The sequence below is a fragment of the Haematobia irritans genome, chromosome 4 (assembly GCF_050003625.1).
Source record: "Haematobia irritans isolate KBUSLIRL chromosome 4, ASM5000362v1, whole genome shotgun sequence".
NCBI classification, from domain to species: Eukaryota; Metazoa; Arthropoda; class Insecta; order Diptera; family Muscidae; genus Haematobia; species Haematobia irritans.
The window spans coordinates 56714130-57002487 of record NC_134400.1 but is presented as its reverse complement, the minus strand read 5'-3'; the positions used below and the strand labels follow the sequence as shown (position 1 = coordinate 57002487).

Here is a 288358-nt window from a genome sequence, read left to right as displayed (position 1 = left end):
AGGTACTTTTAGTTAATGTGGTATCACAATGGACTGAATAGTCTAAGTGAGCCTGAATCTTAATCGGGCTGCCACTTTAACCTAACCTAACCATTACTACTGCTACTACTAAAAACTACTAAATTAAATAATTAATTGAAATTGGCTGTAAATCTTATTTAGTTTTATTGGAAATAAAAGAAAATATGCGTTTCTTATAAAAAAATCTTCAATATTTTATTTTTCTGAATTATGATATAGACGAAAAAATTTGGTTTTTGTAATTTTTGTGTTTTGTTCTAACATAACTTAGACATACAATTATGATCAATACCAACTCAAGCGTTAAAAAAATAAACTATATAAATCATTAACATATCTTTCTTTATCATATTAACGATGTCAGCATGTTCCTTTTAATATGTAGATGCACCTAGATTTCCAATAAATCCGCAGCCTGTAAGCTAAATTGATTTTTTTTTTTTTGAAAGTATATAGAATAATTAGAACTTAATTTTGTACAATTAAAACTTAATTTAGTTAAACATTACCTGCATAAAATATCAAGTTCAATTCTTAGTTCCAGGTTGCAGATTTATAATCTTCTTTTGCTGTTGTAGTCTTTTAGCATAAAAAGGTGTATTAAGGAGCTCGGTAATTTAATATTAGCAACAATTCCTTTCCAAAATTTCCTTAATTGAAATGGTCTATTAAAATTTGAACCAATCAATGACAAAAATAATGGTAAAGCAATAAAATATTTGGTATTATATTGATAATACTTTGCAAATTTTGGAAAAAAAATATAAATGGAAAATACATACTTTCATTATTTTCGGATATTTTTCATATTTTTAAATACAAAAGAAAGAACTTTTTTACCATTACATAATTCAGCTCATTAGTTTATATATCAGATATACTGATCTCTACTTGGGTTTAAACTGAGAAGGCAGCTAAACCAAAAATGCAGTTAAATGCCAACGCTACTTCGCAACTTCAAGGTGAATCTTCCAACAAACCCATACCGCTCTTGGTTTTAAGACAACTAGGGGTGAAAAAAATGTATAATTTTAAAAGATCAATACGGTACCCAACTTTTGATTGCAAACATATTCTTATATTCTTATATATTTGATAAAATGATGGAGTTGATAGGATTGATTGGTCAATTTCACGAAATAGAATTACTCACTAAAAGAAATGAATAACAAATATATTATTTTAGCCCGTTTAAAGTAAACAGGCTTCAGTGGAAAACGGTATTCAAATTTCACAATTTCTTACCTTCAATAAACGTCGATTGTTTTCTATTTTTACAATACCACAAAGCACAAACAGAGGTAATTTCAAATGCGTTCTGTCATATATTTTTCAAACATTTGCCACGTGGTCATTTGTTGTTGCACACTTTATTTATTTCAACCCTTTGCTATGATTTGTTGTTGCGTTCAAAATATTTATGCACACATTTCGAACGCAGCAGACAGAATGTCAATCATGTTTTTCAATTTACGCGAAAACAAAAACCCAACCGTTCAGTACGAGTTACTTCCACAGACTGATCTCTCCATCATACGTTGTTGAATAAATCCAATCACGTTTGTTATTGAAAATTATTTCCGAATTGATTAACAAATTGATTGAATCAATTAATATTTTAATTGGAAACGTAACAAATATCAATCATTTTTTTAATTGGTTTTTACTCGGATTTGATTAAATAATTAATTGAAACAATTAACATATTAATCCGTTTCCAAATTCAATTTAGTCTTTAATTGAAAAAAAATGTTGGTGATAATTTTTTGTGTGTACATACAATGCTTCCGGGTGAACACAACAATTTTTATACCCTTTACCACTACTGTGGTACAGGGTATAATAAGTTTGTGCATTTGTATGTAACGCCAAGAAGGAAAAGTCTGAGACCCATCGTTTAGTATACCGATCGTCTTAGAATTAAATTCTGAGTCGATTTAGCGATGTCCGTCTGTCTGTCTGTCTGTCCGTCTGTCTGTCTGTCTGTTGATGTATTTTTGTGTGCAAAGTACAGCTCGCAGTTTTAGTCCGATTGTCTTAAAATTTGGTATAGGGTCCTGTTTCGGCTCACAGATTTTATAAGGAGTAGAATTAGCGTTGTAACTATGCGTGCCAAATTTGCTTGAAATCGGTTCAGATTTGGATATATCTCCCATATAAAGCTTTCGCCCGATTTACACTCATATGACCACAGAGGCCAATGTTTAACTCCGATTTAGTTGAAATTTTGCACAGGGAGTAGAATTAGCATTGTAGCTATGCGTGCCAAATTTGGTTGAAATCGGTTCAGATTTAGATATAGCTCCCATATATATGTTTTTCTGATTTCGACAAAAATGGTCAAAATACCAACATTTTCATTGTAAAATCGCCACTGCTTAGTCGAAAAGTTGTAAAAATGACTCTAATTTTCCTAAACTTCTAATACATATATATCGAGCGATAAATCATAAATAAACTTTTTCGAAGTTTTCTTAAAATTGCTCCAGATTTAAATGTTTCCCATATTTATACCCTTCACCACTACTGTGGTACAGGGTATAATAAGTTTGTGCATTTGTATGTAACGCCAAGAAGGAAAAGTCTGAGACCCATCGTTTAGTATACCGATCGTCTTAGAATTAAATTCTGAGTCGATTTAGCGATGTCCGTCTGTTTGTCTGTCTGTCTCTCTGTCTGTCTGTCTGTCTGTCCGTCTGTCTGTCTGTCTGTCTGTTGATGTATTTTTGTGTGCAAAGTACAGCTCGCAGTTTTAGTCCGATTGTCCTAAAATTTGGTATAGGGTCCTGTTTCGGCTCACAGACGATCCCTATTGATTTTGGAAAAAATCGGTTCAGATTTAGATATAGCTGCCATATATATTTTTCACCGATCTGGTCATAATTGGCGTGTATATCAACCGATCTTCCTCAAATTCCGTACATCCGAATATTTTATGAGTCTCGAAAAACTTGCAAAATATCAGCGAAATCGGTTCAGATTTAGATATAGCTTATTGCATTTATTGCGAAATCGGTTCAGATTTAGATATAGCTTATTGCATTTCAACCGTCGAACGGAACGGACGTGTTTTTTAATAGCGGATAAAATCATCGTAATAAGTACCTACTACGAATTTCAAGTGTGGTGGGATATTAGGCCACCATGCAGAGAAATTCAAAGACATCCACTGGGTTGCTAACTTCAGGGCCCAGTGGACGGGTATCGACTGAAGTTATAAATTTGGGCAATGACCAAGAGTTAGGCCCAATTAGTCGACCTGTAGACGGGTCGACAGGTGGCGACAATTTGACAAGTCGGACCTTTTCCAAGGTAACGGCATCAAAAGGAGGTAATCCCTCACGAAAGAGATTCAAAGAACGCAGAAATGCTTTGTTTATCCTAAAGAAATTAGGATCAGTCGACTCAAGCACGTTGTCGGCTAAACAAAGCGATTCCTTAAAATGGGCTCAAGGAATTCTTGAAGCTGGAAAAAGGGAACGATCACCGGATGAGCTACCATCCTCCAAAAGGTATCAACGATCGTTTGCCTCAGTTGCTAAAGACAGCCTTGTGATGGCTATCATAAATAAAGGAGCATTGGACGGTATGGTTCCAAAGCAAAAATGGGGGGAAATTGAGAATGCTTTGTCTGGCGTCTACTCACAGGTGCTGGAAAAGTTTCCCGGTCCAGATCCTCGACACCAAGAGGCTGGTTGGTATCAAGGACGATTTAAGCTAGTCGCATTTGAGGACCAGAGGTCTATAGAATGTTTTAAAGCTGCTCTGATACTAATTGGTGAAGTTTGGGAAGGAGCTGCTCTAGAGTTAGTCGAGAAGAAAGACATACCGGCTAGACCAAGAGCACATGCGTGGATACCTGCAAACCCTCCTGACCCTGAATCTATTTTAAATAGACTGAAACAATGCAATCCAGATCTTCCAACAGCTGATTGGAAGGTTGGCCGTTTGGATGAAGTGGATGGGCCAAGACGGCATGTAGTGTTTATATTGAACACTCAGTCTTTGCCACATCTAGCAAAGTCCCAGGGCCGTGTATGTTATGGCTTTCATTATATCCAAATGAAGGTGTATAAAAACGATCAGCTAAAGGATTCAGAAATGGACAAGCCTCTGTCTGAATCAGAAGTAAGCGGATCCTCTTGCGAAGTCGAGGGGGATACCAATACATTTGAAGACATGGATAGATACCGTATGCGTGAGGAGGCTTCTACTGCCTCAGAACTCACCAAAGTTGAACCTATGGTTATTGCGAGAGTCACCGATATCTCTGAAGAGGACATTCTTGATGACTCGATTGAAGCGGCTGATGTGACGGTTGTTGAAAATCTCGATGGTCCTACGGATCCTCCAGATAAATCTCCATCATTGTAAGGCTGCATGTGCTGCCTTAAAAGTTCTTCTGATGAAAGGGGACATAGATATAGTTCTTATTCAAGAACCATATGTTTATAAAAACAAAATATGTGAATTAAGTACTCCGGGGTTCAAACTATTGCAGTATACTGGTAATGATGTAAATCGAGCCTGTATAATTGCTAAAAACGAGCTCAATTTGTTTCTGCTTCCTTCAATGTGCAATACAGACACTGTCGTTGCAAGTTTAGAAATAGCCAAATGCAAATATTGGGTATCTTCGGTCTACATGGGACATGACAGGGAGATGCCTCCATATGCCGTTAAGACCTTAGTGGAGGAGTCACTGAAAACAAAGACGAAACTCATTATGGGATGCGATGCGAATGCACATCATAGTATATGGGGAAGTAGTGATACTAATGCAAGGGGAGAGTCGCTAATAGAGTTTATTTTGCGTACTAATCTGGTAGTTTGCAACAAGGGATATGTCCCAACCTTTGTCACTAAAAACAGGCAAGAGGTTTTGGACATCAGCTTGGCCTCGCAAGAACTGAATGAAATGATATCTGAGTGGCAGGTTTTAAGTGAACACAGCTTCTCAGATCATCGCTACATCAGTTTCAAATTTGATGTTCATATCACCAAGATCATATTTCCGCCAAATGTTAGGAAAGCTGACTGGAATAGGTATAGGGAATCGTTCAATATGATGATACCGGAAATAACAGAGACAAATATGAGAAATGTGCAAGATATCGAACACGCAGTGGAGCGGATTACTAAGGCCTTTAATATCTCACTGAAAGCTGCATGCCCTAGAGGAAAGCCAAGGGGGAAACATCGACCACCCTGGTGGTCTACGGAATTAAGTAATATGAGGAAATCCTGCAGGAAGCTCTTTAACAAGGCAAAGTCCACCAGAGCCCCTGAGGACTGGGACGCTTACAAGAAGAATCTGAGAGGATACAAGCGAGAACTGAGAAAGGCTCAGCATAACTCTTGGAATGCTTACTGCAGCAGTATTGAGAATACGTCCGAGGCTTCCAGACTACGGAAGGTTCTAGCATCCACCAACTCCGCTCCAGGTTTCATTAAAACATCGGAGGGCAATTGGACAACGTCCAGTGAGGAGACGCTGGAGGTACTATTGGACACACATTTTCCTGGAAATCAGACGGTTGAACCATGTACTGGCGGTGCCACAGTTGCTCAGCGGTCGTTTCCTGTCGAGGAAATTGTATCGGAAACTAGAATAAGATGGGCGCTAAATAGCTTTGGACCATTCAAATCCCCTGGACCTGATGGAATTACTCCGGCGGAGTTACAAGCTGTAACTGACAAAATTATCCCCTGGTTGTCGGTGATATATAAAGGATGTATCAACTTATCATATATCCCAGGAAAGTGGAGGGAAACAAAAGTCGTTTTCATACCTAAAGCGGGAAAAGCCTCTCACTCGAGGGCGAAGGATTTCCGACCAATCAGCTTATCCTCATTCCTACTTAAGACTCTGGAGAGGATGATAGATATTTATCTTAGAACTAGCATCGATTCAAGTTTGTTCTCGAAACGACAGCATGCATACTCGAAGGGCAGGTCTACTGAGACCGCACTACATGAACTAGTCAGCTTTATTGAAAGCTCACTATCTGTCAAAGAATACACAATCGTGGCGTTTCTAGACATCGAAGGGGCGTTCAATAATGTCCATCCGAGCTCGATATTAAATGGATTGACAACTCTGAATGTTGATCCATGTATACTCAGGCTGTTAGACGAACTGCTAATGAAGAGACGTATTTCAGCCACACTAGGACAAGCAAACATACAAAAGTATGTGAACAGAGGCACTCCTCAAGGAGGAGTTCTATCACCTCTTCTTTGGAATGTTGCTATAAACGACCTTCTGGTTTCCCTAGAAAAAGAAAGGATACAAGTGGTGGCATACGCAGATGATGTGGCGCTAGCAGTCAGGGGCAAATTCCCATCAACAATTAGAGATATTATACAGAGAGCCCTCCGGATGACTGAGAAATGGGCGAAAGATAATGGTCTTGGGGTAAATCCTGCAAAGACAGAAATAGTCATGTACTGCAAAGATCGCAAAACTCCCACGGTTAGGCCCATTTCCTTAGGGGTATTGAAATTCCCTTTAGGGAGTGTGCAAAATACCTTGGCGTTATTTTGGACAGGAAGCTGAACTTTAAGCTTAATATTGAAGAAAGGGCGAGGAAAGCAACGGTAGCTTTATACTCGTGCAAAAAGGCAATAGGGAAAAAGTGGGGACTAAAACCAAAAATTGTACATTGGCTATACACGGCAGTGGTTAGACCTATAATGCTATATGGTGTTGTAGTCTGGTGGCCGGCACTTCACCAGCCGACAAGTTTAGACAAAGTTCAGCGTATGGCGTGCTTGTGTATCTCAGGTGCATTCAGCAAGACAGGAACAAACTCCCTTAATGTCATACTGCATCTATTGCCTTTAGACATTTTGGCCAAACAGTCAGCTGCAACAACGGCTGTGCGGTTGCGCGAGCTATCGCTGTGGTCGGAAAAAAGTTACGGTCACAGTTCGGTCCTCAAAATAATGCCAGATGTGCCTAACGTAGTGGATTACACTTTGGCGAGTCCACTTTTCGACAAAAAGTTTGAGACTCTAATTCCCAACAGTGAGGCGTGGTGTACACGGACCCCGGGGAATAAAAGATATATAGATTTCTACACTGATGGCTCCAAATTGGATGGCCAAGTGGGTTTCGGAGTATATTCTAAAGATCTGGAACTTCGAATAGCGAAAAGATTACCTGATCACTGTAGTGTTTTTCAGGCTGAAATATTAGTAATAAGAGAGGTGGCGAATTGGCTGAGAAGTAATGTTCCAAAAAATGTGGGCATTAATATATACTCAGACAGTCAACCTGCAATAAAATCCTTGGACTCTGTGTTCCTCAACTCGAAAACGGCCATCGATTGCCGCAAATCTCTCAATGAGATGGCTGAGCAGTACAATATTCACCTAATATGGGTGCCTGGCCATAGGAACATACCGGGGAACTGCGAAGCGGATGAGTTGGCAAGGCTAGGGACTACCTTACATATTCCAGGGGAACTAGAATTTGTTGGTATGCCCCTAGCTACCTGCAAGCTCATGCTGCGTGAGAAGGCTGTTATGATGGCAAATGTTCGATGGGAGAATTGCAAGGGTTGTAACGACACCAAGCAAATATGGCCCCATTTCAACTTAAACCGCACACTAGATATGCTAATGTTCTCGAGACGTCAGATATCACTCCTGATATCTGCTATAACGGGTCGCTGCCTGATAGGAGATTTTGCAAAAACTATTGGCGCGAAGTATAATGACTATTGTATGAGCTGTCATGATGCGGAGGAAAAAGAATCAATTAAACACCTCTTGTGTGAGTGTCCTGCATTTTGTGTAAAGCGCAAGCAACTTTTAGGAGCATATAGCTTCAGATTACTGGCGGATCTGGAAAACGTTAACTTAAGCAGTCTGCTAATATTTTTGGAACAATCTGGTTGGTTCAACAAAGAAAAATAATCAAGAAGGTTCAGCGTTTAAAACTAGAAGTGCCCATATGTAATAGGTACTTTTAGTTAATGTGGTATCACAATGGACTGAATAGTCTAAGTGAGCCTGAATCTTAATCGGGCTGCCACTTTAACCTAACCTAACCTAGATATATCTCCCATATATAGCTTTCGCCCGATTTACACTCATTTGCCCACAGAGGCCAATTTTTTGCTCCGATTTAGTTGAAATTTTGCACAGGGAGTAGAATTAGCATTGTAGCTATGCTTGTCAAATTTGGTTGAAATCGGTTCAGATTTAGATATAGCTCCCATATATAGCTTTCGCTCGATTTACACTCAAATGACCACAGAGGCCAATTTTTTGCTCCGATTTAGTTGAAATTTTGCACAAGGAGTATAATTAGCATTGTAGCTATACGTGCCAAATTTGGTTGAAATCGGTTCAGATTTAGATATAGCTCCCATATATAGCTTTCGCCCGATTTACACTCATTTGCCCACAGAGGCCAATTTTTTGCTCCGATTTACTTGAAATTTTGCATAGGGAGTAGAATTAGCATTGTAGCTATACGTGCCAAATTTGGTTGAAATCGGTTCAGATTAAGATATAGCTCCCATATATAGCTTTCGCCCGATTTACACTCATTTGCCCACAGAGGCCAATTTGTTGCTCCGATTTAGTTGAAATTTTGCACAGAGAGTAGAATTAGCATTGTAACTATGCGTGCCAAATTTGGTTGAAATCAGTTCAGATTTGGATATATCTCCCATATATAGCTTTCGCCCGATTTACACTCATATGACCACAGAGGCCAATTTTTTGCTCCGATTTAGTTGAAATTGTGCACAGGGAGTAGAATTAAGATTGTAGCTATGCGTGCCAAATTTGGTTGAAATCGGTTCAGATTTAGATATATCTCCCATATATAGCTTTCGCCCGATTTACACTCATATGACCACAGAGGCCAATTTTTAACTCCGATTTAGTTGAAATTTTGCACAGAGAGTAGAATTAGCATTGTTGCTATGCGTGCCAAATTTGGTTGAAATCGGTTCAGATTTAGATATAGCTCCCATATATTATATGTTTTCCTGATTTCGACAAAAATGGCCAAAATACCAACATTTTCCTTGTAAAATCGCCACTGCTTAGTCCAAAGGTTGTAAAAATGACTCTAATTTTCCTAAACTTCTAATACATATATATCGAGCGACAAACCATAAATAAACTTTTGCGAAGTTTCCTTAAAATTGCTTCAGATTTAAATTTTTCACATATTTATACCCTTCACCACTACTGTGGTACAGGGTATAATAAGTTTGTGCATTTGTATGTAACGCCAAGAAGGAGTAATCATAGACCAACCTTTTAGTATACGGATCGGCTTAGAATTAAATTCTGAGTCGATTTAGCGATGTCCGTCTGTCTGTCTGTTGATGTATTTTTGTGTGCAAAGTACAGCTCGCAGTTTTAGTCCGATTGTCCTAAAATTTGGTATAGGGTCCTGTTTCAGCTTAAAGACGATCCCTATTGATTTTGGAAAAAATCGGTTCAGATTTAGATATAGCTGCCATATATATTTTTCACCGATCTGGTCATAATTGGCGTGTATATCAACCGATCTTCCTCAAATTCCGTACATCCGAATATTTTATGAGTCTCGAAAAACTTGCAAAATATCAGCAAAATCGGTTCAGATTTAGATATAGCTCCCATATATAGCTTTTGCCCGATTTACACTCATTTGCCCACAGAGGCCAATTTTTTGCTCCGATTTAGTTGAAATTTTGCATAAGGAGTAGAATTAGCGTTGTAACTATGCGTGCCAAATTTGCTTGAAATCGGTTCAGATTTGGATATATCTCCCATATATAGCTTTCGCCCGATTTACACTCATATGACCACAGAGGCCAATTTTTAACTCCGATTTAGTTGAAATTTTGCACAGGGAGTAGAATTAGCATTGTAGCTATGCGTGCCAAATTTGGTTGAAATCGGTTCAGATTTAGATATAGCTCCCATATATAGCTTTCGCCCGATTTACACTCAAATGACCACAGAGGCCAATTTTTTGCTCCGATTTAGTTGAAATTTTGCACAGGGAGTATAATTAGCATTGTAACTATGCGTGCCAAATTTGGTTGAAATCGATTCAGATTTAGATATAGCTCCCATATATATGTTTTTCTGATTTCGACAAAAATGGTCAAAATAGCAACATTTTCCTTGTAAAATCGCCACTGCTTAGTCGAATAGTTGAAAAAATGACTCTAATTTTCTTAAACTTCTAATACATATATATCGAGCGATAAATCATAAATAAACTTTTGCGAAGTTTCCTTAAGATTGCTTCAGATTTAAATGTTTCCCATATTTATACCCTTCACCACTACTGTGGTACAGGGTATAATAAGTTTGTGCATTTGTATGTAACGCCAAGAAGGAGTAATCATAGACCAACCTTTTAGTATACGGATCGGCTTAGAATTAAATTCTGAGTCGATTTAGCGATGTCCGTCTGTCTGTCTGTCCGTCTGTCTGTCTGTCTGTTGATGTATTTTTGTGTGCAAAGTACAGCTCGCAGTTTTAGTCCGATTGTCCTAAAATTTGGTATGGGGTCCTGTTTCGGCTCAAAGACGATCCCTGTTGATTTTGGAAAAAATCGGTTCAGATTTAGATATAGCTGCCATATATATTTTTCACCGATCTGATCATAATTGGCGTGTATATCAACCGATCTTCCTCAAATTCCGTACATCCGAATATTTTATGAGTCTCGAAAAACTTGCAAAATATCAGCAAAATCGGTTCAGATTTAGATATAGCTCCCATATATAGCTTTTGCCCGATTTACACTCATTTGCCCACAGAGGCCAATTTTTTGCTCCGATTTAGTTGAAATTTTGCACAGGGAGTAGAATTAGCATTGTAGCTATGAGTGCCAAATTTGGTTGAAATCGGTTCAGATTTAGATATAGCTCCCATATATATGTTTTTCTGATTTCGACAAAAATGGTCAAAATACCAACATTTTCATTGTAAAATCGCTACTGCTTAGTCGAAAGGTTGTAAAAATTACTCTAATTTTCCTAAACTTCTAATACGTATATATCGAGCGATAAATCATAAATAAACTTTTTCGAAGTTTCCTTAAAATTACTTCAGATTTAAACGTTTCCCATATTTTTTTACTAACATTGTGTTCCACCCTAGTGCATTAGCCGACTTAAATTTTGAGTCTATAGATTTTGTAGAAGTCTATCAAATTCTTCCAGATCGAGTGATATTTAAATGTATGTATTTGGGACAAACCTTTATATATAGCCCCCAACACATTTGACGCATGTGATATGGTATCGAAAATTTAGATCTACAAAGTGGTGCAGGGTATAATATAGTCGGCCCCGCCCGACTTTAGACTTTCCTTACTGGTTTTTAGATGTGATTTATTTCTGCTCTAGTGGTGATATTACCCATAATATTATTAATCTCTTAGTTTAAAGAGAGACCGACCGATATTTGATTAAGTTTTGATACAAATAAAAAAAAAAACAAGTATATACGGCCGTAAGTTCGGCAAGGCCGAAGCTTATGTACCCTCCATCATGGATTGCGTAGAAACTTCTGCTAAACACTGCCATTCACAATCGAATTACTTAAGTTGCGGTAACGCTTGCCGATGGCAAGGTATCTTAAAACCTCCTAACACCATCTTCTAAATTGTATGTAAGTCCATACGTGGTATATATTAAATCAAAAAAGATCGATCCAATACGTATATAATTCAATTTGACAAAGTAGACATAAAATTTTGACAAAATTTTCTACAGAAATAAAATTTTAACAAAATTTTCTATAGAAATAAAATTTTCACAAAATTTTCTATAGAAATAAAAATTTTGACAAAATCTTCTATAGAAAGAAAATTTTGACAAAAATTTCTATAGAAATAAAATTTTAACAAAATTTTCTATAGAAATAAACTTTTGACAAAATTTTCTATAGAAATAAAATCTTGGTAGATTATTTTTGGCTCGAGTGGCAACCATGATTATGAACCGAATAAAATTTGAACAACATTTTCTATAGAAATAAAATTTTGACATAATTTTCTATAGAAATAAAATGTTGACTATTATGAACATTTTATTATGAACCGAATAAAATTTTAACAAAATTTTCTCTAGAAATAAAATTTTGACAAAATTTTCTATAGAAATAAAATTTTGACAAAATATAGAAATAAAATTTGGTAGATTATTTTTGGCTCTAGTGGCAACCATGATTATGAACCGATATGGACCAATTTTTGTGTGATTGGACCAATTTTGGTATGGTTGTTAGCGAGCATATACTAACACCACGTTCCTAATTTGAACCGGATCGGATGAATTTTGCTCCTCCAAGAGGCTCCGGAGGTCAAATCTGGAGAACGTTTTATATGGGGGCTATATATAATTATGGACCGATATGGACCAATTCTGGCACGGTTGTTAAAGATCATATACTAACACCATGTTCCAAATTACAACCGAATTGGATGAAATTTGCTTCTCTTGGAGACTTCGCAAGCCAAATCTGGGGATCTGTTTATATGGGGGCTATATATAATTATGGACCGATGTGGACAAATTTGTGCACGGTTGTTAGAGACCATATACCAATACCATGTACCAAATTTCTGCCGGATCGGATGAAATATGCTTCCGTTAGAGGCTCCACAAGCCAAATCTGAGGGTCCATTTATATGGGGGCTATACGTAAAAGTGGACCGATATGGCCCATTTGCAATACCATCCGACCTACATCGATAACAACTACTTGTGCCAAGTTTCAAGTCGATAGCTTGTTTCGTTCGGAAGTTAGCGTGATTTCAACAGACGGACGGACGGACGGACATGCTTAGATCGACTCAGAATTTCACCACGACCCAGAATATATATACTTTATGGGGTCTTAGAGCAATATTTCGATGTGTTACAAACGGAATGACAAAGTTAATATACCCCCATCCTATGGTGGAGGGTATAAAAACAAATATATACAGTACTAAGTTCGGCCGGTCCGAATCTTAAATACCCACCACCATGAAATAAATTTAAAGATTCTACCTATGAAGACTAGATCAGATTCTAGATTTATAACAACCAATTTTGTTTGAGTTTTACAGAAATCATCAACATATCGTATAATTGATGAAAAAAGGCATTGATTTGAAATCTTAAATTTGTAGATTTTTACCGCCATTATTTAAATGATTACGAAGGGTACAATCTGGAACTTTTTCTTTCAGTTTCATGCAATTTTTTGACCAGTGCGCCTGCTATACCCTCAAGAAGTGAAATAGGTCTATATCGATGCCTTTCATAATGGACCGGTAAAAATAAATGCGATACAGATTTTTGAGAGTCTAAAATACCAGTATATTTACATTTTCGGGCAAATCGGATAAAAACTACGGTTTCTAGAAGCCCAAGGAGTTAAATCGGGAGATCGGTCTATACATATGGGGGCTATACTAAAATATGGCACGATACACCATATTTGGCTGACATATTTGTGGTCGTAAAATACCCAGTTTTCCAATTTCAGACAAAGTGGAAAAAAACTACATTGTAAATACACTTTCTAGACGCCCCAGAAGCAAAATCGGGAAATCGGTCCATATAGGGGCAATACCAAAACATGGACCGATAGGAAACATTTTTGGTACACTTTTTGATGGTCCTAAAATACCTCTATATTTCCAATATCAGGCAAATTCGATAAAAACTACGGTTTCTATAAGCCCAAGACCCCAAATCGGGAAGTGGGTTTATATGGGGACTATATCAAAATTTGGACCGATATAGCCCATCTTCGAATTTGACCTGCCTACACACAAAACACGAATCTGTTCCAAGTTTCAGGACGATAGCGCCATTATTGAAGACTGTAGCGTGATTACAACAGATAGACAGACGGACATGCTTATATCGTCTTGGAATTTCTCCCTGATCAAGAATATATATAGTTTATATAGTCGGAAATCGATATTTCGATATGTTACAAACGGAATGACAAACTTATTATACCCCCGTCACCATTCTATGGTGGTGGGTATAATAAAATGTGAATTCGAAAATGCGAAACAAAATTTTTCCGGCAATACGTCACCCATGTTTTATCGCCTTCAATTAAAATTTCGAATTTTTGGACTCTAACAATAAAAGTTATGCAGTTATGCATTGACCTCTCGTGATCCTACTCTTTTCAAGAGTAGGATCGGGGGATGTCCACTTTCTGTCACAAAAAATTAAGTACTCCTTTTCACTCATGGTTTCTACACACAAAAAATAATATATTTATTTGTAATGAATAGTGTTCACAAAAATTTTCCAAACACGGGATTCATAAATTATATGAAAACAATTCATAAAATAAAAAATACAGGTTTTCATTGGATACGAATGTATACATAATATGAATGCAGTTTTTAATATTATAAATGAAGTAAACATATTTTTCGTCATTGAAAAATATGTACTTTTCCGTAATATATATTAAAAACGTCATGCAATACATGTAATTTTTCCTTTAGATGTTTCCCCTGGAAATAAGTATAAATGTAAAAAAAAACAGAAACGAAATGTTATGAAATAAATGGAATGAAATGAAACAAGTAAGGAAAGCCTAAAGTCGGGCTGGGCCGACTATATTATATCCTGCACCACTTTGTAGATCTAAATTTTCGATACCATATCACATCCGTCAAATGTGTTGGGGCTATATAAAGGTTTGTCCCAAATACATACATTTAAATATCACTCGATCTGTACAAAATTCGATAGACTTCTACAAAATCTATAGACTCAAAATTTAAGTCGGCTAATGCACTAAGGTGGAACACAATGTTAGTAAAAAAATATGGGAAACATTTAAATCTGAAGCAATTTTAAGGAAACTTCGCAAAATTTTATTTATGATTTATCGCTCGATATATATGTATTAGAAGTTTAGGAAAATTAGAGTCATTTTTACAACTTTTCGACTAAGCAGTGGCGATTTTACAAGGAAAATTTTATTATTTTGACCATTTTTATCGAAATCAGAAAAACATATATATGGGAGCTATATCTAAATCTGAACCGATTTCAATCAAATTTAGCACACATGACTATATTACTAATTGTACTCCTAGTGCAAAATTTCAACCAAATTGGGCCAAAGCTCTGGCTTCTGGGGCCATATAAGTCCAAATCGGGCGAAAGATGTATACAGGGTGATACGGTCAAAATTTGGTCAAGGGAAAACGCGTGTAAATCGGTGAAATCGTTTATTTAAAAAATCAAATTAAATTTCTTTTTCAAGTTCAATTAGTATAAAATTCAGGAAAAATATTCAGTTAGGCTTTCGCTTTTCCAAATCCGAATTGCCGGGCCTCACGCTTGACACCTGCCATCAGATGTTGTACAGCCACATTCTTCGCCGCAGAAAGCCAGTTTGCCTTGAACTGCTGCTCGTCCTTAGCAGTTTTTTTTGGTATTCTTTAGGTTCCGCTTGACAATAGCCCAGTATTTCTCAATTGGGCGGAGCTCTGGCGTGTTGGGAGGGTTCTTGTCCTTGCGAACCACCTGCTCGTTGTTGGCGGCGTACCACTCCATGGCCTTTTTACCGTAATGGCAAGATGCCAAATCCGGTCAAAACAGTACGGAACAACCGTGTTTCTTCAGGAAAGGCAGCAGACGTTTATTCAAACACTCTTTCACGTAAATTTCTTGGTTGACAGTCCCGGAAGCTATGAAAATTCTGCTTTTCAAGCCACAGGTACAGATGGCTTGCCAAACCAGATATTTCTTTGCGAACTTTGACAGTTTTATGTGCTTGAAAATATCTGCTACCTTTCCCCTTCCTTTTGCCGTATAAAACTCCTGTCCCGGAAGCTGCTTGTAGTCGGCTTTGATGTAGGTTTCGTCGTCCACTACCACGCAGTCAAACTTCGTCAGCATCGTCGTGTACAGCCTCCGGGATCGCGCTTTGGCCGTCGTATTTTGTTTATCATCGCGATTTGGAGTCACTACCTTCTTGTAAGTCGATAGTCCGGCTCGTTTTTTGGCTCGATGAACGGTTGTAGACGATACACCCAGCTTATTTACGGCATCTCGGAGAGAGAGTTTAGGGTTTCGCTTGAAACTACCGGCAACTCTCTTTGTCGTCTCAGCGTCTTCCGGTTTTCGATTTCCCCCCGATCCAGACTTCCTGGCTGTCGACAAACGTTCCCCAAACACTTTAATTACATTTGTAACGGTTGATTTGGCAACTTTTAGCGATTTTGCCAGCTTTGCGTGCGAGTAGCTCGGATTTTCGCGATGCGCGAGCAAAATTTTGATACACTGCTCTTCTTGCTTGGACGGCATTTTGACAACTGAAGAGTGAATTCCAAAATCAAAATAGGAGCAACATTCTACATACACACACCTTCAAAATGAGGGGTGTTCAGGTTTTTAAATGCAAAATTGAAAGAAATACGTCAAGTTTATATTGACCAAATTTTGACCGTATCACCCTTTATGTGAGCTATATCTAAATCTGAACCGATTTTAAAAAATTTGACACACTTAACGATACTGTTAAACGTACCCCTTGTGAAAAATTTGAAGCAAATCACGGCAAAACTCTGGCTTTTGTGGCCATGTAAGTTAAAATCGGACGAAAGATATATATGGGAGCTATATCTAAATTTGAACCGATTTCAATCAAATTTACAAAGCATTGGTAGAATATCAATTCTACCCTCTGTGCAAAATTTCACGAAGATCGGTAGAAAACTTTGGCCTCTGTGGTCATATGAGTCTAAATCGGACGAAAGATATATATGGGAGCTATATCTAAATCTGAACCGATTTGGCTGATATTTTGCAAGATTTTCGAGATTCATAAAATATTTGGATGTACGGTATTTCAAGAAAATCGGTTGATAAACACGCTAACTATGACCAAATCGGGGATAATATATATGGCAGCTATATCTAAATCTGAACCGATTTTTCCAAAACCAATAGCGATTGTCTCTGTCCCAAGAAACGGCCCTATGCCAAATTTGAGGACGATCGGACTTAAATTGCGAGCTGTACTTTGTGCACAAAATTACATATACAGACAGACGGACAGACAGACAGATGAACATCGCTAAATCGACTCAGAATTTAATTCTAAGCCGATCGGTATACTAAAAGATGGGTATATGACCACTATTTCTTGACGTTACATACAAATGCACAAACTTATTATACCCTGTACCACAGTAGTGGTGAAAGGTATAAAAAGGATCCGTTTTAACAACAGTTAAAAAATTGAAAGGGTTTTGTAATATTCTTAACAAAAAGTCGGGGAGACGGTACACGGTGCCTCGAAAACGGCAACAAATTATGTACTCCAATGTGTATTCTAATTTCTAATAGTCTAAGATACATTGAAAAAATATATTCGTGGTATGAAAGATTACGCAACTCAATTTACACAATATTAAGGACAAAATTCTTTAAAATAATGTAATTGTAGTTAAAAGAAGATTGCTTCAAAATTTTTTTCCATTAAATTTAGGACACAAATTTTGAAAATTTTCGTCCCTCCGTTAAAGTCAAATATCTTTGAAATAAAGAAATTTGTCCTTAAAGTAAAGAAAATCATTTGTGACTTAAAGAAATTGAAGAATCTTTAGATTTAAGATGCAAATGATTTAAATATAGGCTAAGACTTATTTTGGGGATTTTGTATGTGTTATTTACGGCCATTTTCATATAGCTCCGATAGGCTTTAACTGCCAGTTAACAGAAAATAAAACGGAAATATCTTCTCTCCGGCTAACTTTAACTGAAAAATGTTCAGCAGTTAAGTTCCTAAATGGCATATGGAATATATTGGGAAGATGACAGATATGACCATAGTACGGTTTAGAAGTTCGTTAGCTAACGAAGCACTAACAGGGCTTCAAGAAAATGGAGGTTAAAGTTTTTTTTTTTTTTTTAATTAAGAAATTATTTGTAGCTTTGAAGAATCTGATATAAGTTTGATTTTTAAACTGGCACGTGTATAGCTTTATTAATATATCACAAACTGAAGAAGAAAATTTGATAAGTGATATCCGTATCTTAACCCTTAAATTCACAAGATCACTGATTACTCCGAAAATCTATATTGTATGCAAAGTGCACTCAAAAAAAGTTGTATCCTTGTATCCAAAGATTTTTACCTTCCCTCAAAGATTTTGGCATTGATTCCAAAGATGCAGCTTCTTTAAAATAAAACTATTTTTTAACAACCTATCTGGCTTTAAATTTAGGATCAATAAAATTAAAAATAAGATACAGATCTCATTTATCGAATTTTCATTCTCTTTTCGCGGTATATAGTAATAAAGCTATTCACGTACAAACAAATGCCAATTTAAAATCCAAATTATAACGGTTTCTTCATTGTAAAAAAGGTTTTCTTAATTTCAAAAAAAAAAAAAAAAAATTTAAACCAAAGACGCTAAATCCTCAAAATAAGTCTTAGGCTATATTTGAAGCGTTTTCATCTTAAATCTAAAGTTTCAATATTTCAGTTAACTTATGTTAAGGACGATTTCTTTAAATAAAAAATGTGTTTCTTTACTTTAAGGAAAATTTGCCTTAGTTTAAAGACATGCAAATTTAACAAAGGCAACCAAATTTTCAAAATGTGTGTCCTAAATTTAATGAAAGAAATTTTTGAAGCAAAGATTGTTTATTTTAATTAAAATTTCATTATTTTAAAGAAATTTGTCCTTAATATTTTGTAAATTGCGCATTCTAAAATTTAGTTTGCGTAATCTTCAATACCATGTAAATATTTTTTTCAGTATGGTAAATCAAGAATATCTGCATACTATATTTAAAACAAAAAAATATATATTTATTTATTTTTTTTTTTTTTTTTTTTGAAAAAATGGTGGTTGTATCTTAAAAAGTACAGTGCTCAACCCAATTTTTTACTGTTGCATATGAAGGAGCACTTTCACCTAACACATTCACCATATCATTATGAATTTCTTGTCGCGATAAACCTTTTTTATGTAAATATTTAATGACAGCACGCATTTCTAATCTTTCCATTGTAAAAAATTGCGGATGCGTCTTTTATGAAGGAGTTGCCAGATCGAAACAAAATTTAACATGTTTTCATAATTTTTTTATTTTTGCTGTCTATACCGCGCTTATTGTGCTAGGCTAAGAAGTTTCCGAACTGTCCTTATGTTTTAAATGCAATAAACTTGATTTCAATTTGGTCAAAAATTTAAGACGTTATAATTTTTTCTGGTTGTATCTTACCGTGTGCATTTAAGGGTTCATTTTAATTTTATTGATCGTACATTTAAAGCTAAATATGTCCCTAACAAATGTCTTTATTTTATAAAAGCCGCATTTTTGGCTCGGAATCAATACCAAAATCTTTAAGAGAAGGTCAAAATCTTTGGATCCGAGTAAACTTTTTTTAGCGTACCTAGATTTGAATACAAAAATAAAAGTATGCTATATTTCGCTATAACAGTTTTTAATAAATATTTGGATTTTAAGATTTTTTGGTCAACTACGGGGTTAAATTGCGTGGATTGTGTAAAAGGACGAGTGGTCCGATTTTGGTCAAGTTAAATATTTTATGTAGGTATTGGTGGTGATTTTTGAACTAAAACCAAAAAAAATTGTGTAAATTAAAATTTTGCCAATTGTTTCAAATTTTGGGATTTTTCTACCCAAAAAGGATAATTTACAAAAGATGATATCTCCTAATTTTATTCTCTCACAATTTCCTGGGTTGCCTATAGTGTATATTAATGAGAAAGGAAATAAAAATCTACTACATTTGTTAAGAAATATTTTTACTTTTGAAAAATATTTTTTGGTAAAAACCCCTCATTTCTAACAACGGAAGCATTTTAGATGAACTAGTTTTTGTCATGTATTGCATTTCATGTTAATTTTATTAGGTTTTTCTTAGTTGTTATTTTTTTTTTCTCAAAACATGAAATTTATTTTTTAGATTATTTTTTTTTTATTTTTTTAGATTATTTCTTTTTAATTTTTGTCCATCTTGGTGGTACTTTGAGTACTTGTTACAAAAGTAGTATCTCTGAATTTATTTTTTTTTTTTGATTTTGTTCTATATTTTTTTGTTAGTTTTCCATTTAAAAAATATATATTTTTTTAAGTTTGAAAGAGTAACGTTGTAAGGCATATAAAATGGGAACATTTTTCCCTTTTTGGGCATTTTGGTGGCACTTTGAGGACTGGTAACAAAAATGTATAAATCTAAATTTTATTTCCGCCGTTGATTTTGTGTTTACATTTGAAAATATTGAATTTTTCACCAGGTTTACAAACTTTTGAAAAAATAACGTTAGTTTTGAATGCTAACAACAAACATAAAACAAAAGCAAAGACAGAAATTAAATTTAGAGATAAGATTTTTGTAAGAAAGGAAGAAACTGTGAACATTTCCATGTTTCATGTCTGTTATAAATTAAAACAGATACTTCAAAGTAAAAAAATGTTTCTTAAATCCAAAAGTCACTTTAAACCAAAGCAAAATCCTCAAAAACAAGTTTTAGCTTATATGTGAAGCGTAGATTTAAGGTAAATCTAAAAATTCAATATATCAGTTACTTTAAATACGATGTATTTAAACTAATGGCGTTTTCTTTTCTTGTAAAAAATGCACACTTTTTTTGCATTTTGCCCGGAAAATGTACTCTTTAGATTCTTTTCTAAAAAAAAACAGGCAAAAGTGCGAAAAGGCTTCGAATTCTGTTTTGAAAATAGCGCCAAAATTAGAGGCAAATTACGGGCATTTTCAGCACTGCCAACAAACGAGAGTGCTGCGATTGCCCTGTTTCCTTCTTTGAATTCTTTTCTGCCCGCTGAAATGATAGCATTTTTTTAGGTTGCTGGTAACATTTTAAAAATGCGCATTCTGTACAGACAAAATGAAGGCAAATCACTTTTTTCAGAAAACACCATAAAATTTCTGTTCTTTACTTTAAGGAAACTTTCCTTAAGTCCAAAGACATAAGACTATAACGGAGGAATGCAAATTTGCAAGACTCGTGTCCAAACTTTAATGAAAAAATTTTAATCATATATTATAAACTTTCTTTTAATTAAAATTTCAAAATTGTATAAAGGAACTTGTCCTTAGCATTGTGAAAATTACGCACCCTAAAATTTAGGTCAGTGTTTGTTCAGTATCTTGTTTCAATTGAATAAAAATTGTTCAATTGAAACAAGATACATCCCGTGACAAACAACGTTTGAACTTTACACCAAATGTGATTTGGATTTCTTGCGATGCATTCTTATATTTCTGTATTGTATACAAAGCTTTGTATCATCCTCCACATTTGGTGTGAAGTTAAAAATGTTTTCATTGAATTTATGACTCACATTTTGGAAATTTGCATTCCTCCGTTGAAGTCGTATATCTTTGAAATAAGGCAAATTTTCCTTAAAGAAAACAAAAACATTTTGGATTTAAATAAATCGCTTTTAAATTATGTGCAGGATTTTATATGTTTGGTTTTAAGATTTCTTGGTATTACCACAGTTCGCCTGTCGCAAACTGTGACTTTCGCGACATACGTTTACGACGGTATAATACGTATGTCGCAAAAGTCGTAAACCTAAAAGGTATGTAAAAAATGCTTTATATTGTATTTATTCAAAACTATACTAGATTTACATCTCCCATTCGCAACTTCAAAATATTCTTGGTTTTCGTGGTGCATGCAGCGAATGACTACACCCTCAAAAAAAATCGCTTCTCTAGCATATGTTCCAAACATATTTTGCAGGAAGCACATATATAATTGCTGAAACATTATTATGTTTGTTTTATGTGAACATATTATATATTTGGAAGCATTTTGGGCCCAAATATATTATATGCTTGGAAGAATTTTCTCCTAAAGAAGATTGTACTCAAAAAAAAATTATTTCTTCCTAACTGCATATTCCTTCACATCTTTCTCACTTCAACGCGTTTTTTATTTAGTTCTTAGCGCCTTTTCCGGTTATACAAACAATGTTGAAGAAATTATTAAATTTTACATTTTTTTAAATTTTACCTTTCGCCTAGACGGAGAATCGAACCGAGGACCATACAGTTTGTAAGCCAACACACTATCCACAGGGCTACGTAGCTGTTATTGTCATCAATAGCCAATTATCGTTATAAGTTATATTTATATGGCATAGTTTGCGGCGCCCACGAGCCGACGCAAACAAAACATTATTTAACAGGAACATACATTTGTTGGCCGCGTGGAGCAATGGTTAGCATATCCGCCTTGCATGCCAAAGGTCGTGGGTTCAGTCCCTGCTCCGAGCGAACACCATTTTTTGTTTGTTTTTTTACATTTATTTTTACATATATTAAAAAAAAAATAACGATAAGATGTTCGACATTACATATTACTATATTAAATTTTTACAATGAAACTTCGAAATGTGGGTTATTAAAGAATTACAGTCACAGCACTTGATATAAATATTATTTTTTTATTGTATTGCAAAAATAATAGTTTTGTAACAAAAAAAAAAATGGTTTTGATATAAAAGTTTGAAATATTCGAAGAAATCCAAAAACAATATACACATACTCTTATTTAGGCGTGAACTATATTTTACTTGCATTTAACACCATTTTATATGCATTTAAAATTTATGGTATTTAGAAATACAAATAAATATGAATTTTTATTAACGAATAATTTTGTACTTAATTTCAATTTTACTTTTAAGGCCGGTCTTAAGTTGGCATTATCGCTCTAAAATGACCATGTTTTCTCATTTACTTTTCTTAAATAATTCATTTTAAAGAAAATAAACTTTTTCAATTGTTTTTTGAAATCATTCCCCACCAAGTTACAATACAACTAGCCAAAAAATAGTTATAATGTTAAAGGGTGATACGGTCAAAGTTTGGTCAATATAAACTTGACATATTTCTTTCAATTTTGCATTTAAAAAACCTGTGTGTGTAGAATGTTGCTCCTATTTTGATTTTGGAATTCACTCTTCAGTTGTCAAAATGCCGTCCAAGCAAGAAGAGCAGCGTATCAAAATTTTGCTCGCGCATCGCGAAAATCCGAGCTACTCGCACGCAAAGCTGGCAAAATCGCTAAAAGTTGCCAAATCAACCGTTACAAATGTAATTAAAGTGTTTGGGGAACGTTTGTCGACAGCCAGGAAGTCTGGATCGGGGGGAAATCGAAAACCGGAAGCCGCTGAGACGACAAAGAGAGTTGCCGGTAGTTTCAAGCGAAACCCTAACCTCTCTCTCCGAGATGCCGCAAATAAGCTGGGTGTATCATCTACAACCGTGCATCGAGCCAAAAAACGAGCCGGACTATTGACTTACAAGAAGGTAATGACTCCAAACAGCGATGATAAACAAAATACGACGGCCAAAGCGCGATCCCGGTGGCTGTACACGACGATGCTGACGAAGTTTGACTCCAAATCCGAATTGCCGGGCCTCACGCTTGACACCTGCCATCAGATTTTGTACAGCCACCTTGTCCACTTTCTTCGCCGCAGAAAGCCAGTTTGCCTTGAACTGCTGCTCGTCCTTAGCAGTTTTATTGGTCTTCTTTAGGTTCCGCTTGACAATAGCCCAGTATTTCTCAATTGGGCGGAGCTCTGGCATGTTGGGAGGGTTCTTGTCCTTGGGAACCACCTGCACGTTGTTGGCGGCGTTCCACTCCATGGCCTTTTTACCGTAATGGCAAGATGCCAACTCCGGCCAAAACAGTACGGAACAACCGTGTTTCTTCAGGAAAGGCAGCAGACGTTTATTCAAACACTCTTTCACGTAAATTTCTTGGTTGACAGTCCCGGAAGCTATGAAAATGCTGCTTTTCAACCCACAGGTACAGATGGCTTGCCAAACCAGATGTTTCTTTGCGAACTTTGACAGTTTTGTGTGCTGGAAAATATCTGCTACCTTTCCCCTTCCTTTTGCCGTATAAAACTCCTATCCCGGAAGCTGCTTGTAGTCGGCTTTGACGTAGGTTTCGTCGTCCATTACCACGCAGTCAAACTTCGTCAGCATCGTCGTGTACAGCCTCCGGGATCGCGCTTTGGCCGTCGTATTTTGTTTATCATCGCGATTTGGAGTCACTACCTTCTTGTAAGTCGATAGTCCGGCTCGTTTTTTGGCTCGATGCACGGTTGTAGACGATACACCCAGCTTATTTGCGGCATCTCGGAGAGAGAGGTTAGGGTTTCGCTTGAAAGTACCGGCAACTCTCTTTGTCGTATCAGCGGCTTCCGGTTTTCGATTTCCCCCCGATCCAGACTTCCTGGCTGTCGACAAACGTTCCCTAAACACTTTAATTACATTTGTAACGGTTGATTTGGCAACTTTTAGCGATTTTGCCAGCTTTACGTGCGAGTAGCTCGGATTTTCGCGATGCGCGAGCAAAATTTTGATACGCTGCTCTTCTTGCTTGGACAGGTTTTTTAAATGCAAAATTTAAAGAAATACGTCAAGTTTATATTGACCAAATTTTGACCGTATCACCCTTTAGTTATATATAGCCCCCATGATTTGATCCCCAGATTTGAACTCCGGAGCCTCTTGGAGGAGCAAAATTCATCCGATTCGGTTGAAATTTGGTACATTGTGCTAGTACATGACCGCTAACAACCAAGCCAGACGTGGTCCAAAACGGTCAGATAATCCGATCCCCAATTACACAAATTGGTCCATATCGGTTCATTAGTATATATAGTCCCCGTATATAGCGACCCATTTCAATTCTGGCTCTCTACTTACTGCACACAAGTTCATATCAGATTGTAATTATGTTAGTTGTAGACTTCTCTATATATACCGGTCAAGAATTGAATTATATACGTATTTAATCTGCTTTTTTATACCCACCACCATAGACTGGTGACGGGGTATAACAAGTTTGTCATTCCGTTTGTAACACATCGAAATATCTTCGAAATTCCGACTATATATAACATATAACATATTCTTGATCAGGGAGAAATTCTAAGACGATATAAGCCTGTCCATCTGTCTGTCTGTTGTAATTACGCTACAGCCTTCAATAATGGTGCTATCGTCCTGAAATTTGGCACAGATTCGTCTTTTGTTCGAAGATGGGCTATATCGGTCCAAGTTTTGATATAGTCGCCATATAAACCGACCTCCCGATTTGGGGTCTTGGGCTTATAAAAACTGTAGTTTTTATTTGCCTGAAATTGGAAATCTAAAAGTATTTTAGGACCACCAAAAAGTGTACCGAAAATGGTGCCTATCGGTCCATGTTTTGGTATAGCGCCCATATAGACGAATTTCCCGATTTTGCTTCTTGGGCGTCTAGAAAGAACATTTTCTATCCAATTTACCTGAAATTTGAAATCTAGAGGTACTCTAGGACCCTAAAGACGTGTACCGAAAATGGTGAGTACCGGTTCATGTTTTGATATAGCCATCATATAGACCGATCTCCCGATTTTATTTCTTGGTCTTCTAGAATCCGTAATTTTTACCCAATTTGTCTCAAATCGAAAATCTAGAGGTATTCGGACCTTAAAGAGGTGTGCCGAAAATGGTGAGTATCGGTCCATGTTTTGATATAGACCGATCTCCCGGTTTTACTTCTTGGGCTTCTAGAATCCGTTGTTTTTATACAATTTGCCTGAAATTTGAAATCTAGAGGTATTCTAGGACCATAAAGACGTGTGTCGAAAATGGTGAGTACCGGTCTATGTTTTGATATAGCCCCATATAGACCGATCTCCCGATTTTATCTCTTGGGCTTCTATAATCAGTACTTTTTTACCCAATTTGCCTGAAATTGGAAATCTAGAGGTATTCTAGGCAAATAAAGACATGTGCCGAAAAATCGGTACAGTTTTTGATATAGCCCCCTTATAAACCGGCCCTCCGATTTGGGGTCTAGATTCTAGAGCTACAACTAAATGTGCTGAATACTGTGTGTATCCTTCCATGTTTTGGTATAGCCCCCATTACACTCCCGATTTAACTCCTAGAGTTTCTAAAAATTGTAGTTTTTATCCGATTTGCCACAAATTGAAAATATACTGGCATTTTAGACCTATAAGAAAGTGTATATGATTTAGTTTTATCGGTCCATTTGGTAAGGCCTCCATATAGACCGATTTCACTTACTGAGGGTATAGAAGGCGCACTGATAATGAAGATTGCTTGAAACTGAATGCAAAATTTCCAGATTTTACTTCTCGTAGTCATTTAAATAATTGGGATGAAAAATCACAGATTTTAGATTTCAAATCAAGGCGTTATTTCATCACTTTCTTGCACTTACAAGAGATGTTTATGATTCCTCTAAAACTCAAACAAAAAATGGTTCTTATAAATTCAGAATCAGATCTAGTCTTCATAGGTAAAATCTTTACATTTAACTGTGGGAAGCGTACTGGATCAACTTATCTGCTTGTGAAAATATCTGTCATCAAACCCCCCTGAACTTTTCAAAGGAAACCATTATATTTGATTCATGGTGGTGGGTATTTAAGATTCGGCCCGGCCGAACTTACTACTGTATATACTTGATTTGGTATTACCACAACCCAAGTAATTCGATTGTTGATGTCAGTCTTTAGTAGAAGTTTCTACGCAATCCATGGTGGAGAGTACATAAGATTCGGTCTGGCCGAACTCTTTTTTTTTATTTTTTAATTTTAAAATATAAAAAATTACAATATTAATTCATAACAAAATAAAAATATGCCTCAGCGCCAAAAAGACTTGTAGAGGCTAGCAGTAGGCATCTATAATATTTACAACTGAACATTATTCATTTTAAAATCAATAACTAAGTATTAATAGTAAATAATAGCTATCGAAAGTTTAAATAATAAGACTATTTCAGTTTGTGAGAAGTATTTCCATATTATCTATCAAATATCTTTTCAAATCATTTTTGAAATTGGATAGTGAAACTTCCTGCCTAAGATATATTGGGAGACTATTAAAATCATGAGGGCCAGAAAAAGAAAACCTTTGTTTAGTGACTTCAAGACGGCATCTCACAGATGCTAGGTTCATCGCCTGTCTTGTATGCCTATGAGTATTTTGCACGTTGAGTCGAAATTGTGAAGTCTGCGGACCCAAGTTTCCTAATGACTTATAAACATGCATGTTAAGCTGCTGTCTGTATAGACCCCTTATAGGAAGTATACCCTTCGCATATTCCTTATGGTGGAGAATCTTCTGGGCAAATTAAATACGATTTTAAGGGCCTTGTTCTGAGCCGCTTGTAAAGATTTCAGAGAACTACTCCATCTAAAAGCATACACCATTGGAAGGTAGCTTAGATGTGAATGAATCAGTGAGTTATACAGCAAAAATTTCGTACTAACATCTATTTTATTTTTAAACTTATATAGTATCCCTATACTGGCTGATAAATTAGACTTCAGGGAGCTAATGTGATTGTCCCAATACAAATTATGAATGAATTCCATTCCTAGGTAGCGTACGTTCAAAGTCTCCTCCACTAGCTCTCCATCAATATAAACGCTCATCTTCTCCTCGTCCTTATGAGCATACGGTCTGAACCTGATAAAATTAGATTTCTTAGGATTAAGTTTCAACCTGTTAATTCTTAAGAATTCAGATAAAATCGAAGCGTCGTACTCAATACGTGTTCTAAGTTCTTGTTGGTTATCATAATAGTATAAGAGACAAATGTCGTCTGCATACATGTATAACTTCCATAAAAATTCATGTTACATAAATCATTGATGTACAATTTAAAAATTAACGGATCGAGAGCACTACCTTGGGGAATACCACATTTAACCGGAAGAAAATCGCCCCTAGCTTGACAAATCGTCACTCGATGCTTCCTGTTCTGAAAAAAGCTATCAAAAAATCTAATGTACTACGTGAGAATCCCAGAAGTTTAAATTTCTGTAACAAAATTGAATAATTCACCAAGTCAAAGGCCTCTGTGAGATCAAAAAACATTGCAGCTACCCCCTAACTTCCATTGTCTAACCCACTGCAAATGTAATCGATAACTTCGATAACCTCTCCAGTTCCGGTACCCTTCCGAAATCCATACTGGCGGTCATACAACAATGTATTATTATCAACATATTCCGATAATTGCTTAACAATCAATTTTTCGAAAATCTTGTCGATAACAGATAGAACAGAAATTGGCCTGTAGTCCTTCACACAGCTAGAAGAAGACGTCTTCGATATAGGCAAGATTCTTTGAATTTTCAATATGTCCGGATACTTGCATTTTTGCACCATCCTCTTAAAAATTATTGTAAGTATCTGAGAAATCGCAATACTTCCTTCATAGTTCGGAAAAAATTTATATGGTCGTTGTCATATCTTGGAATTTCTTCCCTAACTTTCCTAACTACTTCTGAAAAATATCTATTGAAATTTAAGACCTTTTCATAATCTAACATTATTCTCATCAGAAATATTCAGGTAACCTCGTACCTTCTTCCCAAGTTGGGTATTAAGAAAATCCCAGGTTTTCCTAATAATCCCATTACAATATTCGACATTTCGACGGTAAAAATTCTTCATGAGAATTTTATTACTGACCTTGATTACTCTACTAATTCGTTTCAAACATTCATCTAAGTCATTGTCCTTCCGATTCTTTCTCCTAGCTCTAAGCAATATTTTCTTATATTCAATTAATGCAAATAAATCATCCGTCATCCACGGATTCATAGCGCGTCTCACCCCTATTATATTAGTCTTCGTCTCACTACTTTGTTTCCTAGCATCGGATAAAACCCTGATCAATCGTTCACATAATTCAGATGAACTTGAAGTATCATACAAAAAGTTTAATTTATCGTCTAAAATCGATCCTAACTTTCTATAGTCAATTTTGGACTTTTTTCTACTCCAATCTCACCATTAACAACACGGACTTCCAAATTGGCTAAAATCAGGTTGTGATCCGTTAAATTATTTCCTATAGAAGATACTGAAACTCCGCTAAAATTTCTGAATACTCCATCGATACATGTTCTACTACACGATCTGGTAATCAGGTCATGGCATGAAATAAATTGATACTCAGCAAATGCATCTAACAACGATTGACTGAGAATTATACAATAAAAAAAAAACAAGTAAGGAAAGTCTAAAGTCGGGCGTGGCCGACTATATTATACCCTGCACCACTTTGTAGATCTAAATTTTCGATACCATATCACATCCGTCAAATGTGTTGGGGGCTATATATAAAGGTTTGTCCCAAATACATACATTTAAATATCACTCGATCTGGACAGAATTTGCTAGACTTCTACAAATCTATAGACTCAAAATTTAAGTCGGCTAATGCACTAGGGTGGAACACAATATTAGAAAAAAACAAGTATATACGGCCGTAAGTTCGGCCAGGCCGAATCTTATGTACCCTCCACCATGGATTGCGTAGGAACTTCTACTAAAGGCTGTCATCCACAATCGAATTACTTGGGTTGCGATAACACTTGCCGATGGCAAGGTATCGTAAAACTTTTTAACACTGTCTTCTAAATTGTAAGTTAGCCCATACGGGGTATATATTAAACAAAAAAAGGCCGATTAAATACGTATATAATCTAGTTTGACAAAATTTTCTATAGAAATGAAACCTTGACAAAATTTTCTATAGAAATAAAATTTTGACAAAATTTTCTATAGAAATAAAGATTTGACAAAATTTTCTATAGAAATAAAAACTTGACAAAATTTTCTATAGAAATAAAATGTTGACAAAATTTTCTATGGAAGTAAAATGTTGACAAAGTTTTCTATAGCAATACAATTTTGACAAAAATTTCTATAGAAATAAAATGTTGACAAAATTTTGTATAGAAATGAAATTTTGACAAAACTTAGTATAGAAATAAAATGTTGACAAAATTTTCTACAGAAATAAATTTTTTACAAAATTTTCTATAGAAATAAAATTTTGACAAACATTTCTATAGAATAAACTTTTGACAAAACTTTCTATAGAAATGAAATTTTAACAAAACTTTCTATAGTAATAAAATTTGACAAAATTTTCTATGGAAATAAAGTTTTGGTAGATTACAAAATTTTCTATAGAAATAAAATTTTGACAAAATTTTCTATGGAAATAAAATTTTGACAAACATTTGTATAGAAATAAACTTTTGACAAAACTTTCTATAGAAATGAAATTTTGACAAAACTTTCTACAGTAATAAAATTTGACAAAATTTTCTATGGAAATAAAGTTTTGGTAGATTATTTTTGGCGATATGGACCAATTTTTGTGTAATAAGTCATCGGATATATATAACTAAAGACCGATATGGACCAATTTTTACATGGCTGTTAGAGGCCATATATTGACAACATGTACCAAATTTCAACCGTATCGGATGACTTTTGCTCCTCCAAGAGGTTCCGGACGTCAAATCTGGGGACGGTTTATATGGGAACTATATATAATTATGGACCGATATGGAGCAATTTTTGCATGGTTGTTAGAGGCCGTAAACTAACATCAGGTACTAAATTTCAACCGGATCGGATGAATTTTGCCCCTCCAAGAGGCTCCGGAGGTCAAATATGGGGATCGGTTTATATGGGGGCTATATATAATTATGGACCGATATGGACCAATTTTTGCATGGTTGTTAAAAACCGTATACTAAGACCACGTACTAAATTTCAACCGGATCGGATGAATTTTGCTCCTCCAAGAGGCTCCGGTGGTCAAATCTGGGGATCGGTTTATATGGGAGCTATATATAATTATGGACCGATATGGACCAATTTTTGCATGGTTGTTAGAGGCCGTATACTAACATCAGGTACCAAATTTCAACCGGATTGGATGAATTTTGCCCCTCCAAAAGTCTCCGGAGGTCAAATCTGGGGATCGGTTTATATGGGGGCTATATATAATTATGGACCGATATGTACCAATTTTTGCATGGTTGTTAGAGACCATATACTAACATTAGGTACCAAATTTCAATCGGATCGGATGAATTTTGCCCCTCCAAGAGGCTCCGGAGGTCAAATCTGGGGATCGGTTTATATGGGGGCTATATATAATTATGGACCGATATGGACCAATTTTTGCATGGTTGTTAGAGACCGTATACTTAGACCACGTACCAAATTTCAACCGGATCGGATTAAATTTGCTGCTCCGGGAGGCTCCCCAAGCCAAATTTGGGGATCGGTTTATATGGGGGCTATACGTAAACGTGGTCCGATATGGCCCATTTTCAATACCATCCGACCTACATCAATAACAACTACTTGTGCCAAGTTTCAAGTCGATAGCTTGCTTCGTTCGGAAGTTAGCGTGATTTCCACAGACGGACGGACAGCCGGACAGACGGACAGATGGACGGACGGACGGACATGCTTATATCGACTCAGAATTTCACCACGACCCAGAATATATATACTTTATGGGGTCTTAGAGCAATATTTCGATGTGTTACAAACGGAATGACAAAGTTAATATACCCCCATCCTATGGTGGAGGGTATAAAAATATGTGAAACATTTAAATCTGAAGCAATTTTAAGGAAACTTCGCAAAAGTTTATTTATCATTTATCGCTCGATATATATGTATTAGAAGTTTAGAAAAATTAGAGTCATTTTTACAACTCTTCGACAAAGCAGTGGCGATTTACAAGGAAAATGTTGGTATTTTGACCATTTTTGTCGAAATCAGAAAAACATATATATGGGAGCTATATCTAAATCTGAACCGATTTCAACCAAATTTGGCACGCATAGCTACAATGCTAATTCTACTCCCTGTGCAAAATTTCAACTAAATCGGAGTTAAAAATTGGCCTCTGTGGTCATATGAGTGTAAATCGGGCGAAAGCTATATATGGGAGATATATCCAAATCTGAACCGATTTCAACCAAATTTGGCACGCATAGTTACAATGCTAATTCTACTCCCTGTGCAAAATTTCAACTAAATCGGAGTTAAAAATTGGCCTCTGTGGTCATATGAGTGTAAATCGGGCGAAAGCTATATATGGGAGATGTATCCAAATCTGAACCGATTCCAACCAAATTTGGCACGCATAGTTACAATGCTAATTCTACTCCTTGTGCAAAATTTCAACTAAATCGGAGTTAAAAATTGGCCTCTGTGGTCATATGAGTGTAAATCGGGCGAAAGCTATATATGGGAGATATATCTAAATCTGAACCGATTTCAACCAAATTTGGCACGCATAGTTACAATGCTAATTCTACTCCCTATGCAAAATTTCAACTAAATCGGAGCAAAAAATTGGCGTCTGTGGGCAAATGAGTGTAAATCGGGCGAAAGCTATATATGGGACCTATATCTAAATCTGAACCGATTTGGCTGATATTTTGCAAGTTTTTCGAGACCCATAAAATATTCAGATGTACGGAATTTGAGGAAGATCGGTTGATATACACGCCAATTATGACCAGATCGGTGAAAAATATATATGGCAGCTATATCTACGTCTGAACCGATTTTTTCCAAAATCAATAGGGATCGTGTTTGAGCCGAAACGGGACCCTATACCAAATTTTAGGACAATCGGACTAAAACTGCGAGCTGTACTTTGCACACAAAAATACATCAACCGACAGACAGACAGACGGACAGACAGACAGACAGACAGACGGACATCGCTAAATCGACTCAGAATTTAATTCTAAACCGATCCGTATACTAAAAGGTTGGTCTATGATTACTCCTTGTTGGCGTTACATACAAATGCACAAACTTATTATACCCTGTACCACAGTAGTGGTGAAGGGTATAATTAACGTTATAGTCCCCAACAAAAACACAAGAGTATCTTCCAACGTCTACCAACAAATTATCGAGCTCCTCAAAAAGTTTCTGTAATGAACATTTCTGAGATCTATATAAAGAATTTATTACTAAAGGTCTATTTCTTATTTTTAAATCAGGTAGGGTAATCGTTACCATGTCCAAATAATCACTGCTTGTGTTTGAAAACACTTCAAATATAATATTCTGCCTCACATATATAGATGTCCCTCCAAATCCGTCATATCTGCAGCAATGTACGGCGTTATATCCTGGAATAAAATACTGATTGGTGCTATTCTCCCCAAGCCATGTCTCCTGCACGGCTATAACATTGGGAAGTACTGATAAGCTTCAAATATCCCGCTTAAAACTATTGAACTTATCAAGGGAGGAAATACTCCTAACATTCACTGACAATATTTTAAAAGAATCTGAAATACTAATATTAAAATTTTGGTTAAATTCATTTATATCATGAAAATAGAAATTAGAATTCATTACTGAAAGATATATAGTATGAAGACACATAAATAAATAAAAAAATACAAAGTTTAGATAGAAACAGCTGAATATCCGCATTCAATATTAACGACGTCATCAGAATGTGTGACAGTTGTGACTTTAGCTCTAGTAGAAGAAGAACCTTCCACACATCTTTGAAGCAGTCCATCGACATCATCCATTGTATACAGAAGTATTGGTCTTGAATCCATATCCTTTTTGACGATTATTTTACCGGCTGTCTGTTACCACGGCTTTGTTTTCCAAAAAAGGTAGATGTAGGATTTGGTTTTAATTCAATGTGTAGTTTTTAGGTTTATTGTTTTTATTCTACACCCTCAAAAAAAATCGCTTCTCTAACATATGTTCCAAACATATTTTGCAGGAAGCACATATATTATTGGATACCGCCGAAACATTAATATGTTTGTTTTATGTGAGCATATTATATGTTTGGAAGCATTTTGAGTCCAAAAATAGTATATGCTTGGAAGAATTCCCCAAAGAAGATTGTGTTCATTCCCTCACATATTTTTAACTTCCACGAAATTTTTGAGTTCTTCGCATCTTTTCCTGTAATACAAATATGCTGCTTTTTTTCAAATGTCTATTTTCTTGGTTCCGAATGTCTATTCAAATTAAATAATATTTAGACTTAAGCATACCAAATTTTTGGCCATATTATAAAACAGTTTTCCGAAACAACATACAAGCGGTTTCACAGAAATTGCTCTCATTTCATTCTCTCGCTGTGTTATGTTGATATGTTTTTATTCAACCCTCCCGGTTTCCATCTCTATTTCTATACTAACTCTCTCTTTCTGTCGCTCTCTGAATAAAGTATCACAACATATACATGTTTACTCGAAATTTGTAAATTTATATATGTTTACATTCACGCATATTATTTTTATGAAACATTCATGCCCCAAACATAATATATTCTAACATATTAACATATGTGTCCAAACATTTTGTGTTATTTTAGGAACATTACATGTTTGCACTTAAATATATTGTGTTTTAAAAATTGTGCCCGAACACACATTTTCTTTATATCGGAACATATGAAAAACATATTTTTCTAACAGTGTAGGTAAATTAGAAACAAGTTGTGCAATAGTTTAGGTATTTTAACACTAGATGTAAACTAATTTAATTCATGTGCAATATTAGTTCAAGGTAAGTATGTAATGTTCAATGTTTTGTAATTTCAACAATATAGACTTAGTCCTTTCTGACAACCAAGTGCAATATAAATGAAATGTGATATATGTACAATAGCTTTTTGTTTTTATTTTGTAGATTAGAGTTTAGGGAATCAATGTGCAATGTTTACAAAACTTTTGGGAATGTGCAATATTAGACGTAAGTAAATTATTTTAGTCTTTTTGTTATACAAATCTACTCGTAAGTTCAGGTAAGTTTTGTTATATATAATTCACAGTTTTGTTGTTGTATTCTATGTTACTTTTTGTATTCTTTTGTTTGTTACAATTTCTTATATTTGATATATTTTAATTTAACGATTTTAAATTATAATTTTACAATTTTAATACAAACGATTTTACACTTTGTTATGTTTTAGGCATGTACTAAAAGGGCTCATATGTATGTGTGACATTTGGAGCAAACCGCTATGTACATGCCTGTAGCATTTAAATAGCACAATATACAAAAACCAATAATGTGCATAATTTTAACACACCCTTCAATACCGGCATTAGCAAAAACATATTGATATCCGATTGTTTTCAGTGACATGGCGTGTTTCCATAATTCCATAGATTGTTTACACAAAAAAATCATTGATATAAACATTTTTTAAGTCATTCATGTTTTTCAGTTTAGATTTGCCATCTATAAATACTTGTTTACTGTGCTTGGTAGAAAATTTGACAACCATTGTCTTCTTTTTTGCCCTTGTGTAAAAAATAGGCTTCATCGATATCTTTATCGCAAATCTCAGCACCAGTCTTTTTAGCTATATAACACCAAGTCAGCTGCCTTCATATTTTCTTCCACTTCAAACCCATAGATGACACAGTCTTTCCGCACTCTTTCTTCATGAGAAATTTAATCGAAGATTTTAAGCTTTGCACTTTTTCGTGCAGCGATTTATTTTCTTTTTGCAAATACTCTATTTGTTTTTCATTCTTGACAACTCCCTTCAATATAGTGTCATACTGAGATGACATAAAGCGAATGGTCTCTTTTATTTCTTTCAGTTGCTTAAGCTCAGCTTTAATGTCAGAGAGATAACTGTTAGCAACAACAACATTATTCTGGCTTGTTACACATAAGCGACATTTATATTCGAGAGATTGATCCGCACAAATTCTTTCAATTTCCATTTTGTCTAAGTTTGTACATAAAGTGTGGAGAGTTTTCTCCCATATGTCACATTGCATAGATTCATCGTCCAGTATTTGGGTATTACAATGACCACAAATAATGTTTGTTCTATTTATACTTTTACGCGATTTTCGGGCCATCCTTCAACTTTAACAAATGCTGGGCGTTTTGTTTTAAGATTGGATAGCACTTATGAAATATAGATGTTACTTGTTTAAGAGATTATAAGTAAATTCGTTAGGACGATCGACCCGTGCAAAATTTCGCGACTTGATACGACCAGAGTTGCCTTTCTTTCCCTATCTACAATCACAGAAATGGTAAAAACTTTTTTGTTCCACTTAAAAAACTAATTGATACTATTAATTTTTGTGATTGATTTTTTTATCAATTAAAAAATTTGTTGAATCAATTAAATTTTTAATTGAATATTTTTTGAAACTCAAGTAAGAATTTAATTGGAAAAATTTGTTTCTGTGTATATTAGTATAGGAATAAAAACTGCACTGGATCAAACAATTAATTGATTTCTTCCGGCACTTTCAATGAATTTTTTAACTAGTTCAATTAAAAACTTAATTGATTTTGGTCGGAAAATGTTATTAATTTTTTAATTGAGGTTATCAAATCGGGCTGTGTAAAATTGAAAAAAAAAGTAATCAAATTAAATTATAACCATATAATTTATTTACAATAATTGCAATTAGATAAACCTAGCATCAGTTCAACTATGTTTTTTTCTGTGTACTAATTTTGAAATACTTTGCCCCCATTTTACGCATACACAGAAAAATATCACCAAAATATTTCCTATTAAAAAGTTGACTGAAATTGAAAATTGGTTCCAATTAATAAATTAATTGATACAATTAACTTTTTAATCAATATGGAAACATTAAGTCAATGATTGAAAATTTTAAAATTTTTAATTAAAAAATTAATGATACAATTAACTTTTCAATCAAACTCGGAAGACTAAGTCAATTAAAAAATTGATCTGAATTTTTTAAATTTTTAATTAAAAATGTATGCCAAACAATCAATGTTTTTGGGAGCCACCGTGGTGCAATGGTTAGCATGCCCGCCTTGCATACACAAGGTCGTGGGTTCGATTCCTGCTTTGACCGAACACCAAAAAGTTTTTTCAGCGGTGGATTATCCCACCTCAGTAATGCTGGTGACATTTCTGAGGGCTTCAAAACTTCTCAAAGTGGTTTCACTGCAATGTGGAACGCCGTTCGGACTCGGCGATAAAAAGGAGGTCCCTTGTCATTGAGCTTAACATGGAATCGGGCAGCACTCAGTGATAAGAGAGAAGTTCACCAATGTGGTATCACAATGGACTGAATAGTCTAAGTGAGCCTGATACATCGGGCTGCCACCTAACCTAACCTAACCTATCAATGTTTTAATCAAACTAAAAACACTAGGTCAGTTAAGAAATAATAGTTACTTTTTTAATAAAAAAATTAATTGAGTTTTGCAATCAACATCAATAAAATTTGTAATTGAATCAATTAAAAAGAATTTTTTTAATGCCCAATTAACCCTAGCTTTGGCACTGTATACAAATGTAAATATTTCATTTTTGACACTCTTGCCATTTCAACTATATTTATCCGATTTTTATGAAATTTGGACTGAGTGGCTAATTTTTCATGCTCTTTCATAATATGTAAAAATTTAAACAATATTTTTACAATATTGCAATTTTTCAATACATTTTTGTATTTTTCTTCAAAATCTGCCACTATTTACAAATGTAAATATTGAGGTTTAAGATAATTTTAGTTGATTTGTTTTGAATTATTTCATATGAAAATAATACAAATAAAAGAAGAGGAAATAAAAACTTAAAAATATATATTTTGGGCAACTGTAGCATTTGGTTTGCACCCAGCTGTGCTTCACACAGACTGGTTTTTTACATTGCCCATATTTTTGCCTTGTAGGACGCTTCCTTTTTTTTCTCGCCATGATAGCACATATAGCAAGCGGGTTTTACTTTTGAATATCCTCTATTACCTTCATCAGTCATAGAAGAAATAGCCAACGATTGAATATATTCACCGATAAGGTGTCTACAATGCTCAATTTTTTTGTAATTGGTTTAGAGCCGTTAAATGAAGATTCACGAAAAATTTCATGTTTTCGCTCCATTGAGGATATTCATCCAATTTAAATACGTTTTTACTAACCAAAAATTGCTACCAGTCTAACCCCCATTTTCATAAAGCTCCGTTAGTGTTCCGTTAACTAACCAACTTTTAAACCGTACTATAGGCCAGTTATGAACTTAACTGACGAAAAATTTTCAGTTAAAGTTAACCGGAGAGACGATATTTTGTAATTTACTTTCTGTTAACTGGCTGTTAAAGCCTAACGGAGCTACATGAAAATGGCCGTAATTCAGATAGTTCACCGTCGTTTTCCACATGATATTCCCCCACTTCATTCTCATGTAAATAGGAGTCATATATTTATAAGTTTGTAGCGCCCACGAGCCCATGCAAACATAACATTATTTAACAGAAACATACATTTGTTTGCCACGTGGAGCAGTGGTTAGCATGGTCACTCTAATTAGCATATATATATATATATATATATATATATATATATATATATATATATATATATATATATATATATATATATATATATATATATATATATATATATATATATATATATATATATATATATATATTATATATATATATATATATATATATATATATATATATATATATATATATATATATATATATATGCTAATTAGAGTGACCATGCAAACCACTGCTCCACGTGGCAAACAAATGTATGTTTCTGTTAAATAATGTTATGTTTGCATGGGCTCGTGGGCGCTACAAACTATGCTATATAAATGTAACTTATAACGATAATTATCTACTGGTGACTATAACAGCTACACACTAAATTTTTTTTTCTGATTCAATCACGAAATTCATTGATCCAATTAATTTTTTAATTGAAATGTCTTCAATCACAGAAATGATAGTATCAAATAAAAAATTAATGACACTCAATTAAAAAATTAATTTATCCAATTAAAAAATTAATTAATACTATTAATTTGTTTGATTGATTTTTATTTCAATTAAAAATTGTTGATTCAATCAAAATTTTAATTGAATATTTTTTAAAACTCAAGTAAGATTTTAATTGGAAAAATTTTCGTACATAGACACATTGAAATATTCCATACAAATCGGTAGTGCCATGTTGCAGTATAAATGAATGCAGTTAATGTTAATGCAGTATAAATTAATCATATTGAAATGATGTTGAATTTAAAAAATGCTTGACCTTGTGTTTGTTGAGTAGTTTGTAGGTTTTTGTAAAAATACTAGAATAATCTAGAATTCTTTGCTAAATTCTACTCTAATATTAATTTCTAATATTTATTTGCTGTCCTCACTGTAAAATGCTCTCCCAAAGAGTGCGCTCTTTCTCTCACACAAAAGCTGATAAAACCGTATCCATATAACTCTTTTGTAAGATTTCTCTTACGATGTTGAAACACTCACAAACAAACACCTGAATTTTGATTGATAGGATGGGGAGAAAAGAAATTCGATAAGGAAATATTTACACAAACAATTAGAGTGACCTAGCATATCTCTACATAGACACATTGAAATATTCCATACAAATCGGCAGTACCATGTTGAATATCATTCGCTTGATTAACCCGTTGAATAAATTACTCGCATACATTTTAGGAATGACTATAAAAATCAAGGGCTGTCTTAGTATAGGTCGTAGTGTTAGGAAATAGGATCTATATTGGGAAAATTTTTGGCAAGGACCTATTCAACAATCCATTTTCCCGTTATCGTCAAATACCACAAAATACTGAATTTCATGAGCATTTACAACAATCAGACCCCTTTCAAGGGTGTGGGTGTGTGCGTGCGATTGTCATATGAATGTAAGCCACGTACAGAAGAGTAGGTTGAGTATGTGGAACAGCACCCAGAGAGTACCAATATCACCCATATAGAAATAGTGGAAATGTTTGCATGCTCTCGCAACTGTTAGCTGTTGGCTAAAGGACATGGTCATAACTAAATAACTGTTGATTCTTTGCAAAGTTTTACATGGGCAGGTTAACACCAAAACTCGCTGGCACGTAGCAGCTGGATATTGCATTTAACACCCATCCAAACATACGGACAATATTCTCGGGGGTATGTGGTGTCTAGCAGGCTTTTGTGTTACGTTCCATATGGTTGAGATAACAAGTGGCACACGTACAATATTTTGAAAATATCCTACTTGTTGAGACACAAAGTGTTTGCGATATCTAATTGAGCTTAACTCCGTCACAGAGGATGACACTTTTGTGATCACCAACATACGGTTAAGTGGAATGAAATACTTTCTGAATTGCTATTGAAACTGAATCAATAGCACTACGACATACACAGAGAGAAACAAAGTTATTCTTAATGGACACTGATGAAAACATGGTTTGTCGTAAACTGTAAGGTACTTGATATAAATTTGCGACGTATTTTATCACATTTAAAAAAACATGTCCGTTTCCAAAGATTTTTCATCTACACTAATGATTTTGGTATTTGGTTTCCGAGCCAAAGAAGCGTAGATTTGTAGTAAGGATACTTTTAGGGCATAATTATCTTTTAAATGTGCGTTTTGCGTACTTGATTCTAGGAAACAAACTTTAATTTAGTTGTGTTTTCATCTTAAGCTTTTTATACCCTTCACCACTACTGTGTTGTCTGTCTGTATAAGTCCGATCTTCCTAAAATTTGCCACAGGGACTATCTTTGGGACAAAGACAATTGCTATTGATTTTGGAAAAAATCGGTTCAGATAGCTGCCATATATATTTATCACCGATTTGATCATAATTGACCTGTTTTTTAACCTATAAAACATGCAAATCGGCTCAGATTTAGATATAGCTCCCATATATATATCTTTCGCCCAATATTCATGTATATGGCCCAGAGACCAGAATTTCATATTGATTTGTTTCAAATTTTGTACAACGAGTACAACTGAACTATCGTCAGTATGTCAAATTTGGTTGAAATCGGCTGAGATTTAGATATTTACATATAAACTTATATGGCCTTAGAGGCCAGAGTTTCGCCTTAATTTGCTTCCAATTTTTCACAAAAACTACAACTGATGGTATCGCCATGAATGCAAATTTTGGTTGAAATTTTGATATAACTGCAATATATATCTTTCGCCTGATTTACACTATTATGGCCAAAGTTTTACTCCGATTTACGTGAACTTTTGCAGAGATAGTAGACTTAATATTATAAATATGTGTACCAAAATTGGTCAAAATACGTTTAGATTTAGAAGTAGCTCCCATATTTATCTTTCATCCGATATACACTTCTATGGCCCCAGAGGCAGGAGTTTCTCCTTAATTACATTAAAATTAAAAAATCTTGAAACTTTGCACAAAGAATTCAGCTGATGGTATCGTCAAGTATGACAAATTTGGTTGAAATCGGTTCAGATTTAGAAGTAACTCACATATATATCTTACGCCCGATATAGATTCATAGACCACCGGAGGCCAAAGTTTCATTTGCTTGAAATTATGCACTGAGAGTAAAACTATCAGTTTAGTAATATGTATCAAATTTGGTTTAAATATGTTAGTATTCAGATATACCTCGCATTATATACACGCATGATTTAGCGATATATGGTAACAAATTTCATATTACATACCCCTTTTTAATGGGATTTTACTCCAATTTACTTGATATTTAACACAGAGAATAGATTTGACATTCTAACTATTCAAGTTTGTCTAATTTGATCCTCCGCCTACACATTTTACTCAAAATTCTGTGATAATTTTTCACATTGTAGTCAAATCCTGGTGACTAGACTTTCTACAAAACGATTGATATTTACACTGAAAAAAATATTGGCGTGAGGTCAAAGATTTCATGTCTTTAAAATACGAATGCAAATTTTGCTTAGCATAGAAGACGCATTTCTTTAACATAAAGTTATTTTGCTTGTCCAAATAAACTATTCAATGAAGTCGTATTGTCCTTATAATTAAGTGATTTGACTTACAAATGGGCTAAGGTCAACTTGACTTTATTAATTCAGAAAAATTCTTTAAACCGAAAAAAGTTTTGATAGTCGGCTACTGCCTAAACAAATTTGCAAGCATATCTCTTTTCCTTTGCCAAACTCAAATCATCGATTTCAATGTAGTTGACTGGGTTTGTTTTTGAGCGTGCTATCTTCATTCGTTTTGTTTGTTATTGTTGGTTTCTCTTCAATCATTATTGTTTTTGATCTCAGCAAGATAAAGGAAGCACGCTCAAAAACAAACACAGCCAACTACATTCAAATCGATGATTTGAGTTTGGCAAAGAAAAAGAGATATGCTTGCAAATTTGTTTAGGCAGTAGCCGACTATCAAACCTTTTTTCGGAAGGTTCAAGTGTAGTTCACTTTGGGTAGAGTGAATTACCCGAATTTATTCTGATAATTGGTTGATAGTTTTGCTGCAAGTAGAGGATGCTGATGAGCAATGTGGTAATTCCGAAACGTGCGTCCATCCAACCATCTTGCAGTCTATAGGGCTTTGCCCAAATAAATTTGACAAGCATACTTTTCCTCTGTGTTTTAAGCTACACTTGTAGTTTAGTCAATGCTTGGTTTTAAGCTGAGATCAAAAACAACAATAATGATTGAAGAGAAACCAACAATAACAAACAAAACGAATTAATGAAATTGTCCTTAAATTTGTTGTCTTTTTTTTGCAAAAAATCGTTCAAATATAGGACATGTTATTCAACTCTTTGTTTTAAAGATGTTTTTTACTTGAAACATAGCATAATTTCTACTGGAAGTCGAAGAATCTGTTGGTATGTCTTTGGCTACCTGCAAGCTCTTACTGCGTGAGAAGGCTGTCATGATGGCAAATGTTCGATGGGAGAATTGCAAGGGTTGTAAAGATACCAAGCAAATATGGCCCCATTTAAACTTGAACCGTACACTACACTGAAAAAAATATTGTCGGGAGGTCAAAGATTTCATGTCTTTAAAATACGAATGCAAATTTTGCTTAGCATAGAAGACGCATTTCTCTAGTATAAAGTTTTTTTCCTTGACCAAAGGTCGTTAACTTGTTTTTAAAGGACTTTGATAGCATATGAAGAAAAAAAGCTGAAAAGGCGAAAAATAAAAATTTGCTTCCTAGAAGCAAGTACACAAAACCCGATTTTAAAAGCGAATTGTGTCTTAAAAGTATCCTTACTTGTATTCTCCGTTTCTTTGGCTCGGAATCAATACCAAATTTTTTAAAGTAAAGACAAAATCTTTGGAACCGGGTATGCTTTTTTTTCAGTGTAGATATGCTAGTGTTCTCAAGACGTCAGATATCACTTCTGATATCTGCTATAACGGGTCGCTGCCTGATAGGCGACTTTGCAAAAACTATTGGTGCGAAGTATCGTGACTACTGTATGTGCTGTCATGATGCGGACGAAAAGGAATCAGTCCGCATCATGACATGTGACGCATTTGTGTAAGGCGTGACGCATTTGTGTAAGGCGTGACGCATTTGTGTAAGGCGTAAGCGAATTTTAGGGACATATAGCTTTAAATTATTGGCGGACCTGGAAAACATTAACTTAAGCAGTCTGTTAATGTTTTTGGAACAATCTGGTTGGATCAAAAAAAAATAGTGAAGGTTCCGTGGTTTAAAACTACACACCCATATGTACACCCTAAAAAAAAAAAACGCTTAACATTTGTTCCAAACATATTTTGCAGGAAGCACATATATTATTGGATACTGCCCAAAACATTAATATGTTTGTTTTATGTGAATATTATATGTTTGGAAACATTTTGATCCGAAAAATATTATATGCTTGGAAGAATTTTCTTCCCAAGAAGATTGTGCTCATTCCCTAATACATAATTTTCACTTCCACGAAATTTTTAGTTCTTGGCACCTTTTTCTGTAATACAAATAATGTTGAAGAAATTATTCACTTTTATATATTTTTTAAACTTTACATTTCGCCTGCACGGAGAATCGAACCGACGACCATACAGTTTGTAAGCCAACACACTATCCACTGGGCTACGTACACAGAAAAAAATATCACCAAAATGTTTCCAATTAAAAAGTTAATTGAAGTTGAAAATTTTTTCAATTAATAAATTAATTGATACATTTAACTTTTTAATCATGATAGAAACATTAAGTTAATTAAGTCAATGATTGAAAATGTTAAAATTTTTAATTAAAAAATTAATTAACACAATTAACTTTTTAATCAAATACGGAAGACTAATTCAGTTAAAACAAGTAAGGAAAGTCTAAAGTCGGGCGGGCCGACTATATTATACCCTGCACCACTTTGTAGATCTAAATTTTCGATACCATATCACATCCGTCAAATGTGTTGGGTGCTATATATAAAGGTTTGTCCCAAATACATACATTCAAATATCACTCGATTTGGACAGAATTTGATAGACTTTTACAAAATCTATAGACTCAAAATTTAACAAAAACTCTGGCTTCTGGGCCACATAAACTCTGGCTTCTGGGCCACATAAGTCCATATCGGGCGAAAATATATATGGAAGCTATATCTAAATCTGAACCGATTTCAATCAAATTTGGCACACATGACTATACTACCAATTGTACTCCTTGTGCAAAATTTCAAGCTAATCGATATAAAACTCTGGCTTCTGGGTTCATATAAGTGCATATCGGGCGAAAGATATATATGGGAGCTATCTGAATCGATTTCTAAATCTGAACGGATTTCAATCAAATTTTGCACACTTGACTATACTACTAATTGTACTTCTAGTGCAAAATTTCAACCAAATTCGGCCAAAAATCTGGCTTCTGGGGCCATATAAGTCCATATCGGGCGAATGATATATATTTATATATTTATTTATTTATTTATATGGGAGCTATATCTAAATCTGAACCGATTTCAATCAAATTTTGCACACTTGACTATACGACTAAGTGTTATGTTTGTACAAAAGTTCAAGCAAATCGGTATAAAACTCTGGCTGCTGGGTCCATATTAGTGCATATCGGGCGAAAGGTATATATGGGAGCTATATCTAAATCTGAAGCGATTTCTTCCAAAATCAATAGGGCTCTATTCTGACCCAAATTAGGAACATGTGCCAAATTTGAAGGCGATTGGACTTAAATTGCGACCTAGACTTTGATCACAAAAATGTATTCACAGACAGACGGACGGACGGACAGACGGACATGGTTATATCGACTCAGGGATCCACCCTGAGCATTATTGCCAAAGGCACCATGTGTCTATCTCGTCTCCTTCTGGGTGTTACAAACATATGCACTAACTTATAATACCCTGTTCCACAGTGTGGCGCAGGGTATAAAAATTGCTGATTTTTTTTTTAATTTTTAATTAAAAATTTATTTCAAACAATCATTTGTTAATCCAAATAAAAACTCTAAGTCAATTCAGAAAGTAATTAAAAATAGTTACCTTTTTAAATTAATAAATTAATTGAGATTTTCAATCAACATCAATTAAATTTTTATTTGAATCAATTAAAAAATTAATTGAAAGTTGCTGAAAAAAAATCAATTAATTTTTAAATCAAGAATTTTTTTGGCCCAATTAAAACTGTGATTGATACTATCATTTTCGTGATTGAAGACATTTCAATTAAAAAATTAATTGTATCAATTAATTTGGTGATTGAATCAGAAAAAAAAATTATCTAGCTGTAGATAATTATCGTTATAAGTTACATTTATATAAAGGGTGATTTGTTAAGAGCTTGATAACTTTTTTTTTTAAAAAAACGCATAAAATTTGCAAAATCTCATCGGTTCTTTATTTGAAACGTTAGATTGGTCCATGACATTTACTTTTTGAAGATAATTTCATTTAAATGTTGACCGCGGCTGCGTCTTAGGTGGTCCATTCGGAAAGTCCAATTTTGGGCAACTTTTTCGAGCATTTCGGCCGGAATAGCCCGAATTTCTTCGGAAATGTTGTCTTCCAAAGCTGGAATAGTTGCTGGCTTATTTCTGTAGACTTTAGACTTGACGTAGTCCCACAAAAAATAGTCTAAAGGCGTCAAATCGCATGATCTAGGTGGCCAACTTACCGGTCCATTTCTTGAGATGAATTGTTCTCCGAAGTTTTCCCTCAAAATGGCCATAGAATCGCGAGCTGTGTGGCATGTACAAACCACACCAAACAGTGCATTTTTCGGGATGCATGGGCAGTTCTTGAACGGCTGCTGGTTGCTCTTCACTCCAAATGCGGCAATTTTGCTTATTTACGTAGCCATTCAACCAGAAATGAGCCTCATCGCTGAACAAAATTTGTCGATAAACACATTTCGAACCGAACACTGATTTTGGTAATAAAATTCAATGATTTGCAAGCGTTGCTCGTTAGTAAGTCTATTCATGATGAAATGTCAAAGCATACTGAGCATCTTTCTCTTTGACACCATGTCTGAAATCCCACGTGATCTGTCAAATACTAATGCATGAAAATCCTAACCTCAAAAGAATCACCCTTTAGCATAGTTTGCATCGCCCACGAGCCCATGCAAATATAACATTATTTAACAGAAACATACATTTGTTTGCCACGTGGAGCAGTGGTTAGCATGTCTGCTTTGCATGCAAAGGGTCGTGGGTTCAAATCCCTGCTCCGACCGAACACTTTTCTTTTTTTTTTAATTTACACATATATATTTATACTATATTAAATTTTTATAATGAAACTTCGAAATGTGTGTTATTAAAGATTTATAGTCAGTGCTTGATATAAACGAAATTGACTGATTTTTGGATAAGATATTATTTTTTTATTGCAAAAATAACAATTTTGTAACAAAAAACTGTTGTTGGTACAAAACTTTAAAATTTGGGAGGAATTCAAAAACTCTAACAAAAGAAGAACGTGGAGTCTAGTATAATCATACATAAATAATTTTATAATATAAACATACATTTATTTAGGCGTGAACAGTTTTTTACTAGCAATTGACACCATCGCTCTAAAATGCCTTTTATTTTTCTTTAATAATTCATTTTGAAGAAAATAAACTTTTTAAATTGTTTTAGCTACAAAACTCGAACTTAATGCCCGCTTTTATATTTGACGGTGTCCGTCAACTCCTCGTGGACTACTTATTAATAAAGAGGAAGTAAACTTTATTTTTATACATTTTACTGTGTAATTGTTCACTATTTCCTCCTTATTTCATTTACGAAACAACATACAAGCGGTTTCACAGAAATTGTTCTCTTTTGATTCTTTCGCTGTGTTATGTTGATATCTTTCGTCAACTCTCCCGGTTTCCATCTCTATTTCTTTCTCTATACTCTCTCTATCGCTTTGAATAAAATGTCACAACATATGTATGTTTAGTCGAAATTTTTAAATTTATATATGTTTGCATTCACACATATGATTTTTATGAAACATTCATGCCCAAAACATAATATATTCTAACATATTAACATAAATGTCCCTAACATTTAGTGTTAGTTTAGGAACATTAAATGTTTGCACTTAAATATATTGTGTTTTAAAATTGTGCCCGAAACACATTTTGTTTATATCGGAACATATGAAAAACATATTTTTCTAACAGTGTAATAGGTACTTTTAGTTAAATGTGGTATCACAATGGACTGAATAGATTAAGTGAGCCTGAAACTTATTCGGCCTGCCATTTTAACCTAACCTAACCTACTGGAAGTCGAGTCTGAATTTGGAAAATAAAGTTGTCGTTAACACGTTTTTAAAGGACTTTGATAGCATATGAAGAAAAAAAAACGAAAAATTAAAACCCGAATTTAAAAGTTAATTGTGTCTTAAAAGTATCCTTACCTGTATTCTCCGTTTCTTTGGCTCGGAATAAAGACCAGACAAAATCTTTGGAACTCGGCATGCTTTTTTCAGTTTAGATAAGGCTCAGACTTTTATACACACTTTGTTTACTAACACACCCAGTGCGTTATCCGATTTAAGTTTTACTTATAGAGAATTTGTTAGATAAATACAATTTGGACTTTAATGAAGTTACAAATAAATCTGATGGATTTGAGATGGTGCAAAAAAAATTGGTCTACACAGCGGTAAAGGGTATAATACAGTCGGCCCAGCCCGTCTTTAGACTTTACTTACTTGTTCTTCATATGCTATCAAATTCCTTTAAAAATGTGTAAACAAAATCTTAGCTGATGACCTCAGTTGCCAATGCTTTTTATATCTTTATACTAATATTATATTTACAATAAATTTATTATCAACTATAAATAAATAAATAAATAACAAGTATATACGGCCGTAAGTTCGGCCAGGCCGAAGCTTATGTACCCTCCATCATGGATTGCGTAGAAACTTCTTCTAAACATTGCCATCCACAATCGAATTACTTAAGTTGCGGTAACGCTTGCCGATGGCAAGTTATCTTAAAACCTCCTAACACCATCTTCTAAATTGTATGTCCATACGTGGTATATATTAAATCAAAAAAGATCGATCCAATACGTATATAATTCAGTTTGACAAAGTAGACATAAAATTTTGACAAAATTTTCTACAGAAAAAAAATATCAAAAAATTTTCTATGGAAATAAAATTTTCACAAAATTTTCTATAGAAATAAAAAATTTGACAAAATTTTCTATAGAAATAAAATCTTGGTAGATTATTTTTGGCTCGAGTGGCAACCATGATTATGAACCGAATAAAATTTGAACAATATTTTCGTATCAACTATAAATAAATAAATAAATAAAAACTTAAAGTTCCAATTTCAGACTCGACTTAAAGTAGAATTTATGCTATGATTGAAGTAAAAATCGGCTTTAAAATAAAGTGTTGATAAACAAATTTTAAGATAATTTCATTAATTTTGAAGAATTTTTCACAATTATGAAAGACAAGTTGACCTTAGTCAAACAAAATTGCCTTTCATATTAAGATACCCATTTTTGAAAAATCTACACAGAAAAAAATTTCCGTAGTTAAACGTACGCTAAATTTAACTTATTTTTACTGGAAAAAAATTATTTGCAAGTAGTTAAATTATATTATTTTTTTCGAAAGCTTAATGAAATCTTACTTTTTTAAAGTATGTCTTAAAAATTTTATGATCTAAACGTGGGTATAAAATTCAGCTCTTCTTAAGGTGTGATCCGAATTTAGTGTTTTGGATGTAAATTAAAAAATTTTCCAATAATTTGCCAAATAAATAATTTTTTACAAATTTTTATGATTTTTAAAGCATTGTACCGCTTGCCTAAAACGTTTGACATCAAATATTTTCAAAAATTGGGAATTTTTTAAGAATGGATTTTCCATTTTTTTCGAAAAAAATTTAATAATTTGTACCATTTTATTAATCCTTATTCAGTTTTAAACCTAGTTAAAATATCCTTTCAAAAATATGAAAAAAAAGAGTTACAAAAAATTGAATTAAAGAGCTTCCTGAGTAGTTAAAATAAAGAACATCTTTGGGAGAACATTTGTGGAAGTGCTTTTAAAGTGTGCTTTCACAGAAAAAAAGTGTCTCGTAAATTTAAGAAGATTTTTACAATAATTTATTACAAGAATTTTCCAGAATTTTAGTTCATTTTTCGTATCTTCAACGAAAATTAACTACTCGAAAGGAAATTTTACAAATTCTAAGTAGCAATCGTTTAGTTCATGGCCTACAAAATACGATGGAAATTTCCTTAAAAAATTTCTTAACTAGTAGTTAAAAATTCGTTTGTCAGGCTATAAAACTACTTGTGAAATGTAAAGTATTTTCTAAATAATAAGTGCAATTTACCATAAGATTTTTTTGTATGAGAAAATATTTTTTTACGAAAAATGAACTTGAAAGTGGATAGCAATTTCTTACTGACAATTCCTATGGTTAATAATTGTTGGTAAAAAATTTCCCAATGAAATTTTTTTAGTTCACATGTAATTAAATTTATAGACATTTTCGTCAAAAATGGGTAGATATCATTTCATGAAGTTTTTGCTAATTTTAAGTTAAACGTTTCATCGTTCTTATACTGATATTCATTTAAGAGTATTGTTTTTAGAGTAAATTGTGGACAGATGCGATGAACTAATGCATAGTACAGAGATCTTTCTCGTCAAAGTGGAATATGTTTAATGTAAAGATGATGTTACTTGATTTTTTTTTTTTTTTGTTTTTGAGAGTGAGAGCTTGCAATGCAATAATGAGAAATGGTAGCGAGTGAAGGGTATGTTGTGTATATCTGAGCGTGGGGTTGTTTTTGTTCTTTCAGTGGTTTGTGTGTGTGTTTATTATTGGCGAATGGTTTATTTGTCTGAATGAGGTGTTGTTTTCAATGAAGGCACATGTGTTTTTGTTGTTGTAGGAATGTTTTGGTTTTGCTTGGTTTTGTTTGGCATGCTTCAGTTATATAGTTGGCGTTGGCGTTGGCGTGGGCTGTTGCATCTTTTTAGCCAGTATGTAACAAGGGAATATATCACAATGGACTGAATAGTCTAAGTGAGCCTGAATCTTAATCGGGCTGCCACTTTAACCTAACAAGGGAATATAAAGGTATGGAATATTTTGGTTTTTTAGACATATATTGGTGTTTGTTTATTAAAACTTTGAAATGAAAGTTATTAATATTTTAGCGATGAGATGTACGATGGCGAAGTGATGATCGGTAGCTTAGAAAAAAGTTATTAAGAATGTTCAATATTTAGGAAAAAATGCTGAAATGGAAAGTATATTGAAATTGTTTTATCTAATTTAATTTTTATTATTCAATGTAAAAAATAAATATTCAATTTCAGAGTAACTCCAGATGAATTTGGAAAATTGTTTGTTACACCTCAGCGTATAGTTTAATGATAAATAGGTAAGAGTTCTTTTTCAATGTGGGTTTCTTTTAAAAAATAATATTCTTTATGTATATTATTATTTGCTAATTATTATTATTATTTTTTTAACAAGTTTCATGTATTTCTTTGTTGTAAAAAAATATCTAAGTTAAGAGCAACCCCAGATGGATTCGGGCAAATTTTTATATTTCTCCTCAGCGTATAATTTAATAGAGAAGTGGTAAGTTTTCTTTTAAAAATTGGCTTTCTTCTCACTAGAATATTTACGTTTTAATGACATTTTGATTGTCAAAAATTACAGGTTTTTAATACCTTATTTTAGTATTACTTTAATCAAATATTTTTGGAAAATTTTTGTTACACCTCAGCATATAGTTTAATCATAAATTGGTAAGTATTCTTTTTAAAATGTGGTTTTCTTTTAAAAAGGATATTTTTTATTTATATCATTATTTGCTAATTATTATTATTATTTTTTTTTGAACTAGTTTAATGTTTTTCTTTGTTGTAAAAAAATATTTAATTTCATAGCAACCCCAAGATGGATTCGGGCATATTTTTATATTCCTCCTCAGCGTATAATTTAATAGAGAAGTGGTAAGTTTTCTTTTAAATTTTGGCTTTCTTTTCACTAGAATATTTAAATTTTTATGACCTTTTTATTATCAAAATTACATGTTTTTAATACCTTATTTTAGTATTACAATAATCAAATATTTTTGGAAACAAATTTAATATTTTTATTGTAAAAAACAAATATTTAATTTCAGAATAACAATTTAGAAACATTTTTATGAATTGGTAAGCTTTCTTTAACATTCTTTTAACCAGAATATTTAGTTTTTTTATGCAAATTATTTCTTTAATTAGATTTTTTGGAAACCAATTTAATGTTTTATATTTAATGTAAAAAATAAATATTTAATTTCAGAGTATTCCCAAATGAATTTCGATAACTTTTTAACCTCAGCGTAAAATTTAATAGAGAATTGGTAAGTTTTATATTAAAACTTTGGCTTTCTTTTGACAAGAATATTTATTGTATTATGTCCTTCACATCGATAACAACACAGTTTTATGAGTTAATATATTACTTAATTCATTATTTCTCTAATTGTTTCAGGTACAAACTTTATGAGGTACGTTTATCTAAGAAAAGTTGAATTCCTTACACTATTTAATAAAATGCCCCCAAATATGGTAAGTTACAATCTAATTTAAAGAGATTAAAAATTATATTTTATTACATGTTAATTTTTAACAATTTTCATTATTCCTTCCATTTTTTTCAGCTAGATATGTGAATATACTAACGATGAATAAAAAACTAAGGAAAAGTCAAAATGTCCAAATAGCGAGTTAAAATAAACTACTTTCTTGTTCCACGTGGTCATAATTTTTATTCACAAAAACATTGTATTAAGAACTCTCATCATAAGTTTTTATAATAAAGTATTTTTGCTTAAAGAAAGCTGTATTTTAATGTATGAAAATTTTCATAACAGTAAAACGGGTTGTTGTTCCTTTAATTATTTAATTTCAATGTACTGTGGAATGATTGATTTAAAAATAGTTTAGTCGTCGACATTTTAAGGAGACTGTTAACCACTTTTTATTATCGGGTTTCCCAAAAAATAAGCAGGTAAACCAAAATAATACTGACTTTTTAACTTGGTAGGGGTATATAAATCTTATGGTGTTGTAAGAATGAACTAAAATACAATGTTATAGATTAACTAAAATTTAAGAGAATTATAAACTAGACAAGTTGAAAAAAATCTTAAGGGCTAAATCATGGTCAATATTACTACAGTTTAGTTCATTTTGCAATGGAAAAGGGTTCACTGTTTTTTCAGTGTTTAGAAGCACATCCAATTTTTTTTGTTTTTGCTGGGTTATTAATAAATCAATATATGTTAATGCGAATTAAACACTTCCATAAACATATGCGCGCTTCAAATGCTTAAATATGAAAAATGATCGCAGTTTAAAATACAAAAACAATGTTAACAAAAAAGCCACCAAACCAAGAAAATAACTTAAAACAAATAATAAAACCCATAAATAATAACTCAATAATTCGAAATCACTCACTTGATTTCATCAAATCTTAAAACAAGCTTACTTGGATTCATAGATTTTGACCTTTCCTTAAGCATTTTGGAACTGATTCCGACCTTGCGGCTTCTGTTAAAATATATGATCAATAAAAGAAGGCCACAGATCACATATCGATTACACTAGTTTTCAACATAATTTTTTTTCAAGTACATTTGATGAGATGCGAATTTTCTTATTTATTTTGATCTGCTCAATTCAAAAAAAATTATGGTTGGACTTTTCCGGCGGAAAAAGAGTCACTGTAAAACATGATTTTTTGAAAATTTGCCTTTTTGCAGCGATATTTTTTGAACCACTTCACTTATCACAGATTACACCAATTACACACGATTATTCGTCATTTCAATATCTTTTATTTAAGTATCAACAACGGACATTTCTAACTCAAGATATAATTAGTTTAGTGAAAAAATAGTGAAAAACTAAAAATAACTTTTCGATAAAAAAAAAAAAATTTTAATTTTTTTCGAATTGAGCAGATCAAAATACATAAGGAGTCACCTCTCATCAAATATACATTTTCAGTGTAAACTATTGTTATCATTTTATACTTGAGATACATTTATAAAGCTATTCATGTTCACCTTAAACACCCCAAAAAAAAGTGAACCCACCGTGGAAGAAAATGTAGGTTTATTTTAGAAAATTTTAACTAAAATAGTTTTCTAATTGCAACATGTTATAAATAAGTTAATACTTTTTATCAAACTGAAGAATTTTTTTTTAAACAATTAATTTTTTCTGTTGTTTAAGAAAATTTCATATGTTGGAAGAAAAAATTGGATTCAAAAATTGTTAAAATGTTGTTAGCGCTGTACGAAGTTCAAGACAGGTACAATTTTAGTAAAATTTACTCATTTGAGAGACTTATGAACTCATTTAAGCAAACTTCTGCCATTTTAGGAAAATATGAACTATTTTATTTTGTAGTAAAATTGTCCACTATATGTGTATACAACTTTTTTCGTATTTTTAGTTCACGTCATGAAAGTTAGCAAAAAATTATTCAAATAAGGAACATTTACTCATATTGTGCAAAATCTATCTAAAATCAACTAATCTTCATGAACCAAAGTAGAGTTCAGTTGGCATTAGAGCCCCTTTTTTCTGGTTGAATACAAAGATTTAATTTATCAGTTCTATTTCCTTAACTCAAGTATGGCTTTATTTACGTTCAAGAAATTTTGCCTTACTTCCGAGATATACGACTTTAACGAAGGGATTTTTCAAGATTCGTATCGTAAATAAATATCATGAAAAAAGTTTTTAATGCGAAGATTACAAACTTTTTTAATTAAAATTTCATTAATTTATAGAAGTAATCTCCTTAAAAGTGTGTAAATTGCACGCATAGGAAAAATTATGAACAGTGTGCACATTTCAAAACGATCCGTTCATGAATGTGAATCGATACACATGTGGTGTTAAACGGAAAACAGACGGTGTCAATCTGACAATCTGGCCACGATTTTCTTTTCGTGGCCAAAGAAAATCGAAAGCCATTCATGCAATCGTGAACGCTCGTAGACGAAACCGTGAACATTCCGGTTATTATTTCTTTAAAATCTTGTTTATTGAAGATAGTTAGTTTCTGCTCATATAGACGTCTGTCATAATTTAATTTATTGAATATTGAAAGTTCGAAATATAGAGATCTTTTAGACCTCCAAAATACTAAGGTTTGTATGCAATCGCTGTCAAATGTGGAACTTAGAGCTCTTTCAAATAAGATAATTTTATCGGTCCAAATTTTTTTTGTATCGTCCACGGAAAAAAGTAAACTGTTTTATGGCAAGAATGACGAACTATGTCGTGCGAAAATTTAACTAAATTATACACCACATTTTGAGATTTCCAGAAAACGTTGTTAAAACCAGGAAAATTTAATGCTCATGTGTACATTTTAACTACAACTCACGAAATCACACTACAAGCCACTACCAAACCAGACCACATCTCATATTAGATAGTTAGTGTTTTTTCTCAACTTATTTACCCTCATATAAAAAAAAGTTAAACAATATAAAAGTTAGAAATTATTTACATTTCATTGGTCAAACTGCACGTGTGCATTCTACGGTAGGCTGGACATGTTCATTAATTTTATTTGCACATCCTTGTTTTTTATTCATAGTACACTCTAAAATCCAATGTTGTACGCTCTCTTCGAGAACATCCTTTGTTGGATGTGGTTTTAACTAAAATATTAATTTAAATGCTGAGCAATTAAAAGTTAATGTTGCGGTGTGCCAGTCAGCCAGGCACACAATTCCATGGCGGTAAAACACATGTCGACCCTATGTAAAACGACCACTTCATAACATTTCCTTGTGCAGATTGCGTAGCAGGAAACGCCCTTACTCCCGCTTTTTCACATGTTTGTTATGATTTTAATTTCAGCGCAAATATTTGCTGCCACAAATGTACGAACGCACAAAAAACGCTTTCGTGGAGGGGAAGAAAGGATATTACCATTGCCTTTTTTGGTTATTTAAATAAATGTTTTGCTACATCTCTTAAAATCCAGTTAAACTAGCGTTAGTAAACAGAAAAAGTGAAAAGCTGGCGACAAAAAACCTAGATTTGCATAAATATATACGGAAGCGGAATAGGGTGTGGTTGCCTTAGAATATGGCAACTTGCTCTGCAACAGACATGGCTCTTGAAAATATTAATTTTCAAATTTGCACAGTGGACTCTTGTCAGAGAATAGATATTCCATCGAACATTGGTTACAAAAATAAAAAAAACATATAAGATATGCGTGTAGATAAATTGTAAATTTAATTAGGCGAGATACAATCAGATGGGTTAATCGCAATTTAGAATGATTAAATATTTAATCTATATATGTAAGTTTATTTATTTACTTGTTTGAGTTACTTGAATTCAAAAATTTAGAACTACCCTTAATATGCTGTTTCTTTAAAATAAAGACATTTTTATGGAGCTATCTAGCTTTCAATATAGGCTTGTTTCTTTAAATCAAAAAAGGGGGATCTTTACTTACTAATTTGCCTTACTTCCAAGAAATAGGACTTTAAAAGAGGGATGTAGATGTCAAAGACTCGAGTCCAAAATTTATAGAAAATATTTTAAAGAGAGTTGTGTAAATTGCATATCCTAAAGTTTAGGTTATATAATCTTTCATATTGGGTCAATAGTTGATTATCAGTGCGAGTAAGCTTGGAAAAGAGAAGGTAGATAGTGATTAAGTGGTGAAAATAGGATATCCACTATGTATTTGATATCTGATCGGGATGAGGACCTCCTCCCCTTTACCGACTGTTTTGAAAATTGGACCTCACATCTCTGATTTGCTTGAAATGTTCACGAAAAGTTTGGTTGGCCACTAGACAAAGTTATGCTACTTTAGTTTTCGATATTTGGCCGGGGAGAGAAATCTCCCCTTTGCTCGACGGTGAAAATAAACTAGCTCGACATACTTGAAATCAACAGGGCACGTGAGGGGAAGTTACGAAATTAATATGGGATGACTTTGTTATATTTGGACGGAAAAAACCCCTTTTGCTTCAAATTTTTTTTTTCATTAAATTTAGGACACAAATTTTGTAAATTTGCCTCCCTCCGCTAAAGTCGCTTGTCTTTGAACTACGGCTAATTTTCCTTAAAGTAAAGAAACACATTTTTGATTTAAAGAAAGTGTCCTTAAATTAACTGAAATATTGAAACTTTAGACTAAAGAAAAGAAAAACAAGTATATTCGGCCGTAAGTTCGGCCACAACGAATCATATGTACCCTCCACCATGGATTGCGTAGAAACTTCTACGAAAGACTGTCATCCACAATCGAATTAATTGGGTTGTGGTATCTTAAAACTTCTATACATCGTTTTCTAAATTGTTAGTTAGTCCATACATGGTATATATTAGACAAATAAGGTATGTATAGGTAAGTCTACAAATAATTACGATTCGATATGGACTTTTGTACGGTACTCAGAGAGCCAGAATTGAAATATGGGGATCGCTTATATATACAAGCGACACAATTACGAACTTGATATGGACCAATTTTTGTATGATATAGACCGATATGGACCTAGTTAGGCATGGTTGTTAACGGCCATATACTAGCACAATGTACCAAATTTTAACTGACTCGGATGAAATTTGCTCCTCCAAGTGGCTCCAGAACTAAATCTCGGGATCGGTTTATATGGGGGCTATATATGATTATGGACTGATATGGACCACTTTTGGCATGGTTGTTAAATATCATATACGATCACCACGTACCAAATTTCAACCAGATCGGATGAATTTTGTTTCTCCGAAAGGCACCCGGGGTCAAATCTGGGGATCGGTTTATATGGGGGCTATATATAATTATGGACTGATATGAACCAATTCCTGCATGGTTGTTGGATACCATATACTAACATATCTTACCAAATTTCAACAGAATCGGATAAATTTTGCTCTTCCAAGGTGCTCCGGAGGTCAAATCTGGGGATCGATTTATATGGGGGCTATATATAATTATGGACCGATTTCGACCAATTTTTACATTGGTGTTTGAGGCCATATATTAATAATGTACCAAATTTCAGCCGGATCGGATGAAATTTTTCTTCTCTAAGAGGCTCCGCAAGCCAAATCGTGGGATCGGTTTATATGGGGGCTATATATAATTATGGACCTATGTGGACTAAATTTTGCATAGTTGTTAAAGACCATGTACCAAATTTCAGCCGGATCGGATGAAATTGGCTTCTCTTAGAGGCCCCGCAAGCCAAATCGGGGGATCGGTTTATATGCACTGTTAGAAAAATATGATTTTCATACAAAATGTGATTCGGGCACAATTTTAAAACACAATATATTTAAGTGCAAACATGTAATGTTCCTAAACTAACACTAAATGTTTGGGACATCTATGTTAATATGTTAGAATATATTATGTTTGGGGCATGAATGTTTCATAGGTTAGGTTAGGTTAAAGTGGCAGCCCGATTAAGATTCAGGCTCACTTAGACTATTCAGTCCATTGTGATACCACATTAACTAAAAGTACCTATTACATATGGGCACTTCTAGTTTTAACCGCTGAACCTTCTTGATTATTTTTCTTTGTTGAACCAACCAGATTGTTCCAAAAATATTAGCAGACTGCTTAAGTTAACGTTTTCCAGATCCGCCAGTAATCTGAAGCAATATGCTCCTAAAAGTTGCTTGCGCTTTACACAAAATGCAGGACACTCACACAAGAGGTGTTTAATTGATTCTTTTTCCTCCGCATCATGACAGCTCATACAATAGTCATTATACTTCGCGCCAATAGTTTTTGCAAAATCTCCTATCAGGCAGCGACCCGTTATAGCAGATATCAGGAGTGATACCTGACGTCTCGAGAACATTAGCATATCTAGTGTGCGGTTTAAGTTGAAATGGGGCCATATTTGCTTGGTGTCGTTACAACCCTTGCAATTCTCCCATCGAACATTTGCCATCATAACAGCCTTCTCACGCAGCATGAGCTTGCAGGTAGCCAGGGGCATACCAACAAATTCCAGTTCCCCTGGAATATGTAAGGTAGTCCCTAGCCTTGCCAACTCATCCGCTTCGCAGTTCCCCGGTATGTTCCTATGGCCAGGCACCCATATTAGGTGAATATTGTACTGCTCAGCCATCTCATTGAGAGATTTGCGGCAATCGATGGCCGTTTTCGAGTTGAGGAACACAGAGTCCAAGGATTTTATTGCAGGTTGACTGTCTGAGTATATATTAATGCCCACATTTTTTGGAACATTACTTCTCAGCCAATTCGCCACCTCTCTTATTGCTAATATTTCAGCCTGAAAAACACTGCAGTGATTAGGTAATCTTTTCGCTATTTGAAGTTCCAGATCATTAGAATATACTCCGAAACCCACTTGTCCATCCAATTTGGAGCCATCAGTGTAGAAATCTATATATTCTTTATTCCCCGGGGTCCGTGTGCACCACGCCTCACTGTTGGGGATTAGAGTCTCAAACTTTTTGTCGAAAAGTGGACTCGCCAAAGTGTAATCCACTACGTTAGGCACATCTGACATTATTTTGAGGACAGAACTGTGACCGTAACCATTTTCCGACCACAGCGATAGTTCGCGCAACCGCACAGCCGTTGTTGCAGCTGACTGTTTGGCCAAAATGTCTAAAGGCAATAGATGCATCATGACATTAAGGGAATTTGTTCCTGTCTTGCTGAATGCGCCTGAAATACACAAACACGCCATACGCTGAACTTTATCTAAACCAGTCGGTTTCTGAAGTGCCGGCCACCAGACTACAACACCATATAGCATTATAGGTCTAACCACTGCCGTGTATAGCCAATGCACAATTTTTGGTTTTAGTCCCCAATTTTTTCCTATTGCCTTTTTGCACGAGTACAAAGCTACAGTTGCCTTCCTCGCCCTTTCTTCAATATTAAGCTTAAAGTTCAGCTTCCTGTCCAAAATAACGCCAAGGTATTTTGCACAATCACCAAAGGGAATTTCAATACCCCCTAAGGAAATAGACCTAACGCCAAGGTATTTTGCACAATCACCAAAGGGAATTTCAATACCCCCTAAGGAAATAGACCTAACCGTGGGAGCCTTGCGATCTTTGCAGTACATGACTAATTCTGTCTTTGCAGGATTTACCCCAAGACCATTGTCTTTCGCCCATTGTTCAGTCATCCGGAGGGCCCTCTGAATAATATCTCTGATTGTGGATGGGAATTTTCCCCTGACTGCCAGAGCTACATCATCTGCGTATGCCACCACTTTTATCCTTTCTTTTTCTAGAGTAACCAGAAGGCTATTTATAGCAACATTCCAAAGAAGAGGTGATAGAACTCTTCCTTGGGGAGTGCCTCTGTTCACATACTTTTGTACGTTTGCTTGTCCTAGTGTGGCTGAAATACGTCTCTTCATTAGCAGTTCGTCTAACAGCCTGAGTATACATGGATCAACATTCAGAGTTGTCAGTCCATTTAATATCGACCTCGGATGGACATTATTGAACGCCTCTTCGATGTCTAGATACGCCATGATTGTGTATTCTTTGACAGATAGTGAGCTTTCAATAAAGCTGACTAGTTCATGTAGTGCGGTCTCAGTAGACCTGCCCTTCGAGTATGCATGCTGTCGTTTCGAGAACAAACTTGAATCGATGCTAGTTCTAAGATAAATATCTATCATCCTCTCCAGAGTCTTAAGTAGGAATGAGGATAAGCTGATTGGTCGGAAATCCTTCGCCCTCGAGTGCGAGGCTTTTCCCGCTTTAGGTATGAAGACGACTTTTGTTTCCCTCCACTTTACTGGGATATATGATAAGTTGATACATCCTTTATATATCACCGACAACCAGGGGATAATTTTGTCAGTTACAGTTTGTAACTCCGCCGGAGTAATTCCATCAGGTCCAGGGGATTTGAATGGTCCAAAGCTATTTAGCGCCCATCTTATTCTAGTTTCCGATACAATTTCCTCGACAGGAAACGACCGCTGAGCAACTGTGGCACCGCCAGTACATGGTTCAACCGTCTGATTTCCAGGAAAATGTGTGTCCAATAGTACCTCCAGCGTCTCCTCACTGGACGTTGTCCAATTTCCCTCCGATGTTTTAATGAAACCTGGAGCGGAGTTGGTGGATGCTAGAACCTTCCGTAGTCTGGAAGCCTCGGACGTATTCTCAATACTGCTGCAGTAAGCATTCCAAGAGTTATGCTGAGCCTTTCTCAGTTCTCGCTTGTATCCTCTCAGATTCTTCTTGTAAGCGTTCCAGTCCTCAGGGGCTCTGGTGGACTTTGCCTTGTTAAAGAGCTTCCTGCAGGATTTCCTCATATTACTTAATTCCGTAGACCACCATGGTGGTCGATGTTTCCCCCTTGGCTTTCCTCTGGGGCATGCAGCTTTCAGTGAGATGTTGAAGGCCTTAGTAATCCGCTCCACTGCGTGTTCGATATCTTGCACATTTCTCATATTTGTCTCTGTTATTTCCGGTATCATCATATTGAACGATTCCCTATACCTATTCCAGTCAGCTTTCCTAACATTTGGCGGAAATATGATCTTGGTGATATGAACATCAAATTTGAAACTGATGTAGTGATGATCTGAGAAGCTGTGTTCACTTAAAACCTGCCACTCAGATATCATTTCATTCAGTTCTTGCGAGGCCAAGGTGATGTCCAAAACCTCTTGCCTGTTTTTAGTGACAAAGGTTGGGACATCTCCCTTGTTGCAAACTACCAGATTAGTACGCAAAATAAACTCTATTAGCGACTCTCCCCATATACTATGATGTGCATTCGCATCGCACCCCATAATGAGTGTCGTCTTTGTTTTCATTGACTCCTCCACTAAGGTCTTAACGGCATATGGAGGCATCTCCCTGTCATGTCCCATGTAGACCGAAGATACCCAATATTTGCATTTGGCTATTTCTAAACTTGCAACGACAGTGTCTGTATTGCACATTGAAGGAAGCAGAAACAAGTTGAGCTCGTTTTTAGCAATTATACAGGCTCGATTTACATCATTACCAGTATACTGAACCCCGGAGTACTTAATTCACGTATTTTGTTTTTATAAACATATGGTTCTTGAATAAGAACTATATCTATGTCCCCTTTCATCAGGAGAACTTTTAAGGCAGCACATGCAGCCTTACAATGATGAAGATTTATCTGGAGGATCCGTAGGACCATCGAGATTTTCAACAACCGTCACATCAGCCGCTTCAATCGAGTCATCAAGAATGTCCTCTTCAGAGATATCGGTGACTCTCGCAATAACCATAGGTTCAACTTTGGTGAGTTCTGAGGCAGTAGAAGCCTCCTCACGCATACGGTATCTATCCATGTCTTCAAATGTCTTGGTATCCCCCTCGACTTCGCTTACTTCTGATTCAGACAGAGGCTTGTCCATTTCTGAATCCTTTAGCCGATCGTTTTTATACACCTTCATTTGGATATAATGAAAGCCATAACATACACGGCCCTGGGACTTTGCTAGATGTGGCAAAGACTGAGTGTTCAATATAAACACTGCATGCCGTCTTGGCCCATCCACTTCATCCAAACGGCCAACCTTCCAATCAGCTGTTGGAAGATCTGGATTGCATTGTTTCAGTCTATTTAAAATAGATTCAGGGTCAGGAGGGTTTGCAGGTATCCACGCATGTGCTCTTGGTCTAGCCGGTATGTCTTTCTTCTCGACTAACTCTAGAGCAGCTCCTTCCCAAACTTCACCAATTAGTATCAGAGCAGCTTTAAAACATTCTATAGACCTCTGGTCCTCAAATGCGACTAGCTTAAATCGTTCTTGATACCAACCAGCCTCTTGGTGTCGAGGATCTGGATCGGGAAACTTTTCCAGCACCTGTGAGTAGACGCCAGACAAAGCATTCTCAATTTCCCCCCATTTTTGCTTTGGAACCATACCGTCCAATGCTCCTTTATTTATGATAGCCATCACAAGGCTGTCTTTAGCAACTGAGGCAAACGATCGTTGATACCTTTTGGAGGATGGCAGCTCATCCGGTGATCTTTCCCTTTTTCCAGCCTCAAGAATTCCTTGAGCCCATTTTAAGGAATCGCTTTGTTTAGCCGACAACGTGCTTGGGTCGACTGATCCTAATTTCTTTAGGATAAACAAAGCATTTCTGCGTTCTTTGAATCTCTTTCGTGAGGGATTACCTCCTTTGAATGTTTCATAAAAATCATATGTGTGAATGCAAACATATATAAATTTACAAATTTCGACTAAACATACATATGTTGTGATATTTTATTCAAAGCGACAGAGAGAGAGAGTGTAACATATAGACAAAGAAATAGAGATGGAAACTGGGAGAGTTGCCAAAGAAACCGCTTGTATGTTGTTTCGGAAAACTGTTTAATGATAAGGCCAAAAATTTGATATGATTAAGTCTAAATATTATTTAATTTGAATAAAGAGAATGGACATTCGGAACCAAGAAAATAGACATTTGAAAAACAAACAGCATATTTTTTCGCCTTGAGAGCACCATTTTATGTATGTGTGGATATGTGTTTTGTTTATCATTTTGGCATTATGGGCACAATTTTTTCTTGGTTCGTAAAAAGAAATCAGGGGTCTTCATAAAAATAACGAAAGGGCACTATACTCTTTTTAGAGTTGGGATAATAAAATGAAATAAGGAGGAAATAGTGAAAAATTACACAGTAAAATGTATAAAAACAAAGTTTAGTTCCTCTTTATTAATAAGTAGTCCACGAGGAGTTGACGAATAACTTCAGATATAAAAGCGGGCATTAAGTTCGAGTTTTGCAGCTAAAACAATTTAAAAAGTTTAAAGGGTGATACGGTCAAAATTTGGTCAAGGGAAAACGCCTGTAAATCGGTGAAATCGTTTATTAAAAAAATCAAATTAAATTTCTTTTTCAAGTTCAATTAGTATAAAATTCAGGAAAAATATTCAGTTAGGCTTTCGCTTTTCCAACAGTTTTATGTGCTTGAAAATATCTGCTACCTTTCCCCTTCCTTTTGCCGTATAAAACTCCTATCCCGGAAGCTGCTTGTAGTCGGCTTTGACGTAGGTTTCGTCGTCCATTACCACGCAGTCAAACTTCGTCAGCATCGTCGTGTACAGCCTCCGGGATCGCGCTTTGGCCGTCGTATTTTGTTTATCATCGCGATTTGGAGTCATTACCTTCTTGTAAGTCGATAGTCCGGCTCGTTTTTTGGCTCGATGCACGGTTGTAGACGATACACCCAGCTTATTTGTGGCATCTCGGAGAGAGAGGTTAGGGTTTCGCTTGAAACTACCGGCAACTCTCTTTGTCGTCTCAGCGGCTTCCGGTTTTCGATTTCCCCCCGATCCAGACTTCCTGGTTGTAGACAAACGTTCTCCAAAAACTTTAATTACATTTGTAACGGTTGATTTGGCAACTTTTAGCGATTTTGCCAGCTTTGCGTGCGAGTAGCTCGGATTTTCGCGATGCGCGAGCAACATTTTGAAACGCTGCTCTTCTTGCTTGGACGGCATTTTGACAACTGAAGAGTGAATTCCAAAATCAAAATAGGAGCAACATTCTTCACACACACACACCTTCAAAATGAGGGGTGTTCAGGTTTTTTAAATGCAAAATTGAAAGAAATACGTATGTATTTTGACCGTATCATCCTTTATTTTCTTTAAAACGAATTATTAAAGAAAAATTAAAGGCATTTTAGAACGATGGCGTTAAATGCTAGTAAAAAACTGTTCACGCCTAAATAAATTTATGTTTATATTATAAAATTATTTATGTATGTTTATACTCAACTCCACGTTCTTCTTTTGTTAGAGTTTTTGAATTCCTTCCAATTTTTAAAGTTTTGTACCAAAAACAGTTTTTTGTTACAAAATTTTTATTTTTGCAATAAAAAATATTATTTTATCCAAAAATCAGTCAATTTCGCTTATATCAAGCACTGTTACTGACTATAAATCTATAATAACCCATATTTCGAAGTTTCATTATAAAAATTTAATATAGTATAAATATAAATGTGTAAATTAAAAAAAAAAGTCTTCGGTTGGAGCAGGGATTGAACCCACGACCCTTTGCATGCAAGGCAGATATGCTAACCACTGCTCCACGTGGCAAACAAATGAATGTTTTTATACCCTTCACCACTACTGTGGTACAGGATATAATAAGTTTGTGCATTTGTATGTAACGCCAAGAAATAGTGGTCATAGACCCATCTTTTAGTATACCGATCGGCTTAGAATTAAATTCTGAGTCGATTTAGCGATGTCCGTCTGTCTGTCTGTCTGTCTGTCTGTTGATGTATTTTTGTGTGCAAAGTACAGCTCGCAGTTTTAGTCCGATTGTCCTAAATTTTGGTATAGGGTCCTGTTTCGGCTCAAAGACGATCCCTATTGATTTTGGAAAAAATCGGTTCAGATTTAGATATAGCTGCCATATATATTTTTCACCGATCTGGTCATAATTGGCGTGTATATCAACCGATCTTTCTCAAATTCCGTACATCCAAATATTTTATGGGTCTCAAAAAACTTGCAAAATATCAGCCAAATCGGTTCAGATTTAGATATAGCTCCCATATATAGCTATCGCCCGATTTACACTCATTTGCCCACAGAGGCCAATTTTTTGCTCCGATGTAGTTGAAATTTTGCATAGGGAGTAGAATTAGCATTGTAACTATGCGTGCCAAATTTGGTTGAAATCGGTTCAGATTTGGATATATCTCCCACGTATAGCTTTCGCCCGATTTACACTCATATGACCACAGAGGCCAATTTTTTGCTCCGATTTATTTGAAATTTTGCACAGGGGGTAGAATTAGCATTGTAACTATGCGTGCCAAATTTGGTTGAAATCGGTTCAGATTTGGATATATCTCCCATATATAGCTTTCGCCCGATTTACACTCATATGGCCACAGAGGCCAATTTTTAACTCCGATTTAGTTGAAATTTTGCACAGGGAGTAGAATAAGCATTGTTGCTATGCGTGCCAAATTTGGTTGAAATCGGTTCAGATTTAGATATAGCTCCCATATATAGTTTTCGCCCGATTTACACTCATATGACCACAGAGGCTAATTTTTAACTCCGATTTAGTTGAAATTTTGCACAGACAGTAGAATTAGCATTGTAACTATGCGTGCAAAATTTGGTTGAAATCGGTTCAGATTTAGATATAGCTCCCATATATATGTTTTTCTGATTTCGACAAAAATGGTCAAAATACCAACATTTTCCTTGTAAAATCGCCACTGCTTAGTCGAAAAGTGGTAAAAATGACTCTAATTTTCCTAAACTTCTAATACACATATATCGAGCGATAAATCATAAATAAACTTTTTCGAAGATTCCTTAAAATTGCTTCAGATATAAACGTTTCCCATATTTTTTTACTAACATTGTGTTCCACCCTAGTGCATTAGCCGACTTAAATTTTGAGTCTATAGATTTTGTAGAAGTCTATCAAATTCTTCCAGATCGAGTGATATTTAAATGTATGTATTTGGGACAAACCTTTATATATAGCCCCAACACATTTGACGGATGTGATATGGTATCGAAAATTTAGATCTACGGAGTGGTGCAGGGTATAATATAGTCGGCCCCGCCCGACTTTAGACTTTCCTTACTTGTTTTAAATAATGTTGTTTGCATGGGCTCGTGGGCGCTGCAAACTATGCTATATAAATGTAACTTATAACGATAATTATCTCCTGGTGACTATAACAGCTACGTAGCCCAGTGGATAGTGTGTTGGCTTACAAACTGTATGGTCCTCGGTTCGATTCTCCGTGCAGGCGAAAGGTAAAATTTAAAAAAATTTATAAAAGTGAATAATTTCTTCAACATTATTTGTATTACAGAAAAAGTTGCCAAGAACTAAAATATTTCGTGGAAGTGAAAATTATGAGTATGTTAGGCAATGAGCACAATCGTCTTTGGGAAAAATTCTTCCAAGCATATAATATTTTTGGGCTCAAAATGCTTCCACACATATAATATGTTCACATAAAACAAACATATTAATGTTTCGGCAGTATCCAATAATATATGTGCTTCCTGCAAAATATGTTTGGAACATATGTTAAAAAAGCGATTTTTTTTGAGGGTGTGGGGGGCTATATATAATTACAAGTAAGGAAAGTCTAAAGTCGGGCGGGGCCGACTATATTATACCCTGCACCACTTTGTAGATCTAAATTTTCGATACCATATCACATCCGTCAAATGTGTTGGGGCTATATATAAAGGTTTGTCCCAAATACATACATTTAAATATCACTCGATCTGGAAGAATTTGATAGACTTCTACAAAATCTATAGACTCAAAATTTAAGTCGGCTAATGCACTAGGGTGGAACACAATGTTAGTAAAAAAATATGGGAAACGTTTATATCTGAAGCAATTTTAAGGAATCTTCGAAAAAGTTTATTTATGATTTATCGCTCGATATATGTGTATTAGAAGTTTAGGAAAATTAGAGTCATTTTTACCACTTTTCGACTAAGCAGTGGCGATTTTACACGGAAAATGTTGGTATTTTGACCATTTTTGTCGAAATCAGAAAAACATATATATGGGAGCTATATCTAAATCTGAACCGATTTCAACCAAATTTTGCACGCATAGTTACAATGCTAATTTCAACTAAATCTGAGTTAAAAATTAGCCTCTGTGGTCATATGAGTGTAAATCGGGCGAAAACTATATATGGGAGCTATATCTAAATCTGAACCGATTTCAACCAAATTTGGCACGCATAGTTACAATGCTAATTCTACCCCCTGTGCAAAATTTCAAATAAATCGGAGCAAAAAATTGGCCTCTGTGGTCATATGAGTGTAAATCGGGCGAAAGCTATACGTGGGAGATATATCCAAATCTGAACCGATTTCAACCAAATTTGGCACGCATAGCAACAATGCTTATTCTACTCCCTGTGCAAAATTTCAACTAAATCGGAGTTAAAAATTGGCCTCTGTGGCCATATGAGTGTAAATCGGGCGAAAGCTATATATGGGAGATATATCCAAATCTGAACCGATTTCAACCAAATTTGGCACGCATAGTTACAATGCTAATTCTACCCCCTGTGCAAAATTTCAAATAAATCGGAGCAAAAAATTGGCCTCTGTGATCATATGAGTGTAAATCGGGCGAAAGCTATACGTGGGAGATATATCCAAATCTGAACCGATTTCAACCAAATTTGGCACGCATAGTTACAATGCTAATTCTACTCCCTATGCAAAATTTCAACTACATCGGAGCAAAAAATTGGCCTCTGTGGGCAAATGAGTGTAAATCGGGCGAAAGCTATATATGGGAGCTATATCTAAATCTGAACCGATTTGGCTGATATTTTGCAAGTCTTTTGAGACCCATAAAATATTTGGATGTACAGAATTTGAGAAAGATCGGTTGATATGCACGCCAATTATGACCAGATCGGTGAAAAATATATATGGCAGCTATATCTAAATCTGAACCGAATTTTTCCAAAATCAATAGGGATCGTCTTTGAGCCGAAACAGGACCGTATACCAAAATTTAGGACAATCGGACTAAAACTGCGAGCTGTACTTTGCACACAAAAATACATCAACAGACAGACAGACAGACGGACAGACAGACAGACAGACAGACAGACAGACGGACATCGCTAAATCGACTCAGAATTTAATTCTAAGCCGATCGGTATACTAAAAGATGGGTCTATGACCACTATTTCTTGGCGTTACATACAAATGCACAAACTTATTATACCCTGTACCACAGTAGTGGTGAAGGGTATAAATATGGGAAACATTTAAATCTGAAGCAATTTTAAGGAAACTTCGCAAAAGTTTATTTATCATTTATCGCTCGATATATATGTATTAGAAGTTTAGAATCATTTTTACAACTTTTCGACAAAGCAGTGGCGATTTTACAAGGAAAATGTTGGTATTTTGAACATTTTTGTCGAAATCAAAAAACATATATATGGGAGATATATCCAAATCTGAACCGATTTCAACCAAATTTAGCACGCATAGCTACAGTACTAATTCCACTCCCTGTGCAAAATTTCAACTAAATCGGAGCAAAAAATTGGCCTCTGTGGTCATATGAGAGTAAATCGGTCGAAAGCTATATATGGGAAATATATCTAAATCTGAACCGATTTCAACCAAATTTGGCACGCATAGCTACGATGCTAATTCTACTCCCTGTGCAAAATTTCAACTGAATCGGAGTAAAAAATTGGCCTCTGTGTGCAAATGAGTGTAAATCGGGCGAAAGCTATATATGGGAGCTATATCTAAATCTGAACCGATTTGGCTGATATTTTGCAAGTTTTTCGAGACTCATAAAATATTCTGATGTACGGAATTTGAGGAAGATCGGTTGATATACACGCCAATTATGACCAGATCGGTGAAAAATATATATGGCAGCTATATCTAAATCTGAACCGATTTTTTCCAAAATCAATAGGGATCGTCTTTGAGCCGAAACAGGGCCCTATACCAAATTTTAGAACAATCGGACTAAAACTGCGAGCTGTACTTTGCACACAAAAATACACCAACAGACAGACAGACAGACAGACAGACGGACATCGCTAAATCGACTCAGAATTTAATTCTAAGCCGATCCGTATACTAAAAGGTTGGTCTATGATTACTCCTTCTTGGCGTTACATACAAATGCACAAACTTATTATACCCTGTACCACAGTAGTGGTTAAGGGTATAAATATGGGAAACATTTAAATCTGAAGCAATTTTAAGGAAACTTCGCAAAAGTTTATTTATGATTTATCGCTCGATATGTATGTATTAGAAGTTTAGGAAAATTAGAGTCATTTTTACAACTTTTCGACTATGCAGTGGCGATTTTACAAGGAAAATGTTGTTATATTGACCATTTTTGTCGAAATCAGAAAAACATTTATATGGGAGCTATATCTAAATCTGAACCGATTTCAACCAAATTTGGCACGCATAGCTACAATGCTAATTCTACACCCTGTGCAAAATTTCAACTAAATCGGAGTTAAAAATTGGCCTCTGTGTTCATATGAGTGTAAATCGGGCGAAAGCTATATATGGGAGATATATCTAAATCTGAACCGATTTCAACCACATTTGGCACGCATAGCTACAATGCTAAGTCTACTCCCTGTGCAAAATTTCAACTAAATCGGAGCCAAAAATTGGCCTCTGTGGTCATATGAGTGTAAATCGGGCGAGACCTATATATGGGAGCTATATCTAAATATAAACCGATTTCAATCAAATTTGACACGCACAGCTACAATGCTAATTCTACTCCCTGTGCAAAATTTCAATTAAATCGGAGTAAAAGATTGGCCACTGTGGTCATATGAATGTAAATCGGGCGAACGATATATATGGGAGGTATATCTAAATCTGAACCGATTTCAATAAAATTTCAAATTTTCACTTGACGATACTACTAATTGTACTCCAAGTGCAAAATTTCAACCAAATTGGGGTAAAACTCTGGCTTCTGGGACCGTATTAGTCCATATCGGGGGAAAGATATATATTGGAGCTATATCTAAATCTGAACCGATTTAGCTGATATTTTCCAAGTTTTACGAGACTCATAAATTATTCGGATGTACTGAATTTGAAGAACATCGGTTGATAAACACTGCAATTATGACCAGATCGGGAATAAATATATATGGCAGCTATATCTAAATCTGAACCGATTTTTTCCAAAATCACTAGCGATTGTCTTTGTTCCAAAAACGACCCTATGCCAAATTTGAGGACGATCGGACTTAAACTGCGACCTGCACTTTGCGCACAAAAATACATGAACAGACAGACAGACGGACAGACAGACAGACAGACGGACATCGCTAATTCGACTCAGAATTTAATTCTAAGACGATCGGTATACTAAACAATGGGTCTCAGACTTTTCCTTCTTGGCGTTACATACAAATTGCACAAACTTATTATACCCTGTACCACAGTAGTGGTGAAGGGTATAATGAACCGATGTGGACCAATTTTTGCATGGTTGTTAGAGACCATATACCAACACCATGTACCAAATTTCAGCCAGATCGGATGAAATTTGCTTCTCTTAGAGGGGGATTTATATAATTATGGACCGATGTGGACCACTTTTTGCACGGTTGTTTGAGACCATATACCAACACCATGTACCAAATTTCAGCCGGATCGGATATATATACTTTATGGGGTCTTAGAGCAATATTTCGATGTGTTACAAACGGAATGACAAAGTTAATATACCCCCATCCTATGGTGGAGGGTATAAAAACGCTTCAAATATAGGATAAGACTTATTTTGAGGATTTAGCGTCTTTGGATTAAAGTTTTTTTTTTTTGTTGGAAGTAAGAAAACATTTTTTACTTTGAAGTTCTCGTTATAACCCTTTCCGACCTATAGCCTATCCACGTGATAGATTTTCCTAAATTTTTGAATTCTGTTATTTATGTGTACATAGAACATTTTAAATTATTAATTTTGTTCAGTTTGATCCTGTATCCTGTTTTTGCAGGATACGTACAATTGTTACAGTCCGGTAAATTCCGGTAAAAGTCCGGACGTAAAAATATTAAAAAACACAAAATAATCACGATGTTACTGTTTGCATACAATATTTAAAATGTTTTCTTATTGAAAACACTTGTTTGATGAAATATTCCACAATTTAAATAATTTTAATATATTTGCAAACTTACATCTTCCACTCATTTTTACAAATGCGCAAAGTACACTGCTGAAACTACAAAATTAATATGAAAAACAAATATTTATAACGGTTCTTCACATTCTTAGACAAAGAGAGAGCATACACAATTATTTTTTTGCCGCTCTTATCGCAGTACGTCATATATTAAAGAAATTATAGATACTTAAAGTTACCCGCACAATTGTGCGTACACGGTCGGAAAGGGATAATTCGGATTTTTAAACTAGCATTTGTTTGTACGTGAGTACCTTTATTAATAAAGCGCGAAAAGGGAATTAAAAATTGATAAGTGAAATATGTATCCTAATTTAGTTTTATTGGTCCTAGATTTAAATCCAGATAGGTCTTTGTCTCGGAATCAATACCAAAATCCTTAAAGGAAGTTCAAAATATTTGGATACAAGTAAACTTTTTTTTAGTGTAGTGTCATTCCAAAGTGTCTGTTAATTCATAATATTATAAGGGATACAGGATGTAAAATCTATTAGAGTGTCCTTCATATTTTGCAATCACTTTCGAGAATGTTGCACCTTTTTTCCCAATCGAAATTGCCATAATTCTTCGATTTACTTTCATAGTGGTCGTTGGGAAAGTTATGAAATAACTATTTTTTAAGTTTTCCCATTTGCTTGCAATCTGCAGATAAATGGAAAATTTGTGCATAATTATTTGAGATTTACACTGAAGGAGAAGGTTAGGTGGCAGCCCGATGTATCAGGCTCACTTAGACTATTCAGTCCATTGTGATACCACATTGGTGTACTTCTCTCTTATCACTGAGTGCTGGAGGAGAAACTCCATCTTGCCAGACTTTTTTCAGTAGAAGTCTTAAAAATTAGCAGGCAACATTTGCCGCTGCCCGAAATTTAGAAAAAATTGTATTATACACTATTTCCTTAGGACTGTAAAATATTTACTTTCTATGAAAGTATAAAATATTTACTTTCTCTGATATAAAATATCGTTTGACAAGAATAAATTATTACTTTGTTTGTTTTTTTTTTTTTTTTTGATTTGTTATGCCCTCCACTGTAGGATAGGGTTATTCTAACATTGTCATTCCATGTATAACACATCGCAATATTGTTCTCAGACCACACAAAGTACATACACAGTTAACACTCTGAATAGTGGACACGCACGGTCGCCTAAATTTTGTCCACATTTGAGAGGTGTCCAGTTATGAGAGGTTCATTTGAATGTGTTAATATAGCAAACGTCGTCAGACAACTGTCCACATTTGGGAGGTATCCGGTTTTCAGAGTGTACAAATTTGAGAGGTTTCACTGTATCATTGGTCGTGGTAAAATCCTGTGTCGATCTAGCTATGTCCGTCCGTCTGTTGAAGTCATGCATCTTCGGAATGAATGGTATTGCAAATGGGCCATATCCGACCACTTTTAGGTATAGCTCAGATCTTGGAAGAGAAAATTTCATCCGATCGGGAAGAAATTTGGTACGTGATGTCAGTAAACGCTTTTTAAAAACCAGGCAATTGGACGATATCGGTCTACAATTAAATGTAGCCTCATATAAACCGATACCTAGATTTGATTACCGGAGCAAATTTTATTGGAGCCGGTTGAAATTTGGTACGTGATGTTTGTATATACCCTCTAAACCCCCGACTCATATGTCTTTATGGAGTCTTTCAAGAACTAAACATGATTTTATAATTTAATCTGCCGTTTTATCCAGCATAGACTTCATATGGACTAACTTACAATTTATCCGCATTTTAATGAAGCTCTATTGGTGCAAATTTTAAACCGTACTTTTGGCATGTCTGTCATCTTGCCTGTATAATCCATATACCAGTTGGGATCTTAACTGCTGAACATTTTTCACTTAAAGCCAACCGGTCTAACCAAGTAATTCAATTGAGGATAACAGTTTTTAGTAGAATTTTGTATGCAATTCATAGTGGAGGGTGCATAATATTCGGTATTGCCGTGTATTCCTTTTTGTCTATAGTACCATATAAAGTAGAGCCCAGCAATAGCTCATTTCCATATGCTTAAATTTAAACTTTCAGAGTCATACATTTGCTATACTTATCCTATGATGGCTAGGTACAAAAGAAACCAAACTCATTTTTTATGTCAAATTAGTGAAAAATATTAATCTATATTTTTTATGTTTTTGTTTTTCATATTGAGCTAAAGGAGAAATGAATTTTATTTTTTTTTTACAAATAGAGAAGACTTAATTGGAAAGAAGACAAAAAGCATTGTCTATCATAGAACATAGGGTTAAATGAAGCCACATGCAATTTAGACTGGAATGGTTTCGTGCAGCCAGGTTCTGTTTCCTCCTTCCGCGAAGTCAGCTGCTGTATGATCGACGCCACGTAATACCCATTTGCTGGTAAGTAGACCTTCAACACCCACTGGACCTCTGGAGTGAATGCGTGCCGTCGAAATGCCCACTTCAGCACCCAATCCAAAGCGGAAACCATCAGCAAAACGTGAACTGGCATTGTGGAATACACAGGCACTGTCAACACTATGGAGGAAATGCTTAGCAGCGGAATCTGTGAATGAAACGAAAGGAGCGAATGTGAGAAAAGACTACATCTTTGCTTTATTTAAATGTTATGGCTTAACTACAAAAAGGCTGGTTCAGCTACAATGAATTCTTGATCATTTACATATTGCAGAAAGTGTCTGGACTCCAGTGAAAACGAAACGGATGTACAGGTAGGTAATTAAAAATTTCGAAATTAAAATCATTGTTTAATGAACTAATCTTAACAAGCAAGTACATATTCTTAAGGTACGAGTAGTTGGGTATATCTAATTAGACTCTCACCAAAAATATTCTTGATAATTAAATTTAAATCAAATTTTTTTAACAAAAGTTAATTTAGTTTAATTTTGTTTGCGATGTGGTCATGCTATGAGTCTGTTATTGTACTAAATATAATAACTATTAGTGTACCTTAGTACCTGTGTTGTATAATGACCTGTATTGTATAATTGACCCCCCCCCCAGACATAACGCCCAGCTACGCTATGGAATAGAATCAATTAAAGTTTTTTTTAAAAACTGTGCCCCAGAAAGGTTTTATAGTTATTAGGATTTACATGAATTTGTCACCCTTTATCTCATTAACCAGATAACCTACGCCTCTGCCCTCTTTACGAGGGTGTTCTTCCATCTCCGAGCTAATGCGCTATACCCACTTTTGCTTTTTAACTCTCCTTGCAAATGCCCGAAAAAGTATAATGTATGTAAAATCCCTTTTTCCATATATTCTGAATGGCATCTATATTACTCAAAATAACTTTTTGCTCAAAATTATGTAAAGAATATACGCATTTGCGTTCAAAACATGTGTAATGAAGCAAAATATATTTAATTTCTTGGCAAAAAGTCTTAAATTCGCAACAAAAATTTAAATGTTCAAAAATATGTAAATTGGTTTGTGTCTTCGCTAAAACAACTTTAGAAAACAACTTTAACTTCACACCCTTATTTTTATACCCACCACCATAGGATGGGGGGTATATTAACTTTGTCATTCCGTTTGTAACACATCGAAATATTGCTCTAAGACCCCATAAAGTATATATATTCTGGGTCGTGGTGAAATTCTGAGTCGATCTGAGCATGTCCGTCCGTCCGTCCGTCTGTTGAAATCACGCTAACTTCCGAACGAAACAAGCTATCGACTTGAAACTTGGCACAAGTAGTTGTTATTGATGTAGGTCGGATGGTATTGCAAATGGGCCATATCGGACCACTTTTACGTATAGCCCCCATATAAACGGACCCCAAAATTTGGCTTGCGAGGCCTCTAAGAGAAGCAAATTTCATCCGATCCGGCTGAAATTTGGTACATGGTGTCAGTATATGGTCTCTAACAACCATGCAAAACTTGGTCCACATCGGTCCATAATTATATATAGCCCCCATATAAACCTATCCCCCGATTTGGCTTGCGAGGCCCCTAAGAGAAGCAAATTTCATCCGATCCGGCTGAAATTTGGTACATGGTGTCAGTATATGGTCTCTAACAACCATGCAAAAATTGGTCCACATCGGTCCATAATTATATATAGCCCCCATATAAACCGATCCCCCGATTTGGCTTGCGAGGCCTCTAAGAGAAGCAAATTTCATCCGATCCGGCTGAAATTTGGTACATGGTGTTAGTATATGGTCTTTAACAACCATGCAAAAATTGGTCGACATCGGTCCATAATTATATATAGCCCCCATATAAACCGATCCCCCGATTTGGCTTGCGAGGCCTCTAAGAGAAGCAAATTTCATCCAATCCGGCGGACATTTGGTACGTGATGTTAGTATATGGTCTCTAACAACCATGCAAAAATTGGTCCACATCGGTTCATAATTATATATAGCCCCATATAATCCGATCACCAGATTTGACCTCCAGAGCCCCTTGGAAGAGCAAAATTCTTCCCATTCGGTTGGAATTTGGTACGTGATGTTAGTATATGGTATCCACCAACCATGCAGGAATTGGTTCCTATCAGTCCATAATTATATATAGCTCCCATATAAACCGATCCCCAGATTTGACCTCCGGTGCCTTTTGGAGAAGCAAAATTCATCCGATCTGCTTGAAATTTGGTACGTGGTGGTAGTATATGGTATTTAACAACCATACCAAAAGTGGTCCATATCAGTCCATAATCGTACATAGCCCCATATAAACCGATCCCGAGATTTGGTTTTGGAACCTCTTGGAGGAGCAAAATTCATCCGAGTGAGTTGAAATTTGGTACATTGTGCTAGTATATGGTCGTTAACAACCATGCCTAACTAGGTCCATATCGGTCTATAGTTATATATGGCCCTCAGATAAATCGATCCCCAATCACACAAAAATTGGTCCATATCAAGTTCATAATTGTATATAGCCCCCATATGAGCGAACCCCATATTTCAATTCTGGCTCTCTACGTACAAAAAGTCCATATCGATTCGTAATTATTTGTAGACTTAACTATACATAACTTTTTTGTCTAATATATACCATGTATGAACTAAATCACAATTTAGAAAACGATGTTAAGAAGTTTTAAGATACCACAACCCAAGTAATTCGATTGTGGATGATAGTCTTTCGTAGAAGTTTCTACGCAATCCATGGTGGTGGGTACATAAGATTCGGCCTGGCCGAACTTGCGGCCGTATATACTTGTTTTTTCTTAATTCGTTAAAAGAAATCGTAACGTACGAGGAGTGAGTCAAAATATTCAGGCAAAGGAAATTAAACAAAAAAAAAAAACGGTGGAAATATAAAAAAAGGGATCTTCATAAAAATAAGAGTTGGGACAGTAAAATGAAAAAGGAGGAAATAGTGAAAAATTAATCAGTAAAATGTATAAAAACAAAGTTTAGTTCCTCTTTATTAATAAGTAGTCCAAGAGGAGTTGACGGACACATTCAAAAATAAAAGTGGGCATTAAGTTCGAGTTTTGCAGCTAAAGCAATTGAAAAAGTTTATTTTCTTTAAAATCATTCATTTTAGAGCGATAATTCCAACTTAATACCGGTAAAAGGTAAAAATGAAATTAAGTACAAAACACGATAAGTTTTAAATGTATTTAAAATGGTGTTAAATGCTAGTAAAAAACTGTTTACGTCTAAATAAAATTATGTGTATATTGTAAAATTATTTATGTATGTTTATACTCGACTCCACGTTCTTCTTTTGTAAGAGTTTTTGAATTCCTTCCAAAATTTCAAACTTTTATACCAAAAATTGTTTTTTGTTACAAAATTGTTATTTTTGCAATAAAAAAATAATATTTTATCCAAAAGCTCAGTCCATTTCGTTTATATCAAGCACTATTTCTGACTGTAAATCTTTAATAACCCACATTTCGAAGTTTCATTATAAAAATTTAGTATAAAGGGTGATACTGTCAAAATTTGGTCAATAAAAACTTGACATATTTCTTTCAATTTTGCATTTAAAAAACCTGAACACCTCTCATTTTGAAGGTGTGTGTGTGTGTAGAATGTTGCTCCTATTTTGATTTTGGAATTCACTCTTCAGTTGTCAAAATGCCGTCCAAGCAAGAAGAGCAGCGTATCAAAATTTTGCTCGCGCATAGCGAAAATCCGAGCTACTCGCACGCACAGCTGGCAAAATCGTTAAAAGTTCCAAATCAACCGTTACAAATGTAATTAAAGTGTTTGGGGAACGTTTGTCGACAGCCAGGAAGTCTGGATCGGTGGGAAATCGAAAACCGGAAGCCGCTGAGACGACAAAGAGAGTTGCCGGTAATTTCAAGCGAAACTCTAACCTCTCTCTCCGAGATGCCGCAAATAAGCTGGGTGTATTGTCTACAACCGTGCATCGAGCCAAAAAACGACTTACAAGAAGGTAGTGACTCCAAATCGCGATGATAAAATACGACGGCCAAAGCGCGATCCCGGAGGCTGTACACGATGATGCTGACGAAGTTTGACTGCGTGGTAATGGACGACGAAACCTACGTCAAAGCCGACTACAAGCAGCTTCCGGGACAGGAGTTTTATACGGCAAAAGGAAGGGGAAAGGTAGCAGATATTTTCAAGCACATAAAACTGACAAAGTTCGCAAAGAAATATCTGGTTTGGCAAGCCATCTGTACCTGTGGCTTGAAAAGCAGCATTTTCATAGCTTCCGGGACTGTCAACCAAGAAATTTACGTGAAAGAGTGTTTGAATAAACGTCTGCTGCCTTTCCTGAAGAAACAAGGTGGTTCCGTACTGTTTTGGCCGGATTTGGCATCTTGCCATTACGGTAAAAAGGCCATGGAGTGGTACGCCGCCAACAACGTGCAGGTGGTTCCCAAGGACAAGAACCCTCCCAACATGCCAGAGCTCCGCCCAATTGAGAAATACTGGGCTATTGTCAAGCGGAACCTAAAGAAGACCAAAAAAACTGCTAAGGACGAGCAGCAGTTCAAGGCAAACTGGCTTTCTGCGGCGAAGAAGGTGGACAAGGTGGACAAGGTGGCTGTACAAAATCTGATGGCTGGTGTCAAGCGTGGGGCCCGGCAATTCGGATTTGGAAAAGCGAAAGCCTAACTGAATATTTTTCCTGAATTTTATACTAATTGAACTTGAAAAAGAAATTTAATTTGATTTTTTAAATAAACGATTTCACCGATTTACACGCGTTTTCCCTTGACCAAATTAGTAATCAAACAAGTTTATGATCATTCGTTTACGTTATTGCAACCAATTCATGCAGTACAGTATGCACGAAAGGTAGTGCTGTTTTCCTTCATACCAATTATAATATTGCCCACTTCTGAGCAATAGTTTTAATGAAATGAGTAATTATATTAGCGCTATGTTGAAGCTGCTTTAAATCGAGACATCGCCCACAAAAATCAGCGCTGATTCGGTTGTTTTGTAAGCTGAAATAGAGCTCCAATCCTGCTGAAATAGAGCTCCATTTTTTGCTGGGTTATTGCCACCGATTCATGCAGTGTGTACCAAAAAGCGCAACTAAACTCATACTGCTGAAGTATTTTTTTGCTGGGATAACATAAATGTAACATAACGATAATTGTCTACTGGCGACTATAACAGATACGTAGCCCAGTGGACAGTGTGTTGGCTTACAAACTGTATGGTCCTCGGTTTGATTCTCCGTCCAGGCGAAAGGTAAAATTTTAAAAATTTATAAAATTGAATAATTCCTTCAACATTATTTGTATTACTGGAAAAGGTGCCAAGAACTAAAGAATTTCGTGGAAGTGAAAATTATATGAGGGGAAAATTCTTTCTTCTTTGGAGAAAATTCTTTCAAGCATATTATTTTTTGGGCTCAAAATGCTTCCAAACATATAATAAAACAAACATATTAATGTTTCGGCAATATCCAATAATATATGTGCGATTTTTTGAGGGTGTAGGGAATATTCGTAATAAATTTGATCTAGAAAAAATTTGCCTATTGATTTTAGACCCCATAAAATATATTACAATTAGCGCAAAGTCACCTCTTGAGTCGTTCTAGCCCTTGGTATTCGACCGTCTGTTCACGTAATTGTTGTTCGCACACCCTCAAAAAAAATCCCTTCTCTAACATATGTTCCAAACATATTTTGCAGGAAGCACATATATTATTGGATACTGCCGAAACATTAATATGTTTGTTTTATGTGAGCATATTATATGTTTGGAAGCATTTTGAACCCAAAAATAGTATATGCTTGGAAGAATTCCTCAAAGAAGATTGTGCTCATTTCCTCAGATAATTTTCACTTCCACGAAATTTTTGAGTTCTTCGCATCTTTTTCTGTAATACAAATATGCTGTTTTTTTTTTTTTTTCATATGTCTATTCTCTTGGTTCCGAATGTCTATTCTCTTTATTCCGAATACTCATTCTAATATTCAAATTAAATAATATTTAGACTTAAGCATATTACATTTTTGGCCTTATCATGAAACAGTTTTCCGAAACTACATACAAGCGGTTTCACAGAAATTGCTCTCATTTCATTCTCGCTGTGTTATGTTGATATCTTTTTATTCAACCCTCCTGGTTTCCATCTCTATTTCTTTCTCTATACTAACTCTCTCTCTCTCTGTCGCTCTCTGAATAAACATATATTCAGAGAGCGACAAATTTGTAAATTTATATATGTATACATTCACACATATTATTTTTATGAAACATTCATGCCCCAAACATAATATATTCTAACATATTAAAATATGTGTCCCAAACATTTTGTGTTAGTTTAGGAACATTACATGTTTGCACTTAAATATATTGTGTTTAAAAATTGTGCCCGAAACACATTTTGTTTATATCGGAACATATGAAAAACATATTTTTCTAACAGTGCAGGATTCGTTAACCGATCTTACACAAAACTGGCACAGTGTCTTCGAAATCGGTTCAGATTTAGCTCCCATATATCGTCCGATTTTACAAAATTTGACCACAATATCCTTATTTATTGGCCCATCTTACTAAAATGTCAAATTTATGAACCGATCTAATACAGATTGTTTTTAATATATCGCTGGTTATCACAAATTTGGCTATATTGCCCACAATAATTTTCTCTTTGTTAATAATGGACTCAAGTGGTTCACTAATTCTGTAGGTGTAAAATTAAGTATAGCTCCTACTTGTACATATGTGTGCATCGCAAGATTTGCCGTTTAAAATAAATTAAATAGAGTAAACTTAATTTAAATAAAAGTTTTTTCGAAAGAATATAAATTAAAATATAAATTAAATATAAATTAAATTTTTTCGAAAGAAGAGTTATAAATTAATAGTATTAATTAAGTACTCTACAAACCATTAAAGTATTCGTTACTAAAAGTAATTTCATTAGCCAACAAAGGATAAAATAATTAAAAAATTATATAAAAAGAAGTTAGATTAGGTTAATTTAAACTAATAATTCATAATTTTAATTTAATTTTATAATATTGATTTTTCGATAATGCCTCAACCGTTCTTGATTAAATTTTAAGTCTAAGCCAAACACTTATGAGATGTTCACAAAAACGTCTGCAATATGCATATTTAATTTTAATACAATATTTCTATTGATAATAAGATGATAGCATTATTTATACTTTTATTCCATCTTATAAGCCACAAGCATGTGAGTCTTAAGAAAATAATAATTCAACCAAGCATTATTTTAATGTGGTCTATGACCCTCATGGCCAATCTAAATACCATTGAGGTTAACCAAAATAATTTTCTAATTTAAAATTCTTATTGTAAACTCGTTATTATGCTTTCATACAGAAGAAGCAAATTTTGGGCAAATAGACAATCTGTTCAATATGAACGAATGTACTTACCATTTTCGGTTACAATAACCTCGGTGTGACCACTGCCATATGCATGGATGTGATTAATAGCATCGTCCAAATCTTTAACAATTTCAATGCAACACTCCAGAGCACCGTATTCATGCTTTAGGCTCTTGGCTGCAGGTGGCCCAAAGGTAAGTTGTTGATTAAGTTTGGGACCGGAGTAGATCTTTACCCCTTCACGTTTCAGCATGTTGCATACATCGCTGAAAATGTCACCACTCATTAGGTCCTCATGGATGAGAAGGGTTTCCATGGCATTACAGGCTGGAATGTAACAAAACAAAAAATCCAGAAATCAATAATTGAATTGTGCAGTACATGTTGTTGTTGTGTAGCTTTGGGAAATACAAATATTCGGGTCGTATATAGTATACTTTAGAGATAGGACATCAATAACAAACATACTACGTATGGGTGTGAGACAGGGATGGAAAATGCAGTACTATAGTACTTTTTTCAATACTTTTCCGCCTTGGTCAGTACCGTAGTACCCCCGCGAATGATTTAGTACCTTTTGTGTAGACATTTTTGAGCCGATATCAAATGTATGGTACAATGGTTTTGACATAATATTTTAATATTTTGAGACAGTCTTTAACAAACTTATTTGCTATTAGACTTTTTTCAAATTTGGCAAAGCAGACATGCGGGAAGAAAATCTCGATTTTTATAAAAGCCATTACAGTCACGGTTGAAACTTGAGAGAAAAATAATCTACCAACATTTGGAGAAAATCTTACCGAAAACTATCAAAAAAATATTATTTTGCAATAATTAATTTCTTCAGAAAGTTTTGTCAAAATTTTATTTCTACAGAAAATATTGTCAAAATGTTTTCTTTTGGAAAATTTTGTCAAAAATTTATTATTTTTTTGTCAACATTTTATTTCTATAGAAAATTTTGCCAAAACTTTATCCCTATAGAAAGTTTTCTATGGAAAATTTTGTCAAAATTTTATTTTCATAGAAAATTTTGTCAAAATTTTATTTCTATAGACAATTTTGTCAAAATTTTATTTCTATAGAAAATTTTGTAAAAAAATTATTTTCATTTTATGAAAATTTCATTTCTATAGAAATAAACATTTTGTTTCTAAAGGAGCCCTTGACAATAATTTTCCAATAGAATTTTATTTGAAATTTAGTGAAAAGTACCTTTTCGCTCAAAAAATACCTTATTTGTACTTTCTTAAAAATTCTATTTTCCATCCCTGGTGTGAGAGAGAGGGAGTGAGCTAGTGTGTAATTTTGGATGTTTGTAAAAATTGTTAAACTGAATATATTCAGCAGATAGGGCTTTAGTCAGTCAATGTATGTGTGAAGTTTCATTCTAATTTGTATTCGGGCCACACCACATCATGAACATACATCAACGTATTAGAGTAAGAGAAAAAAGCAGCCACAACACACAATGAGATTATGACAAATAATACTACACATACGTATAAGAAGGGTTTAATACCATTTGATAATTATGCGAAGATACATCGGTATCCTTCCGTCAGACCGGCAAAGCCAATCACAAAAACACTTTTCAACACTGACATACATAATTGCAGTGAACGTAAATTTCATTATCAACACCAGTAAGTAGAGGTTACTGGTGTGATACTTTATACAAATATTCACCGCTTTTGAGACGTGTTATACGAAATAATCTACACCAAATTTTGAGAATATTTATTACACCGTAGAAAAAGCTTAGTAATAGTCATGAAATGTGTCATGTGTCAATTTAGCCAACGAAACAATATCGTAAATCAGAGTTATATTTTGTTTGTATGTTCCTGGTGAGCTTCGAAACGACTGAACCGATTCACTTGAAATTTTCAGAGAGCGTAAACAGTGATCGTGTGGCGAAAATAGAGTACAACATATTTTAATATCTGATCGGGCAGGGGACCCCCGTGCCCCACTTTTTGAAAATTGGATCAAAGTTCTCCAAATTGCTTAATATTTTCAGAGAAGGTTGGGCGTGGCGTCTAGACAAAGATCTGCTACTTTATTTTTCGATATTTTTTTTTGTCAGGGAGGGGAACCTCCCTTTTGTCCAACTTGTTTTTTAAGTTCAGCGAAAAAACTAAACTTCTCCGATTTACTTGAAATTTACAGGGAACGTAGAAGAAGGTGAGTAAATGAATATAGGATACACGATTTTTCGATATATGTTTTCCGGAAAGACATCTACGCATAAAACCGACGTTTATCCCTTATCCTGTACTTAAAAAATACAGCATATTGTATTAGTGGGTAAAATTTTTTCAATATAAATTTATTCATATATATGTATTTTAAACATTGTTGTGGAACTTGTTTTTATAGGGTTCAGCCAAACAGAGCTTTAAACTTAACTATTTCTTTAGAATAAAATTCTTATAAAAAATTGGTTTGGGCAATTTTGACTAGTGGGTCAAATACAGGATATGGGTTAAACAAATATTTTTGTGGTCATATTTATAAGAACTGATAAATATTTACTTTCTCTCATTTATTTGACAGGAACCATAGAGTGTTTTTATGCAGTTGAAATGGGACTCTCCCCATGGTTTCCATATAGGAGGAAGATAAAGGTATACTTAGATTTTTTTTTGTTTTGTGTCAGTAAGGTGACTTCTTCAGGTTCTACTCTTTATGGGAGTTAGAATCAAGAAAATTGAAATTTTCATTGAAGGTGATTCTGTGATAAAAATTGGGAAACGCATTCTCGGACAATGTTAGTTCGAGCTTACAGTTTATTAAAAATTTTGTCGAAATTTTATCAAGTCGGTCGAAGAAATTTAAATACATAATGCATTAAACTCTTCCATGCATGTAATCTCTCATAAATACAAGTGTTGCCCTATTCTGCTGAGTAACTAATAATGCAATGGGTGACACCACTTGATGCGAAATGAACCACAGCTGAAAGAAAAATGTTGCGAAATGAAACATTTCATGCTAACAATTCAAACACAATATCTCTCTGGGTTATGTAGATTCAGATTGTGGTTTTGAATTATCCGGCCTTGAAATTCAAAAATTAAAGATAATGTCCTCCCCATCCGACTGTCGTCCTTCTCTTTATGTGTCTCCCATTCATCCAACTTAACCGGGCAGCCTCTATGGCCATTACGTTCTGTAAATTAACTTTGTTTGTGTCCTTGCTCTCATTGCGAGTTCATTTACGTTTACGTTTCCTCTTACTACCCTCTTACTTACAAACCCTAAGCCAAATATTTAATAGGTTGTAAAAATTCGGTCTTGATGACTAAACTTGAAATCAGACCGCTGAATCGTACTCAATGGTAATCTACTGCCAAGGGATTTATAGCTGAATGAAATGACTATAGAAAATTTTATTTCTATAAAAATTTTTGACAAAATTTTAGTTCTTTAGAAAATGTTGTCTATTCTTTATTTCTATAGAAAATTTTGTCGGCATTTTATTTCTTAGTTGGATTATTCCTCATATTTTGCAAAATCTACTAAAACATAAAGAATTGTACCTATCTACCAAACAGTAACAAATGAACCATTTTTGGTAGAACCATGGTTTCAAGGGCATAATTTTATTTTTGGATGGCGAACGTGGAACATGTTTGTCGCAACCAATTTGTTTTCTCGGAAATTATGTATCTGATTTCGGCAATCATATTTATGTTTGTTGTGGTGGAACTCTCTTAAGTTCTATAGTTGGTGGCCACTAACCGCATCCCTGTTTCCAAGGTATTTGCACTTTCATTTTTTCTAAGCATCAACATAACTGAAAAGTAGTCCTTTTTCACAATGTTATCCCTATACAGTCATTGACACAGTTCCATCCTCATCCAATGAGCAATAAGATAGCATCATACTTTTTGCGTTGAAAGTGCTTTATTTGTCTCTTTTGGTTTCCGGAGAATTAAAGTGTGTAATATTTGGTTGGAACAAAAGCTGTTATCGCATTAAGGAAACTTTTGCAAATATGTGAAATGTTCAAAACATTTTTAATTAGACTTGAGACATGAACTACATAAAAGTTCATATAATGCACAATGTAAATCTCATTATTAAATTCCCTATACAACATTGTGTTCATTTACGGGTAGAGAGTGAAAAGAGAGGAAAAAGAGATTTGAAGAATTGAGTTTTTATTAGTTCCCAAAAAAATCTATACAGTGAAACCTCTTAACAGTGGAAACCGGACCCTCTCAAAAGTGGACAACCTTCATTATACGTTTGATATATTAGTACATTAAAATTAACCTCTCATAAGAGGACACCTGCCAAATATGGACGAACTGTGGGTGACAGGGGGGTCCAATTCTGGGAGGTGTCATTGTATATATGTGTCACAGACAACATACCAATTGCAAATGAGGAACGGCAACTGGTCGCAGTTGGTCCTAGGGTGTTTACGAACTATTGAACATTGGGAACAAATCCATATTGGGAAGTCGTTGTCCTTCTGGAGAGGTTACCTCTTAGTTGCTATATGAAGATATGTCTATGAGTAAAAAATTATCCTTTTAAACTTATGAGAAACTAGTTGCCACTATTTTTCGTCTAGACTGAGTATATTGGTAAAAATAAAGGACTCCTACGTCTGTAGCTACTAGCAGCTTATTTGTTGATAACACTGTAACGCAATATTCAACTTTTTGGCTCCAATGGGAGGAGAAAAAAATTCTGGATTTTGCTAGATTGGTGAGCCTGTATAGTTTTGTCGCCAAATGCAATTTTGAGCACTCTTTTTTTTCAATTTTCGCATTGTCATAGCTAAATAAGCTGTGAAAATTTTTTTCAGTCTTCACCAAAGTTGTAGCTATTGACTCGGCCAACAAAAATGTGGAATATATTAAATCGGAAAAATTTAATCTTTATGCTCAAAACCCCAAAAATGTTCAAAAAATTACCACTTTTTTCCACCGATTTTTTTTTAGTTTGTCGTCTATAGGCGGCTGTATACAGCTCTTGAACCAGTGATGCCATGCGTAGGGAAAAATCCTTTTTTGTAGGGATTTTTTTCCTAAATTACATCTGTAGGGAAAAAAGGACAGATTTTTCATTTTTTCTACAAATGTAGGGAGTTTTTCCAATTTCCAGAGTTTACTACATTTTGCAACAAGAAGAGTACTTTTCCTTAATATTCCAAATATTTGAAGATCCAAAATAGATGGTAGTCAAAGCTTCAACGAATGGAATACGCAATTCTCCGTTAACGATGTTATTGTAATGATTTTATTTACAGCGGTAACGTTAAAAGATGTTTTGCATTGGTATTTAATTACAAATGCGAAAATATATTTCATTTGCAGGAATGAACGCTTCCATTAAGGTTCATAAACAGGTGATGGCTTCCTCAACTTGGTGCCTCTCAATATTTTCTAATACAAAGATCACTTGCAGTGCATATGCGGTGTGCATAAATGTAGGATTAAATATTATTACAATACTTATTCGAGCCTATTGGACAATAAGATTAAGGGAATTAGTACTATTACTGAAAAGAACTTGTCCAATAAGCTCGAATAAGTATTGTAATAATATTTAGTTTGAATGACTTCGACATTAAGCCGGCCTGCATTGGTGTCAGGCTAACATAAAAATAATAATATCTTCAAAAACTGTTTTACAACTGTTACATTCACAACAGTTTTTAATGTTTTCGAAAAATGTCGTCTAGTGAAGAAAAAAAAACCATTCCAACAAATTGGCTCATTGTTGAATTAAAGCGTTGGCTAGAGGCGGTCGAAAAAGACGATTTTAAATACCAATGCATTGCTTGTGGAAAGTTCGTAAATTGTAGAAATCAGACCTGAAGAAACACGCGGCCATTAAAGTCCACAAGAAAAATGTTGGTAGTGTTAAAAATGAGCAATGATGTTGCAATGTTCGAAATCCGAATAAAAATGTCAATATTCATATTATTGAACATTTGGTCCCTTTATTGAAGGATACTATAGAAAGAAGAAATTGAATTCATTATAAAATATTTGTCATTTTCTTGCAAAATTTGTCTGATTTTAGTACCGTAGGGAAAAATGTAGGGAAACAAATTTTGGGCGTAAGGAAAAAAAGGGAATTTTTAGGAGCCGCGTAGGGAATTTTCCAAAAACTTCCTGGCATCACTGTCTTGAACTATTTTATGAAACTATCAAGGAAATAAATGTTGCCTATTAGGAACAATTTTGTGATACCACCAACTCCATATGACCACTTCTTGATACGGATTTTGTCATACAAATGTGATTAATTTTCATTTTTAACAACAAAGATTTTGAAAAATATTCGTTTATTATGTTGTTTCGTAAAAACGAAAAAAATTAATTGCAAAACGGAAGAAATCAGTAAAAAAGAGTGGTAATTTGTCGACATTTTTGGGATTTTGAGCATGAAGATGACATTTTTCCGACTTAATATATTCAGCATTTTTGTTTGCAAAGTCAAGAGCTACAACTTTGGCGAAGAAGGGGAAAAATCACAGCATTTCTTGAGCGACAAAACTATAAAGGCTCATAAAAACGAACGGCAACCAATCTTGCAAAATCGAGAAATTACTTTCTCATCTAATCGAGTACTTTCGGCTGGGATACGTGATTTGTTTGTTTGGTGCCAAATAGTTTAATATTGCGTCGCATATAGGGTGATAATTGATGCACCATATATTTTCATCAAGAAGCTAGGATTTGTTTGGGAAAGCAGAAATTATTTTCAAAAATCCAAGAACATCTAGTTTGTCCAAAAATGCCTGTGTTAGCTTTTAAAAATTGTGCTGACTAAAAACAAATACACTAATCAGAAGAGTTTTGTGTCATAACTGTTAAAAAAGAACAATGACTAGTTTCCATCTCATAACCATTTTTTTACAGGAGTTATATTTTTAATAGGATTGTCGTCTAGCTTGATTCAAAAATTGTTATTTTATGAAATTTTTTTTTATCAGTTTTCGTACCGAAAATGTATGGAGTTTGGATAAAATTTTCTTACATGATTTTATATTATTATCTGAGACGTCCGTTACCTACTGTATAACAGGCAAATAATGAAGCTTATTACTTTCATCCACAAAAGGTACGTTTCTTGTATACATTTTGTCAACCACAACTCAAACAAGCAGAAATAAACAAGGACTGTGAAGGTGAACAATTTTACTTCCCACGGCAGAGAGTACAATAAGAAAATTGTAAAATGCATTTTTAATGGAATGAAATACTTGAAAGAAAAAAATCAAATCAATCTGGAAATATTTCTAATACTCACCAGCTGGATAATCACACTTAGCATCGCGAACAATCTTCAATGCCTTCTTGATATCAGCATCCTTGTCAATGAAAACGTGGCAAACACCTTCGGCATGACCCAAAACAGGAATATGCAAAGATTGCTGTTGAATATTTCTTACCAAATCTGAAGAACCACGAGGAATAATTAAATCGATGTGGTCATCCATAGACAACAAATCACTGATTTCTTCGCGTGTCGAAACCTATTTGAATCAAAATTATTTCAAATTCTAATACACATTGTTTGTCTAATTTATCTTACCAGGGACACAGCCTTTTCGGCACCAACTGTTGCCAAAGCCTCGTTGACCAATTCCATCAGGGCCTTATTACTGTGGGCAGCTTCCTTGCCACCCTTTAATAGCAAACCATTGGCCGAGGCCATAGCCAAAGCGGCAACCTGAGGCAGGGAATCGGGGCGAGATTCAAAAATGACCAATAGAACACCGATTGGAACAGTAACTTGTGTTAAATCCAAGTTCTCGGCTAATCTAGTACGTCTCAAAACACGTCCAACATTCTGCAAAATAGATAAAGAAAATACAAGTTAACAGATATTTAACAAATTTCTTGGAGACCATCCTTATGTTGAATGTCAATTTATCTCTGCTTGTTTGGTTATATAACAATAATCTGGAAAGATTCTTTTGATCACGGTAATTTCTTCTCGTTCTCTCTCTCTTTCTCACATTAGTATACTGTTAAAGATATAAATGGAGCCTGCATAATTGCCAAAAATGAGCAATTGGACAAGGTCTAGTAAGGAGACGCTGGAGGTACTATTGGACACAAATTTTCCTGAGAATCAGACGGGTGAACCATGTTCTGGCGGTGCCACAGTGGCGCATGCGGTCATTTCCTATCGAGGAAATTGGAAATAAAATGGGCGTTAAATAGCTTTGGACCATTCAAATCCCCCGGACCTGATGGAATTACTCCGGCGGAGTTACAAGCAGTGACTAACAGAATTATCCCCCGGTTGTCGGCGATATATACAGGATGTATCAACTTAGCATATATTCCAGGAAAGTGGAGGAACACAAAAGTCGTTTTCATACCTAAAGCGGGAAAAGCCTCTCACTCGAGTGCGAAGGATTTCCGACCAATCAGCTAAACCTCATTCCTACTTAAGTCTCTGGAGAGGATGATAGATATTTATTTTAGAACTAGCGTCGATTCAAGTTTGCTCACGAAACGACAGCATGCATACTCGAAGGGCAGGTCTACTGAGACCGCATTACATGATCTTGTCCGCTTTAATGAATGCTCACTATCTGTCCATGAATACACAATCGTGGCGTTTCTAGACATCGAAGGGGCGTTCAATAACGTCCATCCGAGCTCGATATTAAATGGACTGGCAACTCTGAATGTTGATCCAGGTATACTTAGGCTGATAGACGAACTTCTAATGAAGAGACGTATTTCAACCACACTAGGACAAACAAACATACAAAGGCATGCGACAGAGACACTCCCCAAGGAGGAGTTCTATCATGCCTTCTTTTTGAGAAATAATGTTCCAAAAAATGTTGGCATTAATATATACTCAGAGAGTCAACCTGCAATAAAATCCTTGGACTATGTGTTCCTTAACTCGAAAACGGCCATCGACTGCCGCATATCCCTCGAGATGACCGTGCAGTACAATATTCACCTAATATGGGTGCCTGGCCATAGGAACATACTGGCCAACTGCGAAGCGGATGAGTTAGCAAGGCTAGGAACTACCTTACATATTCCAGGGGAACTAGAATCTGTTGGTATGCCTGTGGTTACCTGCAAGCTCTTACTGCGTGAGAAGGCTGTTATGATGGCAAATGTTCAATGGGAGAATTGAAAGGGTTGTTACGACACCAAGCAAATATGGGCCCATTTAAAATTAAACCGCACACTAGATATGCTAGAGTTCTCAAGACGTGAGATATCACTCCTGATATCTGCTACAACGGGTCGCTGCTTGATAGGCGATTTTGCAAAAACTATTGGCGCAAAGTATAATGACTATTGTGTGAGCTGTCATGATGCAGAGGAAAAGGAATCAATTAAACAACTCTTGTGTGAGTGTCCTGCATTTTGTGTAAGGCATAAGCGAATTTTTGGGGCATATAGCTTTATATTACTGGCGGACCTGGAAAACGTTAACTTAAGCAGTCTCCTAATGTTTTTGGAACAATCTGGTTGGTTCAACAAAAGAAAATAATCGAGAAGGTTCAGCGGTTAAAACTAGAAGTGCCCATATGCAATAGATACTTTTAGGTAATGTGGTATCACATTGGATTGAATAGTCTAAGTGAACCTGAAACTTAATCGGGCTGCCAATTTAACCTAACCTACCATAGAGAAAAATCTTGTTGAGATCGCAGATAAAATATGAGATTTTGTACCAAATATGTACGGCCACATAGGGCTTATATTGGAGCTACATAAAAATCAGAACCGATTTGCAATTTAGCTCCCAAAGCTAGACCATCAGTTTTTTCTCTGGTGTCATATAAGGATATCGGAGTTATATCTAAATCCTCAGCGATTTCTTGCAAAAGGGATCGATTCTGAAATATTTGACTGGAAATGTGACACAAGTATGTGTTTTACTTGTGTCAAATTTCAAGTCAATGGACTAAGACTGCGGCCTAGACTTTACAAAAATGTTTCCACAGACGGACAGGCGTACATTACTAAATCGACTCGGGAAGTGGTCTCGGCAAACCGTACCATATGTCAATGAAAGTCTACTGCTGGTTTTTTAATACCTTTATTTAATATCCCAGCAAAAAAAGCTATGAAAATTTTCTTTTTGGATCAGAAATTGGTGCAAAATTGGCTCAGAAACAATGAATTTTACATGGGCTTGTCATAGGGGGAAGTCATCTTTTAAGCATCCTCTGCATTGATTTTGCATTAGATCTTCAAGTGTGATTTAAATATTCAATATTTCGGATTTTATTAAAAAAAAAATAAGGAAAAACAATAAAAAAATATAATTTCAAATCTCTACGCAAAGGCGTTTTGAATAATACTAGCAAATATTTGAATGTAAATTTCAATTCTGCCGAGAAATGGGTCAGTACACTTTTTTGGACATTTCCATTATTTCGTTTGCCTTTACTGTGTTTTTAAACGGTAAAATACAGAAAATTTTAATTTATTGCGAAAACTGAGTAAGACAAAGGATATTTATAATTCACTTCAAAAGAACTTCTGTGAAATGAAAATTAAATCCAACTCTAGAAGAGCATTTTGGATGTACGTTTAAACTACCCAGCAAACAAAGTTGGAAGTTGTTCCACAAACATTTCTTTTAAAGCGCACCCCTGAATACCCCATCAAGTATTTTCCACTTCCGATGCAGTCCTTTTGTTAAAGTGCATCCCGGGATCTCCTATCGATTTGTCTTCGCTTCCGATGCAATCCTTTTGGACAAGTCTCAGAAAGTACGGAATTAGGCCGTTTTAAGTGAAAATTTACGTTTTGGACAATTAAATTTCGCAAAAAAGAATATAAAATCAATAAAAAAGTAAAAAAAATAGAAAAATAATAAATAACATCTCAGGAAGTAGTTAGAATGTCATGCCGTGGTGTCATATTTGGTTCATGTTACAAACATTTGAATAAACGTTTTTATGCATCGCGTTCAATGGCGTTTGTGGCTAAGTGTGCTAAGCAGTTCAGTTATGGGGCCAACATACCCAGGTTCAACCCCCGGTGGAAACGAAGATGTTTTTCAATTTGAAAAATTAGTTAATAACAAAAAATTAACAAAAAATACTATTAAAAATATAAAAAGTGACATTGAACAAAAAAAAACACTTGTTTTTTAATCTTTTTAAATTTCTTCATCCAAATGAACTTCCAAGGCACAACTTCTAAAGCAATGCAAACGATCCAAAAATGGAGTACTTCCGTCCTATGACAAGCCCATGTAAAATTCATTGGAGATGATCTAAGGTTGCACTACTTACGGATCACAAATTGGGGATCCAAACTACTTTTTTGGAAGCTCTTTTTTTGCTAGTCAATGACTTACGAATAATTTCCAATTATTTTTTTCTTTGCCTGACATGTCTAACAGATAAATTATTTTTCACATTCTCTTTCCTTTTGTCATTCATTTAAGTTGATTAGAATTTTACTAATTAGCAAATAATAAAAATAACTGAGAAATCGATGTTTTAAAAATATTTAAAACTATTTCCTTACATCTATAGAATTTTCAAAACAAATAAATCGATTTTGCCAATACCACATTGGAAAAATACATAAACTAGTAACAATATGCATTACATTGCGGAAATGAAAGTATCCCAAAGGTTTCATAAATACCCAAGGGCGTAACATTACATTCGACTAGCAATATTTCACAACTGATATCTGCGAAGCCAACCCAAGTCATTGCTGCCTCACACTCCAGGGTGTAAGGATATGAAACTGGACCAAATATTAAACTGATATCAATGGGATGATACCGGAAATACATAAATCCGCCTCAACACCGAGCAAACGCTAGAAGGAATCGACGACCATGTCCAAACACGAAGAAACGGGAGCATACTCCAATGGCCACAATGATTTACAGAGTTGAGACACATAAGGAAGTCCTGCGGAAAAGTCTCTTGAAAATATGCAAGAACCTGAACTCATACAAGAGTTGTAACAGAATTTGGGGTACATTGTGTTTCATATTAAAAGGTGTTTGGTGTGCTTGGTTTGGATTTTTTTAACGGCGAGGCTAAAAATATTTGCTTTGAGGCGCAAAAATATTATCATTGAGGAAATGTTATATTTCCTTTTTTTTTAATATCTACATTGTGATCATAAACAAAAGTGGTCCATGATAGAGGTGTGCACATGGGTATTATTTCTGCACCCTCGCACGAAAAACTATTAAAGACTCACACATACTCGCTGGAGACTCATATACTGAATTTAAAAACCGTGGCACAACATACGAACTAAATTTATTTAATATGTATTCTTTAAAATATTATTAAATCATGGTTATACATTGTGCACTCACGCTCACGCACACTCACGGTGGAGAAATCTTATTCACGCAAACTCACGCACGATATTTTTGGTAGGACTCACGCACGCTCACGAAAAGAAAATTTGTACTCACGTACGAAAATCTATTAAATGTCGTGACTCACGAAAAATATCGTGACTCACGAAAAATGTCGTGACTCACGAATAATTTTATGAGTAATTTACCTATAGAACCTTACTGAAAATATGAGTATGATTAAAATCGAGAGTGTTATAAAACTTTTAACACTTAGGATGTCACTAAAATTATAAATGAAATGAACTCGTAAGCATTTTATATTCGTAAGCGGGATTATTTTCGTTACTCGTTACTCACACACACTCACGAAGATATTGTTTTCGTAAATCACGCTCATGCACGACATGCACACTCACGCCGTTATCATCAGCGTGACTCACGACAATTTCGTGTCACGTGCATACCTCTTTTTTACAAACTAAATCTAAACACAATTTCATGTCAATTTCATCGATACTACGAATTTCCATGTTAAAATTAGTGGATCTAATATAATCCTAGATATAATCACCTATATATGGAAAGATCTAACTATATAAGGATACATATAATTATATCGAACGCATTAGATCTAGGCCAATCTGATCAGATCTGATTCCATAGCAATTAGATATAATCAGATCTTACCAATTTTCGGATCTGGTCAGATCTAATCATGTCACAGTAGTTCTCCCAAAACTTTACTCGGGTTAACAGTTCAGGGGAAACCTCAATTTAGAAATTTGAGAAAATTTTCTTTGCCTATTTCCAGGCGCCAAAATTGTTTATATGAATGTCTATGCACAACGATAACACTGCCACTCTCATAGAGTCTTTATTGAGTCTGGTGTAACTGGGGCTTAACATGGGTAAAACATTTTCGAAACTATTTTGAGCTTTTCGTCCACACCAATTTGCCAGATGCCAATGCCATAAAACTTCTTAACATTAGGTTAGGTTAAGGTTAGGTTAAGGTGGCAGCCCGATTAAGATTCAGGCTCACTTAGACTATTCAGTCCATTGTGATACCACATTAACTAAAAGTACCTTAACATTAGGTCTGTTCGCGTACTTTTCCAGTAAAAACTAGCAAGAGAGTAAAAATGTATTTTACTCTTTTTACTGAAAAGTACGCGAACGACAACCAGTAACATTTAAAATTTCAGCTTCTAAAACATTAAAAAAAAACGAATCTGTTTTTTTAACTTCTAATTTTAGGTGCTGAACATGTACAAACAAAGTACCAGGTTTGTTATCAACAACTAGCTGGCAATGTATGCTGTGGTTTGCAAGATTTTACTGGGAGAAAAACTCTAGCAAAAACATGCAATTTCTCTATCTCATAACTGTCAAATGTTGTCTCGTAACTCATAACTGTTGTCGGGTTCTCGAACGGAGCTATTGTTTTCTATATTAGGGTGAGTGCAGCAAATGTGGTACAGGCTGGTAATGTGGTATAGTCGCTTTTTTCTCTATCTAACAACATACGAATAACTAAACCAAGCTGAATAGATTGTGGCTGTCAGAGAATGAAGAAATCAAAGATCTGTTTGATTTTTGCAACTCTTCCTTTGTGCCAGTTGAAAAAAAAAATCACATTTACCTGTGCTCGAATATTTTTTTTTTTGTGGTTCATTTCGTATTGTGTGAAGGTATATTTTCAATTTATTAATTTTGCGATGTAAGAGTACTAAATAAGCATAAAATGTATGCAATTGCCATACATATATTGGATTTATTTTTTTTACAAAAAAATCTACATGATGGTGTACCACATTACCTGCACATTTTATGAATTCGTGGTTAATGTGTTTTTTAATCAATTCGCAAATATATCCAAAATTATGGATTTCTTATTTTTCGGCCATAGTTGCGTGGATGGCTAATGTGGTAAAATCTTAGCCTCGTCGGAGAAAAACAAAAAATTTGGCTATCGAAAAACAAAGGGGCATTTGCTGTATTCACCCTATACGTTAGTCCATATGGAGTAGAGGTGTGCGCATAAATGAAATTTCACTCACGAAGGAATATTTTTACTCTACATATTAACACACGATATTCACATACTCTCGCAACGCTTAAAGCCCGACCCGACCCAGGAAAATTCTCGTGATTCACGACAAATCTCATGATTCCCTGCAGTTACTCTCAGTAATGCTGGTTACATTTCTAAGTGTTCCAGAGCTTCTCCCAATGGTTTCACCGCAATGTGAAACGCCGTTCCGATTCCGCTATAAATGAGGTTCCTTGTCGTTGAACTAAGCATCGAATTGGGCAACACTCAGTGGTAAGAGAGAATTTCACTACAATGGACTTAATAGTCTTAAGTGAGCCTGAAATAACGGTCTGTCACTATACCTAACCTAGCAATTAGCAAAATTAAAATATTGTTTACCAGTGAACCATCAAACAATGACGCTATTGAAATCTTGAGCATGATCAAAACAGGTGATTGAAATCGGTGAGCATGAATTTCATCGTAAAATGGAAGTTGTTTGCTAGTGTGATTTTTGTGTGCCTATATGTTATCTTACGCTGATTGCGAATTTCATCGTTAATGTGAATTATATTGTGAGCGTGGATTTCATCGTGAGTGTGATTTGGAAGAAATTTTACTCACGCACGTTCATTTTTGTTTGCCCCTTTTACACATATATCAAAGATATTGTTTAAAATTTCGTGTCACGCGCACACCTCTGATATGGAGTCTATGTTAGATGATAAAAGCATATTAAATAGCTACATAAGTCACTATATACAATTATCAACCGACATGGACCCATTTCTGCATGGTAGTTAGACATATACACCCTCAAAAACAATCGCTTCTCTAACATATGTTCCAAACATATTTTGCAGGAAGCACATATATTATTGGATATTGCCGAAACATTATTATGTTTGTTTTATGTGAACATATTATATGTTTGGAAGCATTTTGAGCCCAAAAATGTTATATGCTTGGAAGAATTTTCTCCCAAGAAGATTGTGCTCATTCCCTCACATAATTTTCACTTCCACGAAATTTTTAGTTCTTGGCACCTTTTTCTGTAATACAAATAATGTTGAAGAAATTATTCAATTTTATAATTTTTTAAATTTTACGTTTTGCCTGGACGGAGAATCGAACTGGGAACCAAGCAATTTGTAAGCCAACACACTACCACTGGGCTACGTAGCTGTTATAGTCACCAATAGACAATTATCGTTATAAGTTACATTTATATAGCATAGTTTGCAGCGCCCACGAGCCCATGCAAACATAACATTATTTAACAGAAACATACATTTGTTGGCCAGGTGGAGCAGTGGTTAGCATACGTTCCGATTTCTTTTAAAGAACCAAGAAAAAAAATTGTGCCCATAATGCCAAAATGATAAACAAAACACATGTCCACACATGCATAAAATGCTGCTCTCAAGACAAAACCACACGCTGTTTTTTTTCTTCAAATGTCTATTCTCTTGGTTCCGAATGTCTATTCCCTTTACTCCGAATACTCATTCTAGTATTCAAATTAAATAATATTTAGACTTAAGCATATCAAATTTTTGGCCTTATCATAAAACAGTTTTCGGAAACAACATACAAGCGGTTTCACAGAAATTGCTCTCTTTTCATTCTCTCGCTGTGTTATGTAGATATCTTTCGTCAACCCTCCCGGTTTCCATCTCTATTTCTTTCTCTATACTCTCTCTCTCTCTCTCTGAATAAAATATCACAACACATATATGTTTACTCGAAATTTGTAAATTTATATATGTTTACATTCACACATATTATTTTTATAAAACATTCATGCCCCAAACATAATATATTCTAACATATTAACATATGGGTCCCAAACATTTAGTGTTAGTTTAGGAACACTACATGATTGCACTTAAATGTATTGTGTTTAAAATTTGTGCCCTAAACACATTTTGTTTATATCGGAACATATGAAAAACATATTTTTCTAACAGTGTACTGACATTGTACACGAAATAGCAACACTTCGATGAGTTGCCAACGGAATGACAAAGTTGTTATACTCCCAAATATATACCCTATGGTAGAGGCTAAAAAGTTTATGTTTGTCTTAATGATTGGTGCTATCACCGGAAATCACCGTCTCCGGCACTCTCCTTTAAAACAAACAATATACTTAGTTGCTATTTTTTTCTGAGGGCGAAGACGAGTTGTCAAGGCTTCTGGGTGGAAGACCTAGAAAACTTGTTGAAGAACGCAAATATGACGGGGATGAGAGAAACATGACATTGAGGAATTACCATGGACTAACATGTTCTATGTATATATGAATTGGTGTTCCTATAACCTAACCTCACCTCTTTAAGTTTATTAAGCGAGCATGATTAAATATCTCACTCGAATCATTACCCATAAGTTTATAGATATTCTTTTGCAGGATTATTGTTCTAACACTCATATTTCGATGTGTTAGAAATTTCTTTTTCTCATTCTAAATAGAATACAACGTTTTGATTATTACCAGTATTTACCTACAAATTTCCAACTTATTGAAAGGGGAAACTATTTTCATTTGAAAAAATGTTGCCAAATACCACAATTGACTTAGAGAACGACGCTTATGTTATTCTGAGGCCAATATTATTCATAACAAATGTAAACATCGCATAGTTAGAAAGTTTAGTTATCGTTTCTTTGCTGGTACATAAAAGTTCAAATACTTTCTGGTAGGAGATCTTCTTATCAATGAACTCTTAAGAAAACTTTTTGTTGTCGCAACACAATTTCTTTAGGTAAATAATGAATTAATTATCTGGCACCATAGAATATATGGCAGCAATCTACATCACAGACCTAGGGTAACCACTAATTATAATGTACCGATATATATAAGGTGACTACAGTCTATAGAATTTTGATTAAAGCTTTTCAAGAGTCATTTGCATATATTAAAGTATACTCGAGAAATAAACAAGTATATACGGCCGTAAGTTCGGCCAGGCCGAATCTTATGTACCCTCCACCATGGCTTGCGTAGAAACTTCTACTAAAGACGGTCATCCACAATTAAATTACTTGGGTTGCGGCCGATGGCAAGGCATCTTAAAACTCCCCCGCAAAAAAATTTGGAAGTTCTTCCAAAGGCACAACTTTAAGAGCACTTCCAGAAGATGCACTCCCAATGATGTTCTTTATTTTAACTACAGAGAAAGTTCCTTTAATTAAATTTTTTATAACTTGGTTTTTTTCATACTTTTAATGGGTAATTTTTACTTTTTTGTTTCAAATCGGTTAAAAACAGAGTAAGAATTCATAAAATGGTACAAATCATTTAAATTTTGTCGAAAAAATGCTAAATACAATCTCAAAAACTTGTAAATTCTTTGAAAATATTTGAGGTCAAACGTTTCCAACAAGCGTTAGAATCCATTAAAAATTATAAAGAACTATAAAAATTATTTATTTGAGAAAATATCACAGAATTTTTTAATTTACATCCAAAACATTGAATTCGGATCACACCTAAAGAAGTAATGCAAATTCAGTGCAACGGCTGTTGAAATGGAGGACTTCCGTCCTGTGACAAGCCCATGTTAAATTCATCGCTTCTGCGTCAATTTTGCACGACTTCCGTATCCAAAAAGAACATTTTCATTACTTTTTGGCGACGCTTTTTTTGCTGGGTTCTTAACATCATCTTCTAAATTGTAAGTTAGTCCATGCGGTAGACAAAATAATGGTCGATTAAATATGTATATATTAAGTTCTTGACCGGTATATATAGGGAAGAAATATATTCGAACCGATATGGACTTTTGTGCGGCAATTATAGAGCCAGAATTAAAATATGGGGGTCGCATTATATGGGGGCTATATACAATTATGAACACGTGTCTACCAAAAGTGACAGATTTTTTACTGTTTGGTAGATTGGTAGAATATTGATGTTTTGGAAGATTTTGCAAAATATTCCCCTCCAACTCTGAAATGCTTCATAAATTTCCTATACAAATATTTTGACAAAATTATCTACCGAAATAAAATTCTGACAAAATTTTCGAAATATAAAAAAATTTTGACAAAATTTTCTATAGAAATACATTTTTCGTTTTTTGTTTTTATTGTTGGTTTGTACTTTAATCATATTTGTTGTTTTGATCTCAGCTTTAAAACCATTGCGTTGACTAAACTACAAGAGTAGCTTAACCAACAGAGGCAAAAAAGGTTAAACTACTCTTGTAGTTTAGTCAACGCAATGGTTTTAAAGCTGAGATCAAAACAACAAAAATAACTTTTTGACAACATTTTGTATAGAAATTATATTTTGACAAAATTTCCTAAAGACATAAAATGTTGACAAAATTTTCTTTAGACACAAAATTTTCTATAGTAATATAAAATTTTGACAAAATTTTCTATAGTAGTATAAAATTTTGACAAAATTGTCTATAGTAATATAAAATTTTGACAAAATTTTCTATGGCAATAAAATTTTGGTAGATTATTTTTGGCTCGAGTGGCAATAGAGACTTTTCTGTGTTACATACCATATACTCACAACTCTTAGAGGCTCGGCAAGCCAAATCTGGGGATCGGTTTATATGGGGGCTATATATATATTTAGGACCGATGTGGACCAATTTTTGCTTGGTTGTTAGAGACTATATACCAACATCAAGTACCAAATTTCAGGCAGATCGGATGAAATTTGCTTCTCTTAGAGGCTCGGCAAGCCAAATCTGGGGATCGGTTTATATGGGCGCTATATATATATATATTTAGGACCGATGTGGACGCATTTTTGGCATGGTTGTTAGAGACCATATACCAACACCATGTACCAAATTTCATTCAGATCGGATGAAATTTGCTTCTTTTTGAGGCTCCGCAAGCCAAATCTGGGGATCGGTTTATATGGGGGCTATATATAATTATGGACCGAGAAGGACCATTTATTGCATAGTTATTAGATACCATACACCTCATACCAAATTTCAACCGGATCGGATGAATTTTGCTCCTCATCGGTTTACATGGGGGCTATATATATTTATGGACCGATATGGACCAATTTTTGCATGGTTCTTAGAGACCATATACCAACACCATGTACCAAATTTCAGCCAGATCGGGTGAAATATGCTTCTCGTAGAGGCTCCGCAAGCCAAATCAGGGTGTCCGTTTATATGGGGACTGTACTTAAAAGTGGTCCAATATGGCCCATTTGCACTACCATACGACCTACATCAATAACAACTACTTTTGCTAAGTTTCAAGTCGATGGCTTATTTCGTTCGGAAATTAGCGTGATTTCAACAGAAGGATGGACGGGCATTCTTAGATTGACAGAATTTCACCACGATCCACTTTATGGGGTCTTACAGCAATAGTTCGATGTGTTACAAACGGAATGACAAAGTTAATATGCCCCCCATCCTATGGTGGAGGGTATAAAAGTCACTATGACAATAGGGATTTTCACAGTATATTCCGTTGCCAAGGCAACTGTGTCTCCAATTACCCTGAAAATTTTAAAAACAATTTTGTGAACATTTAAATTGCCTCGGTAATCCAATTAAAGGCTTCCTATATTTCTTCTTGAACTTTGCTTCTGGGGAATATTAGAAAAATATTCCATCCACTACCACTACAGATGTTATTCTCCAATAAAAATTTTAAGAAATTTGACTTTTTTCACAGCGAGATGTTCTTAGTTAACTGATGTAATGACAAAAGTTTTCCTAACTCTCTACATCAATCCATCACACCTTACATATACCTCCGACATAAAGTTACATTTATCGAAATGTACAGATAGTCCTCTGAAAATGCTGTAGACGATATATATGATATATGTGTGTTATAAAAAACATTGATCGAAGTGTAAATCATAGTGAAAAGTTTAAGAATTTTTGTAAGCAGAAACATATTCAATATATTGTTAACAAACTATTGTTGTAATGCTGTGACACATAAAATACAGACATTGTATTCCTCAAAATCATTCGCTTTTCGTTATGATTATGAAGCACATGGGAACTTCGCAGATCATACAGCTTTATGGCTTCTATAACCCTTACATTGAAATGTTGCTATAAACAGTCATTTTCCTTACTTTGCCACAGTTGGTATAATCCTACCAAAAATGGTAGATTGGTAGAACTCTTGATGTGTTGGTAGATTTTGCAAAATATTTCTCTCCAACTAAGAAATAAAATTTTGAGAAAATTTTTTATAGAAATAAAATTTGGAGAAAATTCTCTATAGAAATAAAATTTGGAGAAAATTTTATATAGAAATAAAATTTGGAGAAAATTTTTTGTAGAAATAAAATTTGAAGAAAATTTTCTATAGAATTAAAATATGGAGAAATTTTCTATAGAAATCAAATTTGGAGAAAATTTTCTATAGAAATAAAGCTTGGAAAAAAGTTTTGGTAGCAATAAAATTTGGAACATAAATCTTCTATAAAAGTAAAATTTGCAGAAATTTTCTAAAGAAGTAAAATTCGGGAAAAAAATTCTATAGAAATAAAATTTGGAAAAACTTTTCTATAGAATTAATATTTAGAGAAAATTTTGTATAGAATTATTATTTAGAGAAAATTTTCTATAGAAATAAAATTTGGAGAATTTTTTTATAGAATTAAAATATGGAGAAATTTTCTAAGAAATAACATATGGATAAAATTTGGAAAACATTTTCTATAGAAATAAAATTTTTAAAAAATTTTCTGTAGAAATAAAATTTTGAAAGAATTTTCTATAGAAATAAAATTTTGAAAAAATTTTCTATAGTAAAATTTTGACAAATTTGTTAATTTTTTTTTTAATTTCGCTAGATTATTTTTGACACAAGTGGCAAACGTGGCTGGAAGTACAGACTTCTTGAATTTTGAACTCCAGTTCACAGATTTCCTGTCATGTCGTTGGCTCAATTTTAATGAAATTTTCTTTGTGTATAGTGAGTCTGGATCATAATCAGAATAATTCTATTTGAACATAAAATAGCATTTGAATGACACATTACCATAGAGCAACCTGTTCTCGAACAGGCGTTTATTGCGCAGTGAAGCAAAATGAACAATGTTCAACATATTCCCCTTCATGATGTCGAGATGAAGGATGAGAGTAAAGTTAAAGTTTGGCTTAGATGAACAACAATACTTCAGAAGATATTTCTGCAAAAGTAACTTTCTACTTTTACAATTGAACTACGTGTAACAGCACTTGGGCTATGAATTGGAACCACTTTTAAAATGTTTACAAAATAGTTTTTTTTTGCACACCCTTAAATTAATAGAAAACTTAGTTTTATTAACGAAATGTGGTACTACAATTGAACCAATGAAGGCAATTAGTAAATATAGGTTATTGTAACGAATTTTCTATAAAACATCGAAGCAGTTTTTACTATTAAAAAATACTTTCATTACCTTTATAAAATTGTTTCGTTATGAATGCAAAAGTATCTTTGGCTCAATTTTAATGAAATTTTCTTTCGCAGCTTCTCACGGCATTTGTTTTGTTTTGCAAAACAATGATTGGACAATCCTGCGACCGCATCAATTCTTGTTCTTCGGAACAGATAATAGCGTTGATAACTACTATCGGTTATTTAGGGCCACAAAACCTGTTCGCTTGACCTATCGAATAAGTCGACTCACCACCAGCGCACTCTTGATGTATTCTAGAGTGATATGGATTTTGGCATTGGTGAAAATATCCTATCAGATCTTCACCTATATAAATACGAGTAGCTAACATATGCGATGATTTTTTATCTTTTAAAACCCACAATTGTTAACCGATCTGCCTGCAATTTAACACTACTATTCGAGTAAGGCCCATTTTATCATCTCCCAATTACGGTATTTTCTATAGATCAAATAGCTGATCACGTACAAAAAAAAAATAATAATAATCTATAGTTTATCCACCAGAGATTTCAATGACACTGAATGAAATATGAATGTCATTGTTGCCTAATGCTGTAGGTTAAGCAGGTTGAGTAGATATGATTTTTACATAAATACAGGATAATTCCCAATGGGTATAGCACCAGCTAGCTATTTATTAATTTGGAACAAGTTCGTGATATGAAAAGTGTCAAATTATTTTATCGTACTTCAATCTTCCGCAGTGATGTTGAGAACATAATCGTAAGCCTATAAAGATGACACAACTAAACTAAATTAAATTGTGATAAATCTTTGTCGCCATCTACACAGATTTTGCAATTAACAAAAATAATCGACAATATCGGAAAGTTTATTATACCCTCCACCATAGGATGGGGGGTATATTAACTTTGTCATTCCGTTTGTAACACATCGAAATATTGCTCTAAGACCCCATAAAGTATATATATTCTGGGTCGTGGTGAAATTCTGAGTCGATCTAAGCATGTCCGTACGTCCGTCCGTCCGTCTACTGGAATCACGCTAACTTCCGAACAAAACAAGCTATCGACTTGAAACTTGGCACAAGTAGTTTTTATTGATGTAGGTCGGATGGTATTGCAAATGGGCCATATCGGTCCACGTATACGTATAGCCCCCATATAAACGAGGCCTCTAAGAGAAGCAAGCATCCGATCCGTCTGAAATTTGGTACATGGTGTTAGTATATGGTCTCTAACAACCATGCAAAAATAAGTTCACATCGGTCCATAATTATATATAGCCCCCATATAAACCGATCCCCCGATTTGGCTTGCGGAGCCTCTAAGAGAAGCAAATTTCATCCGATCCGGCTGAAATTTGGTACATGGTGTTAGTATATGGTCTCTAACAACCGTGCGAAAATTGGTTCATATAGGTCCATAACTATATATATATAGCCCCCATATAAACCGATCCCCCGATTTGGCTTGCGGAGCCTCTAAAAGAAGCAAATTTCATCCGATCCGGCTGAAATTTGGTACATGGTATTAGTATATGGTCTCTAACAACCATGCAAAAATAAGTTCACATCGGTCCATAATTATATATAGCCCCCATATAAACCGATCCCCCGATTTGGCTTGCCGAGCCTCTAAGAGAAGCAAAATTCATCCGATCCGGCTGAAATTTGGTGCATGGTTTTAGTATACGGTCTCTAACAACCATGCAAAAATTGGTCCATATCGGTCCATAATTATATATAGCCCCCATATAAACCGATCCCCCGATTTGGCTTGCGGAGCCTCTAAGAGAAGCAAAATTCATCCGATCCGGTTGAAATTTGGTGCATGGTTTTAGTATACGGTCTCTAACAACCATGCAAAAATTGGTCCATATCGGTCCATAATTATATATAGGCCCCATATAAACCTATCACCAGATTTGACCTCCGGAGCCGCTTGGAAGACCAAAATTCATCTGATTCAGTTGAAATTTGGTACATGATGTTAATATATGGCCTCAAACAACCATGCAAAAATTGGTCGATATCGGTCCATAATTATATATAGGCCCCATATAAACCGATCCCCAGATTTGACCTCCGGAGCACCTTGGAAGGGCAAAATTCTTCCCATTCGGTTGAAATTTGGTACGTGATGTTAGTATAGGGTATCCAACAACCATGCAGGAATTGGTTCCTATCAGTCCATAATAATATATAGCTCCCATATAAACCGATCCCCAGATTTGACATCCGGTACCTTTTGGGGGAGCAAAATTCCTCCGATCTGGTTGAAATTTGGTGCGTGGTGGTAGTATATGGTATTTAAGTCTTTAGTCTTTCGTAGAAGTTTCTACGCAATCCATGGTGGAGGGTACATAAGATTCGGCCTGGCCGAACTTACGGCCGTATATACTTGTTTTTCCTTTCGAAATAACGATCAATTGACTAGAGTTTATGGGGAAATTAAATGGTCTTTACATATTATAAATCGACCTTTACTTAAGGTTTTGTGTACTAGATATTTGAATCGTATTTCAATATTTTCAACATATATACAAATTTATTCAATTTAAATATCCATAAATGAAGAGTGAAGTCTATCCGTGAACCAACTTGGTAATTAGTTTAAAATTGTAACATTGCTTAACCGCAGTAAAGCCGAAAGGTTGGCTTCAAATATTAAAAAAGCCGAAATGTCGACTTTCTCAAAATTTGGAAAACTTGAAAACTTGAAAAATCGAAAAATCCATTTTCAGGAAACTCGGATAAGAAGTCAAATGGGCAATTCGGTCTATAAGGACGAGACAAATGTTCAATAATATCGACATCTACATTCAGAAAGCGAGTATTTTCGGCGTAAAATTCCATTAAAAATAAACAAAACCTCGTTTAAAATAGAAAACAAATATACACGGGCGAAAGTTCAGCCATGCCAAATTTATGTACTCTTCACCATGTTCATTATTTAAGCTACACAGGAAGTTATTTTAATTCAATTTTTTACAACTCACATGTTTTACATTTCAAATGGGTAATTTAAACTTTTTTTGTTTCAAATTGGTTAAACACAGAGCAAGAATTAATAAAAAGAAATAAAAAATTATATTATTATTATACAAAAATCCAAAAAAAAAAAATATTAAAAATTATTTAGTTGGCAAAATATCACAAAGTTTTTTAATTCACATCCAAAACACTGACTTTAGATCACACCTTAAGAAGTGATGCAAATTCAGCGCAACGGCTGTTGAAATGTTGGACATCCAAGTTCATCGCTTCTGCGCCAATTTTGCACCACTTCCGGATCCAAAAAGAACATTTGCACTTCCTTTTGGCAACACTTTTTTGCTGGGTACAAGGTGTCTTAAATCTTCTTAATATTGTCTTCTAAATTGTAAGTTAGTCCAAATGAAGCCAACGTTAGCCACTTAAGTTTCTGAAGGATTTCTATAGAGATCTATAAGTAATTAGAACCTATATGAGGAAGTTTACGCGGGCCATCTTTCAACTGGATCGGATGAAGTTTGTCTCTCCATGAGGCTCCAGAAGTCAAATTTGTCGGTTTGTATGGGGTCTATATATAATTATGGACCAATATGGTCCATTTGCAATAACATTCGACCGACATGAATAACAACTACTTGTGACAAGTTTCAAGTCAAAAGCTTGTTTCCTTCGTATGATAGCGTGATTTCAACAGACGGATGGACCAACATACATGGCTAGATCGACAAAGAATTTCACCACAATCCAAATATATATACTTTATGAGGCCCGAGAGCAATATTTCGATCCGCTAAAATATCAATACGAAATCGAAAATAGCACCGGCGGAGTGAGAAATTTCTATTGCAGTATATTGTCTTTGCATTTTGTATGAGTTTATTTTATCAACACGGACTGCTATAGACTGATGCCTGCTCTCCAATAAATAACTAATTGACACTTTCGACAGGCCTGTGTTGTCCCATAGCATGAAGTACGTTGACAATTCCAAGGCATTATCATAACCATATTTTCACTCTATTACACTCAAATTGAATAGTTGTTGCAATTCCTCTGAGGTTTAGCGTCATTGAATTGAATTGAAGAAAATGATGTTCCAGCTCATTACGGACGGAATAAAGAAAAGGTCATGCAGGAGAAGAATAAAACGAATAAAAATAATAATAAAGATAATAATTAAGTTTACGCAGTATCATTAGGGACAAAGTTTCGTAATGGAATTTGTTGTGTTCTTCGCCTTCAAATCCCCCAAAACAATTTCCACATCCCGTCGTAGCCACCATAGCAACGGTGTCAACGGTGATTAAGGCAAATGTCAATGTTCAGTGTGTTGCTATCTCCCACCACCCTCCACGAATTTCCCATGGTAGAATCGTTTTTCTGACGGAGATGTTCGATTCGTGGTTGATATGAAGCAAACATCAGCAATCTTAAAGGCAAAACTTATGATGCTCCATTGTTCATAACTTCCCAAAATACTCGCCTGCGAATTTGTTATTCTCATCCTAGTGTTTAGCAGAGGCGCCATTCTCCTACTTATCATCAGAGCAAGTACTTGTAGCATACTTTTGGGTACATGTTCCATATTCTCTCCCTCTCTCTATCTCTTTCATACACACACATGCATACATAGTGGCTTAAGCCACTTTTCTACGGTTCACAAGGTTTTGGATGATGTTGTATTTGCTGTGGCGGATGATTGTTACAGAGAGGAATTGTGAGCACGTAATGCTTACGACTTGGCAAACATTGAATAACCACGTTGTTAACCAACATTAATTACAATTTTCACATAAAATGGAATTAATGATTTAATAATTCATTCGACTAAAAGCTAACGAAAGAATGTTTTGCTTTAATGAATTGAGTGCCGGCGTAAATAGAAATTGATAAAGTCAACAATAAGTTTGGAGCGATAACATCAGCAACAACTACAACACCAACAAACAAAGAAAGGCTATTCTCGGTGCAAATCAATGCTATGGTCACAATTTATTCCAATGCTACAGCCCCCTCTCTCATGTATCCAGATTTGTATCCAGATGCATAAAAGTTCCCAAGTAATTATCAAATTCAGGATTACCGAGCTAAATGGAAGCTCAGCTACTCTGTAGTGGTAACTTGGTCATGGTTTTTATATATAACAATCAGAGATTTTCTTCTCATCATCCTTATTCACTCAACACAATTAGAAGATAAAGAGGAACAAATTAAATAGAGAGCTACTTTGCTCATACCTGACCTTTGTTCAGATGCTTGTGAGTGCCGAACATTTGGTACAGGCAATTTACATACAATGGTGGATGGATTGTGGAAATTGAGTCTGATGGCATGAGTCTATATTTGGGGTAAGAAAAGGTCTATTGAACCATCCATCTGTGATAGGCCAGATTCCAGTTTTTTTTTTGTTAAAGTGGGTGCTATTGTAATTTCAGAATAAAAGTAATTGATCCAAAGGAACAAAACAAAAAGTTAATTTAGTTATTAAAGGAAATTAATAAATAAAAGGTGACTATTGGCGCCCTTAATTCCGTGCTTGAAACGGATAACTTATAAAAAGATCAAGTCGGGAGGTTAATAGAAAAATGGACCAAAATTCGTTATAATAAAGAAAGAATTCGAATATGTTTCAATGACTAAATTTCGTTACGACACATTTCGTTAATATAACCAAGTTTTTTTTTTTATCGGTATATTGCATTCTCAAACTTTACCAAATTGCATCATGATATCTCCACAAACAGAAAAGTTAGCTTCGATGTAGGTATATTCGATCCTAGGAATAGGTGTAGACTAATTATAAATTTACAATAGCCACGAAATTTCGATTTTCAACACCAAAATCTATTTACGCATCTCAAGTGGTCATATTGACAAAAAAGTTAGATCGTTCATTTGTTGTTTTTTTACAAGCAAAAAAAGTAAACATTTCCTTACACCATATGATGAAGGCACAAATAAGAGGTTTGCTGGTAAGTGAAATTTCAATCATATGATGTAGGAACTTACACTCACGCACATTGACGAAATGGCAAAACCCGCGCAAGATTTACGACAAATTCACGAGACGTCACATTTCAAAACAGGAAAAATAGAATATGCACTTCAAAAATGTGAAACCATCAGGATACAAGACGTAACCCAATTTAAGAATTTGTTTAATTTAACTATAGGGCTGTTTTCTTCTGGCACTGGATACCCTAAGCCGTGAAGGACTAAAAGAAAACAGAGTACTCGTTTATCCAGGACATCTCCAAAAATATTCAACCATGTCATCAGCTGTTAAAAAATTTCATGTTTTTCGATAAATTAGTCACCACAAAGTGCTATTGTGCATCGATGAAGCGTCACTTTATCAAAATATAATCTGACAACATCGGCGCGACTTGCACTGATGAGATGTTCTGGATAGAACACCAGTCCAACGATATTCTGGATAGAAAACAACTTTATATTATTTTTCAATCATTGTGTTTCGTCCAAGGAAGTTAGCCGATTCAAATTTTAGGTCTAGAGATTTTGTAGAAGTGTACAAAATTGTGTCTAAATCGGTTCAGTTTTTAATATATGTATATGTGGAAAATAAACCTTTTTATAGCTTCCAACAAATGTGAAGGATTTGAGGTGGTATCAAAAAATTTGGTCTACAAAATGGTGAAGGGTATATTATAGTCGGCACGACCGACTTTAGACTTTCCTTACTTTTTTCATCTAACATTGGGTCTGTATGTGCTAACTTACTTACTTAATTTAGAAAACAATGTTAATAGATTTGAAGATTTCTTAAATCATTTTAATTTAGTTAAGTTCAATTTAATTCTAGTTTAACTTCATTGAATGAAACAAAAAAAATATTAAATAGAAGTAAAATAAAATTTATTAAGATGTACTTCAATTTAATTTAAATATTAGCTGATGACCTCTGAACCAAATGCTATTATTCTTATATTATACTATAAGTCTAATTTTGTAAATAAATAAATTAATAATATAAATATAATATTATTTGATTTAATTTGGTTTAGTGTGATTGTGAAATATAATTTAATTGGATTTGAATTATTTTGTTTTTATTAAACCTTTTTTTAATAATACATAATTATTTATTAATATGTACTAATATTAACTAATAATTATTTATTTTCGTTTAATTTAATTAAATTCATTTAATTGTTAGTTTAACTTTATTATATAACACAAACATAACTTGAATAAAAGTAACATAGAATATCATTTATATGGTTTAATTTAATTGATTATAATTTAATTTAATTTAATTTCTAATTTACAGTTACAGTTAAATTTATTTTCACCAAATATTATTGTAATTTAGTTCAATTTAACTAAATTAAATTCATTGTATCTAGAGTGATCGATCGATCTAGTCGACTAAAGCTCACTTCTTATTTTTAAAAATTGCATAATTTGTTAAATGAGCAACAAAATAATACTTCGCTTATACATTGCTCGATGCTACATAATAATTTCATAAAAATAAAAACCAGTGTCAACGGCCATAACAAAAATCCCAAGTTCACGTATAAAATTTATTAAAAACATTGAAAATATGAACAAGTGCGTGTGTTCGCATCAAACACTGGTTGTTTGTATCCAACACACACACACACACCAGTTGACCAGTTAGAGCACATGTTCAGCATCATTTTTCAATCTAAACCAAATTGTGGTAGACACCCACATACTCGTACACTATCATCCCTATTCCCATTCCCACTCCAATGCAGACATTGTCAATTGCCAATAATGGAATACGAGTACTATGAATAGCAGCAAGTTATTGTTACTATTTGTATGTATATGGCCCATATACTACTACACATGTGTATGGCTATGGCAAGGACATGCTGGCGGACGTTAGATAGTCGTGGCCTGGTCATAGCAATCTCTATTACAATTGAGAAGGCGGACAAAACAATAACTTTGCTTCTAAATTCGTGCCATGGTCTGGCACAAACTATGTTACTACATAAACTCTAATAGAACGTGCGATTTAGTTTTTCTTTTTTTTTTTTTGTATGCAGCCCAACGAGCAATTCTGATGCTAAATTTATAGCGAGTGAAGAGGAGATACCATAACAAAGAGAAAAAGTTTCGTGCACCGCAAAACCGCTTGCAATAAATCCTTATTAATCATGGAACGTGATTTATTCACCTCCAGCGTTTCGCGGAAATTTATTCTGAAATCCAATTTTTGTGACACCACTAAGATTTAACACCAGAGTTATTAAAATTTCACGAAGCTTTGTTTGATCCTTAATTGGTGAAGCATATAATCCCTAACTATACACACATACATAACTATGTATGTACGTATATGGTTGTATCTGTACGTAAGTGTATATATGTGCTACTCGATTATAATTATTACCACTATAACGATAAAGAAAAAGTTAAGCGCAAATTGTAAAAGAAAAAAACAAAAAAAAAAAGAGAGCAATGTCATAAACGTAATCTTAGTAGAACGCCATAAAAACTTTTATGGTAGAGCAAGTGACAATTGTTGATTTGTTGGATGTCTAACCTTGAATGCAAGAAATAAGGTAGATTTATTATGCATTGTATTCATAATGAAAACATTCTGAGGAAAAACTGGTGCATAATTAATTCTATGAGGGTTATAAGGTGGGTCGAAAATAAACCCAAATATGTGAAAAAGGATGTATTTTGAGCAAAGCGCATTAAAGTGAAAATTACAACGTTGAATAGATCCGTGCATTAATACTCGTATATACTCAGACAGTCAACCTGCAATAAAACCCATGGCCTTTGTGTTCCTAAACTCGAAGACGGCCATCGACTGCCTCAAATCTCTCAATAAGATGGCTGAGTAGTACAATATTCACCTAATATGGGTGCCTAGCCATAGGAGAGTTTGGCTAGGAACTACCTTACATGAGTTAGGCTAGGAACTACCTTACATATTCCAGGGGAACTAGAATCTGTTGGTATGCCTCTGGCAACCTGCAAGCTCTTACTGCGTGAGAAGGCTATCATGATCAAAGATTATAGATTTGAGGAAGATAGGAAATTGGCTTGCGTCTTAGCAAATTTTGCATTTACCACATTAGTTTTATACATGTTTGTAATCTTTTAGTTGTTTTTCGTTTTTATTTTTTAGATGAAAAATGTAATTTTCTTAATGAAACAATGTTAAATGTCGTGCTCTTAATTTCTTTTTATTTATTTGCATTTTAATGCTATGTCAATACTTGTCGTATACGCGTTTGGTTCGAGTATTAAACTAATGTGGTAAATGGTTTGATGTGCTCAGTAGCCAATCTCCCATCTTCTGAAATCTACACCCTCAAAAAAAATCGCTTCTTTAACATATGTTCCAAACATATTTTGCAGGAAGCACATATATTATTGCATACTGTCGAAACATTAATATGTTTGTTTTATGTGAACATATTATATGTTTGGAAGCATTTAGAGCCAAAAATATTATATGCTTGGAAGAATTTTTCCCAAACACGATTGTGCTCATTCCCTAACATACTCGTAATTTTCACTTCCACGAAATTTTTTAGTTATTGGAACCTTTCTCTGTAATACAAATAATGTTGAAGAAATTATTCACTTTTATAAATTTTACCTTTCGCCTGCACGGAGAATCGAACCGAGGACCATACAGTTTGTAAGCCAACACACTATCCACTGGGCTACGTAGCTGTTATAGTCACCAGTAGATAATTATCGTTTTAAGTTACATTTATATAGCATAGTTTGCAGCGCCCACGAGCCCATGCAAACATAACATTATTTAATAGAAACATACATTTGTTTGCCACGTGGATCAGTGGTTAGCATGTCTGCCTTGCATGCAAAGGGTCGTGGGTTCAATCCCTGCTCCGACCGAAAATTTTTTTTTTTTGTTTTTTTTTTTTTTTTAATTTACACATTTATATTTATACTATATTAATTTTTTTTTAATGAAACTTCGAAATGTGCGTTATTAAAGATTTATAGTCAGTAACAGTGCTTGATATAAACGAAATTGACTGATTTTTGGATAAAATATTATTTTTTCTTGCAAAAATAACAATCTTGTAATAAAAAACTGTTTTTGTACAAAACTTTAAAATTTGGAAGGAATTCAAAAACTAACAAAAGAAGAACGTGGTGTCGAGTATAAACATACATACATAATTTTATAATATAAACATAAATTTATTTAGGAGTGAACAGTTTTTTACTAGCATTTAACACCATCGCTCTAAAATTCCTTTTATTTTTCTTTAATAATTCATTTTAAAGAAAATAAACTTTTTAAACTGTTTTAGCTGTAAAACTCGAACTTAATGCCCGCTTTTATATTTGATGGTGTCCGTCAACTCCTCGTGGACTACTTTTTAATAAAGAGGAACTAAAGTTTGTTTTTTTACATTTTCATTTTACTGTCCCAACTCTAAAAAGAGTATAGTGCCCTTTCGTTATTTTTATGAAGACCCCTGATTTCTTTTAACGAACCAAGAAAAAAATTGTGCCTATAATGCCAAAATGATAAACAAAACACATGTCCACACATACATAAAATGCTGCTCTCAAGGCGAAAACATAAGCTGTTTGTTTTTCAAATGTCTATTCTCTTGGTTCAGAATGTATATTCTCTTTATTCAAATTAAATAATATTTAGACTTAAACATATCAAATTTTTGGCCTTATCATAAAACAGTTTTCCGAAACAACATACAAGCGGTTTCACAAAAATTGTTCTCTTTTGACTCTTTTGCTGTGTTATATTGATATCTTTCGTCAACTCTCCCGGTTTCCATCTCTATTTCTCTCTATACTCTCTCTGTCGCTTTGAATAAAATATCACAACATATGTATGTTTAGTCGAAATTTGTAAATTTATATATGTTTGTATTCACACATATGGTTTTTATGAAACATTGATGCCCCAACCATAATATATTCTAACATATTAACAAAGATGTCCCAAACATTTAATGTTAGTTTAGGAACATTACATGTTCGCACTTAAATATATTGTGGTTTAAAATCGTGCCCGAAACACATTTTGTTTATATCGGAACATATGAAAAACATATTTTTCTAACAGTGTATAATCTTTGGTCATGATGGCAAATGTTCGATGGGAGAATTGCAAGGGTTGTAACGACACCAAGCAAATATGCTAGTGTTCTCAAGACGTCAGATATCACTCCGGATATCTGCTATAACGGGTCGCTGGTAGATAGGCGATTTTGAAAAAATTATTGGCGCGAAGTTCAATGACTATTGTGTGAGCTGTCATGATGCAGAGGAAAAGGAATCACTTAAACACATTTTCTGTGAGTGTCCTGCATTTTATATTACTGGCGGACCTGGAAAACGTTAACCTTCTCGATTATTATCAGCGGTTAGAACTTGAAGTATCCATATGTAATAGGTAATTTTAATAAATGTGGTATCACAATGGACTGAATAGTCTATGTGAGCCTGAAATTTAATCGGGCTGCCACTTTAACCTAACCTAACCTTGAGTAAAAACACACGGGTCGTGGTGAAATTCTGAGTCGATCTGGCGATGAAACAAGATATCCACATGAATTGGGAGCCACTGTGGTGCAATGGTTAGCATGTCCGCCTTGCATACACAAAGTCGTGGGTTCGATTCTTGCTTCGACCGAACATCAAAAAGTTTTTCAGCGGTGGATTATCCCACCTCAGTAATATGGTGGTGACATTTCTGAGGGTTTCAAAGCTTTCCTAAGTGGTTTCACTGCAATGTGGAACGCCGTTCGGACTCGGCTATAAAAATGAGGTCCCTTTTGTTTGAGCTTAACATGGAATCGGGCAGCACTCAGTGATAAGAGAGAAGTTCACCAGTATAGTATCACAGTGGACTGAATAGTCTAAGTGGGCCTGATATATCGGGCTGCCACCTAACCTAACCTATCCACTTGAAACTTCGCACAAGTACCCTCAATAAACAGTGAACCCATCTGGAAGGATAATTTTGGTTAATTTTAGAAAATTTTAACTAAACTTGCAAGAATATCTCAAGCGCCATACGAAATACAAAATAGGTGCATTTGTGGTAAATTTTACAAATTTTAAGAAATTCTGAAATATTTTGTGGGAAATACGAATTTAGTATATCTTCATACATTTAACTTATGTACGCAAAAAAGACAAAGAAACTTTCTCAAACTATAATAATTCCATGAAATAAAATAGAATTAAATTATATACACGCAAAAAAATAGTTCATTCCTCCCAAAAGTATATACTTTTTGTGATAAACGTTGATTCTTTTATAGGATGTACAGTCTAAAAAAATAAAAAAATTACCTAATTGCATCTTCCTTCACATCTTTCTCAATCCCACGAGGTTTTTTATTTCTTAGCACCTTTTTCTGTAATACAAACAATTTAGTGGAAATTATTCGTTTATTATATTTTTTAACTTTTGCCTGGACCATACAGTTTGTAAGCCAACACACTATCCACTGGGCTACGTAGCTGTTATTGTCATCAACAGATAATTATCGCTATAGCTAACAACGCACAAACAACATAAACAGTCAAGCAGTTATATTTATAAAGCATAGTTTTCGGTGCCCGCGAGTCGAATTAAAAAAAAATTATTTAACAGAAACATTCATTTAGTTGACCACCGTGGATCAATGGTTAGTATGTCCGTCTCGCATACAAAGGGTCGTGGGTTCGATCCCTGCTTCGACCGAACACCAAATATTTTTTTATATATATTCCAGAAGTGTTCGGAAGATTCCGAAAAGATGCTCGACATTACACTACTACTACACGCAAAGAAAAAAAACGTTTGGAAAACGTGTACCGAAAACGTTTTTCTTTTGTTAGAGTTTTTTGAATTGCTTCGAAAATTTTAAACTTTTATCACCAAAAAAATTCGTTTGTTAGAAAATTTTTATTTTTTCAATAAAAAAAGTTATTTTTGAAACAACAACAGAGTCCATTTCGTTTATATCAAACACTGTTCTTTTCTGACTTTTGGTCTTTAATAAAACACATTTTACAGTTCAAAATTTAATATAGTACAATGTAATGTTGAACATTTTTTCGGAATCTTCCGAACATATGTAGAATGTATTTAAAAAAAACAAAAAAAAAAAACTTTGGTCGAAGCAGGGATCGAACCCACGACCCTTGGCATGAGAGTCAGACGTAGCAACCACTGCACCACGGTGCCAAACTAAATGTTTGTTTCTGTTAAATAAACTTTGTTTATTCGGTTCGTGGGCGCCGCAAGCTATGCAATATAAAAATAACTTATATGGATAATTATCTATTGATGACCATAACAGGTACATAGCTCAGTGGTTAGTGTGTTGGCTTACAAAGTGCATGGTCCCCGGTTCGATTCTCTATCCAGGCGAAAGGTAAAAAAATTTTAAAAATTTACAAATTCGTATAATTTCGTCTACATTGTTGGTATTACAGGAAAATGTGTTAAGAACTAAAAAAACTCGTGGATGTGAGATAGATGTGAGGGAAAATGCAATTAGCAAGAAAAAAATTTTTTTAGTTAGTCTTTATGAAATTATTGTTAAATCCTGGAAAAGAATAAATGTTTATCACAAAAAGTATATACTTTTCTTCCAAATACACTTCCTTACAGCGAAAAGCAAATAATAAACGAACTTTGTTTGTCTAAAATTTCGTTTGGGAGGAAAGAATTATTTTTTTGCGTGTACTATATTACATTTTTAAAATGAAACTTCAAAATGTGTCTTGTTAAAGACGTAAGGGCAGAAAAGAAAATTGTTTGATATAAACGAAATGGACTGTTCGATCAAATATTATTTTTATACCCTTCACCACTACTGTGGTACAGGGTATAATAAGTTTGTGCATTTGTATGTAACGCCAAGAAATAATTGTCATAGACCCATCTTTTAGTATACCGATCGGCTTAGAATTAAATTCTGAGTCGATTTAGCGATGTCCGTCTGTCTGTCCGTCCGTCTGTCTGTATATGTAATTTTGTACACAAAGTACAGGTCGCAGTTTAAATCCGATCGTCCTCAAATTTGACATAACGTCTTTCTTCGGGTAGAAGACAATCGCTATTGATTTTGGAAAAAATCGGTTCAGATTTAGATATAGCTGCCATATATAGTTCAGATTTATATATAGCTCCCATATATATATTTCCTCCGATTTGGACTTATATGGCCCCAAAAGCGAGAGTTTTGCCCTGATTTGCTTCAAATTTTGCACAATGAGTACGTTTAATAGTATCGTTAATTGTGCCAAATTTAGTTGAAATCGGTCCAGATTTAGATATAGCTCCCCTATATAGCTTTCGTCCGATTTTGACTTATATGGCTTCAAAAGCCAGAGATTTGGCCTGATTTGATTAAAATTTTGTACAAGGGGTACGTTTAATAGTATCGTTAATTGTGCAAAATTTAGTTGAAGTCGGTTCAGATTTAGATATAGCTCCCATATATATCTTTCGACCGATTTGGACTTATATGGCCCCAAATGCCAGAGTTTTGCCCTGATTTGCTTCAAATTTTGCACAACTAGTACGTTTAATAGTATCGTTAAGTGTGCTTAATTTGTTTAAAATCGGTTCCGATTTAGATGTAGCTCCCATATATATCTTACGTCCGATTTGGATTTATATGACCTCAAAAGCCAGAGTTTTGCCCTGAGTTGCTTGAAATTTTGCACAAGGAGTACGTTTTATAGTATCGTTAATTGTGCAAAATTTAGTTGAAGTCGGTTCAAATTTAGATATAGCTCCCATATATATCATTTGCCCGATTTGGACTAATATGCCCACAGAGGCAAAAGTGCTACTCTGATTTACGTGAAATTTTGCAGAGGGAGTAGAATTGAACTTGAAACTTTGCACAGGCAGTAGAATTAAGGTTCTGCATATGCGTGTTTATTTTGGTTGAAATCGGTTCAGATTTTGATATAGCTCCCGTATATATCTTTCGTCCGATTTTCGGTCATATGACCACAGAGGTCAAAGTTGTTATACGATTTACGTGAAATTTTGCACAGGGAGTAGATTTAACATAGTAACTATACATGTGAAATTTGATTGCAATCGGTTCAGATTTCGATATAGATTACATATATATGTTTTTCCTATTTAGGCAAAACTGGCCAAAATACCTACATTTTCCTTATCAAATCGCCACTTCTAAGTCGAAAACTTATCAAAATGACTCAAATTTTCCTATTACTCTATTACACATCTATCGACCAATAAATCATAAATACACTTTTGCGAAGTTGCCTCAAAATTGGTTCATATTTAAATGTTTCCTATATTTTTTTACTAACATTGTGTTCCACCTCAGCGCATTAGCCGACATAAATAAAAAACCTATAAGTATTGCAGAACTCTGTACAGATCTGCTCATATATACAGAATATATGTGTATGGATTCATATAGCATCCAACACATGGACGGATTTGATATGGTATCGAAAATGTGGACTTACAAAATGGTGAAGGGTATAATATAGTCGGCCCCGCCCGACTTTAGACTTTCCTTACTTGTTTTTTATTGCAAAAATAAAAATTTTGTAACAAACAATTTTTTTTTTTTGGTGATAAAAGTTTGACATTTTCGAAGAAATTCAAAAAACAAAAACTAACAAAAGAAAAACGTTTTTGGGTATACGTATTCCAAACGATTTTTCTTTCCGTGTAGCGTTCACTATTTTGAGTGTAGCTGATTATTAATGTAGAACATATGGAATTGCAAATGAGCCATATCGGACAACTTTTAGGTGTAGCCCTCATATAAGCCGCCTCCAGTTTTGACTTGCGGAGCGTTGACTTGAACGAGCACATTTCATCGGATCCGGTCAACATTTGGTATATGATGTTACTACAAGCTCTATCACAACCATGCAAAAATTTGTTCATATCGGTCCGTAATTATATATAGCCCCCATACACCGAATAATTTTCTTCGTAAAAAGAACGAAAAATTTCGTTAAAAGTACGAAATTTGTCATTGCTTGACAACCAAAGAAATTTTTCATTAAAAGTACGAAATATTTCGTTCTTTTCATGAAGAATATTCTTCCAAATTTTTGGTAGTTTGTAAGAAATAACTTCATACTTTTTATGAAAAAGTTTCATACTTTTTATGAAACAATTTCGTTCTTTTTATGAAATTGTTACGTACTTTTAATGAAACAATTTCGTACTTTTTATAAACATCTTTCGTACCATTTGTGAAAAAAGTTCGAACTTTTAGAAAAACATTTTAAAGTCCAAAGTGCATTTGATTGTAGTACCTAGTTTGAAAAATGTCATCACTACTTTACATCTTAAGTTTTTGAATAATTTTCAGTTTGGTTGCCTCATTCTTATTCATAACATCCTATCACACAAATGACATAGACATGCATCACAAAAGTCATGAAATTTAAAGAAAGTTTCGTTAAAAGTAAGAACTTTTTACAAAGAAAAGTTAATGTAGAATAATAGAATAGAATAGAATAGAATAGAATAGAATAGAATAGAATAGAATAGAATAGAATAGAATAGAATAGAATAGAATAGAATAGAATAGAATAGAATAGAATAGAATAGAATAGAATAGAATAGAATAGAATAGAATAGAATAGAATAGAATAGAATAGAATAGAATAGAATAGAATAGAATAGAATAGAATAGAATAGAATAGAATAGAATAGAATAGAATAGAATAGAATAGAATAGAATAGAATAGAATAGAATAGAATAGAATAGAATAGAATAGAATAGAATAGAATAGAATAGAATAGAATAGAATAGAATAGAATAGAATAGAATAGAATAGAATAGAATAGAATAGAATAGAATAGAATAGAATAGAATAGAATAGAATAGAATAGAATAGAATAGAATAGAATAGAATAGAATAGAATAGAATAGAATAGAATAGAATAGAATAGAATAGAATAGAATAGAATAGAATAGAATAGAATAGAATAGAATAGAATAGAATAGAATAGAATAGAATAGAATAGAATAGAATAGAATAGAATAGAATAGAATAGAATAGAATAGAATAGAATAGAATAGAATAGAATAGAATAGAATAGAATAGAATAGAATAGAATAGAATAGAATAGAATAGAATAGAATAGAATAGAATAGAATAGAATAGAATAGAATAGAATAGAATAGAATAGAATAGAATAGAATAGAATAGAATAGAATAGAATAGAATAGAATAGAATAGAATAGAATAGAATAGAATAGAATAGAATAGAATAGAATAGAATAGAATAGAATAGAATAGAATAGAATAGAATAGAATAGAATAGAATAGAATAGAATAGAATAGAATAGAATAGAATAGAATAGAATAGAATAGAATAGAATAGAATAGAATAGAATAGAATAGAATAGAATAGAATAGAATAGAATAGAATAGAATAGAATAGAATAGAATAGAATAGAATAGAATAGAATAGAATAGAATAGAATAGAATAATAATAGAATAATGTAGAATAATATATTCGTAAAATGTTCTTCGTAAAATTTACAAAAATTAATGAAAATTTCGTTCTTTTCATGAAGAATTTACGAAGAATAGTTAATGAAGAATTCTTCGTAAAATTAACGAAGAGAATTCTTTCGGTGTATAAATCGATTCCCAGATTTGATTTCTGGAGCCTTTTGGAAGAGATAATTTCTTCCGATGCGATTGAAATTTGGCTCTCCAATTACCATGAGAAAATTGATTCATATCGGTTCACAATTATTTATAGACTCAATTAAGTTTCTTGATCATTGTTGGTAAGAATAAACGAAACCCTCAATATATAGCTGTGACATAGATCCAATGGGCAAACTAAATACAATTACAAGACATGTAGAAATGACTTACATTATGACTAGATTCTGCAATCTGTTTCAATCCGACTGACAAATTTCTCAATTTGCCGGCGTTCAGGGACAAACGTGACAACAATGGCTTGGCCAAGCCATTGCGTTGGGCATCGGACAGATCCTTGGCGTTGGCCTCCAAAATGAACGACTCACGGCTCACTAATAAATCAGCCAAAGTGTTAACAGCACTGGCCCTCTGCTCCGCTGACAAGCCTTGCAACTGACGGCTGCCAATGCGTGCTATACCATCCACAGCATCCGGAACAGATGGGAAACGCAATGTGAATACCGTAACACAAGAAAACCATCCAGAATTCATTCATATCCAGCATGGAGGTGAAAAGCAATGGAAAGAAGAAGAAAAGAAAAAAACCAAAAAAATTACGTGAACAATTGTTTTCATAAAAAAAGTTTCAAATTTTTTGCCGTCTTCCGTTTTTAGTTTGCTTTAGTGGCATTTCAACATAAATGTTAGTTCAGTCCGTGATAAATGATGTGGCACAGCCACCAAGATTAAATGGTGGCAATGCAGCAACTAACATGGAAAAGAACAATTTGCAATGCAACTTCAGATGATGATAATAAAACTATGATGAGGTTCTATGCAAGAGCCGAATTTTAAATGGATCAATGACTTGTATGCATGTATAATCAACTAACGCCTTTGCGGTTGAATTACGAATGTCTGGTGATGGAAAGTGAGATGGGTTTTTTTCTTTAAATCAAACAAAACGAATACCGTGAAGGAAAATGTAAATCTGGTGATGCGAATGAAAGATAGCAGACAAGCCCTTTAGTTGTGACTATCCTGCTATATGTGCAAGGAGAATGCAAAGCAGGGGGGTTCCTTTGAAGTAATATGAGCAACACAGAATTCAAGCATTTGTGAGCTACCGTGGTGAAATGCTCAATGGGGTTATGGGTTTAATCCCAATTAGTTGGAATCTTATGGCTCAACGAATTTACCGCCTCTTTCGTTGCAATGATTTAAGCCTGGGAAACCCCCTATAGTATTCGTCGGTCCAGTATGAAAATAATCCTTAGTCCAAGGAGACTGTGTTCGCTTCTCTAGTGTGTATTCCACAGCGGTTGGCACGTCTGCCATTATTTTGGACTTGGCTAAGTGTAAGTGTTGCCAGGTGATTTCTGAATCTGCCCCCAAATATTAAGAAAAAAACCCTAAATTGTTCTATTTTTTTTCAAAAACCCCCAAAAACTTTTTAGTAATGTAAATCAAAATGGTTTTCAAAATTTTATGAAAAACAAATCCTCTAGTAATATACTTCAAAAATAATGTAAAATGGAAATATCTTGTCTCCGGTTAGCTTTACCTGAAAAATTTTCAGCTGTTCCTCACGGGCCTATGGAAGGTGTAGCCAAGGTGAGAGATATATCCGTAGTACGGTATAGAAGTTCGTTAGCTAACACTAACGGAGCTTTATGAAAATGTGAGTTAAAATGCTTTCAGTTGAAGTTAACATACACCCAGAAAAAAGTGCCTTCGAAACTAAAATTTTTCATCAATATAGTTTATCCATTTTATTTCCATTAAGGTAAATTTTTGTGAAAAATAATAAAATTTACTCGTTTCAGTAAAAAAAATCCTAAACTGTAAGCAGTTAGGAATAGTTCATTAACTAGAATAAGGCATGGAATTTTACTCATACTATTTTCTTCGCTGGGTATAAGAATTTACTACTGAACAAGAAAATTTTATTCACCGATAACAAAGCATTCGTAAAAATAGACAAAAACCGAACTAAAACCAAGTTTCCTCAAATTTAGTAAAATTTCTTATAAAATGATAATTGCGACTTCCTTTATAATAGAAAGTTTTTCATACATACGAACAACACTTGACATAAAAAAATATTTTAGTTCATTCGTACTAAGAAGTATGCAATCCTTTCAAAACTTAAGAAAACACACTTGTTAGAATATAGGAAATTTTCCTATATTTCTATTGTCTACCTGTAATCGATACCTGTCATCGTGGGTTGTTTTTTAGTTGGAATCGCGTTGTTGTGGTATACGGAGAGATTGTGAAAAAATAATATGGTAAAATAATATAATAAATAACAAATAAAATATATAAAATATTTATTATTTTAAATTAGTGAGAACAATTTTCGTTTTTTGAAGATAAATCTATCAATGTTCGTGATGGCGTATAAAGAAAGAAAACACCAGCAGAATAACAACCCTTTCATTTGTCTTCATTTTGGAATCTTCAATTATCAGGTAATATTCAGTGACGCTAACCTTTTGTAACAAAAATGGTTTATGATTTTGTATATTTGTAGGTATTGAAATTATAAAAGGACGACAAAATCGTTAAGCAGCAACTTATTAAAAGTGAAAGGTACAAGAAGAAAAATGCGTTTTGCAGTTGATGACATTACATGGAAATTGGAAATAGTGGAATAATAAACTAGTATTTCAAGGCCAGTCGATGCTGTTAATTCTTAATAAAGGGTGATTCTTTTGAGGTTAGGATTTTCATGCATTAGTATTTGACAGATCACGTGGGATTTCAGACATGGTGTCAAAGAGAAAGATGCTCAGTATGCTTTGACATTTCATCATGAATAGACTTACTAACGAGCAACGCTTGCAAATCATTGAATTTTATTACCAAAATCAGTGTTCGGTTCGAAATGTGTTTATCGACAAATTTTGTTCAGCGATGAGGCTCATTTCTGGTTGAATGGCTACGTAAATAAGCAAAATTGCCGCATTTGGAGTGAAGAGCAACCAGAAGCCGTTCAAGAACTGCCCATGCATCCCGAAAAATGTACTGTTTGGTGTGGTTTGTACGCTGGTGGAATCATTGGACCGTATTTCTTCAAAGATGCTGTTGGACGCAACGTTACGGTGAATGGCGATCGCTATCGTTCGATGCTAACAAACTTTTTGTTGCCAAAAATGGAAGAACTGAACTTGGTTGACATGTGGTTTCAACAAGATGGCGCTACATGCCACACAGCTCGCGATTCTATGGCCATTTTGAGGGAAAACTTCGGAGAACAATTCATCTCAAGAAATGGACCGGTAAGTTGGCCACCAAGATCATGCGATTTGACGCCTTTAGACTATTTTTTGTGGGGCTACGTCAAGTCTAAAGTCTACAGAAATAAGCCAGCAACTATTCCAGCTTTGGAAGACAACATTTCCGAAGAAATTCGGGCTATTCCGGCCGAAATGCTCGAAAAAGTTGCCCAAAATTGGACTTTCCGAATGGACCACCTAAGACGCAGCCGCGGTCAACATTTAAATGAAATTATCTTCAAAAAGTAAATGTCATGGACCAATCTAACGTTTCAAATAAAGAACCGATGAGATTTTGCAAATTTTATGCGTTTTTTTTAAAAAAAAGTTATCAAGCTCTTAACAAATCACCCTTTAAATATATTTAATATCTTAATAAAACGTGTATTTTATTGATGAAAAAATTGCCTATATAAATAAATAAAATTGTATTTAAAAACGAAGGTAAGCAGTTCGAATTATGAAGTAAAAGTTTTACCACAAATGTGTAAGATTTGTCCAAATGAATGAAAAAATTTCAATAAAATCATTCCATATATGAATTCAAATTAGTTAAATTTTTTCATTCTGTAGTATAGTGGTACATAAATATAGGAAAACGTTAACTAATATATGGAATGCATTATACCTAATTTCTACGAAAATCACATCGTTCAAACAAATAAAAATGTCTTTGGCGCTATACGAAGTTCAACTTTCTTCACAATGAGTTCATTTTAACTTAAAGAAGGGGTCACTTTTTTCTGGGTGTACGATTTCTTAATTTCTTTTTAACTCGTCGAACAATAAAAAAGATCCTTCAAGTCTGTCCGCATTTAAAAAAGCGTTACAAAAGTAATGCTGAAGCATTCTTGCTTATATTTTGGAAAATGGGTTGACTTCCCGCATCTTTTCTTTCTTCAAATTCATGCCAGAATTGTTCGGAATTTGGTTGAGAATTTCTCCACTTTTTAGGTCTAAGATATTATTTACCCCTAGGTTAGGTTAGGTTAGGTGGCAGCCCGATGTATCAGGCTCACTTAGACTATTCAGTCCATTGTGATACCATTATTTACCCCCTAAAAATCCCCCCAAATAAATCTTAAACGTCTAAAAATCACAACATGGCAACACTGCTGTGTTCAGTATGAATATCGAATGCCTTCACGGTCCGTTCATCTCATCATCCAATCAATAGTTGGAAGGTCAGTGTTATATAAAGACATATTGGTGATATTTGGAACTTTACCGTTCACTACTCCCTTCTCAACTATATTCATTACAAGGCACTCTTGGGTAACTTGGAGACAAAAGATCTTTTGGAAGTTGGCACATCATCTGGCGATTAATCCCGTTAATCGCTCTGATTTCATTGGGATAAGCTTAGGAGCTGGGTGGTTTTTAAACCTCTTTCTTATGGGATTCATATCTTTAAGTATCGTGGGTTTAGGAAAAGCTGGATTTGTCGAAAAGATGGCGACCTCTATGGACCCATGGGCCAATTGACTATGGGATAACTTTAGTAGAAACCCACCTACGGGAATATTTTTCTTCATTATTTTAGCGAATGTTGAGTTACGTTATGTCAATGAAATCCATAAAACATTGCTTCAAGTTTTATTCGCCATATATTAAATTTATTTTTATTTAATTTCATTATAAAATAATGAGCAAACAAAAAGAAATAAACGATAATTTCATTTGTCCTTATGTCTTAGAATACATCATTCACAGCATTCACGAAGTATTACGAATATATTTTAATTCAAATACTTTTACTTATGGCCTTCATGGCAACACAATAGACAAACTTGAGCCGGAAACATGGACATCCTCAGAGTATGTAAATTGGACAGTTTTGTGGCTAGTCCTTTGCCATTTGCCTGAGTGTAATTCAATTAAGTTTCAATTTTCATGGAACAGCTAAAAACCATGAAAGCATTTACAAGAAAACACTGGGAGGAGATTAAGTTCGTCGTACAACATTTTTAGAAGAATATCTGAGAGCAGAGAATATCCGTTAGTAGGGCAAAAAAAAAATAGTTTTTTAATGCGTAGATTTACAATGAATTTTAGTGGTTATTAAAGTTTTACGCATTGTTTTTTTTTTTACTTTAAGTCGCAATAATTATTAAAAAAATCTTTTGAAATTAACCCAACAAAATAATTGGAAGTTTTTTGCTTTTATTTTAATTTTTTTTACTGTACACCTAAACATGCTGTTCTATAGATGAACTTAATTTTCACTGCGCATTAAAAAAAATCCTTTGTTTTCTGAGTTTTACGTTCTCTTAAACACAACAAAGAGAAATAATATGATGGAAATTTCCAATAAATATTAGAAATGTGTCATAAAATATATTCTAGTATTTTTTAATCGTCGTTACGTAAAAGTTTAAATCGAAAACTTAAGGAAAAATTTAATTTTTTGAAATGATAACCGAAATACAGAAATAGCGTCACATCGGAAGAATTCATGCGAAAGATGGCCAGTCATCATCCAAAAATGTTGGGGGCTCGTTTGAATATGATTAAAACCCATTATAATGTACACCGGACAAGGTAACAGTATTTATTTAATAAAAATATTAAAAATTTAAAGGTGAACAAACATTTTAGGGAATAATATATAAATTTTTGCCAATTTGACTAAAGTCTTTTGGCGAATTTGAAGGGGGAAGTGGATATTTTAAAAACATTGGGTTGTATAGTCGTACATGTTAAAAATCAAACCAAGATCGAAATATGCACCGAAAAATATCAACAAAATTTTTAATTAAAAATTTAATTGAATTTGGAAAAATAATCAAAAAATAATTATTTCAATCTGAAAATTAATTTATCCAATTATTTTTTGATTTAAATTGCTTCAATTACGGAATTTATAACAAATATCGACGCCAATGAAAAAACTTTTTGATCTAATTGATTAAAATAATTGGTATGGGTGATTTTTTTTTGATTAAAAATAAACGCATTGATTCAATTAATCATTCAATTGGTTTTACTTAATTTCATTTAAAAAACTATTATTGATGCTTTTTGTGCATAGATGTTAATTTAATCAATAGATTGGATCAATTATTTTTTTAATCGACGCCTCATTGTGTTATTCAACCGTCGAGCGGAAGAGTGGTAGTTTATTATTCGATTTTTTAATTTGAATGTCGACGTATCTCCATAATATCCGACGTCATCTACATAATCCAGACTGATGCTTAGAAAACGCCATATCCTAAAGGAAGTGTTGACGTTTCTAAACGGGAGCAATCGTCATATAAAAACGCAATATCTGGCGTATACTCACACGTTTCCGGGCTCAAGCCCTTAACATCAAGATGCTGATTGGTTTCAAGAATTTAACCTAATTGCATTGGCAGATCAAAGGTCGCTTTAATACGAATCGGTTAAACCATACATGGATACCTGCATACCCTCTGGACCCTGTATGTATTTTGAGCAAAAAAAAAAGACATCCCACCTAGAAATTTCACATGACTACTCAGTCTTTGACAGTAGTTAGTAAGTAAAGACTTCCCAACGAAACTGATAATAATTCAACTGAGCCATACTAGATGAGGTGTGTTTACAGATGGTATAATGGGGGAATTTCCGACATCGAATTTGAAACGAAGTTTGTTGCGATATCATGGGAATTTTAGGAGGAGAATGTTCTGGATGACTCAATCGAAATAACTGAAAATCTTTATTCATCCAGATAAATATGTCTCACAAAACGGCACATGTGGTAAAAAAGGATCATAGGGAAAACGCGACCGCCATGGTGGTCTATATATATAAGTATAAGTATGAGAAAATCCTGCAGAGTGCACTCTATCAAGGTAAAGTCCATTTGACCTCAGGGACCGATACTCCTGAAAGAACACTCTCGAAGGATTTAATCGAGAACTACGAAAAGTTCATCACAACTCCTGATTAATGATTGCATTGAAAAAGTTTCCAGACTACGGACGGTCAAGATTGTTACGGAATTTACAATAAAGTGAGCTTTACGTAGTTTTGACTACCCGGACCAGATGGTATTACTCTGGCGGAGATACAATCATTAACTGATAGAACTACACTTGCAAATGAACTTTATATTATATTAACGAATTGTGCCATTAAAATTGAGCCAATGAATCACATTTGTTAATATAACGAAATTTTTATTATAGCGAATTTTCTGAAATGTTTCGTATTATTATTACCAATATACGAAGACTCTATCATATGTTCCTGGAAAGTGAGCCGAGACAATAATTCTCTTCATCTATGCTGCGAAATAATTCGCCCATTCATATGCGAAGAATTTTCGACCAATAAGCTTTTCCGGGGAAGCTGTTTTAGATGGCAATCGGCCTTAGAAGCAGTACTCATTCAAGATGTTTCTCAAATCAACTACATTCTTTCCAGAAGAGCAGGATAGTGAGACCACATTGCATGAACTACTCGTCTCTATTGATGATTCAATATTTGTCGATGAATACATATTTGTGGCTTCTTATTGACATTAAAAGCGAATTTAACAACCTTCAATATTCATCAGGGCGTACATGGAGTAACAGGTGAACTCTTACCCAAGAGATGTATGTTAACCATATATATTCAAACATATGTATGTGAAGAGGATTACTCAATAAAGAAGAGATCTATCACCTTTACATAGGAATGTTACTATAAAAAGTATTTCGCTCTCCTTAGAAATTCAAAGAATAAAAGAAGATATGGAACTAGCAGTTGAGGGAAATTCAAAGATGTAATTAGATATATCATAAAGAGAATCCCCTGGAGGACTGGGATTTGGGAACGTTTTTTTTGCGACCTCGTTTTCCCCACTTTCCACTTCCTCAAAACTATTAAGTTTTTTGTTATATTCCAGTTTCCCAGTTTATATATTGTACCTAAAGCTGGTAACTTATTTCATTGGATACCTTCCAACTCGAGACTGCCAACCTTCTAGTAAAGTTGCTGAAAATTAAATCGAGTACTTCCTTCCTTATATGGGTTTCGAAAGAGAAATCCCTTATGTGGATTTGAAGCTGATTTCCACAAAATAATCCATCAAACTTTCTCCCCTGGGATTAGTGTCCGTGCTTGCCTATAGTTTGTGGTGATCGTTTGCGTCGCAGCGTACAATGAAGCCTCTATTCCTTTCTATTGAGTACTTTACAAAATCTCTCACTATCTAAAGATAGAACCAGCTGTCTAGAACTCAGATCAACAATCAGTGCAGTTTGATCCGAGCCACAAATTTGATACAAACGGAACCACTAGATATTTTTCGTTAATAAAATACAAGTTCTCAATTTATTTGTATTGCTACGAAATGAGACATAGTATCAATGGTTCACGCCCTCTATCTTTTTCCCTCTTATCCACAGTTCTTGCATGATGTCTATCTTGTGTCCAACTAAATGGAAGAAAAACTTAGTGAAAACCAGCTAACAGTGATGCAGATTGATCTGTAGTATCTTAAACATAATTTACTTACTGAGCTAGCCCTAAACCTCTTCTCTATATCCTTTATTGGTCTAACGATAGCGCTGCTAAGACCAACGTTAAAACGATGATTGACTGCAGTTTCTCGATCGTCTCCAGATTTACTGCCAATATTACACTTCTTCCTGCGTCGGTTGGGGACTCCATTTTCATCCAATCAACAGTAGGTTATGTTGCTCTATTCTGAGCCTCCAACATTGTCAATACATTAATTTCAATATTGACAATAAGGAGAGAGAAAAGCCACAGTGACCTTACACTCTATAAAATCACGCAGTACAGCCCGCGGTATATATAATCATTCTAATTACAAAGGAAGTTTCTCTCCAGCAGAAAAAAAAATATTCTAACTTTGAACTTCATAGATCGATTTGGTAAATCTTTTTTATCTATGCAACTCCTAAGAATATCCCATCGTGGAAGGAAAAGCAATATCACCTAACTCCTTGTCAAATCACTTTTGAGTCCTACTGTTCTTCGTATGCATGTACTCGTATGTTGAAGTTCATTGTATGTTCAGTAAAAGTTTTTGGAACATTTTTTGTTGCGACAAATACACAATCATGGCAGACGAAGTCGAAATAGTCAAATTGGAGAATGTGCATGGCACAGCAGTGCAATTGTCCAGAGTATTGTCGGCAATTTAGTCTTTAGCGATGGCAACTCAATTGGATGTTACCAAGGCGGTGGGTGGTAACAACACTGAAACTTACCATTTTCTGCAAGTTCTTCGACGGGTGTAGTAAAGCCATCTGTTGATTCGGTGAAGAATGTTCCAACCTTTCTGCCTCCAACTATGGTTTTGATGGCTTTCTCTTGCATGCCATTGCAAATGACCACACTAACGCCACGGTCTAGAGCCCAAGTGGCAGCTTTAACTTTTGAATCCATGCCACCAGTGCCAACCTAGAAAAGAAAAATGTTGACTTTAATAAAACAGCAACTAACTAAGCGGTCAAAATATTTGTGGGTATCTAAAGGGTGGTCCAAACCCATTGTTTAATCGGTGACTCAATTATTTGTTTATTTCACAAATACAAAATTCAGAATAGATAGGAAATCACGTAGCTCTAAGTAAAAATGTCTTCAAGAAAAACGCCAATTTGAGTTTTACTCGTCCTCAAATTTGTTATAGGCTCATAACCACAAATTGGTTCAGATAAATCTGACGTATATATTTACCATCGATCTGCCCATAGTTGGTGTATTTTTAACCAATTTTCTTTAAAATTGGCGTAGCTTTTATTTTTATTTATTTATTTTGTGTAAATGAAATTACAAAAAATATAAAAATATCATTAGGAGTTATCGCCAGGTCCTTCGTTAAAAGTGTCAAGGGGAAACAAATTTGTAAACATCTGCTCAGGTTACACTTAGTGAATAACGCTGAGATAACCTTTTAGTGGACTGTATTTATTTAGCTCAGGTTCACCCAGAAAAAAGTGTCTTCTAAACTGAAGGAAAAAATGTTCATCAATTTAGTTTAGCCATTTTATTTCCATTAGGGTAAATTTTTGTGTGAAATAATAAAATTTACTTGTTTCAGTAAAAAAATCCTAAACTGAAAGCAGTTAGGAATAGTTCATTAAGTAGAATAAGGCATGGAATATTACTAATACTGTTTTCGTCGCTGGGTATAAGAATTTACTACTGAAAAAGAAAATTTTATTCACTGATAACAAAGCATTCGTAAAAATAAACAAAAACCGTACTAAAACCAAGTTTCCTTAAATTTAGTAAAATTTCTTATAAAATGATAATTCTGACTTCCTTTATTATAGAAAGCTTATCATACATACGAATAACACTTGGCATACAAAAATATTTTAGTTTTTTCCTATATTTCTTTTATCTGGCTGTAATCGATACCTGTCATCAATGTAATCGATATGTTTGCGCATGGGTTATTTTTTTAGTTGGAATCGTGTTGTTATGATATACGGAGAGATAATCAAAAAATAATTTAGTAAAATAATATAATAAATAACAAATAAAATATATAAAATATTTGTTATTTTATATTAGTGAGAAAATACCCGAAGAATAACAACCCCTTAATCCGTCTTCAATTACACTAGTTTACACTCAAAATGTACCATTGATAAAAACCAACTTTTCTTGTGTATTTTAAGCTGCTGAAATCTAAAAAAAAATGTTTAAAAATTTTTTATGGAACCGTTTTTGATATATCCCGTTATTTTTAAATTTTCGCTCCTTTTTCACTAAACACAATATATCTCGAGTTAGAAACGTCCGATTATAACGTTGTTGATACACAAATGAAAGGTTATAAGATGACGAATAATCGTGTGCAAATGTATTTGTGATAAGTTAAGTGGTTCAAAAAATATCAATGCGAAAAATCAAAATTTTCAAAAAATTCGTGTTTTACAACGGACCTTTTCCGCCAGAAAAGTATTAAATATTTTAATAAAAACATGTATTTTATAGATAAATAAATTGTAATTAAAAATGAAGGTAAGCAGTTCTAATTTTGAAGTAAAAGGTTTACTACAAATATGTAAGATTTGTCCAAATGAATGAAAAAAGTTCAATAAAATCAATCCATATATGAATTCAATTTAGTTAAATTTTTTCATTCTGTAGTATAGTGGTACATAAATATAGGAATATGTTAACTAATATATGAAATGCATTCTACCTAATTTCTACGAAAATTACATCGTTCAAAAAAATAAAAATGTCTTTGGCGCTATACGAAGTTCAACTTTCTTCACAATGAGTTTAATTTTATTTTAATTTTAACTTAAAGAAGGGGTCACTTTTTTCTGGGTGTTATTGAAGGCTTGCTACATTTCTTTGATGCATCTCCATGGCACTAGAGGTTTACACCTCATTTATGTAAAACACCTAAATTTCTTTGCGGCGGTTTAGGAGAAGTCGCTTAAACACCTACGGGAAGTCATTTCAGATTTGTATTGGGGTTCCATTTATGTCTAAGCGTGCGAAATTTTATCGAAATATTTAATATTGTGATGTGCATATTATGGTTGAGTCACCCTTTATAAACATATAAAAAATTAACAAATTTTCCAATTAGCAGTGTTGCTACAATTTGCTAGATGTAAATGTGTAAATTCAATTATGTAGGATGTATCCAAGGCAAATGGAGTCTTTTAATTTAAACCAATTGTAGTGGTAGCAATAGGACCAATGTCAAGAAAAAGGATCACGGACGAAATGTTTTCATAAATACTCTACATCTCAATGATGTATGAGTAAGGACTTTGGACCGGTTTATTTGGTAGCCTTTTTTGTAGACGTTTTAAGTAGTAATTACACTGTATGATAAGGCCAAAAATTTGATATGCTTAAGTCTAAATATTATTTAATTTGAATATCAGAATGAGTATTCGGAGTAAAGAGAATAGACATTCGGAACCAAGAGAATAGACAATTGAAAAACAAACAGTGTGTGTTTTCGTCTTGAGAGCAGCATTTTATGTATGTGTGGACATGTGTTTTGTTGATCATTTTGGCAGTATGGGCACAATTTTTTTCTTGGTTCGTTAAAATAAATCGGAACGTATGCTAACCACTGCTCCACGTGGCCAACAAATGTATGTTTCTGTTAAATAATGTTATGTTTGCATCGGCTCGTGGGCGCTGCAAACTATGCTATATAAATGTAACTTATAACGAAAACTGTCTATTGGTGGATATAACAGCTACGTAGCCCAGTGGTAGTGCGTTGGCTTACAAATTGCATGGTTCCCGGTTCGATTCTCCGTCCACGCGAAAGGTAAATTTAAAAAAAAAATTATAAAATTGAATAATTTCTTCAACATTATTTGTATTACAGAAAAAGGTGCCAAGAACTAAAAATTTCATGGGAGTGAAAATTATGTGAGGGAATGAGCACAATCTTCTTGGGGAGAAAATTCTGCCAAGCATATAATATTTTTGGGCTCAAAATGCTTCCAAACATATAATATGTTCACATAAAACAAACATAATAATGTTTCGGCAATATCCAATAATATATGTGCTTCCTGCAAAATATGTTTGGAACATATGTTAGAGAAGCGATTTTTTTTTGAGGGTGTATGTACATACGAAGAAAAAAACATTTAGGAATAAGGGTGAAGCAAACTTTATTCTTTAGTTCCATCGAAAAGTTGCAATTTTTTATTTTTGCAACAAAAACCAATGCCGATTTAGAGGTTTCGTAGTAAAAAATCAATTCAGTACTATGCAATGTCGAATATCCTTTTGAAATCGTTGTTTCATCGTGACCAACTAATATGGTTTGTTTTCATTAAACAAATTTTCTTTTAATCGGTGTGTGTATGCCCAACAATCTGGTCTATAAATACAGATGCTATACTGTCGACTAAATCGATAATTGTATGTTAATGAGAATAAGAGCTACACCAAAAGAAAAAACACTTTCCTCCCCAACGAGATTTTATACAAACGAAATTCCCGTTTGCTATAAAGAATTTCTGTAAAAGCAAATAAATTCGATTTTATATCAAGCGATTCTAGCATCGTATCTAATCTTTTTCATTTACTTTTAAATACATTTTTTGACCATCAAAAGAAAACTTCGCTTGTCTAAAATATCGTTGCTCATAAAAGAAAAGTCTTCTTTCAGTGTTCATGACGCAGCGGATAGTGTATTTGCTTACAAACTGTACACACAAAAAATGATACATTTAATTTATGAATAGTGTTTACAAAAAATTTCCAAACACGGAATTCATAAATTGTATGAAACAAATTCATAAATTAAAAAATACAGATTTTCATTGACTACGAATGTATACATAATATTAATGAAATTTGTAATATTATAAATGAAATGTACATATTTTTCGACATTGAAAAATATGTCCTTTTACATAATATATGCTAAAAACGTCATGCATTAAATGTAACTTTTCTTTTAGATTTTTCCCTACTTCTTAATGCTTGCATAATTGGTCAAAATATATGAACCCATTCATTAAAAACCTCATTAAAGTGCAGCAAGTAAATATGCTTTTATTTCGTCAACCCTTTCCAGCAATAAATAATCTTCGAATCACGACGGCGACTCAAACTGTATTGAAAAACCCAAACACAGCCATGACACGTGTTGCCTTCAAGAACGTTAAGTTTGGTTTCCGTGTTTCGCATTATATGTTTGTATTGTATACACATGAGAGTAACTCTATGTTGTGGCTCTCTCTTGCTAAGAGAAAACCAGTATTTTTGGACATATTATGTAAAGTTTTATTAATTTTATGAATCAGTCCATGCACATTAATACAAATTTCATAATTTAATAGCATGTACATACCAAAAAAATATATTAAGTAAACGTACATCTATTTTATTGAAGAGTCCGTCTTTTTTTTTATTTTTTTAATGTAGAAATTCATATTTTATTTTTTTTTTTGTATGGTGGTCGGTAAAAGTAAAATTTATAAAATCTAATATTTCCTTTTACACTATTTCTATTACTGGAAAAACTGCTGAGAAGTAATTGGCCGAAAAAAAATAATTCTTTCCTCGCAAACGAAATTTTAGACAAACAACCATCTTTTACCATTTCGTATTCGCTGTAAGAAAGTTTGTTTCGACGAAAAGTTCACTCCTTTGCAGTTATTATAAAAGATGAGTTTATAGAAGTTGGAGGTTTTGTAGAGACAAACGATTCATTTCGAGACGAGTTTGGGTTTAATGAACAGGCAATAAGTTTTTTTTTTGTAATTTTTTTCTCAAATTTTAACTTTATTCCAAATGGAGAATCCAATCACGGACCATACAGTTCATAAGCAACTTTGCCAATTTGCATTCTCGCTAGATCTAACATTTTTTTAAAGTCGTTTAGCTTAAGGCTTTGTTTCTGGCTTTTTTTCGTTACCTTTTAGCGGTGTTTACATTTTTTTATACCCTCCACCATAGGATGGGGGGTATATTAACTTTGTCATTCCGTTTGTAACACATCGAAATATTGCTCTAAGACCCCATAAAGTATATATATTCTGGGTCGTGGTGAAATTCTGAGTCGATTTGAGCATGTCCGTCCGTCCGTCTGTTGAAATCACGCTAACTTCCGAACGAAACAAGCTATCGACTTGAAACTTGGCACAAGTAGTTGTTATTGATGTAGGTCGGATGGTATTGCAAATGGGCCACATCGGTCCACTTTTACGTATAGCCCTCATATAAACGGACCCCCAAATTTGGATTGCGATTGCTCTAAGAGAAGCAAATTTTATCCGATCCGGCTGAAATTGGGTACATGGTGTTAGTATATGGTATCCAACAACCATGCAGGAATTGGTCAACATCGGTCCATAATTATATATAGCCCCCATATAAACCGATCCCCCGATTTGGCTTTAGGAGCCTCTAAGAGAAGCAAATTTCATTCGATCCGCCTGAAATTTGGTACATGGAGTTAGTAAACGGTCTCTAACAACCATGCAAAAATTGGTCCACATCGGTCCATATTTATATATAGCCCCCATATAAACCGATTGGTTTTCGGAGCTTCTAGGAGAAGCAAATTTCATCAGATCCGGCTGAAATTTGCTACATGGTGTTAATATATGGCCCCTAACACCCATGCAAAAAATGGTCGAAATCGGTCCATAATTATATATATCCCCCATACATATCTATCACCAGATTTGACCTCCGGAGCCTCTTGGAAGACCAAAATTCATCTGATTCAGTTGAAATTTGGTACGTTGTGTTAATATATGGCCTCAAACACCCATGTACAAGTAGGTCGAAATCGGTCGATAATTATATATAGCCCATATAAACCGATCCCCAGATTTGTCCTCCGGAGCCCCTTGGAAGAGCAAAATTCATCCAATTCGGTTGAAATTTGGTACGTGATGTTAGTATATGGTATCCAACAACCATGCAGGAATTGGTTCATATCAGTCCATAATTATATATAGCCCCCATAACCGATCCCCAGATTTAACCTCCGGTGCCTTTTGGAGAAGCAAAATTCATCCGATCTGGTTGAAATTTGGTAGGTGGTGGTAGTATATGATATTTAACAACCTTGCCAAAAGTGGTCGATATCAGTCCATAATCATATATAGGCCCCATATAAACCAATCCCGATCAATAGATATTTGGTTTTGGAGCCACTTGGAGGAGCAAATTCCATCCGAGTCAGTTGAAATTTGGTACATTGTGCTAGTATATGGCCGTTAACAACCATGCCCAACTAAGTCCATAACGGTCTATAGTTATATATAGCCCTCAGATAAATCGATCCCTAATCACAAAAAATTGGTCCATATCAAGTTCATAATTGTATATAGCCCCCATATAAGCGACCTCCATATTTCAATTCTGGCTCTCTACGTACCGTGCAAAAGTCCATATCGAGTCGTAATTATTTGTAGACGTATCTATACATAACTTTTTTGTCTAATATATACCACGTACGGACTAACTCACAATTTAGAAAACGATGTTAAGAAGTTTTAAGATACAACAACCCAAGTAATTCGATTGTGGATGACAGTCTTTCGTAGAAGTTTCTACGCAATCCATGGTGGAGGGTACATAAGATTCGGCCGAACTTACGGCCGTATATACTTGTTTATTTTTGACATGCTTGTATAAAAATATGTAGATAACTGCGTTTTTGTCTAAACCTTGGTGTCAGAATATGGTTTTCTCAATACTTCAAAGCTCAATTCAAACTTTAGCCATAATTTTCGGCACTATGTAATGCGCTTTTGTAGCGAATACACCCTAAACTAATCAACAAATTCGCCCAATACCAACAAGTTTATTGTTGTAAATGTTCTAAAAAGTTCTCAAAATTGATAGGATCAAAAGATTATTATGAGCGCGATGAAAACAAATATGCAGATTATATATGGAATTTGACTACATTGACGACATATAAACAATAGGTTTAAGGATGGGTTTTACTTTTTTTTTTAATTAGCAAAAATGAACGCGTTTACCAAAATACCATTAACTCATTTACTATGATTTTCATAAAAAACATCATATCTTTACAAAAGGGAATGATGTCCTGTTTTAAATTATAGATCTGAATACCTATATAATTTTTGGCAGTGTAACTATAGGAAAACAGAATTTGCATTCTTAAGCTTAATTCATTTCATCTGCGCCCGTGACCATAATAATAAAGCAAAGTAATGTTGACAAACTTTCTGCTCAATGGAAACTCAGTACATGCGAATGCACTGATAACAAAGGTCTCTCTCTCTCTCTAGCAAAGATAATCTTTTGGACAAGACAAATGAGTTTGTCATTGCAGTTGCCACCAATGGAAACATAATATAATCCAATTTCTTAATTAACTTCAATGAGTTGTAAGAACCCCTAACAAGCAATCACAACTAAGATACATATTTGAATTTCATAAAGAGAGTAAGTTGAGTTGACATACATACATACGAGTAGAGTTGACTACCGCAATGTGTTTTCGTTTTAGTTTTAGCCAAAAACTAATTAGAAAGTCGAACAAACCGATACGATTACCTCATTGTTTTATGTAATTTAAAATTAATTACTACTCCAAAATCTTGAATTTCTTTTATGTTGTAAATTCATGTGAATGCCTTGGATGTAAATCCATTATTGCAGATTGTAAAGCTCTTATAAGCAAAATATGGAACTACTCACGTTTAATTACATTAGTGTCAACACTACTTGATATCTTCTAAATCGCCAGCATTCATTTATGTATGAAGTGCAATGAATTAATGAGAATGGGTGGTCATGCCAGGTACTCCAGTGCAAAGCAAATATTAAAGATCTAATCAAATAGCCAAGTTGGTTACACTTTACATTGTTACTGTCCATGCTCAAGAGCTTATTAAGTAATCCAAGCATATATAGAGATTAAATTTAGCATTGACTAGAGACAATTAAAACTCAACATTTGCAAAACCATGCAAGGTTTGCATAAGGAGACGTTGTTGTATATAAAGATTGTCTGTATGTAATAAATCTTGACCTCGGTTCAAGTGGGTGTGAGGTGACTAACTCATAAATTTTATCAATACGAACAACAAAGCCAGATAAAACACATGTAAGTAAAGGCTAAAGTTGGGCGGGGCCGACTATATTATACCCTTCACCACCATGTAGACCAACATTTGTGTTACCATTTCAACTACTTCAAATTTGCTGGGAGCTATATAAAGGTTTGCATTTCCAGATACAAATACTTATAATGGAGACAATTTTTTGTACTTCTACAAAATCTCTAGAATTAAAATTGAAATCGGCTAACGCTCTGGAATGAAACACAATGTTAATAAAAAACCAGTAAGGAAAGTCTAAAGTCGGGCGGGGCCGACTATATTATACCCTGCACCACTTTGTAGATCTAAATTTTCGATACCATATCACATCCGTCAAATGTGTTGGGGGCTATATATAAAGGTTTGTCCCAAATACATACATTTAAATATCACTCGATCTGGAAGAATTTGATAGACTTCTACAAAATCTATAGACTCAAAATTTAAGTCGGCTAATGCACTAGGGTGGAACACAATGTTAGTAAAAAACCAGTAAGGAAAGTCTAAAGTCGGGCGGGGCCGACTATATTATACCCTGCACCACTTTGTAGATCTAAATTTTCGATACCATATCACATCCGTCAAATGTGTTGGGGGCTATATATAAAGGTTTGTCCCAAATACATACATTTAAATATCACTCGATCTGGAAGAATTTGATAGACTTCTACAAAATCTATAGACTCAAAATTTAAGTCGGCTAATGCACTAGGGTGGAACACAATGTTAGTAAAAAACCAGTAAGGAAAGTCTAAAGTCGGGCGGGGCCGACTATATTATACCCTGCACCACTTTGTAGATCTAAATTTTCGATACCATATCACATCCGTCAAATGTGTTGGGGGCTATATATAAAGGTTTGTCCCAAATACATACATTTAAATATCACTCGATCTTGAAGAATTTGATAGACTTCTACAAAATCTATAGACTCAAAATTTAAGTCGGCTAATGCACTAGGGTGGAACACAATGTTAGTAAAAAACCAGTAAGGAAAGTCTAAAGTCGGGCGGGGCCGACTATATTATACCCTGCACCACTTTGTAGATCTAAATTTTCGATACCATATCACATCCGTCAAATGTGTTGGGGGCTATATATAAAGGTTTGTCCCAAATACATACATTTAAATATCACTCGATCTGGAAGAATTTGATAGACTTCTACAAAATCTATAGACTCAAAATTTAAGTCGGCTAATGCACTAGGGTGGAACACAATGTTAGTAAAAAAATATGGGAAACGTTTAAATCTGAAGCAATTTTAAGGAAACTTCGAAAAAGTTTATTTATGATTTATCGCTCGATATATATGTATTAGAAGTTTAGGAAAATTAGAGTCATTTTTACAACTTTTCGACTAAGCAGTGGCGATTTTACAATGAAAATGTTGGTATTTTGACCATTTTTTGTCGAAATCAGAAAAACATATATATGGGAGCTATATCTATATCTGAACCGATTTCAACCAAATTTGACACGTATAGCTACAATGCTAATTCTACTCCCTGTGCAAAATTTCAACTAAATCGGAGCAAAAAATTGGCCTCTGTGGACAAATGAGTGTAAATCGGGCGAAAGCTATATATGGGAGCTATATCTAAATCTGAACCGATTTCCACCAAATTTGACACGCATAGCTATAATGCTAATTCTACTCCCTGTGCAAAATTTCAACTAAATCGGAGCAAAAAATTGGCCTCTGTGGACAAAGGAGTGTAAATCGGGCGAAAGCTATATATGGAAGCTATATCTAAATCTGAACCGATTTGGATGATATTTTGCAAGTTTTTCGAGACTCGTAAAATATTTGGATGTACGGAATTTGAGGAAGATCGGTTGATATACACGCCAATTATGACCAGATCGGTGAAAAATATATATGGCAGCTATATCTAAATCTGAACCGATTTTTTCCAAAATCAATAGGGATCGTCTTTGAGCCGAAACAGGACCCTATGCCAAATTTTAGGACAATCGGACTAAAACTGCGAGCTGTACTTTGCACACAAAAATACATCAACAGACAGACAGACGGACAGACAGACAGACGGACATCGCTAAATCGACTCAGAATTTAATTCTAAGCCGATCCGTATACTAAAAGGTTGGTCTATGATTACTCCTTCTTGGCGTTACATACAAATGCACAAGCTTATTATACCCTGTACCAGGGCTGTGGAGTCGAGCCAATTTTGCTCGACTCCGACTCCAGCATTTTTCATCAGCTCGACTCCGACTCCGGAGTCGACTCCGGGGGTACCGTAAGTGGATCGATATAAAGTATCGTATTTATTTATGTGTGCAAAAAAGGTCTTAATTTCACATTAAATGCCAATTGAACTCTATATTTCAAATTTAGGGCAATGTTTAATAAATAAGATAATGATATAAATACCCATCATAATATGAGAAGATACCAACAGTATATGTTATGTATTTGTGGACCAAAATTATTGATACTATCGCAAATCATTTTAATTTGTTGCGAGCTATATAAAGGTTTATATTCCCATATGCATGAATTTGAATCTGAATCGATTTAGACAAAATTGTATATACTTCTACAAAATCTATGTACTTAAATTTTAAATCTAACGTTATGGGACGTAACACAATTTTAACAAAAAATAAAAATGCAAGGAAAGTCTAAAGTCGGGCGGGCCGATTATAATATACTCTGCACAACTTTGTATTTAGATCTACATTTTGATAAAATCTCAAATCAGACTTCTACAAAATCTCGGGCAATATTTGGGAAATATTTACAATTGTTTAGACAATTTCGCAGAAATGCATTTATGATTCATTCATTGAAAATTTTGAAAATTTGAGTCATTTCTACAAGTTTTCGACTTAGCAGTGAGTATCAGTGAGCATACAATTTTGGAAAAATTTTTGTCTAGTAAATAAAATTTTGCAAAATTTTATATAGAAATAAAATTTTGCAAAATTTTCTACAGAAACAACATTTTGACTAAATTTTCTATAGAAATAAAATTTTGGCACAATTTTCTATAGAAATCAAATTTTGACAAAATATATAGAAATAACATTTTGAATAAAATTTTTATAGAAATAAAATTTGGCAAAATTGTTTATAGAAATTAAAGTTTGAAAAAATTATCAATAGAAATACAATTTAAAAAAAAATGTGTAGCAAAAAAAAATTGCAAAATTTTGTATAGAAATAAAATTTTGCAAAATATTCTACAGAAACAAAATTTTGACTAAATTTTCTATAGAAATAAAATGTTGACTAAATTTTACATAGAAAAAATTTTTCTATAGTAATAAAATTTTGAATACATTTTTTATAGCAGTGAGTATCAGTGAACATTAGTAAGAAAAAAAATTTGAGAAAATTTGCTATAGAAATAAAATTTGACAATTTTTTCTTATAGAAATAAAATTTTGAAAAAATTATCAATAAAAATACAATTTTAGAAAAAATTTTGTGTAGTAAATAAAATTCTGCAAAATATTCTACAGAAACAACATTTTGACTCAATTTTTTATAGAAATAAAATTTTGACAAAATTTTCTATAGAAATAAAATTTTGACCAAATTTTCTAATAAAAAAATCTATTACTATACAATTTTTGCAAAATTTTCTGTAGAAATAAAATTTTGACCAAATTTTCTAATAAAAAAATCTATTACTATAAAAGTTTGGAAAAATTTTCTATAGAAATAAAATTATCAATAGAAATAAAATTTTGAAAAAATGTTTGTGTAACAAACAAAATTTTGCAAAATTTTCTATAGAAATAACATTTTGCAAAATATTCTATAGAAACATAATTTTTTACCCAATTTTCTATAGAAATAAAATTTTGACTAAATTTTCTATAAAAAAAATATTTCTATAGTAAAAAATTTTGAATAAATTTTTATAGAAATAAAATTTTGACAAAAGTTGCTATAGAAATAAAATTTTGACAAAACTTTTTATAGAAATAACATTTTGACAAAATTTTCTATAAAAAACAATTTTGAAAAAATTTTCTGTCAATATTCCACATATGTATATGGCCTTAAAATAAAATAAAAAAAAAAATAATTTCGATTGTTCGAAATATTTCAAATAAATTGATATGGGCATCAAAATGGATCGATCCATCCAATGTTAGACTAGCAGTCTCACATTCTAGGAGACATAAAAAGATAGCCGTAATTGGAAGTTGATTTTTATTTACAACAATGCTGTACATTGATCGATTGAATAACGCAATGGAAACTAATTTGCGTAAAAACTTGCTTAGTTACAAAAATGTGAAGTGTTTTAAAAAATTTGGTTTAGCCGGAGTCGGAGTCGAGCAAAATTTTTACGACTCCGACTCCAGCAAAATCTTCAGACTCCGACTCCGACTCCGACTCCGGCTCCACAGCCCTGCCCTGTACCACAGTAGTGGTGAAGGGTATAAATATGTGAAAAATTTAAATCTGAAGCAATTTTAAGGAAACTTCGCAAAAGTTTATTTATGATTTGTCGCTCGATATATATGTATTAGAAGTTTAGGAAAATTAGAGTCATTTTTACAACCTTTGGACTAAGCAGTGGCGATTTTACAAGGAAAATGTTGGTATTTTGGCCATTTTTGTCGAAATCAGGAAAACATATATATGGGAGCTATATCTAAATCTGAACCGATTTCAACCAAATTTGGCACGCATAGCAACAATGGTAATTCTACTCCCTATGCAAAATTTCAACTAAATCGGAGCAAAAAATTGGCCTCTGTGGTCATATGAGTGTAAATCGGGCGAAAGCTATATATGGGAGATATATCCAAATCTGAACCGATTTCAACCAAATTTGGCACGCATAGTTACAATGCTAATTCTACTCCCTATGCAAAATTTCAACTAAATCGGAGCAAAAAATTGGCCTCTGTGGGCAAATGAGTGTAAATCGGGCGAAAGCTATATATGGGAGCTATATCTAAATCTGAACCGATTTCAACCAAATTTGGCACGTATAGCTACAATGCTAAGTCTACTCCCTATGCAAAATTTCAACTAAATCGGAGCAAAAAATTGGCCTCTGTGGGCAAATGAGTGTAAATCGGGCGAAAGCTATATATGGGAGCTATATCTAAATCTGAACCGATTTCAACCAAATTTGGCACGTATAGCTACAATGCTAATTATACTCCTTGTGCAAAATTTCAACTAAATCGGAGCAAAAAATTGGTCTCTGTGGTCATTTGAGTGTAAATCGAGCGAAAGCTATATATGGGAGCTATATCTAAATCTGAACCGATTTCAACCAAATTTGACACGCATAGCTACAATGCTAATTCTACTCCCTGTGCAAAATTTCAACTAAATCGGAGCAAAAAATTGGCCTCTGTGGGCAAATGAGTGTAAATCGGGCGAAAGCTATATATGGGAGCTATATCTAAATCTGAACCGATTTCGCTGATATTTTGCAAGTTTTTCGAGACTCATAAAATATTCGGATGTACGGAATTTGAGGAAGATCGGTTGATATACACGCCAATTATGACCAGATCGGTGAAAAATATATATGGCAGCTATATCTAAATCTGAACCGATTTTTTCCGAAATCAATAGGGATCGTCTGTGAGCCGAAACAGGACCCTATACCAAATTTTAGGACAATCGGACTAAAACTGCGAGCTGTACTTTGCACACAAAAATACATCAACAGACAGACAGACAGACAGACGGACAGACAGACAGACAGACAGACAGACAGACAGACAGACAGACAGACAGACAGACAGACAGACGGACATCGCTAAATCGACTCAGAATTTAATTCTAAGACGATCGGTATACTAAACGATGGGTCTCAGACTTTTCCTTCTTGGCGTTACATACAAATGCACAAACTTATTATACCCTGTACCACAGTAGTGGTGAAGGGTATAATAAAGTCGGGCGGGGCCGACTATATTATACCCTGCACCACTTTGTAGATCTAAATTTTCGATACTATATCACATCCGTCAAATGTGTTGGGGGCTATATATAAAGGTTTGTCCCAAATACATACATTGAAATATCACTCGATCTTGAAGAATTTGATAGACTTCTACAAAATCTATAGACTCAAAATTTAAGTCGGCTAATGCACTAGGGTGGAACACAATGTTAGTAAAAAAATATGGGAAACGTTTAAATCTGAAGCAATTTTAAGGAAACTTCGAAAAAGTTTATTTATGATTTATCGCTCGATATATATGTATTAGAAGTTTAGGAAAATTAGAATCATTTTTACAACTTTTCGACTAAGCAGTGGCGATTTTACAAGGAAAATGTTGGTATTTTGACCATTTTTGTCGAAATCAGAAAAACATATATATGGGAGCTATATCTAAATCTGAACCGATTTCAACCAAATTTGGCACGCATAGCTACAAGCTAAATCTAATCCCTGTGCAAAATTTCAACCAAATTGGGCCAAATTTCTGGCTTTTAGGACCATATTAGTCTATATCGGGCGAAAGATATATAATTGGGATATATCTAAATCTGAACCGATTTCAATCAAATTTTGCACACTTGACTATACTACTAATTGTACTCCTAGTGCAAAATTTCAACCAAATTCGGCCAAAAATCTGGCTTCTGGGGCCATATAAGTCCATATCGGGCGAAAGATATATGGGAGCTATATCTAAATCTGAACCGATTTCAGTAAAATTTTGCACACTTGACTATACGACTAAGTGTTACGTTTGTACAAAATTTCAAGCAAATCGGTATAAAACTCTGACTGCTGGGTCCATATTAGTGCATATCGGGCGAAAGATATATATGGGAGCTATATCTATATCTGAACCGATTTCTTCCAAAATCAATAGGGTTATATTCTGACCCAAATTAGGAACATGTGCCAAATTTGAAGGCGATTGGACTTAAATTGCGACCTAGACTTTGATCACAAAAATGTGTTCACAGACAGACGGACATGGTTATATCGACTCAGGGATCCACCCTGAGCATTATTGCCAAAGACACCATGTGTCTATCTCGTCTCCTTCTGGGTGTTACAAACATATGCACTAACTTATAATACCCTGTTCCACAGTGTGGCGCAGGGTATAAATATGGGAAACATTTAAATCTGAAGCAATTTTAAGGAAACTTCGAAAAAGTTTATTTATGGTTTATCGCTCGATATATATGTATTAGAAGTTTAGGAAAATTAGAGTCATTTTTACAACTTTTCGACTAAGCAGTGGCGATTTTAGAATGAAAATGTTGGTATTTTGACCATTTTTGTCGAAATCAGAAAAACATATATATGGGAGCTATATCGAAATCTGAACCGATTTCAATCAAATTTGGCACATATGACTATATTACTAATTGTACTCCTAGTGCAAAATTTCAACCAAATTGGGCCAAAACTCTGGCTTGTGGGGCCATATAAGTCCATATCGGGCGAAAACTATATATGGAAGCTATATCTAAATCTGAACCGATTTCAACCAAATTTGGCACGCATAGCTACAATGCTAATTCTACTCTCTGTGCAAAATTTCAATTATATCGGAGTAAAAGATTGGCCACTGTGGTCATATGAGTGTAAATCGGGCGAAAGCTATATATGGAAGATATATCTAAATCTGAACCGATTTAAACCAAATTTGGCACGCATAGCTACTATGCTAATTCTACTCTCTGTGCAAAATTTCAATTAAATCGGAGTAAAGGATTGGCCTCTGTGGTCATATGAGTGTAAATCGGGCGAAAGCTATATATGGGAGCTATATCTAAATCTGAACCGATTTCCACCAAATATGACACGCATAACTATAATGCTAATTCTACTCCCTGTGCAAAATTTCAACTAAATCGGAGCAAAAAATTGGCCTCTGTGGGCAAAGGAGTGTAAATCGGGCGAAAGCTATATATGGGAGCTATATCTAAATCTGAACCGATTTGGATGATATTTTGCAAGTTTTTCGAGACTCATAAAATATTCGGATGTACGGAATTTGAGGAAGATCGGTTGATATACACGCCAATTATGACCAGATCGGTGAAAAATATATATGGCAGCTATATCTAAATCTGAACCGATTTTTTCCAAAAGCAATAGGGGTCGTCTTTGAGCCGAAACAGGACCCTATACCAAATTTTAGGACAATCGGACTAAAACTGCGAGCTGTACTTTGCACACAAAAATACATCAACAGACAGACAGACAGACGGACAGACAGACAGACAGACAGACGGACATCGCTAAATCGACTCAGAATTTAATTCTATGACGATCGGTATACTAAACGATGGGTCTCAGACTTTTCCTTCTTGGCGTTACATACAAATGCACAAACTTATTATACCCTGTACCACAGTAGTGGTGAAGGGTATAAATATGGGAAACGTTTAAATCTGAAGCAATTTTAAGGAAACTTCGAAAAAGTTTATTTATGATTTATCGCTCGATATATATGTATTAGAAGTTTAGGAAAATTAGAGTCATTTTTACAACTTTTCGACTAAGCAGTGGCGATTTTACAAGGAAAATGTTGGTATTTTGACCATTTTGGTCGAAATCAGAAAAACATATATATGGGAGCTATATCTAAATCTGAACCGATTTCAACCAAATTTGGCATGCATAGCAACAATGCTAATTCTACTCCCTGTGCAAAATTTCAACTAAATCGGAGTTAAAAATTGGCCTCTGTTGTCATATGAGTGTAAATCGGGCGAAAGCTATATATGGGAGATATATCTAAATATGAACCGATTTCAACCAAATTTGGCACGCATAGCAACAATGCTAATTCTACTCCCTGTGCAAAATTTCAACTAAATCGGAGTTAAAAATTGGCCTCTGTCGTCATATGAGTGTAAATCGGGCGAAATCTTTATATGGGAGATATATCCAAATCTGAACCGATTTCAAGCAAATTTGGCACGCATAGTTACAACGCTAATTCTACTCCCTATGCAAAATTTCAACTAAATCGGAGCAAAAAATTGGCCTCTGTGGGCAAATGATTGTAAATCGGGCGAAAGCTATATATGGGAGCTATATCTAAATCTGAACCGATTTTGCTGATATTTTGCAAGTTTTTCGAGACTCATAAAATATTCGGATGTACGGAATTTGAGGAAGATCGGTTGATATACACGCCAATTATGACCCGATCGGTGAAAAATATATATGGCAGCTATATCTAAATCTGAACCGATTTTTTCCAAAATCAATAGGGATCGTCTTTGAGCCGAAACAGGACCCTGTACCAAATTTTAGGACAATCGGACTAAAACTGCGAGCTCTACTTTGCACACAAAAATACATCAACAGACAGACAGACAGACGGACAGACAGACAGACGGACAGACAGACAGACGGACATCGCTAAAGCGATTCAGAATTTAATTCTAAGCCGATCCGTATACTAAAAGGTTGGTCTATGATTACTCCTTCTTGGCGTTACATACAAATGCACAAACTTATTATACCCTGTACCACAGTAGTGGTGAAGGGTATAAATATGGGAAACGTTTAAATCTGAAGCAATTTTAAGGAAACTTCGAAAAAGTTTATTTATGATTTATCGCTCGATATATATGTATTAGAAGTTTAGGAAAATTAGAGTCATTTTTACAACTTTTCGACTAAGCAGTGGCGATTTTACAATGAAAATGTTGGTATTTTGACCATTTTTTGTCGAAATCAGAAAAACATATATATTGGAGCTATATCTATATCTGAACCGATTTCAACCAAATTTGACACGTATAGCTACAATGCTAATTCTACTCCCTGTGCAAAATTTCAACTAAATCGGAGCAAAAAATTGGCCTCTGTGGACAAATGAGTGTAAATCGGGCGAAAGCTATATATGGGAGCTATATCTAAATCTGAACCGATTTCCACCAAATTTGACACGCATAGCTATAATGCTAATTCTACTCCCTGTGCAAAATTTCAACTAAATCGGAGCAAAAAATTGGCCTCTGTGGACAAAGGAGTGTAAATCGGGCGAAAGCTATATATGGAAGCTATATCTAAATCTGAACCGATTTGGATGTATTTTGCAAGTTTTTCGAGACTCGTAAAATATTTGGATGTACGGAATTTGAGGAAGATCGGTTGATATACACGCCAATTATGACCAGATCGGTGAAAAATATATATGGCAGCTATATCTAAATCTGAACCGATTTTTTCCAAAATCAATAGGGATCGTCTTTGAGCCGAAACAGGACCCTATACCAAATTTTAGGACAATCGGACTAAAACTGCGAGCTGTACTTTGCACACAAAAATACGTCAACAGACAGACAGACGGACAGACAGACAGACGGACATCGCTAAATCGACTCAGAATTTAATTCTAAGCCGATCCGTATACTAAAAGGTTGGTCTATGATTACTCCTTCTTGGCGTTACATACAAATGCACAAACTTATTATACCCTGTACCAGGGCTGTGGAGTCGAGCCAATTTTGCTCGACTCCGACTCCAGCATTTTTCATCAGCTCGACTCCGACTCCGACTCCGACTCCGGAGTCGACTCCGGGGGTACCGTAAGTGGATCGATGTAAAGTATCGTATTTATTTATGTGTGCAAAAAAGGTCTTAATTTCACATTAAATGCCAATTGAACTCTATATTTCAAATTTAGGGCAATGTTTAATAAATAAGATAATGATATAAATACCCATCATAATATGAGAAGATACCAACAGTATATGTTATGTATTTGTGGACCAAAATTATTGATACTATCTCAAATCATTTTAATTTGTTGCGAGCTATATAAAGGTTTATATTCCCATATGCATGAATTTGAATCTGAATCGATTTAGACAAAATTGTATATACTTCTACAAAATCTATGTACTTAAATTTTAAATCTAACGTTATGGGACGTAACACAATTTTAACAAAAAATAAAAATGCAAGGAAAGTCTAAAGTCGGGCGGGCCGATTATAATATACTCTGCACAACTTTGTATTTAGATCTACATTTTGATAAAATCTCAAATCAGACTTCTACAAAATCTCGGGCAATATTTGGGAAATATTTACAATTGTTTAGACAATTTCGCAGAAATGCATTTATGATTCATTCATTGAAAATTTTGAAAATTTGAGTCATTTCTACAAGTTTTCGACTTAGCAGTGAGTATCAGTGAGCATACAATTTTGGAAAAATTTTTGTCTAGTAAATAAAATTTTGCAAAATTTTATATAGAAATAAAATTTTGCAAAATTTTCTACAGAAACAACATTTTGACTAAATTTTCTATAAAAATAAAATTTTGGCACAATTTTCTATAGAAATCAAATTTTGACAAAATATATAGAAATAACATTTTGAATAAAATTTTTATAGAAATAAAATTTGGCAAAATTGTTTATAGAAATTAAAGTTTGAAAAAATTATCAATAGAAATACAATTTAAAAAAAAATGTGTAGCAAAAAAAAATTGCAAAATTTTGTATAGAAATAAAATTTTGCAAAATATTCTACAGAAACAAAATTTTGACTAAATTTTCTATAGAAATAAAATGTTGACTAAATTTTACATAGAAAAAATTTTTCTATAGTAATAAAATTTTGAATACATTTTTTATAGCAGTGAGTATCAGTGAACATTAGTAAGAAAAAAAATTTGAGAAAATTTGCTATAGAAATAAAATTTGACAATTTTTTCTTATAGAAATAAAATTTTGAAAAAATTATCAATAAAAATACAATTTTAAAAAAAATTTTGTGTAGTAAATAAAATTCTGCAAAATATTCTACAGAAACAACATTTTGACTCAATTTTCTATAGAAATAAAATTTTGACAAAATTTTCTATAGAAATAAAATTTTGACCAAATTTTCTAATAAAAAAATCTATTACTATACAATTTTTGCAAAATTTTCTGTAGAAATAAAATTTTGACCAAATTTTCTAATAAGAAAATCTATTACTATAAAAGTTTGGAAAAATTTTCTATAGAAATAAAATTATCAATAGAAATAAAATTTTGAAAAAATGTTTGTGTAACAAACAAAATTTTGCAAAATTTTCTATAGAAATAACATTTTGCAAAATATTCTATAGAAACATAATTTTTTACCCAATTTTCTATAGAAATAAAATTTTGACTAAATTTTCTATAAAAAAAATATTTCTATAGTAAAAAATTTTGAATAAATTTTTATAGAAATAAAATTTTGACAAAAGTTGCTATAGAAATAAAATTTTGACAAAACTTTTTATAGAAATAACATTTTGACAAAATTTTCTATAAAAAACAATTTTGAAAAAATTTTCTGTCAATATTCCACATATGTATATGGCCTTAAAATAAAATAAAAAAAAAATAATTTCGATTGTTCGAAATATTTCAAATAAATTGATATGGGCATCAAAATGGATCGATCCATCCAATGTTAGACTAGCAGTCTCACATTCTAGGAGACATAAAAAGATAGCCGTAATTGGAAGTTGATTTTTATTTACAACAATGCTGTACATTGATCGATTGAATAACGCAATGGAAACTAATTTGCGTAAAAACTTGCTTAGTTACAAAAATGTGAAGTGTTTTAAAAAATTTGGTTTAGCCGGAGTCGGAGTCGAGCAAAATTTTTACGACTCCGACTCCGACTCCAGCAAAATCTTCAGACTCCGACTCCAAGACTCCGACTCCGACTCCGGCTCCACAGCCCTGCCCTGTACCACAGTAGTGGTGAAGGGTATAAATATGTGAAAAATTTAAATCTGAAGCAATTTTAAGGAAACTTCGCAAAAGTTTATTTATGATTTGTCGCTCGATATATATGTATTAGAAGTTTAGGAAAATTAGAGTCATTTTTACAACCTTTGGACTAAGCAGTGGCGATTTTACAAGGAAAATGTTGGTATTTTGGCCATTTTTGTCGAAATCAGGAAAACATATATATGGGAGCAATATCTAAATCTGAACCGATTTCAACCAAATTTGGCACGCATAGCAACAATGGTAATTCTACTCCCTATGCAAAATTTCAACTAAATCGGAGCAAAAAAATGGCCTCTGTGGTCATATGAGTGTAAATCGGGCGAAAGCTATATATGGGAGATATATCCAAATCTGAACCGATTTCAACCAAATTTGGCACGCATAGTTACAATGCTAATTCTACTCCCTATGCAAAATTTCAACTAAATCGGAGCAAAAAATTGGCCTCTGTGGGCAAATGAGTGTAAATCGGGCGAAAGCTATATATGGGAGCTATATCTAAATCTGAACCGATTTCAACCAAATTTGGCACGTATAGCTACAATGCTAAGTCTACTCCCTATGCAAAATTTCAACTAAATCGGAGCAAAAAATTGGCCTCTGTGGGCAAATGAGTGTAAATCGGGCGAAAGCTATATATGGGAGCTATATCTAAATCTGAACCGATTTCAACCAAATTTGGCACGTATAGCTACAATGCTAATTATACTCCTTGTGCAAAATTTCAACTAAATCGGAGCAAAAAATTGGTCTCTGTGGTCATTTGAGTGTAAATCGAGCGAAAGCTATATATGGGAGCTATATCTAAATCTGAACCGATTTCAACCAAATTTGACACGCATAGCTACAATGCTAATTCTACTCCCTGTGCAAAATTTCAACTAAATCGGAGCAAAAAATTGGCCTCTGTGGGCAAATGAGTGTAAATCGGGCGAAAGCTATATATGGGAGCTATATCTAAATCTGAACCGATTTCGCTGATATTTTGCAAGTTTTTCGAGACTCATAAAATATTCGGATGTACGGAATTTGAGGAAGATCGGTTGATATACACGCCAATTATGACCAGATCGGTGAAAAATATATATGGCAGCTATATCTAAATCTGAACCGATTTTTTCCGAAATCAATAGGGATCGTCTGTGAGCCGAAACAGGACCCTATACCAAATTTTAGGACAATCGGACTAAAACTGCGAGCTGTACTTTGCACACAAAAATACATCAACAGACAGACAGACGGACAGACAGACAGACAGACAGACAGACAGACAGACAGACGGACATCGCTAAATCGACTCAGAATTTAATTCTAAGACGATCGGTATACTAAACGATGGGTCTCAGACTTTTCCTTCTTGGCGTTACATACAAATGCACAAACTTATTATACCCTGTACCACAGTAGAGGTGAAGGGTATAAATATCGGAAATATGAAGCGAGAGAAATTTTGATGCAATTGTACAAAAGAGCATTTGCGATTTATCAGGCGATACTTATGTATTCGAGATATAGGACAATTTGAGTAACATTTGCAATTTTGCTACTCAGCAGTTACGATTTCACAAGGATATTGGTTAGATCTTGCCAAGATATGTGGTCAAGTGTGGGTTGAGATATATTACTTGGTCAAGTCGGGCGACTTGGAGCCTTATTTAAAACTCAACCGTTCTGTGGAAAGTTTGGCATTACAGTGTATAGGTAAGATATGGGGAAATCATCGCAGAATTTGGTGTAAAGTGAATTTGGCCATATTTGTATAAACCGGAAGAATGAATATATGGAGGCTTTATCTAATTCTGAACCAAATTAGATAAAACTTGACACACTTAAATATCATATTAAATATATTCTTTGTGGAAACTATGCAGTCAATTGAAGAAAAACCCATTGAAAATGGGTCTAAAATATGAAATAGTCTACCATATTTTCCCAACTCTGGTGTACATATAATGGGAACTATATATAATCTGAACCGATTTCGACTAAATTTGACATGCATAGTTAGAATAATAATTCTGCTATCTCTGCAAAATTTCACGTAAATAGGAGTTTAACTTTGGCCCCCGTAGTATAAATCGGGCGAAAGATATATATATATATATATATATATATATATATATATATATATATATATATATATATATATATATATATATATATATATATATATATATATATATATATATATATGGGTGCTATATCTAAATCTGAACCGATACTGCCGATACCGATACTGTTAAACGTACTCCTTGTGCAAAATTTGAACCAAATCACGGCAAAACTCTGGCTTTTGAGGTCATATAAGTTCAAATCGGAAGAAAGATATATATGGGAGCTATATCTAAATTTTAACCGATTTCAAACAAATTTGGTACACTTACCGATACTATTAAATGTACTCCTTGTGCAAAATTTGAAATAAATCACGGCAAAACTCTGGCTTTTGAGGCCATATAAGTGCAAATCGGACGAACGATATATATGAAAGCTATATCTAAATCTGAACCGACTTCAATCAAATTTACCAAGCATTGGTAGAATGTCAATTCTACTCTTTATGCAAAATTTCACGTACATCGGTAGTAAACTTTGGCCTCTGTGGTCATATCAGTCTAAATCGGACGAGAGATATATATGGGAGCTATATCTAAATCTGAACCGATTTAGCTGATATTTTGCAAGTTTTTCGAAACTCATAAAATATTCGGATGTACTGAATTTGAAGAACATCGGTTGATAAACACGCCAATTATGGCCAGATCGGGGATTTCGCAAGTTTTTCGAGACTCATAAAATATTCGGATGTACTGAATTTGAAGAACATCGGTTGATAAACACGCCAATTATAACCAGATCGAGGATAAATATATATGGCAGCTATATCTAAATCTGAACCGATTTTTTCCGAAATCAATAGCGATTGTCTTTGTCCCAAAAAAACGACCCTATGCCAAATTTTAGGACGATCGGACTTAAAGTGCGACCTGTACTTTGCGCACAAAAATACATGAACAGACAGACAGACGGACATCGCTAAATCGACTCAGAATTTAATTCTAGGTATACTAAACGATGGGTTTCAGACTTTTCCTTCTTGGCGTTACATACAAATGCACAAACTTACTATACCCTGCACCACAGTAGTGGTGAAGGGTATAACAAGACATGTTGAATTATCTTTAGAGTTGTAAATAATTCAAAATGAGTATTCTAATGCACCCAGCTACAAGAGACCCTCATTTAAGGTAAAATGAACTAAGTTTGATGAAATTTGAACTTCGTATGGCGCCAAAGACATTTTTATTTGCTTCAACGATGTGATTTTAGTAGACATTAGGAAGAATGCATTCTACATATTAGTTAACATTTTCCTATATTTATATACTACCATACTACAGAATAAACAAGTAAGGAAAGTCTAATGTCGGGCGCGGCCGACTATATTATATCCTGCACCACTTTGTAGATTTAAATGTTCGATACCATATCACATCCGTCAAATGTGTTGGGGGCTATATATAAAGGTTTGTCCCAAATACATACATTTAAATATCACTCGATCTGGACAGAATTTAATAGACTTCTACAAAATCTATAGACTCAAAATTTAAGTCGGCTAATGCACTAGGTGGAACACAATGTTATGTTAGTAAAAAACAAGTGAGTAAAGTAGAAAGTCAGGCGGGGCCGACTATATCATACCCTAAACCACCCCTACTGAATTAGTAAACATAAGCATTTCTGGGGTATCATTGGTATAGGTTTTGGAGAACATAAAGGGGGGTACATGTTTATGGGTGTCTTGTCACAATCTGAGCAGAAATGTCTAATATTAGGAGCTATGGTTTATTTCGCACCAAAAGAGTTAGTATGTCACTAATATTAAGTACATTATTAAACAAGTATATACGGCCGTAAGTTCGGCCAGGCCGAAGCTTATGTACCCTCCATCATGGATTGCGTAGAAACTTCTTCTAAGCACTGCCATCCACAATCGAATTACTTAAGTTGCGGTAACGCTTGCCGATGGCAAGGTATCTTAAAACCTCCTAACACCATCTTCTAAATTGTATGTAAGTCCATACGTGGTATATATTAAATCAAAAACGATCGATCCAATACGTATATATTTCAGCTTGACAAAGTAGGCATAAAATTTTGACAAAATTTTCTACAGAAATAAAATTTTAACAAAATTTTCTATAGAAATAAAATTTTCACAAAATTTTCTATAGAAATAAAAATTTTGACAAAATTTTCTATAGAAAGTAAATTTTGACAAAAAAATTCTACAGAAATAAAATTTTAACAAAATTTTCTATAGAAATAAACTTTTGACAAAATATTCTATAGAAATAAAATCTTGGTAGATTATTTTTGGCTCGAGTGGCAACCATGATTATGAACCGAATAAAATCTGAACAAAATTTTCTATAGAAATAAAATTTTGACAAAATTTTCTCTAGAAATAAAATTTTAACAAAATCTTCTCTAGAAATAAAATGTTGACAAAATTTTCTATAGAAATAAAATTTTGGTAGATTATTTTTGGCTTCAGTGGCAACCATGATTATGAACCGATATGGACCAATTTTTGTGTGATTGGACCAATTTTGGTATGGTTGTTAGCGACCATATACTAACACCACGTGCCTAATTTGAACCGGATCGGATGAATTTTGCTCCTCCAAGAGGCTCCGGACGTCAAATCTGGAGAATGTTTTATATGGGGGCTATATATAATTATGGACCGATATGGACCAATTCTGGCACGGTTGTTAAAGATCATATACTAACACCATGTTCCAAATTACAACCGGATTGGATGAAATTTGCTTCTCTTGGAGACTTCGCAAGCCAAATATGGGGATCGGTTTATATGGGGGCTATATATAATTATGAACCGATGTGGACCAATTTTTGCATGTTTGTTAGAGACCATATACCAATATCATGTACCAAATTTCAGGCGGATCGGATGAAATTTGCTTCTCTTTGAGGTTCCGCAACCCAAATCTGAGGATCGGTTTATATGGGCGCCATATATAATTATGGACCGATGTGGACCAATTTTTGCACGGTTGTTAGAGACTATATACCTACACCATGTACCAAATTTCAGCCGGATCGGATGAAATTTGCTTCTCTTTGAGGCTCCGCAAGCCAAATCTGGGGATCGGTTTATATGGGGGCTATATATAATTATGGACCGATGTGAACCAATTTTTGCATGGTTGTTAGAGACCATATACCAACACCATGTACCAAATTTCAGCCGGATCGAATGAAATTTGCTTCTATTTTAGGCTCCGCAAGCCAAATCTGGAGATCGGTTTATATGGGGGCTATATATAATTATGAACCGATGTGGACCAATTTTTGCATGGTTGTTAGAGACCATATACCAACACCATATACCAAATTTCAGCCGGATCGGATGAAATATGCTTCTGTTAGAGGCTCCACAAGCCAAATTTGGGTTACCGTTTATATGGGGGCTATACGTAAAAGTGGACCGATATGACCCATTTTCAATACCATCCGACCTACATCGATAACAACTACTTGTGCCAAGTTTCAAGTCGATAGCTTGTTTCGTTCTGAAGTTAGCGTGATTTCAACAGACGGACGGACGGACGGACATGCTTAGATCGACTCAGAATTTCACCACGACCCAGAATATGTATACTTTATGGGGTCTTAGAGCAATATTTCGATGTGTTACAAACGGAATGACAAAGTTAATATACCCCCATCCTATGATGGAGGGTATAAAAATATCTTTTCCGACTAATTGAATTTTCCCTCATGTCTTTCCCACTACTTAGCACCTTAGTTCTTAGCACCATTTTCTGTAATACAAACAATGTGGAAGAAATTATTCGATTTTATAAATTTTTTAAAATTTACCTTTCGCCTGGACGAAGTAAAAGGTTTATAAAATTAAAATTAGGATGCAGATCTCATTTATCGAGTTTTCATTCTTTTTTTCCCGGAATATTAATAAAGCTATTCACGTACAAATACATGCCAGTTTAAAAATCCAAATTGTGACGGATACTTCGAAGTAAAAAGTATTTTCTTAATTCCAAAAGAACTTTAAATCAAAGAGGCCAAATCCTGAAAATAAGTCTTAGCCTATATTTGAAGCGTTTCTATCTTCAATCTAAAGTTAATTTAAGGACGATTTCTTTAAATCAAAAATGTGTTTCTTTATTTTAAGGAAAATTTGCCTTAGTTTAAAGACATGCAACTTTAACGAAGGGACGCAAATTTTCAAAATGTGTGTCTTATATTTAATAAAAAAAAGATTGAAGCAAAGATTATAAACTTTCTTTTAATAACAATTTCATTATTTTAAAGAAATTCGTCCTTAACATTGTGAAAATTGCGCATCCTAAAATTGAGGTTGCGTAATCTTTAATATCACGTAAATATTTTCTTTAGTACGTAGTTCATTTTTACTTTTTTTGAGAATCGTACGAAGACATTGGCATTAGTTCATATTGAACTTATATGTACGGTCACTGAGCTTTATACCCACATTTAGTTCATAAAACGTTTGAGACATACTTAAAAAAGGAAAATTTCATTGGGCTGTAGAAAATTTCAAAAAAAAATAAAATTTAACTACAAACAAAACAGTTTTTTTTTTCAATAAAAATAAGTTAAACAGTAATTGCTCAAAATCAACAACAACAAAGTCTATAATTATTTTATTAATTTGCCCTTACTACAACATTTCCTAGCAGGCGTTATCAGTTCATCCACTAGTGGCTGTTTCCATAATTGAATTCTCCATTAATATGTTAACAATTCAAATTTTTCTAAATAGAAAATTCGTAATCTTTAACCCAGATAAAAACATAAAAGATACTCTCGAAATGATTTCGAACACTCAATGCATATCTCTTTGGAAAGCTGCCTATGCTTAGTGATGTTGAGTACATAAAACTGATGGCAGATACAACGACTTTTTGACTTTCAAGTCTCCTTTCGTGAACACGTTGTAAACATAATCATCACCTCCTTAAATCAAACGAATGTTTTTTTCCCAAAGCGTAATAGATTTAAAAAAAATGAAACCATTTGCCAACACAACTAAGTTTGCTTCCATTTCAATTTCGTTTCATGGGAGTCCCCCTCTAATTTACTTTTGGTTGTAATGTCTCAGTCATACAGTTGGAGTGCAACTCAAGAAACGTTTGAGATGGCGAGAGTTTTGAACACCACCGCCAACACCACCTCCGCCAATGGATGGATGAACGAATGAATGAATGAATGGATGGATGGGTGGATGTATTTATGGCAACGCTCGTGTACGAGATGCTATAGCCACCAAAGAGCCTTTTGCGGGAAATTCAATTTCGTTGAAAGTTTCAAATAGAAATAAAAGATTTTTATCCCTTTTGCAAGTGTTAAACACACTTTGGACGCTTGGATGGCTGCGGCTTCAGAGTGGCTTTAAGAGTAAAATTGTGTTTGGTCTCTATTCTTTGATTGCTTCTCTCCTTTGTCGTACTGAGCACAATTGTTGATGGGAAAACTTTAAAAGGACACCAGTCAATGTCCTTGGACGTAATTTTTACGAGGTTTATCTAGAAGTTTAGGATACAAATTTAATATAAAAATTCTGCTTGCAATTTGCAGGGTTGATTGTTTCAATTTTGAATGTTTTCCCAAAGCTTTGTTCTTTCAAAGAAAAAATCCATCATTAAACTGATGCTAAATGAGCTCATTTTTATTGAAAAGAAAATTATTTTGGTTTAATTCATTTCTATATATTGTTTTTATACCCTCCATCATAGGATGGGGGTATGTTAACTTTGTCATTCCGTTTGTAACACATCGAAATATTGCTCTAAGACCCCATAAAGTATATATGTTCTGGGTCGTGGTGAAATTCTGAGTCGATCTAAGCATGTCCGTCCGTCTGTTGAAATCACGCTAACTTCCGAACGAAACAAGCTATCGACTTGAAACTTGGCACAAGTAGTTGTTATCGATGTAGGTCGGATGGTATTGAAAATGGGCCACATCGGTCCACTTTTACGTATAGCCCCCATATAAAGGGACCCTCAGATTTGGGTTGTGGAGCCTCTAACAGAAGCATATTTCATCCGATCCATCTGAAATTTGGTACATGGTGTTGGTATATGGTCTCTAACAACCATGCAAAAATTGGTCCATATCGGTCCATAATTATATATAGCCCCCATATAAACCGATCCCCAGAATTGGCTTGTGGAGCCTCTAAGAGAGGCATATTTAATCCGATCGGGCTGAAATTTGGTACATGGTGTTAGTATATGGTCTCTAACAATCATGCAAAAACTGGTCGACATCGGTCCATAATTATATATAGCCCCCATATAAAACGTTCTCCAGATTTGACCTCCGGAGCCTCTTGGAGGAGCAAAATTCATCCGATCCGGTTCAAATTAGGAACGTGGTGTTAGTATATGGTCGCTAACAACCATACCAAAATTGGTCCAATCACACAAAAATGGGTCCATATCGATTCATAATCATGGTTGCCACTAGAGCCAAAAATAATCTACCAAAATTTTATTTCTATAGAAAATTTTGTCAAAATTTTATTTCTAGAGAAAATTTTGTTAAAATTTTATTCGGTTCATAATAAAATTTTCATCATTGTCAAAATTTTATTTTTATAGAAGATTTTGTTCAAATTTTATTCGATTCATAATCATGGTTGCCACTCGAGCCAAAAATAATCTACCAAGATTTTATTTCTATAGAAAATTTTGTCAAAAGTTTATTTCTATAGAAAATTTTGTTAAAATTTTATTTCTGTAAACATTTTTGTCAAAAATTTCTTTCTATAGAAAATTTTGTGAAAATTTTTATTTCTATAGAAAATTTTGTGAAAATTTTATTTCTATAGAAAATTTTGTTAAAATTTTATTTCTGTAGAAAATTTTGTCAAAATTTTATGTCTACTTTGTCAAACTGAATTATATACGTATTGGATCGATCCTTTTTGATTTAATATATACCACGTATGGACTTACATACAATTTAGAAGATGGTGTTAGGAGGTTTTAAGATACCTTGCCATCGGCAAGCGTTACCGCAACTTAAGTAATTCGATTGTGGGTGGCAGTGTTTAGAAGAAGTTTCTACGCAATCCATGATGGAGGGTACATAAGCTTCGGCCTGGCCGAACTTACGGCCGTATATACTTGTTTTTTTTTTGTTTTTTTCACAGCTTAATGAAATTTCCATTATAACAAGTATGTCTCAAAAGAATCAATTCAAATAACAATTTCCAAAAATAATAAGAATGTATTACGGCATGGGGCAATGGTTTCGCCAATGATTTTCTTACCCTGCACCATAGGAAGGGGGTATGCTAACATTGTCATTCCGTTTGTAACATATCGAAATATTCGTCTCATAACGTTTATATATTCTGGGTAGTGATGAAATTTTGAGTCGATATAGCGATGTCCGTCCGTCTGTTGAAATCTCGCTAACTTCTAAACAAAACAAGCTATCGACTGGAAGGTTCAAGTGTGGTTCACTTTTGGGTTTAGTGAACTGCCTGATTTTTTTTCTGATAATTGGTTGATAGTTTTGCTGCAAGTAGAGGATGATGGTGAGGAATGTGGTAATTTCGAAACGTGCGTCCATCCAACCAACTTGCAGTCTATAGGGCTTTGTCCAAATAAATTTGACAAACATTATTTTCCAATGTTGGTTAAGCTACACTTGTAGTTTAGTCAATGCATGGTTTTAAGCTGAAATCAAAAACAACAACACTTTCTTGATAAATATTTACTAATTTTTGTGATATCCAAATATTTTAAAATTTTTCTAAAATTAACCAAAAGTTTTCTTCCTGGTGGGTTCACTGTTGTTTTCAGTGTATGTGTTATTGATGTAGGTCGCATGGTATTGCAAATGGGCCATATACACAGAAAAAAATGTTCGTAGTTAAACCAACTCTAAATTTAACTTGATTTTATTGGAAAAAATTTATTTGCTACACTGTTAGAAAAATATGTTTTTAATATGTTCCGATATAAACAAAATGTGTTTCGGGCACAATTTTTAAACACAATATATTTAAGTGCAAACATGTAATGTTCCTAAACTAACACAAAATGTTTGGGACACATATGTTAATATGTTAGAATATATTATGTTTGGGGCATGAATGTTTCATAAAAATAATATGTGTGAATGTAAACATATATAAATTTACAAATTTCGAGTAAACATATATATGTTGCGATACTTTATTCAAAGAGCGCCAGAGAGAGAGAGAGAGAGTTAGTATAGAGAAATAAATAGAGATGGAAACCGGGATGGTTGAATAAAAAGATATCAACATAACACAGCGATAGAATGAAATGAGAGCAATTTCTGTGAAACCGCTTGTATGTTGGTTCGGAAAACTGTTTCATGATAAGGCCATAAATTTTATATGCTTAAGTCTAATTACTATTTAATTTGAATATTAGAATGAGTATTCAGAATAAAGAGAATATACATTCGGAACCAAGAGAATAGACATTTGAAAGAAAAAACCGCATATTTGTATTACAGAAAAAGATGCGAAGAACTCAAAAATTTCGTGGTAGTGAAAATTATGTGAGGGAATGAGCACAATCTTCTTTGGGGAATTCTTCCAAACATATACTATTTTTGGACTCAAAATGCTTCCAAACATATAATACGCTCAGATAAAACAAACATATTAATGTTTCTGCAGTATCCAATAATATATGTGTTTCCTGCAAAATATGTTTGGAACATATGTTAGAGAAGCGATTTTTTTTGAGGGTGTAGTAGTTAAATTTTATTATTTTTATCGAAATTTTCCGCAACATAATGAAATCTTACTTTTTTTATACCCTGCGCCACACTGTGGAACAGGGTATTATAAGTAAGTGCATATGCTTGCAACACCCAGAAGGAGACGAGATAGACACATGGTGTCTTTGGCAAAAATGCTCAGGGTGGGCTCCTGAGTCGATATAGCCATGTCCGTCTGTCCGTGAACACATTTTTGTAATCAAAGTCTAGGTCGCAGTTTTAGTCCAATCGACTTCAAATTTGGCACAAGTATATGTATTGATTTTGGAAGAAATCGGTTCAGATTTAGATATAGCTCCCATATATATATATTTCGCCCGAGATGGACTTATATGGCCCCAGAAGCCAGAGTTTTACCCTAATTTGCTAATTTGCAAGAAGAACAATTAGTACTATAGTCAAGTGTGCCAAGTTTATTGAAATCGGTTCAGATTTAGATATAGCTCCCATATATATCTTTCGCCCGACGGTCCCAGATTTGGTTGAAATTTTGCACTAGGTGTACAATCAAGTGTGCCAAATTTTATTGAAATCGGTTCAGATTAAGATATAGCTCCCATATATATGTTTTTCTTATTTCGACAAAAATCAAAATACCAACATTTTCTTTGTAAACTCGCCACCGTTTAGTCGAAAAGTTGTAAAAATGAGTCTAATTTTCCTAAACTTCTAATATATATATATATATTGAGCGATAAATCATAAATAAACTTTTGCGAAGTTTCCTTAAAATTGATTCAGATTTAAATGTTTCTCATATTTTTTACTAACATTGTGTTCCATTAGCCATGCATTAGCCGACTTAAATTTTGAGTCTATACATTTTGTAGAAGTCTACCAAATTCTGTCCAGATCGAGTGATATTTATATGTATATATTTGGGACGAACCTTTATATATAGCACCCAACACATTTGATGGATGTGATATGGTATCGATAATTTAGATCTACGAAATGGTGCAGGGTATACTTTAGTCGGCCCCACCCGACTTAAGACTTTCCTTACTTGTTAAGTATGTCTCAGAAATTTTATGAACTCAACGTGGGTATAAAGTTCAATGACAGTACACATAAGTTCAATATGAACTAAAGCAAAAGAAGGTTTTCCCACGATTCCCAAAAATAGTAAGAATGAACTACTGTATGGTTAAAATGGTCATGATTTGGCGCCAATGATTTTCTTCTTTACTTTTAGTTAATTTTTTCTTCTATGAGAGGATGTAATTTCGTGAACTGCATTTAAAAAGTACAACAGGACATTAAAATTTCCTGGTTTTAACAACGCTTTGTGGAAATCTCAAAATGTGGAGCAAAATTTAGTTTAATTTTCGTGCGAGGTAGTTCATTCTTCCTATAAAACAGTTCACTTTTTTTGGGTGTAGTACTACTGGCGCGCAAAAACAAATTTCATAATCTTTGCCTTAAATTGTTTTCATTAAATTTAGTACACGAAAGTCTGAAATTTGCGTCCAGCCGTTAGAGTTGTATACCTCTTAAGTAAGGCAAATATTCCTTAATTTAAAGATTAGAACAATAAGTGAAAAAAGAACCTAATGGGTTTAATTATACCCTAAACCAAAGTGGTCAGGGTATAATAAGTTTGATCGGCCAAAAAATGTGCCTACCAGAAATATTGAAAATATATACCGATCGACTCAGAATCATCTCCTGAGTCGATATAGAGCTTGGTGTCCGTCCGTCCGTCTGTCCATGTATTTATTGTTCACAGGATTCCGGTCGCAATTATCAACTGATTTTGATGAAATTTGGTACAGGGAGTTGTTTGGGCACAAGGACGAACGCTATTGAGTTTGGAGGAAATCGGATCAAATTTAGATATAGCTCCCATACAGATATGTATCGCCCGATTTCGACAAATGGGGTCACGTTGCGCGATTTTTCAAACGGATCGTCGCCAAATTTGACAAAAGGTAATCTTTTCCATCGCCCTTCAAGTCTGCAAAATTTCATTCAAATCGGTTCAGATTTAGCTATAGCTCCCATATATATGTACCGGCCGTTTTTTCTAAATTTGGCCATAAAACCCTTATTTATCAACGGATCTTACCCAAATTTAAATAAATATAGTCTTCTATAGCACTAACTATATGTGCAAAAAATCATCGAAATCGGTTCAGATTTAGCTATAGCTCCCATATATATGTACCGCCTGATTTTTCTAAATTTGGCCATAAAACCCTTATTTATCAACCGATCTTACCCAAATTTAGCTAAATGTAGTCTTCTATAGCACTAACTATATGTGCAAAAAATCATCGAAATCGGTTCAGATTTAGATATAGCTCCCATATATATGTATAGCCCGATTTTCCCAAATTTGGCCATAGAACCCTTATTTATTAACCGATCTTACTAAAAGTTGGCTAGATCCAGTCCTCTATAGTACTAACTATATGTGCAAAATTTCATCGAAATCGGTTCAGATGTAGATATAGCTCCCATATATGTATCACCCGATTTTGAAAAATTCGCCCCTAATAACCTTATTTTTGACCATACAGGCCTTATTTCTTAACTGATCTTACTCAAATCTTGCACAAGGTAACCTTTTGTGATATTAATCAAACCCGCAAATTATTATGCAAATTGGTTCAGATTTAGATATAGCTTCCATATATATGCATCGCTCGATTTTCCCAAATTTGGCCATAGTACTCTTATTTATTAACCAATGTTACTCAAATTTCAAATTTTGCTGTACTAGCCGATCGTACTTATACGTACTTGTAGCTCTTACATAATAATATTGCTCGATGTTTACAAATTTGTATTTATTACCCACACTAATTTAACGATTTTCTCTTTTTATACCCTAAACCACATAGTGGTTTGGGTATAATAAGTTTGATCGGTCAAAAAATGTGCTTACTAGAAATAATGATTTTAGACCCCATAAAATATATACCGATCGACTCAGAATCACCTCCTGAGTCGATCTAGCGCTTGGTGTCCGTCCGTCCGTCCGTCTGTCCATGTATTTGTTGTTCACAGGATTCCGGTCGCAATTATTAACCGATTTTGATGAAATTTGGTACAGGAAGTTGTTTGAGCACAAGGACGAAGGCTATTGAATTTGGAAGAAATCGGATGAAATTTAGATATAGCTCCCATATATATGTATCGCCCGATTTCGACAAATGGGGTCACGTTGCGCGTTTGTTCAAACGGATCGTCACCAAATTTGGCAAAAGGTAATCTTTTCCATCGCCCTTCAAGTCTGCAAAATTTCATCCAAATTGGTTAAGATTTAGATATGGCTCTCATATATATGTATCACCCGATTTTCCCAAATTTGGACACAAAACCTTTATTTATCAACCAATTTTACTCAAAGTTGGCTCAATATAATCTTCTATAGCACTAACTATATGAGCAAAAAATCATCGAAATCGGTTCAGATTTAGCTATAGCTCCCATATATATGTACCGCCTGATTTTTCTAAATTTGGCCATAAAACCCTTATTTATCAACCGATCTTACCCAAATTTAGCTAAATGTAGTCTTCTATAGCACTAACTATATGTGCAAAAAATCATCGAAATCGGTTCAGATTTAGATATAGCTCCCATATATATGTATAGCCCGATTTTCCAAATTTGGCCATAGAACCCTTATTTATTAACCGATCTTACTAAAAGTTGCCTAGATCCAGTCCTCTATAGTACTAACTATATGTGCAAAATTTCATCGAAATCGGTTCAGATGTAGATATAGCTCCCATATATGTATCGCCCGATTTTGAAAAATTCGCCCCTAATAACCTTATGTTTGACCATACAGGCCTCATTTCTTAACTGATCTTACTCAAATCTCGCACAAGGTAACCTTTTGTGGTATTAATCAAACCCGCAAATTATTATGCAAATTGTGTCAGATTTAGATATAGCTTCCATATATATGCATCGCTCGATTTTCCCAAATTTGGCCATAGTACTCTTATTTATTAACCAATGTTACTCAAATTTCAAATTTTGCTGTACTAGCCGATCGTACTTATACGTACTTGTAGCTCTTACATAAGAATGTTTACAAATTTGTATTTATTACCCACACTAATTTAACGATTTTCTCTTTTTTGTTTACAAATTTGTATTTATTACCCACATTAATTTAACGATTTTCTCTTTTTTATAATGGGCCCAATATTAGTGGCATACTAACTCCGTAGGCGCAATATCAACACAGCCAGTGTTTCTAGAAGTAGGGGAAATTCCCTATATGTTGGGTTTTTCTAATATTTAGCGTCTTGTAGGGACGTAGGGCCACAATGTAGGACATTTTCACTCAACACAATTTGTAATAATTTTTACATTTTGGTGGCTCTAGAGGAGGAAATTAGAAGCCGGCAAGGCTTGATCTTTAACAATGTGTGGTAAACTTTATTCCTGTAGAGAATTTTGTCAACATTTTATGTCTATAGAACATTTTGTCAAAATTGTATTTCTATAGAATTTTTTTTCAAAATATTATTTCTATAAAAAAATTTCTCAAAATTTTATTTCTGTGGAATTTTTTCTCAAAATTTTATTTGTATAGAATTTATTGTCAAAATTTTATTTCTATAGAAAAATTTCTCACAAAAATTTATTTATAGAAACTTTTTCCAAAATTTTATTTTTATAGAGATTTACCAAAAAAGATTACTAATTTGGGTTGAATTCTACCAACTGTGGCAACCGTGGTGGTAATACAAATTTATATTCTAAGTTATATACGTTGGATATTCATGTTTTAAGATAATAAAGTACTTAGAACCATTTTTGTTTTGTAAAATTTTTTAAATTTAACGAAAAATATAGTAGGGAAAATTGTTTGGGAATGTATGGGAAAGTAGGGAACTTTTTTTGTCATTGTAGGGTAAACCGAACATTTTCCGTGGCAACATTGACTATGAGCTATAGTCAGATTGACACAAAGCACCCATAGACATGTACCCCTTAATTTTCTTAAATATGCAACTGCGGTTTATCTCCCAGACCTATATGTTAACCCACAAATGCTTATGATTACTAATTCTGTAATGGTGGTTTAGGGTATGATATAGTCGGCCCGCCCGACTTTCTACTTTACTTACTTGTTTTTATTTGAGTGTGCTTACCAAGAGAATTTCTGCAATACCCCCAGTAATACCGTATACTTGCACGCAACAAAATGTTTTTTTTTAATTTAATTTTAAATTAATTTTGACCTTTACTTAAATATTTTGCTATAGCTTTCGAGCCAAAGGTGCTGCTTCTTTAAAAAAGACATTCTTTAGGGAACTTTTTAGCGTTAAATTTAGCAAATTTAAAATTGGGATACAAATCCCGTCTTTTTGCGATATATCTACAAAGGTATTCATGTACAAAGGAATACCAGTTTAAAAATCCAAATTACAACAGATATTTCAAAGCGAATAACGTTTTCTTAATTTCAATAAAACTTTAAAGCATGAATACAAAATCCTCAAAATAAATATTAGCCTATTTGTGTGGATATTCTTTAGTAATATGTAATAATTAAAGTATATTTTAGCCTATTTTTGCCAAAGATTCAATGTCTCAGTTAATTTAAAGACTTTTCAACTCAAACAAGTTTTTCTTTAATTTAAGGGAAATTTGTCTTACTTCGAGGACATATAACTTTCACGGAGGGACACAAATTTTACTGATTCGTGTCCTAAATTTGAAGAAAACAATTTTTAAAATAAATTTAAAATAAATAATACAGTAGTTTTCGCTTATAGTCCATCGCACATATAGGAGATTTTCAGATATAGTCCAAAAATCATTCTTCGAATATCATTATGACATAAATTTCACATGTATAGTTGCTGAATATTCAATTTCACTTATATGACGATTTTGCATATATTCCATTTTTTATTGTGCTGATAAAAAGAAATCGATAAGATTATTTAAAGTATAGTCCACAATAAAATAAAATGTTGGCAACATCATTGGCATTGGTAACGCAAATAGCGTTACATCAGGTTTCTTACCAGATATATATTTTAATTAAGTTAATTTTGCTTCCTTGAAAATGTAACTCATTGATTTAAATATATTTTAATAAAAAAAATAAATCGTCTTTTTTATGTTTCCTTTAATGTCATATTCCTGGAAATATGTGAGAGCAGTTATTTACCAAAGTGGCATATAAAAGAATTTGCTTAACTGTCGAATTTCACATATTGTCCAAAAATGTTGTGCAACTATGGGTGTGGACTATAAGCGAAAACTACTGTAAATAAATAATTAATAAATAAATTTGAATAAAACAATTTTTAAAACAAAGATTTATTTTATTTCTTTATTTTAAATAAATTTATCCTTAATATAGTCTAAATTGCCTGTCCTTGAATGTAGGTTGCTTAATCTTTCATATTAAGTTAATATTTTGTTGAGTGCGATTTTCCTTAAAGTGAACATTTTTGATTGACGATAAAAAGGATGAATGATAAAAATCTCCAACTATATGCTAAGACTTATTTTCAGATTTTGCATCTTTACTTTGAAGAGTCTATTATAGTTTTTTTTTTTTCTGGGGGCTATATTGGCGAAATTTCGACCAATTTATTCGAGCAATTTGGAGGAAAGTTCAGAACTTTGTAATATTTAAGCAAACTATTTACCAACTTATTAGAGGCATCTACGTGTAATACCCCAAAAGAATTCATATAATTGAAATTACCATGGGTATAGCCATGGGGGCAGGACAGAATGCTCAGGTTAAGTTCATCGAGGGTAAGTTGCTCTTATGAAGATTCCATTCGTTTGTAATAAAAGTGCCGGTTTGATCCTTGAAGGACAACACCTACACTCAAAAAAAAGTTTACTTGGATCCAAGGATTTGGACCTTCCCTTAAGGATTTTGGTATTGATTCCGAGCCAAAGATGCGGCTTCTTTAAAGCCTGGCTTTAAGTCTTAAGCCATAAGAGCAAGTTGCTCTTATGAAGATTCCATTCGATTGTAATATAAGTGCCGGTTTGATCCTTGAAGGACATCACCTACACTCAAAAAAAAGTTTACTTGGATCCAAGGATTTGGACCTTCCCTTAAGGATTTTGGTATTGATTCCGAGCCAAAGATGCGGCTTCTTTAAAGCCTGGCTTTAAGTCTAGGATAAATACAATTAAAATTAGATACAGATCTCATTCATCGAATTTTTGCGATATATTAATAAAGGTATTTATGTACAAACAAATACCAATTTAAAATCCAAATTATGACAGGTACTTCAAAGTAAAAACAGTTTTCTTAATGTTAAAAAAAAACTTTAAACCAAAGATGTAAATCCTTAAAATAAGTCTTAACCTATATTTGAAGCGATTTTATCTTAAATTTAAAAATGCAATATGTCAGTTGAGTTAAAGACGATATCTTTAAATTAAAAATGTTTTTCTTTATTTTAAGGGAAAATTTGCCTTACTTCAAAGATCTACAACTTCAGCGGAGAGATGGAAAATTTCAAGATTTGTGTCCTAAATTTAATGAAAAAAATTTTGAAGCAAGGATTATAAACTTTCATTTAATTAAAATGTCATTATTTAAAAAAATTTTGTACTTAACTTTGGGTAAATACCGATTCCTAAAATTTAATTCAATATTTTTTTCAGTGTACATAGAAGAAGCAAATTGAACACCTCTACATAGGCAAACAGCTTTTTCCAAACGAAACGAAATTTGGTACCAACGAAATTTTCTTTTGGTGTTAAAGGTTATACTAGAAGGCCATAGGGAACTCGTTGTGGTTAAATCTACACTGAAAAACAAGCATGCCCAGTTCCAAAGATTCCTGGCCAAAGAAGCCGAGAACTGAAATAAGGACAAATTTAAGAAACAATTCTCTTTTAAATTTAAAATTTTCGTATATGATTCTAGGAAGCAAATTTTAATTTATTCGTTTTTTTATTCAAAAAAAGTCACCTATTTTTAAACGATTTTTTGCCGATTCAAAAAGACAAAACATTTAAAGACAATTCCATTAATTTTAAAGAATGTTTCAGAATTTTTAAAACCAAGTTGACTTTAGTCAAACAAATTATTCTTTCATTTTAGGATAAGTCGAATCTCTTAACTAAAGGGTGATTTGTTAAGAGCTTGATAACTTTTTTTTAAAAAAAAACGCATAAAATTTGCAAAATCTCATCGGTTCTTTATTTGAAACGTTAGATTGGTCCATGACATTTACTTTTTGAAGATAATTTCATTTAAATGTTGACCGCGGCTGCGTCTTAGGTGGTCCATTCGGAAAGTCCAATTTTGGGCAACTTTTTCGAGCATTTCGGCCGGAATAGCCCGAATTTCTTCGGAAATGTTGTCTTCCAAAGCTGGAATAGTTGCTGGCTTATTTCTGTAGACTTTAGACTTGACGTAGCCCCACAAAAAATAGTCTAAAGGCGTCAAATCGCATGATCTTGGTGGCCAACTTACCGGTCCATTTCTTGAGATGAATTGTTCTCCGAAGTTTTCCCTCAAAATGGCCATAGAATCGCGAGCTGTGTGGCATGTAGCGCCATCTTGTTGAAACCACATGTCAACCAAGTTCAGTTCTTCCATTTTTGGCAACAAAAAGTTTGTTAGCATCGAACGATAGCGATCGCCATTCACCGTAACGTTGCGTCCAACAGCATCTTTGAAAAAATACGGTCCAATGATTCCACCAGCGTACAAACCACACCAAACAGTGCATTTTTCGGGATGCATGGGCAGTTCTTGAACGGCTTCTGGTTGCTCTTCACTCCAAATGCGGCAATTTTGCTTATTTACGTAGCCATTCAACCAGAAATGAGCCTCATCGCTGAACAAAATTTGTCGATAAAAAAGCGGATTTTCTGCCACTGATTTTGGTAATAAAATTCAATGATTTGCAAGCGTTGCTCGTTAGTAAGTCTATTCATGATGAAATGTCAAAGCATACTGAGCATCTTTCTCTTTGACACCATGTCTGAAATCCCACGTGATCTGTCAAATACTAATGCATGAAAATCCTAACCTCAAAAGAATCACCCTTTATAAGGACATAACGACTTCATTGAAAAGTTTCGGATTCGTATTTTAAGGACATGAACTCTTTGGCATCAACACAATAATTTTTTTTTTTTCAGTGCAACAACAGTTACCACAAATTAAATGTCAAACTTTAGAGCCTACCATAACCAACCTTACTCAGTTATTGCTAATAATGGGAAGGTTTTTATAAACAAACGTAATTTATTAGTTTCAATGTAATAGCGGCAAGTGAAGAGTGTTTGCAAACTTTAGAATGCAAATTAATAAAAAAACAAATATATACGGCCGTAAGTTCGGCCAGGCCGAATCTTATGTACCCTCCACCATGGATTGCGTAGAAACTTCTACGAAAGACTGTCATCCACAATCGAATTAATTGGGTTGTGGTATCTTAAAACTTCTTAACATAGTTTTCTAAATTGTGAGTTAGTCCATACGTGGTATATATTAGGTATGTATAGGTATGTCTACAAATAATTACGAATCAACATGAACTTTTGCACAGTACGTAGAGAGCCAGAATTGAAATATGGGTGACGCTTATATGGGGGCTATATACAATTATGAACTTGATATGGACCAATTTTTGTTTGATTGGGGATCGATTTATCTGAGGGCTATATATAACTATAGACCGATATGGACCTAGTTAGGCATGGTTGTTAACGGCCATATACTAGCACAATGTACCAAATTTCAACTGACTCGGATGAAATTTGCTCATTCAAGAGGTTCCAAAACCAAATCTCGGGATCGGTTTATATGGGGGGTATATATGATTATGGACTGATATGGACAACTTTTGGCATGGTTGTTAAATATCATATAGTAAAACCGCGTACCTAATTTCAATCAGATCGGATGAATTTTGCTTCTCCAAAAGGCACAAGGAGGTCAAATCTGGGGATCGGTTTATATGGGGCCTATATATAATTATTGACCGATTTCGACCAATTTTTGCATGTGTGTTTGAGGTCATATATTAACACCATGATTGCGATTGCTCTAAGATAAGCAAATTTCATCCGATCTGGCTGAAATTTGGTACATGGTGAAAGTATATGGTCTCTAACAACCATGCAAAAATTGGTCCATATCAGTCCATAATTATATATAGCCCCCATATAAACCGATCCCCCGATTTGGCTTGCGGAGCCTCTAAGAGGAGCAAATTTCATCAGATCCGGCTGAAATTTGGTACATGGTGTTAGTATATGGTCTCTAACAACAATGCAAAAATTGGTCTACATCGGTCAATAATTATATATAGCCCCCATATAAACCGATCCCCCGATTTGGCTTGCGGAGCCTCTAAGAGGAGCAAATTTCATCAGATCCGGCTGAAATTTGGTACATTATGTTAGTATATGGTATCCAACAACCATGCATGAATTGGTTCATATCAGTCCATAATTATATATAGCCCCATATAGACCGATCCCCAGATTTGACCTCCGGTGCCTTTTCGAGAAGCAAAATTCATCCGATCTGATTGAAATTAGGTACGCGGTTTTACTATATGATATTTAACAACCATGCCAAAGGTGGTCCATATCAGTCCATAATCATATATACCCCCCATATAAACCGATCCCGAGATTTGGTTTTGGAACCTCTTGAATGAGCAAATTTCATCCGAGTCAGTCGAAATTTGGTACATTGTGCTAGTATATGGCCGTTAGCAACCATGCCTAACTAGATCCATATCGGTCTATAGTTATATATAGCCCTCAGATAAATCGATCCCCAATCAAACAAAAATTGGTCCATATCAAGTTCATAATTGTATATAGCCCCCATATAAGCGTCACCCATATTTCAATTCTGGCTCCCTACGTACCGTGCAAAAGTCCATATCGATTCGTAATTATTTGTAGACTTACATACATTTTTGTCTAATATATACCACGTGTGGACTAACTCACAATTTAGAAAACGATTTAAGATACCACAACCCAAGTAATTCGATTGTGTATAACAGTCTTTCGTAGAAGTTTCTACGCAATCCATGGTGGAGGGTACATAAGATTCGACCTGGCCGAACTTACGACCGTTTATACTTGTTTCATTCTAGCATCAATAATTTCTCATTATGTCTGCAATTGCCATTCTCTAGAAGATATACGAACTACGCCCATGGACATCAATTTATGGAGTACAAATAAAAATCATTAATTATAATAAAGCTAAGCAAAAGACTGTAAAGTGTCGCAAGGTTTTGTTGTTGCTTTGCTTTTTAGTGATTCGTGATTCTCAAACCAAGTCGACATTGTTTTTTATTGTCATGCTGGATGAGAAAGTGAAAATTAAATTTAGTCATAATTGCACCTTGGCCAATTTTTCTATTTATGGAAGTAATAACGAAGAAAAATAACTATACCCAAGAGACGACAAAACGAATTCAGAAACGTTAGCAACAAATTTAAATTTAGGGAATTTACACTGCGTAGGAAACAAAATAAGGACAATAAAAATGACACAATTCACGTTTCTTAAATGTTCCCTAGCATTTAGAAGTAGAGTTATGGTGTTAAGGAATATATGTACGTGTGTGTGTGTCTGTCAACATTTTATAAGAAAATTTAAAATTAAATAAATAAGACGAACGACATTGAATGAAATGTAAGCGCATTGCCAACAAAGAATTCTTCTAGAGGCAATAGATGACAATCGCATTACTGCTATTGCTATTTAAAATATAAAGCCAAAAGTTCGGTCAGAGCCAGCGTTACAGTTGAGAATGTCTAGAAAGTGGCACGAAAAGTGTCAAAAGCCGTAGCACACCCATTTTGAAAAAGTGGAGCATTTTTTAAAGTGGACGTTTAGTTTTTCAACAACTAAACGCATTTATTTAATATATTTATATATTATATAAATAAGTTTTCAATTTAGACTTTTACCAGTCTAACATTAATTTTATCTGTAACTATAGTTATAAAAGTGACAAAAAAGTAAAAATATCACATTTACCCCCATTTTCATAAAGCTCCGTTAGTGTTCCGTTAACTAACCAACTTTTAAACCGTATTATAGACGAAGCTGTCATCCTGCCTTTATATTCCATAGGCCAGTTAGGAACTTAACTGGCGAAAAAATTTCAGTTAAAGTTAACCGGAGAGAAGATATTTGCAATTTACTTCCTGTTAACTGGCAGTTAAAGCCTAACGGAGCTACATGAAAATGGCCGTTAATGTCATAACAAGAAAGTTGTCAAAAAAGTATCACTGTTTGAAAAAAAGTGGCAAATTTGCCACTAAAGTGTCAATATTACTGGTCAGAGCGAACCTTTAGTGTGAATTGCGCAAACATTTCTACAAAAGTGCGTCATCCACAATCGAATCTTAAATACCCACCACCTTGAATTGAATATCATATTTTATAAAGCAAATGAAATTTTTCGTACCATTCCCAAAAATAGTAAGAATGAAATACTGTATCGTTAAAATGGTCATGATTTGGCGCCAATGATTTTCCTCTTAACTTTTAGTTAATATTTTCTTCTATTAGAGGGTGTAATTTCGTGAACTGTAGTTAAAAAGTACAACAGGGCATTAAATTTTCCTGGTTTTAACAACGCTTTGTGGAAGTAAACTTAAGTTCAATTTTCGTACGAGTTAGTTTATTCTTCCTATAAAACAGTTTACTTTTTTTCGGTGTAGAATTTGGTTGAAATCGATTCAGATTTAGATATAGCTCCCATATATAGCTTTCGCCCGATTTAAACTCCTACGGCCCCAGAGGCCAAAGTTTTACGCAAGTAGTAGAACTAACATTATAAATATGCATACCGAATTTGGTTGAAATCCGTTCAAATTTAGATATAGCTCCCATATATATCTGTCATCCAATTTTAAAATTGTGCACAGGAAATGGAAACAACATTTTTACTATGTATGCCAAACTTAGTTGAAATTGGTTCAGATTTAGATATAGCTGCCATATATATCTTTCGGTCAGAGGTCAAAATTTCACGCCGATTTACTTACAGAGAATAGGACTAACATTCTTGCAACACATGCTAAAATCGGTTCAGATTTAGATATAACTGCCATATATATCTTTCGCCCGATTTAGATTCCTATGACCACGGAGGCCAAAGTTTTATTTCGAAAATTTTGAAGTTTTACACTGAGAGTTCAATTAAAATTTTAGCAATGTGTGCCAAAGTTTATCAAAGTCGGCTCAGAATTAGACAAAGCCCCCCATATATACGTTCTTCCGATTTTAGCAAATATGGCCAAAATACCCACATGTTCCTTGTAAAATCGTCACTGTTAAAAAAAATTCGTGTCTTTCACAAAATAGTTCAGTATTTCTTTAAATTTACAAACTATACTGCAAATGCGTTCATCATGAACTTTGTATGTCACTAAAGACATTCTTGCAATTTTGAACTCCAAATTTTTCCTTGAAACTACAAATTTTTCTTTAACAAGTGAAAAAAAACTTAATTATGTCTAATAAATTTTGTTGAATTTGTCGAAAAATATTTACTTTTTTTAATGACATCGGCGAGATACCAGCGTTTGTAATACTGTTTAGTTAAAATTTTCTAAAAATATTCAAAATTTTCTAAAATTAACCGAAATTTTTCTTCCTGGTGGGTTCGCTGTTTTTTCAGTGTATAAATCATAAATGCAGATTTGCGAAATTTTATGCAATTTAAATATTTCCAATATTTTTTTACTAAAATTGTGGTCCGTCCCGGTCATCAACCAATTTAAATTTTGAGTCTAGACACTTTGTGAAAGTTTAAAAAATGTTGTCCAAATCGGTTCATATTTAAATATGTATATCAAAAATATTGATATACATAGTGGTGAAGGGTATAGTATAGTCGGCCCCGCCCGACTTTAGACTTTCCTTACTTGTTTCTTATTGTAATGATTTAATAAGCAAACGTTTGCGAAACGTTTGCATTGAATGTGTACTGATTTGTTTTCTATGTTTCACGAGGAACCGCAATACTTTTCGGTATTGGTTGAGTTTGTACTCACGAATAAAAACAATTCAAAGCCAAAGGCAAATACCGTTATGCTGCACAGAAAAAACTGAAGCAAAATAAAAATCAATTATTGGCATAATTGAATGAAAAAATTATATCAAATACGATTTTTATTAAGTCAAACATGAAAATAATTGGTTGAATGAAAAACTGGCAAAAATATAAAAATTCACTGGTAATTGAATTCACAATCAATTACTATGTTCAATTGGACCAAGTATAAAAGTTATTGATTTAAGTATAATGCGTAATTGCCTGACGTTGCTACGTAACGAAAAATAAATTAATACAAACAATAAAATGTCATTTATTGTTATTATTAAGAATCTTCTTAAGAAAATGGTCGAATTTACCCGCAAATAAACCGTGGTATCGGTACCGCGATTCGAAATGTTAACATTTACAACATTTTTGGCGCACCATATTGTATTTTTATCGCAGATAAGTACCTTTATCTAAATACCAGTTTTTTTGGTTAAGCGCGTTTTTTGGAAACTACACTGAAATAATTCTCTTCGTAAAAATGAACATTTTCATTGTGAGTCTAACCTGTGACGTGTTGGTAGAATTCTTTCTCTCTCTCAAGCACATTCAAGAAATACTCATGTACGTTCACGCAAACAGAACTTTTAAAGACGATTAACGGTTCACAACAATTTTTAGACTCACGAGAATTCTCGTGACTTCGACTATTAGTCGGGATCACGACGAAAGTATCACAGCACAAACTTTTTACTATGGAAAGTTAATTTAATATATTTAGTACATATTTCTACTTTCGTAAAATTTTTAAAATTCGCTGAAAACTTTAATAAAATATGTAAATGATTTCTTTCGTTGTATAAACTTACACACATCCTGAATTGGGTCGTTTAAAAACTTGCGAATAAGCTTAGGAATATATATACAATTACATTCTTTCTATTTTGTTTTTGCAATTAGTTCGTGTACACGTCAAATTGCCCTATTAATGGATATAAGCCGACTGTCAAAAATATGTGGCCTAGAGGAAAATGTGTTTACTTCGAAAACGGGGATTTTGAGGATTTCTTCCCAGCAACAGAAGGTAAAATCATGTAAAACTTTGAAATATTTTCGAAACTTTGAAATGAATAGATGTTTGTATTACAGAAGAGCAGGATGCCTAAACAAATCGCATATAAATGAGGAAGATTTGGGAAATTCCAGCAGGTGGTACAGATAATTCAAAAACTGTTTTTTCTTTGTGAGTTAGCCTGTTAAATACGTCGTTTATAATGAATATTCTGTATTTTTTTCTACCAAACATGTACTTCGCTGTATTTTCAATTATACACATTTTCAGAATTTCTTTTTTATAATAAAATGCATTTTTTTCAGAGTGTATTTGTATAATTTTCTTAAATTAATATAGATTATATAGTAAAAAGATTGTATTGATTAACATCGTAATTAACACAATTACGATAGTAATTGTATAGGTTACAAAATTCTATAAACATTGTACTCAGTTCAATTACGACTGTAATTGAAAACACTTTATATACTTCAAATACTAATGTATTTGGATTGAGTACTATGTCATTTGAATATTTTGACAAATTCCAATTACATTTATACTCAACGCAAATATTACTTCATTTGAAAATAGTTTTATGACAACCTTACAATTTGGGTAATTGGATTTACAATTTTCGTCATAAGCTGAAAATCAAATACAAAAATAATTGAATTCACAATTTTTGTATTTGATTCAATTATTCACTTTTTTCTGTGTGGGTTTCGTTTCGTTTTAGTTATGTGGATTGTACGAAACGAAACAAATCGAAACGTTTTGTTTTGTTTGTTTTCGTTCTCTAAAAGTGGTTCGATATGCCCTATTTGCAATACCATCCGACCTATCCCAGTTTCGACCAAACACCAAAAAGTTTTTCAGCGGTGGATTATCCCACCTCAGTAATGCTGGTGACATTTCTGAGGGTTTCAAAGCTTCTCTAAGGGGTTTCACTGTGGAATGCCGTTCGGACTCGGCTATAAAAAGGAAGTCCCTTGTCATTGAGCTTAACACAGAATCGGGCATCACGCTGTGATAAGAGAGGAGTTCACCACTGTGGTATCACAATGGACTGAATAGTCTAAGTAAGCCTGAAATATCGGGCTGCCACTATACCTAACCTAACGATGTGTAACAAAGTTAATATCTAGTTCAAAGTCGACATTGCTGAACAATTCGAAATACCAATTTTAATATTGAACTGTTAGAGCTGATGTGCTTCCTCGATGTCATGTCCCTATGCCACAAAAATAAGGTATAGATTTTTATAATTCTTGAAAATTTACTACAAAATTTAAAGTATTTTTTTTTTTTTGCAATTTCAACATGACCACCTATTAATAATAAGTCTTTTTATTTAAAATTCATTGTCTAATCATAGCATATAATGTAGTATTTTAATGGCAATCTTTTTATTGCTTAAAGTTCCCTAAAGTATCTAAAATTTATGGAACACAAGCAATTTGTTTTAAAGTTCAAAACAACTACAGGACGAGTAAGAGTTTGCCTTTACAAGGATGTCATAGCACACATATGCCTTCATTCATTAATATTTAAATATTTAAGGGTTCTAACTAATGATGTGTCATGTATTATGCATCAGAAGAACCCCTTTGGCATGACTTGATGCGAAAAGAGATGTTCCAAATGTAAGCACATTATCTGACTTTGATTTATCCAGGGAATACAGTGTAGAAAAAAACGATAATGGTGAAGTGGTGATATGGCCTCTTATTCGTATGTAGATATAAAAATCTACAAACCACAATATCGAATATTAACGAAAAACTCTAACGTATGATGTATAGAAATTGTTTAGGCTGATTTCACGAGTGCAGATATACAGCCAGAAAAAAGTGCCTTCGAAACTAAAGGAAAAAATGTTCATCAATTTAGTTTAGCTATTTATTTCCATTAAGTTAAATTTTTGTGTGAAATAATAAAATTTACTTGTTTTATTCACTGATAACAAAGCATTCGTAAAAATAAACAAAAACCGAACTAAAACCAAGTTTCCTCAAATGTAGTAAAATTTCTTATAAAATTGTAATTTTGACTTTCTTTATTAGAGAAAGCTTATTATACATACGAATAACACTTGGCATAGAAATATATTTTAGTTCATTCGTACTAAAAAGTATTCAAAACTTAAAAAATGTTCATCAATTTAGTTTAGCCATTTTATTCCCATTAAGTTAAATTTTTGTGTGAAATAATAAAATTTACTTGTTTCAGTAAAAAACGCCTAAACTGAAAGCAGTTAGGAATAGTTCATTAACTAGAATAAGGCATGGAATTTTACTAGTACTGTTTTCTTCGCTGGGTATAAGAATTTACTACTGAACAAGAAAATTTTATTCACTGATAACAAAGCATTCGTAAAAATAAAAAAACGTACTAAAACCAAGTTTCCTCAAATTTAGTAAAATTTCTTATAAAATGGTAATTCTGACTTCCTTTATTATAGAAAGCTTATCATACATACGAACAACACTTGGCACAGAAAAATATTTTAGTTCATTCGTACTAAGAATTATTCAATCCTTTCAAAACATAAAGAAACATACTTGTTAGAATATAGGAAATATTCCTATATCTCTTTTGTCTACCTGTAATCGATACCTGTCATCGATATGTTTGCGCGTGGGTTGCTTTTTAGTTAAAATCGCGTTGTTATGGTTTACGGAGAGATTGTTAAAAAATAATATAGTAAAATAATATAATATGTTAAATAACAAATAAAATATATAAAATATGTGTTATTTTAAATTAGTGAGAACAATTTTCGTTTTTTGAAAATTATTAAACAAAAATAACAAACAATAAGTCTATCAATGTTCGTGATGGTGTACAAAGAAAGAAAACACCAACAGAATAACAACCCTTTCATTCATCAGGTAACATTCATTCGTGAAAAAATTGGTTTATGATTTTTTATATTTGTAGGCATTGAAATTGTCAAATGGGGACAAAATCGTTAGGCAGCAACTTATTCAAAGTGAAAGGCACAAGAAGAAGAAGAAAATTACGTTTTACAGTTGATAACATTACATGGAAATTGGAAATAGTGGAATAATAAACTAATATTTCGATGCTGTTGATTCTTAATAAATATATTTAATATATTAATAAAACATGTCTTTTATTGAAGAAAAAATTGTCTATATAAATAAATAAAATTGTATTTAAAAACGAAGATAAGCAGTTCTAATTTTGAAGTAAAAGGTTTACAACAAATATGTAAGATTTGTCCAAATTAATGAAAAAAGTTAAATAAAATCATTCCATATATGAATTCAATTCAGTTACATTTTTTCATTCTCTAGTATAGTGGTACATAAATATAGGAAATTGGTAACTTATATATGGAATGCGTTCTAACTAATTTCTACGAAAATTACATCGTTCAAACAAGTATATACGGCCGTAAGTTCGGCCAGGCCGAAGCTTATGTACCCTCCACAACGGATTGCGTAGAAACTTCTACTGAAGCCGATGGCAAGGTATCTTAAAACTTCCACCGTAATATATACCACGTAGTCCATACGTGGTATATATTAAACTAAACAAGTATATACGGCCGTAAGTTCGGCCAGGCCGAATCTTATGTACCCTCCACCATGGATTGCGTAGAAACTTCTACGAAAGACTGTCATCCACAATCGAATTACTTGGGTTGCGATAACACTTGCCGATGGCAAGGTATCGTAAAACTTTTTAACACTGTCTTCTAAATTGTAAGTTAGCCCATATGGGGTATATATTAAACAAAAAAAGGCCGATTAAATACGTATATAATCTAGTTTGACAAAATTTTCTATAGAAATAAAATTTTGACAAAATTTTCTATAGAAATGAAACCTTGACAAAATTTTCTATAGAAATAAAATTTTGACAAAATTTTCTATAGAAATAAAAATTTGACAAAATTTTCTATAGAAATAAAAACTTGACAAAATTTTCTATAGAAATAAAATGTTGACAAAATTTTCTATGGAAGTAAAATGTTGACAAAATTTTCTATAGCAATACAATTTTGACAAAAATTTCTATAGAAATAAAATGTTGACAAAATATTGTATAGAAATAAAATTTTGACAAAATTTTGTATAGAAATAAAATGTTGACAAAATTTTCTACAGAAATAAATTTTTTACAAAATTTTCTATAGAAATAAAATTTTGACAAACATTTCTATAGAAATAAACTTTTGACAAAACTTTCTATAGAAATGAAATTTTAACAAAACTTTCTATAGTAATAAAATTTGACAAAATTTTCTATGGAAATAAAGTTTAGGTAGATTACAAAATTTTCTATAGAAATAAAATTTTGACAAAATTTTCTATGGAAATAAAATTTTGACAAACATTTGTATAGAAATAAACTTTTGACAAAACTTTCTATAGAAATGAAATTTTGACAAAACTTTCTATAGTAATAAAATTTGACAAAATTTTCTATGGAAATAAAGTTTTGGTAGATTATTTTTGGCGATATGGACCAAATTTTGTGTAATAAGTCATGCATATATAACTACAGACCGATATGGACCAATTTTTACATGGCTGTTAGAGGCCATATATTGACAAAATGTACCAAATTTCAACCGTATCGGATGACTTTTGCTCCTCCAAGAGGTTCCGGACGTCAAATCTGGGGACGGTTTATATGGGAACTATATATAATTATGGACCGATATGGACCAATTTTTGCATGGTTGTTAGAGACCATATACTAACACCATGTACCAAATTTCAACTGGATCGGATGAATTTTGCTCTTCCAAGAGGCTCCGGAGTTCAAATCTGGGGATCGGTTTATATGGGGGACCGATATGGACCAATTTTTGTATGGTTATGAGAGGCCGTAAACTAACATCGGGTACCAAATTTCAACCGGATCGGATGAATTTTGCCCCTCCAAGAGGCTCCGGAGGTCAAATCTGGGGATCGGTTTATATGGGGGCTATATATAATTATGGACCGATATGGACCAATTTTTGCATGGTTGTTAAAAACAGTATACTAAGACCACGTACTAAATTTCAACCGGATCGGATGAATTTTGCTCCTCCAAGAGGCTCCGGTGGTTAAATCTGGGGATCGGTTTATATGGGAGCTATATATAATTATGGACCGATATGAACCAATTTTTGCATGGTTGTTAGAGGCCGTATACTAACATCAGGTACCAAATTTCAACCGGATCGGATGAATTTTGCCCCTCCAAAAGTCTCCGGAGGTCAAATCTGGGGATCGGTTTATATGGGGGCTATATATAATTATGGACCGATATGGACCAATTTTTGCATGGTTGTTAGAGACCACATACTAACATCAGGTACCAAATATCAATCGGATCGGATGAATTTTGCCCCTCCAAGAGGCTCCGCAGGTCAAATCTGGGGATCGGTTTATATGGGGGCTATATATAATTATGGACCGATATGGACCAATTTTTGCATGGTTGTTAGAGACCGTATACTAAGACCACGTACCAAATTTCAACCGGATCGGATGAATTTTGCTGCTCCGGGAGGCTCCCCAAGCCAAATTTGGGGATCGGTTTATATGGGGGCTATACGTAAACGTGGTCCGATATGGCCCATTTTCAATACCATCCGACCTACATCAATAATAACTACTTGTGCCAAGTTTCAAGTCGATAGCTTGTTTCGTTCGGAAGTTAGCGTGATTTCCACAGACGGACGGACAGCCGGACAGACGGACAGACGGACAGACGGACGGACGGACGGACATGCTTAGATCGACTCAGAATTTCACCACGACCCAGAATATATATACTTTATGGGGTCTTAGAGCAATATTTCGATGTGTTACAAACGGAATGACAAAGTTAATATACCCCCATCCTATGGTGGAGGGTATAAAAAGGCCAATTAAATACGTATATAATTAAGTTTAAAGTTTCTATAGAAATAAAATTTTGACAAAATAAAATGTTGACAACATTTTCTATAGAAATAAAATTTGGAAAAAATTTTCTATAGAAATAAAATTTGGAAAAAATTTTCTATAGAAATAACATTTCGACAAAATTTTCTATAGAAATAAAACTTTGACAAAATTTTCTATAGAAATAACATTTTGACAATGTATTCTATAAAAATAAAATATTGGTAGATTATATTTGGCTCGAGTGGCAACCATGATTATGAACCGATATGGACCAATTTTTATGTGATTGGGGATCGGCTATATATAACTATAGACCGATATGGACCAATTTTGGCATGGTTATTAACGGCCTTATACTAACACCACGTTGCAAATTTTAATCGGATCGGATGAATTTTGCTCCTCCAAGAGGCTCCGGAGATCAAATCTGGGGAACGGTTTATATGGGGGCTATATATAATTATGGACTGATATGGACCAATTCTTGCGTGCTTTTTTTAGAGACCACATTCTAACACCATGTTCCAATTTTCAACCGGATCGGATGAATTTTGCTCCTCCAAGAGGCTCCGGAGGACAAATCTGGGGATCGATTTATATGGGGGCTATATAATTATGGACCGATATGGACCAATTTTTGCATGGTTGTTAGAGACCATATACTAACACTACGTACCAAATTTCAACCGGATCGGATGAATTTTGCTCCTCTAAGAGGCTCCGGAGGTCAAATCTGGGGATCGGCTTATATGAGGGCTATATATAATTATGGGTCAGCCGGATCGGATGAAATTTGCTTCTCTCAGAGCAATCGCAAGCCAAATTTGGGGGTCCGTTTATATGGGGGCTATACGTAAAAGTGGACCGATATGGCCCATTTGCAATACCATCTGACCTACAATAATAACAACTACTTGTGCCAAGTTTCAAGTCTATAGCTTGTTTCGTTCGGAAGTTAGCGTGATTTCAACAGACGGGCGGACGGACATGCTCAGATCGACTCAGAATTTCACCACGACCCAGAATATATATACTTTATTGGGTCTTAGAGCAATATTTCGATGTGTTACAAACGGAATGACAAAGTTAATATACCCCCATCCAATGGTGGAGGGTATAATAAATAAAAATGTCTTTGGCTCTATAGGAAGTTCAACTTTCTTCACAATGAGTTCATTTTAACTTAAAGAAGGGGTCACTTTTTATGGGTGTACATTACATATGCTTGTATAAGATTGCATATGAAAATCGATTTTCGCCAAAAAATTCGACTTTTCCAAATTTTGAAAAAATTGCCCTATGCATTTTAAGACTATTGACAAATCGACTTTTGATATCGAAATTAATAGATTTTGCCGTTTAAAGTCGATTGTGTCATCGGCTTTTGACATCGATATTAATAGGTTTTGAGTCCATTTGTTGATTTTGTTCACTACAAAAATTCCAAGGGGGCTTTTCAAAATTTTGGAAAAGTCACCTTTTGACCAGGGATTGTAAAGAGTATCAAAAATGCAATGGATTTCATATTTAAAAAGTCGAGTTTTCAACTGATATTCTTTAGTTATGGATAAGGTGGCATATTTGTTCCCAAACGGGGACACTAACTCGATAAGAAGATGATATCATATATCAAAGTTTTATTTCTATGGCGAAACTACTGCGATATACATTCAATAGAAAATGTTCGCAGGGTACATGCCGCTCTGCTTGTATTAATACAACACCAATATACAAAGAAAGAGAACACAAAAGAAGCTCAGGAAAATACTAGAAAATAAATTATTCTAACGGAATAATAGAATTAACGGAAACTAATTTAAATAAACTAAAATATAGAAATATCACATTCACATCTCTATATATTTGCTTGAAGAAGAATGTGTTTTAAAGTGTAAGTTACAGAAAGGATTATTTTTTTGAGCGTGTTTCAAATTTATCTATTTTGATGAAACAATCTTAAAGACTTTAAAGCTCTGTGTTCCAAAACGCATACTACGTTTTGGCCTATGCAACCAAAATACATATATAACCGATTATCTTATGTTTGCCCATTCTCATTTTTTTGCTCTAATGACATGGTCAGATTAGAACTTTTGAAATTTTCTCCTACTTTAACTTCAAAGAAATTGCACATACATTTAAAGTCTAATCGCCTCTGTAAGTACGTTTTTTTCCTTTTAATTGAAAAGCGCACAGACTATCTTTGTGTTCACTGTAAAACATTCCTAAAGTAGGATTGACTGACTTATTTGCTATTGCCAAAGAACATGAAATTTTACCCTCGAGGTTCATCTACATAGTAAATGGTTTACTCAAATGATAGAACAGGTCCAAAACTACCATAGACAATTTTCAAAACCAAAGGTGTGTTTTTGTTTAAGAGTTTTTGTATGACAAGCAACTGATATTCAACACTATAAGGCAAATAATTTAAAAAGTTTTATTAGAAACCCATACAGCCGCTACGACAAAATATGCTCAAAACAAAAATATGACATAGTAGACTTAGTAGACCCACCAGGAAGCAAACTTTTGGTTAATTTTAGAACAATTTTAACTTAACAGTATAACTAGTACAAACTTAAACAAATAATGAACAAGTTTGTGAGAAATACGAATTTAGTTAAATTGGCTTTAGTGACACTTTGTTTGAGTGTAGTCAAATATTTTTTGTCTTCAATCACGAAATTAATAAATCGAATTAATTTTTAATTGACATTTTCTTCAATCACAGAAATATGACATAGTAGACTTAGTAGACCCACCAGGAAGAAAACTTTTGGTTAATTTTAATTTTACATGGTCACCACCAAAAAATAACATTTGCTCTTAAAACATGTTTGAGGTGATCATATTCCTTCTCTGGTGTGGTTTTAAAGTTTTTGTGTTATTGAAGTTTCGCTATTATTTTTTGATAAACGCCAGTAAATATTAATATATACGTATACAATCCGCAATTATTATTATTAATTTTATATTTCAGATATTTAAAACATGTTGTTTTATTTTAAAGATGTTAAAATCATTTAAGTAATGTTTAGCCAAAATTGCGAGTCGCCACGCACATTCGTTTGGTCGGTAGAAAAAATTGCTTGTGAGTAACCATTGGCAATCGTGGTATATAAAAAGTTTGTTTTGTAAGTATAGCCGTATTAAGTATTATTATTTTTTAAGCTAAGTATGATAGGACAATAACAATTTTTGTTATTATTACAGCAAAGACACATTGCTCGATGTGTATGTCTCACTCGTAAGATGTGTGATTATTTTTTTTTTTCCAAATTCGATGATCGAATAGTTTTGGTTTTGGATGTATTCTTAAAATCAAGTAGGAATCACGCTTTAACTTTCTTTAACTATTGTAAAAACGTCTACTAAATTGTCTATAATTTGTTGAAAAATATTTACTTTTTTTGTGATATCTGCGTGTAATTGGCGTTTGTTATACAATTTAATTAAAATTTTCCTGCCTAGTGGTTTTTGAGTGTGTACAAAAATCTCCTTCCAAATTCGCAAATACATTTGTCTGAGATACATGCGTACTAATGAAAATAGGTTTGCTAATTGACAACCAAATGGGCTGTTGTTTTGTTCCACTGAAAGAGAACACTTATAGCTTCCAATATCTATACGATTTCACAAACAAAACCAAAACCAACGCTGACCAGAGATGATCTGTTGTAAACTGTAAGGTATTTGACATATATATATATATATATATATATATATATATATATATATATATATATATATATATATATATATATATATATACGACGTATTTTACCATACGCATTAGCGTAGTTAGACACTTTTCCTAGGGGGGGCTATAGCCCCCCTAGCTAAAACTTTATAGACTGAACTTATAGGTTCAACTAATGTTTTATTTCATAAAATTGAATAAAAAATAGACATCAAAATAACTCGACAATCAATTTATAATAAAGCAACTAAAAGTACCCTACGGGGAAATTGGTGCAAATTGCCACTGACGGACCTATCACAGAACTGGTACCTGTGCTCCAGTTAGTTGCAGTTTTCACATTTAGTGAAATAAAATTATCAGAATAACCTTTTGTTCGACATATTTCAAAAGTTTTTTTTTTCATTTCGGGTTCGATTAGGAGCCCAAATTGAAAGAGATTTCTAAGAGTTTGTCCGAGACTGGTTCCTGAGGACCTGTTTATGGGTTGCTCCTGCTAAATTGTCCCAGGACGTGTCCTTTGGGATGAGTCCAAGACGCGTCCTAAAATGTAAGTTTACTCCGTCAATGACAAACCCATGTTAAAGTGGACGGTCCCTTCCATACGTTTTGATCAGAACTGGGACTGGTCCATACACACCAGGGACTAGTCCTGTACCAGTTCTGTGGTTGATCCATTTTCCGTAGGGTAGTTCCACACTTTTCCCAGCAAAAAATTGGGAGTTGTTCTAAAGGCAGAACTTTAAAAGCACTTCCAAAATGTCTTCACAAAGAAGTTAACTATTTTAACTACACAAGAAGTTTTTTTACTTCATTTTTTTACATTTTAATGCGTAATTTTTTGTTTTCTTTTTTCAAATAGTTAAAAAAAAAGAGTAAGAATAAATAAAATGGTACAAGTTATTCAAATTTTGCCACAAAAATGCTAAATCCATTATAGAAAAATCGATAATATTTGAAAATATTCAAGGGAAACGTTTCAAACAAGCGTTAGAATGCATTAAAAATCATAAAAAAGTATAAAAATTATTTATTTGGGAAAATATCACAAAATTTTTAATTCAGATTCAAAACACTGAATTCGGATCACACCTTAAGAAGTGATGCAAATTCATTGCAACGGTTGTTGAAACGGTGGACATTCGTTCTATGACAAGTTCATATTACATTCATCGCTTCTCCGCCAATTTTGTACCACTTCCAGACCCCAAAAAAACATTTTCACTTCTTTTTTGGCGACGCTTTTTTGCAGCATTATTAAGATATTAATTTATGAAAGAATAGTTTTAATATCAATTACTATTTTTTATTCAACTAAAGCATAAGTTCAATCACAGCTTTATTTCATAAATATCAGACTTCTACCACAACCCAAGTAATTCGATTGTGCATGAAAGTCTTTAGTGAAACTTTGTGCGTTGTACGAGTATATACTTGTTTAATTTTTATAAAAATGTAAAATCGTAAATAGGTTTTCAAATTCTGGGGGGCTAAAATTTTTCTGGGGGGTCTAAGCCCCCTCCCCAGAGGCCTTCCTACGCTTATGACCATACGTCAAAAACGTCGTAAACTTTCGTAAAATACTTAGTTTTTGACAATATAGGAATTTATACAGTATACGTTTTTAGAAAAGTTTATTTCGTACCTCTTTTTGAAATTTTTGTAATTACCAATGCATTTTCATTATAAACAAGTAAGTAAAGTAGAAAGTCGGGCGGGGCCGACTATATCATACCCTAAACCACCCTTACAGAATTAGTAATCATAAGCATTTGTGGGGTAACATATAGGTCTGGGAGATAAACCGCAGTTGCATATTTAAGAAAATTAAGGGATACATGTCTATGGGTGCTTTGTGTCAATCTGACTATAGCTCATAGTCAATGTTGCCAGGGAAAATGTTCGGTTAACCCTACAAGGACAAAAAAAGTTCCCTACTTTCCCATACATACCACACATTGTTAAAGATCAAGCCTTGCCGGCTTCTAATTTCCTCCTCTAGAGCCACCAAAATGTAAAAATTATTACAAACTGTGTTGAGTGAAAATGTCCTACATTGTGGCCCTACGTCCCTACAAGACGCTAAATATTAGTAAAACCCTACATATAGGGAATTTCCCCTACTTCTAGCAACACTGGCTGTGTTGATATTGCGCCTACGGAGCTAGTATCCCACTAATATTGAGCCCATTATTAAAAAAGAGAAAAGCTACAAGTACGTATAAGTACGATCGGCTAGTACATCAAAATTTGAAATTTGAGTAACATTGGTTAATAAATAAGAGTACTATGGCCAAATTTGGGAAAATCGAGCGATGCATATATATGGAAGCTATATCTAAATCTGAACCAATTTGCATAATTTTTTGCGGGTTTGTTTAATACTACAAAAGGTTACGTTGTGCAAGATTTGAGTAAGATCAGTTACGAAACGAGGCCTGTATAGTCAAACATAAGGTTATAAGGGCGAATTTTTCAAAATCGGGCGATACATATATGGGAGCTATATCTAAATTTAAACCGATTTCGATGAAATTTTGCACATATAGTTAGTACTATAGAGGACTGGATCTAGCCAACTTTTAGTAAGATCGGTTAATAAATAAGGGTTCTATGGCCAAATTTGGGAAAATCGGGCGATACATATATATGAGAACTATATCTAAATCAGAACCGATTTGGATGAAATTTTTCAGGCTTGAAGGGCGATGGAAAAGATAACATTTTGCCAAATTTGGTGACGATCCGTTCGAAAAAACGCGCAACGTGACCCCATTTGTCGAAATCGGGCGATACATATATATGGGAGCTATATCTAAATTTGATCCGATTTCTTCCAAATTCAAAATTCCTTGTGCCCAAAAAACTCCCTGTACCAAATTTTATCAAAATCGGTTAATAATTGCGACCGGAATCCTGTGAACAACAAATACATGGACAGACGGACGGACGGACTGGCATCAAGCGCTAGATCGACTCAGGAGGTGATTCTGAGTCGATCGGTATATATTTTATGGGGTCTAAAATCAATATTTCTGGTAGGCACATTTTTTGGCCGATCAAACTTATTATACCCTGACCACTATGTGGTTTAGGGTATAAAAATGTATTTTTATTCAAAGAAAATGCTAACCTTCGTAAAATACTTAGTAGTTGTGTTCCTTTACGTACTACTAGTTACTACTTTTGCTACTTTTCACTAGAAACCGTTCCTAAACCCCAAAAAAATTTAAAAGTAGCAAACAATCTTATGTAAATCAGTAACTAATCAAGCTCGAGGTAATTTCTTTGTTGTTTTTATAGCAATAATTTACTTTATTTTTTCTTTCCGATATTTCGCAATTGCTTCAATTGAATCTTCATTGGGATGTACACTACAAAAATAGGTAAATAATTTAACCATGTAAATATCACAGAACAGATTAATGTAAAAGAAAATAATTTTAGTTTATAAGTACATGTAAACGATCACTCACATAAAACGATGTTTACAACACAATTAACTTATTCTACAGTAGTTGCACTACTCTTGTCAAAAGTCTATACTGCACTGCTTTCTTCTATGTGTTTTTTGTGTTCGTTTCATGTTCTTTCTCTTCTCTATGAGTTGTCTATAGCTTTTAGCATTTCCTTCGATGTCGGCTTTGTAGTTGATTCTCTTTTCAGAAGGTGTATTTGTGATATGCAGGATAGGTTAGGTTAGGTTATGTGGCAGCCCGATGTATCAGGCTCACTTAGACTATTCAGTCCATTGTGATACCACAGTGGTGAACTTCTCTCTTATCACTGAGTGCTGCCCGATTCCATGTTAAGCTCAATGACAAGGGACCTCCTTTTTATAGCCGAGTCCGAACGGCGTTCCACATTCCAGTGAAACCACTTAGAGAAGCTTTGAAACCCTCAGAAATGTCACCAGCATTACTGAGGTGGGATAATCCACCGCTGAAAAACTTTTTGGTGTTCGGTCGTAGCAGGAATCGAACCCACGACCTTGTGTATGCAAGGCGGGCATGCTAACCATTGCACCACGGTGGCTCCCTTATGATATGTAGCATCTCTTGTGTGAATCTTTTGTTGTAGTTTGACTCTCTGGCTAAGATGCGTACATTATCAAAGTTATCAACTAAAAATGACCACACGTTGTACCTACATACGATTTTTGCCATAACAATTTTCACAGTTTCAACAATTTGAAAACGCGTTACACTCAGGCGTTTTTCAGCCTGCAAATTATGCAAATATCTTTTGAGTAAAAATTTCAAAATATTATTATAAAACATTCTAAAATACTTCAATGCCGTTGTCATGACTTAGGATATTACAAATAGTTTTTGAAATCAAATCTAAGAATCCTGTAAGTATTTTCGACATTTACTACGTTTTTTTACGTTTTACGGTTTTGACGTTTACAACTTTTTGACAGTAGAAAACCCAAAAAATTGCTACTCGGACCATCTGTGACCGTTAATCTTCAAACAAGTGAAGTTTCTCACAAGCAAAGTTGGGGTCGAAAGAGTTAATGCCAATAATAACAAAACTCTACATTCCACTTTATTATGATACAATTTTATACTATCGAAATTTATTCATTGTAATTTGATTTACAGACCTATTCTGGTTTTCACATATTTTCGCATAATTCAAACGATTTGTAATCGGGTGTATTCGATTTTCGTATTCGCACATTCGTCAGATTTAAAATGAAAATTGTGTTCATAGTATGGAAAAGCAAAGCAACTAATGGAGTTTATTTTGCTCACAAAGTAGTTTTAGGGTTGCAAACGTTTCATTCCATTCGAGGATAGAATCAATCTTCATATCAATGTCCTCATTCCAGAGTACGCTAAGTCGACTTAGCATTTTTTGATGGAGTTCGTTGTTTTTTATTCAGATTGATGTGAATTGCATCCTGTCAAAAGTTCGAATTGATTGGACACTTCTATCAAAAGTTTTGGTTAATATTGTACGTAGCCTGTGACTAAAGTTTTAAAAATTTCCAATCCAAAAAGGGCAAAAAACTTTGTTCGGTCTAAAGTGGTCTAAGTCATTTTTAGCATGTCCTATTATCACTATTTTGAATTCGTACATATTAAAAAAAATCTACAATAAACATGATTTTAAGAGCGAAAAAGTGAATTTATATCTTATACGGTTTTTGAGAAATTCAAAAAAAATTTTTGAACTTGCCTCCTATAAAATTCACTTTTTAGACTTTGAATTAATTTTTTTAATTTTAAATGTTATTTTAATATTAACTTAACTTATGTATCAAAAACACGACCAATGTGTCAATGAGAGAGAGAAAGGTGTAGAGTATATGCGTTGTATGAAGTCTTATCACTTATGTACTTACCTTGGATTTTTGTCCAAATTCAATGTTACGACTATCGTTGGTTGTGTATGTGTGCATCAACTTGGCGCCATCTTCCCACGGTGGCTTATTGTAGATGCCATCAACATCCGACATAAGAATCAGCAAATCTGCCTGTACCTCAGCAGCGAGCATAGCTGACAAACTATCGTTGTCCTTAATGGCAATTCCCTAAATGTACGCAACAAAAGTAGAATTAGAAAAATATAATTCCAGTTTCTTCCGCAACCACATATGACATTGGCCAGTGCTTAGTTCAAACACTCTCTCTCACACACACACACATGTACATCTCATTGGCCTTGCTAAGAGATTGCATCATTAGCAAGGACTCTGCATTGTTTGTGGTGTGTGATGCTGTTTTGACAGCTTTGAGTTGAGCAAAACAATTCTCCTTACCTTTTTGGATCCCGCTGGAAGATCATCGTCCACAATGAACATGGGTGGTGAAACGGCATCGTTGGTATTAATAATAGGCACAATGTTTAGACTAATTAGCTCCGACAAGGTGCAGAATAAATTGTTGCGCGTTTCATCATTGTAAAAGTCGGGCTTAGTAACCAAGACCTGCGGAAGAGGTAATTAAATTTTGTCATTATTTCAAATGTTTAGTGCATACATAATGGCACCTGACTGAGAACACATTTTTTCATATAATCAATGTAGTGGATGTTATTTAGATTAGTGTAGATGCATGGAGAAGCGGATGCCCAACTGAAAGTACATACTCGCAAAAAATAATTCTTTCCTCCCAAACAAAATTTTAGATAAAAAATAAAGTTCGTTTCTCATTTGCTTTTCGCTGTAAGGAAATTTATTTGGAATAAAAGTATATACTTTTTGTGATAAAAATTTATTCTTTTCCAGGACGTAAATACAATTTCATAAAGACTAACTAACAAAAAACAATCTTTTCTGGCTAATTGCATTTTCCCTCACATTTTTCTCACTTCCACGAGGTTTTTTTAGTTCTTAGCACCTTATTCTGTAATACAAACAATGTAGAAGAAATTATTCGATTTTATGATTTTTTTATTTTAATTTTACCTTTTGCCGGACGGGGATTCGAACAGCGGACCACACAGTTTGTAAGGATCAAAGAAGTAGCTGATCAATTGCCCAAGGAAAAATAAAATGTTAATTTTGTAATAACAAGCAACAACCACCAACTTAATTCAATATCGCTCCCGGTTAAATAGCGCTCCAAGCTACTAAACACATATATGTTTATAGGCTATTTCTAAATTAATATATGTTTGCATCCAAGCATATTATATTTACAAACATTTTATGTCCCAAACATAATATGTTCTAACATATTAACATATATGTCCCAAACATGTTATGCTAGTTTATGAACATTATATGCTTGCACTCAAAAATATTGTGTTCCAAACATATGATGTTTATAGCTAAACATATGAAAAACAGTCTTTTTCATCCGTGTACATTTGGTGTTGTCTAAGGTGGATATTGACACAAAAGCGAAGTGGAATAAAGAGCTTGACTACTCCAATTTGCCCACATGGGAGAAATGTGCAAATATACTCATTCGGAGAAGTCAAGGACTACATAGCTGTCATCAATAGACAATTATCCATATATATTATATTTATATAGCATAGCTTGCGGGGCCCACGAGCCGATTAAACAAACTTTATTTAACAGACACGAGGAGTGAGTTCGATCCCTGCTTCGACCAACCACCAAAAAAGTTTTTTTGTTTTTTTTTTTTATACCCTCCACCATAGGATAGAGGGTATATTAACTTTGTCATTCCGTTTATAACACATCGAAATATTGCTCTAAGACCCCATAAAGTATATATATTTTGGGTCGTGGTGAAATTCTGAGTCGATCTGAGCATGTCCGTCCGTCCGTCTGTTGAAATCACGCTAACTTCCGAACGAAAAAGCTATCGACTTGAAACTTGGCACAAGTAGTTGTTATTGATGTAGGTCGGATGGTATTGCAAATGGGCCATATCGGTCCACTTTTACGTATAGCCCCCATATAAACCGACCCCAAAATTTGACTTGCGAGGCCTCTAAGAGAAGCAAATTTCATCCGATCCACCTGAAATTTGGTACATGGTGTTAGTATATGCTCTCTCACAACCATGCAAAAATTGGTCCACATCGGGTTATAATTATATATAACCCCCATATAAACCGATACCCCGATTTGGTTTGCGAGGCCTTTAAGAGAACCAAATTTCATCCGATCCGGCTGAAATTTGGTACATGGTGTTGGTATATAGTCTCTCACAACCATGCAAAAATTGGTCCACATCGGGTTATAATTATATATAGCCCCCATATAAACCGATCCCCCGATTTGGTTTGCGAGGCCTTTAAGAGAACCAAATTTCATCCGATCCGGCTGAAATTTGGTACATGGTGTTAGTAAATGGTCTCCAACAACCATGCAAAAATTGGTACACATCGGTCCATAATTATATATAGCTCCCATATAAACCGATCACCAGATTTGACCTCCGGAGCGTCTTGGAAGAAAAAATTCATCTGATTCAGTTGAAATTTGGTACGTGGTGTTAATATATGGCCTCAAACTCCCATGCACAAATTGGTCGAAATCGGTCCATAATTATATATAGGCTCCATATAAACCGATCCCCAGATTTGACCTCCAGAGCCCCTTGGAAGAGCAAAATTCTTCCCATTCGGTTGAAATTGGGTACGTGATGTTAGTATATGCTATCCAACAACCATGCAGGAATTGGTTCCTATCAGCCCATAATTATATATAGCTCCCATATAAACTGATCCCCAGATTTGACCTCCGGTGCCTTTAGGAGAAGCAAAATTCATACGATCTGCTTGAAATTTGGTACGTGGTGATCGTATATGATATTTAACAACCATGCCAAAAGTGGTCCATATCAGTCCATAAATATATATAGCCCCATATAAACCGTTCCCGAGATTTGGTTTTGGAGCCTCTTGGAGGAGCAAATTTCATCCGAGTCAGTTGAAATTTGGTACATTGTGATAGTATATGGTCGTTAACAACCATGCCATATCGGTCTATAGTTATATATATATATATATATATATATATATATATATATATATATATATATATATATATATATATATATATATATATATATATATATATATATATATATATATATATATCCCTCAGATAAAGCGATTTCCAATCACACAAACATTGGTCCATATCAAGTTCATAATTGTATATAGCCCCCATATAAGCGACCCCCATATTTCAATTCTGGCTCTCTACGTACCGTGCAAAAAGTCCATATCGATTCGTAATTATTTGTAGACTTAACTATACATAACTTTTTTGTCTAATATATACCACGTATGGACTAACTCACAATTTATAAAACGATGTTAAGAAGTTTTAAGATACCACAACCCAAGTATTTCGATTGTAGATGACAGTCTTTCGTAGAAGTTTACACTAATAGAAAAAGTTACGTTGTATTAACGAAATGGGTCGTTAAAAGTGAGCCAATGAAACAAATTCGTTAATACAACGAAATTTTTCGTTATTATAACGAATTTTCTGTTAATCAACGTAACTTTTTGTACTATTAACGAATATTTTCATTGTATTAATGAAAATGTTTCGTTATATCAATGAAATTTTTTCGTTGGCTCAATTTTAATGAAAATTTCTTTGTGTGTATACGCAATCCATGGTGGAGGTTACATAAGATTCGTCCTGGCCGAACTTACGGCCGTACATACTTGTTTTTACATATATTCCAGATATGTTCGGAAGATTCCGAAAAGAAGTTCAACATTACATACTACTATATTAAATTTTTACTATGAACTATAAAATGTGTCTTATTAAAGACTTAAAGTCAGAAAAGAATAGTGATTGATATAAACGAAATGGACTGCGTTGTTGGTTCAAAAATATTTTTTTATTGAAAAAATAAAAATTTTGTAACAAACGATTTTTTTTGGTGATAAAAGTTTAAAATTTTCGAAGAAATTCAAAACACTCTAACAAACGAAACCCGTTTTCGGTACACGTTTTCCAAACGTTTTTTCTTTGCGTGTAGTTATTCATGTAGACAATTTAAAGGAATTGCCAAAGTATTTTGAAAGGGACATGTGTACCGACTAAATCGAGGTAAAAAGTGTTTTAGGCAGGGACCGTAACGGTTATAAGTGCTATCAAAAAAGTTATGTTTCAATCGTTGTTTTGTGACTAAAAAAATAAAGACTCGAATGAAACAGTTAGAAATAGAGTTTTATTTATACGTCATAAATAAAACTCTTTTTATGAGTTTTATTTTTTCCTTCAGAAAATGATTCTCTTTTTTTGGAGTTTTATTTTTTTCTTCAGAAAATAAAACTCTTTTTTGGAGTTTTATTGTTCAGAAAATAAAAATCATTTTTAGACGATAAGTTGCCACGATTAATCTAAGTCAGTCAGAATGGGAAAGTGTGGAAGACTTATTAGCCCTCTTGGAGTCTGTATACGTCGCCACACAAATGCTTCAAGAAGAGCAATTATTTTATAGCGATTTCTATAAAATATGGCTTCAAATGAAGCATGACATTCAGACGAAGACCACCAGCTCAGAATTGTTGACAATATTAGAATGGCGTGAAAATGTGCTGCTAAAAATCTAACACTGCTTGCAGCCTTATATTTGGATCCGCGTCTTCAGTGCAGCATAGCGAAGGAGCCATTACAATTAATGTGTGCTTGAACATATCTTAAAGAAGTGATGATACGGATTTTGCAGTTTGAGAATCAAGTAAGTCGTTAACATACTTAACCCTTTCGACCCCGAATTTTTGTAGGTATCGCTAATTTTTTTTTTTACTTTTAATCATGTTGAAGTCATTTAAGAAGCGTCTACCCACAATTTCGGGTCGCCACGCCCATTCGTTTAGGCGGTAGAGAATGTTGCCTATGGGCAACTTTGAGCAATTGTAACTACAAAATAGTTTGTTTTCTAATGATAGACGTATTACGTTTTATTGGATTTTTGTTAAGTTTTTTGTTATTTTACAGTAAATATATACTTAGATGCGCGCGTGATGGAACAATAGCGCGTGAGTGGAATTTAAATCACGCTCAAAAACATTCACGAAGAAAATTTGTACTCACGCACACTATGTGGGTAGGAATTCACGGTCACGAAATCAAAAGTCATACTCGCGCACGCTCACACATGAACAACGTTTATGTCTCACGCTTTCGCACGATTCACGGTAATTTTCGTAATTCACGACAAATCTCGTGAGTCACGAATATTTTCGGAGCACGACAATTTTCGTGGCTCAATAAAATTCTGGTAATTAACGAAATTTCTCGTGACTCACGCTATTGAAATCTTAAGCGTGATTAAATAAGTAAAGGTGATTAAAATCGGTGAGCTTGAATTTAACCGTGAACGTGAATTTGTTCGTGATTGTGACTTTTTGTGTCTGTTTTACCGTGAGTGTGAATTTTATCGTGAACATGAATTTTATCGTGAACATGAATTTTATCGTGAACATTAATTTTTATCGTTAACGTGAAGTTTATCTTGAGTGTGAGTTGGATCGTGAGCGTGGGTTGGATCGTGAAAGTAAATTTTTATCGGGAGCGTGATTTCGGAGAAAGTTTACTCACTCACAATCACGAACACAATTTGATTTTTACTCAATCTCACGCGCCACACATTTTTCTTTAATCCCGTTCACGCACATTCACGAGGTTTCGTTTAAATTTCATTCACGGCTCACGCGTGACTCAAGAAAGTGTTTTTTTTTTTTTTTTAACCCATGTCAATTTAACTGACGGTTTAAAAAACCAAAGTATTATAAAGCGCCAAATTCAAAATTTTTTCAAAATCATTGTTTTTCAAGCCTTTTTTCTCCAGGTCTTATGTCCACAAAAATATGTAATTTTACTACCACAATTGGCCAAAGTTGCCCACAGGCAACTTTTCAATTTTAAAAATTTCTCATCCGTTGTTTTATTGCAATTCTAAGATTTGACTTCCAGAAATATTTTATTTGACATGTACTACAACAGATTTAATAAAAACTTTCAACATTTTAGTTGTAATTTTTGAAAAAAACCTCTTTTTAAATTCGCAAATATTTTTTTCTTGAGGTACGTGCGTATTAATGAAAAATTTTTTGCTAGTTGACAACCAAATTAGCTGATTTTTCATTCAACTTGAAGAAAACACTTGTAGCTTTCCATACCGTTACAGTTTTATGAACAAAAGCAAAAACAACGCTGACAGTGAGTCTCAAAACACAAAAAGTTGCCCACAGGCAACTTTAGGGTCGAAAGGGTTAACAATTCTTTTTCTAAAAATTCTATTTATTTGTTTTTTTTTCTTTCTCTTTGCAGATAAATAATAGCCAATGCGATGGTTGATGTAACATATCCATCGCAATCGAATATATCGCTTTTGGGTCAATTTTTGAACACCCTAAATATTGACAGGGAACAAGAAAGCGAAGACACTGATAATGAGGAAGAAATCGATATATAATGAGGAAGAAATCGATAACTTTTCGCCAAGGCTCTTGTCGATTGATAAACCTCTTTTTGAGTTCTGGGAAGCAAAAAAAGTAAATTATCCGTACTTGTATATATTGGCAAAAACTGTACTGTGTTCCTGCAACCCAAGTAAACGTGTAAAGAGCATTCTCTGCTCTTAAATTGGTACTGAGCGTTCAAATCTTTCCGTTGAAAATTTGGAAAAAAATTATGTTCGTTAAATTAAACAAATAAATTAATACAAACTTTATGTGAGATAGACTCAATAAAACCATAAACTGTTAAAAAAAGAAAAAAAATTAATATAAGTTTATTTAATACGGAAAAAATAAAACTCCTGAAAAGAGTTTTATTTTCCAACGAAAAAAAACTCCAAAAGAGTTTTATTTATGACCTTTTATTTTTACGTTGAAAAATAACCGTTATCTTTGGAGTTGGGAGCGTTTTTTTAATATCACCGTAGATTCTGAAAGAGCTTTCCTAGATGAATCTATTGGTATATGACAGAATAAGTCTCCGTTGACTCTAACATGAAGAGTTTTTGAGTTTAAATTTTCTGGAAAACAGTTATTTACAGTCCCTGGTTTTAGGATTGTTATTTCGTCAAACCTTATGTATTATCCTTTATTTGGAAAAATATACACCGAAAAAATCCGTAGTTAAACTAACGCTAAATTTAACTAATTTGGAAGTTATCCTTAACAAATTTTTAAAGGATTTTCATAGCATTTTCTTTATAGCTGAAAAAAAAAAACAAATAAATTACAATTTGTTTCCTAGAATCAAGTACGCAAAACTCAAATTTAAAAGGGATTTATGTGTTAAATGTATCCTTACTTAGGTTAGGTTAAGTAAGGATACATTTAATCCTTACCATCCTTACTTCAATTGCCTACTTCTTCGAATCGGAATCAATCCCAACAGCATTATAGTAAAGACAAAGATTTTGTAGTACGATTTCCGAAGTTAAATTTAGAATCAGTTACTTAAGATTTTAGATATGCACGAAAATTGTTTGTTTTATTTCTAACAGAAGTCAAAATTTATTTTTAACAGAAGTCAAATAGAACAGGAGAAATGAAGATATTAATGGATTTCAGATCTAATTCTATTTTCGAAAACGATAATTTTAATCAGGCCATATATGCAAATGAAAATCAAAATACTAATGATACACGCAAAGAAAAAAAAAACGTTTGGAAAACGTGTACCGAAAACGTTTTTCTTTTGTTAGAGTTATTTGAATTGCTTCAAAAAATTTAAACTTTTATCACTAAAAAATTCGTTTGTTACAAAGTTTTTATTTTTTCAATAAAAAAAGTTATTTTTGAAACAACAACACAGTCCATTTCGTTTATGTCAAACACTGTTCTTTTCTGACTTTAGGTCTTTAATAAGACACATTTTACAGTTCAAAATTTAATATACTACAATGTAATGTTGAACATTTTTTCGGAATCTTCCGAACATATCTGGAATATATGTAAAAAAAAAAAAACTTTGGTCGAATCAGAGATCGAACCCACGACCCTTGGCATGCAAGTCGGACGTAGCAACCACTGCTCCACGGTGCCAAACGAAATGTTTGTTTCTGTTAAATAAACTTTGTTTATTCAGTTCGTGGGCGCCGCAAGCTATGCTATATAAATATAAATTATATGGATATTTATCTATTGATGACCATAACAGGTACATAGCTCAGTGGTTAGTGTGTTGGCTTACAAAGTGCATGGTCCGCGGTTCGATTCTCCGTCCAGGCGAAAGGTAAAAAAATTTTAAAAATGTATAAAACGTATAATTTCTTCTACATTGTTGGTATTACAGGAAATGGTGTTAAGAACTAAAAAACCTCGTGGGTGTGAGAAAGATGTGAGGGCAAATGCAATTAGCAAGAAAACAATGTTTTTTGAGTTAGCCTTTATGAAATTGTTTTTACATCCTGGAAAAGAATAAACATTTATCACAAAAAGTATATACTTTTCTTCCAAATACACTTCCTTACAGCGAAAAGCAAATGAGAAACGAACTTTGTTTGTCTAAAATTTTGTTTGGGAGGAAAGAATTATTTTTTTGCGTGTATTCAGTGTCCTTATGTTTACCATAATAAATAGCAAGCATATTACTGTTTCTACGCCCAAAGAAAAAACGTTTTTCCTTAGTTAGAGTTTTTTTAATATGTTTTCGAAAATTTCAAAACAAATTTTTGGTACAAAATTTTATTTTTGCTATAAAAAAAATAATTTTTGATCCAAAAACACAGTCCATTTCGTTTATATGAAGCTCTGTTCTTTTTTGACTTTAAGTCTTTAATTAGATACACTTTGAAGTTTTATAGTATAAATTTAATATAGTAGTATGTAATATCGTACATCTTTTAGGAATCTACCGAAACGGTTTGGAGTATATGTAACCAAAAAACATTTTGGCGTTCTGTCGAAGTAGGGATTGAACCCACAACCCTTTGTATGCAAGGTGGACATGCTAAACTAAATTTAAATGGTGGCCAACTAAATGTATGTTTCTGTTAAGTAAATTTTCTCTACATCGGCAAGTAGGCGCCCACAACTATGCTATATAAATATATAAACTATATGACTTGTGAGTTAATGGCTATAGCGATAATTGTCTGGTGATGACAATAACAGCTACGTAGTGTTTTGGCAAATTGTGTGGTCGGCGGTTCGATTCTCCGTAAACTTTAAAAAAATTTAATTAAAGTCGTATAATTACAGAAAAATATCGTGGAAGCGAGAAAGATGTGAGGGAAGATGAAATTAGCCAGAAACGATTTTTTGAGTTAGTCTTAATGAAATTGTTTTTACATCCTGTAAAATAATCAACGTTTATCACAAATATTACATACTTTTCTTCCAAACAAACTTCCTTATAGCGAAAGGCAATTGTCTAAAATTTCGTTTTGGAAAGAATTATTTGTTGCGTGTGTTGATCCAAGAAGTCTAATCCAGCGATTAGTCTACACTGAACAAAAAGCATGACCGGTTCCAAAGATTTTATCTTTACTTTAACAATTTTGGTATTGATTCCGAGCCAAAGAAGCAGAGAATTCAAGCAAGGATACTTTTAAGACACAATTCTCTTTTAAATTTGGGTTTTATGCGCTTGATTCTAGGAAGCAAATTTTAATATTTCTCTTTTTCAGTTTTTTTTTTCTTCATATGCTATCAAAGTCCTTTAAAAAAATTTAACGACAACTTTATTTTTTAAACTCAGACTCGACTTCTAGTAGAAATTATGCTATTTATGTTTTTTGCTTTGTTGCTTTGTTGTCAAGATGCAAAACGACAACAAATTTAAAGACAATTTCATTAATTATAAAGATTTTTTCTGAATTATTAAAGTCAAGTTGACCTTAGCCCAAAAAATGTTTCTTTCATTTTATGATACCCATTTTTAAGTGAATTCGCTTAATAATAAGGACAAAACGACTTCATTGAAAAGTGTATCGACTTTTGGACAAGGAAAAAAACCTTTTTATCAGAGAAATTCGTCTTCTACGCTAAGCAAAGTTTGCATTCGTATTTTAAGGACATGAAATCTTTGGCTTCACAACAATATTTTTTCTCAGTGTACAAATGAGATATACTGAAATTGATCATTGTACACTATATTTAGCATAGTTCGTTGTGGATCTAAAACAACGCTGATTTTAAATTTTAACCAATTCGGCTAAAAATTTCAAATTTCATACCCTTAAGAAGTCAAATCGGGATATAGGTCTATATGGGGGCTATATCAAAACATATATACCAAATTTAGCACAGCTCTTTTTGACCACAAAATACCTTTATGTTTCAATTCGGATAAAATTATCGGCGTCTATATGCTCACAAAGTCAAGCCGGTGGATCCCCTTGTATGGGGGCTATATCGAAATATGGGCCGTTATATCCCATCTTGGAACTTGATCTGTCTGCATATAAAAGACGAGTTTGTGAACAATCTTCATTATTGAAGGTTGTAGCGTAATTATAATAGTTGAAAAGACAGCCAGACATACGGAGATCGTTATATCGTCTTAGATTTTCTCCCTGATCAATAATATAAATCGGACATCGATATTTCGATCTGTTACAATCTCATTACCATTCTATGGTATTCTATGATAATTTTCTTTATTTTTATTCACTACACCCTCAAATAAAATCGCTTCTCTAACATATATTCCAAACATATTTTGCAGGAAGCACATATATTATTGGATACTGCCGAAACATTAATATGTTTGTTTTATGTGAGCATATTATATGTTTGGAAGCATTTTGAGTCCAAAAATAGTATATGCTTGGAAGAATTCCTCAAAGAAGATTGTGCTCATTCCCTCACATAATTTTCACTTCCACGAAATTTTTGAGTTCCTCGCATCTTTTTCTGTAATACAAATATGCTGTTTTTTTTTCAAATGTCTATTTTCATGGTTCCGAATGTCTATTCTCTTTATTCCGAATACTCATTCTAATATTCAAATTAAATAATATTTAGACTAAAGCATATTAAATGTTTGGTCTTATCATGAAACAGTTTTCCGAAACAACATACAAGCGGTTTCACAGAAATTGCTCTCATTTCATTCTCTCGCTGCGTTATATTGATATCTTTCAACATAACAACCCTCCCGTTTTCCATCTCTATTTCTTTCTCTATACTAACTCTCTCTGTCGCTCTATGAATAAAGTATCACAACATATATATGTTTACTCGAAATTTGTAAATTTATATATGTTTACATTCACACATATTATTTGTATGAAACATTCATGCCCCAAACATAATATATTCTAACATATTAACATATGTGTCCCAAACATTTTGTGTTAGTTTAGGAACATTACATGTTTGCACTTAAATATATTGTGTTTAAAAATTGTGCCCGAAACACATTTTGTTTATATCGGAACATATGTAAAACATATTTTTCTAACAGTGTACTAACTGTAACGCTGGAGTAATTAGCTTGTAACTTACGACCAGCTGTCATTAAATGTTGAACACAATCTCCCTGTGAAAGTTTGTTCTAATAGTATATCCAAAGTGGCAATTAGGCTTAATTGTAATACCTCTTGAAGGTAATAAAAGGACGAAACAACTAAACTCCTATGTTCCACTTGACAAACTCAATGTGTATGTGTATTAACCCGCTTAAACCGTTCCACACACTTGGGTTATTATCTATGAAAATATTTGAACTTTTTCTCTATGAATAATTGTGCTCTTTTAACAGACAGAATTCATACCATTTCAACTCTTTATGTTCACTTTCTTAAATTCCAAACCACTGCGATGATAGTCACACACGAATGTGAATGAATGAGACATACCCTTTTTGGCCAATAATTTTTACTGATACCCTAAATAATAGCACTTTCATGTCTAAATTATAGACATTTCAAATGAAATAATCCCCTTTTTCAAATATTTACCACTTTTATTTATATTTTTCCTTATATTCAATTTCCATTATTGCCATTTGCCTAAGGGATTATAAATAAAAGGGTGGAGGAAGGAGGGATATAAGCCCCCCACCCCATATAAAGGCCCATTATTCCAGGCTGTTGTTGCCAAAGCATCATCATTGAGTTCTCTCGTAACGATTTAGATGGAACATAAATTTTGCCAACAGATGCAAATATTATTTCTTCGATTGTTTATTTTTTACATTAGAGCTAATAATGCTGCGGGTAATTGCTCCCCCATGCCTCACTATACAATAATGGTGGGAATGATGGATGCAGGAATCATTATTCACATTACCTGTGCTATTTTCACACCATACTGTGCAAACATGGCATCATACAGTGACATCAATCCGGATTGGCCAACAGCAGCCGCTGCTCTGGGTTCCAGCAAGAAGCCATCATCCTGAAAATGTTGCAAACAAAAAAAAAAGTACAAACAAATGGCTAACAAGAGCTTATAATGCCCTACTATATGACACATGAAATGCATGTGAATGTCTAGAGACATTCACATATCAAAGGTAAGGACACATATCCACTTCTATCTTGAAGGGTAACACTTACATCTTTCGAATGATCCTTGGGAGCGAGAGTCTCTCGCATCGACAACGACATTAGTAATTCTTGTGCCAATTTTTGTTTGCCAAATGCCACGGCACCACTGGTAACCATGATAACTTCTCGACCTTCCAAGTGACATTCTGCAACCTGTAAAGCAAAAATAGAAAATAACGATTTACACATATGCTGACATAAAGATACAATATAATTTAGTAAACTCATAATGAAGTGTTCACATTGACACTATGATTTCATTTAGGACTAAGTCCATATTGGAGAAATCTATTGAGAATTGCCAACGATAGGCAACATTTGTGGTCGTGTAGATTTTACTATCTAAGGGCCAGTTTCTCAATGTCTTGTTATTATTTATCGTGTCGATAAAACAGCTGATCCCATACAAAAATTTTACTAACCGGAGGTCTATCCACCGGTTAAAATTAATCGGAGGATGAGAAACTGGCCATAAGTATGTTGGATAGAATGGTTTCTCTACACTGAACATAATATTAATATTCTGACACATTATAATGAAAAATCTTTAAAATAGAGAGTTGACAGCAAACGTATTACAAAAAAGAATAAAATATCACCAATATAATTTAAAATAAAACTTTGATTAAGTTTTTAATCACATTAGAAATAAAGTGATTAAATTTTTTTTAGGATTTTATCTCAATTAATCAAATAAAAGAAGATATTTTCGAATTATAATTTAACATTTTGTTCGCAAATAATTTATTCTATTTACACACTCAAAAAAGTTTACTTGGATCAAAAGATATTGATCTTTAAAGCCAAGGACAATCAATACTAAAATATCTTTAAGGATTATGGTATATATTCCGAGACAAAGATGCCGGTTCTTTAAAATAAGGATATTTTTTAGGGAACTATCTAGCTTTAAATCTAGGTTCTAAAACATTAAAATTATCACAGAGATCTCATTTATAGAACTTTTATTCACTTTTCGAGATATACACAGCTATTCATGTATAAGTAATAGTCAGTTATAAATGCCGCATTATAACAGAATTTGTTATACTGACAGATTATAACAGATTCTGTTATAATAAATTTTTCTTAATTTAAATTTTTCTTAATTAAAAAAAAAAATAAACCAAAAATAAAAAATCCCCAATACAAGTTGTAGTCTATATTTGATTCCTTTTCATCTTTAATGCAAGGATGCAATATTGCATGTCCTAAAACTAAAGATGAATAATATATCATAATTGATTAATAAAGATGAATAATATATCAGTGCAGGGTGGCTGAAATGTCTTATTCGACAACTGACAAATTTATTCCAGTGACAGTTCATTTTATTGTTTACAAACGTACAAAAGCATTTTGTTCTATTGCTTTGCATTCGTGATTAAATTCAAGCGTGAAAGTGAGACTGCTTTATATTTAAGTTGAAAAGCATATTGGAGCACTTCAGCATTTAATTGTGACATTGGCATTGTTGCGTCGCATTCAAAAAGTGGACAGAAAAACGGCACTCGAACATATCGTACGAATGAAGGCTACTTATATTGGAAAATGAGCTTAGTCTAAGCTCATTTTAAAATTCCAAAAATTGCAAGAGTTCACCGATGCACAAAAAAAAGAGTAATGGAGTTGTTCGTTTGCACAAGGGTGGCCAATTACCGAATTTGGTTTTCTCCGTTGAGAAGCCGTTCCAAATTGAGCAGTTTTTGAGTTTACACGCAAAGAAAAAAACGCTTGGAAAACGTGTAGCGAAAACGTTTTTCTTTTGTTAGAGTTTTTTTGAAATGCTTCGAAAATTTGAAACTTTTATCACCAAAAAAATTCGTTTGTTACAAAATTTTTATTTATTCAATAAAAAAGTTATTTTTTAAACAACAACACAGTCCATTTCGTTTATATCGAACACTATTCTTTTCTGACTTTAGGTCTTTAATAAGACACATTTTACAGTTCAAAATTTAATATACTACAATGTAATGTTGAACATTTTTTCGGAATCTTCCGAACATATCTGGAATATATGTAAAAAAAAAAAAAAAAAAAAAAAACTTTGGTCGAAGCAGGGATCGAATCCACGACCCTTGGTATGCAAGTCGGACGTAGCAACCACTGCTCCACGGTGCCAAACTAAATGTTTGTTTCTGTTAAATAAACTTTGTTTATTCGGTTCGTGGCCGCCGCAAGCTATGCTATATAAATATAACTTATATGGATAATTATCTATTGATGACCATAACAGGTACATAGCTCAGTGGTTAGTGTGTTGGCTTTCTAAGTGCATGGTGCGCGGTTCGATTCTCCGTCCAGGCGAAAGGGAAAAACATTTAAAAATTTATAAAATCGTATAATTTCTTCTTCATTGTTGGTATTACAGGAAAAGGTGTTAAGAACTAAAAAACTTCGTGGATGTGAGAAAGATGTGAGGGAAAATGCAATTAGCAAGAAAACAATGTTTTTTTTGAGTTAGTCTTTATGAAATTGTTTTTACATGCTGGAAAAGAATAAACGTTTATCACAAAAAGTATATACTTTTCTTCCAAATATACTTCCTTACAGCGAAAAGCAAATGAGAAACAAACTTTGTTTGTCTAAAATTTCGTTTGGGAGGAAAGCATTATTTGCGTGTACTTGCCAAAGAACTCAGCTTAAATTTACACCTTCGATTGGCCAACGCAACGGCCGGGAAATTTCACTGTGCTAAAGACAGTGTTGAAGCTCTGGGCAGACAAACCTTTCAGCCACAGACCGTGGACATTCCAACAAGGCTCAGCACCATCGTACTCAGCACGCGTCAACCAAAAATGTCTCTAAGAGGAGGTGCCTCGCTTTATCGACCGTTTGAAGGCCATAACTCATGCTAATGATAGACTATTCCAAAAAATATGTTTCAAAAATTTCACGTTACAAAATTCCACTAAAGACTGGGGGTTCTGGTGGTAGGTGGTGGAGTCTATATTACTCGTAGATAAATAAAAAGTAAGATTAAATACATAGTTCATAGTTTTTGATCGGTTTATATAGAGGATTCTATAGATAATTATCCTATTTTCCTATCATCCTATTTTCAAAGGATGGGATGAAATTTGCTCCTCCCAGAGGATCCGCAAATCAAATTTGTTTATGGACCTCTTTTTGTATGTTAGTTAGAGAGCAAGCGGATCAGATGAAATTTGCCCCTCCAAAAAGCTCAGTAAGCCAGACCTGGGGTCGGCTTGTTTGGGGGCCATATGTAAAGTTGGTCCAATATGGCCCATTTCAATACCGGCTTACATCAACAACATCTACTTGTGCCAAGTTTCAAGTCGATAGCTTGTTTCATTCGGAAGCGAGATATCAACAGACGGACGGACAGATATCGCTGGATCGACTCAGAGTTTCACCATGGCCTAGAATAGATATATACTTTATAGGGCCTGAGATTAATATTTCGATGTGTTACAAACGAAATGAAAAAGATAATACACGCCCTATCTTTGTGTGAAAGCTGAGGTGTTTTCATCTAAGTTTGTATGTTTGTAGGTCCCTAATAGACTCACGAACTGTCCTATAAACGTTTAAAGTTGGAATTTTGTTTTAACTGCCGCAATTATGAGCCGATTTTCATGATTTTCTGCAACTTTGCTGCACAGAACTTAGGTCTTAAAAGATGGTGGAGTGTATAAAAATATATATGTATACTTGAATAAAAAATTAATTAATTTATTTCAATTCATATTCAATCATATTCAATTAATTGTTTTATTGGATCAATTATAAATTTATTTGATTTTGGTCGAAAAACTCAATTATTTCCTTATTGATTAATTGTTTAATTGATAACGTTTTCAACGTCAATTAACTTTTTTAATAGAAATATTTTGGTAAATTTTTTTCTGTGCGACTTTATTGTTTTAATCGTTTTTGTTTTTCAGTCTTTCAAGATGCATTCACCATCCGAGAATGTGTTGTCGAGACTGTTGTTGCACTGAAAAAAAAATTTACGTGATATTAAAGATTACGCAAATTTTAACTAAATTACCTAAATTTTAGGATGCGAAATTGTCTAAATATTAAGGACAAATTTCTTTAAAATAATGAAGTTTTAATCAAAATAAAGTTTATAATCTATGCTTCAAAACTTTTTTCCGTTAAATTTAGGACACTTATTTTGTAAATTTGCGTCCCTCCATTAAAGTCGCATGTCTTTGAATTAAAGCTAATTTTCCTTAAAGTAAAGAAACACATTTTTGATTTAAAGAAATTGTCCTTAAATCAACTGATATACTGAAACTTTAGATTTAAGATAAAAGCTCTTCAAATATAGGCTAAGACTTATTTTGAGGATTTTGCGTCTTAGGTTTAAAGACTTTTTTGGAATTAAGAATACATTTTTTACTTTGAAGTATCCGTTATATTTTGGATTTTTAAACAGGCATTTGTTTTTACGTGAGTACCTTTGTTAATAAACCGCGAAAAGAGAATAAAAATTTGATAAATGAGATCTGTATCCTAATTTTAATTTTATTGGACCTAGATTTAAAGCCAGATAAGTCGCTAAAAATATTCTTTATTTTAAGGAAGCCGCATCTTTGGCTAGGAATCAATACCAAAATCCTTAAGGGAAGGTCAAAATCTTTGGATCCAAGTAAATTTTTTTTTTTTTGAGTGTGTACAGAGTACATTTAACGTAGCTTAAATTTTGATTACCTCTCAATTGCTTACTGTCTTACAATTTATGACTTAGCCCACTGCAAGATTTATTTGTAATTTTCAGCAGCAATTTAATTATGAACACTCTGATATGAATGATAATTTATTATGGAAAGATAAGAGCTAAGTGTATGAAATGAAATTTTTCAATGAACTACAGCATAATTAAAATATCCATATACCATACGCTGCACTACACGATATCGGTCCTACTTGCTACATAATTAATATGATAGTAAGTTGTAAATGTAGGACAATTTAATAGCAAACTCAAACTAATCAAGACCTCTCGAAAGTTGTGTTAGATATTAAAAAAAAAAACTTTGTTTTCAATTAAGAAAAGTTCACTGACAGACAGACAAAAGGTCATGGTTAAAACAAATAAGAAAAAGCTTAATTGGATCAGAGCTGTATACGCATTAAAAAAAACTTTGCTGTGATCTCAAATGACTTGTCTTTTATTTGTATACTTCGTATTCTGAGTCAAAGACGAGACTCAGAAAGAAAAACTTTATCTGGAGAATTTTTAGAAAATAGTTTCTGTCTTATTTATGAAGTACATTTTTCTTAATGCAAAGATTCCAGCTATAGTTCAGGATTTCTTAAAATTCATAAAGTTTATTAACCCTATAATGCCCAGGCCCGCCTTTAGGCGAGCTTCATTTAATAGGAAAGGTTTTAGTAAAACACACCTTAAGACAACAAAAATGAGCAAAATAAAAAGAAAACTTATTGGAGGTTTTGCAGCATATGCTGAATTTTACGGTAAAAATTTTTCTTGCTTAGTTCTTTTGCTTTTGTGTCGTTAACATTGAAAATTTAATCAGCTGGCAAAAAAATGGGGCATTAGAGGGTTAATAATGCGCCCATCATGAACTTCACATGGGACTAAAGACATTTTTGAAATTTTGAACTCTAATTTTTTCCTTCACACTACGAAATTTTCGTTTACAAGTGAAAAAAAAAATAATAATCTCTAAAAAATTTTCTTGAATTTGTCGAAAAATATGCGCATGGCGTCTGAGTTTGTAATACAGTATAGTTAAAATTTTCCAAAAAATAACCTAATTTTTCTAAAATTATCCAAAATTTTCGTTCATGGGTTCACTGTTTTTTGAGCGTTGCTCTGCGTCATTTTGACCCATTCCCGGCGAAGCTCTTTCTTGAGATGCTCGACGCTTTGGTATTTTTTAGTGTCAAGCTTACTTTCTAAAATACCCAGCCGTAAAAGTTTTCCAAATATATTTGACATGGATGAATACGAGAAGAATTCGACCATCGGGCTTTATGGAGGCCCATGCGGCGTTTGAGTTCTGGTGGCCAATCGAATATGTAAATTTTCCGCTGAACTCTTTGGCAAGTAAATGTGATATTTGTTTTCTTGTCCCTTGTCATTGAGGTAAGCATATAATCGGGCAGCACTCAGTGAAACGAGTTCTCTTGTCTTCACCATTGCGGTATCACAATGGACTGTATAATCTAATTGAGCATGAGATAATGGACTGCCATTATACCTAAACCTACCATGAGAGATCATATCACCTAAATTTTAGGACCAATTTATTTAAATTTAAGAAATTTTAATAACTTTTCATTAAAATTATCTTTGCTTTATTTTTTTAGAAAATTTAGGACACGACTCCTTGAAATTTGTGTTTCTCCGGTAAAGTCGTATGTTTTTGAAGTAAGTCAAATTTTCCTTAAATTAAAGAAAAACGTTATTGTTTTAAAGAAATAATTTTCAAATTAAGTGAGATGTTGGATATTTGAATTAAAGATAAAGAAAGAAAGGAAAATTTTCCTTAAAGTAAAGAAAAAAATTATTGTTTTAAAGAAATAATTTTCAAATTAAGTGAGATGGTTGATATTTGATTTAAAGATAAAGAAAGAAAGGAAAATTTTCCTTAAAGTAAAGAAAAACATTTTTGAGTTGAGGAAATCGCACTCAAAAACCAGTGAACCCACCAGGAAGGAAAGTTTTGGTTCGTTTTAGAAAAGATATTACGCCAATATCACACCAATAAGTACAGTCGAAGCTCTGTTTAACGAATATTCCATTTAGCAAAAATCCAATTTAACGAACGTCCAAATTCTTAACATTAAGTATTCTAAATAACGAACGTTTGAACAAAATTTACGTTCGATATAATGAAAACGATTTTAATCTTAACGAAATAAACTACAAAACTATTTCACGATTGTTAGAGTGGTTTAAGTCCTTCGGAAATGTCCACAATGTACGGCATTCCCACACAGATAAAAATAAGATTGAGAACCAATAACTGAATTTAATAACCAATAACAAAATTTGTTAATTTTCCTGCAACAAACTATTTTGTACTTTTAATAACTTGTGTTCTCAATAACATAATTTGTAAGTAATTTGTTGAGCATCCAACAGTACAAAATGTTTGTTGTTGAACGTTCGTTTAACCCTCAACAAAAATTTTGGAATTTGAACGAAAAAATTTGTATGTGGTTTGTTGAAGTCTATCAATGACCTGTAACAAATTTATTGGTGTATTGACAAAAAACTAGATTGAAATTAAAATTGACGGAATTATTGCAGGAACAATTTTGGCTATATTTTGTTAAGTACACACAGAGAAGGAATATTACCAACGGGGAACATGTAACACGTTTGTGTCGACAATCCTATACTCAGTTTTGCAAATGTAAATTTGAGTCTAACAAGCATTTTGAGAACTTTCTGCCCAGCACTCCATATTCTAGTAAATTAGAATTATAATAACTCGAATCCCGATATTAATATGGTTTTATTAATTATCTCATACTAACAACCCACCAAATTGAAAAATATAAAATTTTCACAGACATTTATAAATGCTTTTCTGTATTCTCTGATGAGTGAGCTTGCTATCAAACACGTACAGGTGCTCATACTCACTTTGTTATATCGGTAGTCTTCGCATACTTCTTTTAGCTTTCGTACATATTCTCATTTTGATTTGATGTTTTCATATCGATAGCAGTCAACTATTTGAAAATTCAGAATATTTCTATTGTTTCCTCTGTCAAGCATCTACAAACACATTTCAACAACAAATGCCTCATATTCAAATTGGCATCACCAAATTTTACATACAAATAAAGTTGTTAATATTTATTTGCATTTTTTTTTGTGTGCAAGATATTTAGATTCCATCAAATTTTTGGAAACACATATTCAATGGCCGGGTAAAGGTAGGTTAGATAGAGTGGCAGCTTCGCTACGGGAAATGGATATACGCCAGAACCGGTACAGAACTACTCCATGATGTGAATGAACCAGTCCCAGGCCTGGTCGAAACGTATGGACGGGATCGGTCACTTTAACACGGGTTTGTCATTGACGGGGTAAATTTACACTGCAGAACACGGCTTGGACTTAGGGATCCACCGTGGTGCAATGGTTAGCATGCCCGCCTTGCATTCACAAGGTCGTGGGTTCGATTCCTGCTTCGACCTAACACCAAAAAGTTGTTCATCGGTGGATTATCCCACCTCAGTAATGCTGGTGACATTTCTGAGTGTTTCAAAGCTTCTCTAAGTGGTTTCACTGCAATATGGAACGCCGTTCGGACTCGGCTATAAAAAGTAGGTCCCTTGTCATTGAGCTTAACATGGAATCGGGCAGCACTCTGTGATAAGAGAGAAGTTCACCAATGTGGTATCACAATGGACTGAATAGTCTAAGTGAGCCTGATACATCGGGCTGCCACCTAACCTAACCTAACCTATTCCAAAGCACATGACCTGGGAGAACTTAGTAGGACTAGAGAGGTCCTCATTAACCAGTCTGGGACAAACCCTTAGGAAACGGTATTATTTTGCGCATCCCAATTGCACCAGAAAGGAAAAACTTTTGAAATATGTTGACGCATAAGTAAATGTCTAGATCCAATTGGATTTTAAAATCAATAGAGTATAGAAATAAAAAAAATTATATGAAAATTGAAAAACTGCGACAAACTGGAGCACTGGTACTAGTCCTGTAATAGGTGGCAATATGCACCAAATTTTCGTAGGATCGCCAGTTGTGCATTTTTATACCCTCCATCATAGGATGGGGGTATATTAACTTTGTCATTCCGTTTGTAACACATCGAAATATTGCTCTAAGACCCCATAAAGTATATATATATTCTGGGTCGTGGTGAAATTCTGAGTCGATCTAAGCATGTCCGTCCGTCCGTCTGTTGAAATCACGCTAACTTCCGAACGAAACAAGCTATCGACTTGAAACTTGGCACAAGTAGTTGTTATCGATGTAGGTCGGATGGTATTGAAAATGGGCTATCTCGGTCCACTTTTACGTATAGCCCCCATATAAAGGGACCCTCAGATTTGGCTTGTGGAGCTTCTAGCAGAAGCATATTTCATCCGATCCGGCTGAAATTTGGTATATGGTGTTGGTATATGGTCTCTAACAACCATGCAAAAATTGGTCCACATCGGTCTATAATTATATATAGCCCCCATATAAACCGATCCCCAGATTTGGCTTGCGGAGCCTCAAAGAGAAGCAAATTTCATCCGATCCGGCTGAAATTTGGTACATGATGTTGGTATATGGTCTCTAACAACCATGCAAAAATTGGTCCATATCGGTCCATAATTATATATAGTCCCCATATAAACCGATCCCCAGATTTGGCTTGTGGAGCCTCTAAGAGAAGCATATTTCATTCGATCCGGCTGAAATTTAGTACATGGTGTTGGTATATGGTCTCTAACAACCATGCAAAAATTGGTCCACATCGGTCCATAATTATATATAGCCCCCATATAAACCGATCCCCAGATTTGGCTTGCGGAGCCTAAAAGAGAAGCAAATTTTATCCGATCCGGCTGAAATTTGGTACATGGTGTTGGTATATGGTCTCTAACAACCATACCAAAATGGGTCCATATCGGTTCATAATCATGGTTGTCACTAGAGCCAAAAATAATCTACCAAAATTTTATTTCTATAGAAAATTTTGTCAAAATTTTATTTCTAGATAAAATTTTGTTACATTTTTATTCGGTTCATAATAAAATTTTCATCATTGTCAAAATTTTATTTCTATAGAAAATTGTGTTCAAATTTTATTCGGTTCATAATCATGGTTGCCACTCGAGCCAAAAATAATCTACAAAGATTTCATTTCTATAGAAAATTTTGTCAAAAGTTTATTTCTATAGAAAATTTTGTTAAAATTTTATTTCTATAGAAAATTTTGTCAAAATTTTATGTCTACTTTGTCAAACTGAATTATATACGTATTGGATCGATCTTTTTATACCCTCCACCATAGGATGGGGGTATATTAACTTTGTCATTCCGTTTGTAACACATCGAAATATTGCTCTAAGACCCCATAAAGTATATATATTCTGGGTCGTGGTGAAATTCTGAGTCGATCTAAGCATGTCCGTCCGTCCGTCCGTCTGTCCGTCCGTCCGTCTGTCCGGCTGTCCGTCCGTCTGTGGAAATCACGCTAACTTCCGAACGAAACAAGCTATCGACTTGATACTTGGCACAAGTAGTTGTTATTGATGTAGGTCGGATGGTATTGAAAATAGGCCATATCGGACCACGTTTACGTATAGCCCCCATATAAACCGATCCCCAAATTTGGCTTGGGGAGCCTCCCGGAGCAGCAAAATTCGTCCGATCCGGTTGAAATTTGGTACGTGGTCTTAGTATACGGTATCTAACAACCATACAAAAATTGGTCCATATCGGTCCATAATTATATACAGCCCCCATATAAACCGATCCCCAGATTTGACCTCCGGAGCCTCTTGGAGGGGCAAAATTCATCCGATCCGATTGAAATTTGGTACCTGATGTTAGTATATGGTCTCTAACAACCATGCAAAAATTGGTCCATATCGGTCCATAATTATATATAGCCCCCATATAAACCGATCCCCAGATTTGACCTCCGGAGCCTCTTGGAGGGGCAAAATTCATCCGATCCGATTGAAATTTGGTACCTGATGTTAGTATATGGTCTCTAACAACCATGCAAAAATTGGTCCATATCGGTCCATAATTATATATAGCCCCCATATAAACCGATCCCCAGATTTGACCTCCGGAGACTTTTGGAGGGGCAAAATTCATCCGATCCGGTTGAAATTTGGTACCTGATGTTAGTATACGCCCTCTAACAACCATGCAAAAATTGGTCCATATCGGTCCATAATTATATATAGCTCCCATATAAACCGATCCCCAGATTTGACCACCGGAGCCTCTTGGAGGAGCAAAATTCATCCGATCCGGTTGAAATTTAGTACGTGGTCTTAGTATACGGTTTTTAACAACCATGCAAAAATTGGTCCATATCGGTCCATAATTATATATAGCCCCCATATAAACCGATCCCCAGATTTGACCTCCGGAGCCTCTTGGAGGGGCAAAATTCATCCGATCCGGTTGAAATTTGGTACCTGATGTTAGTTTACGGCCTCTAATAACCATGCAAAAATTGGTCCATATCGGTCCATAATTATATATAGCCCCCATATAAACCGATCCCCAGATTTGACCTCCGGAGCCTCTTGGAAGAGCAAAATTCATCCGATCCAGTTGAAATTTGGTACATGGTGTTAGTATATGGTCTCTAACAACCATGCAAAAATTGGTCCATATCGGTCCATAATTATATATAGTTCCCATATAAACCGTCCCCAGATTTGACGTGCGGAACCTCTTGGAGGAGCAAAAGTCATCCGATACGGTTGAAATTTGGTACATTTTCTCAATATATGGCCTCTAACAGCCATGTAAAAATTGGTCCATATCGCTCTTTAGTTATATATAGCTGATGACTTATTACACAAAAATTGGTCCATATCGCCAAAAATAATCTACCAAAACTTTATTTCCATAGAAAATTTTGTCAAATTTTATTACTATAGAAAGTTTTGTTAAAATTTCATTTCTATAGAAAGTTTTGTCAAAAGTTTATTTCTATAGAAATGTTTGTCAAAATTTTATTTCTATAGAAAATTTTGTAAAAAATTTATTTCTGTAGAAAATTTTGTCAACATTTTATTTCTATACAAAATTTTGTCAAAATTTCATTTCTATACAAAATTTTGTCAACATTTTATTTCTATAGAAATTTTTGTCAAAATTGTATTGCTATAGAAAATGTTGTCAACATTTTACTTCCATAGAAAATTTTGTCAACATTTTATTTCTATAGAAAATTTTGTCAAGTTTTTATTTCTATAGAAAATTTTGTCAAATTTTTATTTCTATAGAAAATTTTGTCAAAATTTTATTTCTATAGAAAATTTTGTCAAGGTTTCATTTCTATAGAAAATTTTGTCAAAATTTTATTTCTATAGAAAATTTTGTCAAACTAGATTATATACGTATTTAATCGGCCTTTTTTTGTTTAATATATACCCCGTATGGGCTAACTTACAATTTAGAAGACAGTGTTAAAAAGTTTTACGATACCTTGCCATCGGCAAGTGTTATCGCAACCCAAGTAATTCGATTGTGGATGACAGCCTTTAGTAGAAGTTCCTACGCAATCCATGGTGGAGGGTACATAAGATTCGGCCTGGCCGAACTTACGGCCGTATTTACTTGTTTGATTTAATATATACCACGTATGGACTTACATACAATTTAGAAGATGGTGTTAGGAGGTTTTAAGATACCTTGCCATCGGCAATCGTTGCCGCAACTTAAGTTATTCGATTCTGGATGACAGTGTTTAGAAGAAGTTTCTACGCAATCCATGATGGAGGGTACATAAGCTTCGGCCTGGCCGAACTTACGGCCGTATATACTTGTTTTTTTTTTTTTTAAATTTTTCTCTTATTAATGAGTGCTACCCGATTGTTATTTATCTCAATGACAAGGAACCTCCTTCTTGTAGCCGAAGAGAAACTATGAAATACACAGGAATATCAGCATAATTACTTAAAGGGGTAAACTACCACTGAAAAACTTTCTTGGTTAGGAAGATTTTACTATGAACACTATCTATTTTTTTAGGAAGATGTTACTATGAACACTACCTATTCCTGACCCATCTTGAAACCGGGGACTGAAAACAAATTAGGGAATTCGTCTAAGAAGTTATAGCACACATCGAGGCGAATATCGTCATGGGTGTATACAGGGTCTCTTGGGACAGCGAATCTTGGATCCTCTTTTCAACCTAACCTAACCTAACCTAGATATATCAAGATTATCAGTTTTTAAGGATTATTTAAAGTGATATTTTTTTAAATGCCTCTGTAGTTTAATTTTGCGACATGCTTCTGAATTTTTACTCATCTGATAAAAAAAATTACGATTCTCCATAAGACCTAACAATTAATATTCCCGTTCGATTTAACGAATATTTCTAAATAACGAAAGAGCCTGATAGTATATCGTTCGTTAAACCGAGCTTCGACTATGTAATAAGGACAAATTTCTTTAAAACAATGAAATTTTCATTAAAATAAAGTTTATTAACTTTGCTTAAAAAATATTTATATATTAAATCTAGGACACAAAGTTTTGAAAATTTGCGTCCCTCCGTTAAGGTCGTATGTCTTTGAACCAAGGCAAAATATCATTAAAATAAACACATTTCTGATTTAAAGAAATCGGTCTTAAATTAACTCTTTGACTACCGATGTCCACTTAAGAGGACATTCGAAAACCACACCAAACTCTATTTCCCCACTTAGTTTCGGTTTATTTTTTGATGCTGTTTTAAAGCAAAGGCTTTAATTTAAATAAGCTATACTTACATATTTTCAATATTAGTGGGCATTGACAAGCATTTTTATAAACTTCTTTAACAATAAACGAAAAATACGAAATTTTGAGACCATTTTTCTACTGTATGTCTCTAGTAAATGGACATTCATACAAAAACTATAGCTTTTATTTTTTCGGGCTCTTTTTTTTTAGATTTTTCACACACTTCGAAATATATTATAGGCCAAATAGCACCTATTGCTCTGTAGCCATTTGGTCACAATTCAAGAATCCAGTTTTCAGAAGAAACTCATATACAATTTTTGTTCTACGTGCTGTTAGTACTGAACAAAAATTATAGTTTTTAATATAAGATTTATTTCGGTAGTGAAAGGCATAACTGAAATATTAAATCTTTAGGTTTAAGATAAAAACGCTTCAAAAATAGGCAAACACTTATTTTGAGGATTTAGCATCTTTGGTTTAAAGTTTTTTTGGTATTAAGAAAACTTTTTTACTTTGAAATATCCGTTATAACTTGGATTTTTAAACTGGCATTTGTTTGTATGTGAATACACTCAAAAAAAAGTGAACTCTCTCTATTTCACTAAAACCAATTTAACTTTATTTTAGTTCATGGAATTATTATGTTTGGAGAAAGTTTCCTTTACTCTAATAATTTTGTGCGTACATTAGTTAAATTAACAAAAACGAGAAAACAAAATATACACAAATTAAGCTAAATATTTACTAAATTCGTATTTCTCACAAAATAGTTCATTATTTCCTTGAATTTGTAAATTTTACTACAAATGCGTCCATCATGAACTTCGTATGTCACTAAAGACATTCTTGCAAGTTTTAACTCCAATTTTTTCCTTCAAACTACAAAATTTTCTTTAATTATTTTATTTAATTATGTCTAATAAATTTTCTTGAATTTGTCGAAATATATTTACTTATTTTTATGATATCGGCGTGATGCCAGCGTTTGTAATACTGTTTAGTTAAAATTTTCTAAAAATATTCAAAATTTTCTAAAATTCACTATTTTTCACTATATAGTTTTATTAATATACCGAAGAAAAAATTTAAAAATTGATAATTGAGGTCTGTATCCTAAGTTTAGTTTTATTTATCCTAGATATAAACCCAGATAGGCCGCTAAAAATGTCTTTATTTGAAAGGAGCCGCATCTTTGGATCGGAAATAATACCAAAATCCTTAAAGAAAGGCCAAAATCTTTAGATACAAGTCAACTTTTATTGAGTGTAATTTTAATTTTATTGATCCTATATTTAAAGCCAGATAGGTACCTAAACAAGTCTTTATTTTAAACAAGTCGCATCTTTAACTCGGAATTAATACCAAAATCCTTAAGCGAACTTTAAAATCCACGTAAAATTTTTTGGAGTGTATAAGGGACATTTTTCACATAGAAAATTTCTGGTGCATGAATTTGTACACACAAAATAATTTTTTTTGATTCAATCTCCAAATTAATTGATCCAATTAATTTTTTTATTGAAATGTCTTCAATCACGAAAATGATAGTATCAATCACAGTTTTAATTGGACATAAAAAAATTCTTGATTAAAAAATTAATTGATTTTTTCAGCAAATTTCAATTAATTTTTTAATTGATTCAATTAAAAATTTAATTGGTGTTGATTGCAAAACTCAATTAATTTATTAATTAAAAAAGGTAACTATTTTTAATTACTTTCTGAATTGGCTTAGAGTTTTTATTTGAATTAACAAATGATTGTTTGAAATACATTTTTGATTAAAAATTAAAAAAAAAATCAGCACTCTTTTTAACTGAATTAGTCTTCCGAATTTGATTAAGAAGTTAATTGTATCAATTAATTTTCTAATTAAAAATTTTCAATCATTGACTTAATAACCTTAATGTTTCTATCATGATTAAAAAGTTAATTGTATCAATTAATTTATTAATTGAAAAATTCAATTAACTTTTTAATTGGAAATATTTTGGTGATATTTTTTCTGTGTACGTAAACTCCTTAAATTAATTGAGAATGTTCCAATCTCCATATTTGAGAGGCAGATTTATTTATTTATGTCTTGTTTTGATGTGTTTCTTTGCAACTTCAAAATTTGCCATGTAACGCATTCGTATAAATAATGTATGAATCAATTCCAACATAACGAACGAACCATGTTTACTAACCTGCTCAACAATCGAGGCCAGGCGGCCAAGGGCAAGGCCATGATTATCTTCTCGGGTGATAACAGCACTTCCCAGTTTTACGACCAAACGGCGGGCATACTTCAGCTGACTTCTTTCGCTGAATGTGGGTTGTTTTCGTTCCAAACGTTTCTCGGGTGTGGTAACCTAATAAAAAGAAAGAAAACAAAAAAATCACAGAATGAATAATCTAAACAAACCAAGTGATAAGAGAGCTCCCCCAAAACCTAAAACGCTGCATAAAATAATCTCAAGCAACTCGCTTCAATGGGATTTCATATTCCCATGGCAATATGGACCACAGCGCAGCCTATGACGACATTACTGATAATTATAATAAAGAGAAAGACCCAAGTTTGCCATGGCGATGGCCAGAGGTGATATCAATGCAAATTGACTTGCTTTAATATTTTAAAGGTTTTGTTAATTCCGTAGATGAATATATCGCAAAGGAGTCACACTTCAGGAGAGCCTAATGCGACAATTTTTTACTTCTTTTTTTTTCTAATTATGATATTAGCTATTTTGGTTTATCCCCTAATACTAGTAAGTAGAAAAAATATGCATATGGCTGCTACTTTTTCATCTGATCCTATATCCTTGGTATCTGTCATATATGAGGACGATAATACTGAAGAACTTTATCCCAATTATTAAAAAGTATGAAAATTATAAAAAACAAGTAAGGAAAGTCTAAAGTCGGGCGGGGCCGACTATATTATACCCTGCACCACTTTGTAGATCTAAATTTTCGATACCATATCACATCCGTCAAATGTGTTGGATGCTATATATACAGGTTTGTCCCAAAACCATACATTTAAATATCACTCGATTTGGACAGAATTTGATAGACTTTTACAAAATCTATAGACTCAAAATTCAAGTTGGCTAATGAACTAGGGTGGAACACAATTTTAGTAAAAAACAAGTATATACGGCCGTAAGTTCGGCCAGGCCGAAGCTTATGTACCCTCCCTCATGGATTGCGTAGAAACTTCATCTAAACACTGCCATCCACAATCGAATTACTTAAGTTGCGGTAACGCTTGTCGATGGCAAGGTATCTTAAAACCTCCTAACACCATCTTCTAAATTGTATGTAAGTCCATACGTGGTATATATTAAATCAAAAAAGATCGATCCAATACGTATATAATTCAGTTTGACAAAGTAGACATAAAATTTTGACAAAATTTTCTACAGAAATAAAATTTTAACAAAATTTTCTATAGAAATAAAATTTTCACAAATTTTTCTATAGAAATAAAAATTTTGACAAAATTTTCTATAGAAAGAAAATTTTGACAAAAATTTCTACAGAAATAAAATTTTAACAAAATTTTCTATAGAAATAAACTTTTGACAAAATTTTCTATAGAAATAAAATCTTGGTAGATTATTTTTGGCTCGAGTGGCAACCATGATTATGAACCGAATAAAATTTGAACAAAATTTTCTATAGAAATAAAATTTTGACAAAATTTTCTATAGAAATAAAATTTTGACAACGATGAAAATTTTATTATGAACCGAATAAAATTTTAACAAAATTTTCTCTAGAAATAAAATTTTGACAAAATTTTCTATAGAAATAAAATTTTGGTAGATTATTTTTGGCTCTAGTGGCAACCATGATTATGAACCGATATGGACCAATTTTTGTGTGATTGGACTAATTTTGGTACGGTTGTTAGCGACCATATACTAACACCACGTTCATAATTTGAACCGGATCGGATGAATTTTGCTCCTCCAAAAGGCTCCGGAGGTCAAATCTGGAGAATGTTTTATATGGAGGCTATATATAATTATGGACCGATATGGACCAATTCTGGCACGGTTGTTAAAGATCATATACTAACACCATGTTCCAAATTACAACCGGATTGGATGAAATTTGCTTCTCTCGGAGACTTCGCAAGCCAGATCTGGGGATCGGTTTATATGGGGGCTATATATAATTATGAACCGATGTGGACCAATTTTTGCATGGTTGTTAGAGACCATATACCAATTTTCAGGCGGATCGGATGAAATTTGCTTCTCTTTGAGGCTCCGCAAACCAAATCTGGGGATCGGTTTATATGGGGGCTATATATAATTATGGACCGATGTGAACCAATTTTTGCATGGTTGTTAGAGACCATATACCAACACTATGTACCAAATTTCAGCCGGATCGGATGAAAGTTGCTTCTCTTTTAGGCTCCGCAAGCCAAATCTGGGGATCGGTTTATATGGGGGCTATATATAATTATGGACCGATGTGGACTAATTTTTGCATGGTTGTTAGAGACCATATACCAACACCATATACCAAATTTCAGCCGGATCGGATGAAATATGCTTCTGTTAGAGGCTCCACAAGCCAAATCTGAGGGTCCCTTTATATGGGGGCTATACGTAAAAGTGGACCGATATGGCCCATTTTCAATACCATCCGACCTACATCGATAACAACTACTTGTGCCAAGTTTCAAGTCGATAGCTTGTTTCGTTCGGAAGTTAGCGTGATTTCAACAGACGGACGGACGGACGGACGGACGGACGGACGGACGGACATGCTTAGATCGACTCAGAATTTCACCACGACCCAGAATATATATACTTTATGGGGTCTTAGAGCAATATTTCGATGTGTTACAAACGGAATGACAAAGTTAATATACCCCATCCTATGATGGAGGGTATAAAAATTAACAAGTATATACGGCCGTAAGTTCGGCCAGGCCGAAGCTTATGTACCCTCCATCATGGATTGCTTAGAAACTTCTTCTAAACACTGCCATCCACAATCGAATGACCTAAGTTGCGGTAACGCTTGCCGATGGCAAGGTATCTTAAAACCTCCTAACACCATCTTCTCAATTGTATGTAAGTCCATACGTGGTATATATTAAATCAAAAAAGATCGATCCAATACGTATATAATTCAGTTTGAAAAAGTAGAAATAAAATTTTAACAAAATTTTCGATAGAAATAAAATTTTCACAAAATTTTCTATAGAAATAAAAATTTTGACAAAATTTTCTATAGAAAGAAAATTTTGACAAAAATTTCTACAGATATAAAATTTTAAAAAAATTTTCTATAGAAATAAAATCTTGGTAGATTATTTTTGGCTCGAGTGGCAACCATGATTATGAACCGAATAAAATTTGAACAACATTTTCTATAGAAATAAAATTTTGACAAAATTTTTTATAGAAATAAAATTCTGACAATGATGAAAATTTTATTATGAACCGAATAAAATTTTAACAAAATTTTCTCTAGAAATAAAATTTTGACAAAATTTTCTATAGAAATAAAAATTTGGTAGATTATTTTTGGCTCTAGTGGCAACCATGATTATGAACCGATATGGACCAATTTTTGTGTCATTGGACCAATTTTGGTATGGTTGTTAGCGACCATATACTAACACCACGTTCCTAATTTGAACCGGATCGGATGAATTTTGCTCCAAGAGGCTCCGGAGGTCAAATCTGGAGAACGTTTTATATGGGGGCTATATATAATTATGGACCGATATGGACCAATTCTGCCACGGTTGTTAAAGATCATATACTAACACCATGTTCCAAATTACAACCGGATTGGATGAAATTTGCTTCTGTTGGAGACTTCGCAAGCCAAATCTGGGGATCGGTTTATATGGGGGCTATATATAATTATGAACCGATGTGGACCAATTTTTGCATGGTTGTTAGAGACCATATACCAATAAAATGTACCAAATTTCAGGCGGATCGGATGAAATTTGCTTCTCTTTGAGGCTCCGCAACCCAAATCTGGGGATCGGTTTATATGGGCGCTATATATAATTATGGACCGATGTGGACCAATTTTTGCATGGTTGTTAGAGACCATATACCAACATCATGTACCAAATTTCAGCCGGATCGGATGAAATTTGCTTCTCTTTGAGGCTCCGCAAGCCAAATCTGAGATCGGTTTATATGGGGGCTATATATAATTATGGACCGATGTGGACCAATTTTTGCATGATTGTTAGAGACCATATACCAACACCATGTACCAAATTTCAGCCGGATCGGATGAAATATGCTTCTCTTAGAGGCTCCACAAGCGAAATCTGGAGATCGGTTTATATGGGGGCTATATATAATTAAGGACCGATATGGACCAATTTTTGCATGGTTGTTAGAGACCATATACCAACATCATGTACCAAATTTCAGCCGGATCGGATGAAATTTTCTTCTCTTTGAGGCTCGGCAAGCCAAATCTGGGGATCGGTTTATATGGGGGCTATATATAATTATGGACCGATGTGAACCAATTTTTGCGCGGTTGTTAGAGACCATATGCCAACACCATGTACCAAATTTCAGCCGGATCGGATGAAATTTGCTCCTCTTTTAGGCTCCGCAACCCAAATCTGGGGATCGGTTTATATGGGGGCTATATATAATTATGGACCGATGTGAACCAATTTTTGCATGGTTGTTAGAGACCATATACCAACACCATATGCCAAATTTCAGCCGGATCGGATGAAATATGCTTCTTTTAGAGGCTCCACAAGCCAAATCTGAGGGTCCCTTTATATGGGGGCTATACGTAAAAGTGGACCGATATGGCCCATTTTCAATACCATCCGACCTACATCGATAACAACTACTTGTGCCAAGTTTCAAGTCGATAGCTTGTTTCGTTCGGAAGTTAGCGTGATTTCAACAGACGGACGGACGGACGGACGGACGGACGGACGGACATGCTTAGATCGACTCAGAATTTCTCCACGACCCAGAATATATACTTTATGGGGTCTTAGAGCAATATTTCGATGTGTTACAAACGGAATGACAAAGTTAATATACCCCCATCCTATGATGGAGGGTATAATAATGTCTAACCATATACCTCTACTTGAGATTGCTTGCTAATATATTGTTTTTTTTTTATTAAAAAGTTCTCTAGAACACTTCATTAAATTCTCTTCCGCGTGAGTATATCTCATTTCTTATGCGGTGTGGTTTTTTGTTTGTTTGTTTGTTTCTTGTGCTATATCCTTTACCTTATCCTTGCTTATGTATCGGCCGAAAGCAATTAACAAGAGACATTTACTGCCATCGCATAAAAGAAAGGTTTATTGTAAAAAATGCCACATTGAATCCTTCTCAGCTCCAGATCCGTGGAGGCTGACGGTTTGTCTGTCAGAAAACTGTAAAGTAATTGCAAAACGAAACAAAACAAAGTTGTCGTATCTCGACATACCTATTTATGTGTAGCCATGAATGAAAAGACCAGGCATATCTTCCATTCCGCCTTCGAATACATGTCCCAGTAGATGTAATTACCTTAATGTGTTCTAAATGGAAGATTTCAAGACGAACACAAAAGGTATGGCGGCCGGATGGTGGATGCTGGATTGCTATCTAGAAGAGCCCATTGTGAAAAATAATCGTGTCATTTATGAAGACACCAAAGCATTTGCATTGTCCCCAAAGGCCAAATCACTAAAGAGTTGTGAATTTAGCAGAATGAAATTGTTTATCTTGCCTTATGTATTAAATCAAGGGCTAACAATAGAACTGGTTAAATTATTTAGTAAATACGGTTGCCTTAAATTAAAATAATAGAAATAATGAATTGTAATTATGATTGCTGTATGCGATTAAAATCAGAATCAAAACAGGAAACAAAATATTTACCAAATTGGTTTAGTTTATATAATGACGTTAAATTAATTTTTGCTTTTCAGAATTATAAAATTTACTTGATCCAGTTAAAATTTCATAACCTGAAAAAACGATTCATTAACAGTTTCACTACCGAATTGTGCGTAATGTCAAAAACTAAATTTTTTTATATTTTCCTTTTACTTGTACTAACAGCGTGTATAACAATTTTATGTCATTTTGAGGCCTACCTCATTTAGTTAAAAAGCTATATGAACTTGTTCTGAAAATTTGATTCTTGAATTGTGATCAAATGGCCTTACGAAGATAATCACTATTTGGCCTATAATACAAAGTGTGAGAAAAAAAAGAATATGAAATGAAAAACTTTAAAAGTTACTTACCCTATTTAGAAAAACATTTCGACATTGCAATAGTAGAAAATCAACGTTTCCAAATCACGAAAAATTAATATGTCGACTTTTTCGAATTATGAAATTTTTCTAAGAAGATTTGATTTTTTGTAACCTGGAAATATGACTTGTCGACTTTTGATTTTTGCTGGAATCGACCAAATTATTTATGCTGACAACTGATCCAAAATTCGAAAATAACGACTTCCATACGCAAATTTTCAATGATCGATAAAACGCTCTTTCTCAAGTTTAATAAAAGCCGAAAAGACTTTTTAAATCGTAAACGTCGATTTTACTTATTAGGAAAAGTTGGATTTTTTAATGTCAACTTTATGTATTTTCGAGCATTTTGTCAGAAAAAGTCGCAGACAACTAGTAAAGGGTGATTTTTTAGCTATTATCGTTTTGGCAATATTGGTTCAAACAGCTCACGCTCGTTTCGTTTTTTGCGTCAGTTTGGTCTATAATTTAACCACGAATCGTCCTACAGACGTACAACGCTATACACAAAAAATTATCACCGACATTTTTTCAATTAATTAGTTAATATATTCAATTAAATACTTAATCAAATCCGAAAAAAATCCAATTAGAACAATAATTGATATTTGTTACGCTTGCAATTAAAATATTAATTGATTCAATCAATTTGTTAATCAATTCGGGAATGATTTTCAATTAGAAACGTGATTGAACATTTTTCCGTTCCCAATTAAACATGTGATTGATTCAATCACCTTTGTGATTGAAATGGAATAGTTTTGAGCTATGGAGAGAAAGAGAAAAAAGAGAATGTGTATTTTTTCTACAACACGTGATGGAGAGATAAGTCTGTGGAAGTAACTCGTAACGAAGGGTTGGGTTTTAGTTTTTCGCGTAAATTTAAAAACATGATTGGCGACATTCTGTCTTCGATATGTGTGCATAGTCAAACAATAGGGTTAAAACAACAAAGTGTGCAACAAAAAATGTCCATGCGGTAAAGGACTGAACAAATATCGTATATGACAGAATTAGAGGTGGAGAACTATCGATAGCACTATCGGCACTATCGATTGTTGGGCACTATCGAGCTACTATCGATAGCAGCCAGACATCTTCGATAGTACTATCGATAGTTAGTCGATAGTTTGGCTTTCACATCACCAAATATTTTCCTTTTTTGTGACGTCTGCTGCAGCATTAAAAGTAATGGATCGCTTTCTCCAAAGAGGTGTAATATTTACTTTTAAAGTAGTTCTGAGTTTTGACTATTTGTTGAATTTCAGCTAAACTTCGGAGCTCCATGACAGTCAGTGAGTCGACCATGTCAGGCATGTGATTACAACAGCACAGACTCAGAGAAAGATTTGGCTACCGAGAAAAAAAAGAAAAATAAAATCTTTCAAGTATGGAAATATTTTAAAAGATCAGAGAAAAAAGAATTTTCAAAGTGCCTTAATTGCGCAAAGAAGTATAAAACGAGCAGAAACACATCGAATTTTCACGACCATCTAAAAAGATACCATTCTGGCTTGGAAATTGTAGCCTCTGATTCCAGCTATTTCGGCGGATACTGCCAATATTGCACCGACAAGCAGAAGTTGTAGATCGTCAATACATTCAGTAGCTTCTTACTTTAAAAGAGCCGTTTTGTACGACACAAACATCCCTGCAACAAAGCGGGAAAAATTGTTTTCGAGAGGCGAAAAATGTTAACATTATTTTATTTTTAAACCAAACCTTTTCCATCAAATAACATTAATATCGTAAAATATTAATATTAAACAAATTTTAAATGCGTACCAAATATGCATATTATTGTGGACGATACTATCGTCGAATATCGATACTATCGTCAACTATCGATGGTTGTGAAATTACTATCGTCGACTATCGATGGCGCCGACTATCGATAGTTCTCCACCTCTAGACAGAATGCATTTGGAATTACCTACGTTTGTGTTTTGCGGTATTGTAAACATGGAACACAATCTATATTTATTGAAGGTAAGCAATTGTGAAATGTGAATCCAATTTTCCACTGAAGCCTGTTTATAAAGGGTGATTCTTTTGAGGTTAGGATTTTCATGCATTAGTATTTGACAGATCACGTGGGATTTCAGACATGGTGTCAAAGAGAAAGATGCTCAGTATGCTTTGACATTTCATCATGAATAGACTTACTAACGAGCAACGCTTGCAAATCATTGAATTTTATTACCAAAATCAGTGGCAGAAAATCCGCTTTTTTATCGACAAATTTTGTTCAGCGATGAGGCTCATTTCTGGTTGAATAGCTACGTAAATAAGCAAAATTGCCGCATTTGGAGTGAAGAGCAACCAGAAGCCGTTCAAGAACTGCCCATGCATCCCGAAAAATGCACTGTTTGGTGTGGTTTGTACGCTGGTGGAATCATTGGACCGTATTTTTTCAAAGATGCTGTTGGACGCAACGTTACGGTGAATGGCGATCGCTATCGTTCGATGCTAACAAACTTTTTGTTGCCAAAAATGGAAGAACTGAACTTGGTTGACATGTGGTTTCAACAAGATGGCGCTACATGCCACACAGCTCGCGATTCTATGGCCATTTTGAGGGAAAACTTCGGAGAACAATTCATCTCAAGAAATGGACCGGTAAGTTGGCCACCAAGATCATGCGATTTGACGCCTTTAGACTATTTTTTGTGGGGCTACGTCAAGTCTAAAGTCTACAGAAATAAGCCAGCAACTATTCCAGCTTTGGAAGACAACATTTCCGAAGAAATTCGGGCTATTCCGGCCGAAATGCTCGAAAAAGTTGCCCAAAATTGGACTTTCCGAATGGACCACCTAAGACGCAGCCGCGGTCAACATTTAAATGAAATTATCTTCAAAAAGTAAATGTCATGGACCAATCTAACGTTTCAAATAAAGAACCGATGAGATTTTGCAAATTTTATGCGTTTTTTTTAAAAAAAAAATTATCAAGCTCTTAACAAATCACCCTTTATTTAAAATAAAAGAAAATGTACGTTTCTTTTATATATATATATATATATATATATATATATATATATATATATATATATATATATATATATATATATATATATATATATATATATATATATGTATATTTTTTTTTTTGTTTGATTGAAATTTATTGCCAATTTCAATTAATTATTTAATTGAATCAATCAAATAGTTGATTGATTTTTGTCGCGAAATTAATTAAAATTTTAATTGATTCAATTAAAACATTGATTGAAATTTATGTCAAAAATCATCAATGTTTTAATTGATTAATAGAATATTCACATTTCGACTTTTCAACCTTTTCTGTACATATGCAGAAAAAATGTAGCCTTTGTAGCTAGTGCTTTAATGTTTATTATAGTTTTTAGAATTGTAATAACTAATAAATAAATAAAATAAGTAAAATGTTTTATAGCAAGATTGAACTACGTCGTACGAAAATTGAACTAAATTATACTCCACATTTTGAAATTTCCATAAAACGTTGTTAAAACCAGAATCAATTATACCCACCTTTAGTTCATAAAATTTTGGTTTGATCAATTTGATAGGTTGGTTTGAATAGATTTTCCAAATTATCAAGAGACAGTTACGGTCATTTTCATGTTGCTCCGTTAGGCTTTAACTGTCAGCAACAGAAAGTAAATTGCAAATATCTTCTCTCCGGTTAACTTTAACTGAAAAATTTTCAGCTGTTTAGTTCCTAATTTTAATATGGAATTTATATGCAAGATGACAGATATGTCCATGCTACGGTTTAAAAGTTTGTTAGCCAATGTAGTACACACAAAAAAAAATTTTTGATTTCAATCACGAAAATCGCGGATTCAATCATTTTTTTAATTGAAATGTCTTCAATCACGAAAATGATAGTATCAATCACCCATTTTGATTGAAAACCAACACGATTTTCAATTAAAAATTTAATTGACTTTTGTCACGGAATCAATTAATTGTGTGATTGAATCAATTAAAAACGTGATTGATTTTTAACATAAAATTCAATCACAGTTTTAATTGAATCAATTAAAATTTTAATTAATTTCGCGACAAAAATCAATCAACTATTTGATTCATTCAATTAAATAATTAATTGAAATTGGCTATAAATTTCGATCAAAAAATTTATATATTGCGACCCCAAAATCGTATTTAGTTTTATTTGAAATAAAAGAAAATATGTGTTTCTTATAAAACATATTCAATATTTTATTATTTTTTGAATTATGCAATAGACAAATAAATTTGGTTCTTGTTATTTGTGTTTTGTTCTAACATAACTTACTAATACAATTACTATCAATAACAACTATAGGGTGAAAAAATAAATTATATAAATCATTATCTTCCTTATAATAATAACCATGTTAGCATGTTCCTTCTAATATGTAGATGCGCCTAGATTTCCAATAATTCAGCAGCCTGTAAGCTAAATTAGAATAATTTGAATTTAATTTTGTTCAAATAAAAATTAATTTTGTTAAACATTACCTGCATAGAATATCAAGTTCAATTCTTAGTTCCAGGTTACAGATTTATAATCTTCTTTTGTAGTTGTAGTCTTTTAGCATAAAAAGGTGTATTAAGGAGCTCGGTAATTTAATTTTAGTAACAATTCCTTTCCAAAATCCACACATTGAAATCGTCTATTAAAATTTGAACCAATGAAAGACAAAAATAATGGGAAAACAGCGTAGTATTTGGTATTATATTGACGATACTTTGTAAGTTCTGGAAATAGAAAAAAATATAAATGGAAAATACATATTTTTATTATTTTCGGATATTTTTCATGTTTTTAAATCCAAAAGAAAGAACTTTGTTACCATTACATAATTCAGCTCATTAGTTTATATATCAGATATACTGCTCTCTACTTGGGTTCAAACTGAAAAAGGCAGGTAAAGCAAAAATGCAATTTAATGCCAACGCCACTTCCCAACTTCAAGGTGAATCTTCCAACAAACCCATACCGCTCTTGGTTTTAAGAAAACTAAGAGTGAAAAAAATTTATAATTTTAAAAGATCAATGCGGTACCCACTTTTTTATTGCAAACATATTCTTATATATTTGATAAAATGATGGAGTTGATGGGATTGATTGGTCAATTTCACGAAATAAAATTGGTCACTAAAAGAAATGAAAAAAATATATTTTTTTAGTCCGTTTAATGTAAACAGGCTTCAATGGAAACCCGTATTCACATTTCACAATTTCTTACCTTCAATAAACGTAGATTGTTTTCCATTTTTACAATACCACAAAACACAAACACAGGTAATTTCAAACAAAGACAATAAACTTGAGGAAGATTTATTGTCTTTGATTTCAAATGCGTTCTCTCATATATTTTTTTCAAACCTTTACCACGTGGTCGTTTGTTGTTGCACACTTTATTTATTTAAACCCTTTGCTATGATTTGTTGTTGCGTTCAAAATATTTATGCACACATATTGAATGCAGCAGACAGAATGTCGCCAATCATGTTTTTCAATTTACGCGAAAAACAAAAAACCAACCGTTCGTTACGAGTTACTTCCACAGACTGATCTCTCCATCATACATTGTTGAATAAATACCCATTCTCTTGTTCTCTTTTCGCTCTTTCCATTGCTCAAAATTATTCAGTTTCAATCACAAAGGTGATTGGATCAATCACATGTGTAATTGGAAACGGAAAAAATTTCAATCACGTTTGTAATTGAAAATTATTTCCGAATTGATTAACAAATTGATTGAATCAATTAATATTTTAATTGGAAACGTAACAAATATCAATCATTTTTTTAATTGGTTTTTATTCGGATTTGAGTAAATAATTAATTGAATCAATTAACATATTAATTGAATCCGTTTCCAAATGCAATTAAGTGCTTAATTGAAAAAATGTTTGTGATAATTTTTTGTGTGTACTAGGGGCTTCATGAAAATGGGGGTTAGTCGAATTTTAACATTACAAATAGTCGACTCCGGCTTAATTAGCAAAAAGTCGATAAACTGAAAAATTTTAGACTTTTGCATACCTACACTGAAAAAAATATTTACTTGATATTAAGGATTACGTAACCTCAATTTTAGGATGCGAAATTTACAAAATCTGAGTTCCTTCTTAACAGTATCTCATTCAATATACCGTCAAGACCTACTCGTATTTTTGAACTGCTTCGCATTCAGTACTTTCGCACAAACTTTGAAACTAAAGATCCTGTTCGCCGACTATGTGATGAGTTTTATAAATACTATAAATATTTTGATCTTTCAGAAGATAAATATACTATAAAAAGAAATATAACACTATTATCAAATACTTAGGCATAGGATACCATTTGTAAATATTGTAGTATAGCATTGTTAGTCTGAAAGGTCAAATTTCTTTAAAATAATGAAATTTTAATTAAAATTAAGTTTATAATCTTTACTTCAAAAATTATTTTCATTAAATTAAGGACACAAATTTTTTAAATTTGCGTTCCTCCGTTAAAGTCGCATGTCTTTGAACTAAGGCTAATTTCCCTTAAAGTAAAGAAATACATTTTTGATTTAAAGAAATTGTCCTTAAGTTACTGAAATATTGAAACTTTAGATTTGAGATAAAAACGCTTCAAATATAGGCTACGCCTTATTTTGAGGATTCAGCGTCTTTGGTTTAAAGTTGTTTTGGAATTAAGAAAATATTTTTTACTTTGAAATATCCGTTATAATTTGGATTTTTAAACTGGCATTTGTTTGTACGTGAGTACCTTTATACTTAAACCGCGAAAAGAGAATGAAAATTTGATACATGAGATCTGTATCCTAATTTTAATTTTATTGGTCCTAGATTTCAAGCCAGATAGGTCGCTAAAAAATTTCTTTATTTTAAAGAAGACGCATCTTTGGCTCGGAATCTATACTAAAATCCTTAAGGGAAAATCAAAATCTTTGGATCCAAGTAAACTTTTTTTTGAGTTGAGTTGAAAATCGCCATTTCAAAGATATCAATAACCGCCAAAGATTGACTATTTCAAGTTTAGAAATAATCGGAAATGATAACCTTTTTAAATTTGAATAATCTAGCCTAGTAGAAAAGTCCACTTTCTCATTGTCATTACAGTAGCTAGTATATAGCGAGTAAACATCAATGTCAAATTGTAAAAACAAAATTGCCTATTCATTGGAAACTGTTGTGACAGGACACATGCATATTGAATGATTTTAATCCAATGTGTATGAGACACACGTATTTTTATAAATCCTTTTCATCAACAAAATTCCATTTTACCTAATGAATTTCATTTGAAAATACCAATAGTCGTTAGTGTGATTTGTTGGTTTCAATAACTCCTGTAATTGCTAATTGTAAATTAATTTAAATCATTTAAGTGTGAAATTTTTTAAAGCTTTCAATAAAAACTGATCTTGGTCATATGTCATGGCAACAGAAATAATTGAAATATTATCATTGGCAAAAGGATGCATGTTTTTGTTTTTGCCTTTTGCAAATTGATATCACATGTGGCCTTCATGGTAGTAACCAATCCTGCTTTAATACCAATCTTGCCAATAGTTCCATCAACATAACCCCATCTGCAAAAATATGCATTTTAATTAACTGCAGCTTTATTATTTTTTCAATTATACTCATACTGTTTTTTGCTATTTTCAATATTAATATCTGTACTTGGCCAAATAAAGTTCATCCATAAATTATATGTGACACCAGGCCTAGTGCTATAGACCAAATATGTATATATATGCATGTAATCGATCAATTACATTGCAAATTTAAACTGAACAAAATTAATTGAAGCGGATATAATTACTTTAGATATTTAAAATTGCACAATATTTGAATGCAAATGAAATTTACAAATATTGATGATTTTTGGTATCATACCAAAATTTTTCACACAACATATTTTTTTAAATATACATACAGTGGGAGCAAAACTGAGGGCATGTTTACCACTTACAAGTATGATTTTTTGCAAATAAAAACAAATATCTACACGCAAAAAAATAATTCTTTCCTCCTAAACGAAATTTTAGACAAACAAAGTTCGTTTCTCATTTGCTTTTCGTTGAAAGGAAGTGTATTGGAAGAAAAGTATATACTTTTTGTGATAAACCTTTAGTCTTTTCCAGGATGTAAAAACAATTTCATAAAGACTAACTCAAAACAATTTTTTTTTCTTGGCTAATTGCATTTTCCCTCACATCTTTCTCACTTCCACGAAGGAAGAAATAACAAATAACCCTCAACGCTCGAAAGCATGCAGAAAAACTCGTATTCCATGAAAATGAGGATCTAAATAATATTGTCCGGACATACCAATCAAATAGAAGGCTGCAAAGGACAGTTCCCATGGACTTAGTTCTTTCAAATATAAATTAAAATTCATAACTTGAGCTTAGTAATTGTACTGTACTCAACAAATATATCTACTAGGTTAAATTTCTAGTATAAATCTTATATGTTATCAAAAAATTACTAGATGAGTATGACTCAGATGTAAAAACTCTAAATAAAAAAAAACGAAGTTTTTTAGTTCTTAGCACCTTTTTCTGTAATAAAAACAATGTAGAAGAAATTATACGATTTTATAAATTTTGAAATTTTTTTTTTTACCTTTCGCTTGGACGGAGAATCGAACCGCGGACCATGCAATTTGTAAGCCAACATACTATCCACTGGGCTATGTAGCTGTTATAGTCACCAGTAGACAATTATCGTTATGTTACATGTATCCCAGCAAACGTTGTCCACACGTTTTTTTTCTTTGCGTGTATAGAGTCCAATTGCTACAAAATTTATTTAATTTATATTTTATTTCCTAAGAAACCAAACTGTACATTCAGATAAATTATATACCTATATGTTACAACTGCATTAATTAAAATAAAATCCAAATAAGCCTGCATCCAGTTTTGCACTTTATGCATAATACCATAGAAAAAAAATGTGAAGTTCTTCTAAAGGCACCACTTTAAAAGCACTTCCAAAAATTTCCTCGCAAAGATGTTCTTTATTTTAACTGCACAGGAAGTTAATTTGAGTTAATTTTTTATAACTCGTTTTTTCCATATTTTTAATGGAAAATTTAAAATTTTTTGTTTAAATAGGCAAAAACAGATTAAGAATTACTAAAATGGTACATTTTATTTAAATTTTGTCGAAAAAATGCTAAATCCTTTCTAGAAAAATTGCGAATTATTGAAAATATTTGATGTCAAACGTTTCAGACAAGCGTTATAATGCTTTAAAAATCATAAAATGGTTTAAAAATTGTTTATTTGTCAAAATATCTAAAAAATGTCTTAATTCACATACAAAACACTTAATTCGCATCACACCTTAAGAAGTGATGCAAATTCAGTGCAATGGCTGTTGAAATGGTGGACATCCGTCCTATGACAAGTCCATGTTAAATTAATCGCTTCAGCGCCACTTCCGGATCCAAAAAGAACATTTTCACTTCTTTTCTGGCGACGCTTTTTTTTTACTAAATTATTGGCAAACATATCCAGAATGTTATTTCTACTTCCAGTGCAAAGTTTCAAGTAAATCGGCGTACAAATTTGGTCCCTGAGTAAATCGGAGGAAAGACATACATATATGGAAGCTATATGTAACTCTGAACCGATTGCAACACTTTTTGCAAAACTTAAAGAAAATCAAGGAAAAACTCTGGCTTCTGGAGCCGTAAAAGTACACTCAAACAAAAGTGAACTCTCTATTTCACTAAAGCTAATTTAACTTTATTTTAGTTCATGGAATTATTATATATGGAAAAAGTTTCCTTTACTCTAATATTTTTTTTGCGTACGTTAGTTAAATTAACTAAAAAACGGGAAAAAGTTATACACAAATAAAGTAAAAAGTTTTACGAAATTCGTACTTATCACAAAATAGTTCATTATTTCTTTAATTTTTTTAAATTTTACTACAAATGCGTCCATCATGAACTTCGTATGTCACTAAAAACATTCTTGCAATTTTGAACTCCAATTTTTTCTTTCAAACTACAAAATTTTCTTTAACAAGTAAAAAACATTAACTATGTCTAATAAATTTTTTTGAATTTGTCGAAAAATATTTACTAATTTTTGTGATATCGGCGTGATATCAGCGTTTCTAATACTGTTTAGTTAAAATTTTCTAAAAATATTAAAAATTTTTTACAATTAACTAAATGTTTTCTTCCTGGTGGGTTCACTGTTTTTCTGAGTACATATCGGGCGAATCAAATATATGGGAGCTATATTTAAATGTGAACCGAACCAAAATCAATAGGGTTCTATTCTGACCCAAAATAGATTCTTGTTCTAAATTTGAAGCTGATTGGACCAAAACTGCTACATAGTTTACTTGGATTCAAAGATTTTGACCTTCCCTTAAGGATTTTGGTATTGATTCCGAGCCAAAGATGCGGCTTCTTTAAAATAAAGAATTTTTTTAGCGACCCATCTGGCTTTAAATCTAGGACCAATAAAATAAAAATTAGGCTACAGATCTCATTTATCAAATTTTCATTTTCTTTTCGCGGTTTATCAATAAAGCTATTCACGTACATACAAATGCCAGTTTAAAAATCCACACTATAACGGATACTTCAAAGTAAAAAATGTTTTCTCAATTCCAAAAAAAACTTTAAACCAAAGACGCTAAATACTCAAAATAAGTCTTAGCCTATATTTGAAGCGTTTTTATCTTAAATCTAAAGTTTCAATATTTCAGTTAATTTAATGCAATTTCTTTAAATCAAAAATGTGATTCTTTACTTTAAGGAAAATTAGTTCAAAGACACGCGGCTTTAACGGAGAGACGCAAATTTACAATATGTGTGTCCTAAATTTAATAACAAAAAATTTGAATCAATGATTATAAACTTTATTTTAATTAACATTTCATTATTTTAAAAAAAATGGACCTTAATATTTTGTAAATATCGCATCCTACAATTTAGGTTGCGTAATCTTTAATATAAAGTAAATATTTTTTTTCAGTGTAGGCGTTGATTACAAAATGTGTTCACAGACAGACGGACATGAATATATCGACTCAGAGGCACGGTTTCCATAGTTGGTAGAATTCTACCAAAAATAGTAGATTTTTTACTGTTTGATAGATCGGTACACTTCTAGATGTTTTGGAAGATTTTGCGAAATATTTCTCAGCGACTACGAGGTTCTTCATAAAAAGAAATAAAATATTGACATAATTTTTTATAAAAATAACATTTTGGCAAAATTTCTATAAAAAAATAAAATTTTGGCAAAATTTGACAAAGTTTTCTATAGAAATACAATTTTGACAAATATTTAATAGAAATAACATTTTGGCAAAACTTCTATATAAATAAAATTTTGTCAAATATTTTAATAGAAATAACATTTTGACAAAATTTCTATAAAAATAAAAAAATTTTGAGAAAATTTTCTATGGACATAACATTTTGTCAAAGTTTTCTATAGAAATAAAATTTTGACAAAATTTTCTTTGAAAATAAATTTTAACAAAATTTTGTATAGAAATAAAATTTTGACAAAATTTTTTATAGAAATAAAGTTTTGACAAACTTTTCTATAGAAATAAAATGTTGATAAATATTTTTTTTTAGTTTTTTTTTTGTAAAATTGTCTCCAAATTTTGGTACATAATTTCGACTCGAAATTATGTACTCCTGGGTGTTGCAAACATATATACATACCAACTTTTGGTACCCAGTTCCACATTGTAGCACAGGTTATAAAAAATTGGGAATGGTTAATAACCCCCACAAAATAATAGAAAAAAAAAAATAAAAAGAAACCCTTATACCTTGAACTTTATATGTCATGCTTAATAAACAAACATTTGATAAGAATATAATAATTTTTTGTCTTTGTTTGCAACTGAAAAATGTGATTGATTGGATTTATGGAATATACCAACATGGTTTAACTTGCACTTTGTTTGCGATTGGATCTTTGGTCAGTGCAATATGTCTATTGTTGTAAATCGCAGCCATGTAAATCAAATCTAAGCTGATAAGCAGAATAATGATAACATTCAACAATAGCCTCTGAAATGTTGAAAAAGTTTTTGCTCATTCCAAATAGACATTTATTTTGAAATCTAATCTGGTGAGATATGAAATACCTATTTCTAGAAGTTTAATTTTCAATTTGTCCCAGATGAATCGAATAAAATGCACTCTTCAGAATTTTCTACACAATTTTAGATTCCTCCTTTAGGTAATTTAATGAATTTTAAACTAGCAATGAGAAAATGTACTAAGTAACTATGAGTGGCACTGTACGGACAGAAATGTGTGTTTTTCATATGAGTCGGTGTAAAAATATGTGGTTGGAACTCAAATTTTTAGCACATTAATTTTAAGTGCAAGAACACAGTGTTCATAAATTAGTGTTTGGAACACCGAAATACTTTAATACAATATGAATGATATATGGAGACACAAATTAAGAAGACGGCAGAGAGAGAGAGAGAGAGAGAGAGAGTTTACACAACACATTATCCTTAGCTCTGGACCAAAAACCATAGATTGTAGAAGATGATCCTCTTCTCTCCGCGAAAAAATGTGTCATTTCCAAAAATTAATTTTCTGTCATTTCGTTTTGATTTGTTCGTAAAGAGTCGGTTCCAAACATTAATTTTCCGGCATTTGCTTTTGTGCAGTATCTAAAGAGCAAAGCTGCTCAAATTTAAATTTCGTATTTTTGCGGTTTTGGTCACAATCATCTGATCTGGTTGAAATTTGGTACGTGCACCCTCAAAAAAAATCGCCTCTCTAACATATGTTCCAAACACATTTTGCAGGAAGCATATATATTATTAGATACTGCCGAAACATTAATATGTTTGTTTTATGTGAACATATTATATGTTTGGAAGCATTTTGAGCCCAAAAATATTATATGCTTAGAAGAATTTTCCCCAAAGAAGATTGTGCTCATTCCCTAACATAATTTTCACTTCCACGAAATTTTTTAGTTCTTGGCATCTTTTTCTGTAATACAAATAATGTTGAAAAAATTATTCAATTTTATAATTTTTTTAAATTTTACCTTTCGCCTGGACGGAGAATCGAACCGAGGACCATACAGTTTGTAAGCCAACAAACTACCACTGAGCTACGTAGCTGTTATAGTCACCAGTAGACAATTATCGTTATGTTACATTTATCCCAGCAAAAAATACTTCAGCGGCAAGAGTTTAGTTGCGCTTTTTGGTACACACTGCATGAATCGGTGGCAATAACCCAGCAAATATTTCTATTAAAATGAGCAATTATATCAGCGCTATGTAGAAGCTGCTCTAAATCGGGACATCGCCCACAAAAATCATCGCTGATTCTGTTGTTTTGTAAGCAGTTGGTACTGCCTCTCTCACTTACAATCCTGCTGAAATAGTGGTCCATTTTTTGCTGGGATATAGCATAGTTTGCAGCGCCCACGAGCCCATGCAAACATAACATTATTTAACAGAAACACACATGTGTTGGCAACGTGGAGCAGTGGTTAGCATGTCTGCCGTACATGCAAAGGGTCGTGGGTTCAATCCCTGCTCCGACCAAACACCAATTGTTTTTTTTTAATTTACACATTTATATTTATACTATATTAAATTTTTATAATGAAATGTGGGTTATTAAAGATTTACAGTCAGAAACAGTGATTGATATAAACGAAATGGACTGAGATTTTGGATCAAATATTATTTTTTATTGCAAAAATAACAATTTTGTAATAAAAAACTGTTTTTGGTATAAAAGTTTGAAATTTTGGAAAGAATTCAAAAACTCTAACAAAAGAAGAACGAGTCGAATATAAACATACATAAATAATTTTTTAATATACATATAAATTTATTTAGGCGTGAACAGTTTTTTACTAGCATTTAACACAATTTTAAATGCATTTAATACTTATCATGTTTTGTACTTAATTTAATTTTTAACTTTAAGGCCGGTATTAAGTTGGTATTATCGCTCTAAAATGACCCTGTTTTGCCTTTTACTTTTCTTTAATAATTCATTCTAAAGAAAATAAACTTTTTCAAATGTCTTAGCTGCAAAACTCGAACTTAATGCCCGCTTTTATATTTGAAGGTGTCCGTCAACTCCTCTTGGACTACTTATTAATAAAGAGGAACTAAACTTTGTTCTTATACATTTTACTGTTTAATTTTTCACTATTTCCTCCTTTTTCATTTTACTGTCCCAACTCTAAAAAGTGTATAATGCCCTTTCGTTATTTTTTTGAATATCCCTTTGTAATTTGTGTATATTTTCCACCATTTTTTTTTTTGTAATTTCCTTTGCCTGAATATTTTGACTTAATCCTCGTACGTTCCGGTTTCTTTTAACGAACCAAGAAAAATAGTGTACCCATAATGCCAAAATGATAAACAAAACACATGTCCACACACACGTAAAATGCTGCTTTCAAGACGAAAACACATGCTGTTTTTTTTTTTTCAAATGTCTATTCTCTTGGTTCTGAATATCTATTCTCTTTATTCCGAATACTCATTCTAATATTCAAATTAAATAATATTTAGACTTAAGCATATACAATTTTTGGCCTTATCATAAAGCAGTTTCCGAAACAACATATAAGCGGTTTCACAGAAATTGCTCTCTTTTGATTCTCTCGCTGTGTTAATTTGATATCTATCGTCAACCCTCCCGGTTTCGATCTCTATTTGTCTCTCTCTGAATAAAACATCACAACATATATATGTTTACTCGAAATTTGTAAATTTATATATGTTTACATTCACACATATAATTTTTATGAAACATGTATGCCCAAACATAATATATTCTAACATATTAACATATGTGTTCCAAACATTTAGTGTTAGTTTGGGAACATTACATGTTTGCACTTAAATATATTGTGTTTAAAAATTGTGCCCGAAACACATTTTGTTTATATCAAAACATATGAAAAACATATTTTTCCAACAGTGTGGTGTTAGTATATGGTCTCTAACAACCTTGCAAAAATTGGTCCCTATCGGTCCATAATTATATATAGCCCCCATATAAATTGATCCGCAGATTTGATCTCTGGAACCTCTTGGAGGAGCAAAATTCATACGATTTACGATTACGGTTTGAAATTTTATTTCTATAGAAAATTTTGCCAAAATTTTATTTCTCTAGAAAATTTTGTCAAAATTTTATTACTATAGAAAATTTTGTCAAGATTTTATTTCTATACAAAATTTTGTCAACATTTTATTTCTATAGAAACTTTTGTCAAAATTTTATTTCTATAGAAAATTTTATTTTTATAGAAAATTTTATCAAAAATTTATTTCAATAGAAAATTTTGTCAAAATTTTATTTCTATAGAAAATTTTGCCAAATTTTTTTTTTTCTATAGAAAATTTTGTCAAAATTTTACTTTATTTCTATAGAAAATTTTGTCAAAATTTTATTTCTATAGAAAATTTTGTATAAATTTTGTTTCTATAGAAAATAACATATTCTCTTCATTCATTGTCTACACCCTCAAAAAAATTCGCTTCTTTAACATATGTTCCAAACATATTTTGCAGGAAGCACATAATATATTGGATACTGCCGAAACATTAATATGTTTGTTTTATGTGAACATATTATATGTTTGGAAGCATTTTGAGCCCAAAAATATTATATGCTTGGAAGAATTTTCCCCAAAGAAGATTGTGCTCATTCCCTAACATAATTTTCACTTCCACGAAATTTTTTAGTTCTTGGCATCTTTTTCTGTAATACAAATAATGTTGAAGAAATTATTCAATTTTATAATTTTTTTAAATTTTACCTTTCGCCTGCACGGAGAATCGAACCGAGGACCATACAGTTTGTAAGCCAACAAACTACCACTGAGCTACGTAGCTGTTATAGTCACCAATAGACAATTATCGTTATAAGTTACATTTATATAGCATAGTTTGCAGCGCCCACGAGCCCATGCAAACATAACATTATTTAACAGAAACACACATGTGTTGGCAACGTGGATCAGTGGTTAGCATGTCTGCCGTACATGCAAAGGGTCGTGGGTTCAATCCCTGCTCCGACCAAACACCAATTGTTTTTTTTTTTTTAATTTACACATTTATATTTATACTATATTAAATTTTTATAATGAAATGTGGGTTATTAAAGATTTACAGTCAGAAACAGTGATTGATATAAACGAAATGGACTGAGATTTTGGATCAAATATTATTTTTTATTGCAAAAATAACAATTATGTAATAAAAAACTGTTTTTGGTATAAAAGTTTGAAATTTTGGAAAGAATTCAAAAGCTCTAACAAAAGAAGAACGAGTGGAATATAAACATACATAACTAATTTTTTAATATACACATAAATTTATTTAGGCGTGAACAGTTTTTTTACTAGCATTTAACACCATTTTAAATGCATTTAATACTTATCATGTTTTGTACTTAATTTAATTTGTAACTTTAAGGCCGGTATTAAGTTGGTATTATCGCTCTAAAATGACCCTGTTTTGCCTTTTACTTTTCTTTAATAATTCATTCTAAAGAAAATAAACTTTTTCAAATGTCTTAGCTGCAAAACTCGAACTTAATGCCCGCTTTTATATTTGAAGGTGTCCGTCAACTCCTCTTGGACTACTTATTAATAAGGAGGAACTAAACTTTGTTTTTATACATTTTACTGTGTAATTTTTCACTATTTCCTCCTTATTTCATTTTACTGTCCCAACTCTAAAAAGAGTATAGTGCCCTTTCGTTATTTTTATGAAGACCCCTGATTTCTTTTAACGAACCAAGAAAAAAAATTGTGCCCATAATGCCAAAATGATAAACAAAACACATGTCCACACATACATAAAATGCTGCTCTCATGGCGAAAACATATGCTGTTTGTTTTTCAAATGTCTATTCTCTTGTTTCCAAATGTCTATTCTCTTTATTCAAATTAAATAATATTTAGACTTAAGCATACCAAATTTTTGGCCTTATCATAAAACAGTTTTCCGAAACAACATATAAGCGGTTTCACAGAAATTGCTCTCTTTTGATTCTCTCGCTGTGTTATGTTGATATCTTTCGTCAACTCTCCCGGTTTCCATCTCTATTTCTTTCTCTATACTCTCTCTGTCGCTTTGAATAAAATATCACAACATATTTATGTTTAGTCGAAATTTGTAAATTTATATATGTTTGCATTCACACATATGATTTTTATGCAACATTCATGCCCCAAACATAATATATTCTAACATATTAACATAGATGTCCCAAACATTTAGTGTTAGTTTAGGAACATTACATGTTTGCACTTAAATATATTGTGTTTTAAAATTGTGCCCGAAACACATTTTGTTTATATCGGAACATATGAAAAACATGTTTTTCTAACAGTGTACAGTCCACAAATACTCAAATAAGGGAGCCCCAAGCTGCGACGTCCACAGAAGACTCTCTCGCTCTCTTCTCCAATGCTACTCTCAAAAGGTGGCCTCAGTAGGATTGGAAAGTTCCCCGCATTATTGTGCAATAATCAATAAAATATACACCCTCAAAAAAAATCGCTTCTTTAACATATGTTCCAAACATATTTTGCAGGAAGCACATATATTATTGGATACTGCCGAAACATTAATATGTTTGTTTTATGTGAACATATCATATGTTTGGAAGCATTTTGAGTCCAAAAATATTATATGCTTGGAAGAATTTTTCCCAAAGACGATTGTGCTCACTGCCTAACATACTCGTAATTTTCACTTCCTCGAAATATTTTAGTTCTTGGCACCTTTTTCTGTAATACAAATAATGTTGAAGAAATTATTCACTTTTATAAATTTTTTAAATTTTACCTTTCGCCTGCACGGAGAATCGAACCGAGGACTATACAGTTTGTAAGCCAACAAACTACCCACTGGACTACGTAGCTGTTATAGTCACCAGTAGATAATTATCGTTATAAGTTACACTTATATAGCATAGTTTGCAGCGCCCACGAGCCCATGCAAACATAACATTATTTAACAGAAACATACATTTGTTTGCCACGTGGACTCTACCGTCAACTCTCCCGGTTTCCATCTCTATTTCTTTCTCTATACTCTCTCTGTCGCTTTGAATAAAATATCACAACATATGTATGTTTAGTCGAAATTTTTAAATTTATATATGTTTGCATTCACTCATATGATTTTTATGAAACATTCATGCCCCAAACATAATATATTCTAACATATTAACATAGATGTCCCAAACATTTTGTGTTAGTTTAGGAACATTCCTTGTTTGCACTTAAATATATTGTGTTTTAAAATTGTGCCCGAAACACATTTTGTTTATATCGGTACATATGAAAAACATATTTTTCTAAGAGTGTACTTATATTTTTGACAACTTTTATTTTAACTTGAAGAGAAATGATCCAGCGCAACAATTGAAGAAGTCTATTTTCTTAAATATGAATTCTTAAAGAAAAGTATTCGTGAAAATTGCTATTTAAGCCCGATAGTGCTAACTAAATACCGCACTTATCTGCGAATTGGTAATTCCACTTTTATTAGTGAAGTTTATGTGGTTATAAGTGAATGGAAAAAAGCACAACTTTACCCCCAATTGGCTCTCTACAAAACCGTACATGGCAATTACAGTAATATATAGTAAAGCAACAAATCTTTGAAACTTTTTATCAAATTCATTGATATCATTAAAAAAAACTGTATATGCAAAAACTACTAAACTACTAGCGTATTGATTGGGGGAAGAGTACTATAGAACCACATTTGTCATCCCTGATATGTGTGCATGTGTGCACCCTCTTATCTAGCAAGGTAAAACGTAGTGATTTGCAATGAATTTTGTTATCGTTAGTACGCTTATATCACACCTACACACATCCCATGAGCGAAATCATAAATTGCATTTGGGTTTGCTTATGCGTTTATGGAAAGAGCAATGGTCTCTGTGATTACATGAAATCTTCGCAAAATAATTCATTCATATTGTGTTACATATCTTTGATTGGCTTCATGTAAAACCATATCGAACTAGAGCTCCCGCTACGAAAATAGGTCGTGTATAAAAATATTCACAATATCATCTCCTCTAAATGTATAACTCCTAAGGGGAATGTCGCTGTGTTTACTAAACCGAACATGGCAACACTACCAATTCGTTTTTGTTATCACTCCTTCCAGTGATGGAAAAAATGTAAACAAAACACACAGCGACACTTTGTTTTTATTGCTCATTTGACGCTTTATCTGTGAAGACAATAACAGTGATAAGTGTTTCGGAACACCAAACAAAAACAAGGCAAAAAAAAAGAGCGAATGCAATCAACAACTTAACAAGACTAGAATAATAAAATCAGTCGATGAACAAACATATACACTTACAGAACGCTAAAAAAACGATTACAGTGAAATATGAGGGGTTGCAACGAAGTGTTATATACCCTGCACCTTATAGTTATATACACGCAAAGAAAAAAAAACGTGTACCGAAAGCGTTTTTCTTTTGTTAGAGTCTTTTGAATTGCTTCGAAAATTTTAAATTTTTATTGTTTCAATAAAAAAAATATTTTTGAACCACCAACACAGTCCATTTCGTCTATATCAAGCACTGTTCTTTCCTGACTTTAAGTCTTTAATAACACACATTTTACAGTTCATAGTAAAAATTTAATATAATAGTATGTAATGTGGAACATCTTTTCGGAATCTTCCGAATATATCTGGAATATATGTAAAAAAAAAAAAAAACTTTGGTCGAAGCAGGGATCGAACCCACGACCCTTGGCATGCAAGTCGGACGTAGCAACCACTGCTCCACAGTGCCCAACTAAATGTATGTTTCTGTTAAATAAAGTTTGTTTAATCGGCTCGTGGGCGCCGCAGGCTATGCTATATTAATATAACTTATATGGATAATTGTCTATTGATGACAATAACAGCTACATAGCTCAGTAGACAGTGTGTTGGCTTACAAATTGCATGGTCCACGGTTCGATTCTCCGTCCAGGCGAAAGGTAAAATTTTAAAAATTTATAAAATCAAATAATTTCTTCCACATTGTTTGTATTACAGAAAAAGGTGCTAAGAACTAAAAAACTTCGTGGAAGTGAGAAAGATGTGAGGGAAAATGCAATTAACCTGAAAAGATGGTTTTCTTGAGTTAGTCTTTATGAAATTGTTTTTACATCCTGGAAAATAATAAACGTTTATCACAAAAATTATACACTTTTGTTCCAAATAAACGTCATTACAGCTAAAAACAAATAAGAAACGATCTTTGTTTGTCTAAAATTTCGGTTAGGAAGAAAGAATTATATAATTTTTTCGTGTAGCTGCTTATTTCATCTCTTGTCTTTAGTTGTTTTCTTGTGAGTGGGTTAAGTGTGATGATTAACACAAGCCTATGATGAAAAAAGAACACTTCATGTAGGGCAATCGTAAATTTGTAAAAATAACAATAAATAAATACATCATACAATAATATTTTGACGATACAAGAAAATTGAATATGAAAGACATTTGATTTATTTTCATCTAATTGAATGACAAAAAGAAATAATAATGGAAATAATGGGGAGAAGCTTTTTCTGTATTTTGCTTCGAAATAATATAACGCTCCCCAGGAAGCTCTTGCGAAAGCAAACAAATGGAATAAATCCCATTGAAGCTTTTAACATAATTTTCTCGATGCTTCTTTTCCAAAATAACTTAAAGAAACCCTTGAATATGATATACTGAAATATAATAATACATGAATAAATAAATGATTTCTTTTCAAAGGAAAGACAGTTTACACAAACAAAGTCTTCTCTTTACGCTAAAAACAATCTTTAAAATCAAATAAAAAAAGAGTAGAGGCATCACTTGTACTAAATTTATTATTGATTATATCTCAAAGAAAATACTTTGTTTAAAATTTTATTCCGCAAAAAAGTATTTTTTCTTTGCGTGTATCTTCTCAATTTCGTAAGTTGTCTAAGGAATTTCCTTTAACAATTAAGGCATAGGACAAGAAGACATAAAGTTCATAACCTCTGTGTACACACGCAAAGAAAAAATACTTTCCTCCGGAACGGAATTTTAGACAAACGAAATTCCCCTTTCCCATGATGTATTTTCGTTTGGAGCAAATAAACCCGAATTTGTGATTCTACGATTGCCTCTGATAGTTTTTATTTGCTCTAAAAGAATATTTTTTAGCGTCAAAAGAAAACTTTGCTTGTCTAAAATTTCGTTCCTCAGAAAAGAAAACTCTTCTTTCTGTGCACGAGAGGAATTCTCTGCCACCAAGTAGCTTAATAGAACATCACAAAAACTAGACACATTTAGGGATCTAATGACTGACTTATTCAAAAAAAAAAAAAAATAATAATAACAAAATATAAATTTTTACATACATTTGTAAATTTTATTAAATCTAGGAAGTTTTCTATAAAATAAATGAACTTTCATATATTGTTTTTATAAACACTTGTTATTAATCATCACATACATGAAATTTTATCGACTGCAATGTGTTTGTTTAATAGAGCTTATTATGGCCAAAAAGAAAACAAAGTTTCAAAAAGGTTTCATTTAAGGTATGACGCTATTCATAAATTTTATGTTAAAGTACATACTGTTTCTGTTGCGAATGAACGAATATTTCATTAGAAATATGAAACATTTCATAATTATTATGTATGAGTTCGTAGTTCCATATGCAACAACGTTTTTTTTTTTTAAGTAAGAATTTAGTTCATACAATTTATGAATTCCATCATTGGAAAATGTTTGTGAGCTATATTCATAAAATAAATTAATTATACCCTGCCCCACACTGTGGAATAGGGTATTATAAGTTAGTGCATATGTTTGTAACACCCAGAAGGAGACGAGATAGACACATGGTGTCTTTGGCAATAATGCTCAGGGTGGGTCCCTGAGTCGATATAACCATGTCCGTCCGTCCGTCCGTCCGTCCTTCTGTCTGTGAACACATTTTTGTGATCAAAGTCTAGGTCGCAATTTAAGTCCAATCGCCTTCAAATTTGCCACATGTTCCTAATTTGGGTCAGAATAGAACCCTATTGATTTTGGAAGAAATCGGTTCAGATTTAGATATAGCTCCCATATATATCTTTCCCCCTATATGCACTAATATGGACCCAGCAGCCAGAGTTTTATACCGGTTTGCTTGAAATTTTGTACAAACGTTACACTTAGTCGTATAGTCAAGTGTGCAAAATTTGATTGAAATCGGTTCAGATTTAGATATAGCTCCCATATATATCTTTCGCCCGATATGGACTTCTTTATCAAAATTATTATTATCCCATTTTGTCTTCGTCATTATAGTAAGGACAAATTCATTAACGTCAGGCATATTTTTGGATATTCGGAATAGTTTTACTAGATTCATCTAGAAGTTAAGTTTATGGTTCTCTTGAGGGTGAGGTATCGATCTTAGAGCCAGTTTTAGTCGTTCTAGGTAAGGCATTATTGCCAGTTTATTGTTTGCTACACCAATGTAGGTAATTTACAAGAATATTGACCTTTAGCTTTTTTTCTCATTTGCTTTCCAATCAAAATGCTGACTTTATTGATTACTAAAACCTCTTTAAAACAAAAAAAAAACAATATGTGATGGCAAAAATGACGAGAGAATTGAAATGATGTTAGAATTTCCAATTTAAATTCAAATGAAATGCGCATTTTGATTAATCACTGATGTTGCTTCAAATTTGCTTTGCACTTCTCACATTCTCTCAGGAGGCCCACTAGTATGAAGTTCCTTGAAAGAAGACAAAATCCCAAAAAAAAAACCACACACACATACACACAAACAATTTACCATAAAAACTTAATGCGCTTTAGGCTAAGGAAACAATTTTTGTTTTGCCATTTGTGGCTAAAAAGGTTTCCAATCAGCATATGAACATTTGATGGTCCAGGCTTTTAGGCCTTAGTGCCTAGGTAAATTTATGAATGTTGTCTGTGTCCAATTCTGGTTATTGCCACAAATGCTGGGCATATTCAAAAATTGTCCAAATATATCGACCAGCAGAAGGAAACGGGTGGGCAATTTTCAAATGTTATCATCCATTAAAGGATAAGTGTTCTCATACTCGCACAGCTCACAGAGAACTAAGTAATCAATTACCCAAATGTGTTTTATGTTTAAGGAATTCTTGCGTACATGTGGGTGACCAAGGGAAAACTCATTGAGATTTGGTGTTAAGGAAGCTTTGGAGGAGATTTGCAATTTTTTAAAGCTTTTTACCGAAGAAATCCTTTGCAAATACCCAATATTATCCTGACATCAATCAAAACCAATATGCAACTGACTCAATGTTGTAGGTATCTAGCTAGCTAGCATGCATCCATTTACTGGAATAAAATTGTCAGGTTTTCCATTTTCTTGCAGCATCTGAAAGAGGGAGTCGAGACCGACGAGGTGTACACTGGAGCTATTGAAGTATAACAAAAATATATTTTTCATGAGACACGTCGGGCAAAGTAAGTGGTTTAGAGATGCAGCGATTTATACAGGCATTTGAATGATATTCGTTCGCATAAATTTTTCCTTTTTACGGTATGACTATCTCGTCTTAAGCGATAAAGAAATGGTTTTGGATTTTGCTTAAATTTAAGTGGATGTGCGTATGTAGAAACTCATTTATGAATGTGGCTACACTTAAAAAAATAGAAATTCAATTTTTGCGGAAACGAAAATGTAGACTTGCTAAGAAATTCAAAAGACATTAACAATCAAATTGATTTGCATAAAAGGTAACTTTGAGGATATTTTTCTGCAAAGGTGAATAAGAATATGTCTTGTTATTGGCATTTCTTGCCATCATCGTACCAAGACATAACCACTGAAAAAAAATATTGTCGGGAGCATACATATTTAATTTCCTTAAAATATGTATGCGATTTTGGTTTAGCATACTGTATAAAGAAGATAACCCACTAGGAGGGAAAATGTATCTTAATTAAAAACAAATAACCAAATTATATTACAAACACCCACATCGCAATAATAAATGTATATGTTTTGACAAATTCAAGAAAATTTATTAAGCATAGGTTAGGTTAGGTTAAAGTGGCAGCCCGATTAAATTTCAGGCTCACTTAGACTATTCAGTCCATTGTGATACCACATTTACCTAAAAGTACCTATTATGTTATATATGGGCACTTCTAGATTTAACCACTGAACCTTCACTATTACTTTCTTTTGTTGAACCAACCAGATTGTTCCAAAAACATTAACAGACTGCTTAAGTTAACGTTTTCCAGGTCCGCCAGTAATCTAAAGCTATATGCCCCTAAAATTCGCAGGACACTCACACAAGAGGTGTTTAATTGATTCCTTTTCCTCCGCATCATGACAGCTCATACAGTAGTCATTATACTTCGCACCAATAGTTTTTGCAAATTCGCCTATCAGGCAGCGACCCGTTATAGCAGATATCAGAAGTGATATCTGACGTCGTGAGAACACTAGCATATCTAAGGTGCGGTTCAAGTTTAAATGGAGCCATATTTGCTGCCATAATGACAGCCTTCTCACGCAGTAAGAGCTTGCAGGTAGCCAAAGACATACCAACAGATTCTAGTTCCCTTGGAATATATAAGGTAGTTCCTAGCCTTGCTAATTCATCTGCTTCGCAGTTCCCCGGTATGTTCCTATGGCCAGGCACCCAAAGTAGGTGAATATTGTAATGCTCAGCCATCTCGTTGAGAGATTTGCGGCAGTCGATGCCCGTTTTCGAGTTAAGGAACACAGAGTCCAAGGATTTTATTGCAGGTTGACTGTCTGAGTATATAAAGGGTGATTCTTTTGAGGTTAGGATTTTCATGCATTAGTATTTGACAGATCACGTGGGATTTCAGACATGGTGTCAAAGAGAAAGATGCTCAGTATGCTTTGACATTTCATCATGAATAGACTTACTAACGAGCAACGCTTGCAAATCATTGAATTTTATTACCAAAATCAGTGTTCGGTTCGAAATGTGTTTCGCGCTTTACGTCCGATTTATGGTCTACATAATCGACCAAGTGAGCAAACAATTAATGCGATTGTGACCAAGTTTCGCACTCAGTTTACTTTATTGGACATTAAACCAACCACACGAATGCGTACAGTGCGTACAGAAGAGAATATTGCGTCTGTTTCTGAGAGTGTTGCTGAAGACCGTGAAATGTCGATTCGTCGCCGTTCGCAGCAATTGAGTTTGTGTTATTCGACCACATGGAAGATTTTATGCAAATATCTTGGTGTAAAACCGTATAAAATACAGCTCGTGCAAGAACTGAAGCCGAACGATCTGCCACAACGTCGAATTTTCAGTGAATGGGCCCTAGAAAAGTTGGCAGAAAATCCGCTTTTTTATCGACAAATTTTGTTCAGCGATGAGGCTCATTTCTGGTTGAATGGCTACGTAAATAAGCAAAATTGCCGCATTTGGAGTGAAGAGCAACCAGAAGCCGTTCAAGAACTGCCCATGCATCCCGAAAAATGCACTGTTTGGTGTGGTTTGTACGCTGGTGGAATCATTGGACCGTATTTTTTCAAAGATGCTGTTGGACGCAACGTTACGGTGAATGGCGATCGCTATCGTTCGATGCTAACAAACTTTTTGTTGCCAAAAATGGAAGAACTGAACTTGGTTGACATGTGGTTTCAACAAGATGGCGCTACATGCCACACAGCTCGCGATTCTATGGCCATTTTGAGGGAAAACTTCGGAGAACAATTCATCTCAAGAAATGGACCGGTAAGTTGGCCACCAAGATCATGCGATTTGACGCCTTTAGACTATTTTTTGTGGGGCTACGTCAAGTCTAAAGTCTACAGAAATAAGCCAGCAACTATTCCAGCTTTGGAAGACAACATTTCCGAAGAAATTCGGGCTATTCCGGCCGAAATGCTCGAAAAAGTTGCCCAAAATTGGACTTTCCGAATGGACCACCTAAGACGCAGCCGCGGTCAACATTTAAATGAAATTATCTTCAATAAGTAAATGTCATGGACCAATCTAACGTTTCAAATAAAGAACCGATGAGATTTTGCAAATTTTATGCGTTTTTAAAAAAAAAAAGTTATCAAGCTCTTAACAAATCACCCTTTATTAATGCCAAAATTTTTTGGAACATTACTTCTCAGCCAATTCGCCGCCTCTCTTATTGCTAATATTTCAGCATAATATTTATTAGGCATAATTAATTTCGTAGTTTGAAGGAAGAAATTGGATTTCAAAATTGCAAAATGTCGTTAGAGCCACATTAGTGGCAAATTTTTTCACTTTTTTCAAGCGGTGATACTTTCGTGCCTGTTTGTTGTGCCATTAAATGTGATACTTTTTACTACTTTTTGCCACTTTTAATTACACTATATTTTACACATTATAGATTATATTATATAAGATTATAGATATGATTAGTTTCTTCGTAAATAGTTGTGCTCACGAGACGAATGTTATATTTGTGAAATTTTCTTTTTCACCATATATTATCAGTGTATACGTTTACCGCCTAAAAGTATGTATGAAAAATATTCTATAGTAGATATATCGGGTTAATCGTCTGAATTTCAAAGATTTTGAACTAAACGGAGATTAATGCTAGTGATCATTTAAAAATTAAATTAAAAATGTTAAGAAATCCTGAGCCAGTAAACATAAAAATTTCCATAATCTAAATTGTGTTAAATCGGCATTAACGCCCTAAAATTTCACTGTTTTTGAGTGTAGAAAACGTATTTTCTTGATACAAAGTTTTTTCTTATAAACGTTTCAATGAAGGTGTTTTGTCCGCAGGGTTAGTAGATTCGACTTTAAAATTAGTGTCTTTACCTAAAAGAAAATTATGTCAAACTGAATCTTAAGTTTTAAAGAATTGATTTTTTTCGATGAATTTAAATTTAATAAAAAAAAACCTTCAAAAGTAGGGCACATCTTTCAAGACATTATATTAAAGACGTTTTTTACTTGAAGCATGCCATAATTTTTACTTGAAGTCGAGTCTGAGTTTTGAAATATAAGTTGTGGTTAACACGTTTTTAAAGGATTTTCGTAAGTTTATGATGCCCAAAGCAAAAAATAAATTCAAATATGTTTTTCAGAATCAAGTACGTACAACTTAAATTTTAAAGCGAAGTAAGTCTTTAAAGCATCCTAAAGTAAAATTCTCCCCTTTTTTTGGCCCAAAATCTATACCAAATCCATTGTGTAAATACAAAATCTTTGGAACTGAGCACGGCATTTGCTTTTAAATGCCGTCAAATTTGATATGTGCCCTGTCTGACCTTGCCTTTACACTTTTGTTTGTATGAATCTAATCAAATCTTATCACTTTATTTATATGTTGTCTGGGACCACACATTTTTCTGTCAGCTTTAAGGCCGGTATGCACCTCTAGCGAAAAATTTCATTCCCATAAGAAATGCATTGCTATTTATGCTAACGAAATTTTCGGTAGCGTTCAATTTCGTTAGCTGGTACGCACCTCTAATGAAAATAACAGGGTTGTCAGAAGCATATTTTGGCAGCAAACATTTAATTTATTACAATCATTGTGTGCGTAAAAGTTTTAAAAGGTCTGTAAATAATAAACAATTTATTTGAGGAATATTTGGAACATATATTAACAATTTTTAAAAGCGATTAGCTGGATTAAAATTTGTGTAGACAGCCCTGTTTTTTTTTTGTTGTAGACTTAAATAAATTTTTCCTACCGAAAATTTCGCTAGAGGTGCATACCGGCCTTTACCACAAAACGATTTTCAAAAAAAAATTATTCACGTACCAATTTATAGCTTTACTGCCTCTCATCAGATTAACTCATACTTAAATCATACGCATTTTCACACAAATTTAGTGTCATACTCTTAACTCAAATCTATGCATAAACAAATACTAATAACATTTTATTTACTAATTAAATTGGATTTGAAAATATAATATGTTTAAATAAAAATAATGCTAATTGATTTAATTATATTTAAATCAAAAAAAAACCCCTTTGCATGAATTGATTAGATCGAATCAATTGCATTTGACATTTACCCATGATATCATCATCCCCAAAAAAAATATTATAATCAAGTATGTCGTAGGATCATCCGCTAATTGCAAGAATATCGGAACAAGATGAAATTGCTTCAAGCATATACATTTTTGGGTATTGCCCAAACATTTATATGTTTGATCTCTACCAATATATAATATGTTTGAAAGCATATTGGTCTAAACAATATATGTTTGGGTAGTCTAAGTTCCAAACATTTTGTATTTTTGCATCCAAATTCAATAATGTTGTCTTCCAAAAAACAATATGTTATTATGTGACCATATAATATGTTTGGAAGCATTTTGCACCCAAAAATATTATATGCTTAAAAAATTCTACCAAACAATATTCTGCTCAAAATTTTATTTATTTATTTATATATTTATAATCATAATGAATTATGAAAATAAACAGGTAATATAGGTGCTAACAACATAGGTTTTCGACCTGAATGCTCAAAATTTTGTTTCTGCCCAATTGTATATTCCCCCACATCTTTCTCACTTCCACGAGATTTTTTAGTTCTTAGCACCTTTTTCTGTAATACAAACATTGTAGAAGAAATTATTCAATTTTATGATTTTTTTTTTATTTTAATTTTACCTTTTGCCGGGCGGGGATTCGAACAGCGGACCACACAGTTTGTAAGGATCAAAGAAGTAGCTGATCAATTGCCCAAGGAAAAATAAAATGTTAATTTTGTAATAACAAGCAACAACCACCAACTTAATTCAATATCGCTCCCTGTTAAATAGCGCTCCAAGCTACTAAACACATATATGTTTATAGGCTATTTCTAAATTAATATATGTTTGCATCCAAGCATATTATATTTACAAACATTTTATGTCCCAAACATAATATGTTCTAACATATTAACATATATGTCCCAAACATGTTATGCTATTTTATGAACATTATATGCTTGCACTCAAAAATATTGTGTTTAAAAATTTGTGTTCCAAACATATAATGTTTATAGCCAAACATATGAAAAACAGTCTTTTTCATCCGTGTACAAATGAGATCGGTCAAGTGAAGGTACCCCTCTTCACTAAAACGTCCAAATTTAGTTGCCTTTTTCAATTGTACAGCAACCTCTTATGTTCCCTGTGAATTGTAATAGAATCGGTGAATGTTATAATTTCAAAGTAGTTGGACATTGGGGAATCCCAGCACTCCACCAAATGTTGAAGACATTATTCATTTTCATAAATTTGTTAAATTTTACCTTTCGCCTGGACGGAGAATCGAACAGTTTGTAAACCAACACACTTTCCATTGGGCTACTACGTAGCTGTTATTGTCATCAATGGACAATTATCGTTATAAGTTATATTTATATAGCATAGTTTGCGGCGCCCAAGAGCCGTCGCAAGCATAACATTATTTAACAGAAACAGCCTTATTAACATACAAAACGCATAGCCAAAACAATTGAACTCATAAAATTATTTTCCGAAACAACATGCAAACAGTTTCACATAAATTGCTCTCTTTTGATTCTCTCGCTGTGTTATGTTGATATCTTTCCTCCCGGTTTCCTTCTCTATTTCTTTCTCTACTCTCTCTCTCTCTCTCTCTCTGTCGCTCTCTGAATAAAACATCACAACATGTATATGTTTACTCGAAACTTGTAAATTTATATATGTTTACATTTGCACATATTATTTTTATGAAACATTCATGTCCCAAACATAATATGTTTTAACATATTAACATATGTGTCTCAAACATTTAATGCTAGTTTAGGAACATTACATTTTTGCATTTAAATGTATTGTGTTTAAAAAATTCTGCCCGAAATACATTTTGTTTATATCGGAATATGGAAGACATATTTTTCTAACAGTGTATATGCCCCTAAGATTCTTAAGAATGTTATTTGTACTCCTTGTGAAAAGTTTCGCGTAAACCGGAGTAAAATTTTGGTCTCTGTGGTCATTTAATGTAAATCGGGCGAAAGATATATATGGGAGCTATATCTAAATATGGGAGCTATATCCAACTATCGATGTTCTCATTCCAGAGTACGCTAAGTCGACTTAGCATTTTTTTAAAGGAGTTCTCCAGAAATTAATTTCTTCCTATGTAATAAAAACTCAAACAGATGTATCAAACAGATTTCTATGATAAAATTTAATAACAGAATGTGTATTTATTTCGAAAATGAATAAAAGATAACAAACCTAAGCCAAATCTCAATAAAAACCCAAGTGTTAGTGATTGCTTTTTTTTTTTTTTTTGAAAAGCTTACAAATCTGCATTTTCATATTTGCATTCATGCAAAGAATTTTTGCAAATGGAATAAGGATCAAATTGCCAAGGGTATAGAAACTAAAGCAAACACTCTAGTGTACATCACTTGGCCAAGTCAGAAACAGATATGATTCGATCAATATTTTATGGCACAATGCAAATCATTCAAGTACACAACAACTAAAAAGAAAACACATACACACATACGAAAGTCCAACTTGATTCACAATTGCCCAGCGGCGTAAATCGAGAGCACTTTCGATTTAAAGCATACACGGAGCCCTTATTTTAGAGGCAATACTCATACGATTAGGTCTTATAAAATAATCCCTTTTGTAAGACCTCTTCCTTCTTTACAAAAAAAGTTGATACACATTCATCATTCATTGCAAAAACCAGGACTTAAAAAAGGTCTTTATTTGCTAAGATCGCTATCCCTTTTCTCATAGCATACTTGTCGAGGCCTTTTGAAATGGCTTATCTGGGACATGTGTTTAAAGACACATTTGAAAGAACTACTAATAGGCCTTGTTTGGTATTGTGAATTATAATGTGTTCTTGCAACGAGGCAAAATAAAACGATTTTTAAAAAGCAGCTCATATTCTCATAGAAAGCTCTTATAATTTACGAGACCTTTAAAAAGCCCTTATGCCGTAAGTCAATTTATGTTTTTCGACAATGAGTCACAAACAATATAACGGCTTAAAAAAAAAGCAAGTCATGTTCTCATATGCGCACTTCTTTCATCTAAGAGACATTTGATAAGCCCTTATGCCGTAAGTTTATAAGTAACCGAAAGTTAAGAATAAAAATAATTTTGCACAATTTAAAGCAACACGTGTTTCTTCATTCGGGTTTGTGATTTCGTTGGAGTAAGTCGCGGTGTTTTTTTTTTTTAAGTAGCTGAAGTGTCAAATATGCGGTAAGTATATATTTTTTGACGAATATTATACTATATTGAATTACATTATAATAATTTTATAAAAATTTTACTTATTTATTTAGCGGCAACTTCTACCATGAAAGCCAATGTTCTGTTCAATATGTGGAAATCAGACGTCCAATACGAAATCAGTTACTATGAAGAAGGCGATTTATTTCTTATAGTACAATTTTATATAGTACAAAATAAAATAAAAATAATTCTGCACAAATCTTGGGATTCTTATTTATATATGAAATTTGGAGTAGGTCCTATATAAGGTATGTAAGCAAGGCCTTTTAAACAGCCTTCATTAAAAGGCATTAAATTGGCATTATTTTAAACTCCTATTAAGAGGCCTCTATTTATATATGCTTCATAAAGCCTTTTGATGTACACATTATAAAAGGCCTTATTTTATCACACATTATAAAGAACTTATTTAAGGAAACTCCTAAAAGGCCTTAAAATAATGACCTTATATTAGCCCTTATGCTGTAAGTTGAAGTCGGAGCCCTTGGTCGGCTATAACACCCTGTGTAAAAAATCAATGAATATGTAATGGGAAGTCAATGCCTTGTGTCTGCAAATAAATGCCTTTTAAAAGGCCTTATGAAGAGCGATTTCCGCCGCTGGGTGAATGAGAAGACCAACACAACAACAATTTATCCCAACACAATTGTCTGTAAATGAAATTATGGGTTAATATTGCCCATAGAAAGGCAAACTACTGTCAATTATTGTATGGATCTGTGATAACTTTGATTATTTCAGTGAAGTGGCCATTCATTTGAATCATCATCATGTCTTGTTCCCTGAAGTTTTCGTTTTAAACTTTTAATTGTATCATTTTGTCATACATTCCAAAAAAAGTTTTTTTTTTTTTTTTTTAATTAAATAAAAATAAATAAACGAATGATACAAAATCTTCAAAATAAGCCTTTGCCTATGTTTGAGTTTTTTTAAAGACTAAAAATGCTTTTCTTTACTTTAAAGAAAGAGGGAAAAGACATGAGTCCACTTATGATGGTCACTTATAAGTGTTGCATAAATATGGTCATAATATTGTCAATAGATGGGGTAGTTAGGGATATACAGTATGGCTGATAAGTATTGCAACTAACTGCAAGTTGCTGTCATATTTAAACCGTTCGTCTGAAAGATGACAGATTCCAGTGACAGTTTTGAAAACTTACAAAAGCATTTTGATTAATTGCAATCAGAAAGCAAGCGTGATAAATTTGTCTTTGGTTAGAAAACAACAAGTGACTATCGTTGGAGCCTTCCACACTGAAAAAAAGCATGCCCGTTTCCAAAGATTTTGTCTTTACTTTACAAATTTTGGTGTTGATTCCGAGCCAAAGAAGCGGATAATACAAGTAAGGATACTTTTAAGACACAATTCTCTTTTAAATTTGGGTTTTGTGTACTTGCTTCTAGGAAGCAAATTTTCATTTTTCGTTTTTTCAGCTTTTTTTCTTCATATGCTATCGAAGTCTTTTAAAAACGAGTTAACAACAACTTTTTTTTCCAAATTAAGACTCGACTTCCAGTAAAAATTATGCTATGTTTCAAGTAAAAACCGTCTTTAAAATATAGTGTTGAAAAACATGTCCTATATTTGAACGATTTTTTGCTTTGTAGTCAAGATGCAAAAAGACAACAAATTGAAAGGCAATTTCATTAAGTTTAAAGAATTTTTCTGAATTACTAAAGTCAAGTTGACCTTAGCCCAAACATTTTTTCTTTCATGTTATGATACCGATTTTTAAGTGCAATCACTTCATTATAAGGACATACGACTTCATTGAAAAGTTTATCGAATTTCAGACAAGGAAAAAACTTTATATTAGAGAAATGCGTTTTCTGTTCTAATCAAAATTTTCAGTGCAGCTTTTAAATGTGAATAAATCTTATGTTTCTCGTAGTGCAATGGTTAGTATGCCCGCCTTGCATACACAAGGTCGTGGGTTCGATTTCAGCTTCGACCGAACACCAAAAGGTTTTTCAGCGGTGGATTATCCCACACTGAAAAAAATATTGTCGTGAGGTCAAAGATTTCATATCTTTAAAATACGAATGCAAGTTTTGCTTAGCATAGAAGACGCATTTCTCTAATATAAAGTTTTTTTCCTTGTCCAAAAGTCTATAAACTTTTCAATGAAATCGTATTGTCCTTATAATTAAGTGATTTCACTTAAAAATGGGTATCATAACATGAAAGAAAAAATGTTTGGGCTAAGGTCAACTTGACTTTAATTACTCAGAAAATTTCTTTAAATTTAATGAAATTGTCTCTAAATTTGTTGTCTTTTTGCATCTTGACTACAAAGCAAAAAATCGTTAAAAAATCGTTTTTTACTTGAAGCATAGCATAATTTTTACTGGTCGAGTCGAGTCTTAATTTGGAAAATTATGTTGTTGTTAACTCGTTTTTAAAGGACTTTGATAGCATATAAAGTAAAAAGCTGAAAAGTACACAAAACCCAAATTTAAAAGAGAAAAGTATCCTTACTTGCATTCCCCGCGTCTTTGGCTCGGAATCAATACCAATATTTTTAAAGTAAAGACAAAATCTTTGGAAACGGGCATGCATTTTTTTCAGTGCACCTCCTCAGTAATGCTGGTGTTTCAAAGCTTCTCTAAGTGGTTTCACTACAATGTGGAACGCCGTTCGGACTCGGCTATAAAAAGTAGGTCCCTTTTCATTGAGCTTAACATGGAATCTGGCAGCACTCAGTGATAAGAGTGAAGTTCACCAATGTGGTATCACAATGGACTGAATAGTCTAAGTGAGCCTGATACATCGGGCTGCCACCTAACCTAACCTAACCTATGTTTCTCGTACTATGCAAAAATATTGTCGTTAGGCAAAACAATTCTTCATGCACGCAGAGAAGAAACATGATTGTCACAATCATATTCGAAGAGCAAAATAATATGATAGGAGCTATTTTTGCGGCGACCATGTAACATTTTAACCTGCAACCATGTTGGCTCCGTGAACATGGTTCTAAGAAAAATATAATTGTCCTCATCTAAAATGTTATTAGATAAAAAGAATTTTGTTTGAATGAAAAAACAATGGTCACGATTTAAAATGTTATGGTATTCATTAAAAACGTTATTCTTCTAGTTAAAAGAACATGGTCACAACCTTAAATGTTTTGATCTTTATGAAAAAAACTTTTTTCATCGCCAAAAAAGGACGCCACTTGAGAAAAGAAAACACAAAATTAACTTTATTTATTTGTTTTTATTTATTTATAAACTAATTCATTGTTTATTTGTATTTATAATGCCGTTCAAGCAAACATCATATATTTTTACACACTCTGTTTTATTTCAATTTCAACAATAAGTAATCATTCCATATTTACATCGTGCTATCAAATGTACAAACGCAGACATCATGTAACTGCAAATAAAAATAAATGATGCATATAGCAAAATGCAGAACAAACCCCAGATACATATTTTCAATTACACTTTCCTTTTTTGTGTTCACATAAACCCACGTGTCACTTCTGAATAAATAAATTAACACAAAACACAGTACATCCGTATTCTCCGTCCATTCCAAGAAACAATGAACACACGACTGACTCGCAAAATGAAAATCGTGTGTACCTGCTCAATGTTTTTATAAAATTCTTTTCACTGCAAAAAAATTAAAAAAAGTAAATGGTCACGAAAACAATGTAAATGGTCTTTATGGTTCTAGACTTGTCTATACGTAACCTATACAAATACTTTTTTCCCTGCAAAAAAGTAAAAAAAATTGAATGGTCAGGTACATGATTTTCCTGACCATGTAATGGTCTCAAATTCTATCATTTAAATGATAGAACATGTTTGCGGTATTTCAGAACCATTCAAATGCTTATTGTCACCATACATTTTTCTCCGCTCGAAAACTATTTTTACAAAGTCAAAATAAATGGTTTTCGCGGCAATTACATGCTCTAGATAAGCATTAAATGAATGCGGCAACCATGTCCAAACATGGTTTTTCTGTGCGTGTGTCCTTGAAATACAAATGCTAATTTTGTTTGGCATAATAGATGCATTAAACTGATATAAAGTATGTTTGCTTGTCCAAAATTCGATAAAGTTTTCAATCAAGTCGGTTTGTCTTTATAGTTAAGAGTTTTGGCTTAAAAATTGATATCTTTACGTGAAAGCAAATGTTGTTGAACTGGAGTAAACTTGGCTTTAAATATTCTGAAAAAAAAAGTTTAAAAATCGTCCTTTAGTTTGTTTTCTTTTTGACTACAAAACAAAAAGGCTTTCAAAATTAGGAAATGTTCTACAATATTTAAGACGTTTTTTACTTTTTTAAATTTTTTTGCATTTAAACAAAAAAAATGTTAATATGACGCTTTACCTTATTCCAGCCACATTGAATATTTCTAGCCTGTTTAGCAACTTAAAACAGCAATTCTCTTTTAATTGAAAAAACAGCAATTCTGAAAAAACAGCAATTCCCTTTTAATTTAGAGTTTTGCGTACTTGATTTTAGGATCAAAGTCCTTTACAAACGTGTTAACGGCAACATAATTTTTGAAATTCCACTAAAAATTATGCTATGTTTCAAGTAAGAACGTCTTTAAAATAAAGTGTTGAAAAACATGTCCTATTTTGAACACTTTTTTGCTTTGTAGTCAAGATGCAAAAAGACAACAAGTTTAAAGACAATTTAATTAATCTTAAAGAATTTTTCTGAATTATTAAAGTCAAGGTGACTTTAGTCCAATAAGTTTTTTTTTCATGTTATGATACCCAATTTTAATTCGATGCACTTAATTATAAGGAAAAAACGACTTCATTGAAAAATGTATCGATTTTTGGACAAGGAAAAAACTTTATATCTGAGAAATATGTCTTCTTTGCTAAGCAAAAATCGTTTTTTAAGAACATGAAATCTTTGACCCCACGACAATATTTTTTTATTGTACCAAATAATGTTTGAGGTAACTTAGTTCAAAATTTGTAACTAATTGCTTTTAAATGGAAATCTTGCTTAATGTCAGTGTTCGAAATGGCTCTGAAGCTCCGGCTCAGCACTTTTTAAAAAAGGGCTGTTCAGTTTTCTAGCTCTTGCTCTCGGAGTCCTATGAATAAAATGCCAAAACGAATGAGCAGCTTTGAAAAATAGACTCCTTTCGAGCTAAAACTCTTGCTCACAAAGCTCTTTCATATGTGACTATGTATGTGTGACACAAATTGAAATTGGTGATGCCATATCCCAGCGGCGTAGTTCATGTGCTTGGAAGGCCTTTTTCCAGGCCTGTCAAGGCATTACAGAGGCCTGCTTAGGACATTACACCTTCCTTTCCATTTAACATAGGGTGAGATTGGAGGGCAAGGCCTTCTTTGTAGCTTACATAAAAGGGCGTTCACCAGCCCTCTAAACAGAAGGAGTTCTACAGGGGTGTATATAAGAATCCCTACATAATTACTGAAAATAAAACCACACCTTCGCTCCTTCTTATTACAGGCATGTTGCAGCGCTACGTCAAGAAGGTGTTCTGTAGTACAGGGCGGTCTTCCCTATACGTGCTCAAAAGAATGACTTTCTCATTACTAGACATAGTTATTGTTTTAATTCAGATTTATTGTTACAATAAGAAGTTTCGAGTTCAAAGATAGATAAATAAATAGATAATTAATATAAAATTAAAGAAAAAAAAATATACAAATTTTTAAGTCAGGACTTCTTTCGCCACATTTGTTGTTGAGATCTGGAAGAATTTAAATTCAAGAAATTATAGAAAAATAATGGCCCTTTTTGGGAAATTGAAGGCAATCCAATTATGTTAGATGCTTGTCTACTTATATTTGTAAGTGGGATTTTATAAAACGAGCGATTGACTTAGAAAGGCATTGAAAATGCATTGTAATTATAATTAAATAGCTCCTTCTGCATAACTTTAACACCCATGCTGTAAGTTTAACTTTTCACAATTTCACAAATTTAAAAACACAAAACAAGGAACGCGTCTGTACTTCACAAAATCAAAACTGAACGAACGAATGGCGTGAATTGGCGTCCGCAAAATTATTATGCACTTTTATTATCGTTTATTAACATATGCAAAGACAATTAATGAAAATATTTTCTGACATAAATATTTTCTGTCATAATATGAAATAACCGCTTGACATCCAAAGGCATTACAAATGCATTCTAACTATAAATGAATAGGGATGTAAACAATTTTAAAGCTCTCTTTTAAACGAGAGCACAAGACAACTCTCTTGCTACACCATTTTAACACCCATGCTATACAACTTCTATAAAGAAGGCAAAGAGAATGTCCGGGTGTATAAAATGAAAAAGTAAATGAAACGCAATGTTTAATTACAGGTCTGATTTTAGAATGCCTACGATGAATGTAAAATCAGTATACATGCATGTCTTATAAACACAACTCCTTCCAATTTAAGGCATTTAACATGCCTGAATTTGTAAGGTCATTCTCGATTCCGCCGCTGGGATGTGTATTTTTAAGTTACAAATAAATTAAATACAAATGAAATGAATGGAGACTGGCAAACACGCTGTGAGTTCTGATTTGATTTTTTAATTGTGTTCGTATACAATTTCTATATAACCCTCTAAATATTAAACCACGTGATATGTATAAATACTTCTTTAATCATTAACTGTTATACATATAACACTTATACGTTGTATTTATTTTTATCACATATTATTGTCTCTTTTTATACTATACAGTTATTTGATATGTTGTAGGCTAAGCTTATATTTGACAATAAACGCAAGTTCAGTTCAGCAGAACCCTTCGTGTTGTTAACATCGCCCTTGGGATACATATCAGTTTTGGCGACGAGGTAAAAGTGGTCCAAATCAAAAGTCTCGAACATTCTAATTGACCAATTTTGAAAACAAAACAAAAATGGCTGAGGGACCAGTTGCTTTAATTGGAACAATGGAGGTTTATAACGTGGGGGAAGATTTTTCCCTTTACATCAATCGATTAAATCACCTCCTGTCGTTAAATAAAATAGTAAAAGACAATGACAAAACGTCTCTTTTAATAAGTCTTGGAGGTGCTGAGTTGTATAAAACAATGTGTTCCCTGCTCGCACCCAAGAATGAGAGCCACTTCGAATATCAACAAATTGTGGAAATACTGAAGAATCACTTTAAACCCAAAAAGAACATAATAGTTGAGTGCTTCAAGTTTTTTAAGCGGGATCAACATGTGGGAGAAACCATAGCCGACTACATTGTAGAATTGAAACAATTATCGCAAGAATGCCATTTCGAGTCATTCCTTGAGAAGGCCTTAATTATAAAGATTGTATGTGGATTATCAAATGACAAAATCCAGACCAGAATTCTCAATGAAGCTACAATTGAGTCATTCGAAAAAGTTTGTCAAATGGCGTTATCAATGGAGTTGTCAAATAATGATATGGAATTAATGAGAGGCCCTTCAACCGTTAATCACATATCGCGCTCACGTGATGATAATAGAGAGTCTTATGGTAGAAAGAAAAGGCAAGAAAAAATCCAGAGAAAATCAACCATCGTTTGTTTCTACTGCAAAAAACGCGGACATATGGAGAAGTATTGCTGGACAAAACAAAAAGACGAAGAAGAAGAAAACCGTCCCAAGAAATTGGTAAATACAAGACGCGAAAGCAAGTATGTTAAAAAATGTGATTATAGTAGCGATTGTTCAGAGGAATGTGATTATTTAAATAATTTGTTTTCATGTAATTATACAAGTTCATTATTTGTTTCTGTTAAAATTGAAGATAACATTATAGACATGGAGGTAGACACGGGGGCGTGTGTCTCAATATGTCATATTACATATTATGATACATATTTAAATAATATTAGATTGCAGAGACAAGAGGAAAATTTAAAAGTTGTTACTGGTGATAAAGTTGACGTTGTTGGTTATGTTGTTGTTAATGTGGAGTATAAGGGAAAAATAGCAATGTTAAAATTAGTAGTTCTCAATTCAACGCATAAGTTTAACCCATTAATCGGAAGGAATTGGTTGGATGAACTTATTCCCGATTGGAGAGAAAATATTCTAAAGATAAATTCTGTGCAAAATGTAGATTTGAACCAACCATACCATGATTTTTGTTTTAAAAAATATGCCAAGTTGTTTTCTAGACAACATTTCTCGACGATAAAAAACTATGTTGCTGAAATTGCACTTAAAGATGAAGCCTATCCTATATTTGCAAAGGCTTATTCGGTACCTTTTGGTTTACGGGAAAAGGTGGAAAAAGAATTGGAAAGGTTATGCTCAGAAGGTGTACTCGTTCCGGTAGTCAGAAGTCGATGGGCTAGTCCGATAGTAGTTGTGAACAAAGGTGACGGGTCCATTAGGATATGTGTAGACTGCCGTAAGACACTAAATAAATTTGTTGAGAATGAACACTACGTAATTCCCCGGATAGACGAGATATTATCTAGTTTATCTGGCTGGAAGTATTTTTGTAAATTAGACTTGACCGGAGCTTACTTACAGGTTAACGTCTCACAACGTTCTCGCGAATTGTTGACCATAAATACGCATAGAGGGCTTTATCAATATACGAGACTTGTTTATGGATTAAAGACGGCTCCACAGATGTTTTCCAAAATTGTATGTGAGATATTGAAGGGGATGAACAAAGTCCAGGTATACTTCGACGATATTCTGGTGGGTGGAAGTGACCTTAGTGACTGTAAACGGAACTTGGGTGTCGTTCTTGAAAAATTACTTGAGTACAACGTAAAAATTAATTTTGATAAATGTAAATTTTTCCGAGATGAAATTGATTACTTGGGGTATACCATTAATTATGATGGGATTTCACCATCAAAACAGAAGATTAAGGCAGTAGTAGAAGCACCACCACCGACGAATAGGAGTCAACTGAAATCGTATCTCGGCATGATAAACTATTACAACCGTTGTGTACTTCTTTAATTATTAACTGTTATACATATAACACTTATACGTTGTATTTATTTTTATCACATATTATTGTCTCTTTTTATACCATACAGTTATTTGATATGTTGTAGGCTAAGCTTATATTTGACAATAAACGCAAGTTCAGTTCAGCAGAACCCTTCGTGTTGTTAACATCGCCCTTGGGATACATATCACCACGATATTAAGCCACTATGAAAGTTTTAATGATTTCATTGATCGATTACATCTTTTGCAAACAGCTTCACCAGTCTATTGGTTTTAAAACATGTCCACGACGATTTAGCAATATCCATTTTTGTGCGGCAAATGGCTGATTTTCAACAATTTCTTTGCAGGCAAAATTTTTGTTAATTTCCGTTATTTTAAAGCTTTTCATATTTTTTGTTATCCACACATTTGCATATTTTTATTTCCAATTGTTTCCCTAGAAAAATGTTTAAAATCTACTATACGACATCTCAGTTATGTATACAAAATTCAAAACAACCCTCATTTTATGGAGCAGTTCTACGAGTTTTTGAAAAGGGCTGCTCATTTCATTGGCACTTGTGAGCGGAGCTATCATGTCGGCCCGCTCTTTTTAAAAAGTGCCGAGCTTCATGTGTGCTCCGGCACTCAAATAAAAAAGGGGTTTTATGTTTTTCAGCTTATTTTTGAGCAAAATTCTACACTGCTTAATCTTGCAAGGGCATATCGTATGGAAAAATTACTTCTCTGCAGCATTACCAAGAGTTACATTATAAACTTGGGCGAGATATGAGAAAAAAAATTTAGTGGAAAGTCGCACGTATCGTAACCGACATTAATCTGTTATGGTAAGCCGTTATTTTGAAGCATACGGTATTGCTGGTGGTATAGCAAAAAATCTCTTAGTAAGCAGTTTTTCACCTCATCAACTTATGCGTCATACGAAATCATTTTTAAACCCGTAGATTTACTAATTCAGTACACGCACAGAAAACCCATATTTGGACATGGTTGCCGCATCCATTTAATGTTTATCTAGAGCATGTAATTCCCGCGAAAACCATGTATTTTGTCTTTGTAAAAATAGTTTTCGAGCAGAGAAAAATGTATGGTGGCAATAAGCATTTGAATGGTTCTCAAATACCGCAAACATGTTCTATCATTTAAATGATAGAATTTGAGACCATTAAATGGTCGGGAAAATCATGTACCTGACCATTCAATTTTTTTACTTTTTTACGGGGAAAAAAGTATTTTTATAGGTTAAGTATAGACATGTCTAGAACCATTACATGGCCATAAAGACCATTTACATTTTTTTCTTGACCATTCAATTTTTTAACTTTTTTGCAGTGAAAAGAATTTTATAAAAACATTGAGCAGGTACACACGATTTTCATTTTGCGCGTCAGTCGTGTGTTGATTGTTTCTTCGAATGGACGGAGAATACGGAATTATTGTGTTTTGTTTTAATTTATTTATTCAGAAGTGGCACGTGGTTTTATGTGAAGACAAAAAAGGAAAGTGTAATTGAAAAAATGTACCTGTTTTTTGTTCTGCCTTTTGCTATAAGGTACATTTATTTTTATTTGCAGTTACATGATGTCTGCGTTGGTACATTTGATGGGCACGAAGTAAATATGGAATGATTACTTATTGTTGAAATTGAAATAAAATAGAATGTGTAAAAATATATGATGTTTGCTTGAACGGCATTATAAATACAAATAAACAATGAACTAGTTCATAAATAAATAAAAACAAATAAATAAAGTTAATTTTGTGTTTTCTTTTCTCAAGTGGCGTCCTTTTGCGACGATGAAAAAAGTTTTTTCATAAAGATCAAAACATTTTGGTTGTGACCATGTTCTTTTAACTAGAAGAAAAACATTTTGAATGAATACCATAACATTTTAAATCGTGACCATTGCCTTTTCATTCAAACAAAATTCTTTTTATCAATATAATAATATGAGGACAATTATATTGTTCATAGAACCATGTTCACTGAGCCAACATGGTTGCAGGTGAAAATGTTACATGGTCGCCGCAAAAATAGCTCCTATCATATTATTTTGCTCTTCAAATATGATTGTGACAATCATGTTTCTTCTCTGCGTGTAGAAAGTGGTTGAGGATATTACATAATCGACTTCCTACTATACTTTGAGTATTTAGGTCTGTTTGCATTTTCATAAGCTATATTCGCTATAGTAAAACCTCCTATAAAAATTGTTTCTTCATTTCATTCAAATATTTATAACATAATTATTAAAAAGGAAATTTGTAAATTATCGACACAAACATTACTCATAATGAATTTTTCTTAAGGCCTATTTCAATATTCGTCATTGATGAATTTTTGATCTACAAATATATTTAAACCCATACAAGCAAATATCACTTCCCTTCTCTCCCTCTACCCCTCTATTTGGCATAGTTTAGTATTTGTAAACAATTTAAATTCCACATTTTGTAGTATTTATTATGTATAAAGTATTAAAAAGTACTTAAAAGCAATATTTGAATGTCGGAGCATTAAAATTGTTCAGTCATTATTGCTAATGGCAACTGAAAACCCATCATGTCATATAATTAAGCCTAGCAGATTAAATTCATTTGATAGGGGAGTACATCAAAATTAGTCATATTCAATTATGGGATGGTGTTTGCCATTCAATTTGTTAGTTTGCCATTCTATTTGTTCTAAACAAAGGCATAACATATATTTGTTTAAAACACACTTTATAAACATGGAAAAAATATTTGTTTGTTAAACCATATAGTGGTCAGGGTATAATAACTTTGTGGTGAGGTGAGGTCAGGTTATGTATAGGTGATATAGTGATGCCAACTCCCGAAGGGCAAAAAGCATCAAAACTATATTATAAAAGCTAACATAACAGTTCCCTCATGAAACTACTCCAGCCAATGAAATTCAATACTACTATAAAAAACAAAAAAGACTTCCAAAGATATAATTTAGAACTTTTGGGTATTGATTTGGTTTTAAGCATTTTTAATATTATTTATCCAAGTGCACAGCTTTATAATTCTTAATGCTTATTTTACTTTCATTCAATTCATTTTGATCAATAATGACTTTCAAAATTCAAAATATATTTTTCAGAGTAGAAAATAAATTTGTCTACATTAAATTTTGAATTATTATTATTTGGAGGCAGTCTATTTCTTATTTCAATTATCAGTGCTTTTGTGAATTTATCACAAACGCTTTAATTGGCATCTTTATCAAGTATCAGAAATTCTGCACTCGTCGCTAGACTTTTCAAAAGAATACCCTAAATAACAATATTGATTAAAAACGGATCAATACCATTCTCTGTATGACAATATAGTTGAGTATTTTAAGCTTTTGACAGTCTAATCAGAATTTTTGTATAAAAAGATGTCAATTATACTCAATACTGTTCAAATTGAAAAAACAACACCAAAAGCACTAAATGAGAACGCCAGAAAGCACCGGTTTGGTGCTTTTTTGAAAAGCACTAAAAAGGCAATTTGGTGCTTTTTTGAAATAAAAAAGCACTGAATTTAGTGTTAAAAGCACCAAATTGGCATCACTGATAGGGGCAGTCCGTTATTTTAGGCTCACTTAGACTATTAAGTCCATTGTTTTACCACAAGTGGTGAACTTCTCTCCTATCAATGCGTGCTGCCCGATTCTACACACAAAAAAGTGAACTGTTTTATGGGAGGAATGAACTATTACGTGAGAAAATTTAAAAAAGGGTATTCCATTTTTGCGATTTGCATAATGTTTAAATAATAATAAATAACTGAACTTATTTGTACAGTTATTGAACTTTATACTAACGTTTAGTTCATAAAATTTCTAAAACATATTTGAAATAAAGAAAAAATCATTGGGCTGGGGAAAGTTTCTTTAAAATTTAACTAATACGAAATACAGTTTTTGCTAAAACCTTAAGTTTAATTTAGCATTAGTTTAACAACGGACTTTTTTATACCCACCGCCCGAGGTATCAGGCTCACTTAGACTATTCAGTCCATTGTGATACCACATTGGTGAACTTCTCTCTTATCACTGAGTGCTGCCCGATTCCATGTTAAGCTCAATGACAAAGGACCTCCTTTTTATAGCCGAATCCGAACAGCGTTCCACATTGCAGTGAAACCACTTATGCGCTTTACAGACTATCAGTTATTCCGGACGGAATGTCGGTGTTTGTAAGGAATCTTGCAGTGTGTCGGATCGATGCGATTTGTCGGCGATGACTAAATAATCGGTAAATGTGTTATCGATCCCATAAACATGCAGCAGTATCGATTATGCCTTCGGACTTAACTTATATTGTGCACATCATATGGGATATGTTCGACACGAGCACTGTCGTCCGGAATAACTGATAGTCTGTAAAGCGCATTAGAGAAGCTTTGAAACCCTCAGAAATGTCACCAGCATTACTGAGGTGGGATAATCCATCGCTGAAAAACTTTTTGGTGTTCGGTCGAAGCTGGAATCGAATCCACGACCTTGTGTATGCAAGGCGGACATGCTAACCATTGCACCACGGTGGCTCCCCATCACCATAAAATGGTGATGGGGCTATAATAAGTTTGTCATTCCGTATGTAAAACATCGAAATATCGTCCATATAAAGTATCCATACCGTCCATATAAAGTATATATATATATATATATATATATATATATATATATATACTTTATATGGACGGTATGGATACTTTATATGGACGATATTTCGATGTTTTACATACGTGATTACATATATATATATATATATATATATATATATATATATATATATATATATATATATATATATATATATATATATATATATATATATATATATATATATATATATATATATATATATATATATATATATATATATATATATATATATATATATATATATATATATATATATATATATTCTTGATCAGGGAGAAATTCTAAGACGATATAAGCATGTCTGTCTGTTGTAATCACGCTACAGCCTTCAATAATGCGCTATCGTCCGGAAATTTGGCACAGACTCGTTTTTTGTTTGCAGGAAAGGTATTGATATAGTCCCCATATAAACCGATTTGGGGTCTTGGGCTTATAAAAACCGTAGGTGTGTCGAAAATGGTCCGTATCGGTCTATGTTTAGGTATAGTCGCCATATAGACCGATCTCCAGATTTTTATTCTTGGGCTTCTCTAACCTGTATTTATTACCCAATTTGCCTGAAATTGCAAATCTAGAGGTATTTTGGGACCCCAAATATGTGTGCCGAAATTGAGGTGTATCGGTCCATTTTTTGGTATAACCCCCATATAGACCGATCTCTCGATTTTACTTCTTGGAGGTATTTTAAAATCACAAACAGGTGTGTCGCAAATGGTGCCTATTGGTCCATATTTTGGTATAGCCCCCATATAGACCGATCTACCGACTTTATTTCTTGGGCTCCTAGAATCCGTAGTTTTTATCCAATTTGCAGGAAATTGGAAATATAGGCGTATCTTAGGACCATAAAGAGGTATTTCGAAATAAAGGGTGGTTAAATTGTAAGGGCCAATGTTGAATGTGAACCACACCTAAACGCCAAGTTTTTTTCCGACTTACTCAATTTGAACCATGGAGAGATACACAATCCAACAACGTGTTAAATGGTTCCAAGAAATGGCAACAGTGGATGATCAATTTTCGAAGAAAATCATCTTCAGTGATGAGGCACATTTTCACCTCAGTGGATTCGTCAATAAACAGAATTGCCGCATTTGGTCGAATGAGAATCCAAGAGTGATTGTCGAAAAACCAATGCACCCACAAAGAGTGACTGTTTGGTGCGGTTTATGGGCTGGCGGCATCATCGGACCGTATTTTTTCCAAAATGAGGCCGGTCAGGCAGTTACTGTGAATGGTGTTCGCTATCGTGAGATGATAACGAACTTTTTATGGCCCGAATTGGAAGATATGGATGTGGACGATATGTGGTTTCAGCAGGACGGTGCCACTTGCCACACAGCTAACGAAACAATGGCTCTTTTGCGCAACAAATTCAATGGCCGTGTTATCTCACGTAATGGCGTTGTCAATTGGCCGCCAAGATCATGTGATTTGACACCGTTGGACTTTTGGGGTTATTTGAAAGAAAAGGTGTACGTCGATAAGCCAGCAACAATTCAAGAGCTAAAGGATGAGATAATTCGGCACATTAACGGCATAGAACCTCCATTATGCCTCAGCGTCATTGAAAATTTGGACCATCGGATGAAGGTGTGCCACCGCCTTTGGTGGAAAATTTAAACTCCTTCGATTTGCTTGGAATTAACAGGAAACGAAGGAGGTTTGAAATGAATATAGAGTACATATGTCCGACGTTTTAATTCATGTTAATGCACGCTGTTTACACAATATTAAGGAAATTTTTTTTAAATAATGAAATTCCAATTAAAAGAAAATATAATTAAAAGAAAGTATATAATGATTGTTAGAATACGAATCTTGGAAATTTGCGTCACTCCGTAAAAGTCGTATGTCTTTGACATAAGGAAAAGTTTCCTTAAAGTTAAGAAAAAAATTTTTGATTTAAAAAATCATCTTTAAATTAACTAAAATATAAAATCTTTAGATGTAAGATAAAAACGCTTCACACATAGGCTACGACTTATTTTGATAATGAGATCTGTATCGTTCACTCAAAAAGCAGTGAGCCCACTAGGAAGGAACATTTTCGTTAATTTTGAAAAAATTAAGTTTAATATTAAAATTTTTTTACTAAACTATATTACAAACACGGATAGCACGCCAATACACAAAAATAACTAAATATTTTTCGCCAAACTCAAGAAATTATATAAAATAAACTTATATAGAAAATTATTTAGTTTTTCTTTTTTAATTTTTTAGTATAAAGGAAAAAATTTAGTTCAAAATTGTAAGAATGTCTTTAGCGACATACGAAATTCAAGATGGGGGCCTTTGCGGTAAATTTTACAAATTTTAAGAAGTTCTGAACTATTTATTAAATTCAAGGAAGCTTTCTCAAAACATAATAATCCATTAACTAAAATAAAGTTAAATTGGCTTAGCGTCCTAGAGGGTTCACTTTTTAGAGTGTAATTTTTATTTTAACGAAGCCTCATCTTTTGCCGTAATCAATACCAAAATCATCAAAGGAAGGTTCAAATCTTTGGATCCATGTAAATTCTTTTTAGAGTGTAAGAACTTTTAAATGTTTGCTTTCTCTAATTTATTTGAAAAGAACAATTTGCAGTTGTAATAAGATAAATAATGTTCCGTTATCTTGAGGAGAGGCATACATCCCCTATTTTAAATTTCTGCATTCATATTTTACCATATTTAATTCAAATTTGAAGTACAGAATACATGAAACGCTTGCATTAGTGAACTCTCTCTAAAAGTGCTGCCCGATTCTACTTACCGACAAATAATGCTGTTGATGACACGAATTGAAGGTAAGTAAACCATAGATGAAATTAAAAATAATGTTTTCGCCCGGAACTATTGTAGTTTACGAGGATTTTATCCTTGTAGACAGTTGTTGAGGCTTTGATAACAGCGTTCCATCGAAAATGGGATTTTCACGAAAACCGGTATTCGGTGTAAAAAGATAAATCGGTCCACCGGTTTTGATCCTGGTAGTATGTTACAAAATAACTTCAAATCCATTGGAATTTTTTTTAAGGGTTTCTTATTATCTTACACTTATGGCCTGTTCCTGTATATCGAACGAAAGCTTTCTTTCGTATTCCAAACGAAAGAAAATTGATTTTTGTACTTTTATTTCGAAAGGCAAGTCACTTGATATTTTGTTGTCGAGTAATAAACGAACATATACAATAAGTGTCAAGAAAAAAGTAAAAGCATTGTTAACATTTGAATGAATTCTGAGGCCAAAAATTTAAAAATACTCATTTTTAATAATCAATGTATTCTCATACAAACGAATCGAACTTTCAAATATAGAAAAACCCAAATTCATTCGAATTCGTGTGACTGCCTTTCTTTCGAACTGGTTTTCGTTCGATATACAGGAACAGGGCATTAGTTAACGAAACAATTACCTTTGAAGTAAATGCGATAATTTCTAACAAGTAATCCCTCAGGAAGACGCAGCGAAGTGGAACGCCTAATAACAAAAGAAACCCAAACATCAAACTGATGGAAGGACATATTGTCCAGATAAATAGAGCGTTTCTACGTGTACTTTGTAACCGGTAAAATTTCAAAAATATTTCCAATAATAAAATTTGAAAATTTATATGTTACAAGTAACCTACATACATATATCATTGACATTTAATGTATAAATATTTGCAAATATAAAATATTTTTGAAATTTAGACATTTTCTTTTAAATCACACATGAAGAACTAACAACCTCAAACTGCATAGATAAGGAGAGCCCAGAGAGTCATCTTAGGGATCAATAGCAATTGTACAAAGGTACAAAGGTATTGTTTTTCTATGAATCCTTATCTGATTTGAACGTTTTGCATTTACCATACTGCAATAGTTGCCTTGCTATTGACTTATGTAATAAAATTTCTACTTTTAGAAATTGTTTGCATTGATTTTAAAATGTAACAAAAAACTAAATTTTATTGTTATCGTTGTCTATGCACGTTCATCAATCTCCAGGGGTCATTAAGTTCTTGCTATTGTTGTTGTCTTTTTTTGTGATCCGCCCGTTTAAAGTCAATCAGCATTTTGTAAAATTGCAATTTCTCATTACTAACACAAACTTTGTCCCAAATCTAAGGAGGATGCCATTAAGAGATGCGGTGTTTTCTATTTATGTCAAAGATAAACGAACACAATCGACAACAAAGGAGGATACAAAAACTATTTCAACAAATGTCGATTGGAGTAGAACAAATATTCGTTTGAACCTAAAAGCAGTGACCATCTCTCAATCGTTTTCAAATAAAATTTAATGTCCTATACTTTTGTGGTAGTCATTCTCAAAACTACACAGAGAGAAAGAATATGTGTTTTTTTATAAGGCGAAAAAACCAATGCATAGAAACTCTAGACAAAAGGACATGCGAACCGAATCTTAAATAATCTTAACCACGGAAATTTTCGTGGGCCACAAATGCCTTTTCTGTAATTCTTTCGAGAAAATATTTTTCAAGGTGATTTCTCCATTACGATAGACATAATTGGAAATAGAGGTAAAATAGTGCTAAACTGCTTCCGTTGACAATAATTTTGAACAGAGTTCATGTTTCAAATTCATTCCGAATTTGAATCGATACGAATATGGGTTGAGGTGGAAAACTGTTTACCAATGGCATTTAAGCTATACCGTATGATGCGAGATAATGACTTACCATCACCGGAGTTTTTTTTGCAAACATTTTATATTTGGCAAGAAAACAAAATTTTTGGTGGAAAAATTGTCCATGTTTCCCATCCAAAAATAACAAAAAATTTACACCTTCAACTGGCCACCAGGACTCTAACGCCAGCGACAGTAGTGGAGAGGACCGCCGTAACGACAGATTGTCGGTTCCTGCTCGTATGGAATACCATCATTGACATAAATAACGAATATTGTCGGAAAAATACCCTAAAGTACTGTAGTCATGGACAGACAAGCATTTCGACCGCATACCATGGTCATTGCAACAGGACCCAGCACCATCGCATTCAACATGCGTCAGCCGAGAATGGCTACAAAGAAAGATTTTCTACCGCACAATGACCACCAAAATCTACAGGTCTCAATTCCTTAGCACAAAACCTGGGGCATTTTGGAGAGAATGGATGACACTAAAAAATACCACAGTATCGATCACCTAAAGACGGCGCTTCGCCGCGATTTAACCAAACCATAGCCGCATAGCCATTTGCGTGCAGCATGTGATGACTTTGTCGGCCGTGTGAACGCCATAATTCGTGCCAAAGGTAGCCCATTCGAACAAATCTAAATTGAATCTAAAATTTGATGTTATTTCCGACATTTTTGCTTTTGAATAAAAAAATGTTTAAAATATCGCGCTTTACTTTGTGGTATAACAAACATATCAACCACCCCGTATATCATCTATCAAATGTCATTGTGACATGATTTCACAGAATTTCAATTAGTATCCACTTAAGACAAAAATTTCAAGATTCCGAACGAAACACTGTTATACTCCTTGTATAACATTATTCTATTACACAGAATGTATAACTTCTGTCATGCAATGCTTTAAATAATAGATTTTCAATTAGTATCCAAAAATCTTCGAAGTCTCCAAAAATCAACCAAAATTATTCACAGACTGGAAAATTGCTTAATGAATTTGCTTTTTTAAGAGTGCGCTACTCCATATAAATCTTAGTTTGCATTCAAACAAATCACAGCAGTAGGTTCGGGAAACTTCACTCATTACCCACCGTGGTGCAATGGTTAGCATGTCCGCCTTGCATACACATAACCTAACCTAACACCAAAACATGTTTCAGCGGTGGATTATGCCGCCTCATTAATGCTGGAGACATTTCTGAGTGTTTCAAATCTTCTCTAAGCGGTTTCACTGCAATGTGGAGCACCGTTCGGACTGGGCTATAAAAAGGATGTCCCATGTCATTGAGCTTAACATAGAATAGGGCAGCACTCAGTTATAATAGAGAAGTTCACCACTGTGGTATCATAATGGACTGATACCACATATATGTGAAGTATAACATTTTTCCCTTGAAGGAAAAACTGTTATACAGCATGAATCTATAACACAGAGCGTATAAAATATCTTATAATGCGTTATTCAATGTTTTAAGATAATGCGTTATAACTTTTATTCCAGGATTTCGATTATTTCCCACTATTTAGTCTCTCTCAAGGGTCTGAATTTATTTGGGACTTTAAAGAGTGTATTATTCCATCTAATCCCTTGTTTGTATTCATTACAAACCACAGGATATTTTGCTGTGATTTGTTTGAAAACCTTACTTAATGTCCCCTTGAATGACAAAATGTTATACGACACATATAACAGTATTCTATAAGAGAGCACATATAATATATCTCATAATGTGTTATATAAAGTTTCAATATAATACGTTATATCATCCATAGATTATGGATTATCCAAAACTTAACCAATATTATTCCCAGACTTTAATTTTTGTTAAATCTATCTGTTCTATTCTTTTTAATCTTTTTTTAAACTAAAACCACAGCAACAATATTTAGAAAACCTCACTCATTCTCCCTTGAAGGAAAAACTGTTATAAATTCTACAATTGTAGTCTATATCTCCGAATTTATAACAAATCTCATAATGTTTTAATATAATATGTTAATACTTTCATAGATTTTCGATTAGAATATACTGATCTCCAAAGTCTCCAAAAGCCAATGAAAATTGTTTGGAGACTTTAATGGATTTAAACCCATTTGAGGTTTTAAGAATGTACGATTCTATTCAATCCTTTGTTTGCATTCAAAATGTTATATTTCATGTATAATAGTATTCTATTACACAGAGCATATAACATATCTTATAATGTTATATAATGTATTATAACTTGCATTCCAGATTTTCGATTATTATCCACTAATTTCTAAAGTCTCAAAAAATCAACCAAAGTTATTCGGTGACTACAAATGCTCTAAATCCTTTTAGGGTTTTTAAGAGTGCACTATTCCATTTAATCCCTTATTTGAATTCGATGAAGCAATATTGTTCAGTAATCCTCACTCAATATCCCCTTGAAGGACAAACTGTTATACTCCTCATATAACAGTATTCTATAACACAGAATATATAAAATATCTCATAATATATTATTTGTTCTAACATAATGTGTTATAACATCCTTTCCACATTTTCGATTATTCTCCACTAATCTCTAAAGACTCCAAAAATCAACCGAAGTTATTCGGTGACTTGAAAGGCTCTAAATTCATTTGGAGTTTTTAGAAGTGTACTATTCCATTTAATTCTTTGTTTGCGTTCCAACAAACCTCAGCAATATTGTTCAGAAAACCTCGCTCAATCTCCTCGTTCTCCCGCCCTATCGAATAGTAAGCCCTCATCCAATGCAATATGTGAATGGTTAACGATAGTTGTGAATAGAAATGGAGAAAGTAAAAGCAGCAAGGTTTATGTGGCCAAACCATGTAACGAAATCCCATTGCATTCCAAATGCAAGGAAAAGAATCAAGCATTAATTACAGACTGAAAAAGAAAAGGCAGCAGCCATATAAAGTAGAGCTGCTCGTTATTTGCTCCCCGGTTATTTTTTTTTATAAATTATATTTTCTTACGGGTGGTCGTGACTGCTGAATGCTGGCTGCTCTCCAAATATTTGTGGCATATGATGGTTTTATGGCATTCAGGATTTGGGAACTTTTTCTCAATAGAACATTCATGGTGAACGATGTAGATTTAAAATTTAACTGGAAAAGAATGTATGGGATGTCCTTGATTTATGGAAATTTTTGCACAATTTAATATTGGAAACTTGGTATTTTTTTTTTTTTTTGGGGGGGTAGTCGGTTTTTGTATAAAGGAATGCACAGGTGGGTTTTGTTTTACGTGGACGTTTCTCCCGTTTAATTTATGTTCCGAAACTCTCTACCGCCCGTATTCGGAACTGTACGGTTTCACAAAACGTTTGAAACTGAAGCAATTGTCCGGCCGTTTATGCTACTGGAAAACGAAAAACGCCTGGCCCCCGGTTCACTGATAATGTGTGACGGTACTATGTACATCAGCGTCCGTGCTTCAAAGTACACATGGAAAAAACTGGACGGACGTAAACAAGTGGAATTACAAACCGAGAAATACAAACAACTTTGGACACGAACAAAAACAACACCATGTGAAATGCAAGTGATAATTCCAGTGTTTCACTTTGCCCGTCTGTAGCCCATTTTCATTGTATTAGAGACAGCTCCTTATCAATTACAAATATTCAACAAATCGTTTTATAAGAGCACTGCGCGTATCTATGTGCATGTACAGTTGTATGTACCTTTTTTTTATTTTTTTGCCCCGACAACACCCCATTAGAACGGGCACTTCTCGTCGATTTGCTACATTCTGCCCCCTTATCAATGGGGGCAAAACTCATGGGGTCCATGTAGAGGGGAACATTGAAGAAAACAAAACATATTCGATTGGGTGTAACATTGATGAAAGCCCTTGAGATCTAAGTTTAGGATTTTAGGCATCACAACTTATGGGTCACGTTAATGTCTAGCAAACCTTAGTCTACACGAAACTGCTAAGACAGCTACAAAATTGTAGAGTTATTCTAAGACTACAATTGCAAAAAAATACCAGAATATTGTTTTTATTTTTAATTTGTGAAGGGAGATTAGGTTAGGTCCATTGTGATATTCGCTCTTATCAATCGAGTAGAACGATTCTATGTTTAGCTAAATGACCTTTTTATAGGCAAGTTCGAATGGCGTATTCCATGTACCACATAGAAATCACTGGAAAACGGTTTCGCGTTTGGATGAAACTGACCTTTGAATCTATACCCCATTGCCTTCAGGATAGCCATGCTAACCAATTCACCATGATTTTGTAGGTATAATATTATATCTCAAAATTGCGCAAAGTTCAAAATATGCCATTGTTTATTTTTGCACATCATTATTTTGGACCTGTTGCCAACAAAACGAAAGAAAACAAGGAAATACAGAAAATGTTCAAGGGGGTAGAATTAATTGAACCTTCCACACTACAATAAAAATATTGACCTAATACGCATGATTATGCAACCTCAAATTTGGGACACGCAATATCAAGCCATAGTTCCCTTGAAATAAAGAAATTTTGATTAAAAATAAGTTCAGAAACTTTATTTTAATTTGTTCATTCCCTTTGTTAGAATCGTCTTTGGAGTAAGGCAAACTGTCCTTAATTAAAGAAAAACATTTTAAGGAAATAATATGCAAATTACCTGCGATAGTGAAAGCTTGAATCAAGCTTCAAATATAGGCGTTTCATTTTGATGATTTTGCACCTTCGGGTTAAAAAGTTTTCGAAATTAAAACAAACAAAAAATCTTTCAAATTTGTGTCATAATATGCCCACAAAAAAGTGTCTCGTAAATTTAAGCAGATTTTTACAATAATTTATTAAAAGAATTTTCCAGAATTTTAGTTCATTTTTCGTATCTTCAACGAAAATTAACTACTCGAACGGAAATTTTACAAATTTTAAGTAGCAATCGTTTAGTTCATGGCCTACAAAATACGATGGAAATTTCCTTAATATTGTTTTGTCATACTATAAAACTACTTGTGAAATGTAATGCTATGTTCTCACCGACTCGTTTTCCTCATTCGTTTTTCCAAAACATTTCACCGTTCACAGCGGGTTGAGATGTTTTAGTTTGACAGTTACCATGGAAACTAGAAATTCACATTTACTCCAAATTCACATATATACCAACCTAATTACCGCGAGCGCAAAGGGAAAAAATTTTTTATGTTATTTTCACATGTCCATGTTCTTAAAAGCCTTTGTTTATTCTTTTTTTTTCTATGAAACTTATTTCAATATTTTGACATATATTTCGAATAGGGTATGTTATTCGGGGTATATTCCAAATTAGGTGGGTTCACATTCTAAAATTGACGTGTTTTGGAGGAAAACTTGTATTTTGAACTTGTTTTTTAGTATGGCGAAAACGACTCGTTTTTAAGTGCTTATAAAGGGAAAACATTTCAAACCCCAAAACGTGCTTGGTGAGAACACCGTATAAAATACTTTCTGTGCAATTTACTATAAAGTGTTTTTGTATGAGAAAAAATTTTTTACGAATATTGAACTTGAAAGCGGATAGCAATTTCTAACTGGCAATTCCTATAGTTAATAGTAGTTGGTATGACATTTCCCAATATAATATTTTTAGTTCGCATGTAATAAAATTTATAGACATTTTCGTTAAAATGGGTAGATACCATTTCATTAAGTTTTTGCTAATTTTAAGTTAAACGTTTTATCGTTCTTAGACTGATATGCATTTACGAGTATTGTTTTTAGAGTAAATTGTGGACAGATGTGATGAACTAATGCATAGTACAGAGATCCTTCTCGGCAAAGTGGAATGTGATTAATGTAAAGATGATGTTACTAAAATTTTGTTTGAGAGTGAGAGCAATGTAATAATGAGAAATGGTAGCGAGTGCTGGGTATGTTGTGTACACTGTTAGAAAAATATGTTTTTCATATGTTCCGATATAAACAAAATGTGTTTCGGGCGCAATTTTTAAACACAATATATTTAAGTGCAAACATGTAATGTTCCTAAACTAACACTAAATGTTTGGGACACATATGTTAATATGTTAGAATATATTATGTTTGGGGCATGAATGTTTCATAAAAATAATATGTGTGTATGTAAACATATATAAATTTACAAATTTCGAGTAAACATATATATGTTGTGATATTTTATTCAGAGAGCGACAGAGAGAGAGAGAGAGAGAGTATAGAGAAAGAAATAGAGATGGAAACCGGGAGGGTTGACGAGAGATATCAACATAACACAGCGAGAGAATCAAAAGAGAGCAATTTCTGTGAAACTGCTTGTATGTTGTTTCGGAAAGTCTAAATATTATTTAATTTGAATACTCGTGTAAAGAGAATAGACATTCGGAAGCGGGCATTAAGTTCGAGTTTTGCAAAAAAATTGAAAAAGGTTATTTTCTTTAAAATGAATTATTAAAGAAAAGTAAAAGGCAAAACAGGGTCATTTTAGAACGATAATGCCAACTTAATACCGGCCTTAAGGGTAAAAATGAAATTAAGTACAAAACACGATAAGTTTTAAATGCATTTAAAATGGTGGTAAATGCTAGTAAAAAACTGTTCACGGCTAACTAAATTTATGTGTATATTATAAAATTATTTATGTATGTTTATACTCGACTCCACGTTCTTCTTTTGTTAGAGTTTTTGAATTCCTTCCAACATTTCAAGCTTTTATACCAAAAACAGTTTTTTCCTACAAAATTGTTATTTTTGCAATAAAAAAAATTATCCAAAAGCTCAGTCCATTTCGTTTATATCAAGCACTGTTCTTTTCTGACTGTAAATCTTTAATAACACACATTTCGAAGTTTCATTGTAAAAATTTCATTCAATAATATAAAAATATAAATACAAAAATTAAAAAAAAAAACAAGTAAGGAAAGTCTAAAGTCGGGCGGGGCCGACTATATTATACCCTGCACCACTTTATAGATCTAAATTTTCGACACCATATCACATCTGTCAAATGTGTTGGGTGCTATATATAAAGGTTTGTCCCAAATACATACATTTAAATATCACTCGATTTGGACAGAATTTGATAGACTTTTACAAAATCTATAGACTCAAAATTTAAGTCGGCTAATGCACTAGGGTGGAACACAATGTTAGTAAAAAAATATGGGAAATATTTAAATCTGAAGCAATCTTAAGGAAACTTCGCAAAAGTTTATTTATGATTTATCGCTCGATATATATGTATTAGAAGTTTAAGAAAATTAGAGTCATTTTTTCAACTATTCGACTAAGCAGTGGCGATTTTACAAGAAAAATGTTGCTATTTTGACCATTTTTGTCGAAATCAGAAAAACATATATATGGGAGCTATATCTAAATCTGAACCGATTTCAACCAAATTTGGCACGCATAGCAAGAATGCTAATTCTACTCCCTGTGCAACATTTCAACTAAATCGGAGTTAAAACTTGGCCTCTGTGGTCATATGAGTGTAAATCGTGCGAAAGCTATATATGGGAGCTATATCTAAATCTGAACCGATTTCAACCAAATTTGGCACGCATAGCAACAATGCTAATTCTACTCCCTGTGCAACATTTCAACTAAATCGGAGTTAAAAATTGGCCTCTGTGGTCATATGAGCGTAAATCGTGCGAAAGCTATATATGGGAGATATATCTAAATCTGAACCGATTTCAACCAAATTTGGCGCGCAAAGCTACAATGCTAATTCTACTCCCTGTGCAAAATTTCAACCAAATTGGGGTAAAACTCTGGCTTCTGGGACCGTATTAGTCCATATCGGGCGAAAGATATATATGGGAGCTATATCTAAATCTAAACCGATTTCAATAAAATTAGGCACACTTGACTGTAGTGCTAATTGTTCTCCTTGTGCAAAATTTTAGGCAAATTAGGGTAAAACTCTGGCTTCTGGGGCCATATAAGTCCATATCGGGCGAAATATATATATGGGAGCTATATCTAAATCTGAACCGATTTCTTCCAAAATCAATAGGGATCTATTCTGAGCCAAAACACATACTTGTGCCAAATTTGAAGTCGATTGGACTAAAACTGCGACCTAGACTTTGATTACAAAATGTGTTCACGGGCAGACGGACAGACGGACATCGCTATATCGACTCAGGAGCCCACCCTAAGCATTTTTGCCAAAGACACCATGTGTCTATCTCGTCTCCTTCTGGGTGTTGCAAACATATGCACTAACTTATACTACACTGTTCCACAGTGTGGAGCAGGGTATAAAAATTGGTGTTCGGTCGGAGTAGGGATTGTACCCAGGACCTTTTGCATGCAAGGCGGACATGCTAACCACTGCTCCACGTGGCCAACAAATATATGTTTCTGTTGAATAATGTTTTGTTTGCATCGGCTCGTGGGCGCTGCAAACTATGCTATATAAATGTAACTTATAACGATATTTGTCTATTGGTAACTATAACAGCTACGTAGCCCAGTGGTAGTGTGTTGGCTTACAAATTGCATGGTTCCCGGTTCGATTCTCAGTCCAGGCGAAAGGTAAAATTATAAAATTGAATAATTTCTTCAACATTATTTGTATTACAGAAAATGTGCCAAGAACTAAAAAAACTCGTGGAAGTGAAAATTATGTGAGGGAATGAGCACAATCTTCTTTGGGGAAAATTCTTCCAAGCATATAATATTTTTGGGCTCAAAATGCTTCACAACCTATATGTTCACATAAAACAAACATATTACTGTTTCGGCAGTATCCACTAATATATGTGCTTCCTGCAAAATATGTTTGGAACATATGTTAGAGAAGCGATTTTTTCTGAGGGTGTATATATGAGTGTGGGGTAGAGGTGTGCTGGTGACTGAAATTTCACTCACACTTACGCACATCCACGAAGAAAAACGTTTATTCACGTACGCTCACGCACGATACGTGTGGTAGCCAATCCCACTCACACACATTCACGAAATGAAAACCAGTACACACACTGTTAGAAAAATATGTTTTTCATATGCTCCGATATAAACAAAATGTGTTTCGGGCATAATTTTTAAACACAATATATTTAAGAGCACACATGTAATGTTCCTAAACCAACACTAAATGTTTGGGAAACATATGTTAATATGTTAGAATATATTATGTTTGGGGCATGACTTTTTCATAAAAATAATATGTGGGAATGTAAACAATATATATGTTGTGATATTTTATTCAGAGAGAGAGAGAGAGAGTATAGAGAAAGAAATAGAGATGGAAACCCGGAGGGTTAACGAAAGATATCAATATAACACAGCGAGAGAATCAAAAGAGAGCAATTTCTGTGAAACCGCTTGTATGTTGTTTCGGAAAACTGTTTTATGATAAGGCCAAAAATTTGATATGCTTAGGTTAGGTTAGGTTAAAGTGGCAGCCCGATTAAGATTCAGGCTCACTTAGACTATTCAGTCCATTGTGATACCACATTAACTAAAAGTATCTATTACATATGGGCACTTCTAGTTTTAACCGCTGAACCTTCCTGATTATTTTTCTTTGTTGAACCAACCAGATTGTTCCAAAAACATTAGCAGACTGCTTAAGTTAACGTTTTCCAGATCCGCCAGTAATCTGAAGCTATATGCTCCTAAAAGTTGCTTGCGCTTTACACAAAATGCAGGACACTCACACAAGAGGTGTTTAATTGATTCTTTTTCCTCCGCATCATGACAGCTCATACAATAGTCATTATACTTCGCGCCAATAGTTTTTGCAAAATCGCCTATCAGGCAGCGACCCGTTATAGCAGATATCAGGAGTGATATCTGACGTCTCGAGAACATTAGCATATCTAGTGTGCGGTTTAAGTTGAAATGGGGCCATATTTGCTTGGTGTCGTTACAACCCTTGCAATTCTCCCATCGAACATTTGCCATCCTAACAGCCTTCTCACGCAGCATAAGCTTGCAGGTAGCTAGGGGCATACCAACAAATTCCAGTTCCCCTGGAATATGTAAGGTAGTCCCTAGCCTTGCCAACTCATCCGCTTCGCAGTTCCCCGGTATGTTCCTATGGCCAGGCACCCATATTAGGTGAATATTGTACTGCTCAGCCATCTCATTGAGAGATTTGCGGCAGTCGATGGCCGTTTTCGAGTTGAGGAACACAGAGTCCAAGGATTTTATTGCAGGTTGACTGTCTGAGTATATATTAATGCCAATATTTGTTGGAACATTACTTCTCAGCCACTTCGCCACCTCTCTTATTGCTAATATTTCTGCCTGAAAAACACTACAGTGATTAGGTAATCTTTTCGCTATTCGAATTTCCAGATCTTTAGAATATATTCCGAACCCCACTTGTCCATTCAATTTGGAGCCATCAGTATAGAAATCTATATATCCTTTATTCCCCGGGGTCTGTGTACACCACGCCTCACTGTTGGGAATTAGAGTTTCAAACTTTTTGTCGAAAAGTGGTTTTGCCAGGGTATAATCCACTACGTTAGGCACATCTGGCATTATTTTGAGGACCGAACTATGACCGTACATTTTTTCCGACCACAGCGATAGCTCGCGCAACCGCACAGCCGTTGTTGCAGCTGACTGTTTGGCCAAAATGTCTAAAGGCAATAGATGTAGCATGACATTAAGGGAGTCTGTTCCTGTCTTACTAAATGCGCCTGAGATACATAAGCTCGCCATACGCTGAACTTTATCTAAACAAGTCGGTTTCTGAAGTGCCGGCCACCAGACAACAACACCATATAGCATTATAGGTCTAACTACTGCAGTGTATAGCCAATGCACAATTTTTGGTTTTAGTCCCCACTTTTTCCCTATTGCCTTTTTGCACGAGTACAAAGCTACCGTGGCTTTTCTCGCCCTCTCTTCAATATTAAGCCTAAAATTCAGCTTCCTGTCCAAAATAACGCCAAGGTATTTTGCACACTCACCAAAGGGAATTTCAGTACCCCCTAAGGAAATGGGCCTAACCGTGGGAGTTTTACGATCTTTGCAGTACATGACTAGTTCTGTCTTTGCTGGATTTACACCAAGACCATTATCTTTCGCCCATTTCTCAGTCATCCGGAGAGCTCTCTGTATAATATCTCTGATTGTGGATGGGAATTTTCCCCTGACTGCTAGCGCCACATCATCTGCGTATGCCAACACTTTTATCCTTTCTTTTTCTAGGGAAACCAGAAGGTTGTTTATAGCAACATTCCAAAGAAGAGGTGATAGAACTCCTCCTTGGGGAGTGCCTCTGTTCACATACCTTTGTATGTTTGCTTGCCCTAGTGTGGCTGAAATACGTCTCTTTATTAGAAGTTCGTCTAACAGCCTAAGTATACCTGGATCAACATTCAGAGTTGTCAGTCCATTTAATATCGAGCTCTGATGGACATTATTGAACGCCCCTTCGATATCTAGAAACGCCACGATTGTGTATTCTTTGACAGATAGTGAGCTTTCAATAAAGCTGACTAGTTCATGCAATGCGGTCTCAGTAGACCTGCCCTTCGAGTATGCATGCTGTCGTTTCGAGAGCAAACTTGAATCCACGCTAGTTCTAAGATACATGTCTATCATCCTCTCCAGGGTCTTAAGTAGGAATGAGGATAAGCTGATTGGTCGGAAATCCTTCGCACTCGAGTGAGAGGCTTTTCCTGCTTTAGGTATGAAGACGACTTTTGTTTCCCTCCACTTTTCTGGAATATATGCTAAGTTTACACATCGTTTATATATCACCGTCAACCAGGGGATAACTCTTTCAGCCACTGCCTGTAACTCCGCCGGAGTAATTCCATCAGGTCCGGGGGATTTGAATTGTCCAAAGCTATTTAAAGCCCATTTTATTCTAGATTCCGACACAATTTCCTCTATAGGAAATGATCGCTGAACCTCTGTTACACCGCCGGAACATGGTTCAACCGTCTGATTTCCAGGGAAGTGTGTGTCCAAAAGTACCTCCAACGTCTCCTCACTGGACGTTGTCCAATTTCCCTCCGATGTTTTAATGAAACCTGGAGCGGTGTTAGTGGATGCTAGTACCTTCCGTAGTCTGGAAGCCTCTGACGTATTCTCAATACTGCTACAGTAATCATCCCAAGAGTTTTGTTGAGACCTTCTCAGTTCTCGTTTATATTCTCTCAGATTCATCTTGTAAGTGTCCCAATCCTCCGGAGCTCTTGTGGACTTTGCTTTGTTAAAGAGCTTCCTGCAGGATTTCCTCATATTACTTAACTCCGTAGTCCACCATGGCGGCCGATTTTTCCCCCTTGGCTTTCCTCTAGGGCAAGCAGCTTTCAGTGAAATGTTGAAGGCCTTAGTAATCCGCTCCACTGCGTGTTCGATATCTTGCACAGTGCTCATATTTGTCTCCGGCATTTCCGGTATCATCGAATTGAACGATTCCCTATACCTATTCCAATCAGCTTTCCTAACATTTGGCGGAAATATGGTCTTTGAAGTACGAACAGCCAATCTGAAACTGATGTAGCGATGATCTGAGAAGCTATGTTCCCTCAAAACTTGCCACTCAGATATCTTATCTTTCAGTTCCGGAGAGGTCAACGTTACGTCCAAAACCTCTTGTCTGTTCCTTGTGACGAAGGTTGGTGCATCTCCCTTATTGCAAACTACCAGGTTAGTACGCACAATAAACTCTATTAGCGACTCTCCCCTTGCATTAGTATCACTACTTCCCCAAATACTATGATGTGCATTTGCATCGCATCCCATAATGAGTTTTGTCTTTGTTTTTAGTGACTCCTCAACTAAGGTCTTAACGGCACAGGGTGGCATCTCCCTATCATGTCCCATGTAGACCGAAGATACCCAATATTTGCATGTGGATATCTCTAGACTGGCTACGACAGTGTCTGCATTGCTCAATGAAGGAAGCAGAAACAAGTTTAGTTCGTTTTTAGCAATTATACATGCTCGATTTATATCGGTACCGGTATTATGCAAAAGTTTGAAACCCGGAGTGCTTAATTCACAGATCTTGTTCTTATATATGTATGGTTCTTGAATAAGAACTATATCTATGTCTCCTTTCATCAGGAGAACTTTTAAGGCAGCACAAGCGGCCTTACAATGGTGAAGATTTATCTGGAGGAACCGTAGAACCATCCAAATTTTCAACCACCGTCACATCAGCCGCTTCAATTGAGTCA

General features: G+C 33.6%; 1 protein-coding gene and 1 long non-coding RNA gene across 3 annotated transcripts; both read right to left on the bottom strand.

The window, feature by feature from the left end:
* Nucleotides 1–73056: 73056 nt before the first annotated feature.
* On the bottom strand, nt 73057–278591 carry P5CS (Delta[1]-pyrroline-5-carboxylate synthase). The gene is made up of 12 exons (XM_075308092.1): nt 278228–278591; nt 219663–219827; nt 204078–204221; nt 203809–203916; nt 191921–192088; nt 191504–191692; nt 129564–129756; nt 120320–120561; nt 88303–88560; nt 88018–88243; nt 80782–81060; nt 73057–73499 (listed from the first exon to the last, which is right to left on the bottom strand). Exons 1-12 carry the CDS (start codon nt 278330–278332, stop codon nt 73240–73242), a joined length of 2337 nt encoding a protein of 778 aa, XP_075164207.1. The 5' UTR covers nt 278333–278591; the 3' UTR covers nt 73057–73239.
* LOC142236444 (uncharacterized) lies at nt 229933–230850 on the bottom strand. 2 transcript variants are annotated; one of them, XR_012722035.1, is made up of 3 exons: nt 230575–230850; nt 230240–230394; nt 229933–230177 (listed from the first exon to the last, which is right to left on the bottom strand). It is a non-coding gene; the product is annotated as an uncharacterized LOC142236444 (long non-coding RNA). The 2 variants fall into 2 exon arrangements; XR_012722034.1 differs by lacking the exon at nt 230575–230850 and having other exon boundaries at nt 230240–230459.
* Nucleotides 278592–288358: the final 9767 nt, after the last annotated feature.

Bases quoted from the DNA above. Each gene is read 5' to 3' on its own strand.
- P5CS (XM_075308092.1), bottom strand. From the start codon at position 278,332: ATGAATGTTCTATTGAGAAAAAGTTCCCAAATCCTGAATGCCATAAAA. The intron at 191,693-191,920 runs GTAAGGAGAATT...GCGTACATTTAG, and splicing joins TTCCAGCGGGATCCAAAAAG to GGAATTGCCATTAAGGACAA. The intron at 88,561-120,319 runs GTAAGTCATTTC...TCTATTTTGCAG, and splicing joins TTGCAGAATCTAGTCATAAT to AATGTTGGACGTGTTTTGAG.